The 288358-nt window shown below is 26.6% G+C and overlaps 35 protein-coding genes across 47 annotated transcripts; 18 read left to right on the forward strand and 17 right to left on the reverse strand.

The window, feature by feature from the left end:
• Positions 1-311: 311 nt before the first annotated feature.
• LOC128952909 (spectrin beta chain-like) lies at positions 312-13947 on the reverse strand. Its single transcript, XM_054298370.1, has 10 exons — positions 13885-13947; positions 11248-11410; positions 10806-10973; positions 4363-10698; positions 3916-4104; positions 3150-3759; positions 2580-2990; positions 844-2501; positions 702-754; positions 312-585 (listed from the first exon to the last, which is right to left on the reverse strand). The coding sequence occupies exons 2-10, from the start codon at positions 11386-11388 to the stop codon at positions 375-377; spliced, it is 9777 nt and encodes a 3258-aa protein (XP_054154345.1). The 5' UTR covers positions 11389-11410; positions 13885-13947; the 3' UTR covers positions 312-374.
• Positions 11626-14292, forward strand: LOC128952910 (N(6)-adenine-specific methyltransferase METTL4-like). The gene is given in 3 exon segments (XM_054298371.1): positions 11626-12326; positions 13090-13328; positions 13330-14292. Coding segments are annotated over 2 exon segments (1200 nt in total). The 5' UTR covers positions 11626-12326; positions 13090-13091.
• A 1405-nt stretch (positions 14293-15697) lies between these two features.
• LOC128952994 (ribosome quality control complex subunit NEMF-like) lies at positions 15698-18811 on the forward strand. Its single transcript, XM_054298477.1, has one exon. The coding sequence runs from the start codon at positions 15850-15852 to the stop codon at positions 18808-18810; it is 2961 nt and encodes a 986-aa protein (XP_054154452.1). The 5' UTR covers positions 15698-15849; the 3' UTR covers position 18811.
• A 310-nt stretch (positions 18812-19121) lies between these two features.
• LOC128951719 (calcineurin B homologous protein 1-like) lies at positions 19122-20242 on the forward strand. Its single transcript, XM_054296979.1, has 2 exons — positions 19122-19418; positions 19507-20242. Exons 1-2 carry the CDS (start codon positions 19352-19354, stop codon positions 20013-20015), a joined length of 576 nt encoding a protein of 191 aa, XP_054152954.1. The 5' UTR covers positions 19122-19351; the 3' UTR covers positions 20016-20242.
• A 2221-nt stretch (positions 20243-22463) lies between these two features.
• LOC128952592 (spectrin beta chain, non-erythrocytic 1-like) lies at positions 22464-40470 on the forward strand. The gene is given in 7 exon segments (XM_054298009.1): positions 22464-22913; positions 26827-26988; positions 27285-27452; positions 27517-28858; positions 28861-39447; positions 39521-39760; positions 40166-40470. Coding segments are annotated over 6 exon segments (12717 nt in total). The 5' UTR covers positions 22464-22913; positions 26827-26844; the 3' UTR covers positions 40402-40470.
• A 140-nt stretch (positions 40471-40610) lies between these two features.
• Positions 40611-43454, reverse strand: LOC128952316 (uncharacterized). Its single transcript, XM_054297691.1, has 4 exons — positions 43114-43454; positions 42844-43038; positions 42426-42777; positions 40611-41685 (listed from the first exon to the last, which is right to left on the reverse strand). The coding sequence occupies exons 1-4, from the start codon at positions 43387-43389 to the stop codon at positions 40652-40654; spliced, it is 1857 nt and encodes a 618-aa protein (XP_054153666.1). The 5' UTR covers positions 43390-43454; the 3' UTR covers positions 40611-40651.
• Positions 43455-43606: 152 nt separating this feature from the next.
• On the forward strand, positions 43607-44425 carry LOC128952328 (glycine-rich selenoprotein-like). 3 transcript variants are annotated; one of them, XM_054297707.1, is made up of 4 exons: positions 43607-43753; positions 43836-43920; positions 43992-44200; positions 44276-44425. In XM_054297707.1, exons 1-3 carry the CDS (start codon positions 43735-43737, stop codon positions 44167-44169), a joined length of 282 nt encoding a protein of 93 aa, XP_054153682.1. In that variant the 5' UTR covers positions 43607-43734; the 3' UTR covers positions 44170-44200; positions 44276-44425. The 3 variants fall into 3 exon arrangements, with proteins under 3 accessions (XP_054153682.1, XP_054153683.1, XP_054153681.1); XM_054297708.1 differs by having other exon boundaries at positions 43992-44194; XM_054297706.1 differs by lacking the exon at positions 44276-44425 and having other exon boundaries at positions 43992-44261.
• Positions 44426-45283: 858 nt separating this feature from the next.
• LOC128952318 (polyubiquitin-C) lies at positions 45284-47095 on the forward strand. Its single transcript, XM_054297694.1, has 2 exons — positions 45284-45415; positions 45548-47095. The coding sequence occupies exon 2, from the start codon at positions 45553-45555 to the stop codon at positions 46924-46926; it is 1374 nt and encodes a 457-aa protein (XP_054153669.1). The 5' UTR covers positions 45284-45415; positions 45548-45552; the 3' UTR covers positions 46927-47095.
• A 1323-nt stretch (positions 47096-48418) lies between these two features.
• LOC128952911 (sodium-dependent dopamine transporter-like) lies at positions 48419-52346 on the forward strand. The gene is made up of 15 exons (XM_054298372.1): positions 48419-48551; positions 48675-49026; positions 49365-49396; positions 49530-49766; positions 49875-50067; positions 50390-50528; positions 50623-50701; positions 50776-50935; positions 51019-51163; positions 51222-51314; positions 51417-51545; positions 51622-51721; positions 51787-51887; positions 51955-52162; positions 52234-52346. The coding sequence occupies exons 1-15, from the start codon at positions 48419-48421 to the stop codon at positions 52299-52301; spliced, it is 2169 nt and encodes a 722-aa protein (XP_054154347.1). The 3' UTR covers positions 52302-52346.
• Positions 52347-52928: 582 nt separating this feature from the next.
• On the forward strand, positions 52929-55946 carry LOC128952912 (telomerase reverse transcriptase-like). Its single transcript, XM_054298374.1, has 3 exons — positions 52929-55410; positions 55496-55847; positions 55910-55946. The coding sequence occupies exons 1-3, from the start codon at positions 52929-52931 to the stop codon at positions 55944-55946; spliced, it is 2871 nt and encodes a 956-aa protein (XP_054154349.1).
• A 46-nt stretch (positions 55947-55992) lies between these two features.
• LOC128952311 (dynein heavy chain, cytoplasmic-like) lies at positions 55993-71567 on the reverse strand. The gene is given in 13 exon segments (XM_054297682.1): positions 55993-56194; positions 56283-56317; positions 56395-56491; positions 56563-56734; positions 56811-58638; positions 58699-58793; positions 58877-59079; positions 59082-60391; positions 60787-60982; positions 61291-61378; positions 61441-70735; positions 70801-71071; positions 71141-71567. Coding segments are annotated over 13 exon segments (13992 nt in total). The 5' UTR covers positions 71406-71567; the 3' UTR covers positions 55993-56057.
• Positions 71568-72001: 434 nt separating this feature from the next.
• Positions 72002-75726, forward strand: LOC128952317 (protein pellino-like). 2 transcript variants are annotated; one of them, XM_054297692.1, is made up of 6 exons: positions 72002-72295; positions 73802-73984; positions 74059-74188; positions 74268-74369; positions 74443-75278; positions 75439-75726. In XM_054297692.1, the coding sequence occupies exons 1-6, from the start codon at positions 72273-72275 to the stop codon at positions 75563-75565; spliced, it is 1401 nt and encodes a 466-aa protein (XP_054153667.1). In that variant the 5' UTR covers positions 72002-72272; the 3' UTR covers positions 75566-75726. The 2 variants fall into 2 exon arrangements, with proteins under 2 accessions (XP_054153667.1, XP_054153668.1); XM_054297693.1 differs by lacking the exon at positions 72002-72295 and adding an exon at positions 73609-73673.
• A 67-nt stretch (positions 75727-75793) lies between these two features.
• On the reverse strand, positions 75794-77205 carry LOC128966247 (G patch domain and ankyrin repeat-containing protein 1 homolog). Its single transcript, XM_054313095.1, has 2 exons — positions 76074-77205; positions 75794-75797 (listed from the first exon to the last, which is right to left on the reverse strand). Exons 1-2 carry the CDS (start codon positions 77102-77104, stop codon positions 75794-75796), a joined length of 1035 nt encoding a protein of 344 aa, XP_054169070.1. The 5' UTR covers positions 77105-77205.
• A 238-nt stretch (positions 77206-77443) lies between these two features.
• Positions 77444-78352, reverse strand: LOC128952326 (probable RNA-binding protein EIF1AD). The gene is made up of 4 exons (XM_054297704.1): positions 78097-78352; positions 77916-78024; positions 77739-77847; positions 77444-77669 (listed from the first exon to the last, which is right to left on the reverse strand). Exons 1-4 carry the CDS (start codon positions 78181-78183, stop codon positions 77501-77503), a joined length of 474 nt encoding a protein of 157 aa, XP_054153679.1. The 5' UTR covers positions 78184-78352; the 3' UTR covers positions 77444-77500.
• A 236-nt stretch (positions 78353-78588) lies between these two features.
• Positions 78589-79358, forward strand: LOC128952330 (barrier-to-autointegration factor B-like). The gene is made up of 2 exons (XM_054297709.1): positions 78589-78913; positions 79022-79358. Exons 1-2 carry the CDS (start codon positions 78788-78790, stop codon positions 79166-79168), a joined length of 273 nt encoding a protein of 90 aa, XP_054153684.1. The 5' UTR covers positions 78589-78787; the 3' UTR covers positions 79169-79358.
• Positions 79359-91947: 12589 nt separating this feature from the next.
• LOC128952315 (bromodomain-containing protein 7-like) lies at positions 91948-94028 on the forward strand. The gene has a single exon (XM_054297690.1). It carries the CDS (start codon positions 92129-92131, stop codon positions 94007-94009), a length of 1881 nt encoding a protein of 626 aa, XP_054153665.1. The 5' UTR covers positions 91948-92128; the 3' UTR covers positions 94010-94028.
• Positions 94029-94324: 296 nt separating this feature from the next.
• Positions 94325-96507, reverse strand: LOC128966248 (TBC1 domain family member 16-like). Its single transcript, XM_054313096.1, has 2 exons — positions 96446-96507; positions 94325-96365 (listed from the first exon to the last, which is right to left on the reverse strand). Exon 2 carries the CDS (start codon positions 96356-96358, stop codon positions 94325-94327), a length of 2034 nt encoding a protein of 677 aa, XP_054169071.1. The 5' UTR covers positions 96359-96365; positions 96446-96507.
• A 336-nt stretch (positions 96508-96843) lies between these two features.
• LOC128966249 (vacuolar protein sorting-associated protein 54-like) lies at positions 96844-100027 on the forward strand. The gene is made up of 3 exons (XM_054313097.1): positions 96844-98162; positions 98230-99828; positions 99901-100027. The coding sequence occupies exons 1-3, from the start codon at positions 96844-96846 to the stop codon at positions 100025-100027; spliced, it is 3045 nt and encodes a 1014-aa protein (XP_054169072.1).
• Positions 100028-107952: 7925 nt separating this feature from the next.
• LOC128952314 (blastoderm-specific protein 25D-like) lies at positions 107953-150509 on the forward strand. Its single transcript, XM_054297689.1, has 13 exons — positions 107953-108447; positions 138007-138079; positions 144793-144900; positions 145059-145099; positions 145797-145937; positions 146081-146255; positions 146405-146521; positions 148461-148541; positions 148660-148921; positions 149043-149123; positions 149285-149911; positions 150041-150102; positions 150306-150509. The coding sequence occupies exons 1-13, from the start codon at positions 108041-108043 to the stop codon at positions 150504-150506; spliced, it is 2376 nt and encodes a 791-aa protein (XP_054153664.1). The 5' UTR covers positions 107953-108040; the 3' UTR covers positions 150507-150509.
• On the forward strand, positions 108914-110309 carry LOC128952319 (putative uncharacterized protein DDB_G0278921). Its single transcript, XM_054297695.1, has 3 exons — positions 108914-109587; positions 109676-109851; positions 109916-110309. Exons 1-3 carry the CDS (start codon positions 109000-109002, stop codon positions 110307-110309), a joined length of 1158 nt encoding a protein of 385 aa, XP_054153670.1. The 5' UTR covers positions 108914-108999.
• LOC128952324 (XK-related protein 6-like) lies at positions 111947-113749 on the reverse strand. The gene is made up of 2 exons (XM_054297701.1): positions 113570-113749; positions 111947-112554 (listed from the first exon to the last, which is right to left on the reverse strand). Exons 1-2 carry the CDS (start codon positions 113625-113627, stop codon positions 111947-111949), a joined length of 666 nt encoding a protein of 221 aa, XP_054153676.1. The 5' UTR covers positions 113628-113749.
• A 1104-nt stretch (positions 150510-151613) lies between the features above and the next one.
• LOC128952312 (calpain-B-like) lies at positions 151614-162711 on the reverse strand. Of its 5 annotated transcripts, XM_054297684.1 has the most exons (20): positions 162655-162676; positions 162354-162568; positions 156389-156602; positions 156244-156300; positions 156057-156140; positions 155809-155959; positions 155491-155705; positions 155271-155415; positions 155044-155198; positions 154926-154978; positions 154741-154843; positions 154411-154549; positions 154231-154352; positions 154018-154169; positions 153663-153818; positions 153225-153297; positions 153106-153168; positions 152455-152526; positions 151852-152288; positions 151614-151790 (listed from the first exon to the last, which is right to left on the reverse strand). In XM_054297684.1, the coding sequence occupies exons 1-20, from the start codon at positions 162659-162661 to the stop codon at positions 151764-151766; spliced, it is 2640 nt and encodes an 879-aa protein (XP_054153659.1). In that variant the 5' UTR covers positions 162662-162676; the 3' UTR covers positions 151614-151763. The 5 variants fall into 5 exon arrangements, with proteins under 5 accessions (XP_054153659.1, XP_054153658.1, XP_054153663.1 ...); XM_054297683.1 differs by having other exon boundaries at positions 162354-162711; XM_054297688.1 differs by lacking the exons at positions 162354-162568; positions 162655-162676 and adding an exon at positions 157517-157792.
• Positions 162712-167485: 4774 nt separating this feature from the next.
• LOC128952321 (transcription factor kayak-like) lies at positions 167486-170007 on the reverse strand. Of its 2 annotated transcripts, none has more exons than XM_054297696.1 (3): positions 169645-170007; positions 168238-168672; positions 167486-168172 (listed from the first exon to the last, which is right to left on the reverse strand). In XM_054297696.1, exons 1-3 carry the CDS (start codon positions 169777-169779, stop codon positions 167621-167623), a joined length of 1122 nt encoding a protein of 373 aa, XP_054153671.1. In that variant the 5' UTR covers positions 169780-170007; the 3' UTR covers positions 167486-167620. The 2 variants fall into 2 exon arrangements, with proteins under 2 accessions (XP_054153671.1, XP_054153672.1); XM_054297697.1 differs by lacking the exon at positions 169645-170007 and adding an exon at positions 168784-168823 and having other exon boundaries at positions 167487-168172.
• Positions 170008-172853: 2846 nt separating this feature from the next.
• Positions 172854-174409, reverse strand: LOC128952322 (uncharacterized protein C19orf47 homolog). Its single transcript, XM_054297698.1, has 2 exons — positions 173465-174409; positions 172854-173408 (listed from the first exon to the last, which is right to left on the reverse strand). The coding sequence occupies exons 1-2, from the start codon at positions 174252-174254 to the stop codon at positions 173119-173121; spliced, it is 1080 nt and encodes a 359-aa protein (XP_054153673.1). The 5' UTR covers positions 174255-174409; the 3' UTR covers positions 172854-173118.
• A 107-nt stretch (positions 174410-174516) lies between these two features.
• On the forward strand, positions 174517-176336 carry LOC128952331 (protein-cysteine N-palmitoyltransferase HHAT-like). Its single transcript, XM_054297710.1, has 6 exons — positions 174517-174633; positions 174687-174862; positions 174944-175354; positions 175412-175770; positions 175843-176044; positions 176106-176336. Exons 1-6 carry the CDS (start codon positions 174546-174548, stop codon positions 176334-176336), a joined length of 1467 nt encoding a protein of 488 aa, XP_054153685.1. The 5' UTR covers positions 174517-174545.
• Positions 176337-176457: 121 nt separating this feature from the next.
• On the reverse strand, positions 176458-177195 carry LOC128966250 ((R)-specific enoyl-CoA hydratase-like). Its single transcript, XM_054313099.1, has 4 exons — positions 176933-177195; positions 176753-176835; positions 176586-176683; positions 176458-176499 (listed from the first exon to the last, which is right to left on the reverse strand). Exons 1-4 carry the CDS (start codon positions 177193-177195, stop codon positions 176458-176460), a joined length of 486 nt encoding a protein of 161 aa, XP_054169074.1.
• Positions 177196-178031: 836 nt separating this feature from the next.
• LOC128952323 (ribosomal RNA processing protein 36 homolog) lies at positions 178032-179246 on the forward strand. The gene is made up of 3 exons (XM_054297700.1): positions 178032-178367; positions 178451-179029; positions 179101-179246. The coding sequence occupies exons 1-3, from the start codon at positions 178139-178141 to the stop codon at positions 179244-179246; spliced, it is 954 nt and encodes a 317-aa protein (XP_054153675.1). The 5' UTR covers positions 178032-178138.
• Positions 179247-179320: 74 nt separating this feature from the next.
• On the reverse strand, positions 179321-180374 carry LOC128952325 (39S ribosomal protein L11, mitochondrial-like). Of its 2 annotated transcripts, XM_054297703.1 has the most exons (4): positions 180296-180374; positions 180013-180209; positions 179850-179945; positions 179321-179779 (listed from the first exon to the last, which is right to left on the reverse strand). In XM_054297703.1, exons 2-4 carry the CDS (start codon positions 180133-180135, stop codon positions 179420-179422), a joined length of 579 nt encoding a protein of 192 aa, XP_054153678.1. In that variant the 5' UTR covers positions 180136-180209; positions 180296-180374; the 3' UTR covers positions 179321-179419. The 2 variants fall into 2 exon arrangements, with proteins under 2 accessions (XP_054153678.1, XP_054153677.1); XM_054297702.1 differs by having other exon boundaries at positions 180013-180312.
• A 14-nt stretch (positions 180375-180388) lies between these two features.
• On the forward strand, positions 180389-180975 carry LOC128952327 (60S ribosomal protein L30-like). Its single transcript, XM_054297705.1, has 2 exons — positions 180389-180583; positions 180657-180975. Exons 1-2 carry the CDS (start codon positions 180467-180469, stop codon positions 180876-180878), a joined length of 339 nt encoding a protein of 112 aa, XP_054153680.1. The 5' UTR covers positions 180389-180466; the 3' UTR covers positions 180879-180975.
• Positions 180976-187231: 6256 nt separating this feature from the next.
• LOC128952166 (uncharacterized) lies at positions 187232-188575 on the reverse strand. Of its 2 annotated transcripts, XM_054297512.1 has the most exons (3): positions 188444-188575; positions 188185-188316; positions 187232-188068 (listed from the first exon to the last, which is right to left on the reverse strand). In XM_054297512.1, exons 2-3 carry the CDS (start codon positions 188285-188287, stop codon positions 187353-187355), a joined length of 819 nt encoding a protein of 272 aa, XP_054153487.1. In that variant the 5' UTR covers positions 188288-188316; positions 188444-188575; the 3' UTR covers positions 187232-187352. The 2 variants fall into 2 exon arrangements, with proteins under 2 accessions (XP_054153487.1, XP_054153486.1); XM_054297511.1 differs by having other exon boundaries at positions 188185-188575.
• Positions 188576-189202: 627 nt separating this feature from the next.
• Positions 189203-189928, reverse strand: LOC128966251 (uncharacterized). Its single transcript, XM_054313100.1, has 2 exons — positions 189754-189928; positions 189203-189668 (listed from the first exon to the last, which is right to left on the reverse strand). Exons 1-2 carry the CDS (start codon positions 189926-189928, stop codon positions 189217-189219), a joined length of 627 nt encoding a protein of 208 aa, XP_054169075.1. The 3' UTR covers positions 189203-189216.
• A 1539-nt stretch (positions 189929-191467) lies between these two features.
• LOC128966252 (uncharacterized) lies at positions 191468-194637 on the reverse strand. Its single transcript, XM_054313101.1, has 3 exons — positions 194481-194637; positions 193781-194130; positions 191468-191651 (listed from the first exon to the last, which is right to left on the reverse strand). The coding sequence occupies exons 1-3, from the start codon at positions 194625-194627 to the stop codon at positions 191468-191470; spliced, it is 681 nt and encodes a 226-aa protein (XP_054169076.1). The 5' UTR covers positions 194628-194637.
• Positions 194638-215731: 21094 nt separating this feature from the next.
• LOC128952013 (serine/threonine-protein kinase pakG-like) lies at positions 215732-218019 on the reverse strand. 2 transcript variants are annotated; one of them, XM_054297335.1, is made up of 2 exons: positions 217957-218019; positions 215732-217868 (listed from the first exon to the last, which is right to left on the reverse strand). In XM_054297335.1, the coding sequence occupies exon 2, from the start codon at positions 217832-217834 to the stop codon at positions 215837-215839; it is 1998 nt and encodes a 665-aa protein (XP_054153310.1). In that variant the 5' UTR covers positions 217835-217868; positions 217957-218019; the 3' UTR covers positions 215732-215836. The 2 variants fall into 2 exon arrangements, with proteins under 2 accessions (XP_054153310.1, XP_054153311.1); XM_054297336.1 differs by having other exon boundaries at positions 217961-218004.
• A 7975-nt stretch (positions 218020-225994) lies between these two features.
• Positions 225995-278627, forward strand: LOC128966253 (potassium voltage-gated channel protein eag-like). The gene is made up of 12 exons (XM_054313102.1): positions 225995-226188; positions 253993-254226; positions 269993-270246; positions 272879-272979; positions 273235-273342; positions 273728-273914; positions 274186-274279; positions 275119-275261; positions 275439-275628; positions 276012-276442; positions 276606-276824; positions 277185-278627. The coding sequence occupies exons 1-12, from the start codon at positions 226110-226112 to the stop codon at positions 278625-278627; spliced, it is 3483 nt and encodes a 1160-aa protein (XP_054169077.1). The 5' UTR covers positions 225995-226109.
• A 2175-nt stretch (positions 278628-280802) lies between these two features.
• LOC128952540 (uncharacterized) lies at positions 280803-283769 on the reverse strand. 2 transcript variants are annotated; one of them, XM_054297949.1, is made up of 3 exons: positions 283493-283769; positions 281468-281969; positions 280803-281292 (listed from the first exon to the last, which is right to left on the reverse strand). In XM_054297949.1, exons 1-3 carry the CDS (start codon positions 283583-283585, stop codon positions 280955-280957), a joined length of 933 nt encoding a protein of 310 aa, XP_054153924.1. In that variant the 5' UTR covers positions 283586-283769; the 3' UTR covers positions 280803-280954. The 2 variants fall into 2 exon arrangements, with proteins under 2 accessions (XP_054153924.1, XP_054153925.1); XM_054297950.1 differs by lacking the exon at positions 283493-283769 and adding an exon at positions 282275-282300.
• Positions 283770-288358: the final 4589 nt, after the last annotated feature.

The raw sequence follows: 288358 nt of genomic DNA on the forward strand, positions 1-288358 counted from the left end.
TTTTGACACTAAATATACATTATCTTCAATATATACAAGTAGTTTGAAGACTTGAAAAATAAGGCTTATATTTAACATTTTTGTTGTTGAAATTTTTGTATTAAATATCATTATCACAGTTGATGACTATATGTACATAAATTCAGTAAATATAATTAATTGATAGCTTTTTGTGTTAAGTTATATCCAAAATCACAGCTATTTATAAATATACAGTTATTAAAAATTACAGATTATTGCCATATAATGTATAATATTACAGCAATTTTATACATCGCATATATACTGTATATATAAATAGCTGCGAAAGCTCTTTCTCAAAGCACCTGTACTTTAGTTTTGATGACTAACTACCTCCTACTCGTCCGCCTCCACTATATCGGTGGCGGACCATTGGGATAGTCGAGCATCGGTTGAAATGATTGCATAAAATTATTCATTAGTAGACAACTATAGTCTTCATCAACGGTGGGAACGAGTGATGCGGCGCCTAATAGCAGAAACATAAGCGCCTGAACCGGTAGAGAGGCTTTCATTACACGACTCACGTATCCAAATAGGTTTCGTTTAGACGATGTCGACGGTCTGTCAATTATGTCAATCATCAAATAATGGCATTTTTTAAATTGATTTATAACATACATATGTAATGTTTTTCTATAATATTAAATAATAATAATAAATAAATAAAACACATTTACCTCTCAATGCTATTAGTTGTACTGTCCATTAGTTCCGGTGACTCACTTCGTAACTATTTTTAAGTTGAATGAATAAATTGGAAAAAACAATATATTAACAATTTATAGGTTTTTTTGTGGAAATAATAGAAAATCTAAATACTTTAAGCAATTTATCTCTTAATCTTTTGATTTCCTTTTGACATAAAATCTTTACTTTATTTTTTGTAATCAAATCTGTTTGCTTAACATCATAATCATTGTTAAGTTGAGTCACAATTTCTAGCAATTGATTCAATCGTATAGATATTAGATTCTTGTCATTAGTGTTTGTGTTATTTCTTTCAAAAATTGGTCCAAATTTAGCTCGTATTTCATCCAACAATTGATTGTTTTCATTATCACTTTCGTGGCCAATGTTGGTGTTATCGGATAAGTCAGCGTCATATACATTGTCTTGATTGGAGAGTCTATTAATTTGATCCAAATCTTTGTCCTCGTCTTCTATTTCTTGTTGATTATCAATATCTATACATTTATTGTCATTTATTTCAATTTCATTATCTTTTGTATTCAAAAATTGAGTTTTATTGTAATTATCTGAAAAATTTTGGTCGCTTTTATCGGAATCGATATTTTCGTTATTTTCTTCACTTGTCGGCTGATATTCTTGTAAAATATGTTTAGCCATCACTTGATTGTTACCATTTGATTGAATATCATTGTCGTTACAATTATCACTAAAGTTATTGTTATTATATTGATTATCAATATTTAACGACTCATTACAGTAATTGTCACAAATTAATGTCTCATTTAAGTGATTTTCTTCTTCATCTTCGATGTTATTATTAACCATTAATTCATTATTATCTGTCATAATCTGTGTCTCGAGTTCAGGAAATTCTTGTATATTCTTCACTCGTTTTCTTTTCTTTTTTCGATTTTTTCTTTTAATATTTGTTTGCATTGTATCTGAAATTAAATTCTGATTATCTCTTATTTCATCCATTATATTATTATTGTCATTATTTTCATCATTTAATGTAATAACTAATTTATTTGTTATATCATTATTTTGTTTTACACTTAAATTTAATTCATTGTTATTTTCATTAGAATTAGCCATAGATTTAATAGATTCATGTGTTAACTGTAATTCATTTTTGTAATTACATTGAGATCCACCTATTTCTTCAGGTAATCTAATATTTTCTTTTAATTGTGATTTTATTTCAGTATTGATCGCTTCAATAGTTTTATTCTCTAATATCTTATTATTTGTAAAATTAGTTTTGACTACACTTTCGTTGTTATCATTATTATCTAATTTAATATCATTTATAGAATTGTCAACCAATTTAATGGATTCAGATTTTAAGATTTTGTATTTTAAGTCGATTGTGTCATCTAATGTCGAAATTATTTTATCAATAGATACACTATTATCAATAGATTTCTGTTGGTTTTGAATATCAATTTCATAATTTAAATTAACGTTAAGTTGACTTTCATGGATATTATTAACTGATATGTGATTGTTGTCAATATCATTACTAATTAGATCATTTACTTGATCCGTGTCCACACATTCTTGGCATATGATATCGCATTGTTTATTTTTATCACATTCATTGATATCTTGACGACAATCATCATCATCATCGTTGTCATCCAAATCATCATCTAAATAGCTTAAGTTTGTTGGTTCATAATTATCGGAATCAATTAAGTCGCTATTACCCGAATCGGGACTTATATTTTGATTGTTTTCAATTGTAAACTCTAAATTATCATTGTTTAATTCTAGATTATCATTGACTATTAATTGGTGATTATTTTCAAAATATTTATTATTAAATTTTGTTTTTGTATTTTGCTTCACATCATTGTTGTTACAAATAAATTCTTCATTTAATTGATTGTTATTGTCTTTTATATCCAAATAATTATCTGATGTGAGAATAATTGGGTTTATCTCATCATTGATTACCATTAATTGATTATTTGACAACAAATTGCTATCATTTATGCTATTATTGTCATCCAAACATTTTTTATCAGTTTCTTGATTAATGGTGTCAACTGTTGGTGACATTTCCGCAATAATAGTTTGTTTGTTAATTAATTGTATGATTTGGTCGTTACTAATGTGATCACCAGTTAAATTGTCACAACTTACTACTTGTATATCTTTATTTGAGTGACTGATTGATTGATTATCATTGTTACTGATATTTGAATTGTCATTATTTAATTTAAGAGAATCAGTCTCACAATTGTCTGAATTTAGTGGCATTTCAGTCGATACTATTAACCCAGAGTTGGTATTATTATTATTAAATGTTTCATTTGAATGATTTTGAAGTCTATTAGTATTATCAATAATATCYATTGTCTGTCTATTTTGATATACCAGTGAATTCATAGGTGTTGAACCATTGGTAAAGTCGTCAGTTTCATCAATACTTGCTATCGTCAAAGTGTCATCAGTTATGGTACTGTCRTTAAACTCATCGACCAGTAATATTTCATCTGTCCATTCATTGGAAATGCGACGATAATCAACATCATTATCGGTGACACTATTGATATGATTTTGAAGTTTATCAATAATATATTTGTTTAAATAGTTATTATTTGATAGATCTGTCACATCATTAAAACGATATTTTAGTTTATTATCCAAATAGTTGTCATTCAATTTATTTGAATTCAATGTTGATATTTTTTGCCGATTATCTATACTATCATTGATATCTATATTGTTAGTCACAGAATCAGCTAAAAGTGTTTCATCGGTCCAGAACTGATCACATAGTGTTTCATCAGTAAATGAAAATCGTTTGATTGCTTCCAAGTCTTCTTCAGTTAATTTACGAGATTTTCTATTTTCGTYGCTATTCTGTGCCATAAATTCTGGCAATTTTTCTATATTTTTCTCACATTTTCTTCTCTTACGATTTCTTCGCATAACAGTTGTAATCATTGAATCTGTGACCAAATTTTCTTTGAAAGCATTTTCCAATTTTTCATTATTCAAACAATATTTCGGTAAAATCTTTTCATCAATTATTTGCTGGTTTTTAATTTGTAAATTTTGGTCAATATTTTTATCATAATCATCACTTGTGTTATTCAAATCAGTTTTATTATGATTTTTATCACTAATATTACTATCATTTATGTCCAAATTAGTTTGATTTTCATTTATATTACCCAAACTCTGATTTACCATTTTAATGGGCTCTTCATGTACATTGGTTTTAGTGTGTATAGAGTCTTCAGTAATCAATTGAGTCACTTGATCCCTATCAATACACTCTTGACATATGACATCATTTTGTTCAGTTTCATTGCATTGGTTGATATCTTGATGATACTCAACACCATTGTTGTCTAACTTATTATCTAAATGGCTTAACTTTGGTGATTCATAATTATAGCAATCATTGAGATGTTTATTACCCAAATCGGGACTTATATCATAATTATCATTGTTGCTTATTATAAATTGTAAATTATCATGGTTACTTTTATGATTATCAATTTCATTTTGGTTTTTCTTACTTTTATATTCATCATAAAAACATTCAAATTTATCATAATTATTGTTACAAATAAATTCTTCATTTAATTGATTATTATTGTCTTTAATATCCAAATAATTATCTGTTGTGACAATAATTGGTTTTATCTCATCATTGATTACCACTAATTTATTATTTGACAACAAATTGCTATCATTTATGATATTATTGTCATCCAAACACTTTCTACCAGTTTTTTGATTAATGGTGTCAACTGTTGGTGACATYTCCTCAATAATAGTTTGTTTGTTAATTAATTGTATGATTTGGTCGTTACTAATGTGATCACCAGTTAAATTGTCACAACTTATTACTTGTATATCTTTATTTGAGTGACTGATTGATTGATTATCATTGTTACTGATATTTGAATTGTCATTATTTAATTTAAGAGAATCAGTCTCACAATTGTCTGAATTTAGTGGCATTTCAGTCGATACTATTAACCCAGAGTTGGTATTATTATTATTATTAAGTTTTTCATTTGAATGACTTTGAAGTCTATTAGTATTATCGATAATATCAAATGTCTGTCCATTTTGTAATATCAATGAATTCATATGTGTTGAACCATCGGTAAAGTCATCAGTTTCATCAATATTTCCATTGGTCAGAGTTTCATCAGTTTTTTTATTATTTAATTGTATGATTTGGTTATTATTAATGTTATTACAATTACTTAATTTGTTAAAACTAATTAGATTTTTATTTGAGTGACTGATTGATTGGTAATCATTTTTACTGAAATTATTTAGTTTAAGAGATTCAGTCATACAATTGTCTGGAAGAAGTGGCGTTTCTTCATTTGATATCATTAACTCGGGATTTGTTTTATCGAAAGCTGTATTAGTATTGTATTTCTGATGATTATTGTCCGAACCATTGATAAAACTCTGATAAACTGTATTTGAGTGTTGTTTATCATCAATGAAATCAATTTCTTTAATTGGTTTCATGTGATCGTTAAGATTGTATGACATATCCATAGAAGTACTCGAGTCCTTCATTTCAATGGTAGCAATGGTTGCGTCAATACTTCTATCAAAAGTGTGAATTTCTTTAGAGTTGTTAAGTGCGTCCAATCGTGACTCAGATAAGTCTTTCAATTCATTCAAAGCCATCGATAGTTGATTTAGTTTCTCTTGATTTTCTGGTATCTCTTCGTCGACTATTGATTGTAAAGAAGCGATTCCTTCTTCTATTTTATTCAATGATTTTATAAAATATTTATTTTTTACATCTTCTTCTTCTTTTTGATTATAATCTTCAGAACTGATGAATGTTTTCTGTTCTTTGATCGAAATAAACAGTTTGTCTGCATCTCTGATGAATGAAAAATGCTTTTTATTTCTCAATAATTTTAAATATTTTTTATCACATAAATCATTCAAATGACTAAATTTTTGGTCCAATTCTGTTATCATTTGAATAATTAGTTTACTATCGAAATGGTTTCTCTCAATCAAAGTATTTCTCATTTCGTGAATTATCCACAAATTTGTAGACACATAACGCTTGGAATCGCGTTTTATTAGTTCCAGTTTTTTAATGAGTGATATCACAGTCTCTTCATCTCTGCCATAGTCTTCATTTTCGAGGAATGACATCCTTTCTGACCACCAATTTTCTGCTTCCAATACATCTGAATATAATTGTTGCGATTCAATGGCATCCGAGAGTCGAAGTCGACGAATATCTGCGGCATCTTTGATGGTCTGGACTTTGTTCTGAAGCTCATTGATTAATGACTCGATTTCGTTGGCAGCAAAATGTTGGGATCGAATCAATGAATGTCCTTTACTGATGATTGTTGTCAACAGTGGTTCCCGAGCGGCAATCTCTGCTTCGAGTGAGTGATGCTTTTTGTGAACTTTTTGGACATCAAGTAAACTGTTGCCCAAATCGGTGACCATTAATTGCAAATGCATTTCTTTAGTCCAATTGAACTCATTGTCGACATCGCGTTTGAATTGAAACAAAAGTAGTACCTCTTCAAGGGTTTCGCGTCTGATTATAATCGGTTTGTGAAGAGCTTGATATCTTTGAATCACATGATTAACCCTTTCTTCGATCTCGTCTTTCATGAAATGATTGTTTTGTATGAAAGCTGTGGTCAGGTCTTTGATTTGTTCAATGTTTTCGCTGTGATTGTTAATATCATTTTCGATGAGTTGATGTTTTTTCATAATATTCTGTGAACTAATCAGATCTTTTCCGTGATCTTCATCGGCTAAAACTGATTCCATGTCAGTCATCCAAAATTCGAGATCATCGAGCATTCGGTGAAACTGAAGCGCCTGATAAGCGTCTTGTAGTCGCTCTTTCTTGAGAGTGATTTCATCCAAGAGATTACGCCACGACTTTTCAATATGAGTTAAATGACTTTGAATTTCATCACTCATGAAATGTCCGGAACCAATGAGTGATTCGCCTTCAGTGAGAACGCCATCAACTCTTCCTTTATTAGCTGCTAATTCTGCCTCAAAAGCCGCGTGTTTTTGGATTTTAGACAATAAATTGATTGAATCTCTATATGACTCATCACTCGCTACCTTAAGTTTCTCATTAAGCCATCCGACGATTTCGTTGACATTTCGCAAGAATTGATGAAATAGTTTTGAATCATTCAATTTATTTTGACGTTGTTTTGATACTTCCAACAAACGATCTTTTCGTGAAACGGCTGACCGACTCTTTGCCAAAATGTTTTCTGAGTCAAAGTGATTGTTTTGGACCAATTCATTGGCAAATTTATCCAATTCTGAAATTCTTTGTTGTGTTTGCAATGTCTTCTCAAAGTTATCGTCTTTTCTTATCAATGACTCGACTCCGGCTAATGATTCGCCCAAATCTTCATTATTAAGAAATTTTTCTTCAGTTGAAAGCCAATCATCTGATTGTTTCAAGAGTTGATTAAATAACTGCAATTGAAGTGATTGTGTTAAGTAGTGTTTCCTTTCTTCCCACACCTGATCCAGAGATCGTCGCAAGTCTTCTAATTTTTTCAAACCATTTTTAACTAAATCTTTATTTGGGTTTTGATTTTGTTCATCACTAGTATTGAATTGTTGAAGAAGTTTGTGTCCAAACTCTTTAAGAGACAGAAAAGTGTCTTTTCGGGCTATTATTTCAGTTTTAATGTCGTCGTGAAGTTGTAAATCATTTCTGACATCAGTTATTGTATTTGAGTTATTAAGTGTTGCTTTCATTCTGTGATTAATGAGATTATTGGCCCAAATGTCAGTTTCTTTGACTTCTTCAAGAAATTTTTGAATACAATTGTCAAACAAGTGTTTTCTCTGATTATTACATAATTTACTTAATTGCTGCCAATTATCCTGAACTTCACTGATTTTATTTTGAAAATTAATTGTCATATTTGGAAACTCTTTAATCAATTCTTGTCTATCATTTTCTAACAAATTTTTTATCTGAATTTCAATATAATTTCTTTCCTTTTCAATACATTCGTCTCTATATTTAAGTGATTCCATATCTTCCAAGTCTTTAAACTCATTTTCGTTAATTGTAGACAATTTCTGTTGAATTTCTGTAAGCACTTCAACGACATCTCTATTGAATCGATGTATTTGTTGTGCGGCCGACAACTTCTGTTCTCTGGCCTCAATGTTCTCCAATAATTGATTCCAAAACTCTTGTATTTTTTCAATTCTTCTTTCAATTATATCGTTTGGTTCTGTTTTGATTAGCTTTTGTCCCGACTCTAACAAAGACTTATATCTTTCATCGTTTGCTAATATTTTGCGTTTAAAATCAAAGAACTTTGACTGAAGAACCAGTAAGTGTTCGAAATCTTTGCCAAAATCTTCGCTAATGGCGTTAACCATTTGTTCGGAAATCCACGACAAGAAATGATCGGATTCTCTCATGAATTCGTGAAAATGTTTTGATTGAATCAGTCGGAGACGCTTTTGATTGGCCACAAATTGCAAACTTTTCAACTGTTGATCGATGTCTTGCATACGATTTTCAATGATTTTCTCGAAATCTTTAAGAATATTCTCGTGTTTGTTAACTCTTTGTTTTTGTTGTGCTTCAGATTGTGATTCTTCATCACTGAAAGAATCGGAAAAAGTAGTTGTCTTCAGTTGATCGACAATATGTTTTGTCTGACGACTCATTTCAACAATTATTGTCGAATAGGTGTCAACTTCGAGTTCAATACCTTTTTGTTTGGTCAACAATTTAATAGCCGTGTTCTCATCTTTTCCGTAGTCATTACTATTAAGAATATTGAACTTTTCATTGATCCACGACTCGACTTCATTGGTCTCAGATAATAGTTGTTGTATTGTAAGCGATATTTCCAATAATTTCTTTCGTTCGACAACTAATTGCTTCAGTCGCTGCCATTTCTGTTCCAATTCTTGACATTTCTCATCAATTAATTGGTGTTTAAAATGTTTATCACTGATTAATTGTTGCCCTTTTGTCAATGTTTTCTGTATTTGTTTCTTGTGTCCATCAACTTCTTGTTCGATATTTTTTATGAATTTCTTAATTATATTCTGTGCGTCCGTCATATTGTGTCCAACTGTTGTTGTTTTGGCTAAATCAATGTGTTCTTGAGTCCACTGAAGATTTGCATTGAGATTAGACTCAAATTCAAAGAACTTCAAAGACGCCAATAAATTGTCTTTTCTTTCATCTAATTTAGGTTTCATTTTTGTCAAACTATTGAACACTGAATGACACGAATCTATTATTTTCTTTCCGTCGAAATGTCTTTCATCTGTCAGTTGTTGTGTTTCGACAAGTTTTTGAATTTTCTGTTGGATTACATCGATCTCTACTTCGACAGCGCTGTGCTTTTGTATCAATTTTTTACAACTTTTTATATCACTTCCCATTTCTTCAAAATCTATATATTTTTCTAACTCTTTTGTAAAATCATTAACAAGAATAGGAAGTTGTGTCTCGATTTCTGTCAAATTATTCTCTAACTCTTCGTTTTCTTGATTTTCAATTAAATTTGTATTGTTTTCGAAATCTCTTGATTTGATTGCTGCAAACTTTTGTTGGATTTGCGAAAGACTATCTTCAGCGACAGCTTTATTAGATCTATTGATGTCCTGTACTGTCGCTAACTTGTGTTCTTTGGTTTCCATATTTTCTAAGATTTGTTTCCATTGTGTCTCTAATATTGTGATTTGTCTTTCGATATCATCGTTTGGTTCATTTTTGGCCAATTTATGGGCCGATTCTAAGAGCAAATGCTCTAAAGTATCCAACAATTCTGATAATAACGAAGACGTTTCTGTTTTAATCATTTTATTTAGTCGTTTGATATCATTTTCATACGCCTGAACTTCACTCTCCAGTTGGGAATGTGTTTGTGAAAGTACTAAATCATTGGTTTCATTGTTAACTTCAGATGCCGTTGACTGACTTTTTTGGATGACCTCAGAATTACCATCTATAATGGCATCGGTTTGAAATTGAATGTCTTTCATGACATCAATTAATTGTTTACTCCTTTGGTCGACTAGTTGTAGTAGTCGTTCCCATTGTTTAATCAAAATATCAATTTTTAGTTTAATATCACCCGATTCTGGATGTTTGTTATCTAATAGTTTGTTTCCATTATCAATGACTTTATTTATTTGAGTTTTATGTAATTTTATTTCAGTCTCTAAAACACTATGTTTTTGTTGTAATGATATGACTTCCAAGAGATTCTTTGACTGAATTATCTCCTGACATATTCGCTGCCATTTATTGATAGTTACCTCTTCTGAATCGACATCTTGTATGAAATGATAATAGCATTGAAGTTCTTCTAATTCCATGGTATTAGTCAACGCTTTACCTTCGAGTTCAGTAATTTTGTTTTGAATCAAATCGAGAAGATTTGATGTAAACGATACATAGTTTGGTTGATGTCTATTGACATCAATAAATTGTTGGACAATATTGACTATTCTTTKACCTTTTTTGGTCTCACTATTCATTTTGGCAAATGTATGATAATATGACGAGACGTATGTCATTATAGACTTTTCGTCTGGATTTACAGTATCCACGTCTTCAGCGTCTAAGAGTCTTAAGATTCCCAATTCATTTTTGGCGACATCGAAGGCGAGGTTAAGTGTTTCGATGGGATTACGAGAGTTTAAGGACTGGTAATTGACAAGATCTGGTCGGTGTGCGTGAATCAGGGCATTGAATGCCATCCCTGATCTCCAACTTTGTGTAAAATCTGTAATATCAACGAACGGATAACCAGAGGTTTTCCTTTGACACCACAACAGCAGCGCTTCTTTTGCGTGCTTTTTCTCAGAGCTTTCTTCGTCGTGTATTTCAATGCTCTGTATTTGAAATCTTAAGATTATAGTCCAGAGAAGACCCAAAATTAATCGTTCATTTCCRTCAACAATATCAACGGCTCTAATATTTTCGAGACGAACCTTATTTTTTTGTTGATATAAATTAGAATAAAATAATTAGAAATATATATAAATTTATATAATTTTATTAAATTAAAAAAAAATGTTTTAAATAAAGCTATAAAAACCTTTGTCTTCAAAAAGGTTAAGCTTTTGCAGACGTTTTCAATTTTATGGACTTTGGTTTTGCCGTTATTTGGTTTTCCCAGCTTTTCGTCGCTAATTATTTCTAATAATTTTAAAAGTATTATACCATCCGATAGATCGACAAATATGTTATTTACTTCCAAAAAAGCCTTTTTTTKAATTTGTTATTATTTTTTTAATGATATAAAAAAGATTAAAAAATACATTAAATATAATTAAATTTAAATTAATTTTTATGGGGTGTGAACTTCACTGAACAAAACTAATTACTCTATGTTTTTATGTTATTTTTATTATAAACTTATAAAAACTTATTTTGACAAATCGTGAGTTAACTGACCTTGTATAAATATTTATAGAAATATAAGGGAAATTTAGTTTAATTATAAGATAATAATTAAGAAAACAAAAAATGATAATTACATTAATGAGGATTGAATTAATCCATTTTGTGAATGTCTTTGTCTGTATGTATTCCCGTTCCTTCTGAAGTACTTTAATCCTCTTCTTCTCGTACTTATCGCTGTCATATCTGTAACTATTAAACTCTTCGTCCCAATCCATGACTTATTAATCATTTAAAGGTCTAAATCATTTGATAAAAATTTTATTTATAATTGTTTATTTATTTTTGGTTAAAAAATAAATAAATATTTAGATATTAAATATAAACACTAATAATAGTAGAATAACTAAAAGCACTAAATTCATTGAATTCCGTTAAACATTATATTTTGAGAACATATCATATACTGTAAGAATTTATTAGTGAATAGCGTGACTGAGAAAACTTACAAAATCGATGATTTTTATTGATTATTATTTCTAACAAAATTCACGTAAACCTATGGTTGATATCATGTTTTGAAAATGAGAAATCACATTAAAATTAATAAATTATTAAGGGCTGACATCTCAATTGTATCCATTCATTTAGTATAATGTTTTTTTTCAACAAAGTTTTAGTTATACACACATAATATTTACAGCAATTATTTTATTGACAGAATATATCACCAAAAAAATCGTTCTCTCATTTGTCGGCATTTTTTTCGATAACAATATTGCATTTTTTTAAAAATTATTAAATGGCTGGTATTGTTTTATTATTCAAATATGTTATCAAATTTATGAATTTAGTTGCGATAAACAACATATTAAAAAAAATTGTATTTAACGTGAAGTCATGCTAAGTTGGATTTATTATTATTATTTTTATCTAATGATATCTAAGTACCAAAAGTATAGTGAAAATACATAGTGTGTATAAAGCAATACATTTATGTCAAGGTTGTCGCTATATATTTTTCAATACTAAAAACTGCATCTTTCGATATAATAAACTACAGTATATTCAATGGCATATTGTGTTTATATGTTGAAAATAGTGGTTTTGCGTTGTATTATATACAGTATATATTTGAAACACCAGTGATGTAATGTCAGCGCAAGACATGCTCTTTGAAATAATAAAAAAAGTTGTGATCCAAGACCTTCAGCCGGTAATTAGCCGTACCATTGGTTAACCAATCGGTTTTTCAATAAAATATAACCGCACTTAAGGGGTTAACACTGAAAGCATAGTCTATTAAAAGTTATAATATTTATAATTCATAATATAAATTATAAATTTTATATTATTCTATATACTGTACTAAATTTATATTAGTATTTTGAGTCATACATCTATGTTTAGATAATATATAAACTTTGTGATTAAATCATTTTGATTACATATACATTGTTTGTATTATATTGTATGTACACTACATTTGATATATTACAAGAGGTATTAATTGTTATATCTGTCAAAAATGTAAATATTAAACACAAAAGTTTTTGACATAAAGCCTACACATAATTTTTTTTAGATATACTTTTTATTGCTAATTCAAAGTGTTTTTATGTTTTTATTATATGCTTTAAGTACTAAATGAAATCTTCAATTAAATTTATTATTTAATATAAATACCCGGCTTAATGTTATTTAAAGGTTAAACCGATATTAAAACACTATTTCTATTATGTTTGGCAAAATAAATATTATTTAATATTGCATAATAATTATACTAACTATTAAAAATAATCTTTTATGTTATTTTTTAATTTATAAACATTTATAACGTATTTAAAAATAACTTACAGATTATGTGATGAATAGTAAACAGCGATAATTATTAGTTTAGTTTATACATWATTATTTTAATTTTATGTAATTTGAAAATTGCATTAATGTTTTGAAATAAAATTTTATTTTACTTTTAGAAATGATTAAAATATTCAACAATTTGGACAATGATATGATTGGCATATATTTAGAGCATAATCGGGTTATCAATGAAAGTGAACCAAACTATAAATTAAATGAAACTTTATTTTCAATTAATGAACCGTTTTATATGCAAACAGAAAAGGAGGCAATTATTAAGGATTCAATTGATAGCAATCGTAAACTTAATAAAAAGCGCTGTAAAAGACTTTTGAATAAAAAACCAAATCTATGAAAACTTTTTAACTGATCCACAAAAACTTGTTATTAGAAATGTTTTCAATGATGTGAAACACATCATAAATGTCAATAAGTTGGCTAATAATAATAATAATGGCAACAATAATGAAAGTGCTCAACAATTGGCACAAATTGCATTAAATAGCATCCAATTTGATGAATATAGTGATAAACTTTTATGCAATAATAGCAACAAAAGTGTCAATTTTAGTAACTTTATAATACCTCCCAAWTGTTCATTCATGTGCTCTGATGTTATCAAAGGATTGGATGAAATGCGTGAACATTACATCAATGGTTTATTTAAGATATCAAACGAGTTTCTTGTAGTTATTGATCCTCCATATAAGTCAAACAAATCGGCTAAAAGAAAACGATTCTATCATTTGGATGACAGACAAACCATTTTGMAAATGACTGAACATTTGAAACAATTATTGCAATTACTTCCAAAACAAACAGATATAAAGCTATGTGTTTGGACCACACAGAAGGAAAGGGAGTTTGTTATCAATGATATGCTACCGATTCTTAACGTAAAGTGTACTCACATATTGGTTTGGCATAAAATCACTACAAGTGGTGAAAGTGTGAAAATCAGAGGAAGTCTCGAGTATTTGATAATAGCGTCCAATAAGTCACTCGACTGTCACAATAGCACAGGTATTCTGTTGTCGATTCCGAGTGCTATTCACTCACATAAGCCTCCACTCAAACAATTGRTTAAACAATTGTTTTATCAAAATGATGTCAATAGCTGTGATACAATGCAAACATATGATAAAAAGATTGTCGTAACTGATTGTGAACTCAATTCCGTGAAGAATGAGGACATCTTAACACAAGCAATGGCTAAGAATATCTCTGGTCTTGAATTATACGCTCGATATTTGAATTCTGGCTTTCATTCAATTGGATTTGAATGTCTTAAACTACAGAATCATTTAATATATAATTAAACTTAAAAATATTTATCATTTTGTCATAATTTTTTTACTTATCATTTGAATCACTGATGTATTCAATAATAAATTATAAGATGTTTTAAACATTTGTAGCATTTCTTACGTGTGTTTATATATATACAGTTGTGCTAAAAATAAAATTATAATCATATTATCAATAAGACACACATTTTTAAATGCCATATTATTATATAAACACTTTTATATGTTATATAACACAACTACCTGTGCATTGTTGAAGGGAAATGTGTGTCTGTTCTCAACAGCTATTTATAGGAATCATATTTCAGTACAACTTTAATGAATATCATGGATACTGAATAAATATATAATATTGTAATAACTAGTGATTTATATGTCAATTATAATAATAAAGTAATGTTTTTTCTAAGGAAAAACTGTTTAAATTGAGAATATTTTAAAATTATTATTTAATAACGTAATGAAAATATTTATATATGAATTATTTAAATTTTTATAAAAATAAACATAAATAATATTTATAAAATAATGAAATAATTTTTTATTAAATTATCCAGATATTAAGTTACAAAATATGATTACTTGAGAGTATTATTTATATATTAAAAAATGAAATAATAATGTTTTTTGATCTTGTTCAAATTATTTACAAATGTATATAAATTACAGAAATTTGTGTTAAAATATGTATAATATTTACTGCATAATCTTAACAAAAATTTTTTATATAATTAAACAATGATACTTTTAATAAATGGGAGAAACCCACAGTTTGTTTAATCAAATAATTAATGTATTATAAATTATAATTAAAGTTTTTAAAGTTAGCTTATTATATGATTAACATATCATAAATAAATTAATATATATATAGGTATAGATTCTATACTATAGAATAATACTAAATCTGTATTATTTTTGTTAATGATTTTWAAAAAATTTATTTCACAACATTTGCTGCTCTTTGAGTTGTTGTTCAAATCAAGTATATGTCTGTTAAACACGGGTTAAACAATTTATGCGAACTCCGGGGTCACACTTGCCATTGCATTAAATACCGATTAATGGCCACAAAATATTTAAGACTAATTTTACTGTAATCATACAAAAAATCACACTTTGTCTCAAGTGATTTCAAATTTTTGTAAATATTATTTTATTTGACCACTTTGTTGACCACTTTGTTGACCACAAACCAGTACACTAACCGCAGAGAGAGAGAGAGAGAGAGAGAAATTACAATTAAATAATTGTTTAATTTCTAATTAAATACAATTAACTTTACAATAATAAAACTTTTTGCCGATTTCTACAATACATAGTATTATAAATTAGTTTATGATTTTCTATATACAGTATTTGTACGTAAATTATTGTTAATTACTGTAAATGTAATACAAATATAATCGTAATGTTATTATTAAAGAAATAAATATTGCATTTTGTCTTCAATTTTGTGTAATAATCGCTTGAATAACGAATTGAATTCAATTATTACTTTAGTTTTGTTAAAGACTTAGTGGTCATCATTGAGATCACAGACAACTGATCACAACAACAACAACAACAATGAAGACCCGATTCTCGACATTTGACATAAGTGTCGTTTGCGCCGAACTCAGCCAATCGCTGGTCGGTATGCGTGTGAATCAAGTCTACGATATCGACAACAAAACCTATTTGTTTCGACTTAACAAAAGTGGTCAACAATCGGAAACCGAAGAATCGGTCAAAGAGTCGCTGATCATTGAATCGGGAATACGGATCCATTCGACACAATACGATTGGCCGAAGAGTAATACTCCCAATGGATTTACAATGAAATTGAGAAAACATCTGAAGAATAAACGATTGGAAAGTATCACTCAATTAGGTGTTGACCGAGTGGTTGATCTCAAGTTTGGATCAAACGAGGCTTCATATCATGTAATCCTTGAGCTCTACGACAGGGGAAACATTGTTATCACTGACTATCAGTATATTATTTTGAATATTCTTCGGCCCCGAAAGTCGGGCGATGAAGACGTAAAACTTGTGGTCAGAGAGAAGTATAATATTGAAACTGCAAAAACTATGAAAGACTACAAGACATTAGTTGGCGACGAACTCAAAGAGGTTTTAGAGAAAGCAAAGGACGGAGAAAATCTGAAAAAAGTGTTGAATCCTTTGGTGATATTTGGTGCACAACTTCTGGAGCATTCGTTCATTGAATTTGATTTGAAACCAAAGCTAAACAAATCTGATTTGAATTTAAATCAAATTGAAAAGGCATTGGATTTGTGTAATAATATTATGCAAAATAAAAACGGTTTGTCAAAAGGTTTTATCATTCAGAAGGAAGAAAAACGAATCGGAGAACCAAATGCTTCTGTCGTTACATATCTTGAATTTCATCCAATTTTGTTGAATCAATTTAAAGATAGTAAAGATCCGAATCAGAGTTATATCGAAACGGATACCTTTGACAAAGCTGTCGATATGTTTTTCTCTAGTATTGAGAGCCAGAAGATTGATGCAAAAGCGCTGAGCCATGAAAAGGATGCGATAAAGAAGTTGGACAAAGTCAAGACCGATCACATGAAACGTATTGAAGCTCTGAATAAGGTCCAGGAAGAAGACATTCGCAAAGCACGACTAATTGAARTGAACAGTGATATCGTAGAGAAGGCGCTACTTGTCTTGAGAAGTGCAATCGCTAACCAGTATTCGTGGAAAGATATTCAGGAACTAATAGACGACGCCAAGGCTGAAGGAGATGCTATTGCCAGTCGTATAACTGGTTTGAAATTAGATAAAAACAACTTCACAATGAAGTTGAATGATCCGTACGAAGAGGCAGACACAGCGTTGGTCGACATTGACATTGATTTGTCCGCCTTTGCAAATGCAAGAAAATATTATGATAGACGAAGAAATGCGGCCATCAAAGAGCAAAAGACTATCGAAAGTTCTGCGAAAGCCTTTAAAAGCGCTCAACAGAAGGCCATGAAAACACTTAAAGAAGTTGCCGTCAAAACTAATATTACAAAAGCAAGAAAAGTCTTATGGTTTGAAAAGTTTCTGTGGTTTGTCAGCTCTGATAACTATATTGTTATCGCCGGAAGGGATGCCCAACAAAACGAGTTAATTGTTAAGCGCTATATGAAACCAACCGATATCTATGTCCACGCGGACACACACGGAGCCACTACAGTAGTCATTAAGAATGCCAATCCAACACAACCTATTCCACCGAAAACATTGAACGAAGCGGGAGAGGCAGCCATTTGTTATAGCTCTGCCTGGGATTCAAAGACTGTGATCAGTGCCTTCTGGGTTCATCCCAATCAGGTCTCTAAAACGGCTCCTTCAGGTGAATATCTATCTGTGGGTTCTTTTATGATCAGAGGAAAGAAAAATTATTTGCCACTCAGTCAACTTGTTATGGGATTTGGATATATATTTAAATTGGACGACGAAAGCACTGAAAGACGTCGTAATGAAAGAAAGCGAACCATTTCTTTAAATTCTGARTTATCGACAACTACGACAACAAACACAGAAACTGAATCACAAATTGAAGAAGAGATTGTCTGTGAAGACTCGGACTCTGAAGACGAAGCGACTGTTTTTCCCGATACTAAACCTAAACTTGATATTCAAATGAACGATACATCAAATGAACAGATTATTGATGAAATCAATGAAGACGAAAGTCATACAATTGTTAAGTCGAAAGAACCCAGAATTAAGCAAACGATTACCAAAGCAAAGCTTAGAAACCAGAAAAATAATAAAAATGTTAATAAAAATGATCAAAAAATTGATAAAATTGATGTAAACGATGATAAAAAACAACAACAACCGAAACGCGGACAAAGAGCTAAGTTGAAGAAAATGAAAGAAAAATATAAAGATCAGGACGAAGAGGAACGGGAGCTTAGAATGGCTATATTGGGACATAAAATCGATAAAAATAAGTCAAATAATAAAATTACAGAAAAAGACAAAGAAATTGATATAAAAACAAATGAGAAAATTAATGTTAATAAAGATCAAGAAAAAGATGTTAAGAATAATGTTAAAGAATTATCTGTCAAATTAAATGAACAGAAAATTGAAGACAAGACTGGAAATAGTGGTGACAAACACAACGATGATAATGATAAACTTGATGAACAAGTAGATGATGACAATGATGATGAAGATGAAGATGTTGGAACAGCTGTTGGCCAATCGGATGACGTTAAAATAGTTGAAACACTAACTGGTGTTCCTCTTAGTGAAGATAATCTTTTGTTTGCCATTCCTGTTTGTGGTCCATATTCTGCAATCAATGGCTATAAATATAAAGTAAAAGTAATGCCCGGAACCAGTAAAAGAGGAAAAGCAGCCAAAACTGCCACTCAATTATTTCTTAGAGATAAAACTGGAACACAAAGAGAAAAAGATTTATTAAAAGCTGTCAAAGATTTGGATATTTCGAAGAATATTCCGGCAAAAGTCAAGATAACAGCTCTGAACTTGAATTCTGTTAAGTCTAAGAAATAGTGATTTAATTGTCTGTTGTTTAATCGTTTTCAACACATTTAATATATATTTATTTTTTAGCATAATTTAAAAATTATACAAATTTATATAAAAATCGCAATATTTTGTTAATAAATTTGTTTTTTTAAATGATATATTAATAACAATTTATTAATTTGAATAACTATTTAAAACTATTTTTTTAAATCAAGTATTTATGAACTGAATGTATAATAAAACTTTTGATTTGTAATTAGCGCTCAAATACGTGACGTAATTAATGAATGTTATGATTGTATTATAAAAACAAGTAATCAATCGAAACACTGATTGACTTTAAGTACAAAATATAATAATAATTGAATCGATTGTATGATTGTTTGCCTTCAAAAAGTACTGCACTTTTGAGTACTTAATCGATGCGTACTTTCATTGAATTAATTGACAATCAATTGATTATTGGTTTGATTTGTTTGATTGATTTGTGTCGACAATCACGACATCACAACTGATTTCTTATTGAATCTCATTTGTCATCTCATCCGACCATCGATTGATAATAATGGGTAATAAGTCATCGTTGATGCTTCAAAGCGAAGAGATTCTGGCCATTCAAGCGGAGACCGGATGTAAGTTATTATTAAAGGATGTGTTGTCTTAAGTAATGGTTATTATCACTAATGAAATGTCTTTATTTGTTTTTGTGGTGATCACCAGTCAGTCCATCGCAGATCGAAAGACTATACAGTCGTTTCACTAGTTTAGACAAAGGAGACAACGGGACGCTATCGCGTGAGGACTTCCTGCGCATACCAGAGCTGGCCATCAATCCGTTGGGCGACCGTATTGTTCAGGCCTTCTTTGCCCACAACGATGGCTACGAAGAGAGAATCAATTTTAGACAATTTATGAGAGTTTTGTCTCGTTTTAGACCAATTAAGAAGAATCGCGAAAACAAATTGAATTCAAGAGAAGAGAAGCTGAGGTTTGCATTCAAAATGTATGACTTAGACGACGACCAGAAGATATCGCGCGAAGAACTATTAGCTGTTCTACATATGATGGTTGGCTCTAACATATCAACAGAACAGTTGTCTAATATCGCCGACCGGACTATAATGGAGGCCGACAAAGACGGCGACCAATGCATCACTTTTGAGGAGTTCTGTACTACTTTGGAGCGAACAGATGTCGAGGAAAAGATGTCCATTAGGTTTCTTCATTAATTTTGCCACTGTTTTGTTTGTCCAATAATTTGGCCATAAAGTTGATGACCAATGAACTCAATTACAATTTTTTAGCTTAATTTTTAGACATAATTCTCAAACTATTTGTTAAAATTTTTAAATTTTACTCTAAATTAATATAATAGTTACCAATATTTTAGATTTTATGTTATAGTTTTGGTTTATTTGCATTTGTAATTCAAAACTATCATATATATACACATATATATATAATATTTATTTTATATACCGGTATATATTGAACCAAATGTTTTATTGTTATTTAAATATTATAAATATATTTGATATGTTAAATACTGTATAAATTATCAAATGATAGCATTATTTACAATTAATTATGATTTTAGTAATTATAATATAATATAAAAGTACTTTTATTATTATGTAAAACAAATATTTTTATTTTTGTTGTTGATATGAAATTATCTACAAAAAAATGTGAGGTAATTGAGATATTTTAATGAATCATTTTGGCGTTTATGTGACTATACATAAATGTAATTTATAACAATAGATTGGTTTGCTATACGCGGCCTGACTATTGAATACAACTATTTTTGTTAAAATTTATTATATTTTGTTAATAAATTGTTAAAATATGTTGTGACAAATAAAGTGTTTATTTTAATTTAATCGCATAATTGCATTAAATTATTTTTTGTTGATAAACTATTTAATAACGATAAAACAGTCTAAAGATATATATATATATATATATACTGTATTTAATAAACTGTTGATTAATGTAATAAATGTCAACTTAAATGAATTATTGCCATTAATACTGAGGTAACTAACGAACGGCACATTTATTTTTAAATAAAAAACACTGGAAATCATAATCTTATTTAATGAGATATTGTTATTATAAAAACGTTGAATTTTAAATACATTAACACAAATGATTGATAGGAAATATAGTTTTTTTATTATTTGTTTTTTCTGATTGTTTTTGCACAAAAACAACAATTGATTCAAATATGATTTCAAATAATATAAATTCATAGATTTGTCAAATTTTCTCCTCAATGCATATATTTAGCACAAAAATTGTTTGACATTTACACGTTATAAATTAAAAACTAAATAAATTTTTAAATCAATGTTTGTATGAAATCTCACAAAAAAAGAGGTTACCATTAATTTAAACTCATATCAAACTTGAATACCGGTGTTTACAATATATATATATATATATTAAAATAGTATAAATATAGTATATATAGTATATATAAAGTTTTTTAAAGTTTATATGATTTTTAAAATTCCGGTTGAAGTTTAACGGCTCGACAGCACTTTATTTTATGTGTGTTGTGTGAAAATATTATAATCAATTTTATTTTATTTGAGCAAAAAAGCAATATAAATTAAATTACTTGATTACAAATATAATTATTACTGTATATATTATGATATATTTTTATAACATAACGGTGTCTACATTTTTGTACTGACAAACGAGATAATTTTTGTGTAGTTATATAACAACGTAAAAATAAACTTTATATTTTTTAATCAAACATAAAGTAATTTTTATTTATTTAAATATAATATATTTATTATAATAAAACCGTTAATTTGCAAATTGAGTTCAGTAACTAACTATACACTGTATAGTACTTTATATAGTAATAATCAATTTAAAATTAAAAAAAAGTTTTTTTAATACATTAAATACAGTATTGAAAAACTATTCTCTATTCTAAAGAATATGATAATATAATTGTTATCAAATTATGATTATATATTATATATATACTAAAATAATAAAATTCAATAAATAAATTTGAGTAATCAGATTGAATAATAAAAATAATAATAAGTTATAATTATTATATAATAATTGGAGCACATGTTTGTGAATTTATTAACATAGAAAACAATTTCAAATTAATTGTTTTCCATTATATTCCTAATTGACATTAATTCAAAATATACTCCAACAACAAAAAGCCTATAATATTAAATATAGTAATTATAAATTGATTTACTGTACTATTAAATGTTAATATAAAATATAATTTTGTCTAATGTCTAATACTATTAGTAAATAAAACAATGTTTTGGTTAAATAAATGGATTGTTTGTGCGGACAATACTAACACACGGCAAGAGAGTGTGTTTGTGTTTGTTATTTATAGCAAGTGTTGATGTAAAGAGCCTATAGAAAGAGGAGCACAGGTTTGGCAATAGTAAGCACAGGTTTGGCAATAGTAAGCACAGGTATGGCAATAGTGAGCACAGGTATGTTTATTCGTTCATTCTTAGCATATCTGAATCGCTGGTCGGACGGGATTCCTGAGAGCGCCAAGTCTTGACTCAATGGTTGCCTGGAGGCAGTCAGGCATCAAACTTGTGGTCGATTGGCTCTTCAAGTCATACCAGTGACGTGTGAGTGTGTGTGTGTGTGTGTGTGTGTGTGTTGTATGTTAAAAATTTTTATAAGGGAATCAAATGGTAGTATGGAAGGCATCGTTGATAAGTTGAGTACCGGCCATACATACATACATACCCAACCCCAGTGCTAAAGTGGTTGTGATAGCACTGGTAAGGCTGAGCCCCCCTTTAGAGCTGATGCGAGGCTGAGCTTAGAGAGACTCTATGTATGTGTTTGTGTTGAGTCAATAGTCACTCCAATTGCTTTTCATGTAATCATATAATGAAGTGAATAGTCGAGAGAGAGAAGTGTTGGTTATATTTTGTTATTTCAAACTTTTATAATTCAAAGCAATGACAACACATTTTGTGCTAATATTTYACCCAATATTTCATTATTTTAATGCACGCCTAATGTGATAAATCCGGCGAAAAATTGCTCAACAAATGTCATTTAAATTTGTTTAACAACTTTTTTATATTGATTACCAATAATAATATGTAAGTTATTTTTTTGTGACTAATTTTATTGCTAATGTTTTTGCCTCCCTTTTTGCTCATTTAACTAATTTATTAAACATTTATCAATATATATACACTGTATCTATATATACATTACCTTATATAACTTATATATGCAAATATACCGTATATACACATTATGTTAAATATTAAAAAGTCCCGATCTCAGTGTGCATCAAATTTAGTGGTTATTTAATACTATTGTGCCAATTATTATTGAGCACTTATATGGACTATTATTATTATTATTATTTAATATATAAATATTTTTAATACAAATATTTTTGTAATCGTATGTTTTTAATCCATTTAATATTTTTTGATAAAATAAAACAAGTATTAAGTGACTACGTTTAGCAAACTATATAACAAACAAACAAAAAAGTATCATCTATTTGCTAATTATCGAGTGTATCGGTTGACATAACAGGTACCCGACGGGCACTAGTAGTTTAAATTTAGTTTATATATATATATATATCATACAGACTCTCATACAAATGGGTGCCATATATTATTTTTGTTTTTAATTTAAACTAGGATACTATCTATTACTACTAATAATAATAATGTTTGCTTGATGTAGCATGTAATAACAATCAACAAGTTATACAGCATAATGTAAAGCAGCAATTTTGAAAACATTTTCAAAATGTTTATTGTAAACAATTAATACATTATTATAATACATAAAAAAGTAAATGTTTGTTTTATTTAAGTCGTTATGAAATAATCAACAATAAAAAAGTTTTATTCTAGCAATGTCATTTGTCATTTGTCATTTATCATTTGACATTTTTACTTAGATTAGTAATTGAAAAATGTTTTAACTTATTAGATAAATAATATACTATATATATATAAATACCAGTATATATGTCGCCGATATTGTCGATACATTTCTGTTAGTTATTATAAAAAAATCTTATATACTTATTGAGAAAAATAAATTATTGATAACATATAGTGTATACAATATTAGAGATATGATAGAGTTTACACTTGAATTGAAAACAATTTGAGCTATGTCAATTTTTCTTGCATTATATGCAACTTTTTTTATGCAAGTAATTATGTTTCTGATTATTATTTAGTTATTTTCTTATTATTGTTGTTTGTATTATTTTTTACCGTATTATTATTTTTCATTATTTTAGTTATTACTTGAGATTTATAACAATGATTTTTGAGTGTGTCATCAACGAGGAAGTCAACCATAATAGGCGTCGATAATATTATTTTATAGTTTTTTTTAATCATAAATTCAATATTTGATTTATAACAAAGTTGTGTCAAAAGTTAGTAATATTTTTTTTAAAATTATTTAATAAGTAATTATAAACTCATTTTTCTGTGTTAATATGATGACAATTATTATTAATATTTTTCTCTCTAATCATAAAATATTAATCTTTTATTACTATTATATATATATATTAATATTTAGTAATTAATTAGTAACTATTTTTATTTAATATTAAAAAAGACATTCATCTCTATAAATAATTTGTAAAAATATAATAATATTTATGACTGACCTATAGCTTAGATAAGAATTTTTGTGTTAACTTAACATAACATGACATAAATCAGTGTAAAACTTGATATTTTTTGCGGAAAATTCTTAATTCATAAATTTTATGAATTATATTCTCTGTTGTATATTATTAATAATAATATTTTATAGTAAATAATATGCAAATTATTTTACTTTTTTATTATTTAATTGACATATCTTCCGATTTTTTCCTATTTTGAAACATTATAATACAATAGATAACTTGAAAATGAGAAATTTGCAGAGTTTTCCCCAAAATTTTGAAATAAATTGAATTGAATTAAATGGTATTATTATATAATTTGAAATACTTGCAAATAAAATTCTTGGTAAAATATTTTATGTAAATAAAATAATTATTTATTTTAAATTAGTTTTATATTAGTCTTTATATTAGTCGTAACAATATATTATACTTTTATTATTCAGCTAATTGTCATCTGATATGTTTATTAAGTTATTTTTTAAATTTAGTAATAAATTATATTAATTTCATCAAATATTTCTCAACTCTGGTAACAATGCATAAAGAATTTGTTTTAAAGTATAGGTAAATTAAGTATTTGTAATTTAATACATATTCATAAATGGAAATTTCAATCACGATTTAATTTCCCGGTTTGTGTAACATTTTTATTTATTTATTTGAAAATGCCGATTTTAATCAAATTAATTGACATTAATCTTATTTCAAGTTTAGTAACGTATTAGATAGATAATATTATTAATATTATGTCAATTGAAATAATTTTTAATACAATTATTGTCTATAAACGTGAATACTTGGTATGTTATCATTAAATACAGTACTGTATATCATATAATGTACCCATTGCTACCAATTTAGCCCAGTTATCACATAAGCAATTCATAGTCATAACATTTACAGTAGATAGTCTTTTGCAACATTTTTTTATTATTATACAGTCCTGTTGTTGAATAACGACTCTCGATTATTACGTCATGTAATCATGTTATGTATCGTACATTCATATATATCGAGATATAAATATATAGATATAAAATTGTATTACATGTTGTCATTTATTGTACTAATAGTATGACAATCATCTGATTCATTATATAAGTGTGTCATAGCATTAATAGTGTATTTTTATTAGGTCACTCTTAGACAACGTTATCATATTTATTTCTATTTAACAATAAATATGATAACGTTGTCTAAGAATGACCTAATAAGAATACACTATTAATGCTATGCACACACTTAACCCGTAAAGACCTATAATGAATCAGATGATTGTCATACTATTAATACAATAAATGACAACATGTAATACAATTTTATATCTATACTATGAGGACTACAATTATTATAAATATATGTAATGTTGTATTTGTATGAATTTTTTACTAGTAATTACTTTTTATTACGTCAGAGAGTCTTATTTGAAAATCTTTACTGTACTATAATTTACTATTTTTTAATATTATTATCATCTTATGAATCCTTAATATATATATATATAAAAATTTAGTTAAAGTTTTACAACGCCTCTCAGTTTTTTTCTGTATGCATATTAAACGCTTCATTAATTGATAATAAAGTTTCGCTTAATTTATATTTTCGGTTCACTTTTTTTGGGTAAATAATCCGGTTCTTGTATATGTTATAATTTTATGGCAATCATATGACTGTCAAAATTGTTGATAATATTATATATATGTATAAATTTTTACTGGTATAGCAAACCAAATGCAATAATATTCACTGCATGATTAACCAATTATTTTTAAAAATTTTAATTAGTAAATATACCAATTGACCATCACCAATTTTTTTAATCTAAAGAATTTTATTATATTTATTATTATCAAATTGATTATTAGCTAAAAGATATGCTATTTTATTAATAATAATCAAAAAATAATATAGACCTTGACACTAATGAACGTGAATTGCTGTACAATATTAGCTGTACTGTACTTTTGGCACTAAAAATGATATCATTTTTGATAATTACCATTACTTTGCATGACTTTTCATTAAATATATAAGTTTTATTTTGTTGTTTTATCGCAATTGAATTTGTTTTTATAACAATCACACTAATAAAAAATATACAATACTGCCATTTAATATTTATGAGTTTATGTTAAAAAATAATTTTTTTTATTAATAGTATTACTTAGAAAACAAAAAAACTCTATTAGAGAAATGACAAACTATACGAAACTGACAATTTCATTGTATAACAGTATATGAATATTCTCTTTAAAAAATCGATAAAATTTTAATAATTGATATTTTATTTATAATTTACACCAACAATAAAAACAATAAACTAAACGGAATTTTATCAATGAATTTAGCGCTTAAATGATTAAATCATGGATTACGATAAAGAAGATCTAAAAACTTACAGATATGACAGCGATAAGTACGAGAAGAAGAGGATTAAAGTGCTTCAGAAGGAACGGGAATACATACAGACAAAGACATTCACAAAATGGATTAATTCAATACTTAATAAAGTAATTAAACAATTAATTATTTTTTATTTAATTCAATTGTTATTAAATATATATAAAATTTATTATTTTTAAAATTTACTGAATATTTAAAATTTACTGAATATTTAAAATTTACTGAATATTTAAAATTTACATTGAATTATAAATAATTGAATTAATTAATTAGTGAACAAATTTATAAAAAAACTGAAAATTAAGCATGCTAAAATTTAAATTTAAAAACAAATTGTATTTACATATTAATTACTTTATTTATAATTACTAATTAAGTTTAAAATATTATTTTCAAATTGAAGGCCCATTTGGAAGTTAATGACATCTTTGTCGACCTAACGGAAGGAATATTACTATTGAAACTCTTGGAAATGATTAGCGGAGAAAAGTTAGGAAAACCAAATAATGGCAAAATGAGAGTCCATAAGATTGAAAATGTCAACAAAAGTCTTGCTTTTCTTCATACAAAGGTTTTTATATACCATTGATTTTATTAGTAAAATATTAATAATAATATTTATTTTTAAAAATTAGGTTCGACTCGAAAGTATCGGTGCCGAAGATATAGTCGACGGAAACAAACGATTAATTTTAGGTCTTCTCTGGACTATTATTCTAAGATTTCAAATACAAGATATTGAAATACAAGTGGACGAAGAAAGCTCTGAGAAAAAGCACGCAAAAGAAGCGCTGCTGTTGTGGTGTCAAAGAAAAACCTCTGGTTATCCATATGTAGAGGTAAGAGATTTTACACAAAGTTGGAGATCAGGGATGGCATTCAATGCCCTGATTCACGCGCACCGACCAGATATTATCAATTACAAGTCCTTAAACCCACACAATCCCATCGAAACACTAAACAATGCCTTCGATGTCGCCGACAAAGAATTAGGAGTTTCAAAACTTCTTGACGCCGAAGACGTAGACACTGCAAAACCCGACGAGAAGTCTATCTTGACATATGTCTCGTCATATTATCATACATTTGCCAAAATGAATAGTGAGATGAAAGGCGGCCGAAGGATCGCCAACATTGTTCAACAACTGATTGATATCGATCGCCAACAGCTTAACTATGAAATGATGACAACAGATCTTATTAATTGGATTAAAATGAAGATTATGGAACTCGAAGACAGATCTGTGTCCAATAGTGTCGAAGGGATTCAAAAAGAGTTTCTTAAATTCAAAGAATACAGAACTGTAGAAAAACCGCCAAAATATAAGGACAGATCTGAGATTGAAGTACTTCTGTTCAACATTCAGACCAAAATGAAATCATTGGGTCAGCCATTATATATACCGCCAGAAGGAAAGTTAGTTCAAGATATCGAAAAAGAGTGGACAGCACTTGAAAAGGCTGAGTATCAGAGAGAGATGTTCTTAAGGGAAGAGATGTCACGTTTAGAAAAACTAGAAAACCTTGCCTTCAGTTTTGAAAGGAAAAGTCTTTTACGGGAGGGTTATCTCAAAGAAATGATTCAAGTGTTGAGTGATCCCCGATATGGCAGTAACTTAACTCAAGTTGAGGCGACTGTCAAGAAGCACGAAGCCATCAGTGCTGATATATTGGCACGAAGTGAACGTTTCAAAGCATTGACAGTTATGGCACAGGAGTTGATAGATGGTCACTACCATAACAGTGATGCCATCAAACAACGCGAACAACACATCGCCCATCAATGGGAACATCTTTTAAGTCTTCTTGAAGGACACAAAAACAATTTGAATACTGCATCGAGTTTTATGTCATCTCTTAGAGAAGTGGAAACAATTAAAAACGAAATCAAAGAGATTGAGAAAAGTTTGACATCCGATGCAAATGTTGTCGTAAATCATCTTTTGGCTGTTGAAGATCTTCTTCAAAGGCATACTCTCTGGAGGCACAGGTGTCCTCACAGGGAGAGACTATACGAAAGCTAAATAATATATCAAAAAATTTGATGAAAAACGACAAACAACAGAGTTCTTACACCAATGAACTGATTGGCAAAGAAGCGCCATTTCTTGTCGAAGAATTGGAGACATTAAATAACGAATACTCGAAATTACAAGACCTACTAAAACTTAAACGATTGAAATTAGAAGAACTTCGAGCTTATTATCAGTTCGTTCAGGACGTGGAGGAAGAGGAGGCAACTCTTAGCGAACGACAACGCATTTGTCAGGCAATCCTTCCTTCGAAAGATCTTTTGGCAGTTATTTCATTGCAACAAAAACATAGTGTTTTAGAAACAGAAATCAAAGCTCATAAAAATCGGCTGAAAAAAGTCAGCGATAGTGGAGAACAACTAATCGCTGCCAAACATCCAGAATCGGCTGATATTAAAACAAGAATCGATAGTCTGACCACAAAATATGATCGTTTGCATGAATTGGCCGATCAAAAGACCAAACAATTAACTGACGCTATGGAAGCTTTTCAATACCATACCGATGCCAATGAAGCCGAGTCTTGGATGAAGGAAAAGATGCAATTAGTCACATCCGAAGACTATGGCAAAGACGAACCGAGCGCTTTGGCGCTTCTTCAGAGACATTCCCGACTCGAGAGTGAGATCCAGGCGTATGAAAATGATATCAAACGTCTGAATACACAATCCGACAAAATGATCAAATCGGGAATTGCTTCTCTATTTATGATATGCGGTGACGCTTTTTCTGCGGCAACAGCTGCAGGTTCTGGAGATTTAGACGAATTGATTACTCAAGAGGAATGGGTCGACGAGTTGGTCGAAAAAGAGGTTATCCAAGATGTCATCGAAGAGATTCGAATTCCATATGTGATGGCATTATATCCGTTCTCAGGACAGGACAAGTTCAGTGTTGCTAAAGGAGAACATCTAATACTTTTACAGAAGACCAACAATGACTGGTGGAATGTCCGAAAAGAAAGGGAAAGAAATGATGGCTTCGTTCCCGCAAATTATGTGCGAGAAATTGAGCCAAAAATTGCCCAAAAAGTGGTCAAAAAGCCAATAAAGGTTTGGGAAAAACAAAAAGTGAAGAAAATAGTTAATCGAAAGCCAAAGAAACAAAACAAACGAAATAGTAAACGAAGACTTAGTATAATATGTGACGCGGAAAGTGTTGAACAAAGAAAGAAAAATATTAATACTTCGTTTGAGGAATTGGTTGAGTCGTGTAAAATAAGACGACAATACTTGGAGGATGCCATCCAACTGTTCCGATTCAATCGGGAATGCGATGGATTTGAGTCGTGGATAGTAGACACAGAAAAGGCAATAATGGACACGACTTGTATTTATCAGCAACAAAAAGGCCAACACCAGGGATCTGATTTGTTGACGGATCCAATCGAAAAGTTGAGGAAAAAATTCGAAAATTTCATTACCGAAATGTCGGCCAATAGGTCACGACTTGACGAAATCGATAGATTGGCCGATGAGTTCACTTCTGGTAAAGTTCAACACTATTCGTCTAATATAAAACAAAGACAAATACAAATCCACAAAAAATGGGATAAATTGAATCGTTTGATGACTGAGTTGGGAAAAAATGTCGAGGGATTGACAACTGTCGAGATGTTCAACAATACATGCGATGAAACTGCCGAATGGATGCTCGAAAAGTTGGATAAAATCGATGTCAGCGGAGACTTTGGCAAAGATCTTAAGACTGTTCAAGCACTACATCGACGACACGATAATATTGAACGAGAATTGGCCGCAATTGAAGAAAAACTTAATAAAGTGAATATATTGGCCGAATCGGTCAAAAACTCGTATCCGACCGAAAGAAATACTGTAACAATGAGACAGAAAGAGTTGGCGGACATCTGGGAAAAGGTTAAGGAAAAGGCAAATGAAAGGCGATCTAAGTTAGATGAATCACTCGGTCTTCAAGTTTTGAAAAACTCGGTCAAAGATCTATTAAATTGGATCAGACACGATGTCCAGCAAAAACTAAACAATGACGACATCAGTTTGGCTAAAGATGTTGCGACTGTCGAACAATTAATTGAATCCCACGAAGATTTGGGCAAAGAAATTGCCGCTCATAACGACGAGTTTAATGATCTGCGACTTTTGGGCAAACAGTTGATTAAACAAATGAAAAGTGAAGAAGTTTTAGCGATAGTCCAAGAGTTAGACTCAGAACAAGAAGGAATTCATAAGAGTTGGCAGAAAAAAAATAATTGGTTGCGACAGTGCAAAGACCTGATGATCTTCAACCAAGAGGCCGACCAATTGGACACATTGACGAACTCTCACTTGACTTTCTTAGAGTTTGACGATTTAGGCGAGACTTTGGATGCAGTTTTTACTCTTCAGAAGAGACACGAAAACTTTATCGCAACTCTTTTAGCACAAGACGAAAGACTTCATCTGTTCAATGATATGGCAAACAAATTAATTGATGCAAAACATTATGATTCGCCAAATATTGATATCAGACGAAAACAAGTCATCGATCGTAGAGTAGGTGTCAAAGAAAAAGCGCTTCAAAGGACACAATTGTTGAACGACGCTCTCAACTATCAAGAATTGAAAGCAGACGCTGAAGACTTTCAGAGTTGGTGTTTGGATAAGAAAAAGGTTGCAAACGATGACTCGTATAAAGAACTCCAGAATATGGAGAAAAAAGTTCAAAAACATGAAGCCTTTGAGGCAGAAGTGGCCGCAAATCAGAGCCGATTGACAATAATTGAACGAAGAGGACATGAGTTAATCTCATTGTCACACTTTGCTAGCGATGATATCACAACTATTATCAAATTATGTCAACAGCATTGGCTTGAGTTGTGTTCACTAACCGAAAGTCGTGGCCAGAGATTACATCAGGCGTCGGGACAGTTGGAGTACAATAAGGGTATCGAAAGAACTAAAGAGAGATTACAAGAGCTCGAAAAATATATCTATTCGGAAGAAACGGGAACTGATTTAAGAAGTTGTAAAGAATTACTTCAAAAACACAATGCAGTCGAAGTTGAGATAACTGTCATTGAAAAGAGAATCCAAGAACTGACCGAAATGGGAGAAGAAATGGCAGAAACACATTTTGACGGCAAAAATATACTGAATTCATGTAATACTGTGTCTAATAGTTTGGCTAAAATGAAACCAAAATTAGAAGAAAGAAAAGCAAAACTTCTCGAATCGTTTAAGTTCTTTGAATTCGAGTTTGAGATCAATGCAGAACTTCAATGGATTAGAGAACACAATCCATCGGCCAAATCAAGAACCGTTGGACACAATCTGACAGATGCACAGAATATGATTAAGAAATACAAACAAAATCTCGAACGAGAAGTTGATGGACACGAAAAACAAATACAAAAAACATTGACAAAAGGCGAACAATTAGTCAGTGATAAACATTTTAAACACCAATTAATTGATGAGAAATGTCAAGAATTGGCACAGAAATGGCAGCGACTGAAGCAATTAGTTGTCGAACGAAAGAAATTATTGGAAATATCGCTTACAATACAACAACTATTATCTGAGACCAATGAAGTCGAGTCGTGGATCAATGAAAAGTTCAATATTCTTAATAGTAATGATTACGGAAAAGATGAGGACACGGCTATCAAATTGTTGACCAAACAAAAGGGTATTGAACTCGAAGTTGACACCTATTCGACAATAATTGTTGAAATGAGTCGACAGGCAAAACATATTGTCGATCAACTGAAGACAACTACTTTTTCTGATTCATTCAGCGATGAGGAGTCATCTGAAGCACAACAAAAACAACGACTTCCACAACCAAAACAAAGAGTTAACAAACAAGAGAATACTCTTAAGGATTCCGAGAAAATCATTGAAAATCGTATGCAAGACATCGATCAACAGATTAAGAGTTTGCAACGAGTGGCCAATCAAAAGCGTCTCCGACTGATTCAATCAAAACATTTTCACGAATTCATGAGAGAATCCGATCATTTCTTGTCGTGGATTTCCGAACAAATGGTTAACGCCATTAGCGAAGATTTTGGCAAAGATTTCGAACACTTACTGGTTCTTCAGTCAAAGTTCTTTGATTTTAAACGCAAAATATTAGCAAACGATGAAAGATATAAGTCTTTGTTAGAGTCGGGACAAAAGCTAATCAAAACAGAACCAAACGATATAATTGAAAGAAGAATTGAAAAAATACAAGAGTTTTGGAATCAATTATTGGAGAACATTGAGGCCAGAGAACAGAAGTTGTCGGCCGCACAACAAATACATCGATTCAATAGAGATGTTGCGGAAGCGCTCTCAAGAATTCAGAAAAAGTTTTCAATAATCAATTCGAGTGATTTGGGAAAAGACTTGCATTCAGTCGAAAGTCTTATTCGTAAACACGAAGTCTTTGAAAACGATTTGGTGGCACTCGAGGCACAGCTTCAAGTGCTTATCGATGACTCCGTACGTCTTCAGGGACTATATCCCGGCGGTAATGCTGAACACATTTGTGAACAGCAAAACATCGTTGTCGAGCACTGGACAGCACTTCAACAGAAGGTGATCATCAGGAAGAGACAATTACAACAGTCGTATCAGTTACAGGCAATGATGGCTTCTGTACGTGATTTAGAGCAGTGGGCGCTCGGGTTAGACAAACAAATGGAAACAATTGATAGAGTGAGAGACGCTCAGAGCGCACAACTCATCCGAGTTGACCACCAGAGTCTCAAACTGGAAATCGAGGCCAGAGAAGAGGTCTTCCAAAGAGTACTCGAAACGGGTCATCTCATTGTTCAACAATCTCAAGAACAAGATTCCAATCACTACGCCATCAATGAAATTCAACAAATGATGGCACGAGTTATTGAACTGAGAGAAAGTCTTCACAAGAAATGGCATCTCAATAAAATACATTTGGATCAACTAATTGATGTACACTTTTTTATGCGTGATTACAAACAATTGGATCAATTGAGTCAACAACAGGAACAGCGTCTGCAAAATGATGATTTAGGTCTTACAGTTGAAGAAGTTGAACAAAACATTAAAAAACACGAGGCCTTCGAAAAAGTGGTTCAAAGTCACGACGAAAAACTTCTTTCACTACAAGAATCAGGTCTTAAGTTAATCAAACAAAAGCATTTTCAAAGTGATCTAATAAAACAAAAATTAGAAGAAATAAGTGGTAAACGAGTAAATGTTAAAGAAATATGTTTTCAACGAAGACAACGCTTAAATGATGCACTAATTTTGACTCAATTCAGAAGAGATGCCATCGAAGCAGATAATTGGGTGGAAAGCAAACAAAAACAATTACAGCAACAGGTTGTCAATGTTAACACCACTTCATTAGAAGATAAAGTCAAAGAACTACAAAAACATCAGTCCTTTCAATTGGAACTTCAGGCGCACGGCGTTAACATCAAGAGTATTAAGCAAAAAGCCGATCATCTAATCGCTAAATCACATGAAAAAGCACTTGAAATTCGTTCCCAATTAGAACAATTGATCCATAAATGGAATCAATTGCTGGAAGCATCAGAAATAAGAGGCCGTGGTCTGGAAGAAGCACAAGATATTCTTGAATTTAATCAAAACTGCGAATACGTCGAGTCGTGGATCAGAGATAAAGAGTTAATGGTTGGTCACAGTGACACCGGTGAAGATTATGAACACTGTTTGGCACTCCAGAGAAAACTCGATGACGTCGATAGCGATATGCGAGTCGACGACAAGAGACTCAAACACATCAATGTATTGGCCGACAAACTAGTCCGTCAACAGACATTATATTCAGCGCCACAATCACCGCAATCGCAACAGTTTTCGCATATCGATCGACGCAGAAATCTCTTGAATGAAAAATGGAGAGATCTTCAGATATTAATAGACTCGTATCGGACAAAACTTATCAATGCTGCAGAAGTACATCGTTTTAATAGAGATTTATGCGATTTAGACGAACGCATTCAAGAAAAGTGTCTTATACTCGACAAAGAAGAAGATTATAAAAATCTAGAATCAGTTGAAGCACTTCAACGAAAACAAGAAGCCATTGAAAGAGAGGTTAATGCCATTGAGACACGTCTTAAAGATTTTATTGAAAATGAAGGCCGAAAATTAATTAACAAATTTCCGGACATGACTGCCAATTGTCGGAACAAAATCAATGAAGTTCAGGATAATTGGCGACACTTAAGCAAATTATGTCACTCTAAGAGAAGTCGATTGTCAGTGGCTTATACTTTGCATAAATTTCTTGAAGAAGTCAAGGAAACTGACATTTGGGCCAATAATCTCATTAATCATAGAATGAAAGCAACACTTAATAACTCAAATACAATAACTGATGTCAGAAATGATTTACAACTTCACGACGACATTAAAACTGAAATAATGGCCCGAAAAGACACTTTTCTGTCTCTTAAAGAATTTGGACACAAACTTCTTCAACAATTCAATACTAGTGATGAACAAAATCAAAACCCAAATAAAGATTTAGTTGAAAATGGTTTGAAAAAATTAGAAGACTTGCGACGATCTCTGGATCAGGTGTGGGAAGAAAAAAAACACTACTTAACACAATCACTTCAATTGCAGTTATTTAATGAGCTTTTGAAACAATCAGATGATTGGCTTTCAACTAAAGAAGCATTTCTTAATAACGAAGATTTGGGCGAATCATTAGCCGGAGTCGAGTCATTGATAAGAAAACACGACAACTTTGAGAAGACATTGCAAACACAACAAAGAATTTCAGAATTGGGTAAATTTGCCAATGAATTGGTCCAAAACAATCACTTTGACTCAGAAAACATTTTGGCAAAGAGTCGGTCAGCCGTTTCACGAAAAGATCGTTTGTTGGAAGTATCAAAACAACGTCAAAATAAATTGAATGATTCAAAACTATTTCATCAATTCTTGCGAAATGTCAACGAAATCGTCGGATGGCTTAATGAGAAACTTAAGGTAGCGAGTGATGAGTCATATAGAGATTCAATCAATTTATTGTCTAAAATCCAAAAACACGCGGCTTTTGAGGCAGAATTAGCAGCTAATAAAGGAAGAGTTGATGGCATTCTCACTGAAGGCGAATCACTCATTGGTTCCGGACATTTCATGAGTGATGAAATTCAAAGTCATTTAACTCATATTGAAAAGTCGTGGCGTAATCTCTTGGATGAAATCACTCTCAAGAAAGAGCGACTACAAGACGCTTATCAGGCGCTTCAGTTTCACCGAATGCTCGATGATCTCGAATTTTGGATGACTGACATGGAATCAGTTTTAGCCGATGAAGATCACGGAAAAGATCTGATTAGTTCACAGAATATTATGAAAAAACATCAACTCATCGAAAATGATATTAAYAATCACAGCGAAAACATTGAACAAATCAAAGACCTGACCACAGCTTTCATACAAAACAATCATTTCATGAAAGACGAGATCGAAGAAAGAGCTCATAATGTGATCCAAAGATATCAAGCACTTCATGAACCGATGCAAATCAGACGCGAAAACCTTGAAGAAGCACTCCTTTTGTTTCAATTCAAACGAGATATTGACGACGAGTTCAATTGGACTGAAGAAAAACAAATGCAAGTAATGGCCACAGATTTAGGCAACAGTTTACTTGATGTCCAAAAACTCCGTAAAAAACATCAATCACTCGAAGCAGAGATTGCCGCTCGGGAACCACTGTTGACAACAATCATCAGTAAAGGACATTCATTGATTCGATCCCAACATTTTGCTGCCAACGAAATCGAGTCATTAATCAATGAGCTTCAGAACAAAATCCAGACCATYAAAGACGCCGCAGCTATTCGTCGACTGAGACTTTCAGATGCCATTGAATCGCAACAATTATATTCAGATGTATTGGACGCAGATAATTGGTGGTCAGAAAGGATGCCATTCCTCGAGAATGAAGACTATGGCAGAGATGAAGAGACTGTGATATCACTCATTAAAAAACTGGAACTAATAAAACGCGATTCCGAGCGTTATGTGTCTACAAATTTGTCAAAAATATTTCAATTGGGAAATAGTTTGATTGAAAGAAATCATTTCGATAACGAACTAATCAAAGAAAAGATCAGTGATGTCGACAACAAATTTAAACATTTGAATCATTTATGTGATAATAAATATTCAAAATTATTGACAAATAAAAAACACTTTTCATTCATAAGAGATGCCGACGAACTGCTTATTTGGATTAAAGAACAGATGGTTATCGCCTGTTCTGAAGACTACGGACAGGATGTGGAACACGTCGAGCTATTAATACAAAGATTTGATAATTTTATTATAACATTGAACTCAAATGAAGAGAGAATCGCTTCATTGCATTCTGCAGTCGGCGAAGGAATACCAGAAAATCAGGAAAAATTAAATCAAGTATTAATGGCTTGGAATGAATTGAAAGATATGGCTCAGTCACGACAGGACGCACTTCACGGCGCCAAACAGGTCCATACATTTGATAGAAGTGCTGATGAGACCATCGCTTGGATTCATGAAAAAGACTCGACTACAACATACACTTCAGACCACGACTTGCAATCAATTCAGGCAATGATTCGCTCTAACGAAGGATTTGAACGCGATTTGGCAGCTGTTCGGGAACAGGTCGAGGCATTACTTGAAGAAGCAAAACGATTGGCCGCTTTGTTTCCCGATGCCAGTGATCACATCTTTGCAAAGAACGATGAGGTGAGAGAAACGTGGAATGAATTACTTCAGAAGTCAGCCCAACGAAGACAACAATTGTTTGAAGCGGAAACTCTTCAGTCTTATTTTGATGAATATCGAGAACTAATGGCTTCTATTAATGAAATGATTGCATTGATTACTGCCGAAGACGAGCTGAGTCAAGATGTGATCAGTGCTGAGACACAACTTAACAGACATAAAGAATACAAAACCGAAATCGATGCCCGAAATGATTCATTTATTAAGTTTGTTAATGAAGGCGAAGTGATCATCAAATCCGGCCATTTTATGGCCAACGAAGTGCGAGAAAAAATCGACAAATTAAACGGCGCGCACAAGAATCTGATGGATATATGGAATAAACGAAGAATCATTTATGAACACAACTTAGACGCTCAACTGTTCAAACACGACGCCCAACAACTGGAACAATGGATCGCCTCCAGAGAGCCACTGATAATCGATCCAAATTTAGGCGATTCTATTGTAGAAGTTGAAGATTTGATCCGAAAACATGAAGATTTTGAGAAAGCAATTATTTCTCAAGAGGAAAAACTTAAGACAATTCAAAGATTGACACTAATTGAAGAAGATTTTTGTGAACAAAAGAAAGAAGAAGAACGCATGAAAAAGGATGCCATCGCCAGAAAAGAACACGAAAGAGTACAACAGATTAAACAAAGAGAACAAATGAGAATTCTAGACGAAAGAAGACATGAAGACAAAGAACTTTATGAAAACGGACGTAAATCTAGTCATGAAAACGACTCTAAAGGTTTGGTCAAGAAAATGGAAAACCTATTTATCCCTAAAGCTGTCAAAAGAGCCGAAAGCGTCAAATTTGCGTCACCGAAGAGGACACCTAGTTTTACAACCAGAAGACGGAGCTTTAGATCCACTAAAGTGGTGAACGTAGAGCCGGATCAGTTGCCACCTCTTGAATGTGAGGGTATGTTAGAGCGCAAACAGGAACTACAGGCCGGAGGAAAACGCGCGACTGTCCGCTCGTGGAAATCATTTTACACTGTTCTTTGCGGACAATTGTTGTGTTTCTTCAGGGATAAGGAGAGCTTCGTCGACAATCAGGCCTCTGCGCCACCATTTTCAGTGTTGGGCGCAAAGTGTTCGCGAGCTTCCGATTACACCAAACGAAAACATGTATTCAGATTACAGTTAAGTGATGGCTCAGAGTATCTGTTCACCACTAATGACGAACAACGGATGCAGGAATGGGTCAATAAAATTGCATTTCACGCATCACTTCCACCATCGATGCAATTACTTAGTTATGACGCCCATAAAGATGTCTCAATCTATGGATCAACTAATGCGCCAAAAAATAAAGTTGACTCGACTGGTGATCAGTCGCCACAAATCAATACGGTCTCCAAATATGAGACATCGAGTCAAAGCTCTTCATCACCAGAATTCAGCAGAAAGTCTTCCATTTCATCAAATCCTATGGGTTTACAACCCGTCTCATCAACTAATGTCCGATCGTTGACATCAATGCCTATATTAACAACCAATTATTCATCCGTTCAATCAAATGAATCACTTAACAAAAGAGGTGCACCACCTCCTCCACCGTTACCACCGATGCCATTGCCAACACAAAGTAGTTTCCCAGAAGAAACTGATTCGTTCACAAATTTAGAATCACTTCCAATGCGACCAACTAATGATTTAATATATGGAAATCAAATAGAAGAAGTAGATTATCAACGAAAAGGTAGTTTCAGACAAAGTTATCCGCAAACAGAAGTGACGAATACAAACGGCAACCACAACACCAACACCAACAACAACAACAACGTCAGCGATCAAAGTAAGTCTCAAATTTAATTTATATCTTAAATGTTTGTCAAACAACAAACCGATTGCATTTGTTTGCCATTTAGTGTTAAACCCATACAACCCATACTATATGTCCGATTCGGTACCAAACGCTTCGGCTGTCGCTTACAATAGATATAGCGCTCAAACAGCTTATAATACATACGCTTCACATCCATATCCTCCGAGTCCCGCAAACCTAAACACACATCCCTTGTATGGAATGACCAGCACTTCCAACACTTATGAAAACAATTCTGTAGCACAACAATGGCTTTTGCAGCAAAACTCAGACCTACGTATTGGTCCGTTTGTTAATTTCACAAAAATATTTGACTTATTCTTGACTATCACCTGCATTTGATCTATACTTTTATTAACAATTATTTAACACATACAGTACAGCATAATAAWCACTTTTAACACATTCATTAACAATGATTTGTCAAACTTTACGAAACTTTTATATTTATTTTACTTTTCTGACAATCATATTATCAATGATTTATTGCTTTATTTATTTTATTTGTTTCATTCACTTATTAAAAATATGATTCACTTGTTATTTGATATCCTAAATGATATGTTTGAATCATTTTATTGCATGTATTGTTTTCTCACACTTGAAATTATTTATTATTTAAAACTTTATAAAATGCCATTGTTTTCGATAAAAAAAACCTAATCTATTAATAAATGCTATTTTACAGCGCAAACCACATTCCAGTCCATTCCGACGGCCAGACATATGAGTCTACCGACAAACAGTCGACCACCGACTAGTGGTGGTAATACATTGGAGCCCATGTATGGCAACACTAAGAATTCATTGTCAAACATAACAAACATAACGACGTCGAGTGAAGAAGAGATCCAAAATCCTGGAAAGTCTTCAAACAAGAAGAGATCGTCGGGAATGATGGGCTTCTTTAAGAGAAAACAATGAAATGACTAATATTTATAATGATATAAAATCTATTTTTTGTTTATTCTATACAAATATATATATATTTATAAATATATTCAGATTTGATAAGAGATGTATTAATATTTTGTTATACAAATCAGATTTTTTTTTGTAAAATTATTATAAAATTAATGATTATTATAATTATTATTATTATATATACAAATGGAGTGATATATCCAAACCGTTAAAATGCTAAAAAAAATTATATATATATTCTAATAAAATGCTAATTATTTATTGTATCCGTTGTTTTTGTGGCAAACACTCGCCGCGACCCCCCGTAAGCAGACATCTTTTGTCTCAGTGGACCACTTCGGGCACTCAATGTTCCCGATGAGGCCGACGACGACGATTTACTATTATATTCACGGCTCGTTTCAATGATTGGACTCAATTTGGCGGTCATTCCGCCGACAAAATTGGCATTAGTGGGCATTTCATTGAAGTCAAAGTTAATTCGTCTACTTTTGTCGGCCATTGGAGTCGAAAAACATGAGGTCTTAGCGATGAACGACTCTTCATTCTTAGGCAACGCTATCGTATAATCAAATGCTATTGAATCTCGAGGTTTGTTTCGTTTGTCCTCTTTTTGTGGAACAATAGTTGTATCGGCAAAAATGGTAAACTTTTCTTTATTTTCTTCAGGAGCCTTCATTGTTACAGGTTTTGAATTATTATCGCATTGAGTGGTCATAAGAGTGCCGTTCCATAACTCGCGGACCATAAATGAAGTGGCGTTTCCTGGATTTTCTGTCGAGTTATGAAATGATTTGCCGCTTGAGTCGGCACTGGTCGGTGGCGGAGGCATTAAGTCGTGAGATGGCTTCTCCTCGCTTTTGGCCGCCGTTTCGTTGGTCTTCTGCTGAATTAAGCGCTCGATCTGTTGTCTTAGAAAAGCCACCTCTTGTTCCAATTGTTGACACTTAAACTCTTCGTCAATCTTTTTCTTCTTTTTCATCCATCTCTGACCCATAAGTTCTTCAAATGAGAACTCGTCTCCACCCGAATATATCTTATGGACACTAAAATAAAATTTCTTTCCTTGACCTTCATTGGTCGCTTCATCTCCTTTTGTCGCGACTGTGGTTTTAATTTTCTTCGACTGAMCACCACTTCCATCATTATTAGTCTTCGTGTCCGTCTTTTTCTGATGAGATGCTATTGTTTTGAYGACAGTCTTGCCTTTCGATCGAGTCTTCATATCTTTATCTTTGGTTTTAATGATTTGGTCTTCTGGTATGATATTCTCCTTTAGTTGATCTACAGATGAAGACATTTTGTGATAATAATTAGGTCAATAAAGTTGGTTATTGTCAACAAACAAACAAATGATAATCAAATCAATCRATCAATGATTATATGATATAATAATAAATATTTAAATTATTTTTTATAAAAATGTAATTCAATTGAAACATACATTCAATACATAATATAATAATAATATCCAACCGTTTTGTGTTTTATTCAACAATGAGTGCCAAACAGTGTTTAAACTGTTTGTTACTTCAATACTATTGGTTGGCTCTCTATTTAAGTACAAATATATTGAGAGCAATTCACAGACAACGTTACAACAAATATTTATATTATTGTAAACCAATAAAACAGTAAATTTATAATATTATTATTGGTTTTATTATCTGATTAAACAATTATTGCTAATCTATTTCTAATATAAAGTTAATCCTATTATAAGTTTATCCAAATTAATAATTATAAATCATTCCAAAAAAATAATCTTATTTTGACACTAATATGAAGTCTAAAATGTAAAATACCAATAAATCATATCAAATATATATAAACTAATAAACTATTGATTGAGTTAACAAATTAATCAATTTTATTGTCTTTTAAAATTTTATCTAAATTTGGTATATCTTTAAGCGAAAACTGTTGTGAACCCCTTTCAATTGGTTTAGGTTGGGTTGGATGGGGTTTCCAAGCAATCCAATAATATATTTGAAATGTGGCCGCAATAGAACCGTCGGTATTACCATATAATGACTGATATATAGCGGCCGCCGATAACAGCGAATCTCTATGCAAATGACTTTTCCTCTTAATTAAAGCATTATTTTCTGCCATTCCTTTTAAATCTTCTAGTAATTCAAAAATCGTCGGATAATTCACTTTAATCTCATCCGTGTCTATTGTAATCATTGAATAACCGGCTCGAGTTAACAGCGCACCCATGTCTTGAGCCGAAATAAATGGCGATATATGCGGACCAAAGCCGCCTTCGCGTTCAAGTTCTGCCATTTGTAACGACGACCGTAACTCAAACAATGTCTGTCCACCAAACATAGCACCCATGAAAACGCCGTCTTCTTTAAGACATTTCATTATCTAATTTAACACAAGTTTAAAAAAATACTTTAAAACAATTATTTTTAAAAATCAATTTTTCATTACATTATCAAAAGCGTTGGGCAAACCATTAACCCAATGTATACTTAAATTACTGATCACTAAATCAATACTATTTTCTTTAAGTGGTAGTGTCTCGCCATCGATAACTAATTTAATAGTTTCAATGCCATCAATAGACGGGATGTGTTGTAAACATTTATAAGATGTATCACAGCATATAAGACAATCAATCACTTCCTGTTAACATAAGATTAATCACAAAAAATAAGTTTTTATTATAACAAATTAAAAATTCAATTTTTKAATACAAACATTAGTTAAGTGATTAGATATCAATCCTTTATAACAGCCAAAGTCGACAACTACTGGAAAGTGTCTCTTAATATCGTAAACTCTGTCCACCAGTCGGTAAGCGATTTCATCTTTTAAATAGTCATACTTTTGGTTGTCTTTCATATCAATTGATTTATCTTTTTGTAAGCGTTTAGTGTTTGTGTCAAATATGGTAATTGAAGGACTGTTTGACAAATTTCTTGAACACAAATGTTTGGCATTTGGTCTCAATCTATGGATACATGACTTAATCATAACTTAATTCAATTATCAATACTATAATTGAATAAAAATTCAAATGATTTTTACTTTTCAACAACTTTTTCAAAATCCCTTTAAAATGTAAACATTGAAACATTACGTGTCATAACTGTTACGATAAATCAGTGCCTTTTCATAACTAAACTTACGTACACTTAATACTATATTACATATATATAGAAAAGTTACAAATTGTTGACAACTATCACTACAGTAATAAACATATGATTTGCCAAAAATAGTAAATAAAATAAAAAAAATTTAAAAATTAAATAAATTATTTAATTCGATAAACAATTGAAATGTAAAACAATTATTGCGATCACTTCTTCAGTCACAATGGTTTATATTAATTCAAGTGAGTATTCGTTTATAAAATAAATATTCAAATGTCTTAATATATTAATAACATTATTTCTTATGTATTTCAACCCGAATAGGAGGTGAGATTGTGTCCAACCGATCACTCAGTTGGTCCACACCTTTACAGCTATTGATAGCAGTCATCAATTTTATAGTATTCTTGTAATTAATTTCAAAAATAAAATCCAATTATAAATAATATCTAATGGTTTTTCTATCAAATGTATTATTAGTCTACAATCACTGCTGCCCTTTGGATCCCGTTTTGGTGATTCCCAATCCAATCACAACAGAGGAGGAGGAGGAGGTGGTGGTGGCGGCGGTGGTGGTAGAAGACCTCCAAAGAGCAACTTTAGGTCATTTAGTTCGGGCGGATGTGGGCCGGGATCGCCTCCAATGGCTGGCGGATGAGGTTAAGCACCGAGTCGTTGAACCTGTAGGTGTAAGTCATGTGATGCCACCAATTGCTTACACTTTAAAATTATATTAAACTATCATTTTTTTCTTAAACTATTAGATCCTAACGACTCATTCAATCTAATGTTTTAACGGATTGTCAAATATGACGCAATCTTCAAAAAGTTTGCAATAACTCGAAGATTAGCTGAAGAGATATAATCTGTTAGACATTAACTCTAAAATTGTTATTTGTTTACAATCTTTTGATATGAAATAAAAATAATTTATTTAATAATAAAAGTTTAAAAATAATTTTACTTATGATAACTAAATATTAAGTAAATAACTTGTTATTCAGCAAAATATATGATATGACATGAAATGTAGTATAATATGTAGTAAATGTTAAATTAAATATAATATAATATACTTTAATATAATAACATGAAATGTAGTATAATATGTAGTAAATGTTAAATTAAATATAATATACTTTAATATAATAACCTATAAATGCCTTTTTGGTAATTGTTTATTATTATTGATAATATATTGTATATATATTTAAATTATTAACATTTATTTATATATTATCAATATTACAGTCAATTATAAATATTGTAATCTGAGGTCAATTAGTGCCATAAAGAGTGTATGACTAGACATATGACTAAAAAAACAAAACAAAAATATAAAACAATTTCGTAATAAATAAATGGAAAATATTTTTTCAGTCAATTGACTCAATGTTTAAATGTATTGCCTATAGTATAGTGCAGTGCTATTAGTATTAGTACTAAACTTGTAGTTTGATTGCATTGGTATTACATTTATATATACAGTACTATAGAGTACTTTAGTATACTTTTAGTGCCAACACTGCAATCATTGACTGCAAAGTCATTCAAATACATACGTGAACTAAACGTATGACTCGTTTTATTTATTTTTTTGTTGGAAACTATTTTTATAATACATTTGTAATGCAATTCAATTCATCCGTATTCTCGATATTTCGACCAAAGCCTGGAAACAGTTGAACCAATCAGAGATTAGTTAACAAACGTCGCATTCAATTGTTAGCCAATCAGAGCCAAGTTTGAGAGTACAGGCGTTGGTCTATATAAAGCTGAGTGAATGCTTTGTTAGGAACTATACTATTACTAGTGTTTGAGTCTAATAGACGTCTCATTCATTGAATTGAATTAAATTAAAAATATATTTAATCTTTAATTGCGTTATATTTTGAACACTAATTGTAAGTCTATTTCAATTTAATACGCATTAAGTTTTTCAACGGTTTTTGTTTTAAATCATTGATTAAATTAATTAATTTATTCGTTATTTTTTGATATTTATTTAATCGATTGAATTGATAATTAATTTTCAGACAAAATGCAAATATTCGTCAAAACATTGACCGGAAAGACCATCACTCTTGAGGTCGAACCGAGCGATACCATCGAGAATGTGAAGGCAAAGATTCAGGACAAGGAAGGCATTCCTCCGGATCAACAAAGATTGATCTTTGCGGGCAAACAACTCGAAGATGGCCGCACTCTCTCTGACTATAATATCCAAAAAGAGTCGACACTTCATTTGGTTCTTCGTTTGAGAGGAGGAATGCAAATCTTTGTCAAAACGTTGACCGGAAAGACCATTACATTGGAGGTCGAGCCCAGCGATACCATTGAGAACGTAAAGGCAAAGATTCAGGACAAGGAAGGTATTCCTCCGGATCAACAGCGACTCATTTTTGCGGGCAAACAACTCGAAGACGGCCGCACTCTCTCCGACTATAATATTCAAAAGGAGTCGACACTTCATTTGGTTCTCAGACTCAGAGGAGGAATGCAGATCTTTGTCAAGACATTAACGGGCAAAACAATCACATTAGAGGTCGAGCCCTCCGATACCATTGAAAACGTAAAGGCAAAGATCCAGGATAAGGAAGGTATTCCTCCGGATCAGCAGAGATTGATTTTTGCCGGCAAACAACTAGAAGACGGCCGAACTCTTTCCGATTATAACATTCAAAAAGAATCTACACTTCATTTGGTACTCCGATTGAGAGGAGGAATGCAAATATTCGTAAAAACATTGACCGGAAAGACCATTACACTCGAAGTCGAGCCCTCGGACACAATCGAGAATGTAAAGGCAAAAATTCAAGATAAAGAAGGCATTCCTCCGGATCAACAACGTTTGATCTTTGCAGGCAAACAACTGGAAGACGGCCGCACCCTTTCAGACTATAACATTCAAAAAGAGTCAACCCTTCACTTAGTCCTTCGTTTGAGAGGCGGAATGCAGATCTTTGTTAAGACATTGACCGGCAAAACAATCACTTTAGAAGTCGAGCCCTCGGACACAATCGAGAACGTGAAGGCAAAGATTCAAGACAAAGAAGGTATCCCTCCGGACCAACAGCGACTCATTTTTGCCGGCAAACAACTCGAAGACGGCCGCACTTTATCTGATTATAACATTCAAAAAGAGTCGACATTGCATTTGGTCCTTCGTCTGAGAGGTGGTATGCAAATCTTTGTCAAGACATTGACCGGTAAGACCATCACTCTAGAGGTGGAGCCATCGGACACCATTGAGAATGTGAAGGCGAAAATCCAGGACAAAGAGGGTATTCCTCCGGATCAACAACGTCTGATCTTTGCCGGTAAACAGCTGGAGGACGGCCGCACTCTTTCGGATTACAACATTCAAAAGGAGTCGACTCTCCATTTAGTCCTTCGACTTCGTGGAGGAAACTAATCCATTGAAAAAACTGATTGTTTTTGAGCACAAATTATTAGCTCTAAAATTATAAATATTAGATTCAAAATTTGTATTACTTTTGTTTATTGTTTTATTACACAATTAATATTGATTTGTATTTTCAAAATTGTGATTTTGTTTAATAAAGTTATTAATTGAGCATTAATTTTGTGTGAATATTATTTCTATAATTGATTGATAGATTTTTATAATATACTGTAGTTTGCATTCAATTTATTTGATTAATTTGTTTACTGTTTTAGAGTAAATTTTTTAAATTATCTATTAATAGGACAACAAATTTGTTATATAATATATGACTATTACTACTAGATTTGGAGAGTATTATCATATTTTAAAACCCAATTTATTTCTTATTGATTTTTTAAAAAACAATATTTTGAAAAGTTTTTATCTATAAAATAATTGAAATTAAAATGAAGTATTAATAATATGAGTGATATATTTTTCGAGCATTAAATGAACTAACAAATAGACGGCACACATATTATACTTGTATATAATAATAAAAAATAATAATACAGTCAAATGAATAATATGATTAGTGGTGTAAAAATGTATAGCACTTGACTTTATAGGACAGTTAGCCTGTTTTGATGATAGACTTCTAGTATTTCTTAGTAGAAGTGAATTATTCTTAATATTCTCTCAGTTATATTGCAATCAAATTGACAATAGCTTTGTCCGCAATGTTAAAGTTATGTAAAGAATTTTTGTAATATCTCTCTCATCTCTCAAAACACATAACTAGTTGTATGGACTGACATATTATATTAATATGATTAGTGCTTAAACTATACAAAATTTAGTCTCAAATATATATAAAAAAACTGGAACTTCTATTTCTCATTTGCTTTTCATCACTCATTTTGATGATAATAATAAAGTTTTATCGCACAAACACTTCCAGTGCTTTTTTCAGGGTTTCAATAGATGGTTAAGTGTGTGTATGTGTGTTAGTCATATCATATATTGTTTGATGATTTTTAAGACTTTTTGGTGAAAATTATAAGCCATCGTCGATGACATTCACTTTTCATCTGACAACGACTCATATAACACTTAACTATGTTTTTGTTAAATATGTGCTATACTTGTTAACTGTTCATTACATAATATAACATATACTATATATATATATAAATATATATACCTGTATTTATTTGTTGTTAATTTAACTATAAAGTTAAATAATACTGTAAATATAAGTGTTAATATAGTTAATAATGTAAATTACTTAAGAAAAAATACTGTGAAATGTTTGTTATATTATTAATAACTGAATTGTCAATTAAAAAATTTAACAACATTTCGCCAAAAATTATTGTCTTTATTATACATACATTAAAAAGATTAATGTATTTTGTTATCTTTAATAATTATGTTATAATATAAAAATTTCAAAAAAATAATTTGATTTATTTCTTTGAAAATAAAAACTGTGACACAATTTGCAACAATTATAATAATGTCATCTTCACTATCACTGGAAAATATTGATACTATTATTGACGACAAATCCTTTTCGGATGTCGGCGTTCAGGTCGACCTCTTATCTCGTCATTCATTTCAAAATAAATCACAACATTTTATAGATTTAGGTGTRTTTTTCATWGAATTATCTATTTTTTTAAAAATTTAGATAATAATTATTACTATAATATATCTATTATATTTAATTTTTAATATTTCCTTTTTTAAAAAAATATGTTTATCTTTTAAAGGCTATGAATCCCTTCATTCGAGTCCCAAGTTATTAATTACGGGACAAAAGTTTCATTCAAAGCATTTTGATAATAATAATGAAGAACTGGACGATACTATCAGCGAAAACAGCAGTTCTGTAATGATATCCAAATGGAAACAAAAGTTTTCAAAATTTCGTTCAAAATTAAAATTCAAAGATAAAAATACTGATATAAAAAGTGCAAATGAGCTAAAAATTGTCGAAAAATATGATATCAATAATAAATTTGAAACAACAAGTGGTGATGAAGAAAGACCCGAATGGAGCAAAAAAATTGATTTTCTTCTCTCTATTATTGGATTTGCTGTCGACTTATCCAACGTTTGGAGGTTTGTATCGGTATTTCAAATTAATTATATAATGAATAATGCAGTTTAATAAACATTAAGATTGTCAATGAATTTTGCATTTATTAAGAATATAGAGTTAGACCTATAAATTTTATGAGTATTGTTATATAGCAGCAAATTATGATATAAGTTATAGATTTTTTCAAATTTTTAGTATTTTATTTAATAAATGAATATTAATTTAAATATTTCAAACATACAATAAAGTGCTAAATACTATTTTTTTAAATAAAAATTATTTACTATTAAAAATGATTCAAATTATTAATTAGTTAACAAATATATATATACTATATATAACTTAAATATATTTCTAGGTTTCCATATCTGTGCTATAAAAATGGTGGTGGTATGTTAAATAATTATATTGAATTTTATCATAATTTCAACATTAATATTTGCATGAATATGTAATGTTAAAAATATTAATCATGATATATAAATATAATGATGTTTGATGATAATGTTAAAATTGGTTCTAGGTGTATTTTTGATTCCCTATACAACTATGCTTATATTTGGAGCATTGCCTCTATTTTTTCTCGAGCTATCTGTGGGACAGTTCACCAAATGTGGACCCATTAAAATGTGGGATAAGTTATGTCCACCAATGAAGGGCATCGGCTATTGTTGTGTATTGATCTCGTGGTACGTCTCCTTCTACTATAATGTTATCATAGCGTGGACTACATATTATATTATTAAAACATTAACATCAGGTTTGCTATTAATTGTTATAATTTATCAAAAATTGAGATTTTTTGTTTGTTAATCTATTATTAAAATTAGTTATTAATAAATTAAATTTGATTAAATCAATTGTTTAGGTGATCTGATGCCATGGCAGCACTGCGATAATGATTATAATACTGCTAATTGTTTTTCGGTATCACAAATGCAAGCCATTGAATGCAAATCTAACATTACATATAATAAGGCCAACATTGAGRCCACAGAATATACTGATTGCCATAAAATTAATTTAACGAATAGGAGTTCACCCACTGAAGAGTTTTTCTGGTAAGACATCAAACATACTGTCATTATATTCATTGTTTTCATTACTAGTGATTAATTGCTTAATTATAGACTTTAATTAATTATTTAGCAGCAATTTATTGATTATATTTTATATTTTTATTATTTACTTTATATCCATAACATAAATTTCATTACCTTATATGATGGTATCTATGAATCATAAATTTGTATATAGAATAATACATTATATTAAATAATAATAAGTAAAAATAAAATATTTAATTTAATMATTAGTTAAATTATTAAATAATCAACATTTAGATAATATTTTAATGATATTTATTTGAAAACATATTAAAAGGAGAGGACTTTTGGAAATTGACAAATCCGATGGATTAACAGGAATGGGAACTCTTAGACCCGAACTCATAGGCTGTTTGGTTTTGGTCTTCTGTATCCTATACTTCTCATTATTCAAAGGTGTTAAGTCATCGGGAAAGGTATCAAATGTTTTGTCAATATTTTGTATAATTTAAATTTTATATCATCAAAAAATTGTAAATTATTGTATATTTTATTTAATCATCAAAAAAGGTGGTTTGGTTTACAGCAACCGCTCCATACTTTATATTGACTATTCTTTTAATAAGAGGCCTATTTCTTCCCGGAGCCGGTAATTATTATTTAATATTTATTTTTTTAATGTTATTATAATTTATATAAATTAAATAWTTTATTTTTTTAAAGTTGAGGGAATATTATATTACATAAACCCAAGACTGGAAAAATTATATGAGGCGTCGGTATGGGTGGACGCAGCCGTTCAGGTCTTTTACTCAATTGGTGTCGGATTTGGTGTACATCTCACATATGCCTCATTCAATAAGTTTCATAACAATTGCTATCGGTATTCAATTATTTGAATTATTTTTATTTAATAATTAATTAATTAAATGAATATTGAATTAATAAATTGACGGTTTTTTGTAGCGATTGTTTGATAACTGCGAGCGTCAACTCTTTGACATCATTTTACTCGGGATTTGTTATCTTCACGTATTTGGGTTATATGGCTAACAGTATGAATAAAGAGATACAAAATGTAGCCTCAGAGGGATATGGTCTGGTTTTTCAGGTATTAATAATATCTTAATTAAAAAAAATTATAATTTAATTTTGTCACATATTTATAGGTCTATCCCGAAGCCATATCTACCCTTCCGTTTGCAAAGTTTTGGTCGCTTTTGTTTTTTATTATGCTTTTGACATTAGGACTCGACTCTGCGGTATATTTATAATTATATTATTTTATTTGAATATTTACAATTTAATATTTTGTGGATTAAAAAATTGTTAAATATATATATAAACTTTTATTAAATCATTAGATGGGAGGACTCGAAGCAGTTATCACAGGATTAATGGATGAGTTTAAGATCAAATGTCTTAAACGCGAACATTTCACAGCAATTGTCATCTGCACCTCATTTTTTGGTGCACTCGTTAACTGCACTCAAGTAAAAAATATAAATAAAAAATTAWTAAAAATAATTATTTTTATAATAAAAATTAAATCTCTTAACCATTTGAAAGGGTGGCGGATATACAATGGTTTGGTTCGACAGATATTCGGCCGGAATATCGCTGTTATGTTCGGCTATGTTTGAAGCCATTGCTGTCACATATTTTTATGGTAAAAATTAATTAAAATAGTAATCAATTATTTTAAAAAAGTTACAATATTTCTATCAATTGAAGGATCGGAAAAATTTAGAGATGACATTAAGTCAATGATTGGACACCGACCTCATTGGTGTTGGGTATTATCGTGGAAAGTCATATCTCCCTGTTTTCTTGTTGTAAGACTATTACCATTATTTGATGATATTATGAAATCATCAAAATATGTTTTTCTTTATCTAAAAGTGTGTTATAGTGTTGGATGTAATCAATTCTGAACGTCTCTCGTTTTATAACTATGACTACCCGTTATGGTCTGCGGTGTTGGGCTGGGGTTTCACACTTTCCTCTGTATTAGCCATACCTTTCTATGCTTTCATTTGGTATTTCTGGTTAAGACGTCGGGCCAATCCCAATGCAAATACCAATTGTGTTGATTTGAAAGAGATCTCTGGTATAGTTAATCACTAAGTTTTAAATTTGATAACAATATAAATAAATTTTAATAATTTGTTTTTTTAATAGAAAGGACAGCAATAAGTGTGAAAAACGATTTGAATGTCGGCTCTAATTGTTCGCCAATTTATGTCTGATTTGTTAATAATGTTTGTCTTAAACGGTCTGATTCTCATATAATGTACGGTAACTTAACTATAGATTATAACATATTTTAAACACAAATAAATAAAACACTTATTCTATTGTATCGCCTAATTGTTAATAAAGTTATAAAAAATAATGTATTCAACTGTTATAATATTCATTATAAACTTAATAATCATTATAGAGATAAACATTATCTAATCGATTAAATATAAACCATATTTTAATGTTTTCGACATTAGTTTCAAAGTTATTTACATGTATATTACATGTATTGAATGTAATATTSATAGATTATATTATTATTATTATTCGATAAATATATAAAATCATTGTAATTAAAATAAAAATATATTTAATATTATTACTGTATATGATTCAAATAAATACAATATATCGACACTATATTATTGATTATATTTTATTATTAAATACAAACTAAACTATAAGTTATATCACAACACTTGTAATCACAGTTTTGTCATTAAAAATAATGTTTCCGTTGGCTATTAACATGTGATTAGCAACACGTGATTGTTAGCAATAATTATTACTAATTATTAAATATATTAAACATATTTTTATCACTTTTTTGTCATTAATTTTGTGATCAAATTATGAATTCAATGGAAAACGTACTGAAGATTATGTACTCAAGTGTTATACGACTCGATAACATTGCCTTTGATTGCATCCAAAGTGATGGTCATCTCAACGAAGACTTGATAAGCTTTTGTCAAAAAACATGGATTGTTAGCAATGAAAGTCTTAATTATCGACAACTATTATCACCGAAATGTCAAAAGTCATTTGAGACCATTGCTGACACCACTTTGAATCACTATTACAATAATTATGGACCAAATCAGGTGATAGCCAGAAGTGAGGCTTTCAATTATTTGCAGCAAAACGCCAATCATTTATCACAATTGTATTCAATACTAAAAGAGACACTCTTTGAGTATCTGTTGAATAAATGTCTGATATTTGAAGACATTTCTGACAATTGTTGGCAACAAGTGTTTGGATTAAGTATTGTTAACAAAGTCTGGAATCACAAGAATCTTATTAAATGTGATTTTAAAACAACTGTCGATAAAACAGAAAAACTTTTGAATTTTAATCACAAAAAGTCATTGAAAACAATGGATAAGTTTTTCAAGAGTTTCGCTCATAAGGATAGAGAAGACAGCGAAGAGGACAGCGATTGTGTAATAATTGATGTCATAAATGAGGTCAATATTAACAGTCAATCGACAACAAGTGACAAATCGGCGACTAATTCATCGAAGGGTAAGTCAATATTGGCTAAGAAGTGCCGAATAGATCGGAAACTAATGCTTTATTCGCGACAAACTTCGGGACAATTTGTGGCAAACTTTATATTAAGCAAACCGTGTCTTCAATCGTATCAATTGTTTGGACATATATTCAACTCTTGTCAACACTTCATCACCACAGATGCGAAGAGACAATTGTTTTCAATATTGAACTCAATTATAGTGAGACATAAAAAATGTCGATTTGATAAACTTCTCGACAAATATTGTCCTCAGGATTCATATTTGATCCGAAATTATGGATATGAGTTGAGATATGCATTGGATTCCTATACGACTCACAAACAGATCATTCAATTGATTTATTCAGTTCTTTATTATGTGATTCCCATTGAATTGTTTGGCAATAAAAACAATTTTCGGATTTTTTACGAAAATTGCAAACTATTAGTAATAACGGGTTTAAATACAATGCTTTTTACATCTGATTTTAAAAGAGGTATCAAATTAACTGATATTAAATGGTTTGAAGAGTTAATCGATATTTCAAATTCAAATCAAATAATTGATGAATTGATTCGATGGATAATTGAATATTTGATAACTATTTTGAGGACAAAATTTTATATCACCGAAACAGCCAACTATAGGACTCAGCTATTCTTTTATCGATTTGATTTATGGCAGAAAATGAAGACCAAAGCTATTGCAGAACTGATTAAAAGCGGATCTTTTGTCCAAATAAGTGATAAACAATTAACTAATTTTATACCTAAAGACTCGTCAAAAGTATTGATTTTATCTTCAAATCGTTTTGTACCCAAATTCAGTGAATTTCGACAAATCAATAGACTTAAAACCAGCAACACTTCAGACACAAAACATTTGAAAAGTTTGCTTTACTTGAATCTAACAGTTCTCAAGAAGTTACGCCTAAATCAATTGAAAAATTACACAATCAATGGTCAACACTATCTTCAAGAAAGTATTGTAAAACTTAAGAATATGAAGAATTCGGGAGATTTTAATAAATTATATTTTATTAGAGCAGACATCAAGAGCTGCTATCCATCTATTAGTCAAAATAAAATGTTTGATATCATCGATAAATTGTTTCATACGATTACTGTTAACAATGAAATTGTTGTCAAAGAGTTTGATGTCATAATGAGAGCCAAAAACAAGTTATTTGTTAAACACATTCGATATATTGAATCAAATGATACGAAATCACTAAAACAAGTCGCTGTCGATAATAATATTAAACTCAAAAATTGTATAATTGTTGGCAAATCATATGTAAAATCATATAAATGTAATCAATTGAAAGATTATTTGCGAACCTATATATTCAAAGCTATTATCAAAACTAATAAAAAAATCTTTTATCACATGAAATATGGTATAAGACAGGGAGGTATGTTGTCCAGCGAATTGTGTTCAATATATGTCGAGTCGTTAGTTAAACATTATTTCAATGATTTTGGTGTCCACTCGTCGGAGATCCGTCTCATACAAGCCGACGACTTTCTGTTTATAACACCGTTTCTAATGAGAGCCAAAGCTATCGTACAGATTATGTTAAACGGATTTAATGAATATAATCTGAAAGTAAATTTGTCTAAACTGAAGACGAATTTCCACTTTGATGGACATGACATCAGTTTAAGTAATGAATTGTCATTTTTCGGTCATATCATTGATATTAACACATTGTGTGTCTCATCGGACTTTAGTATATACAGCGAACAGAATATTCTCAATTCATTCAATTGTAATCCAAACTCATCGCTAAAGAGCATCAATTCAACACTTTTAAGTAGGTTTTCATTAAATAATTAAATTTATTATAATTATAAAAAATAATTTACTAGTATTTAAAAAAAAAAATTATCTGCCATTAGGACAACTATCGATGAACCTATCAATCAGTGTATTGAACAGTAATGTCAATGACCAGAGAGTTGTCGCTAAAAATATTTACGAAAGAGTTCTCTTGCAATCCATACGATTGTCAGCTTATATAAGAGTTTCACCGAAATGGAGATCTCAGCAAAACATGAAAGTTATCATTAAATTCACACAAAACATATCCAAACGAATCTATTTATTGGCAAAGAAGTGGAATGACTTGAAATTAATTGATTTTCATATGACTTATAAAGAGATTGAATTGATTGCCACAAATGCTATGATAAGTCAGTGGACTTTTGGCAAAATAGCGCACAGAATTCAAGAGAGAAACGCTTTAAAAAAGTTTAGAAATGAAATTCAAAAACATTTAAATTATTCAAATTTATTGACAAATAATTGTTTAGATTTTATACCAAAATATGGATTATTAAAACCATTTAATAAAATTATGTTTAATTGAATATAACATTAATAATAAGATATATAATAAAAATTAAAAGAAAAATGTCTATTGATTTTTCGTAATTCAAATCCCAAATAAAATAAAAATGGTTAACCCATAGCACTCAAGCACAAGAAGGCTACACCTCTTTCGTAAAAACTGTAAGCGTTTTGGTCTTCGCCTAACTCCAAGTCTACCGAAAATAATAGCTCCGATCGGGTAGAGTTGAGATATACGGGAAGTGTCACCTAAATTGCAAAAAACATAATTAATATTTTTGAAAATAACATTTTAAATTTATACAATATCATTACATATAATAATTTATAATTTACCATTTTTGGTTGACTGTTTTGTGTCAGCACTTCCACTGTAAGCAAGAAAATTACAACAAAAAAATTATTGCAATATTATATTTAAATTTAATCTCATTTCTTATTATATTACCGAATCCATCGAAGAGAGGTTAGCTGTAAATCTGTGAATATGGTATTTGTGAGATACAGTTTGTTTTGTTTGGTGTGCGCGCCCTGTAATTTGAGACCTATAGTACAAAACACAACACAATTATTATTTTTATAGAAAATTAATAATTTATATGACATTTCAAATTACCTGTCACTCCAAAAGTTCCATCTTCCGGGTCTTTATGCCGATCCGAGTCTGATATCAACACTTCGAGCGAAAGTTCTTCGAGAGACCAGCCGTTTGCCTGAGCGACGTACTGACGGGTGGCCGTTATGTATGCCTCGGGATTAAAAAGTCCGCCCAACCATATGTTTAGATTCTTGAATAATTCATCAAAAATTACAGGTAATTGTTGTCTTTATAACTACTAATGATATAAATAACAAAAAAAATACCTTTAGGTTTGTTGATTGAGTCGACGAAACTTTCTGTAATTGTTTGATTCTGTCGGTAAAATCGGTGACCCATTGAATGACAGTACATGTCAAGGGAACTGTATATTTACGCCAATGATTGGGAATCATACCCTTTGCCAGGTATGCGATGATCTCTCTGTAATAATTTGTTTGTTTCTTTTCTCCCTTACAAATGAGTTGGACGTCTTCCAAGTCATGTCTCACTACTTGAAGAAGTTTCGATGCAATATTGACTTCTCGTTCAAAGTATCGATACAGTGGTTCTTTAATATTATCTGAAGTTCTCTTCATTGTCTGCAAATTATTAGGAAGAACTCTAAGCCAAGTGATGGCACTGTTGAGTAAAGTTCTGATCCAAGCGGGTCTTCCATCAGATGAATCGCGTTTAGCTTTGACTCGTTCTGCTGTTTGCATCACTAAATCGTCGTCATCTTCGAGAAGTTGAAGTTTCAAAAGTTTTGCGATCAGATCTGTTCCTGAATTAGTTAAAAGCACTTTCTCTGCGTTATTCGGCAATCCTAACCACGAAGGCATTTGACGGTCTGGAAGTGTTTCGACCCAATTCAAGAACTGGTCTCTGCGTAATATTCCTTCTGGTATTGATATACAAGTTTTGCCGCCTTCTGGCGCTTCTATACCGGAAACTAATGAGAATTCTGAATCAAAGCTCTTAGAAGTAAATAATTTGTTAACAAAAGATGTCAATAATCTCTGATCGAAATCGTTATCAATTTTTCCGCCATAAATGCATTGACCAAACAGTATACCGATGGCATCCCACGGGACCTTCTCTGGTGGCAAATTAGTCCTTCCCATCGCCACTGTATCGATCCAAGTGTCGAGTGTATCACAAGCAACACGAAGATCTGATTCGTTAAATTCATAGCTTTTAGACCAACCGAGTGGACAGTATCTGAGTCTTTCCTGAACAATGGCGTGAAACCACGACAACAGGAAATATAAACGGGATCTTTCATTGGGCGCTCTCATCATTCTTGAAGCGGGAATAGTGTTGAATGTTCGCAACAGATTAGCTTTGATTCCGGGCGGCGGTTCAAACACGAAAATTCTTCCGGCGCGTAACAGATTCACCGGAACTTTAGGATGGATTTCAAGAGTCAAGAACAGCCGGAACGATGGATGTGATTGTAATGTATGTAATTTCTTTTCCAACTGAATTAGCCATTGAGGCGCCAAATGAACGTTCTTTAGAAGAACCCATTTACCACTCTTTGAGGCAGAGTTTATAACTTTGTCCGCTTGACTGAATCCTTCAGCGGATCCGATAGCAATCGATGTAATTGTTTTGTTTAGTTCAGCTGCGAGATCGTCGACACGACCGCTGGCATCATATCCGGGAGCAGAACACATCAATATCGGTGTCGACGCCTTTACTTCTTTTTCGATAATTGAGCCCAAATTAAGTTCGGCTTCGGCTGAATGCAGAAAATCGTTGCCAAGTATTGTATTGACCACTTGATTAGCCATTGATAAAACTCTATCCGGTCTGAACGCTTGAATCACTAATAATTGATGCATTGATGTACCGATAGGTGTGAGCGATTTGGAYTCATCCCAGAGCTGTGGAACATTTGCTTCGGGAGAATTGCTTTGAACCCATTCATTAAAGTTGTTTTCTGAGTCCAATTTGTTTTGAAGTGATTTAAATGCAACTAATTTTGATAGCGCTGTCGCTCCTTCCAATTGATCCGATATGAGTCCCTCCACGTGAACGGTTGGTTGGCCGGGAAGTATGCCTTCGCGACCTCTCATCAAATGATTGAACTCCTCTTCAAAGTTGGATTCACTAAAAATAGAAAATTTTATTTTTATGATTTTAATGACACTTTTTTAATTGAATTCATACTTCGAAAAGATTCTCAAATAGATTTTGCATAAGAGTAGGGAAAAGACGAGCCAATCTTCGTGAAGCATTCCACGGGTTACTCGTTTGTATACAACCTGTTCGTACAATTAGTTTTAGTTTTAGTCAATTCAAAATAATTAATAAAATTATAGATAATAATAATAACGTATAAAATTACCTCAAAAAGTGTGTGAGTTATAGTTGATAGTCGAGACATTGGATCCGTTATATTATTCAGCAACGGATTGTTGGTTAGGACGTCATTATAGATGTCCAAAAAGAAGTGCAATGAATACTGATAGAGAAAGTGGACCTGATTGAGACCTTCGAGAGTAAAGTAAATAGAACTACAGGCTTGAGATAGTGGTGCGTATTGTTGGAAACATTGTCCACTTCTGCCATTACTTTATCGGTCTCTTCAACTTTTTTTGATATRTCTGCCGCTTCGTTCTTAAGCTTTTCTAATGTACTGATAATAGAGTCGTCATCTAATATGCGTCCTTTCACGTCATTTAGTGCCTGAAGTAATGATTTTTCAAGTTGTCTAAGCTTTACGTGAAACTCTCCCTGAAGTTTAAGCAAATCTGAACGCTTCTCATCGATATCAGGTCTCTCTACTTTCAATACTTGATTCAAACACTGACATTGAAGACTACTTCGGGTGACTGTAAAGTTGACAAAAGTCACACGAGAACAGATATCTGGAGGGAATTCAACGGTCGGATCTCTGGTGGACAGGAAAATACAGAACGACGGCGAAAGATCGATGTCCTGATCGCCTAAAGTTATGAGAACTCGGCCACCAGTTTTGCGAACTTCTCTGTTTAATACTGGATTCAATATCGGATCATAACTTTCCACGTCTTGAACGAGTAGAGGATTTCCGAAACGGAGAGCACTTTCCAGATTTTTACGGAACGAGTCGTCTAAGAAACTCGTTTTAGTGATCCGTTTGCTTTCGTATTCACTCAACAAGAATTTTGTTGCCTGTCCTGAGGGATCAATAATAAGTGGATACCGATTGAATCGTTTCAACATAATTGCATTTTCAGTGCACAACTCATCGCTTGGCAAATGGTTTGCCTGCCATCTGAGTCGTTCATCAGCAGTTGACAAGTATTCAGTTCGAGCTAAATCAGCTCTAAATAAAATGTTAGCCTCCTGTAGGTGAGAGCACCAGCTGTTAAATAGATTTTGTCGGTATTGTTGATCAAAATAACCGGCATAAGCCAGGAATGCCGATGATAGAAGAATATCGCCGGCAATTGTTTGCATTTGACTTTTGAATGTTTCGCTCGACTGTTCCCATCTTTCTCTTTCATTGCTTAAACTCTTGAGTAGTGCAATACTTCTGTCAACTTTTGACTGAACGGCAGCCAAATCTGCTTTAATAGTCGTCGCCTGACTGACCAGATTTGCGTAATCATCTTTCAATGCGGCGATTCTCTTCTCCAACTGAGTCACCTGTTGGTCCGTTTTGATGGCTTCGTCTTTATTGACTTGTGCTTTAGCCTCCAGACTGCCCAACTCATTCCTCAACGGTTCAATTTTGTTGAGCATATCTGCATAGTTAACTTGAGCAATGGCCCACTTGACCAGCGGACCGCACGCAAGACTGGCCCGATTTACTTTCTCAAAATTATAGTCCGGATTATTCAAATATTTTGTAATCATCTTTTGGCGAATATCATCACTTCATAAAATATAAGACAACAACAAAATAAGTAATGTATAAAAATAAGGCAAAAAAACTATAAAAATTTATATTCAGAAATTGTCAAAACAATAAAAACAAAGACATTCATCAAAAATGAAAACCAATTGAAGACACTATAAGTCTTACGAAATATAATCAGCAGAAAAGCTGATAATATTTGTTATAAAGTTTTCTCTAATGATTACACTTCTGATGAGTTTCCAGTCCTGATAGGGTTCGCCCAGTAATAGACAAATAGATTCGAGACATATCTTGACGGGTAGTGGAGGGTTACTCATTGATCGCACCTCCACTAAGTGCTGCCTTTTTATTGCTTTGACCGCTAAATTCATTCATAAAAATATAAATAAATATTATAATTGGTTTCTTACGTAACGTTATCGGTATGAAAATTAACGATCGTTGTGATGAAGTTATCGCGCATTAAGACCTGTCGGATCTGTTTCCAATCGGTGGTAAACTCTCCCAACAAAAGACAAATACTCTCGAGTGCTAACTTAACAGCTGGAGGAGGGTTTGTCATTGACCTAACCTCTACTAAATTCTGTTTCTTAATTGATTGCACCGCTATATGTGTGGAGATGATTACCAACAAAAAAACAAACAAAAATAAATAAATAAACAAAATTATAAGTAAATAATAATAAACAAAACATATTAAATCAAATTAAAAATATCTYTWAAAGTCAAAGAGGAAGCGTTATAAAAAGCTTAGCAAAGTTTTTATTAATTTGGCTAAAGTTTGTGCTAATTAAGTGCTAAGTTATAAGTTATGCGTGAAATGTATGGTTAGTTTGCGTGTGAATTATTATAATAGTTTAATGAAGTGCTTATAAGCTATAAAGTTATAGCCAATCAAACAGTATATCCCAAACCTTGTTGTGCTTCTTCAACRGCGGGTTTGACTTTGTTTAGGTCAGCCATTACTTCATCAGTTTTCAATGCAATATCTTCCTCTTGTTCCTAATTTAACCCAAATTTAATAGTTAATATCAATAATAAAAATATTAAAAAATAGTCTATACTTTAAGCTTTTCTTGTAGTTCCTGTGATTTGGTTTTTTCTCGTTCTGCCTGTTGTTGGTCTTTAAGCATCTCTTTAAGCTTTGCATTCGCCGCTTGATTTTTGGCCTCTAATTCATTGCTTTTTAGGGCCAACGATTTCTGCAATTCTTCGACCTGTTCCACAGTTTCCCGTATCTTAGAGAGACCTACGTTCAGATGGAGCTGTTCTTCTTCAAGTTCTGAACACTTTTCGTAATACAGTTTTACGTAATGATTGATAAAATCGAGATAATGTCGAGGAGTTATCGTTGTCACTCTTCCGCCTCTTTTCACAAGCCTTTCGTTTGCGTGATGAAGGGTTTGATGGATATAAACGAATGCATTAATAACGGCGTCTCTATGAGCGGGTGTTTTGGTAAACTCGGGAAAGGCTGACGGAAAATAATTGGGTGCCGTCCACTTAGTGTTATCAATATCCAGTTTGAATGTAAACTCTCGTCCCACTTGAAACAGTGCCTCATTAGACCAGTCGCCGAACCAATTGAGAACACATCGATTGAAAAGAGCAGGAGAAGTGGCCGCTCGGTCCTTAAGACCTTCGGATGACGGATTCATTGTGAAGACAACGTGAAGATTTTTGATTACTTGATGGGTAAACCATTTATATAGTTCTTCATTCGAGTCAAGCATAAGACCCTCTCTTTGTGACGAATCTTTAATTTGTGTCATTAGTGTTGTGAATTCGTCGCCTTCGAAAAGTCCGGGAACTTCGCCGTTGGCTAACAATGTGTTCATACGTTCGAGAAAACCGGAGTCCATAACATTAGATTCATCTAAAATGAAGCAAATCTTTTCATCCTTACAACCGGAACGTCTCAATACTTGACGTAAGTCTTCATCAAAATCTGCGGCCGAATACTTGTTGTGTACTTTGATTTGAAATATACTCAATCCATTCATCCACGCGACAAATCGCGATAGTGTTGTCTTTCCGGCACCGCTTACACCAATCAACAGGACGTGTCCCTGAGGTTGACGAAAGATTCGGTCAATTCTCAATACGTGATCCAAAACTTCATTAAATAGTACGAGTGGGACATCAAGTTCTTCTTCGTAAAAGACTTTGAGTCTGGCTTTAGTGAATTCACGCAACTCTTCGCGATCGACAGGAATATAATCTTTGGATAACCAATTGCTGTAGAGAATAGGTCGCTGAAGTGCCGATTGTCTATCAATATTAGGGAAGTGTTTAAGTGCAACAATATCAACATTTTCATCGGTCCAAATGCGTTCCGATTCTTCGACCAATCGATCTTGAAATAGTCGAAGTGCTTCGTGAGCCCACAATCGTACCAATCCTTCAACTGTCAACGTTTCGAGTGGACGAATGGCCTCAACAATACCGCGAACCCAACGGGTAAGTTCTCGCGGAGAATAAACATAATGTGGTTGCATGTCTTGTGTAAACCTTTCTTGAGATATCAGATAAAATTCAACCATCGCTGCGGTCAGAGGTTCGGCGTAAGTTCTGAGTGCGGGAACTATTCTAAGCATTGCTCTGTTAAATGTGCCGTAAATTTGTTTCAGTGATGTCTCTCCCGGATAATCGACATATATGACAGGCACGTGACGCAAGAATCGATGAGATAATGGTTTGCGTCCGGGATCTGTTGGAGGATTACATGCGCCAACAAATTGAATTCTTTCTAAACGAACCCATGTCTGGTCAGATGTTCTATAAAAACCACCGCATTCGACAAGTTGTCTCAAAAAAGAAATCACTCGAATGGTTCCGTATTTGTCGACTTGTGGCAAATTTATTTCATCGCAAAACAATATGAGCCACTTTCCGATTTGAATCGGCGACAGAACCAAACCGTTTGGTGTCTTACGGTATTCACAGTAGTGATCAAATGTTTTTAATAACAATTCAGGAGTGGTAGCGCTCGAAAAGTTAAGACCAACCACTTCCATGTCAGGCAATGAACGCAAAGAACTGAATAATGTCATTGTCTTTCCAGAACCGGGTGGTCCGCATAGTACTAATGGTTTATGTTCGGCGAGCCATGTATTCAATAATGATTCGTGTCTTACCGTATCAACTGTTGGTACGACAACATCAGGTGCGGCCACTTTATGTGTTTCCACTTCAATTTGAGGCACTTTGTTCTGCCATAGAGACCATTCACCATTGAATGTCACTTCATAATCGATTAGCGGAATAGTAGAGTTGACTGGTGGTAATGGAATCGTTGTAATGCTTCTGATAAAGTCTCCCAAATCACTTCGGACTTTAAGTTTGGCGTCGCCGGCGAATGACCACAACAGAGCGTAAACTAACGATTTGGGAATATAGCGTTCCATTGTGTCGAAAGGCATCGGGAAGTCGGGATGATTGTGGTTATAGTTTAATATGTTTCGACACGACTGGTTCAACATTGAGAACAAACTGCCCAAAGCTCTTAAACGAGTGAAATCCATAATGTGTTCTTGTTTTGAGCCGAACTCTAGCGCTCTGACCACTACTCCATCAATTGTAAAATATGGTTGCATTATATTAGCAAAGTCTTGTTGTGTTTGAAGACTCGGATTTATTGTTTCCATTTGTCCGTCGATATCGCTTCGCTTCTTAACACCATAATTGCCAAAATCGTCGTCATTGTCTTCCAAAGCTATATTTCTGAGTCTTAAGAAGAAGTTCTCGAAAATCATTTCCGTTGAAAGGACGTCTTCGCTGAACCAAATCATACCACATCGGGAAACAGTGGCCAATGTGGCAAACTTTAAGTCTTGTACTTCAAACATAATGCGCACATTGGGTGGAATACTAAGACGTTCGCCATTGGGAAGTGTCAGTAGTTTATTGTCATCCAAAACACTGTTTAGGTTTTCAACCCATTCGGGATCGACATCTCCATCAAATATAATCCATTGCCGTTTATTGATCTCTCCCCTCACGTTATCAATAATTTTACGTAAAATGTGAGTAAAAAGACCATCAGTCCATTCACGAGTATTTGGATCTAATGTTCCATAGAGTGCTTCTTTGGAAATAGCTTTCGGATCAATGACGTGAGCGATTCCTTCAGTGCCTTCGTATCGTTCAAGTGCTCGGAGTAATACTTTCCAAGCGGACGATTTGCCGCTACCGCTCGGGCCAACCATCATAAGACCGTGATTTAGTTGAGAGATCTGATATAATTGAAGCACTTTTGACATCCAAGAACTGGCATTGTTTTCATCATTAGTTGTTTCGGATTCATAATCACAAACATAATACATTTCTTTACAAACTTTTACAATCTCTTCTTTCAGACCCTTCATCTCCGCTCTGGTATATTTGATTCCAGGGAATACATCGGATAAAAGTGAAAATAGTAATGGAATATCTTCAGCAACCAGTTTGGGAACCATTGTTTCGCAAACACTTTGTATTAGTATTTCTTGTTCTGGTAATTGTTCAGCAATTAATCCTTCATTTATTTGATCCCCTTCACCTCTTTCTTTCATATCTTCTTTGATTTTCTGAATTCTATCTCTTTTGATATTACCGGCACTGACGAGTACACTCTTGAGGGCTCGCAAACCAAAATCATAATGCGATTGATTTGATAGCTGTTCGTCACATAATTTAAAGAATGGCACTATTTTTGTGGCCAATTTTTCGGCTGTTCTGAATCCTTGTGAAAACAGCATAACTTCGGCAATCAGTTGTCTATCGGGTTTATTCATAGCCAATGATCGGAACAATTTCTTAAGATTGTCGGGTAGGTTTGAACGACCGGCATATCCGGGATTCATAGTTATAAATATAGCCATATCTGCATTRATTCGGACCTGTTTTCCAATGAGCTCAACAGTCAATTCACTTTTATTTTGGATATTCTTCAGCGTCTCCTGAATCATCTGAATCTGTTGAGAGACGGCGCTCAACATTCTCTCTTCTAGTCGATTGAATTCATCAAAACAACCCCAMGCGCCGACCTGACACAGACCAACAAATATACGACCCATGGCTTGAAAGTCGAATGTTTCGTCACAATTAAAAACTAAAACAAATCTTCCCAATTGGTTGCCCAACGCTTTCACCGATTCAGTCTTTCCAGTTCCCGCCGGTCCGAATGGAGAACCTCCGAGTCGTGCCTCCAATGCTTGAGTCATCGTTAGATAGCAGCGATCGGTAAGTGGTGTTTGAACGAGTTTGTCCTGAACTCCCAAATACTCAAAGCCATAGTTGAACTTAGCGTTAGCCATATGTATGGACAACTGTTGGAGGACATCGTGTTGTCGCGGATCGAAATAAAATCTCATTTGCGATAACCAATCAAATGATTTGGGCGAACAAACATTATTTTTGATCAGTTCTCGCGTAACATCTCTTTTATGGACAAATTCGGTGATCAAATGCTCTAATTTTTTACGTCTGAGTGCTGGTTGTTCCTGAAGTACAGAATCGGCCAATAATTTAAGTGTAAGCTCTACTGATTGTAAGACATTCTCCAATAGTTCACATGTTTTAAGATTTTGATTTTGTATTTGCGAGAGAGTGTTCTCCACGTATTCAGACCACGATATCTGTGCCGCGAGAACAATGACCTGCGCTTGATATGAGTCCAACCATTTAATGAATTTTTCAATTTCTATATTTCCACTTCTGAAGGGAGCAATCTCTGTGACCGCAGAAGCCAATAGTTTACCCAAAGTTATTCGCATTTCTCTTTCCAGAAGAGTAAGCCATTCATTTATCTTCGGGTGTTCAGTGATAGAAATTGGTGTCGAAAAGTGGACTTCTTCGCCTTCTTTCGAACACAAACCCAATACACAGGAAAAGTCATCGTTAAGAATAATAGACGAAACGCCGGCAAACATTTTCTTGAAATGTTTTTGTAGTCGAGGAATATTTTTACTGTTGCCAATAATTTCGAGTAGATCTTCGTCGCCAACAAAATAAAATCTGGGAAATGAAGACCTCTCTCTTTCCAGATATTCACCCAATGCTTTCTGAATTTTACCCAAAAGATCAGCTAATCGTTCCAATGAACGCTGAACACCRGGAATGTTGAGCACATCCATAACCATTGGACTTTTCGATACTTTTTTCATTAAATTTAAATATTCCGAACTAATCGATTGAAACCTAGAGGTTTCCACTGGAAGTAAGGCCTGAATGTCGGAACTGCCACTGAATATTCCCTCCAAATACACCCAACGTCTTTGAACGTCAATCCAGACGTCGAACAATGCATTAATACGATTGAGTTTCTCCTCCCAGGACAGGGCGTCTTCTTCAAACTCTTTATAATACGGAGACATTTTCATAGCTGTTATCGAATTAATATGTTCTTTGACTTTATTAAACAAGTCATCCCAACCACGAATTATTCGACATTTATTTTGATAATTAACTAAATCGAGTTCATATGTCTGCCAGGCCTCCCGTACCTGTTTCAAGAATTCTTCGAGTGCCATCTCTCCCTGAGCCACTAGTATTATATCTTTTATAACGACTTCGTTTCGTTGAAGATCCACATCCCATACCTGACCGAGTGTTAAGTCTGATAAAACCCAATGAACATTGAGTTGACGCGTCAAATGTCTCCAATGGCGCTCTTTTAAGGCATCAGATTTGAGTTCAATGATAACCATATTTGACTTCGTGTATGATTGCAATAAACGTTTGACGTAATCGTATGAAGCATATTGTCTGAGTCTTGCGGGCATATCTTTGAGTTGATTCATTAGTCCGTCTAATTGTTGTCTCAATTTTCGCGGTTGAACCGAAAGCCATGGCAACTCTTTTAATAAATCTATTTGTTCCCAAACTTTAGACAATTCACTCCAGACTTCCTTCAAATCTTGCAATTCTTCGAGAGCTACCTGAAGTTTTTCATCGCTGGCATTAATTGGTGCCAAACCGGGCTCAAGAAGTTCTAGTGCTTCCTTAGCTCGCATAACATTATCGCGATCTTCTCTTAGATGATTGAATTTTGTCTCAAAAATAGTTAACAAATTGAGCGCTTCTTTTGGAAAAATAGATCCGCCAACAGGTTTACCTCTTTCCCATTCTTGGAGAAAATCTAAAGTTCTTGATTCGACTGACTTATCTTCAGCTACAATCTTAACCTGAAGACTAGAGACTTGTTGTTGAATGGAAGCGTCTTTTCGTTTCATAATTTCATTGAAAGCACTCCATTCACCTTCAATATTGTCGACGTGAAGCCAATTATTAGGAAACTGAAACCGTTGTCTCTCAAGAATTCGTTGTCCTTCTTTGTAAGTGTCGACCTGCCGTTCCCACTGACGAGTCTTGTTTTTAAGTGACTGAACATATGTAATGAAAGTGACGGCATCTTTAGTGTTTGCCGTGTCTATTGAGTGTTGTTCCAATTCAGTACGCGATTTAGATATGACTGAATGCAAACCAGACATTTCATTTCCAAGAAGTTGACCAAATTTGCTGAGCACTTCCTTATGCCACGAATCGTATTTAAGGGTTACCTTTGATTGAACTTTAGTGTAATCAATAATAATAGGTCCGATCTCTTTGCGTGTTTCTGTTGTATCAAAAGTTGTTCGCGATTTCTTGATTTCTACTAAAGTATTCATCCAGAGTATGATACTTTCGCCGAGTTTTGTGTAAAGCATATCGGGTTGCAAATCCCATAGTGATTGATAAGTCAGCCATTGAGTAATATATTCTTGCATTTGTTTGATTTTACTTTCAATTGCTTCGTAAGCGGCCTCGAGAACCGTTACTCCCTGAGGCATACGGTTCAGTAGATCTCTATATTGTGGAGCTGCTGGTCTATCTAAGCCCACTTGATATCGGGTGCTCTCAATCCTATTGAGGGTCAGCACCACATTTTCCCACGCAAACAACTGTTGCATCAGTTCAAAGCGTGCCTCCTCTACACTGGGACTCACATACATCAGTTGATTTGTGATTCTTATTTCGTGGACCATTCTCTGAATTTTGGGATCACCGCCGAGTTTAACCACCGGATTAACAGGTGAGTCGGTGTCAGTTAACATATCCATATCGTCTTCTTTATTGCCCAACAATGCCTGTGTCCACGCCTTAATGCCGGCTTCAAGTCTGACGGCAAGTTTCTCTTCAATCTCTTCATCCAAACGGTTAACCCATTCGCTTAGATTTGAATATCTTTGTAAACTCAAGTCATCGACGGCTTTCTGTATTTTATTTAAAATTTCTGAGAGAACAGTTGTACCATAACTACAGGCCTCAATACTTTTGACCTCAATTTCGATCTGTTCGGCCACATCTAACAGTTCGTCAACTTTTTCCTGAAAATTATAGACACATTCAGCCAGTCGTTGGACATAAGAATCTCTTTTATATGATTCCCAAACAAGACCGACACCTTCGCTAATCAAATCCTGTACATCTCTCTTAAGTCCGGCCACAAGAAGTGCTACATTAGGTCTATGTTCCACTTTCTCACACGCCCTTTCATATGACTTGACGGTATCAATTAGGGAAACGGCAAACGGGTAGTGTTGGTTTGCCTGATGGGCTTTATTAACAATAGCCAACTGTACCCTAAAACCTAAACTTCGCAAATTTCTTACTTCTTTGGCTAACGTAATGATTTCGGGCATAAAATTTACTCGAAGTTTAAGAATACTTCCTTTTCCGCTCTTCGATCGAAAACTTTCGATATTAAATATTCTTCCGGAAACATTAAGTTGTCTTTGTTGGACATTTCGCGTCCATTCTTCAAATATTCCATTGGTGTTTAGTTTCATCCGGAAGCTGTCGGCGTCACTCTTAAGTTTCTGTCCCTCGACGTGATTCTCCCATCCTTTGCCCAAAACGTCTTCAACTCGTTTCATATAAACAGAAAGTTGTCTTTCAATTTGTTTGGCCCAAACAATAGATCCGGAAACGGGAGGCAAATCACGAACGCGACTCATTTTGCAGGCCTTGTTCTGTGGATATTGTACTTTAAATTTCTCGTGAAGTGCTTCGATGTCATCTTTAACTCTTTGGATCAGTTGTGTCTGATATTCTCTGATAGCGCCTCTAATGTGTGGCCTCACAAACAATGCGTTAAATCGCGAAAATATTCTAAACATTTCGTTAGCATTCTTTGCAATTCCCAATTGATCTCTTAGTTTGGCCGTAATTCTCGCCTCAACGCGATCTATACGTTCTTCGTATCGCTTCATCGATGCCTCCCAAGAATCAGTTCCTTCTTTACTAATGTCAAGTGCATCGACTTCTTTAACTAATTCATAGGCTATATTCACTTCTTCAATGGCATTCATATCAGCCGAATCTATTGATGAAAGTGTCCCATCTTTTTCTGAATTAATATCACTGATAGCCTCGACTTCTTTGGTTGACTTAGCTATTGGTCTTAGAACACGAATAATAACTGCCCGAAGCTGTTCATGTTGTCGTCGAAATTTACGCATTTGTTCCATTCGCGACTGTAGTCTTTTATGAGCCAAATTGATTCGCCAAACCATCTTCAAGTGTTCTTCGCGTTTCTTTTTAACGATATCTCTCATCAATCCTTGAAGTTTGTCGTACTCGTCATCCCAAGTGATGAATACATCGAAACAAGCGGACACCACTTTTTCGAACTCTTCAAACGCAATGTGCATCATTCTACGGGTTCCCAACACTTTCAACATTTGTGACATTAGATCCCTAGAGATGGCTTCCATAAGCTTAAGAGCTCTTTTGATCGGATATTTAGTATTTCGTATTTTCCTCAAGTGTTGAAATATCGATTGCAATGCAAGTCTTATTTTGTCGAGTTCTGTTGCCGCCAGCAAATCGTTTAGCGGAAAATCTTTCATCAATGGATTGTAATCACTAACTGTCGAAATCGCTTCTTTAAGACGAGTGTCGGCATCAAAACTAACGGTCGCGTGAAAACGTTTTCCATTTTTTAGTATCTCTAAAGTGATGGCCACTTCAGTGCTCTCTCTTTTCTCTTGAATACGAAGAAGAGCTCTCTCGAGATTCAGCCAAAAACTAATCTCTTGAATGGCGGTACCAGAAGATGGATCTCTATCTAATTTTGTTACTTTCTGTATCTCTCGAATCCATCGATTGACACCACTTTGTAATTGATTTAAAAATACAGAATCATTGCATTTGTCTCCAAAATCATCGACAACGACACGTCTTTTCTCTTCAGCACATTTTTTCATCACTGATACAACCAATGGATGTATTACTAAAGTAATTTCTGGAATATCTATATTCTGTTGAAGATGAAGAAGACCCATCTCAAGTTCTGCAATCTTTTTCTCCACTGTCGGCGCCATTTTGTCGCCATCCCTGTCCAACAAATCCATCCATTCATAAAACAATRATAACTAGATTTATATCTTTATAATTCATACCTTTCAGCTCTTCCGGTCTCTTTGACGTACGACTTGAAATAGGGAGCGATGGCCGCCGAGACATAAGAGTGAAGTGTTTCATAAGGAGATGTATCGTTCAGATTCATGACTCTTAATTGTGACGATATATTCTTCTCGGCCTCCAATACCAGACCCCTCTTAATCAGTACAACACTATTAATCTTAGCGTTCATAAAGCGAACCTCTTCTGATATGTGATACATGACATTGTCGTCACTGTCACCGCCAGATTCCGGCACTTCTTCTTCTTCTGTAAATACGAGAAAACCACTCGCAATATATCTTTTTCTTTTTAAAAAAATAAGAAAAGTTAACAAACCTTTGGACGAAGATCTCTGTATGAGAAGCGCTCGCATTTGTCCATCAGATATAAATTTCTTGATCTTTTCAATTGTGGTCTCATTCTTGAGCGCCCAATCCAGCGATGGATGAATACTGTTGTCCTCTTCGAGAAGCGCCGGAATGACGCGTCTAATGTAAGCGATGACCACATCGGTGTCGGCCAACGCCACCGACACTATATTGGTCTCATTCGGCAACGATTGCTGGCCCGAGTCCTGACCGGACTCTACACTGTCAGCCATAGGTTTATCTGTTCCCTCACTTAATAATCCGTCTTTTAATACAATTATTCATTAAATTAATAATYAGTTAATAAATAGTTATTAAATTTAAAAAAATAAATTAATAATAGTTTTTATAACAAAACAGTTGTCAATCAAATTGACTAAACGTAAGGCAATTCAATACTTGTATACAAAGTGTTGAAACACTTTTTTGGGGATAGTTTTCACTAGTGTTGACACAAACTCGCGGTCCACTAATTGACACTTTTATTGCACAAATTATTTCAAGTTATAATCAATTAATCAAAATTAATAAATTATTATATAATAAATTAACCGCAAATTTTATGTTATAATTTATGTGAATATTCAACTTTAATTAATTAATTGGGTTAAAACAAATTACTAGTTATATATAAAACAATAAATCATTTGATACAACACTAGTTGTTATTTGTGTGCCCAACACAAGCGCCACCACTGCTTAGTCAATGACTCATTCAATGCTAATTGAATGCAATGTTATCATCGATTGCCGCCAATGGGCGCCACTGTTGTCCACTATTTAACTAACATATAGTATAACTGTTATAATAGTATTGATTGTCAATGTTTTTTCAATGTAATGACTCAATCATTATAATGCTATGACTATAACAATATTGATATTAATATCAAGATTTCATTGTTTATATACAAACTATTAAATGATTGATTGATTTATTGATACAATTTATTTATTATACAATTAGTTAATAATTATTGATATCATTGATGAGTTTTAGTGATACAATTTGCGGGACAGCAATATGTTGTCAATGATTTTAATAGTCAAATGATATTTTTGTTGTCAATATTATTATTGGTGTTTAACTTAGCGATGAAATGCCCGACAGTTTACAGTTAATGTGAGTTTTGTTTTGTTGTAATATATTWCCCAAATGTATATGTAATTCAATATTATAAACGTATAGTAATATAATATTACTTTTAAATCAATTGATTATTAATAGTCCAATAGTTTTATAATTGTGAATATGTGTCTGATTTTATAAAATTATTTTTCAATGACTATTATATTATCAAAACAATTATACAATAATATCATGTGATTTATAGTACAATACTATATACGAGACATGACTTACTGTATAATGAGTTCAATGTATTGAATGGGTTTTGTTTAYCACTCAATACACATATCATATGATTATAGAAAACATAATAATAACCATAACTTTGTTGAGTTGTCTTTATAATAATCACCAAAACCTAATCCCATTGTCTTAGTCAGTGATAATAATAATTGTTATATAAAATGTTTATTTGTATTGCAATTGATATAAAGACAAATATAGATAGATATTATATTATTTTTTTAAATATGATATTTTAATTAATACTATAAAATTGATACAATATTTTGTTGTATATTAACTAATGAAATGTCATTAGATTGGTATCTAAATTGACGATTAGTTTTAGTTAATTACAACTAATTATTTTGTAGACGTTTTGTTGTCTACAAAATGTTTTCTTTAATTTATTTTACAAAACAATGAGTTGTTTATTGCTATCAAAAGTTGTTTTTTATTATGTATTTCTGTTATATGATATTTAGTTGTAAAAAGATATTTATTTATAAAACATATTAAATAATAACTTATGTTTTACTATGGCTTTAGTAGCAATTAAATGGTTAGATAAGGCTTATAGTGTGTACGGTATATAAGAGATACAACACATATAACAAACCTGTTTAGTAATTAATTTCATTTTGATATAACAATTGTATACAAAAAACTTCATATGTTTTTCAATTCAACCCAATTATAGACCTTAACTTTTGCCTTAATTTTATATACTTTTTAATGAACTCAATCCTAACTTAAAAAAGTATATTATTAAATATGAAATAAGGTTTTTTTATTTATATCTATATTGTATACTATATATGTCTGTTTAGTTTATTATTTTTGTCATCAATTTTTTCAATTATTATTATTTTGTAACATTTGCTACATTACACCAATAAACATATGTTTACAATGAATTGACGATAAAAAGCAATTATATGGTCAGAGTTTCGATGATTAACTTTATTTGAAAACAAAGTCAACAAAAAATATTGAATGTTTTGTGATATCTGTTGTGATTTTATTATAAGACTTATACTACAGTATTAGTGAAAAGTGTTATTTTTGACTTATAACTTAAGATATAAAAATGATAATTAAATCTATCTTTAATGTAAATATGTTTTTAATAGTGATATTTCTGTAACGGGTATTGAAAATATTTATTATTATATATTTTTATTTACTAGTTTTTATATTCAAATAAAYATTTAAAAAAAAATTCTTGTAATGATAATTARTAATTAATATATTATATATGTATTTGAATTACTTTAGACCCCAAGTGGATAGTCGTCAGATGAGTGCGGCTGCGGCTAAACTGGTAGCCAATCGGTCGACCAGTAGTTCTGGTCCCTCATCACCACAACATATGGATTATAATAAATTAGATTCAAATGCAATTTTGATGGCCAACCAAAAGCCCTATCCTATTGTTTACGGAGAACTTGTTATTCTTGGGTTTGTATTTTAATAATTATATTAATGATACTCTAGTTTATGAACGGAAGTTAAATTTATTATCCGATTTGCAGTTATAATGGATGCCTTCCTCAGGGAGAAAGAGGTCGACGTAAAAGTAAATATTTGTTGTTTAAGAGACCGATGGCTAACGGCATTAAAAAATCAAAACATTATGTGGTTAAACAGCCACAACACACACGGGTTTGTTAACAATTAGTCTAACAATTGATTTATGATTATTATTAACATTTAGTTTGATTTGAATTATTGTTTATTATAGGCGATCCAAGAGAAGGATCAACACGCAATATCGTATACACTTAACAGATCTCAAGCTATTATTGTTGAATATCAATCAGATGAAGACACCGATATGTTTCAGGTATTTATTTTATATAAATTATTGCTATTACGGTAAATATAGGTTAAGATATACTGTATATTAAATTTGATAGATTGGTCGTTCATCTGAGACCCCAATTGATTTTGTTGTTATTGATACAATGGTATCAGATCCTAATAAAACGAGTCCCGATAAATTGGTCCAACAAAGCACAATATCACGCTTCGCGTGCCGTATATTAATAGAGCGCAAACCCCCTCATAAAGTCCGTGTATACGCCGCCGGATTTGATTCATCAAAAAATATATTTTTAGGAGAAAAGGCCACAAAATGGCAACAAAACGGCGAAATTGACGGTTTGACCACAAATGGGGTGTTAATAATGCATCCAAAAGTTAAGCAAACAAATGATTCCTCAAATCCACAATTTGGTGGCATTTGGAGAGAAGTGTCCGTTTGTGGAGAAATTTATTCAGTCCGTGAAACCCGATCCGCCTCTCAAAAGGGCAATAAAATCGATAACGAAACCAACATTTTGACCGATGGAACACTTATTGATTTATGCGGTGCGACACTTCTTTGGAGGTCAGCTGAAGGATTGGCCACATCGCCCACTAAAAAACATTTAGAAGAAATGGTCGATGAACTGAATGCCGCCCGACCTCAATGTCCAGTAGGTCTTAATACACTTGTGATACCACGAAGAAGTGCATCGTTAAGTGAAACAGACAAACAGCCCTATGTTTACCTCAATTGCGGTCACGTTCAGGGATTGCACGATTGGGGTCAGAATCGTAACACCAATGGACGCACCTGTCCCATGTGCCTCGATATTAGCCCAGTAGCCAAGCTTACAATGGGTATTGAACCCTCACTATATATGGATATCCTAAAGCCTAGCTTTTGTTTCAACCCATGCGGACACATGACTTCGGATAAGTCGGCGAGGTTTGACATATTTGATACACATTTTTATATATTCATTACTAATTAAATACCAATTAAATAAAGGAGATTAAAAAGTTTAACTCATATTCATATAATACAATTCAAAAATATCTGTCTATTTAATAACATTATTTAAAATCCTAATTTGATATCATAACAGGTACTGGTCTCAGGTGCCAATACCTCACGGAACTAATGGTTTTCACGCTATGTGTCCATTCTGTGCCACACCATTGCAGGGCGAATGGGGTTTTGTGAGACTTATATTTCAAGATTATGTCGACTGAAAAAATTTAAATATTTATTTATTATCGTATTTACTATTTTTACTTTAAAAAAAAATCATTGAATGTAAACATCCATTGCAGCCAACACTGTGATTAATCATTTGTCTCTAATTATCATTTTTAACATAAAATATATATACAAATATTATTTTAGTAAATCGTGTTTTTCGGCTCCAAATTGAATGAAATTAAATATTTTCCGCTCGTTTAGAGGCTTATATTATATAACTAACTATAAAAATCATTTTAATATAAATTATTATTATTATATTAAACGGTGTATATAATACAATATAGTCTATATGTTATTAAAGTATATAATATACAGTACAATATAGATAATGTATTTTCATTTAATTTAGAGAAATATAAATTTACAACTACTTAAACAAATAAAAAGATCATAAATTTAATGATAATTTCTGATAAAAATGTTTTAATCATTTTACTTAACAAATTGTATTAAAAAATAAATAAATAAAATCAAAGTTTTTATTTGAATTGTTGCCTAAAATTTATTTCTATTTGTTTTAATCTGTTTGACGATTGTTTTCTTCCCTGTATTTTCGATGTCTTTGATTTATTCATATGATTGTCCACTGATTTTGTATCGTATGCTTTGAAGTGTGTGACCCGACATTTGTTACGACGATCACTACCACCACTGAGTCCCAGACCCAAGCGATCGCGTTTTAGCACAGTTTTTATTAATGATTTATTTCCTGATCCTTCGGGACCCAAACCTTTATCACGAGTCCAACCACTTCTTAACAACATTTGAAATCCTCTATTATTTTCTGGTATTTCGTAATATCTTTTCAATTGTTCACTACTTTCGGTATGAATTTGATGAACAATTGAACTGTTGTGCCGAATATCACATCCATTGTATCGCTGGTGACAAATATCACAACCTTTTCCTATAGTTTCTGTTTGTTCATCAAGTGGTTCACAATCCTTGTCATCATTTGCATCATAATTATCACTTTTATTCAGATGATTAACAATGAGATCATAAATATGATTGTGACCATTGATTATCGCCAAATGCAAAACATCGCTTCCTTTCTTATCTTTAGCACTAATGTCTGCATTATTGTCAAGCAATAGCTCAACAATTGATTGATGTCCAGCACAGGCGCTACACATCAATGGTGTCCACATATAATGATCTCTTGTATTAATATCGTAACCTAATTGAAGCCATCGTTGACAGCCCTCAAAGTCTCCGTTTTGACACAACTTGAAGATAGAGTCAACTCTGTAATCATTAACTCTATGGTCACGTTTGGTGACATTTCTTGTAATAACTTTGTTGGTATCAMCGATTGAATGCAATGATTTAMAGTCTTTGACCGATTTCTTAATTACATTATTGATTTGGTCATCATTTGTCGAGACGAGCTGTTCGTAAAACTCTTTGATTTCATTTCCATCCAATTTCTTGACGGACTGTTTATCGCCGACCAAAGCGGCCTTTTGGTCACTTGGTCTGACAAAACTGATGCCATAATAATGATATGGTTTGTTTGTTGTCATTGTTGACCATTAGGTTGCGGTCAATGATCGGAATATCGGGGATCACATAACAAACATCACACTAACTATAATCACATTTGTTTAACATTTTTTTGACAACTGATTGACTCGTATTTTGTAAACATTGTATTCATATATAACATGACATTTGAAAAAAACTTTTTTATTTAATAAAAAATTATTTAATTAATAAATTTATATATTATATGAAAAAAAAATTTTACACAAATGTTTGCGGTATATAATAAACAAATTATAAAAATAATGTTTATTTAATTAAATTATTAGATACATAAAGCTCTCTCATATAATATAGGAATATATTGTATATAAATATATTTATTTTACATTTAATTAATATAACAATATTAATAAAATTTATACAAAACTAACTAATTATTGATTTAAATCATTATTATGATTGTCATTAACTTCATTATCATCGCTATCTTCTTCATCATCACTCGAATCACTTTCACTTATATATTGTTCTCTATTAGTATTCCTAAAAAGAAGATCTTCATCTTTATCTTCATTTTGGTCATTATCATCAAAAGCTGGCGGCCTTTTCATCAAAAAACAATCAATCAATCAATCAAACCATGTATTAAACACTAAAAATCTAATTGCAAACCATTTTCCTTCTTCTTTAATATATTTAATCTGTTCTTTCATTAAAATGTTTGCAATCTCTGCCTTAACTTTATTGCCCTCTTCTATGGGATCGACAATCAGATAATCACCTAAAAGTAAGAACAAAAAARCATTACAATTGAATCAAATGGTTTTTGTTGTTGTCGTTAATCCSAACCTCTCTTAATCCAAATCCATTTGCGGAACTTTGGCGGCATTGACACCAAAAACTGTTGGCCATCGGCAGTCAATACTTCGTGCAGATTATTGCCACGAGAAGYGATCACCTATTTATATATTTGGATCAAATAAATATTTAGTTAATTTATCAATTAATTTGGTCACAAAATAATCATTACTTTTACAATTTGTTGACACTCTTGAGGCAATTCAAACTGATTTAACACTTCTTGTGTCACGTGTTTATTCTTAGTTGTCTTTGACATGTTGTCAACAGTTCAATGATGTCTTCAGCAATCTGTTTGTCTGTCCGTCACTTCAATAATGGTTGTTGTCTTCAAAGTTATGATCAATTGATACCATAATTAACAGACAATTCAAATAAAAACGTGAATTTTGTTTGTCTTTCATTGCAATGCAAACATACATTTCAATTATAATGTGGACATCAATTATGTCCGATAATTATAAACTTTGAAAAACTTATTATTAGTTATAACAAATAATTAAATACAAKCGCTTTCAATAGYTTTCATAATATAATTAAAACTATTTTTATTAGTAATTTAAATAACATTTTTTGGTTGTAATTATAATTAATATTAAAATTAAATGTTATATATATTAATGTATTTTAGACGTACTTTATGTACACAAAATTTATTAGCAATATTGCGGGCAATGCTTTCCAAATGACATCACTTATTGTTAAAGACTTTAAAACAATAAACAAAACATCAATTGATTTGCCGTTTGCTTAACGTTTTGAGTGAAGAGTCGACTGTCAACTTCAACCATCACTTTCATCTACAACAACACACCTATTGGTTGACTTGAAAGASAATATCCATTGACACAAACACAGACACAATGTCGAGCACTTCGCAAAAACATCACAACTTTGTGTCGGAACCGATGGGCGAAAAGCCGGTCACAGATTTGGCCGGAATTGGCGATGTCTTAGGCAAGAGACTGGAGGCCAAAGGTTTCGATAAGGTTTGTATACTTTCTTACAGCACGTGTACAACAAAATGCGTGTGAAATTGTTTAGTCAACTATCTATATATATATATATCATATAATGAATTTGTTGTCAATTATTAGGCTTATGTTGTTTTGGGACAGTTTTTGGTACTCAAGAAGAATCAGGAACTGTTCATCGAATGGCTGAAAGACTTGAGCGGCGCTAATGCTAAACAAGCAAAAGATTGTCAACAATGTCTGGCTGAATGGTGCGACCAGTTCTTGTAGGGGAGAGATATTGTTGTCAAATGTGTTATCACCACTGTTTGCAGTTTATTCTTCATCATCTATTTTTGGCATCAATTTTCTGATCTTAAGTTTGAGAAAAGTTTAAGAAACCAATTCATAACTAATATTATAATCAAACAGTTTTTAAATTTTTGTTTATTTTATATATTTTTAATCCGATTTTTTTCTGTATGTCTTTTTAAACTTAATAATAAATTATAATTATTAATGTTATGCATATATTTTTTCTGCAATTATTATTAATAATAATTATTATCAAAATATTTGTGTTTTGTTGTTAAAAGTGTTTTTCGAGTATTAATTTGTAAGAAATTTTTGTTTAAAAAACAATTTTTTTATTTAAAAACTATAATTTTAGAATATATTTTGCAAGAAATATTTGATAATAACAACAATGTTAACAAATTGTTTAGATTTACATTTAATAAAAAAAACATTGTAATTGTTAAGTTGTATGTTTAATAATAATTAATAATAAAAATTGTAATCTAATTATATTACTACAATAATAATTGTTTAAATTTGATAATAAGCGATATATATATTTGATTTTTTTTAAATAATTTTATTTTTGTAATCACAGACTAGTTTAAGCAAAGTTAAGTTTTTTTTTGTTTTGTTTTTTGTCTATTTTATGAATCAATCATTTATTTATAGCTATTATTATTTTATCGATGAATTGGAGAAAATCGTTGTAAAAAAATTTTGTTTTCCGCTTCAAAATATCTATCAATTTGTGTGTCAACTTTTGCCGTTACTTTGGACTCAATTTGATAGACAGGTATTTGTGATAAAATTTTGTTTGTTTGTTGTCTTAGATAATATTTGTTTAGTTCATACCAAAGTATGAATTGATTATATAATTGGCTGTCGTATTGATGCCAACCAAATATATGAGCCTTTTTTGTCTCCCTTTCCTTTATCTGTTTCCATCGCTCTTTAATCTCATCGATCGGTACATTAATCTTATGTCTGACCGGAATAGTTGTCTTAAGGCGTTTGTGTTTCCGTCTATTCTTCGCTCTTTCCGATGGTGTCATATCTTTAGCAGATTTGAGACACTCTTTTCTTGAGCGATGCCTTTCAATTGATTTATGTTTTTTCAATTTTGAAGATTTTATCATCACTTTAGTTGAACTGATATTCAACTCTTTTAAACTATTTTCTGAATGAAACGAACCGTATGTCGACTTTGCGTCCGATAGTTCATAGGATTTACTTTCAATACTTGTTGTTTTACTATCAGTTGTTTCAATTAGTAATTGTCTGCGAGTATCTGATCCAACAGTTGATTGAAAATCGCCATATAATTCATAATTTTTATCTATAGATGATTGTAAATCATGTTTAGGTTCTTCACTCTTATTACTAGATTGATGAAGGATTGACTCTAAATGTTTCTCATCTTTATTTTGATTATTATTATTATTATTATTATCTAAAGATTGTTTTATTAGAGAACTATATTCTTGATAAGCTGTTTGTTGAATTTGGTCAACCATTTCATCGAAACTATTTCTTAATTTTTTTGTCAATTTCCCCAAAGTATTATTATTATTTGAAAAACTATGACCAACTTCTTCGATGTTTTGCAATCTATTATTATTTAATAAATCTTCGTGTATATCATCTGCATCTGCAACCAGTGGTAAAATACAATTATCTTTAGACTTCTTTACTGTTTCTATAGTTGTTGTTGGCGATGGTCGGCCATCACTACAATCACGGTCTGATTGATTATCAAATTGATTTAAATCTACTAAATCTCTATCATTATTATTACCTAAATCTAACTTTAAATCATTGGTTGTCTCTGTTATTGATTGGCATTGATTTGTATTCAATGATTTATTGTCCATTGTTTGTGAAGAATTGATTTCCACAATCCTCTCGTCATTGTTTGCCTCTTCTTCTTCTGTTTGTGATATCAGCTCATTATTAATGCATTGATTTTCAGTTTCAGTTTCAGTGTCACAATCCTCCTTATCTGTGACCAACGTTTCGTTGCTATTATTATTATTATTACAATTATTGCAATTTTGTTTAATATTAATTAATTGGTTGTTGTTTTGTATGAGTTCAGGGTTACTCTGTGTTAGGTTTTCATTTGAATTTCTAATTAATTGTATATTTTCATGACTCACTGACTGTATATGTAAATACAATTAATTAATTATTAAAATGTTATTTATTTGATTTATAACAATACCCTGGTTATTAATGCGACCTTTCCCTGGTTAGACTCTGATAATTTACGCAATTGATCTACAAATATAATACAATATTCATATGATATAAATTTATATATAATTTATATAAAATATATATGCATTTATACATGTCATAAAAAATTAATTTTAGACATTTATTGCTACTATTATTAAATAGTTGTTATTTACATATTAATAATAGTCATTAAATTAGATTTCTCTCAATGAAAATGTCAAAGAAAAATAAATAAATAAATCATATAATAATAATAATAATAATAATAATTAATATAAATGACTTACCGTAGAGATAATATTCATAGTTTTTATAAGTGAAAGTGTTGTCAAAATCAGTCATACCCGGGGCCTTAACCTCTTTTCTGAATTTATCGACCAAACGTTTAACCATTAAAATCTCATTTGTCTTTCCCGTCCTAATCTGAAAACGTTTTAAATCGTGTAACTCTTCAAATAGTTTGCGCTCTAATTGGTATCTAATTTATATATATTTTGAACAGAAAATTATTATTAAAAAAAAAATAATAATAAAAAAACATTTTTGGGTCACATTTTTGTTTTGTTTGTCAAAAACATTTCCATATAATTTGTATAATTAGTTAATCAATTTTTCGATAATTTCATTAATATTTGTTTTTTATTTATGTTTTTTCTGTGACTTACTTTCTCAAACTTTTTTCAACGGTCTGTGTAATCAAATTGGGATCAATTGATTTGTATCCATCAGAACTGGGTCTCTCTCTATACTCTTTTCGTATTCTTCTGACTCGATATCTATCCGGATATCTGTAGTCAGTCGGTAGTCTAGAGTCGACTCTTGAGCCGATATGACTGGTATTAATTTTGCCCAACTTTTCGGGCATTGTTTTGAAATGAAATTTATGACCACATCTTGACTCGCATTTCGGACTTTTCAACACTTCTAACTGATTTTTATTTGATGAATAAACTGCTTCAATGTGTTCCAGTGGTGACAATGAACTTGTAATGACATATCCCGTGTCCATCAATGGTTGATAACTTTCCAGATCTTCTTTATCCATACTTTCGATATTAAGAACTGAATCAAATATTGACTCTTCACTCGAAAAGTTTAATTGATTATCATTTTCATTGTCTGTGTTTTGAGCGTTTAATTCTTGATTTGAAACAGAATTCTTTAGTGCCATTGATTTGACACTATTTTTATCTTTAATACTCTTATTAAGACTCATATCACTTGATGACAAACTGGATCTCTTATCCAATAAATATTTATTATCTTTACTTWTATTTAATTCTTTACTCTGTTTTTGTTGTTTGGTTTCAACTAAAGATTTTTTATTATCTTTAATTGTTTTATTACTTTTTGTTAATTTTTTATTATCGGAAGTATTTTGTTTTGTTTTTTGTAATCGATTTGTTTTGACATTTTCATTATTATTATAATTTGCATTAATTGACATTTTATCACTAGTTTTGGTTGATTTACTACTAGAGTTTGAACTCGGAATGGATTTATTATTATTAGTAGTTTTTGTTGGTTTTTCACTGATTTTAGTAATTTTAGGATTTTTTGTTTTTTGATTACTTGTTTTAACCATTTCTTTATCATTCATTTCTTTAGCTTTTTCAATGATTCCCAACCGAATATTCTTCTTTTTATCCGATGGTACAAATTTTGTGCTATTTTTATCATTTATGACATTATTTGTTACCTTCGTTTCATTGGTGACAATACTTTGGTCAACAATCTCCTCAACAAAATTGTTATTAATGTCTTCAGCAATCACTTTGTAATTGTCAATTATGGTGGTCTCGGAATCGCTATCCCATTGCTCTGAATATTTCTCGACATTATCTCTATCGTCATTAGGATTATCATTTGGATTGTCTGTAGAATTATCAATAGGATTATCATTTGGATTATCATTTGGATTATCATTTGGATTATCATTTGGATTATCATTTGGATTATCATTTGGATTATCATTTGGATTATCAATTGGATTATCAATTGGATTATCAATTGGATTATCAATTGGATTATCAATTGGATTATCAATTGGATTATCAATTGGATTATCAATTGGATTATCAATTGGATTATCAATTGGATTATCAATTGGATTATCAATAGGACTATCATTATTTTGCTCAATCAAATGACTTATAATATTATCTTTATTGTCTTCACTGTCATTGTAATCATTTTGATTTTCATACAATTGATTAGTTTGTTTAAAATTGTCATTATTTGAATCCATATTATTATTGATTTGTTCATCACTTTGTTTGTCAACATTTTTTTCAATTAAATTATTATCTTTAATAATATCATTTTTATCACGTATTACATCTGTATTATCAATATTTTCATTATTATCATCATCTTTAACATCATAAACATTATCTTCAACATCATTAACATTGTCTTTAAAATCATTATCATTGTTTAAATCAATATCTTTCGTAATAAACTTATTATCAATATTTGTTTTACTTGAATCTTCTATATCTATAGTTTTTAGTGTTTCATCTGATTTCTTGTTACTACTACTTATAGTTTTTACACTTTCATGTGATTTATGGCTGAAAGCACTACTTTTTGTGGACACAACCGAATCTTTTCTATCCTTTGAAGATCTTCTGCTCGATCTGACAGAGGTTTGTGATGTAATACTTGTACTTCTTTTCGACCGATTTTTCAAAGTTTCATTTGTTTTTGAATTAATTGACATTTTCCTGTCCGCAGACTTTTTCGTATCACTTAACTGTTCCGATGTATTGCTATTTCTTTTAATTTTATCCGTTTTATTCACTTCTTGAGTTAAATCAATTTCACTTTGTTTGTTGTCAATAGAGTTTTGTTTTATATGTTTATTGTTTGTATTAGTTGTTACAATATTTTCAGTATTCATTAATTTTGATGTTTTATTTTCATCAATAATTGTTTCATTTTGATTCAAATCTTTTATTTCGTCAACTCTTATTAGATCCTCTTGTTTATGATATTCACTGGACTCGTGTCTATCATTTTGTTGATTTAATTTTACATCACTAACTTGATTATCAATAATATTACTCACAAGTGGTTGACTATCATTTGAATTGATGTAAATCTTATCGAAATCTCGATCAGAAATTGTATGCGAAATGTCTTTTCTTTCTAAAAGCACTTTAACATTGGTTTCTTCGCCGTTATATAAGGAAGACGATGAAGACATGGATGGAGTGTAAGCTCTTATAGCTTTGGGATCTTCATTATCCTGTAATTGTTTTCTCAATTTCTTTTTAGACTTCTTGAGCGGCGGAACACGTTTAGAGTGATAGACAGGAGTATTAGTAACGTAGACATTGGTAATAATGGCTTGTTTTAAGTTTGACATCTTATCGTCAATAGGAGTGACTACTTCTCTAATATTCTTATAATGATTACCACTTTCGAGATGAGCGGATGATATCTTTTCTGTTGAATGATCTCTTTGTTGGACTATTTCCGGCAGTTTAGGCAACGAAAGTCTATGTGTTTTATTAATTGGTTTTGTATGGCTATGAGTTGAGTCCGAGCTATCTGTGGCTAACTGTCGATTCCAGTCATCCAAACCGCCGTCTGAAGGTGTAATATCTTCTGCAGCTCTGAACTCATCACTTTGATTCTCACCTGATTTAGCACTACCACTACCATCACAATGGCTTAGTTTTCTCAAATCACGACTAACTCTCGATGCAGGAAGTGCTTCATGAAGAAGCAAAAACTTGGCTACTCCTCGATAGCCCTTTTGTAGGGCGGCGTCCAATGGCGTCAGAAAGTGTCCCTTAAATTTCATTATTGTGTTAACATCTGCCCCGTAGTCCAGCAATATTTTTGACATTTCTATGTTGTTATTGATGGCTGCAATGTGTAGAGCTGACCGACCGTATGAATTGGTCGCATTCACGCCCGTCGGGATTTGGTCTAATAGCCATTTAACTAATTCTAGTAAATAAAAAAACAAACAAAATAATTATTTTTAATCTTAAAACATAATTTGTTTAAAAAAAAGATTTTGTCATAAATATACTGTATATAAATAATCATTACCTTTACGACCAGATTTGACCGCTTCGTGAAACGGTAGATCACCCCGGCTATTTCTAAGCCATAGATTTGCATTATGTTGTGCTAATATTTTAAGAGTTTCCAATTGACCCCTGGCTGCACCTATTATTTTAATAGGTTATAGTTTTTTTGTAACAAATATTATATTAAAAAAATTAATTATTTACCACAATGTGCTGCAGTCCTTCCCTTTAGATCCTGAATATTCACATCAGCACCCGATTCAATGAGAAGACGTGTACAGTCGGCGTGACCTAAGGTCACGGCATAGAAAAGTGGTGGACAACCGTTGAAGTCCATTGTGTTGACGTCGGCGTTGCAAAGGGTTAGTAATGTTTCGACACAATCAATATGTCCTCTACTGGAAGCACAATGAAGAGCTGAAATAGCATTAAATAAAATTTAAAAGTTTTTTTTTATTGGTTTATAAGTTTTTGTATGAAAATTAATGACACGACCGACCAGTTAAGCCGTCTTTATCTTTGGCCTCGATGTCAGATCCAGCTTTAATCAGCGATAGTATAGCTGAAGAGCTATTACCTGAAGAATAATTTAATTTACTGTTTCGTAATTCTGTGCAGTAAATGATAAATCAATTGATTCAGTGATTGAAAAGGCAGTGAAAAGCTATAACAAAGTGATAATAAAGTGTTTACACAAAAATATCTAACTGACCAGCACTGGCAGCCCATAACAGTGGAGTTCTGCTATCGCTGTCGGCACAGTTAACATCAATGTCAGGACTTTCGAGAAGCCTATTGAGAATAGACAGTCCTATTGTGGTGTCGTTTGCAACGCAAATACCGCTATTAGGGCTACACATCTGCGCTGAATAGTGTATAGGATATGCCCCGTGAATGTCAGCCAGTGATGGATGTGCGCCACCCTATTATTGGACAAATCACACATAATTTTTTGTGTCTAATTGTGTGCGTTTAGGCATATATTTTATATCGATTATTGTATTCAAAATATATATTACATTCAGTAATAAGTCGAGACACTCGAGTTCACCACAAACTGTGGCCCAATGTATGGCTGTATGTCTTTCATTGTCACTTTGATCCAAATAATTATTGCTGTCATTACTTTTGCTGATCAAATAGCGGGTCATCATCTGATTGCCATTGATTACACTTAAATGCAATACTGTATAGCCATCGTTGTCGGCCAATGTCAATAGATTTGGACATTTGTCTAGTATTAGATCAGCACATAAGGCACTGGAGTTTTCTGAACAATAATGAAGTGCAGATCTATTACTCTTATCTTTCATTGACAACAAATTTGGCCACTTTTTCAACCCTTCTTTAATCTCACTGTTTGATTCATTTTTTATATGCTTTAAAAGTTGCGAAAATCTAATATCATTTTTAGTTAATTTTTCTCTATTTTCCATTATTWCTGTATAAGCAATAATTGTTGAATAAACAAATATTTTGTATAAATTGGATATTTGTTAATATAAAAATTTATTTGTAGAAATTATATCATATATTGCACATTGTGTAATGTAGTTTTTAATTTATCCACATTATACTGTATGTATCTAAAAATAATAAATTGAAAAAATAGCTATAATAGATTTATTTAACAATCATATTAAAATGATAATTTAATAAAACAACTAAAATATAATAATAATAAACAAGAATTAATTATTTGCATATATAATTTTGTCTAAATAAACTAATTAATACATAAATATTTCTTATTTATTTTTCTATAATAATAATATAAGTATACAATTATTGTATTTATATCATTATAAAAATATTTCAATACACAAGTATATATCACTGTATTTTTTTAGATATATTTCAATGGATCCATTCATATCACGTTTAAAATTGGACTGAATTAGGTCGACATAAAATAACATGATCATTTAACTTAACGTGTAATGCATATCAAATTAATTATATTTTTATTTATAACTTAGAAACTAAAAAATTAAATTTTTATATTATGTCTATTATGTTAATTTTGAAGTTTTTATTTTTAGTATTTATTTTATAGTGTTAAATAAAATTATTATGTAAGATAACTGCGTGATAATTTTTGATTTTGATTTTTATATATTTTTAGATAGATTATATATGATTGCTAAATCATTAATATTGCAATTAGTATGATAGTCAAAAAAAATAAATAATAATCACACGGAAGTAAATTTATGTATTTAAACAAAAAACTACTCCACACACACACACACACACACACAAACATATTGATATTACATGTAAATTGTAGGCATTTAAGTCAAAAGTGTTATTATATTTTCATTTATATATATATATAACATAAAATCGATTGTAAAATCACTTATTCTAAGCAAAACCTTATGACATACATGTATGATATGATAGGTATTTATATAAACATATTTATCTATATATATAAAATAGTATTTATTTGCTTTATATTCTTTAAGTTATAGTTTATAAAATAATTTTTTTAGCTATTGATTTATTTTATAATATCGATAAATTATATATTATTCAATATTATTATTTTTAGTACTATATAACACAAATATTAATATTAATTCATTTTATTTATATTAAAAATGTTTTTAAAATGTATTTTATGTTTTGCCTTGTTAACTTATAGCATAAAATAATAATTGTTTTTTATAATAATAAAAATAACAATTTATATTTAAAATAGTTTTATTATTTGAAATCTTATATAATATCTATATTAAAATTATAATATTTATAACCATTTACATAATAATAATATGCAAATCAATAGTAACACTATTAGAAATCGAGAGCAAAATTAGTAATTATTAAAATATAGATATAATAATTAAATAATTAGTAATAAAGAATCGATAAATGACATAAATAAAAGTTAATTTATTATGTAAATTATAATAACAAACTTTTTTGTTATTTAGTATTTACTTATTATATTGTATTTAACTATTATTAATTTTAATTTTACACTAAAACAGTAATATTAGTATTATTTTTTTCATTTTAAATTTTTGATAGTCACAAATATTTTGCTAATTATGAAATATTACTGTTTAATAATGTAAATATTAATGGTATTTAATATAAGATATAACATAATATATATATACTATATACCGGTATTTTTTGTATATGTATAATAATAATTTTATTGTATAATTTGTATTTGTAAATATTTTATATTTTTTGTTATATAAATAGTAACATGCAAAAATAAATGCAAATATACAGATACTATCAAATTTATATATTAAATGTATACAAATTGCTATTAAATAATTTATATGTGTTAACTGAAATCATAATAAATTATTTTTAAAAAATTCACTTTTATAATATTAAAAGTACTATTCTTTAGATTTAAATTATTAAGCTAATTTAATAAATAATTTAATTTTTAAATAAACTAATATTTACTAGTTTTTAATTATGTGTTTAACAAACAATGAAAAATAGTATTACATGTTTTTTTGCATTAAAAATAGTTGTCATAGAGATTAAAATCATTTAAAGCTAAAAAATGTATAACAATTTCAAACTAAAGCAAAGGCTACAAAAATAATATATTCATTACGAACTCATTTTCAATAAAGTAAAGGTATTTCTAAAGATATATTAATACAGTATTATATAAACTCTATTGTATTTTATTGTATTTAATTAACAAACTAATAAAATGTTTAATTGATTGATTTATATTTACTTACATTATTACAAAATTGATAGCTATAATGYCATTGTGTTTCGGAGTATAAAACTGGGCTTAATATAAAATTAATTTTTTATATGTTGTCATAATTTTAAAAATAACACAAATTTTGATTGGTCAAAATCTCTATACCCAATAAATTATATCAGATATATTGATTTGAACTATTTATATAATTATTGTAAAAAATATTTTTAAAAACATGTTTTTTTTGTTGGTTGAGATTAGCATAATGTTGTGACACTAAAACAAATTATATAACTAAACGTTTCAAATGGCATAATAGACTGAATATAATAAATATAATTCACTTCAAACATAGACTTTCAACACAGAATATTCTGTATATTCTATATTACATAAAATTTTATGTCATTATTGTTGTCCCAAATAACTAAAGTTTGACGCTTGCGTTCACTACAAACACACAATTATATATACCTTATATTGATTTCTCTTAATTCTCTAAATAGTTATTAAATTATTAGCAAAACTTTTAACAGAATAATAAATGCATTAATTTTTAGTTTTTATAATTTATTATAATAATTGTTATTATACTATTATAATATCAAAAGCAACAAATAAAAGTTTCAGTTTACTGTAGAACTATAATAAAAAATTAATAAATTTATACTTAACTTTTGTTATTATAAATTATATATAAATAATAAAAATCAGAAATTTGTTACAGATTTTGCAATTCTAAATATTTAATTTATAAATAACTTGTAAAATGTAATTTATATTAAAATTTTAGTTTAGAATAATTTAATTTTTAAAAGTATAATTACAAATATATAAGAAATATAATGTCACAGATATTTAATATAATTGTAAATTGAAACACAAGACATAACATTCACTTTATATATAATATACGGTRTATATATAAAACATTATTATAATTTATTATAATCTCATGACTTATCAATTTAAAATAAATTTTATTATTATAACAACAAAAATTGCATTTTTAATAATATGCGATTTCTAGCCGTTATTTAGCAAATTAAAATCCCTTCAAATGTGTTAAAAATAATATGAATATAATACTAGTTATTGTAATTTTCTTATATTCATGTTATTTAGTTTTTGCATTTACGGTAAATTTGATATAATTATTTTTAAAAATTATTACAGTTTAATATATTTAAATATTTTAATCAMTCAAAGGATACCATTAAAAACTCTTTGTGTGCGTCAAACATATCAATTGATTCCGCGTTTATCAATAAGTCAGACAAAGATATCATTACATTGATCTCAAACAATAACATCATTGAGATGACAGTTAATCCACAAAAAGATATTTTTGAATTGAAACAAATAAGACAATTGAATGACTTGTCTCCTGATATCAAAAGTCCCATAAGTGTAGCATTTTATTACAACAGTTCATCACCACAATTGATACTCTATAATGTATTTAATTATAAGATATCTTTAAGCAGTACTCATAACTTTGTTTAATTGTTTAACAGAAAAATTTTAATTATTTTTGGGAATTATATACTAATAAAACACTAAATACAATACCATTAAATACAACAAATAAGTTACCGTTTGAAATACTTGATGACAATTCATTTGTATATAATCTGATTGATGACTACGAAAAAAATGTAATAATTGTTGAAAGATCTTCATTGGATAGACTAACTGTTGATGAGTTATTTTTTAACAATAAGACCGATAAGTATTTTTTATCTATAAATTTGACCACAAATATGATTAAATTGAATACTAGTCTGACAAACGATAACGAAATGCTTTATAAATTAAACGGATATTCAGTTACAGCCGGTTTTATATACAAAAATATTTGGTATTTGTTTGCCGGCAATAATGTGTGTCAAATGGTGGTCAGTGTCGATAAGTGGAACAGTTTCTGTAATATCAAAAATATTAATCAATGGATTGGATGTTCAGTTGATGAGAAACAGTACCTTAACTCTTGATCTTTAAGTTTTTTAAATCAATTTTTAATCAATTGAATGTCTTATTTTCTTTTAGTAACAGAAGAGGAAGTTTCATATTGACTGCAGTGGTGGTGATGTTCGCCAGTATAGTCATACTTATCATTATAATTGCTATGATTTGTTGGTATTATAAACGTGAAAAAATGACAGATTTGGACAGTAATAGAGAAAACCGATATAAAAGAGGTTCGCAATCTGTTAGCACATCCGAAAGCACCGGTAGCTTCTCTGTGTCGTCGATGACGACTATAACTAATAACGATAAATTCAATACCCCTTCCAAATCGTCAGCCAAAAGTAAAACTACAAAAAGTACTTCTGTTACCAAAAATAATTCAATTTCAAAGTAATTTACGGATAAATTTAATTAATTTACTTTTTTTATTAACAATTTTAATTAAATTTTATTTATTCATTCTCTTTATTATTATTATTATTACTTATTATTCTAAATGTTAATTTATAAATACATGTATAATATTACGGTAAAACTTTTTGAATTAATAAAAAAAATAACATTCATTACAATAAAAGCAATAATATTTATACATTTAAATGAGTTTTAAAAGTGGGTGTGTGTGTGTGGATGGGTGTGTGGGTATGGATGGGTGTGTGGGTGTTTGATTAGATTCAATATAATAAATTTGATTTATATATTTTATTTGTGACAATAATTGTCATCAAATTTGAAATATAGGGAAAATATTTTTGAAATATAGTTTATTTAACTTTAAAAAAGTAAAAATAAACGTAAGTTATGTCGTAATTAATGGGGTTTTAAAACGATATTAATTTAATATTTCAATCATTGGTTTGTATTTATTGTTTGTTTGTATCAATTGTTGTGACATTTGTTTCAATCAAAACCATTGATTGATTGATTGTCAGACAAAAACTGTTGCTTTGATTGGTGTTTGTCTTCTTCATCATTGAGACCAACGTTAAGAGTAAACGAATGGGTAGTTCACGCAAACACAAGAAACATAAAGACAAGGATAAAGACAAAGACAAGAATCGGAGTGAGTCGTCGTCAGCCGTGGACAGCAATGCCGGCGAACAGAAACCTCTTCGTCTGGTTCTTAAAGTTCCGACGGCTTACTCGCAACAGTCGAGTCCGAACCATAATAACAGTTCAACGACTGCACCGCTGTTAGCGCCGACACTTGAGCCGCAGGTCGATGTCGATGATAACGAGAGTCCGCCAAAACTAATGGCGTTTAGCGGTCTGTCGCCGCAAACGAGCCAATCGTCGTCAAAGAAACTAAAGAAGAAGAAGTCTAAGAAGAAACACCGAAAACATTCACACCATTCGTCGGGACATCACTCGCGACACAGACATCGATCACATCGACACCGACATCACGGATCTTGTTCTCATCATTTAAGACAATCGCAAGACTCGACACAATCACTTCCTGCACCGATAGCTACGAGCTCTAAGTCGCCGCAAAAAAACGTAAGTTCGTCGTCGTCGAAGAGTTCGTCAAAAACACAGTTCCAGCAATTTCTGTCGCATTTGTATAAACAATTGCAACGAAAAGACATCCAACAGTTCTTCGCGTGGCCGGTCAGTGATATGATAGCACCGGGATATTCATCTATTATATCACAACCAATGGATTTGAGTACATTAAAGAAGAAAGTCGATAACAATGAATACGAGACATTACTTGACTTTAAGGCCGACGTCAAACTGATTTGCGATAATTGCCAGAAATATAACAGACCCGAAACGGTCTACTATAAGGCGGCCACCAAACTATGGCATTACACCAGAAACAAACTGCTCAACAAAGAGTCGCTCATAGATCTTATGAGAAGCTATCCGGGACTAAGCAGTTATGAATTGGGTTTTCATTTTGAAGACCCGAATAATTCACTGATAATGTCAGAAATAGATGGCAATCGAAGTTACGATATGAACACATTGAATGCGATGACAGTTGGCGAGACGTTGCCACTGATTGAAGAGCAACAGGAATTGCAAGAGGCCGAAGAAATGGATGAGGACGGCATGACTCCCGAACAGATTCTCGAAGAGGCCAAGAAAGCGGCACAAATGGCTGCCGATAGGTTGAGTTTGAAGCGACCAAATGGTGCCAATCTTTCATTTTTAAGACAACGAAACGATGGAAGCACTACTCTATCGATTATAGGCAACCATAGTTACGAACAGAATATCAATTTAGAGGCATTAGTTGGCAAACTGGTTGAGGGATCAGCAGCTTTGCCACCGTTTAAAGAGCACGAGTCGAATATTGTTAAACCAATTGAGACTATCAATGAGAGTCCATTTTGTTCATATTTACCACACTATGACACATCCAAAGCAACGTTGAATGAAGAGGACAGCGCTTTATTATTGTCCACTTATGGTGACGACGAGATGGGCTTACAATACGCTGAAAGTATAACACAATTCTCTCAAGAAACGGATTATGTCCTCAATTTAGTCGACTCTTTGCTTGATATACTAACTCACGGACAACACCAGAAGATTGCGATCAAATTACGAGAAAAACAAAAAACATTGGAAAACGAGACTAACGTTAATCAATCAGTAATTACTGAGACATCAATTGATACAAATCTATCAGAAATTGATCTACAACTCAATGAGACGGGCGGTATCATCGGTGATCTTCAATCACTACAATATCAAAGATTATCATCGACAACATTCCCTATAAAACCGTCGGCTGAAGAAGAAAAATTGGCCAATCAGTTGACCACAAAATTGACTGATATTATAGGCACTCACTCCTATCCTAAAGAGGTGACAGATGTCGGATCATTGAGGAAAGCGATGGGAATTAAGATTAAGACAGAAAAATAAAAACAATAACAAAAGCATTATTTAAATATTTTCATAATTTTATTTTTAATGTATTTAAAATATATATATATATCAAAAAAATTTCAACAATAATTATTTATATCAAAATTATACGTTTCATTGATTTGAAATACAGTATGTTTTAACGTTTACTGAAAATGACTAGTATTTTGTTAAATCACAACTTCATAATTATAATATGAATCATCAATAAAATTGAATAAAATTTTTAGTACAATAATACAGTTTTATATTATATTTATAATAAATTTGTAAATTTAATAATAATTATAGTAATAATAACAATCAATAATCTCAATTTGAACCAATATTTGTATCATTTAGATCAACAACATTGCACTTACAAATTGCACAACAATTTGACAGATTGGGTACTGTTTTGACACATTCAATCACTTGTCTACTATTGCTGTCCCAACCGGAACCCGAACCCAATATAATCAGACTTTTTAGTGAACAGGGAATGACTGGCCTAACAGTAAATTCGTAGAGCAAACCTCTGGCTTTTCTTAAGATTAGATTTCCATTCATATTCATAGATAATGTACTGAAATGGAAGAGCGCTTCATCGGAATCCATATTATATGTCATTATATCGTCGCCATAAATGGAGATAATGGCCAAACAGATAAATAAATGGAAGTAATAGGTTTGATAGTGAGACCAACACGACTCCCAGATATGAAGGGCTTCTCTTTCAATGAACTCACGTTTAAAGCAAAGTAAAATCCATCGATGAGTGAACAGTAAGGCCAAGTCGTCAGAAAAATGTTTGATATGTTCGTAGAATTGGGGATACATTAGACGTAACAGTTCCCGAAGCAGTGATAGGTTGTAATCCATATCCGAGTCACGAGGAGAGCATACAAAGCGAGTCAATCGCATCATTGATACGAAACACCAAAATGTATTGATTTCGTCCTGAATTTCGCAGAGAAGGGGTGCCAACAAATCGGACATTCCTTGAGTATAACCAATTTGCGGACAATAAAGACTAAAGTTAATTAAAATTCTCTTCATTTTCATCATATTGTCGTTTTTCTCGTCAGCAAAAAACGGATTTGTCCGGTCAGTGCGCGGCACGTCTTTCTCAACAATACTCTCAACATTTCTCCAAAACCAATCTCTTTGACTTTTATCCATTGTCTCCAACTTTTTACTTATCTCTTCATACTCTATGGCTTTAAGACTATTATCTGATTCTCTTTGCAAATACGTTGAGTCAAATTCGTATCGTTTTAAAAGAAATGGCCAAATATGCCGTCGAAGTGATGGTTCAACTCCAGCAAAGAAAACAGTTTTCCGAAGTAATTGTTCGTCAATTATTTGTCCCATTTCGTTGACATTATCCATCCATTGGTTTTTATCAATTGTCGAATAAAGTTTCTCTTCGGGATGACATTCAAGTGATGTTAGTTTTGGTCGACAAATAGAAAATTGTAAATAATTGGTCTCTTTTGGTGTTTCAGATTTGTCCCAAATGTCTAAACCGTTCAATATATTCAACAGTTTGTCTAAACCTCCGCAATGATAGTGAAATACTTTATAAAACGAATCTCTGCTTACAATAACCAGTTGTCCACTTGTCGTGTCGGCACTCGATGTCTTGCCATTTGAATCGAATTCTTCTCCGCCAAAGAAAACTCTCAGAGATTTTATTTGTTTTAAGTCAACACTGAATGTATTGACAAAGTTGTCGTCATTCGGACTTCTCTTGAGTGGTGTTGTGCGACAGCTTTGGCATCTTCGGACAGGTTTGGCCATCCGTGGCAACGGACTTCTTGTGCTTATATTATTATCACTTGACTTATTCTCAGACATACTATTTCTTCGCTGGATATCATTATCACAACATTGACTAGAATTTGAGAAATTATGGTAATTATTGTTATCGTTGCTAACAATTATGTTCAGATCATAGACGAAAACATCATTAAAGCTATCGCTTCCTCTTAGTGTCTGGTCTTCACTCGTTATTTGCAGATCATTGTAATCACAATCACTTTGAGCGCAATTCTCGTGATTGTTATCAAACTGTTTGGTCAGACATTCATTAGACGTCCATTGAAGACAAAGTGTCCACTTCTGGTCATCACTTGTCTCGTCTTTATTCAGATGTGTTTTGATCGTAAGGTAACCTAAATTGTGGTTCAATTGGTTATTATGTTTGTCTGTCGAGTGAACGCAAACATTGTTTTTGCTGTAAACCACTTCTCCGTTAAACTCTTGGTCTGCTGATTGACAATTAGATCCTATTATTAATGGACTCAAATAATTGGTCGCCTTTTGCCACAAACTCTGCAGTCTTGCGGACATTTGTTCAGACATATGGTCTCTGAAATGGATTTTAAACGGCATTTAAACCAAAACATATTGTCTATAAAATTGAATCAATCATTTTATATTCAATCTTACGTCCTAAAGGATCAGCTGAAGCATTTGAATTGGATTTGTTCATCAAATGATATGATATATTGATGTCTTGAGCTATGGATGTGGTGTGCAATCAATGGTTTGTTTGTATGAGTCGTGCAATGAATGAGTTAATCAATGGTTGCATTCATTCATTGATTCATTCATTCATTGAATGCCTAAACGTTTGACTCAATAATGTTTTTCTAATGTTTTTCTAATGTTTTTGTTGACAACATATGAGTTGAGAGACGACTTGTGTTGAGTCAGCACTCAGTGATGATTGCAATCAAACATTTCGGTAAACTATTATTATTGGCCACAGATTTCATGTAGTGGTCAACTAAACTCTGGTCAACAAACAATTGTAAGACACAATTGAATGTCTGTGTGTGTCGCCAATGACGGCCAACAAGAGCAACGGTGTGACCACCGATTTGATGACTCGGAGTTGGAACAGATGTGACGTCTGTACCAATAGAGATGAGGTCTTCGAGAGCGCCGCACTGTTTGCCCGACACCTCCGAGACGTTCACAGCACCCGTGAAGGCGGCTCTCATGTCTGTCGATACGGACCAAACAATATCTGTTCCTCACTTCCCGTCGAAGGGGTGTCCGATCGCGACTACGAGTCACACATCGCAAAGTGTCACATCTTTCCTAATCAATCGAAAAACAGACAATCGTCTCATAAAGTCTTAAGTCGTGTGAATTCTGGTAAACACGCGAACGATAAACAAGTGATACGCGACCACAACGAGAGACGCCTCCAGAAATCAAATGCATCCAAAAGAAGTCCATTTCCATTGCCTTCAAGTAGTGATTTATTTGAATCAATTAGTTATTCTTCTGAAGCCAAACCAAATGTAATCAGTGATAGTTTGCAAAAATGGAATGTCTATTCTTCGTCACAAAACTTGGCAGCTGTTCTCAACGATCCATCGAAAGCTCGCAGTTATTACGACACCATTTTTACCAAAGAGTGGGGCAATTACTTTGTGGACACACAGACTGTATTGCAAAGTCCTTTCCATCCAAAGATATCTCATTCGCATTTCGATCAATACGTTCGACGAGTGTTGAAACGAAACCGAAGACAACGACTCCGAAGCCGAAGTGAGTCGCTGTCACTTCAGACACAGTCACAGACCAGAAATGTTGAGGCATTTGTTCCGAAAGTTTTCTTTGACTCAGAATTCAATTTAGAAGATATCGACACATTTAAGACAGTCTTATCTTTTTGTACGAACAAAGAAGTGCTTCAAAGTTGTCCGTCTTCTCCAACGAAATGGAATTCAATAGCAAAGGATGCGCTCAAAGAATTGCAGAGAAATTTTTCTGAATATTTAGATGTTGTCGAAGAAAATCTGGCGAAACAAATATCACTTAAGTCGAAAAACTTTTTCCAAGTCATGTCAACGATGGACACTGTGATGGAACAGTTAAAGAGAACTATTAAAGAAGTGACTAATTTACGAAAAAAGTGCCGACAATTAGATGACTGTCTTATAGAACCGAGTCTTAAGAATATTAAATTAACAAAAGCCAGAAATAATTTGAAAGAAGTGTACAATAAAATCAATTTAATGGCAACTGTTCACCAAACACAGCCTACCATTCAATTACTTTTATCGACTCTTGATTTTGTTGGCGCTCTCGATCTGATTTCTACTTCACAAGAAGTTGCTGCCCAAGAACTAAGTGGTGTTTATAGTTTTAGGTATTAATTTCTAAATTTATTAAATATTTATAATGTTTTATAATTATTTTTTTATGTAATTTATTAGACATCTTAAATTACAATTGGTTGAGATTGAGAAAGTTATTGATCAGATGATGAACGAAGAATTTATCAAATTTTTGACCCACGAATGGAATCGACCCTTTGATGATGAAAATGAAAGCAATCATTTGTTAGATGACGACAAACTATTATCTATAATCTATGGTATGGTTCGCTTACAGAAATTCAATTTCATTGATGCCTTTAGAGATGAGGCCAACACTGCCATCAAAGCTGTTGTTAAGCAAACAGTCATCGAAACGCTTTCATCTGAAGATAATATTGATGTCGGACAACAAATCGATGGCAGTCTATTTGATCAATTAAGACTTTTGGATTTTTCAAAATGGCTACAACTGTTCGACAAAGTGTTTGATAATCTATTGAAATGTCTTAGACGTATAAATGCAGTCTATCGGGTGATGTCCAATGGTTTAAGTGCCGTCACTGAACGTTCAATTAGTGAAAACAAAGCATTAGAATTGGCGACAAATGGCGGCGAAACATCCATTGACACGATTACCATCCTATTGGAGAACGACGGCATTGAGTTGGGCTCTAATCTGAAAGAGTCGTTGTGTACTATCTGTGATTACGCGCACAGCCGGTGCGCTAACGTTGTCGACTCCCGAGCCAAAGATGGCGGACTCGACAAACTGACTGCCAATGAATTTGTTCGACTTATTAAATCAATTGAAGAGTTTAGTGATAGTTGTCAGCAAATATGTGGCCGAAAAAGTCCTAATCTTAAACTAGTTTTACAAACTCAGGCCAATAAGTTTGTGACGAAATTTCATGAGGAAAGAAAAAAACGGATCAACTCTTTGCTTGACATCGAACAATGGAAATCAGTAGACTTTGTTAGCTATGAATTTCAACAACTAGTCAATCAATTGATTGATAATAATTATAATTTTTATGAAAACAATCGATCACTTTATGATAATAATCAAAAACTTAAGTCACATGTCTTAGTTAAAGACGAAAAGTTTGTTGTTGTGAACGTTGCCATTGTTTTTATAAAGACACTCATCGAGTACTGTGAGTGCGCCCAACAAATCAAATCATTGAGTCCCGACCTATTGACCCGACTATTGGATATTTTAAAACTATTTAATTCAAGAACTGCTCAATTAGTTTTAGGTGCCGGTGCTCTACAAGTTGCCGGTTTGAAGACAATAACGGCGCGAAAGCTTATCATATCATCGCGTTGTCTACAACTGGTCATTGTTTTTATACCAATTATTAGGAGACATTTTGAGACACTATTATCGACTAAACATCAATCAATGTGCAACCATTTTGACGAAATCATTCGCTTATATAACGAACATATCACTAAAATTCCCGAAAAAGTGGTTTCTGTGGTCCGAGAGATTGCAGACACACAGCTTTCCAAATGGGTGGCCAAAGCTCCCGTTCCGTCGCCTCCGTTTCAGGCCATTTCTCAACACTTAATGCGATTGCATGACAACATTCAGGACTCACTTCCAACCAACGAATTGACTCAACTGTTCCAACAAATCCATAACACTGTCAAAGATGTGCTCAAACATCACTTGGAAAGACTTAACATTCAGAAAAACGGTGGACTAAAACATGGGTTAGTATTATATAATTGTTTTGTTATATTCATAATAATAATAATAATAATAATAATAAACATTTATAATAGACTTGTCACACAAGAGTTGACGTTTTATACACAAAATTTGAGTAAACTATCGATTGGTAAACAACTAAACCTTTCAAATGACGATCTCTGGAGTAAATTAAAGATTATATCAAACAATGTTAACTAAATTTTTAAGTATAATTTATTTTTAAAAATTGAATTATTTATATTAAGTATCACTTTGTGCAAAAAAAAGAGTTTTATGCAAAATTCTTATTTAAATGTTTTATTTATAAATATTTTTGATCTTTAATATGTATATGAGAGTTGTTTAAATAAATAAATTTTTAAAAAATTAATATATACATGTATATAATATCTGAATTTTTAACATTTTAAAAATAATTTGCATTTATGTTTAAATAATAAAACCTAGATATAAATTAAACCAGTATTTAATTTAATTGCTATATACAATATAATTATTTAAAAAAATATCATAAATTAACCGGGATATTACCCTTTTACTTAAAATATGATATAAATTTTCTAACAAAAAACAAGTCGATATAATTTACGAGTTTTTTAAAAAAATAATAATAATCTATTGGAAGAAATAATTCATTGTAATTATGAATCCAATAATATTATATTAAAGTTGTTTTATATTAAATATCTGCTATAAATCTGCTTAACTTTAATTACGATGATGAAAAAAACTAGAAAATCGTGTCAGGCAACTATTTTGATTGTATGAATTATCATGGTAGTAAATTATACACATATAATACATACATCAGTGTATATACCAATTAATAGATATGATATTCTGTGAATTATAAGTTGAATATAATGTTTAAAAAAATTCTTGTAATTCACTCTTGCGATTCAAAAGTGTTGTTGATATCCTTGAAAAACTGGTTACCCTTCACTCTGTATACACCATAACCCTTAATACACATAAACCTGGATATTATTATTATTAGTGTTGTTGTTGTTATTATTTTTATAAAAAATATAGTGTAGTTCATATTATTCCTATTGTTCAATTTTTTTTTAGTATAAACTTCATAATTTAGTTTAACATTAGCAACAAAAATTTTTTTGTGTTGTTATACCTGAGTATGCTTTTTGACATTGAGTTAACTTTGAAAATATAATATATCATATCATAGATGTGTTTAATGTATTTYATTCATTCAAATTATAATTAAGTTGTTGTTGTTATTATTGCAAGACAACAAAATATTRCAATTAAATYGATAATTTACATATTTAACATAATAATAATGTTTGCAATTTTGCTAAAGTGATCATTATATACTGTATAAATATATACAGGTATATTATATACTGTATACTGTGTATTAATAATAGCATTTATCAATATAACCAAGATAAGGTTGTGCACCCCTTTTTACATTAACATCGAAAATACATTTTTAAAACATTTTTTCTCATATTTTATTGCCCAGTAGCCCATAATTACAGTAAATTCATATAAAAACTAGGCTATTAACACTTAACTATCCCATATATTGCATAATAATAACAATGATAATAATAATATATAATACCTGTAATAATGCTTAAAAATGTATTTTACTATTAATAGTTCACAAATGTGATAGCTTGATCATACATAAAAAGGTAATTTAAAAAAATCTTAAAACAGACTAAACTTATTTTGAAATAACATTTTAAATATTAAAAGAGTTTATTAAAAATAATTTATTTTTTTGAAAATATTAAAAAGTTTTCCCATCAAATATTATATTATTTTCTATTATTTTTGCATTAAAATGAATTTTATTGACATACATGTTGTGTTTATAGTAATTATTGATTTAACATTTTTGTTCACAAACACATAAAAAACAATTGTGACCTCAAACTAAAATCATTTAAATTGGCAAAAAACTAAAAAAGTTGTAAATTTAAATAAATATATTTTTTCTATATACATAAAATTATTTGAATCTAATATACAATATTTGAATTATTGAATTTAAAATTTATTATTTGCTGTTTTTGAAAATATTAATAAATTACACAATTTTTCACATAATCTATCAAAATAATAATTTTACAGTATATATCAATATATTATATACTGTATTTATATTACAAAATATAATATTTAAATAATATTTAAATTTTATTGTCATTTTTATGAGTTTACAGTATTTTTCTGATAAATCTTGTGATAAACTCATTACACGGGGTTATCATCTCACACCCACCCATAGAAACACACAATACTTAATGTAAAAAACTTAAAGTTATATAAATTTATATTATAGTATTTATAACTATTTTATTTGATAATTTATATTTACAATATTACAAATTACCCAAAAAAAAACTCACACAAGTGGGTGTCATTAATAGTTAAAAATTGAAATAAAAATTGCCTTAGAATAAAAATCAATTAAAATTTTTAGATTAATATATTATATATAGTTTATATACTTTATTTTTAAGTTAGTTGTGCTACAAAAAAAAATTTGAAAATAATTTTTTTTAATTAATTTCTTATTTTTACTTTTTTTTGTTTCACATGTAATTTTTCCTAATTTCCAAAAAACATGTATAATTCACGTATAATATGGTATTTTTCAATATTATAAATCAAAAATTTTCAATAATAACAATTAATAACCTGTTTACAGAAATTAATTTTCCCATAACCAGACACACACACACATAAACACACACAAATACATACTGTATTATACATACATACATATTTTACATACATGCACACAAAATTAAATAAATAAAACAATTATTTTTTAAAGTGTCGGTTATTTACATCAGAGACCTTATTAGAAAAAATTTGTGTTTAATTTAGTATAACTCATAAGGAAGTCGTTTAATCAACAAAATTAAAAGGAAAAAGTTTTTCAATTATTATTATTGTTATGGAAAATGTCTAATAAAGGAAAGTTTACAATGAGTTTACATGCAATCAAACAGTAAGTGTAACTTACATTTGAAGAGTGAGTACAAGTAGTGCTCCAAATAATAATTTATTATAACATTTTTCTCATACATACATAAACCATAATTGATTTATATATAAGTTATATTATTAAGTTATATATATTTATTTTTAAAATTTTAATCTTAATATTTATAGAGAGAAATTAGTTTTTTTTTGAAGTAATTGCTATCCAACACAATAAATAATACAAGTAACATAATAATAATAATAATAATAATAATAATACATTACTACAAAAATACTATTATTATAATTGTAGGCTTTATAATAAATAAAAATAATATTTTTGCCTAAAAAACTTAATATTATACAAAACACTGTAATTTAATGAAAGTTTTTTTTCATTAACTATATTGTAATATAGAAAATTACAACAACACCAACAATAAAATGAACAATATATAAGTTTAGCCTATTTTTTGTTTATGACATACAATGATAATTCATTATTTTTGTTTTGTTATTATAAATGAAAAAATAGATTTTGCTGATTGTAATACTGTTAGACTTAATGACTAATAAAAACATAAAAATGTTTTTAGTTTTTTTTCTTGATATTTAAATCAAATCATTTCATAATATTATATTATATTATTTGTCGACATTAACCTCAAAAAAATTGAAAGAGATTATTATTATTATTATTATTTTATTTTATTAAATTATATTTTCTCAACAGATAATGAAGATATTAAATTACATTATTTTTTAAATACTGTATGATAGGTAATGAAAACTATTTAGGCAAAAGTAAATTACCGACTCGTGAGTTAACAGATAAATAAATATATTTGTGGTTTCTATTATTAACTGTAGATTTTTTAATGTGAAAATTTGCAATAAATTGGCGTAAAAAAAGTACATAAAAAATATATTATGGGAGAAAAACAATTGTTGGCGACAAACATATATTGTATATATAGATATATAAATCGATAATCAAGTTTGTGATGTATAGTTAAAACAGATATTGTATAACATTTTTAATATACAGTACTGTCTGTCTATGTGAAAGGGCTGAGCTGTATATATTGATATATTAATATTAGTTTATACATCTATATATATATATATATATATATATCTTTATGAAGCTCTTAAACCTGTATATTATGTGTTAATGTTATCCTTGAACCACAAAACAAGAGTTTAGTTGTTTTTATTTTGATGCCGAAGACAAAGGATTTAATTGATATGAAAATCTGATTGTGATTTGTGAAGGACATGACAGAGACTGAGTCGATGATAGAGTAGTGAATCACTGATTAAATTTACACATTTTATGTTATGTTTTTTTGGCGTTAGTTTTCATTAATATCATATGAATTCTGACCGAAAGCTTCATAAATGTTAAACAATACACATATTTTTTTTATTGTAGTAATAATTTTTTAGTTACTATAGAAACATTTTTTTCTCTTTTGCTGTACGTATACATGTATATGATATTTGCAGAGCTTTTAATAATATTAATATTGAATATGTATTGAAACATTAAATTCAGTATAACGTCAGGTGAGATCACACCCAACACGACCAACGAGAACATGGATATAAACACAATGGTTCACAATATTCATAGTGATATTATAGCACAGGGATATAATATTAGTGATAGCAACTCATGAAAAACATAGTCACTATTAATAACTATTAATAGATTTATATGTTTTTATTTGCATTCAATTCAATAGATTTCATGTTTATTTATTCTGGTGTAAAATTGGTGTATAAATTATTGTTGTGTTTGAATTAGTAAATTGCAAGTGAAAAACACAGAATCTATACCATAATACACCTGTCCTCTGTTGTCATACTGTTCCCTCTATTGTTGTTAATCTAGTGTCCCATCCGATGCTAATGAACGACCTATAAGTGCGATATCATATTGTTTGTCAATAAAATATTCAACAAATATTTTTAGCTACTATTATATTATAAAAAGTATATTAAAATATATTAAAATATATTTTTTAAATAATCATTTGCTTGTCTTTCAATGTAATTATGAATACATAATATATTCAGTGATATTTTGAGATACAATGTATTAAACAATAAATATATGTATAAACAAAATATTAAAATTATCAAAGAGCTGTTGTGTGTGCTTATAAAAAGTTTAATAGTTATAAAAATATTACGGTATATATAAATATTATTATTAAAAAAATGTTTTTTTTGTGATGTCTATGAATGCATCAAATTTATTAAATAAATATTTATAATATATGCAAATCATAATCATTAGTACTGGACTGGACTCAAGTGTGAAGCAATTGTTTAAAAAAGTTATTGTATTTTTTTCGGGACACAAATTAAATGACTGAATAATAGCTTCAATATATAAATATATATTTATATTATATATTATACGATATATGTATTTAACATTCACTTCCTTTATGCTAATCATACGATTAAACGATTGTTTGACTGCCTGTGTATCTCATGTGTGAATCGCTGTACAAAAATACAGTACTAATAAGTTTTTGGTCTAATGTTTTAAATGTTGTGTGTATTTTAAAAAGTCAAAAGTTGTCTCTCATTTATTTTTTTGGCAAAAGCTTTATATTATATCTTCAATGGTTTACAATAGTTATAATAATAATGATAATAATAATAATTATATATTAGTGAATATTTTGGGTCAAATGTGTTAAAGTAAGCTTCAATTGTGAAACAGTGTTGATTCAGTTAGCAATTGTAGCACTTTATGCCACTTATACTGAATTTTACTGAATATATCGTACAGTATATTTCAGTGCAGTTGTGGGCCAATAACCTGTACCCACTGTTTGTCAGACTTGCGATAGGCTTATATATACCTGAGAGAGCCTATACTAGTGCTGACTGACCCGAACTAGCGATGCATTACATCACTGGTAGGGTTGCCTACAGTTCCATATATTAAAGACAACATAACACAACTACCACTTCTTGATTAATGCTAACCTGAATCGCATGACTTTGAAACTGAAATTCATTCAACTAATGAATACTAGTATTGCATTTATATTGCACTATATGTTTGTTATATATATTTACAATATATATATTATTTGTTTTTATAGTGTGTGAGTGTGTATATGTATGTGTGTGTGTGTGTATGTGTAGCCTATCGGTAAAATTGACGGACTAAAGTAGGTCGCTGTGACTTATTATTTAACAAATCATAATAATGTATGAGATTATGATCAACAATACATATTTTAATAGTTTTATAACTTTTTTCATATTATTAGTGATGTATCACTCATATTATTATTATTATTAGTTGTCGTCCTATTATTATTTATTATTATTTTTCAATCATAATATTTAAATCATTACATTATTTTCATATGTATTCTACCAAAAGCTGTTGTTATAATAATAACCAATATGTGTGCGAAAAAACACAGGAAATACCTGTAAAAAAACTTTGAAACAAAAAAACATGAGTAACGATAATATGGACAGAGACGACACATATGTCGCACAGTTATATCAAGTGTTCAAATCTTGTGATATCTATGGCACCGGACTTCTCGGTGAAGATGAACTGTTCAATCTGTGTATGCGATTACAGTTAGACGATAGACAAACCAATTATATAATAACTAATTTGATTGGTAATGATATCATTGCAAAAGTAAGTACAGTATTACAATAATATTACAGTATAATTATTATAACATTTGCCAAAATCAAACATTTTTWAAAAAATCTGTATAATTGTTATCAATATAAATGCCTTTTAATTATTGGATTCCGTGTTTTTATTAGTAATGATTGGGATTCAAACTTTTTATTTTAAGTTGCAATTTAATGATACTATAGTTAGAAAAAAGCTTTCCAATAAAAAAGTTAATAAATAATTATAGCTTTTGATGTCTATAATAGTTTAATTAAACCGATTTATGCAATTAAAATAATGTTTGATGCAATTATTAGTAGAGTTTATATCATATATATATATAGATAATATGGTAAATACTAAAATGTAATATTCTTATACTATATATATAAAAAATAATTATGTCTTTATAAAATATTTATGCATAAATAATATTTTTTAATGTTAAAGTAACACGATTAATTTTTTATTTATCTAAATAATACTGCTATTTAAAAACAATTTTGTTTCAATAACATTTGACATTATCTATTAAACTGCCAAAATTATTACTGAAAATAAATAAAATTGCACCAATGAGTTATTTTTAATTTATTGATTATATTTATTATTAATTTATTATTTTTGTTAATTTTGTAAATTATAGCGTTAAGTTTTATGTGTGTATATTTATAAAAAATATTTTTTATTAATTATTGAATTAAAGAAAAATATAAGATTTTCCCAATAGATTTATAATAAATAACTTTTTTATTATTTAATATTTTTTATATTTTAGTGGTAAAGAAAATTTTATTTAATTAAAATATAAATGAATTCAATTTTGAAACCGAGTTTTGTAACTCATTGGTGTGTTTCACGACTTAATTAAATTTTGTCTTTAATAATAATAATAATAATTTGTTTTTTACAAAAACATTTATTTTTAGATTATTGGGTCGATTATAGTCTTATTTTAGAAATTAATTACTTACCATATTATTCATGAAATTAATATTTAATTATATTATTTATTTAATTATATATTTTGATTTATATATTTTGAAATATTGTCAAATTTTGATTTATATATTGGAAAAAATCTTTCATAAATGTAATTATTTATTTTTTTCTTATTATTAAAAACAAAATTTCAGATTAATTTTGATGATTTCAAGGAAGCTTTTGTATTACTTTTGACACAAAATCATCACCAGCAACAGCAACAACAACAACAACAACAACAACAACAACAACAAAATAATTATGAAAACAATTATGAAGATCAGTATCGACTCGTTGAATGCAATGACAATACTATGAATACTCTCTCAAATGTTTCCTATGATAGCAATATTTATGAAAAAAATAAATCAAATCATATGAATAATAATGATAACAACAATACCATCAATGCTAACAACAACATCAACAACAGTGATGTTAATATTATTAATAATATAAGTAATAATTATAGCAATGATTTAGATATGAATACCGAAGAGTATTTGCGAAGCATTTGGGAGGGTTTGGGTGTCGGCGGTAACGGCTATTTAAATATCGATGATTTGTATAGAGTGTGTGAACACATAGGTATGATTGGCATCAATAATGACATAATTGAACAGTTGTTTGACAAATTGGACTCCGATGGGGACGGGAGGGTCAGCTTTGATGAGTTTCTCGATGGACTGTTTCGACACGACAACAACACTATCTGTGATAATGACAATTATGACGACCAACAGCAACATCAGCACAGTGTCAATGGTGTCGATGAAGTTAGTTTAGCACAACAATTACCGGACCAATCGACTACTCATATTACCGGTAGTGACGATACTGTTAATCAAATCTCTAGTCGACCGCAATGTCATCATTTAAACGACTTGGAGGTCAACAGTCACGAGACAAACAATAATTTGTTAGCCGACAGTAAGTCGACTTTCTATGAAAATGTTTCGTCATCATACCTGTCCACTCTTGATCCAGACAAGACTGGGTAAGTCATAATCAAATAAATTACATTTTTGTTTTTTTGAGAAAATTTATTTTTATTTATTATATATATATTTATAATTTATTGCTTTAAATTGTATTTTACACTCTGTTTTTTCAACACTACTATACATCATGAGTTGAAGTATTGATATATAAACTTATTTGTTTTTTTTTATAAATTGAGGAACTGTTGAAAAAATTGTTATTTTTGTGTGTCATTTATCATAGAAAAAGCGTTTACAAAAAAAGAAAGAAAGAAGTGAAACAAATATTAATACTGAAAAACTAGTATTAATAATGTTGTTGTTTTGTATGTCATTTAAATATATCAATATACAGTACAAGTATCAATCGCTTGGACAGTCTCTTTGCTAGTATTAATAGTACAAACCCTTGGTGTAAATGCACTAAATATACTATTAGTTAAATTTAGGTACAATAAATACTCATTACATAAGTGTAATAAAAGCATTTTTTAAAGACATGCGCATGTGTTGCCAAAACACATGTCATTTAATTTAATAACATACGCGACAGCGAAAAGTATGCAACGATGTCGTTGAAAACAATATCGATGATCAGCGATGATGAAGAAGAAGAATCGTATGAGACGCGCGTCCAGCGTAAGAATGTGACCAACAGTGGCAACAATTGCGTCAAAACTATCGCAAACAATGTTTGCTCGACGACAACTGCCCACACGATTATCACTAACGGCGAACACAAGTTTGCCGATAAAAATGTTGATAATAACGGTATTGTAAGTGACAAACAAATTAACGACCCGTTGAATACCGATGACAATACTGTTGACGAAGCCTTTGCCAATGGAAACGGTACTCATTTGTTGGCAAACATTACGAAAGTCGCCGATATCAACGACAATAATGATACCAATTCTATGTCAATGGATACGAACGGGTGGCCATCAGATGACAATATGACTGATAATGACCCGAACACTAATCTAATACTGAACGGTAGTACTGGAGATCAATTGACACCAATCGATGACAACAATTACGAAAATGAAGGCAAAGAAAATGAAGAGAAAGTTATGGACGAAGAAGTTGAAGAACAAGAAAACAACAACAACAATATTGTTGATGTGTCCACCAAAATACGTACCGACTTTACCGAGGTTATTTTGTTTTTATTATAATATAAGATATACATTTTGTTTATTTAATATTATTTTTGTTTGTTTGTGATATTGGTTGATAACACAGGTTGAGGATAAGATAGTTGTCTATCTATACACAAAAGTACATAAGCGTAGAATTATTGACATTAAATACTTCAACGATGCCCTCCAAGTCCGCTATAAGGGCCAAGAATTTGATCCGATGGACATTACTAATGACACCGATGACAATGTTATATACAAGTGGCGCAAAATATTACAGTAAATAATTCCTTTATTTTAAAAATATTCAAATCATTTAATTTTATTTTTTGATTCATATTAGTGGCCAAATAGAGCCCGATTTATGTCATCATAAGGAGACAAAAGAAAGGATTGAGATAACAGTAATCAAAAAGGACAAGAAATTCAAATGGAATGCATTCGAACGTACGGTTAATTTTCCGTTTAGCCAGACAAACGTAAATCAATACAGTCCGGTGTATTGGTCACAAAACAAGTATTTGTTGCCAACCATTACGAAGGTCGCCGACATCAACGACAATGATACCAATTCGATGTCAATGAATACGATTAAGTGGCCAACAGAGGCCAATGAGACCGCGCTGTCGCTAAACAACGCTCGATCATCACTGCAAACACTGTCACATATATGGGAGACCAATCAGTCATCAAAGCCATCAATACATGTATCCTCTTCTCGAAGTGTGTCTACGTAAATCTAAGTGCCCAACGAGTAAAGCATCGGTGCCACGGCTATCATATCTTCCGTATTAGTGGTCAACAAAGTCATAAATACATTTGGATTCGTTAGGATAACACCCGAATCAATGAATAGGACATATTGTGACCAATTTTGTCGGGCCGTCTTCATTGCCAATGTCTTCAATTGGACTAATAGTTTAAAACGACTAGTAGTCCAATATCTATAGCCATCGACTTCGGGTAACACTTCTTCATCAATGGATTGATAATGTCGTCCCAATACTAACTCTATGTCACTATAATGTCGTCGGTTGTGATGAATCCATTTCTTCAGCATATCGATTATCAACTGATTCATATCAATCATGTCTTCAGTAATTTTATCGGACGACGACAACTCCAGCAACTGTTCCGTTGCAATCCATAGTTTGATCCGATGTTTCGGATATAATTGGTATTCAATTGATCCCAATTTGCTTTATTAAACGGATGAACTAATAAAACCAATTGAATGGTTGGCAACAATCGGTTGTCTTCACCAAAATCATTGTCATCATTATCACCATCGATGGCCACCAAACAACTTATATCATTGAATTTAATTAATAATAATAATAATATAATTGACAATAATTTTCTCACAAATAACATTGTTATTCAAATTCAATTTTTATTTTAATTAAACAAATAAATAAATAATTTTTTAATTGTAATTGTTTGTTATGTAAACAAAAACAAAACAAAATTTCTATCCATTTCTATATCAGTAAATAAAAAATATATAATTATGTTTTATTGCTATTTATTTTTAATGTGTTATACTGTACTATAACACTAGGTCCTTGGTGTTGCACAACTGTCCAAGTGATTGATACTTGTACTCTAAGAATTGTATATATACTGAATATACTGTATATAAAAAAAGAAATTAAGTCTAATATAATGAGTGTTTGTGTTTTATTATACAATAAATGAAAATATATGTGTATATCAATATACAGGTATATATATATATATATATATATATATATATATATATATAATATGAATATCTCGAAATTAATGATAAATAAATATACTGTATATACAGTATATATATATTATTTATTTATAGACAACGAATGCTTGTAATGACTAGAAAAGCAAATTTATTTATTTATTATTTTTTGTTTTGTTTTATTCATACAATGTTTTAATAACGTATTGAAAGTTTGAACAAACTGAAGATATTACTAGTCTTTTATCATTTTTATTATTATTATTATTACTTTTTATTAAAACGATAGTTAATTGTGAATAACGTTATGATGCAGTGATGCGAGTATTTTATTTGTGTGTTTTGTTGTGTTTACATAACATCTTCAAACAAATTCGTTATATATTTTTTCATTAATTTCAAAGACTATAACATCAAAAAAATGTTTTTGTTTTTATCGATATATATATATATATATATATTCTTCAGATCCATGAGTTAGTTATGTCTTGCTATGTATTACTTGTACTTATAGTTTACTATAATTTATATACACATATTGTATATATATATATATATATATTGAGCATAGTTTGCAAATATAGTTGACTCCAATTGGTATTTCATTGATTGATTGATACAATTGATTAATCTTATATATAAATCCCTATTACACTAACAACAACGCGCCGCACGGTTTATCCAAAGGGGTCGACCATTTGGATGAAAAAACCAGTAGTAAATGAGCATTAATAGTATACCGCAACCAAATGCTCCCAAAACTGTAACCAAGGCTGACATATGATACCACTTTATCGGATCACTTCTTATATACCATAAGATTATGAACGATAGATTCTCACTGAACACTATTATGTAAAACGATAGATATTTATATCTTGTGGGCTCATCCTTGACGTTGATGAAACAGAACAGATAGATGGCACCGATCATCATATTAAACATATACTCAAAGCATGGTCTCGGGTCACCCCTTTCACTGTCACAGAAACGTGTTTGTTGGTGCATAACCCAGATTGTCATAATACCCCAGTGGCCGATAGCCACTGGACACACCCAATAGCTGTATTCACTGATGAATAGCGCCACCGCTAAAACCCTGGATCCGATTGTACAAAAACGCCACAAGAATTGCACTATTGTTGCCATTCGTGACATATTTAGTTTGTCATTTGAAACCCTTCTCAGAGCTCTATTATATTGTGCTAAAGACCAGCTCATCGACAACAACGATGTTATTATAGCTGACATTTGGACGTATTCTGAGATTAAAATTTATTATAACATTAATTAATAATTTTTTTCATTTAAACTACATTACAATGATTAATATAAAGCAATAACTTATAAACCGAATATAAATATGTTTTCATAATTTTTATGATATTCACACAAAAATAAAATAAATGAATTACTTTATTTGTGATTCAAAAATAACCTAAATTTTATTAAATAATATATACAGTATATATATATATAGAATAAAACAATATTTTGAAAAATCTTTTATTATTAACACTATTATTAGTGAACAAAGAGATGGTTCACAGATAATAGTGAGTTCAGATGTGATGAAAATATATTTGATGGCAAATCTGTTTCACTTTGATTTTAAAATATATATACATATAAATTATATATTATAAGCAATCATATATTGTCTCATTTGAATTTATGGCTCATTAAACTACTGAACAATATATGTATTTATTCATTAAGAAATATATACTGTATATAAATTTATAAATGAATAGTAGACTCATATATTAAATAAAAATATTGTTAGTTATGAAATTAAACTATCGCTCAAATAAATGGTACCCAACTTACAAATAAAAAGGGCTTGAATTTTGTTAAAAATATGAACTCTTTTTATTTTTATATAACTGAGACTCAATCTGGCAAAAGGAGAGCGTTTTGAAAAATGATATCAATTTATAATACGATTATATGATATATATATATATATATATATATATGAGTGTAAGGGAGAGAAAAAAATATAAAGGCATAGATTGAGATTTAGTTTACACTTTAAAGACTCAAAAAATTTCATACAATAGGATCTTATTTTTATATAACATTAGCGTTATTATAATATTACATCAGTGTTTAAAAAAAATATATATAGTTAATATGTTTTTTGAGTATAGAATATTCTTTGAATTTTTATAAAAAATATATTATTCTATAATTTTTAGACTTGAATTTGATATATAATAGTTTATGCAAACATTTTATGTAAATTAAATTTATAAATAATATATATATATATACCTTTAGATATATTAAAATTGTGCTGAGATTTGTTTAATAAATACAATTGAAGGACCATTTGTGGAGCGCATTGAAGAAAACATCTGAGAAGCGATAGAAGTGCTGTATCCCTGTCCTCGTGAACTGACAACAGATAGTAATCGATTTGTGGTTCATTTGTTGCCTTAAAACACAATTAAAAACCATCCGTTAAATAATCTTTAAAACTAATTGAATTTGACTGACACATGTGTTCAGACTTTGAAATAGACATCCAGACCACATATACAGACACACCAGATATCATACCTGAGCCTGACTTTGCATGTGATTAGTCCTTTGAAGGGTCGATAGTGTATTCATTTGCCAATCTCTTTGTTGCTCTTCCTTCTCATTTCGTTTTTTCTGTGATCTACTCTCTAATCCATACCACAGAAGCTCCAGATATCTGTTTTTATAAAGAATAAGATGAAGAGAGAAATAAAAAAAATAAAGGCATTCAATAAAATTGATACGATTTATATATATATCATCCCAAAGAAGAAAGGCTAACAAATTGGTTTGAATTCGCGCTTTATTTTTCTTTATTTGTCTCTATTTATTACACTTTTATTTTTATGGATCAATGCCTTAGATTTATTACACAAATAAAGGCATCCGATGTCCATCTCATGACTCTATTAAACACAATCTCTTTTTCAGATATTTTTTTATATCAACAAAATATCTGACATTTCTATTTGAACCCATATATACAATATATATATCAATATATACTGTATATGATATTTTAAAATTTTTATAGTTTTTGTTTTTTAATTTTATATAATGTTTTAAAACAAATGAGAGAAAGAGACAAGAGATATAAATTTATGCTTTGTTTTGTTTTGTTTGTTTAATTTAATTTTGAAAAATTTTCTACAGAAAAGAGAATATTTATTTGTATTGATTTTTCTCGACTTTTTTTTGTGAAACACTATCTCAAAAGAAACCAAAAATTGATATCAAAAATAAAAGCACAAGAAAAAGAGAGAAAGAAAAAATATAGTGGAAATTATATCGATAAAAATGTTAAAAATTTAAGTTAACTTCAATTAATTTGATAGAAAGTAATAATATACAATATATATATATATATATATATAAGAAAAAACATTGTGAACTTAAAGAAATGTGTGTTTGAAAATAATATCAAACTTTTAAATTATATAAATCATAGCCATTAGTGAGTGTAAGTGAGTGTTTGTGTGTGTGTGTGTGTGTGTGTGTGAGAGAGAGAGAGAGAGAGAGAGAGAGAGAGAGAGAGAGAGGACTGGTATCTCAAATCTTATGGCCATTCATTACCAAGAATTGCACGAAATTCTAATTTTTTTTTTTTGAAAACCGATTCCAATGTAAGCCTCAAAACGATACGATGTCTCGAGAAAAACATTTTTTTTTTTTGGATATAAAATGAAGAGATTTATTATAAGTTGCTATGAATTTAAACAGTGGTGGCAAAGGAATTGCTGAGTGAGAAGAAGTCCTTTATTGGCCTAACTATAGGCAGAAATAGGATTAACAAAAATTGGTGGAAAAAAGTGTGCAAAAGAAATAATGGTGAATAAAGAAGACTATTGTGTGAGCATTGATGCCTATAATAGCCATGTATTCACAATGTTAGGGAACCGTTTGATTTCCCCGAGGATTGACTCACAGATAGTCGTATAAAAGATCTGACTTTTTCACTATTTATCGGAAACTTTTGCTGTAATATTAAATCACAGGTATTTTGTTTTGATTAGACAAACGAACAAAATTGTAAAAAATTTTGTGGAAATTTTAACCCAAAAATTACGAATTTCTGGTATTGTTAACAAATCCAATGTACACACAAACTGGTAAATCCAATGACCATTTAATAGTGAAAAAACAGTTGTTATCAAAAACCTAAGAACCAACGGTTCCAACAATTTCCAGACATTTTAAATATAAATAATTCTATTATAATATAAAAATATATAAAAAGAGATTTTCAAGAGTTGTTGATAATAGCGAAATCAACTCTTATTATATCATATGATATCAATCTCTACACAAATAAAAATCTTATATATTATATAACGTTAATCTATTTTGTTCGTTGAAATCTATTTGTATTGATAAAAACTAAATTAAATTAAAAATAAATTTATATTATATACAGTATATACAATATTTTATCAAGTAAATTTTAAAACAAACTTTAATTATATTTATTTGTTTATTTCACAACGTCGTATAATATTTTAATTAAATCCAATTATTTAAAAGATTATAATTGTTTACAAAAGGAAGTTTCCGTATTTCAGAAATTACAAATATAAAATACTTGATATCAGTATTTAACAATATATTTATTTTTCATCCACAAAATAAAATAATTCAATGCATATTCTGTCTAATCAAATACAATATATTCAAATTGTATAAATATATTTAAAATTATTTAAATATATTCATTGGAATATATGAGGATTGTATTGAAACAGAAAATTTGATTTTCAGATATAAAAAATCAGTCAATCATTTGTTTGAYTATTATTCGACACAATTGCTTAAACATTGAATACTGAAATTTGGTGATCAATGGCTGTGAATGTCATTGAAATAGTGTCTTAATTTTTTCAAAAGCGCATGAATTGTCATCATTTTTAGACGTCATATGGATGGCACCCATAAGTGCTGTCTGTTATATTGTTTATCATTGCTGTTGTTGTTGTTGTTGGTCATAGGCTTTACATTTTGGGAATCAATTTCTCAAATTAGAGTATTGTTGGAAATGTAAGAGTGAGAGGAATACTGAACAGAATTAGAGAAATGGGTAAAGCATTTCAATTTTGCACTCATATTGTTATTGTATATACTATTAGTACATAAACTTAATGGGCAAACACTGACTAACAATTTGGACACACTTTTTGATAAGACATTTGGATTGTAGTTATTGTTGTGTTGAACAATATATTGGATTCACTAACTATACGAAAAAAATACTAAAATTACTCAACTTTTATATTGTTTGTGTTTTTGGATTTGCTTTTTAGTTATTATTACAAATTTTATTATACAGTATTAAACAAAAAATATTAGTTTATATAAATGAACAAATTATATTAACAATTTTTGACATACTTTCAATTACTCTTTGTCTATTTGACTCTCTCTCTCTCTCTCTCTCTCTCTCTCTCTCATCTGTCAAATATAATAATTGATATAACAATGACAAATACATTGACACAGTTTTATGGTTTTATTTGTTGGGCGTCTGTATTTATACTGGGAAACCTATCGGACATATTATATTTGAAAACTCATTTTTCAAATAAATATCACATATATTTTGTTTGTTTTTATTAAATATCCTGATTATTAACGATCGCTAAATTTATTTTTTAAAAATCAACAAATTTGTGTATAATTTGCATTTTAAAAATAAGTTGAATACATTTAAATAATAAAATAAATTTATATTAATAGTATTCAACGTAACGTTCATTTATCACCTAAAACTGTCAATAAATAGTCCGATAAATGAATGCTAACTCTATTGCTTTACTACAAAGTTATTTATAAATATATAGATAAAAACCGCAAATTGAAAAACTTTTAAAATGATATAAAATAGTTGTTTTCTTTGCTTATTTTGTCTCAAAATAATAATAAAAAAAATCTTTACACACAATGACATCATAGAAGGGATAAAAATGAAGTTAAATAATGCAGTGAAGAGTCTGAACACAGAATTTTCCGGCGATCGAGCAGTTAGTCTGTTATATGACATTACAGTTCAATAATAGTAGTTTACTGTACTGTGTTTATACCGTTCCCCCTAAACTACATTTTCCAACATTAGTATAGTATATACTGTATATACACTTATATCCAGAATATAAGACAGCCTTTACTTAATAGTGTACTCGACTTCACTCTGTTTTCGACTATTTCTCTCTCTCTCTCTCTCTCTCTCTCTCTTCCCTAACTCTCTGCTGTTTATTTAAACCATTATTTTCTCTAATATCGATTCCCTAAAACTGATATCAATATTTCGATCCATAAGACTGCAAGAGTTGATTCAATCATTGCCTAACAATATAATACTTAACTGTTGTGTGCACTCGACAGCCATTTGATTGATATAAGAAGTGTACAAAAGAAATGTATATTCAAAGTAATAATACTCAAACATATACTAAACTATATATATATATATATATATATATAACTTACATTCAGTATATATGATTGTGAACTATATATTTTTTGCTATGTTTATAACTTTACACCAATTTAGTAGTTATATCAATACAACCAAACAGTTATATAAATTTATATAATATATATATATATATATATATATATCTTATATACAATTATATTAATTTACTAATACTCGCATCCATTGTATTTGTCATAATATAAGAAAAAATAGAAATAAATATCTCCTATTCATTATTATATAACTGTTATTATTTTTTTTATTGTTGTTCCCAGAAAAACACTTAAAAAAGTTTAACCTCTTTTACAAGTTTTTATGTATAATATTATTATCACTTAGTATTACTTAATAGACACTAATAGCCAAAAATATAGTGTGAGAATTGCATATATTTAACTCATATAATTGACATAAAGTCGTCTATATTAAAAAAATTGAAGCCAATTTATATACTGTACTACATGAGTGAATTAAAAAAATAAATGTTGAAAATAATTACCTGAGAACTGGTCCTAACAGTAATAAATGCAGTAAAACCTTAACGATCCAACCGATGACACTTATAAGGGGCCGACGTATCGATTCAATACTACTCTTTTCCTTACGATAATCATGTATTAGCCTAAAGGCAAATGAAAATAATAATAAAAAATAAAAAAATTATTTAAATGCTTTTGAGATAATTTTGCCGAATCTATGTATATGTAAATAAACTAGATACATTTGAATAATTAAGGCTTACACCAACAAAAAAATAAGCATATATATGAATATTTAATTAAATTAGAAATTACAGTTACTTTTTCCGTATGTATAAAACAGTATGAAAATTAGGTCTGTGCTCTAATACACTCGATTGTCGTATCAATATATACAGAATAGTACTGTTACTATACATACATTATCTATTGTATATTATAGTCTACTTTAGATAATAAAAAAATAGAAAAAATATTTATTTACCATTTGATACTAAGTATATTGACAATAATTGATGGTATGATTGTGATGGCAATAGTGAGCCCAAGAGAAAAGGTATCATTGATTCCGTATAAGAAATAACAGACCGACATATCGGTTGCGATGTCAATCACGTAACTGATCAGTGAAATGATGGTAAAGATTGCGCTCATTATACCAAAGCCATCGTTTTTTTCCAATTGTTTATTTGTATAAACGGGATTGTGATGCGGATGAACCGGTTGATAGTCACCGGAGCGACCACTCAGTTGACCTCTACCGGCCGTTGCATAGCATCGCGAGTCGGGTAGTATTGTCTCAATACAGCCGGCATTATTGCGGCCAATGCTACTGCCACTACTACAACCGCTACCACTGACTGTGCAATAATCCGCTGAATATCCGAAGTGACTGTTTTTTATTATGAGATGAAAATATAAAAAATGATTACAAATATAATTAATGTGTAGTAGAAAAAGTTTTGTCACTTTTATTAATTTATTGGATCAATAGACAAGAGAGAGAGAGAGAGAGTGTGTGTGTGTGAGAGAGAGAGAGAGAGGCAGTGTTGACATACAGTAAAGGAAACTTAGTGTTCATGTATTAATAGTTTGAGAACATGTATTGTTGATGTAATTAAATTATGCATTAGTACTGTACCTTAAATGGTGCGGATCGATAGTTTCGTATGTGGGTCCTCCTGCCATACGTTCCTCAATACACTCGCGTATTAGGTCGGCGTGTTGTCCGTGCATTGGCCGGAATGTTGACATTCGGTGATTGCGGCCATTGAGGCCATTGTTATGTGCTTTACGGCCAAGACTTCCTATTTGGTGATGCAGTGTTGTCGGTGAGGCCATACCACTGACAAAGTGATGCTGTTGTAAATGCATCGGCACTTGTGAATCATCACGTGTTACCAAATTGGTGGGCTCCTGGAGCTCAACCAAATCGTTGAGCATAACCATTGATTTTTCCGGAGCTGAAAACGTAGCATAGGTTACCAGAAACATATAAAATCAATACTCTGACAAATGTTTTCAAAATATTCAAAAAGTTTGAGATTTTTCATAATTTTGAGATAAATTAAATTTTCAAATCTAAAGTAATTTATTATATTTATGAAAAATATGTGTATTTAATCTGCAAAATGTTGCCAAAAGTTTTAATTTTAAATAAGCAAATTAATTATTGTATCAAAAAAGTTGTCATTTTTAATACAGATTATAACAACTTTAAGGCAAATATACAGTATTTTATTTATTTTATTGAGTGCTTATTAATGTTTACTTCTTATAGCTGTCATTAGTTTGGATATAAAGAATATTCTTGACTTTATATATATTTATTAAATAACTCTATATCTATATATCACTAATAATCTGGATATATATTCAATTGAATCCCTAAAAATAAATTGTCAAACGATAGCGAATATGACGCTAAAACTAAAACACTATCTGTTCATTGATTTTGATGGCAAGTATGCCCTCAAGTTTAAGTATTGGACTCAATCAATGACTATATTGTATAATATAGTGTATATATTGATGAAAATATCTACAAAAACCACACATGAGATCAAATTTGGTTTAAATTAGTTTCTGATATCATTTAAAGCCTCGAGTATTGTACTGTCATATCTGTAATTGTAAATTATTTTGTAAAATTGTTTTATGTTTCAATTTCAGTATACAGTAAATAGTAAGAATAGTAATAGTAAAACAGTAATTACTAATTTCATGTACTGTACGATTTTTTGTGTGTGTAATTAAATTTATTTAATGTCTATTTCAAAAATGTTGTTTTTAAAACATTATTTAGCAAAGTATTTATTCTGCAATTATTTTAATTAAACTTTTATATTAAATGAAATAATTTTTAAAATAAAATAGACTATAATCTAAATTTAAATCTCTCTACTATTTGTTTATGAAATTTTACTCGAAAGTCCTTAAAAAATAAACTCTAAAACAATATAAAAATTACATATTTTTATATTATATTTAGTGATAAATGATAAGAAACTAAAGGAAAAATCATTGTTGGCATATGACTATTGTTAGGAAATTGTAAATTACTAAGAAATTTTCTATATGAAATTGTTTAGTTCTTACTAAACATTTATTAATTTTTGAAAAGACAAATATTATAAAATTATTTATAAAATTTCTATACAAAAACTAATAGAAATATGCAAAAGTTATTTTTTAAAAGAAATTGTTTCCATTATTATTATTATAACAATATTTATTACACAATTTACTTGAAGGTAATAGACATTCAATAACATTGACAATATTTTTGTATTTTTAATTATTAGTTATATCAAAATTTATTATTAATAGTAATTTACAGTACAATTAGATAATTGCTAAAACATAAAAAATTATTATCTAATTGTTGATCCATTTTCTAGAAATTTCCAAACAATTTTGAAAAATATGAATTTTTTCCCCAACACTATATAAAACTTTAGTCTTTTACACTCTAGTAATAGTACTGTATATTCAAAAATACTATTTTACTTAAAAATATCCATTAAAAAGATTGCAAACAAATATTCAAAAGATTTTGTGTTTGTGAGCAATATTTTTAATATATATAAATATATGATATATTATATAAAGTATAAACTTATATATATATATATATATATATAATTTGAGTGAAAAGTGGAAAAAGAATTTCTATTAAATTGAATGGTTTTTCGCCGGTTTTCCCTCTTTTTCACAATATATTAAAGTTTGTCATAATATTAAATAATTGCAAAACGATAAAAAATTTATCAAAAATAACAACAAAAACTTTTTGACACATATTGCTTATGGTTTTTAATGTTAAATATATACAGTATATACTGTATATATATTTATAATCTATAAATACTTTGACAATTATATTATTATTATTATAAAATTTTAATTCAATTACTACTAGACTTGATTGGTGTCCTTAAACGCCATGAAGGCTGGTATTCAAACTGTGTTGCGGCCACTTTGGTGTTGGGTATGATCTCTTTCCAACGGTCCAGTGTTGTAACCAATTTGTTTGGTCAAACCTATTGATATTTTTTTAAAAATAGCAATAATTATATAAATTAGTTATTAGCATAAATTTTTATAAATATATTTAATAAATGTAAATTTAATTAAACAGTTAAATACTTTATAATAATATTATATAAAATTACAGATCAAGTGTTACAATCTTATGTTTTTTATTTTTATATACAGTATATACACTATTTTATATTTAATACGTTATATTATTTTAAACTTAAAGTGCAAAAACACATTAAAGACATTGAAAACATTTCAAAAATGTCTCAAATTTATCTTATTATCTAAATTGAGCTAATTTTTTGATAGACGATACCTCTGGAATTTCAAACTTAAAACTTAATTTTTACAGATATTTATTTTGCACAACTACTCAAACAATTAAAAACTTTAAGCTTAATTACTATATCGATGTTAATATAGTAGATTATATTTGGCTTCATAAACATGTAAAGCATTAACTAAACTTATAAAACATGTTATATAACAACATTTTAGTGACGGTTATGTCTATGTAATGAATGATTGTGTCAATTAAGTAATTAAAAATAAGTCAAAAACAATGTTCAAGAGTTTTGTGGACAAACATATTGAATGCACAAACATTTTTGGTCTAAAAATTATTTATATCTCATGTCTTGAATGTCTTTACAGTTTTATTATCACTAAGTTATTCCATACACGACATAACAATGCAATATTATTTCTCATCCAATGTTTTATACATTTAAGTGCAATGCAATGGTATGGCAATTGAATGGCAAAAATGTATGGCAAATGTAGTATTAAATTACATTATTTTATTCTCATATCTCATCGCTCAAGAGACACATTTTTGGACATTACGTTTATTATTATTATTATTATTATTATTATTATTATTATTACAATACTCTCTCTCTCTCTCTCTCTCTCTCTCTCTCTCTCTCTCTCTCTCTCTCTCTCTCTCTCTGTATATATATATATACAATACATAATAATATATATATGTGTGTTTAAGAAAACAAATGATGAAAAACACTAAACAATAAAAATTAGTTGTCTTTGATTTGATTTCTTAGTATTTATTGGACTCTATGTTTGAACACAAAACTAAAGATTTGTTAATACGATTGAAAGTTATTTGAAGCAAACAAATGCTTTTCCAACCAAACTATCACAAGAATTATTAAGTAACCAATCGTTATAAGCAATGATTGTTAAGCTTTTTCACTAATCAAATAACATTTAATTTAATTATCGGCAATAATTTCTGGGTCTTCCCTCTATTTATAAGTTATGGTCATTAAATCAAAACCATAATACAAATTATTTGAGATTCAAATAAAAAAAAAGTTTTTGCTTGTCATAAGAGATTACTAGTATATATTCATTAAATTAATGACAATTAAAGATATATATATAATATATGTAATATAAATGAGAAAAAACATTGTTTGTGAATACAAATGAAATGCAATTGAAATGATTAATCAGTAATCCATCACTGAATTCATTTGATATTTGTATATAAATCCATCTCATCTCCCAAAGTGTTGCATTAGATGTTGTAAAGGATGGTTAGCTATTGTTACCATCGGAGGCAATCATCCACTTTATCATCAGTTCATCCCCTTTATTACCAGTCTCTCTCTCTCTCTCCTCTCTCTCTCTCTCTCTTTCTCTCTCTTTCTTTCTCTCACTCACTCCCTGACTGTCATTCCCTCACCAAAAGCCACATTTCCATCGAAGCGTTGCTTCAAAACAATTCTTCTCTACAGTCAAGTCATCCCTATTTTCAAATGTATGTTCCCTTAGCTGTATATTTCACATCAGCCCATCTCCTATGGGATCGACGATCGCAAAGTGCACTTCTGTTGACTCTCTCTCTCTCTCTCTCTCTCTCACTCTCTCATAACACACACACATCCTTACTCTTGAAATGTTTGGTCTCATCTCATGTAAACTCATACAACATTCATAGAGAACTAGAATTTTAACTTCTCTTGTGTTAACACTTTACCAAAAAAGAGAAAAGTTATTCTCATCGCTAACGCAATGATTTAATACAATTTTTTTGAATTACTTTTATATAACTTTGAATATCGATTTTTTTAGAAAACAATCTGAGATTTCACTTAACTTTTATTATTGTTAATAATTTTGAAACAAAAATTATGTATTTAGAAAATAATAGAAGTATATAATTTTCAAACATAAAAAGGATTTTTACTATACATTTTATTGCCAGTAATTTTTGTTTAATTAAATCAAATGAAAGCTAATTTATAATAGACAATTATAATAATGAAACACAAAAAATATTGATTATTTAAATTACATTTTGTTGTAATACAGAAAAAGCAAATCAGTGTTTTTATAAATCATTTCGGAAATACTTTAATGTATAATATTATAATAAATTGAAATACAAATAATGTTAAAAATACAAGTTATTCAAAAAACCAAATAAGTTGACTTTTTATATAAAAAAACTCTGCAAATATCTAATAATTTTTGTATAAATATATAGACAAATATAAACTTTAGATATATATACAGTATATATATAATTTATATACAATATATATAAACTAAATATTAATACAGACATTTATTTTATTAATAATGACAATAAAATAATTTCTATACTATATTTCTCAACCAAACAAAAAATCTAAACAAAGTACAGTATATTTATAATTATAGTTCATATATTTAATAATATTATTTGACTGAAAAAAACATTTATACCTCAAATATTTTAAATAAAGAATGACATTATGTCTACTAATGAGAGCCATATATTTATTTATAAAAAAAGAGATGAAAAGCACTCAAATAAATGTATTTTGAGAGTAATATTACTACAAATTTTTAGTGGTTATAATTTATACAACATTTATTATTATTATTGATATTATTATTATTATTATTATTATTATTATTATTATTATTATTCTCTYTCTCTCTCTCTTCAATTTGCTATTTTCCCTATACATACAAATAACATTAAAACCCAAATACCAGAATTTTATTAATACTAATATCAAATAAATTTAATAAAATTGTTGAGCTGTCATGTATTTTGGGTGAATTGTTGTTGACTTTAATATTATAAATATTTAAATTTGTCAAAATGTTAATGTAAAACAAAAATTATAAAATTACATGTTTTCTTCTTTGTTTACTTTAAACATTTTGATACAACATTTATCATTATTTAATTATTTAAAATATTTATACAAAATACAATTTATAATTTTAGATTATTTATGAAAAAAAATTTATGATAATAGTGCAAAATGGTTAACTATTTTTAGACAGTATACTGTATAAACTATTGAGATAATTAAAATACAGTAAATTTACAGTAGTGTATTTTAAGTACAGTTTAACATAATTAAAATAACTATTGATATCACATACAGTCACATACACATACATACATATTGATATACATTTTATAGTAGTGTAAGTTTTTAGTCATATATAATAATCTAATGTATGTTATCCCTTAAACACTGTCAGATTTACCTATCAGTGCTGACTATACCTAGTGCTAGATTAGTGATTATTTTAAAAACAATACAATGTCTATAAATCCTTGAGATTAATTTAGTTTAACTGTTATCAATAAATCAAGAATCTAATGGACGTTCATATAAATTAGTAGATTAGCCCAAAATTGGACAATAATTATTATATACATCAAATAATGGACCAGTTTTATAGCATTTTTAATTACTGTATATATAAATTAACTTGAAATTAGTTTATATTTAATTGAAAMAATTTTATGATATTTTTTATTTGCAATATGTGGTTAAGATAAATTGTCTATAGTTTCTATACACATCATTTTAATAGTTGATAATATTTGCTTATTAATGTCGTATAATAATTGACTTATATTATATAAGTTATATATCATAATATAATATAATATTATATAAAATKTATATATAAATAGCATAAAATATTTGTTAAATAGATTTCTCTACTCGTATTACAAGTTTTGTAAATATTTTGATAGCATTTTAATTGAGGAAAAAATAAATAATCTAATTATACAATCAGTAGCCCTAATGTTAAGGACAGGGAGCGAAAGGAAAGGGCAAAACAAGACTCACTATTTTGTTTAGTAATCCAAATAAATCCAAAATTAATAAGTTTATGCAAATTACTAATGAGTTGGTGTTATCTTTCAATTACAATTTGCTATATTATATTAAATATTAAAAACAAGTTTTTGTTAATTAATTAACAATATTTGCATTTAATTATAAGTAACTCATAATAATGTACAGTATATTCAAGTTTCCCACACACAGGATAACATATCAATGGATTTATTTAATATAGATTACAATTAAATAATATTATATAAAATTTTGATAACACAAAATGATAATATCATTAATAGCACTAATAACTAATATCATAATTTTAAAAAATAAGAAAACCTCATTTTAAACAGTTAAAAATGAATTTAATTAACTTAATTGCTTAGTATTTTGAATTGTTTTGATAGATAATAATGTTAGTTAGTAGTTATGAAAAAATCATTATACATAAAAATTATAAAATATAGTTTTTTATTCAATTAATTTTAATATATATCTATAATATATATAAGACTATTTGAACAATTACTTGTATGACTGCATTTATGTGATAACAATAAAATTGTTTTGTCGACCGATATAATAGTTATCGGTATAAAAGGCAATAAACCGTAAATTTATGAGAAGACATCAAACTATAATATAAGTTAAATGTTATTATTATTTATAATATTGTGATTTACTTATTGCCAAAAAAACTTAACGGCACATCAAATTTTTGCTTAAAAAGGCAGTTACTTAGCAAAAATGCAATTACTTAATAAAAATCCTATTCAATACATCATATGTATATTGAACAGGGGTTTAAAATGTAAAAAATTTTATGTTGCAATTGAAAAATAAAGTGATTTACTATAGATATTGTCGTAAATATTATATATAAATAAAAACCCACACAACAGCCTATGAATTTATTTCCAAAAATAATAATATAAATTATTACCGTATCATACGTTTGGCCAAATATAGACAAATTGTATATTTATAATGAATAACATTAATTAAATTAATTAATATATTTTTTTGACGTAATTCTACACATATACTGAATATATTTGAAGAAAGATTTTAAATATTTACATATATATAAATATAATTTTAATTTTTAATATAAAAAAATTTCCTTAAATATTTTATGCACAAAAAGAAATAAAAATAACAAAATTATATACATAGTGTTATAAAATTATGCTAAAATACTTTTATAAACTTATTAATTATGGATGTAAACAAATTTTTTAAATAATTGAATTTTAAATTTTACGATCTTTTTTAGATAAAAAAACTAATAAATGCTAAGTAAAACAATTTTTTTAAATAAGAGAGTTTGTTGTTTGAGAAAAACGATAAATTATTAAAATGTATTAAATAAGATTAGTTACAATAATCATTTAATCTGAAATCCAAAAAAAAATTACAGATTATGTCAATTATAATAAATGTTTGGCAATCCATTAAAAGTTTGTATTTATACGATAAAAGTAAAACCTTAATAGTAATTTACAGCAACTTATAGACAGTGATGTGACAATTGAGGCCAAAAAGTAATAATTGTTTTATTATAAGTATTTCTTTTTAGTTTTTTTTTTGTTGTTTAAACACTGAGGAAATCACTTATAAATTTCTAAATATAGTTTCATGAAAACAGAAAATAACATTCAAATGATATATTRCACTGTTATACATAATATTAAGTATATTTTTCAAAAGTAACTTAAAATGCTTTACTGTTTTATGTAATTTATATTTGATTTTCTCAATTTACTAAACTATTTATATAATGTTTCTTAAAATTGTATTTATAACTATGTATTGTATATAAATTATATTATAAGCTGGAATTTACATCAAATATAACTATTACTAAGTTTAGGACAAAAACGTTAGTAAGACTTATTGAACAAATTTTTAAAAATTATAGAAATGTTTATATCACTTAAATTAACTAATTATCAATTAAAACAACTATTGATACTATTTTATTATGTTTACTCATTTTTATTTCTAAGTCTAATATTTGTCGCAAAATTAATTTTCCTATAAATATTTTTCATAAAACTAATATAATTTTATTATTATAATTGATAGATTTATATGTAATAATTTATATATAAAAATTATTTTTCAAAATAATATTTAATGTTAAACAATATAATATGTATTTAAATATACAGTATATTTTATATTATATGCTATATACACTGTATTAAGTTTAAAAGATTTTACAATTGAAACCCAATGATAAATTACTATAATTTAGACATTTATTTTGATATGAATGCACTATAATGTTTAAAAATTGTAAACAAAAACTTTAATGCCTTTTTGTATAATATATTGATACCTTAAAAACAGTATATTTCAATAGTTTAATATTCTTATATCGTGTCAAAAATAGCCATTATTTTAAAAATTTCCMTTCAATTCATATATAAAATTTTATACCGAATGGAAATCTTTTTTTTTATTTTATTTTTTTGAAGTTTTCATTTTTCAAAGAAAAAGTAGTAAAAATGATATTTCTATTGAAACATAACTTACAAGTTATTTAAAAGAGATTTTATTGTAAAATAACTTTTTTGTCTACTGATATATATATATATATATATATATATATATATATATATATATATATATACATGTTTTCTTGTATATAAGTCCATTGGTTTCAGGGGTCAGTATATTATGTTTGTTGATATCAAATTCAGATTTCAGATATTGATATTCAAACTAAAAAATACAAAATTGAATTCTAACTTATGTTATATTATAGAAATTTATTTGAAGGACTATTAATATGAAATATTTTTTTTAGGGATTCCTTTACCCACAGAGCTTATGATTTGTAATCTTTGACACTCTTTTGAATAAAATATATCTACATTTTTTGACAACACAAATGCCAATAATATTAATCTAATGGTTTGTTGGACTATACATATTACTTGGACTATAGATATAAATTATACATTCATGAATTGTAAACATGATATAAAATTCCTAATACGAAAATTTTTATTATTATTATTCTCTTATTATAAAAAAACTCAAAATAAAAGCAATTTTTTGAAGTTTTATCTGAAACGAGAGTTTCAGAGATGAGTTTTATTGATTAGTTAGCATTCAATGAGTCGTTGTCTTGCAATGTGTTCAATGGCAACACTGGATGTATATCGCAGTGAATGGAGTTTATGGAGTGATGCCTTCTTATGACACTTTTATGTCTGCATTTTAAAGACATTCAACTCTACTGAATATATTTTATATCAGATATATTATAGTTTGTGAGTCCAAAAATGATAATATCGATTGTGTGTACAGATATGCCACGACTATCATAAAAAATGTTATGAATCTCATGTTGTGCCCATACATGTGATGTCAATTGTGTGAATCACATTCATGGCAGTTGTGCCACAATTGCAGACATTTAAGTTTCCGGCAATAAAATATGCGATTTTTATATTTTATTTCAAATATATAAATGTATTCAGTGTTTGCAATGATTTTTTGTAGTAATTTTTTTCTCTCTCTTTTTCTTTCTACCAGTGATTTAACAATATATGATACGTATTGACGAGTTTTCTGTCAAATGTTATAATACTTTATACTACTACTACTAACTGACCATTTGGTGTGAAAGTAATGTTTTTCTGTACAAAATATTCCGGTTTATAACCTTTTAAGCATTATATTGTATGTCTGTGTAATTATCGGATATCAATCAAACAAAACTCACACAACATTCAACTCATGGTTATAACATTTTCAACATTTTTTCTGGAAAGTTATGTTTCGATCCATTAAAACTTTTACGAATCTGATCCATGTATTTGACAAAATAATTGAACATTAAATTCCTAATAATAACATTATTATTATTACTATTGTATTACTTTACTAAATTTTTCAATTATATGATATTGAATATAATCTGTTTAATTAATCTCTGTTTTATATATTTTTATATATACAGTAATATTAATTGACAAATAAAACTCTAAAAGGAGATCAATATCTAATTTAGCTCTCATTTTTCTATGAGATATAAAATAATTGACTCTTATTTTACTTTACATAACATTATCGATGAAAGTCATTAAAAGAAGTTATGAATAGAAATACTTTTTCATTAATAAATTATGTTCACAACAATAGACTCATTGACTCTATAATATAATTTATAACTACTAATAAACTATTGCTTTAATACAGTTACTATATTATATGTTAAATACAGTCTATTACATATTACAAGAGTGAAAGTGAGTGAGTGAGTGAGTGAGTGAGAGAGAGAGAGAGAGAGAGAGAGAGAGAGAATTAGATTTAATTATTTTTGTTAAAACCAATTTGAAGAGTAATGTTTAAAAATTTCAAGTTTGAACTATGTTTTACATGTATTGATAAATTGTAGAAAATAGTTTAGAAATAGAGTTTAAAATTAATGTTTGCTTTTTTGGTGAACGAAACGGATGATTGATTACTAGGCAAATATACGATAATGTTTTATCGATACAATTATTATATTAGCTTTACATTACATTCACTTAGAAATCAATTGCAATCATCTTTTGATATAAATTTATATTTTGATATATATATATATATTTATAAATCACATTGAAAAAAATATTAAATTATATTTATTAACATTATGCCTCCCTTATATACTACAATTAACATTAACTCTTTTTTATAAACTCAAAAACATTAAGCGAGAAATGTGTCTAAATATTAGTCATTATTGTCAATCAATGGGAAGGGCTGTTCACCCGGAATTAGCGATGAATTAAATGGATGTCCAGTATTTTGTGAAGAGTTGGCCGAAAAACTTAATAACCTTACAGTTAGTGTAAAGATTATTAGCAAAGATTTGTCCCAAAATGTTATATTACATTATATTATAACATAACTTTATATAACTTACAACTAAAATCTGTAATACAAATATCTCAAAGTTATTGATATTGTCTTTTGGAAAAGATATGAGAATCGATTTCAATAATTGCCAGATATTTCTACACATTTTTTTTGTTCATTGCCTCATAAATTAGCTTTTCATATATATAACACTATAATAAATTAGAGAACATTTTCATTTGATATAATAAAAGCTATAGTTTTTCTCAAAAAAATAAAACAAAACACAATAAAAGATATTTTATTATGGATATTTATATTATTTTTATATTATAGACAGAAAAACAATGCACTATTAAATAAATTTATTTTCATAACATTATTTGTATTATTTTTCCAGTTTAAACTTAAACCCCATTTTCCATGCATTGGGTCTACAAAAAGAAAACCATATAAATATAAAATGAATTTACAATTTTTTTTCCAAGACTTGAAGCAAAATATTCTGTCATATATTTTGTAATATTAAGCTGTCATACAATAGAAAAAAGTATTGAAAAAAAACAAAAAAGCTTTTAGTTTTCAAAAAATTTTAAATTTTCAAACTTTTCTATGACTGCATGTTATAAATATATTAAATATGTTATATATGTATTAATTTCATTTCAAATACTCACATCATTTTTTATCTTTATTTTGAATGGCATTTAATATTATACATACTGTATATATCACATATGTACTGTAGTACAATATATATATCTAATAATGTATCGATTGATGTAAACATTTGAACAAAAATAGGTTTATCCGGACTTTACATTTGAAATCCTAATAATTGACACAAAACATGAATTCAATCGTTTCGCTAGTTTTGTATAATAGTTTTGAAGCAAAAAAAAACATTTTCAATGATTTCAGCGCTAAAAGTGCTTTCGGGTAAACATTTTTTAATGATTTATGAGATGTTTTCATCCATTGAAATGTTGTTTAAGTGTTGATTCATAATAATAATAATACTAACAGAAAAAGGAGTGACTTCTTTAATACACTAATTTGAAATACAATTACATTGTAATAAAAATAACCGTTAAGTTTATATAATGTCGAGTGAATTATGCGATAAAAAACATAAATATATAAATGTTGTCTTAAAGTCAAATCATATGCTATTTTCTATGCAACCATTTCTCGAGAGACATATGTTTATGTAATAAAATAAGACACACATTATATATAGCAGTTGTTTTACTACTCATGTATTTTTCTACTATTGTTATGTGTTTTCTGCAATTTATGGCATCATTTCTGTCATTTCACAAGAAAAAGGGGTTTTCATGAGACCATTAAATGCAAGTTACACTTTTCCAGTACATCCCTGTCCTACAACATACAGACACCATAGCATAACAATTCACTTATATTTATTTAACACACATTTATAGTACTATTACTATCTCTTTACTCTAGAATTTCGGGTGTTTTCTCATTCATTCATTCAATAACTGAGAGACCCATTAGTTGTGACACATATTGAATAGTCACTAATTTTCTATATATAACCAAATGTTTTTTGTTATGTTATGTCTCTATTTCTCTCACAAATTGTTTTGTGTGATTATTTTGTGTTATTTTATTTTTTATACTCAATTAAATGATGTTTTTTATCGGATAAACAATTGATGAGAAAATTGGGAGAGAAAATAACATACAAAAAAAATAAAACAGAATTCAAAAGCTATATTAATCTTAACTCCATTTTCTAAATTAATATCTAAAGTGTCGGGAGTTGGGACTGTCGGGCCATTTACTCATCAATTGATGGGTGACTCAGCTATACTTAGTATTAGCGAAGTAATGATTACTCTCTCTCTCTCTCTCTCTCTCTCTCTCTCTCTCTCTCTCTCCCTATGACAGACCAATCAGTCCTTTTAATGTTATTTAATAACTAATTCATATTAATATGTTTTTCCTCCCAAACTTTTGCACATATTTTACATTAACTTAAAATTCAATTCGTGTTGTTGAGTGAATGAGAGTGACTGTTAAAATCAATTTTCATTTATCATATTATATTAAAAGTTATATAATATATTGATTCACATGATTTTCATTTGTCATTCAACACATTTGGTAATCTTTATAAATGTATGTACAGTATATTGCAGTAACTATAATATAAAAGATATTATTATTAAAATTTATAGATTAATTTTAGTACCAGATATTAAAAAAAATTATCTAATATGAACTGAACTAATAATAAGTGTAAAAATGGTTTTAATGTGATGTTAATATAATTAAAGACAAATTAATTCAGAATTTTATGTATTTTCAAAGATTTATTTCATGAGGAAGTGTTTGATATAATAGTTTGTCGTTAATCGCAAACTTAAATACAATGAACGGATGTCACAGACATTGTAGGGACTGATTGCTTACAGTTTGACAATAATATGACTGACTCTACAAAAAAAAACACTAATATTCACTGTGTATTCAACTTTATATATACTACTGTATATATTGTAGTTATAAATAAAATCTAAAAGTAAATATCAGTATATTTGAATGTAATGTGTAGGCAAACCCTTGAGGCCATTGCATTCACAACCATATAATTCAAAGATGAGCTCCAATTCATAATAAAAATAATAATAATTTTTTTCTTTATTTTTGTTGCCATTTCATCAAAACATTTGAAGGCAAAAACTTAAGTATTAAAAGAAATTTTTGTACAAATAATAGCAAATTTTGTAGTTTATGGCTAAATATACTTTTAATATTGTCATCACAATCACAAATACAACTTAAAATTTGATACCAAAACACAACAATAATCATAGACTGAAGGCATTATAATCGAGAGGAAGACTTAGAGACAGTAAGGAAAGGGAGACTCATTGTCAATGGCTATGATGTTGTGCTTTAATAATAGAGAAAATAAATTGTTGAATAAAATACTAAAAAAATATGGGAGAGATTGACGATTGAGAGAGAGAGAGAGAGAGAGAGAGAGAGAGAGAGAGAGAGAGGACTGAAAAGTTGGTCTATTTATTAAAAACATGAACAACACTACAAATGGAGGGGAAAAAGTAGGAAAAGATAGGCATAGATTTTTTAGTTTAAATCTATAAAAAATGAAGTTTTTTTTGATAAGAATCAAAACTAATGCTAACTTTCTTTAGCTGCTTATTATCATATCTTTAGATCGGATTCAAAAAATTTGATACATTTTTTGTCTGATAAGAAATTATTAAGCATTAATAAAATGCATTTGGGATTTTAAACATTGAATTTATTTGCATAACATTTTTTAAAAACACAAATATATTAAATAATTTATACAATATATTTGATATATAAATATTTAAACGAAAAGCCAAAAATGAAAGCATTAAAAATTATTACAAAATTGTAATGCAAATAATTGCGTATTTTAACAAAAATTTTATTAGAAAATATTGTAAACAATTTTATTAGTTTAATTTTTAATATTAAACTGCAAATAAAATAAAAATTGTAAACTTAGTTGAATTGCATTAAATCAAACAAATAATAAAAACATTTAATTTAGAAGTTATTAAAATGAATTAATGAACTATTTTCTAGTTTTCATATATAATATAATATACGGTATATATTCTCTTGATATTAAAGTTTATGACTTTTGTCGACAAACTAATGAACAGAGAATATAGAGAAAAATGTTTATTTGTATTCACAGATTAGATAAAGAGTTTTATTTTTAATAGTTATGCAAAACTTAGTTTTCAGAGACCAGTTTGTCATATATTTATATAATAAAAAACTGCTATACATATATATATATATATATATATATATATATATATATATATATATATACATATATATATATATATATATATATATATATTCTTTACATAAATATACTGTATATATTTGAGTACAGTTATAGCGCCCGGTGTTATAATAACCATCTGTTCAATGCATACATCCATATATTTTTCTGGCATTCATTCAAATGCCAGGCAATAACAACAACACACTCTGTTGTGATAATATATAATAAAATTGCAAATATTTAGTAGACATAAAAATATTTCCACAAATTATCAATGAAGCAATGGCTTTAATATTAAACCATACAATAACTTTTTTGAGCTCATAGTCTATATATAAACCATTGGTATGTTAAGCATTGTTATGGTATATGTGTGTAGACCAGAGAATTAAATTAGGAATCACTAACTTTATTACCCCTATATTTTACGGTCAAATGTTTAGCAAATAATATATATATATTATTAGTACTATTGTTACTACTTTTTTAGAGTTTTTTTAGGTTTAATATCTTAAAGCCATTTACACAACATTTTTATATAAAACACTTTTATTTTCTTAACACAACATATGGTATTTGCTATAAAATATTATTAAAAATACCCAATAAAATGTAGTTTACTAAAAATTTTTAGATCACTAAATCATATTAACAGTTGATTATTAATTAATTTTTATATATTAATTATATAAACTATTTGGATGTGTAATTTGAGATTTAAAAACTAATTTTTAATTAAAACCAATTTAAAAACATGTGATGACAGCCCACTGTCATGACCTCACATACAGTGATATATTTGGTGTCAACAGTTTTATACACACATAACAAAAGGGTTACAACGAAAATCAAAATTGATTAAAGATAATATAAGTTTATAAGTTATAATATATATATACAGTATTTATTCATTTGTTATGTTGTCACTAAAGTTATATAACTGATGTAATATTACTGTATATAAGTTAGGCCTAAATTCTGTGTGTTGTGTTCACTCATTTGGAAATGTTATTCTCATATTAAGATAAACTGTAGTAATGAGAGAGCAGAGAGAGAGAGAGAGAGAGAGAGAGGAGATAAAAGTTAATATTATATTAAAACAAAACGACTAATCAATAAAATTCAAACAATACAATACAATATAAAAGATAACAATCAGTCAGTGCTGTGAACTTATGCTTTTAAATTTAATATTCACTTTTTAATCATTAGTTTGTCGTGAATTTAATTATAATTGTTTGTTTCATAACTACAACATCATAATTATAATAATAATGTATTAAATTATACAGTATTGTATTGTTTATAAATGTGTTTTATTATAAAAGTGTGTGAACAAACAAATAGCATTTAGTACTATAAATTATAATAAAATTCAAACTCATTAAATGATACAAATAAAAATATGTATAAAACCATTTTATTTTTATTTATATATATATATGGTTCATAAATTTAATTAAAATGTGTTTCAATTTTAAACAGGGTATCATTTTTAATAGCATTTCAACATAAATATAATTATTAATTACTATATAGATTGCAAATGTAATGATTTTAAGCTAAAATATTATATATTATATTTTATCATTTATTTGTACAGTATTTATAATAACTTGATTAACACAATGCTAACGGTTTAAATAAATCCAACTAATTATGTGTTGACATTCATTGCATTTAATTAGCGTATAATAACAACATTATATTTAATTTGACATAACTCTTAAGTCTTATTTAAACAAAACAAAAAAACAAACTTTATTTAAGACTGAAAATCAAATAAATTGTATCAAAAGTTGCAGAAAAATTTACATTTAAAATAATTATAATGTTTGTGTGATAACTGACAATGAGCTACACTTTAATTAAAATTCATATACAAAAATAAAATATAATGACTATGTGTTATAAAATATGGTTGTTTTGCAAATTATATTGTATTTTTCAATGATTTATAGATAAATAGCTATATAATGTATAGAAAACATTATTCAATCGATTGTTATGTTTATGTTTAACGGTTTAGTTTGGAATTTTTTGGGATAAAATATAATATGAATTGTATGAATGAAAGCCCAGTGAAAAATCAATATCTCTTTTTGAATAAATAAAACTGTTGTACAGTAAGTGTTGTTGTTGTCTAAGTTTTTATTGATTTTGTTTAAATCGGCCAATGAATGACTAAATTAAAATTGAAGTACATTTTTGAGGCACTTATTTGATTGAAAGCAAATGATGAGCTCATCCGGAGCTGCGATGAGAGAGAGAGAGAGAGAGGATTGCATTTAATAAAATGCAATTTTGATCGTTATTATCCTTATAGTCAAAGCTCATCAAACAGGATGTTATTATATCACAAATTGAATCCTTAATTGTATAAATCAAGAGATCCAAAAAAAGCACTAACTTTGTCGCTAATATTACATTTGAAATTTGCATAATTTTTGTCAAATGTCACTAACCTTTTGTGTTAACATCTGCTGTATTGTTACTGAATTTTTTGTGTATGTATTTCACCTAAACTTTATTGCATTTTAAACACACAAATTGAAAGTGAGAGTCAAATGAATTGATAGATTAAAAATGGTTGTTTTGTGTGTGAAAGTAATAGGAGGCAAAAGTTTGATTGTCGGGGAAAATCACTGAGAAATAGACAGAGACTTAACTTTTTTATATATATTACAATGAATGACTAGTTTTGATGTGAAAAAATATCAAACATTATTGTTGTGCAATAAAGCGCTTTCTTTAAGAGTTAGCAAAAGAGATGCCCATATCTTAACAGTACTTAAAAAAGTGAAGGACTCACTAACTCAAGCAATAGGTTTTTTATCGGTAAAGCACAGGGATATAAGCGACGCCTTTATTCAATACACAATACCCATATAACAGTGCCAATATACTGTATACCTAATGTCACAAATGTTATATACAGTATAACACTATATATATAAACTTAGACATATATACTAGTATTATATATTGGCATATAATGTGAAAAAAGTGTATTGAGGTCCCACGGGTCGCCCCTTATGCTCCAGTGACTGGTCGTCTCTCTCATACACAATACTGTCAGTAAAAGCGCACACATATTTCACATGCATAACACATATTTAATACCTTAAAAATAAATATCAGATATTTCTATATAGTATGACTATATATCTATTGAAAAAATAAATGTCAAAATTCTGAGACATTCCAAACATTTTATTTTTAAAAATCTCACCTTTTATATGAATTTTTATAAATATATGTATAATATGTATAATAGATTTTTTACATCAAACAATTTGTTGATTACAATTCACTGATTTTATATTTTTATGATAATGAGTCCGTTGTGTATACATATAAACTTATATGACGTTCACTAATCAAATGTCACTTTTATTTATTAACAGATACACCGAAGCCGACAATGTCCTCAAACTGTGGGAATCATTGGGATTCACTAATTCAGAGCAAATACTGATTGTATGTATAATTTCATGAATAAATTTTTTATGACTAATATAATGAAAACAATTGAGAAAATTATTTATTTTTTTCAAATAACATAATATACTGTATAACGTTGTTGTAATRTAAACATGTAAATCAAATGAGGCAATGATCACGTATTTTGAATTTTCTGTTAACTATGTATTTACGATATTATGGTTTTTCTGAGATATCTATGAGACAACCATAAGATAGCAAACCAAGTGATGATAAGTCACGAGACGAGTGATGTTGTGTCGAGAGTTGTGTTTGTGTGAGAAGTGGTGGCAGTATTGAGTTGAGACACACTATTAGGGCATTCAATCAATGGTTTCATTTAGTGGTGAACATTGGATTGTCATTTGAAATAATCGTTTAGTTTTCATTGACTGCTAATGTCATCACCAGTAGTTGTATTGTGTAATACGGTATTTGCTATGTTAAAGAAATAGAGAGGACAGGGAGAGTGAGATAGAGAAGCAAATAATCACTGAGTCATATGCATAGCGTTGGCAACACTCATGTATTGACTAATACTTGAGCACAAAAAATGAGACACAAATCGGCAAAAATTGTGGTACGACTGCAACGCACGCAAAAGTGCCAGTTGTTTGCCGCACTCATGCGCTCAAACACATACACACAACATACCAGTGCCGAGCACTCTGTGTGTCGACCGCTCGGCTTATATACTGAATGACAGCACAACACTGTATTCAATGTGTGTATACTATGTTATGATATACTGTATAATAATGCCATGAATTGTGAGGCAAACTCTGGTTGCCATCAGAATTATAGCAACAAAACTAATGCATTGGTGACTGTGGTATCACTAAATGGCACTCTCCCAGTGATACATACGTGTGTGTGAGTGATGTGWGTGTGTGTGTGTGTGTGTGTGTGTGTGTGTGTGTGTGTGTGTGTGTGTGTGTGTGTGTGTGTGTGTGTGTGTGTGTGTGTGTGTGTGTGTGTGTGTGTGTGTGTGTGTGTGAGTGAGTGTGTGTGAGTGAGTGAGTGAGTGAGTGAGTGTGTGTGTGTGTGTGTGTGTGTGTGTGTGTGTGTGTGTAGTGAGTGAGTGAGTGAGTATATATATTGAATATATATATATATAAGTGAGTGAGTGAGTGAGTAGTGAGTGAGTGAGTAGTGAGTAATATGTGTGTGTGTGTGTGTGTGTGTGTGTGTGTGTGTAAAAGCTATATATATTGAATATATATATATAACTCTTAGCTCATAATAATAAGCTTTACTTATTTCGTACGAAATTTACATAACAATAKCTATAGTCGTTACTAAACTATGTTTGATATGTTATATTAAACGGTTAACTGATATAACATTTATTGTCAATATTAGTCTCATAAGAATTATGAGACAACTTTGTGTCTTCAAAATTCATGAATTGAATACAATATTTATTTGAAACCCAAATACTATTAGCTCTCTCTTATGCCTTCACTCTAACCCAACGTTTGCTTTTAGTGAACAAAGTATTGATGTTTTGTAAGTGAGTGTCATTGCCGTTCATAACCACTAATACTAGATTTATCTTTAAATGTACACAAACTCATACACAGTGTATAATTAAAAAAATACACACAAAATAAAAACTTATAAATAATAAACTGATAAATGTTTTAATTAAGTTAAAGAAAGCAATCATCGCTTTCAATACAATGGTTTCTCAAAAAAATAAACTGCAAATAATTTATTCACGGTTTGACAAAAAAAAACTAACACAATATATAAGTTTGATTCACTTGTGTTTTATATTATATATTCACTAATCAATATTGTTTGCAATGGTATTACTTTTTTCAAGTTCAAAATCCCATGACTTTTTATATATCTTCCAATTTCTCTCTCTCTCTCTCTCTCTCTCTCTCTCTCTCTCTCTYTCTYTCTTTCTTTCTTTCTTTTCTATCCACTCACTCATTCATTCTCTCGTTTTTATCTGTTATACATTTGGCTTATATTGAATGAGACTATTATTGATTTTTTACCCAACCATACACTCCATGAACTCCAATAGTAAGAGTATAAAGCAGTGGATATATATTAGGGATTTTCAATAGATTTCTGAATTGAACAGAAGTCGAGCCCAAACTAAGGGTCGGCTCATCGATAAACTGTTGAAATCCATATTATAGACCCCTTAATGATAGGAACTGGCGTTACTGGGAGTTACTTTAGTCTGCCTCCTAACAGCACTCCAATAATTATTTATATTATTAATAATATAACTAAATATTAAACACACTTTAGTATACAACTATACTAACAAACAAAAGTTGTCGTTAAGTTTGTAATCGACATTTATGTTCAAACTTATTATAAGTATAACAACACTTAACACAACAATTTTTTTTAACTCCCGGTATTGAAACTCGAAAAATAACCCCAAATGACAGTCTTAATGGTATAGATATCAAACAATGGTTGTGTTCAAAGATTTATGTTTGTTTCAATCAACCAAATCCAACTAAAACCAATGACCTGTACTCTCATTACAAACAAAACATATATAAAGTATAGTCTAATATATAGTCAAAACAGTAATTATTATTTTGAGTCTATTTTACAGAAAATAACACTAACTCTAAGTTTATTTCAACATTTATTCAAATTAATTACACATTCGCTGACATTTATATTCAACTTTTGTGGCTCTGGTTTTGCTTTCATTTTTAAATCTCATTTGACATTACATTTCAATGATAGACCTAAAAACCATTGGAAAAGACAAAGTGCTTTACGCTGTTTTACTTAAAAGATTTAATAAAGTTTAACTCTTTTTTATTTAAAAATTAAAATATTCATTAATATTCACTAAACAGTTGTTTAATTAAGTTTTGTATAATAAAATCGATAATACAGTATACTGTATATAGTATAAGTAGTGATAGCAGTTGTGCTATTGTTTGAGTTGCTGTTATATAATATGTGTTTTTACTGGTGATTAGCGTTAAAAATCGGATAATTATCACATCTGAAAATCTTTGTCATTAGAGTTAAACATTTATCATCTCTTTTCATTGTTTACGAGATAGTTATTTGACATTTTATAACATTAAGTAATGGAGAAAAGTCTTTCATAAAAATAGAGATCACATATGAATTGTTAAAGTGTTTCCTTTGCAGACACTAATGTAGTCCAAGAGTGAAACTTCTTGTTATTATTATTATTATTATTTTGAATATATCACAGTCTATATAATAATGTACTTATGATTATATAATAGTTTGTGCCGCAAATCTTTATCTAAAAAGAGAAAACCGATAGAAAAATAGTGAAATGTGTGGCAAACCTCTAGCTTATGATAAATGTTGTCTATAATAGAGAGACAGCCATTCAATGGTATGGGAAAAGTGATCGCTGAGATGGAGAGGCATGTGATGAGAGAAACAAAGAAGTGAAGCCTTTTTACTATCAAAAACAAAATTTATTGCTTCTCTCTCTCTCTCTCTCTCTCTCTCTCTCTCTCTATGATTCATCTAAAATGTTGTCTCTCTGTGTGTTTTTTCTCTGCCCAAACATATTACATACCGATTCTTTCAGTGCCTAATAGTGTATAACAAGCATTTGTCAGTTGTTATCAATAGTTAATGCATAAGAAATGAAAAACACAACACAACTGTAGAGTTAAAAGAATTGAACGAATGAATGATATATTCAAAGCAATTAAAAGCACAGAAAGAAAGCAATTTTTGGTACCACTGGTCGTAGCACTGGTAGGGTATCCCTCTCTCACAACATCCCAAATGTCGATTTAGCCAATCATCCAAATCACGACTTAATTATCATTAACTTAAAAGCATTCAATTTATTTTCTCTATTTTGGTTATTAAGAGAAACTGTGATTACATTAAAATCATTTCCCGTTTATTTCAATCGACATTTATATTTCCACTAATCAATCATTTTATATCATTTTATGTAAATCTGAGATTAGCCTCGCTTTCAGTCAATATAATATTAGTTGACTTTTATTTAGTTGACTAAACTAACTGTCAATCGTTTGACACATTTTATTGTAAATAAGGTATAATTAATCCGACAGCGAGTCTATCATTTAGCATATTGTTTGCCAAGTTTTTTTGAAGTTTGTTGTTATTTTTTATCATATAATACTCTATATGTTTGAATTGCATTAACCAACTAATGTAAATAATTATTTTTAAGTATTACGAGATAAACATTCAACTTATATTGATTATTGTTTACCAATTATATTTACAAAATGATATTTAAACAAATTTTTCTTTGAAACCTTACTTAATTAAATTAAAAACTTATTAAAACAGTTTTTTTATTAAAAGCTATTATGCAAACAGACATTTAGTTAAACAAAAAAATTACTTTAATAAATATTAATAATATGTTTTACGTCAATATGAATTATAATTTTATGAAAATGATATTTGAAAAAAATGATATAAATAGTGAAATAAGTAATTTGATTGACACATAAAGTAAAAAGTTTAAGTAATTTTWTCTAAAGGAAACAAATCATAAAACACTTTATAATATTTCTTAAAAAATAATACAATAAACCCATTATTATTAATATTTGTTTGTTTAAGACAACCCCGAGTGAGGTTTTAACCCACTCGCAAATATATCACTATATTTTTAAAATGTAATAAAATAGAGAAATACTAAACAAATAAACTTTAATCAATATGAAATCAAATACATTATTATATAATTTTTATACAATGATTTGTTCATAAAATATTTAATTAAATAATTGAAAAACAATTGTTTGGTTACAATAACAAAAAATGCTAATAATTAGAAACTGATATATAATGGCATTTGAATGAAAGCCAACACTTGATGTGATATCCTATTGAATTTGATCCGACAAAACACGTTATTGTTTTAAAACAATACTGAACTACATATCAACAACAAAACGATTGTTGTTGTTATTGTTGTAGTTGTCTCTTATGACCCATTTCTGTAAATAACTGAATTCAACATTTTTTTATGAAATTTAAAGCATTAAAAAACATCTAAAAATGTTGTTTGCAATGAAATTCTTGGCGTTTATATGTTTGAAATAAATTCTTTAAATGTATGTCACAATGCATTTACTGACTGACTGTTTATCGTTTATAATATTTAATTTATTCATTTTATTATAAATTTTATAATTAAATTCAATACAAATCAAACAAATTTTCAATCAAATTGATTGTAATATTATGTGATGTTTGATTATTGTTTGTTATTGAAATGATTTTTGTTTAAAAACGATTGGAAAATAACTGAATTTTTAAAAAATAAATCGTTTTTGTTGTTGTTGTATTGATTTATAATAATTTGAAGGGTATTTTGGCGATGACAGCAATATTAATAATATTTATAGTAATATAATATGAAATATAAAAATTACTTACAATAGATTAAAATATAATTGAATGATATGAATATTAATTTTAATTTAATATACGTTTTACAACATGTTTTCATATCTTCAAAATTTAATTTAGTATTTTATCATTCATTCACTTAACTATCATATTTTACTTAGTTTACACACACATATATATACATATATTGTATATACAGTATATATTATACATACAATGTATTTGTTAATTATTTAAAAGTAAATCATTTAAGCGGCAATTTATGAGAAAAAACGTTTACATAAAATTTAAATATGTCGACAATGAATGGTTGATGAAAAACTGGTCATTAGTTTTTTAAAAAACTGTTTATTTTCCTTTAAAAAATCAGCAAATGATTTGATTCACTAACGCTAATGATTTGACTCTTCATAATCTTATTTTGGTTTAATATGTCTCAAGAGTCTAATAAAATACAATGAATATCATTAATACCATTAAAATCAATATATCATTTACAGTGTAGTATTGCTATTATATTAATATATATTTTTTATTTGAATATTTAAATTGTAAATTTTGGTTATATATTTTTTGTTAATATTAAATTTATGCAACTTTAATATCATAACATTAAAATCTGTATATTTGTTATTTGCTAATATATTTGTGGTATTATTATTTAAATTAGATAAATGATTGTATATTTTTTATTTTTTATAGTTTGAGTTTATAATTTTCAAATAAACCTCTTTATAAATTCAAATATATAGAGCAAACAATAAATATTTAAAAACAAACAAATTTTATCGTTTTATAAACTGTATGTAATATTATCATATAATTGTCATCACAATATATTATGAATATAAAAAATAATATATTTTACTCAATTTTTTTTATTTAAATTAAACCAAATTATATATATATGCGTTTTAGTGTAGCTCTTAATTTCTTATAAATTATTTCAAACATTTATAAACCTATTTAAACATTAATAATAAAAAACAAAAACACATTATATAATAATATCTTTTTTTTAAAATGTAATCACTTTATTCATATGACACATAAGTGTATTGTGAGTAAAAACAGTATTTTATAGCTAATATCAGGCATTTTTGTGAATACATAATGAAAGACTGTTGTTCACAACACTCGCATATAATAAGAATACTAATAATAATACTGTAATAATAATACAGCAGAATATTATGTAAACCTTAAGGCAAAAGAGCATTATTTTTATTTAAAATATTTTATTTATCATATATTACTCTATAAGTTATAAGATATTTATATATGTATTATATATTTGTTTTTCCTTTCTTTAAATATATTCACAGAATCTGGGATTCAATTGCAAACTCAAAGTTAATGTTCAGGAGTTGTCTGCAGTCTTAGAGGAGAAACTTTGTTCGCCAAACACTACAACAAATCCGGAAGAGTTTCAGGTAATCACCAAAAAATTTATATATATATATATATATATACTGTAAATATATAATAGAAAAATACAATTTAATATAATAATAATAAAAACCGTTTGTTTTTTCCACCCGTTTCCTGTTAAATACTTTATTAAATCTTTTTTTGACATTTAAAATTACAGATAGCTTTGGCTACTTTCCAAAATGAATTGACTCAAACAAAGTAAGTAATAATAATATAACTTCATATTAAATACAATATAATAAAAAACAAAATGTTTTTAAAAAGAGTGTAGTATTGTTTTGTTATATATTTTTTTGTATATATTCGCACCCATTGATGTAAACTCCAGGTCCTAATATTTATTTATTGAATTTTTCATTGAATTTTTTAACTGATTTTCTTTCTTTTTTTGTTTTGTTTGTTGTAAACTATTTGTATGTTAAAGTTTTTTTCACTATCTTTTGTATTATATATAGTATATATTGTATTATAATATCTCTTTTGAACAAAAAATATAAGTTACTGGTTATAAATTGTAAAGTAATGTAAAATAGTAGTAAAAAAATAAATAAAAGGGAATATAAACGTAGGGCGCGGCTCAACACAAAACATTTGTAATTTATTTCTCGAGTCGATGTGGCACTTGGATCCCAGTGCTAGTGTTATGTCTGTGCTTTATGAATAATGCACTTTGAAAACGAAATTCATTAATATTGCATGAGATCAAAGTTATGAACTCTTTTTTACATCATATATAAAAACAATATATATATTATATATAAATTTTTTCAATATCGAGAGCATTGAAGAAAATAGTTATAAAATATTTTTGATATGAAAAAAGATATGAAATTTTTTTATATAATATATCTGATATAACGCTATATTTTTATATATTTTGGCTAATGATTTATAGGATTAATTATGAGCACATCAGAGATGAACGAAACAGACTCCGTATCAATATATATGAGGCCAACAGCAGAGCCGACTTATTAGCTCAAGAAGTGGACGACCAAAATGCCAAACTTGAGGCCTCATCTCATAATAAACTGATGTAAGTCTTGAGACCACAACAAACAAATATATTGGACACAAAAATGCAATAATAATACATACAATCAAATACAATATACTTTTTTGACACTCAATGAACACACAATAATAAGCAATTACTGACATATATTTGACTTATAATAGACTTTTGGAGAAGAAATACAACGAACAGATACGTTGTCTTCAGGAAGAGCTTCAAAAGGAAAGGGAGACTTTGGATAAGCAGTCCTTTCACTTGAGAGAAGACATTAGCAAAGAGTTGACGGCAGCACAGGAACAGACCGTACGATTGAAAGACAAGATTGCAGTCTTGAAACAGGTATTTGACATTTTCATTGACACAAACCATTTGTTATTTTATTTTTACAGTAAATTTAATTCAATCAGACATTTATTGTGAATTGAAATCATAATATATAGTGATTGACACCTAAATCTCTTTCACTCTTTCCTTATGTCTGGTAATAGGAGAACAAACGTCTGGAAAGTGATGTTCAATCAGTGAATACCAAATACAATGAATTGCAAAAATGTTTCATCGATTCACAGAAAAGACTTGAAGAGACCGAAGTATTGCAGAAAAAAGTAAATATAAATACAATATAAATATATATCTAATACTAAAAACATTTCTTTGTATTTATAAAAAAAATATATATTCACTACTTTTATAAACTCTACTTCTATTGTTAGCTAACAATTGTATCTCATTTTGGTATTGATTTCTGCAAATTATATACATAACTATTGTGTTGTTGTTGTTGTTGTTGTTGTTATTGTTGGATTCAAATGTAAATTAACTATCATTTTCTCATTGCATAAGAAAAATCAAGTATTCAACGGAAATAAAGTATATATATATAAAAACACGTTAAACACTACATCAGTATTACCGCACTAATACTAACTATTAATACATATAAAGTACTAGTAGTTTGTCTATTGATTTATTAATTTGAAAACTACTTTTTATATATATTATAATATACTTAATACAATAGTAATGTATTTTGAAATGATTTTTGTCCCCTTTTTATAAATGATAAGAGATTTAAAAAGTTTTTTTCTGAGTCTCATTCATCAGTATTTTTGCCGATTCATGACTTTCATATTGTATATAACTATTTATTTTTGAACAATATTGTCACCGAAAATCTTATTTCTTACTACTAAATGGTTATATTATATAAATTTATATATATATATATATATATATATATATTTAAAAAGACAATATCTCCAAATTTACACTCCAATAACTATCGCTTTTATAACACATTTATCTTTTGCACATAAAACTAAATCCTTTTTTAGTTTAGTTGTTGTTAAGATAAAATAATTTGTTATAAAAATATATAAATTTAAAAATTATACAATTTTTAGAAAAAAATAAAACTAAACTAAATTTATTTAAATCAAAACAATTTATATAAAATGTTATGGAGAGAGCAAACAAATAATAAAAATAGCACATAATTTAAAGTTTATAACTATAATAGAAATAATGATTTTTAGTTGAAAACCAATACAATGTTTGATGTAAATTAAAAAATCTGAGACCATAGATGAAACAAAATACTGTAACACTATATGAAGTGACTTAACAAATGAGACAATCAAAGAAATTGAGACAACAATAAAATGGTTACAATTGTTTGAGAGTTTAATCTTTCCTCTCTCTCTCTCTCTCTCTCTCTCTCTCTCTCTCTCTCTCTCTCTCTCTCTCTCTCTCTCTCTCTCTCTCTCTCTCTCTCTYTCTTTCTTTCTAATCGCTAGAGTGTAATGAAATGGTTAGTGAACTCTATATAATAATCAAAGTATGATACAAGTCTTTCTCTTTTTATTTGAACTAAAAAATTTATACTAACGATAGAGAAATAAAAAAAATATGATAAAAATATAATAATACTGTTATCAAGCAAATGTTCAAATACTGTACACAAATATTTAGTAAATGTTAAATTAAAATTGAGTAAACCCTAATTTAATATGATATTTTATTTATTTTAACATACATAGTAGATATAATACTAATACTAATACTCTACTTTATATATATAATTTATATATACAACTTTTATAGTGATATATATCAAAGCAGTTTAATAACAATATTTACATATAAATTGAATTTTGAGTTTAACTTAAATAAAAAAAGAGATCCAAACTATTTATATGATATATTTAGTGCAAAAGTGTTGTCTCTGTTAATGACAGCCTTGATATTGTTAGTGTCTTTATATATATATTATATAATAAGAGTAGTATTTAATGTTAAGATACAAATAGCTATACGAAGTACAGTAATATTTTGGTGTAATATCAGGCAAAATACAACGTTCATCCCAACGGTATAATCGATTGTATCAAATAGTCGTTACATAAGCTTATAGTTATAGTTTTTGTTGTACTAATAAAATATCTTTAATTATTATATGAATTTCGAGACCAAAATTTATATCATTTATTATATACAATATATATCAAACATTTTGTATCAAATCCTTTACCATTAATATTATAGATCACAGAATTAGAGTCAATGCAAGGATTAGTACGCGAAGAACACAACGAAGAAATCGATTCACTTAAAGCACAAAATAAGGTAATTATCGGTTATATTGATTGTCATCCATAAGCTGTTTAACTTATTTTGAATCAATTTTATTGAATAATCTATGGATTTAAATTTATTTTTTATTTATTTAAATATATATTTATAGGAAATACAGGACCAAAACGATGAATTGATTTTACAGATGGAAACTCTTAAGCAACAAATACAACAAATATCAGTCCATCGCCACCGCAACAGTAGATCCAAGGTTTGCAAGAGAAGCACAAACCGTAGAAAGAGTCACTCGTGGCTATCGGATTGTATGGCATCTGTCAGTGGCAGTGGTAATGAGGAACTGGAGATCAACACAAACAGCAATTCAGTGGCTTTTAACTTAAAACGAAGAGGAAATGATTGTTCATCTTCTGGTAATCAACTTTTTGACTTTTATAATAAAAATAATACACTAATAGTCGTTAAATAAAAAAGAGAATTTCTTTTATTTTTTGTTGTCTAATCTTATATTACATATATTTTATGTATAATCAGATGACACAGAGGATGATGACTGTCCCTCAATTGGAAAGACTAAGAGAATGGTGTTATCAGCAAAAACTGACTCAGATTTAGGTACCACTCAATCAATACAATTGTTATGTTATATCCTTTAGGATATTATATATAAGAGTAGACATTTAGCTTACATATACTTATAAGTTATAGATATGAGTCTAATGTTTAGCTCATTTAGAAATTACTTATCATTACTGATATCCGGTTTCATCCAACAGATAATAGTTTAGATGAAGAATATGGAGAGACAATGAGTCAAAATAATGATATTAATGTCACCAAAGATGCTCTTCATAAGGAAATCGATGAACTGAAACAGCAATTAAATACACAAATTAGTCGCACGGATCAGATGATCGTTGATCACAACAAGACTATCGTCCAAATGCAACAATACTATGAAAACTCATTGCATAACAAAGAAGTTAATCTTAAGGAACAATTGGATATTAACTCTAATTTAAAGGTCACACTCAAGGAGCTGAAGGAAAGACATATGAATGAAATCCAAGGTTTAAAGCAATGTCTTCACAAACAGTTGACTCAAATACTACAACATTTTGCCAATTCTTCATATTCTTTAAATGAATTTCGCGATGAAAGTGATAGCAAATCATACAAACAAATCCGAAATTCATTTGCGACAACCATTTTCAAACAACTCATCGATTTAGTCCTTCAAAATAATAATGATTTGGATCTCAAGAATCTCAAGAAAAGCAGTGAAACTCAAATAAAACAACTAAACGACCAATTAATCGATGCCTTCAATAAAACTAAGGAGGGATTAGAAGTCACGCATCGAAAGACTTATAAAGGATTCACTCGAAGTCACAGAGAAAGAGGTCTCATATTTATGACTTTCAAACAGTTTCTTGTATTTTACTATTAGTCTAACACTTTGTTATCTTCTTTTTTTGTTTGTTTATACTGTTGTTGATGATGTTGTCGTCGTCGTTGTTGTTGTCTTATAGATGAGAATCGCTCTGTCGTTCATAAGGATGTGCATTCAAGACACGGATCCGCTGTTGATAGGGTGAGCCCTTAATTACAGTCATTGATTTTCAATCACTGGGCTTTTAATCCCTTATTAATTAACTCTTATACTGTATATACTGTATATATATATATTCTTTGGGTAAAAAATAAACTAAATTATCAAACATTTTATGACTTTTTAATGTCTGTATACTAACTATAATAAAACTCATAAATAAATTGTCACTTTTATTACTACAGAAATCGATAACTAATTTAAGTGACTCTCAAAGCGATATATTAATAGCGATGAATGAGATTCGGTCGCAAAACTCTCATCTGAAGAAAGAGATCCAAATAAGTGATGAACAGAAAAGAAAGATTGAAAAAGAAAACTCAAGATTACATTACAAATGCAAAGTCTTAAGCAAATTGTTGTCAGAGATAAGTAATGGACAGTAATATCGGTTGTAATAACCATTGGTCTTCATAATGACTAACAATGCGTTCAATGCTTTAAATCTTTATTATTATTGTTGTCATTATATGATCATTAAAAACATCCTTAAAGTACTCATTAATTTTGTTCGTTTATATATTTGTCTGACATTTCAATAATACTGTATTAAAGTATTGTTTAAAAATATAAATCAAATTGTATTATACAGTAATATGGCTTTACTATAATAATAATAATGTTTGCAATAATCTCTATCCAAATGTACAACTATTGTAACTTAAAAACTCATTTTTATTAATCGGGTATTCATTTAAATTTTATTTTCAAAAAACCAATTTCTAGTGATTTCAGTATTATTTTAATCCGAATTATATTCAAATTTTATTTTTGTTATTTTTTTGTAAAACAGTATCTCATTTAGTATTTCATTACAATATAATAATATATTTTTTAAATTGTATTTATTTAGCTTTTTAAAAAATTACTCATTGAATCAATAAGAAACTTTACATTTCATTTTGTATTTTATAAAATAAATATTTGGCTTAATATTTTATGATTTTAAATTTAAATAAACTTATTGAATTTTTCAAATTTTTTGGTAATATTTTATTTCAAAAAAATAAATTCAACATGAGAACATTTAACAAATTATTTATAAATAAAATTACAATTTTAAAAGTATTTTTATAAGTAGTTGTTATAATAAATATTAAATTATTTCATGAACTGTATAGTTCAATAACAAAAAGTTTTACAATATACTGTAATTAATTTTATGTATGAAAATATTTAGCAATTAAAGTATATTTTTATAGCTAAGTATTTCAATTTAAAAAGAAAATTGTGCCTTAGATTTATAATTATGTCAAAAATACAGTAATTATAATATGTAATTGCAATGTATGTAATAAATATAGTATTTAAAGCAGTTTAAGATTAAAGTCATAAAAATAGCACTAATTTTCATTTAGTAAATATTGTAATTATATAAAAATACAATTTCTTATTTAATAATAAATTGTTAGCTCAAACAATAATTTTAAAGATATAGCAAAATTCATAGCAAAAAAATAGAGTATCACAAAAAAACTTTATTAACAAAACTAATACTTGCTGTATATTATTCACATAAACTTGAGGCAGATTTTAATACAATGTACTGTATATATACTGATTTATATACAGTATATATTTACAGTATATTGAGTAACTTTGAAGCAAAATAAGTTTAAAGACAAATCTATTGGCGATTGTGTTTAACAATATAAGATTCTTTCGACAAACTAATAGAAAAAATTAATTATTATTAAAAAATCATATTTTATAAAAAAATGTATAACAAACCTCTTCGAGAGTAAACGAAGAATTAGTATTTAAGGCGATGTTTTTGTTACCGATGTTGGATGTGTTGTAACCAGTGTTGCCAAACGGCAGCACTCGTCCACCACTGGGTGACTGACCACCGCTTGTCGGCTGTTTGTTTTTAGCGGTCCAGATGTCGATCGCGTGTTTCAATTTCATCGACGAATGTATAAAATCGTCAAATGTTAGCGATTTTTCAGTATTTTTTTCTTTTTTATTGCCCGAACTTATGATACCGTATCTGAATATCAGAATTTCGAGAATACGACGGTTCACATTCAGTCCGACCTCGCGATAGGCTGACCTCAGCTCAGTGGCAGATATAGTATTACTGGAATCGGTGTCGTGTTTCTTGAATATAGTACACCACTGGCGGATGTTTCGCCAAAGTTGACTGAACTCATTCATACCAAGTTTGCCTATAAAAATACATTATAATAATAAAAACATCATTAATCACAGCAAAAAAATTGTATTTTGATTAATAAATATCTCAAAGAAAAAATACTAATAATTTGAATTGCTAATAACATTATCAATAATATTATCAGATTATATATTATCATAAATATATACAACTCTTACCCGTCCTGTCCTCGTCCAGCATAGCTATCATAGATCTACACGACTCGAGTGAAAATCCATCAAATTTGAACTCTGGTATTGTATTATAGAAATAAAAATCAATAAAATAATATATCTATAAATCTGTTGATATACTATATATAACTAGACTTTACACTCAATTTATTAATTAGACACAAAATTGTCACATTCTATAACAATGATTGATTTTTTTATAGATGATATTAATAATGTACTACACTAATTAAATATTTGTCAATAGTTAGAATTAATTAATTAAATTTGAAAACACATTAAACTATAGATTAGTCTTAGTAATATAAATTAATAATATAAATTATGTCATCAATAAGTGTTAAATGTTATATTGAGAAGAAAAATAATGATTGATAAATTATAAGAAATATAATGATAATAATAATATAATGATAATAATAGATGATATCAGAGATTTACTTTAATTATATATATTATTATATTAGTATAGTTAGACAGACATACACTCACCCACAAAGACTTGAAATCACATAAATAATGAAACACACAATCAATGGTCGTTTAATCAACGATTTGGTACAAGAGTTAGTAAAACGATTAGTATTACATATTAAATAATTTAGACATTTCTAAACACATCTATAATTTATATACCTTTTTTCAACGCGTGATTCATTATCTCTTGCAATTCAATGGCATCCACTTCCATGTCTTCACCTAAAAATCATTAGATTTAATGAACTGTATTTTAATAATACCCGTAGTGTACATACCGGCCAATTTGGCAAAGAATGAGGTTATCTGTGATTCCGATTGTTTGGCTCTTCTTTCAGTTACTTCTTCAGTCTTATCAAAAGAAAACAAAAAATAAAAACACATTTACTTAATATATTATCATTTTTAAAAAAGTGATTTCACGTTTGTTTTAGCAGTGATTTAACCGTTTGTGTTATAAATTATTAAAAGCAAAATTTTTTTACAGACATAACAAAAGATATAAATCGTATTATCAATTGATAATAAAAAACTATATAAAATATTATAATTAATACAATTAATGCAAGTTTTCACTTCATGCAATTAGTTGTGTTATAATTAATACTGCATTTCATGCATTATATTGTTAACCAAATTATCAATTAAATGCATATATGAAAAGCCAAAACCATTAGTTATTGTGATTTACAAAACTGAAATCAAATCAAACGAACCACTTCTGCATTTTGAATAACTCTCCAACAATTGGAGAATAAATTAATAATTGTCAAAACAGTTTGAATCACATCAACATTATTGTCAGTGTTTGCAACATTAGCGGTCGGTTCCGGCTCTTTAGGCTCATTATCTCCGACCAGATTATCGGTAACCTATTGATTGATTAATTCATTTATATAACCAAATCCATAGATTAAGAGTTTGGGATAAATAAATAAAATTTGTTAATTGAAAAACATTAGGCTTGACTTTTTAAAAAAATTAAATATCCAATAATTAATCAATGATTTAACAACAAATTAGACATCAATTATTTGTCATAAAAATTAGTGTCACTTTATCATCACATACTCCGTTGGTTTTGCCGGCGTTTTTGTCATCGACTAATCCGATGTCTTCATCGCTTTCGTGAATATCTTTGGGAGGCTTTTCTGTAAAGAATCGGATGAGAAACTCTCCTTCTTCTCCGGGATCAAAGGTCGACGGAATGATACAATATTTGCCTAAAAAACAAATCAAATTATTTTTTAGTGATATATGAAATATACTTTTATGATCTCAAACCTGGTTTCAGTTTAAATCTTCCGTTCACTTCTCTCAAATTGATAAAAGTGGGCGATTTAGCCACCGATGCATTGTATTTAAAGTATTCAGTTGTCAATACTTGTTCTCTCTGTGGTTTAAATCTGTTATAAATTAAATAAATTAAAATTATATTTATTAACTATTTTTGCTTTCAAATACTTCGACTCATATTTTGGTCCATCGGTAACAAAGTGTCCGTCTTTGACCTCATAGATAGCAAATCCAATGGTAAGACTGTCTAAACCCATCTTTCGTTTCAAACGGTGATTCTTTTGCATGAGTGCCACAACACAAGTGCCTTATATTTTAAAAATAATAAATTTAGATAAAAATAATAAATTTAGATAAAAATAATAAATTTAGATAAAAATAATAAATTTAGATAAAAATAATAAATTTAGATAAAAATAATAAATTTAGATAAAAATAATAAATTTAGATAAAAATAATAAATTTAGATAAAAATAAAAATAAATTTCAATGACATACAGGCATCTTCATCGTCATTTTCATCCGGATCTTCTAGTGTTATCAAATACTGAGGATTCAAATGAAATGTCTGCAAATGGTTTCGACATCCACCAGCACTTATCTATAAGGCATATGAATTATGTAATATTTTAAAAGTATAATTTTATCATAAAATTGTTTTATCCATTAAAAATAAGTCATACGCCTCTAATCCATGATCCCTCAAAGTATGACACTTCCCAACGACGCTTTTCGTCTAAAATCAGACAATTATTATCATTTATATGTATTTTTTAGTATAGATTAATATAATAATCAGACCATCTTGTAGTGAATCCGGTGATACACTTGTTATCTCAAGTCGAGTAAAGTTTTCTTTGAAATCCTTGAATGCCATCCAAAACTCTCCGTCGGCATCGAAAGTGAGTCCCAATTGTTTTTTCTCGTATTCGGGAACCACTGTCCACTCCCGTGATCTTTACAGATATTACAGTCAAATGTTATACAAATCAACAAATGATTGCTAAAATATCCAAATGTATACTAACTTATCACTCCAGGGTCCTTTCCATTCGGCTTCATTACCCCATGGATTTCTCACCCGAACCAATGGTATCTTTCCCTGAACTTTATGCGTACTTAATTGAACCAACTTTACTCCAGTTACTGAGTAGGCATGTCCTCGAATTAAACCTAATGTTTTATATTATTTAAAAAAAATATTGTTAAATAATTTTGAATATCACTTTAATTACTTGATGTCTATACCATTAGACATCTCTGCCTCCATCTGCGATGCGTCCAATGCTTCAATAGAACAGCCCTGAAATGATATCCGTTCGCAAGCCTTAAGCATAACATTAAGTAGATTTGGCGGACAATCGTTTGATTGCAAATCGAAATGTTCAGTCAGACCACCGGTAAAGTCTTCCATTGCCTCACAAGTGGTTCCACCTTTAAGTGCTTCATATGAACCGTGAAGTCTAATTAATTATTCATAGATTATTCATATAATTTGATATAAAATAATTAATTTAAATATTTTAATAAAGATTTTTTAAAAATCAATCAATAGTTTGCCATTACTTTGCGTACGCCTTCTCGACCAAAGCACTCCAGAATTCGTGTTTGTCTTTTGAATGCATAAGCATTAGTTTTCCATTAATAGTGGGAAGTCTATCATCGACGACAACGTCTACCCAATTGCCGTATTGCCAAAAACGGAAGTGAAATATGCCTGAAATTATCAAATTTTGTATTCAAGCGAATAATTAGCTTAAGATAATTTTCAAATAAAAAAAATGTAAGTCAGATGTGATGACAACAACAAATACCTGCGTATTCCGGTTTGTCAAATGTCTGGTCGTGTGGCACAACCCGGTGGAAGAGCTTCTCGTTTAGTGTCAGATTAGCGATAGCTGTGTTGTGTTAAAAAAAATATTTATTAAAAATAAATAAATAATTGAGTTCTTCATACAAACATTTATTATTATTAATAATAATAATTTTTTGTGGTATTACCTGCCAATAGCCAACAATTGCCCAGTTCACCTTGCATTACATCAAAACGTAAAGCACCTGTAGTTTGCAAAAAAATAGTAAAATTCATTAAAACAAAAATAATTGGACTATTAATTAGACTATTGCTAATTATGATATGTCTGACCATCGGATATAAACTTGGGATCGTTTGACAGTTCAGTCGGTCGAATCCATTGGAAGGAACGCCTTCCTCTTCCTGAAGACATATAAAAGGACGAATCGTTGGCAGGAAAGGCATCGTCTTCGAAGAGGATACCATCTCTCAGACATTTATCACGAATCTCATAGTAGTCCTGCACCTGACCCGGGATTTTAATACCGGATTTTCTTTCACCTAACTTTGTTGAAAAAAATAATTTTTATTTTATAACATATTTTTCAATTAAATAAAACAAATAAACTATTATATATATTATGTAATTACAGTATATATATAGTTATAAACAGAGATTTGTTGAAATAAATATTTACACAAAAATCTCAGTCAATATAAATTGGTAGTTAATATGTTAAAAAGCAATAAATATTTATTTAAAATAAAAAATTATATGTTTGCTTACAATACGATAATTGTAGTGACAAGACATATCACACTTTGTTATTGACATTAAATAATAATAAATAAAATTTTAAAAGTCAAACTCAATTATTTTTATTATAGTTTTTAAATCTGAAATTTAAATTAGATTTTTTTGTTGGGTTTTTTATTCATGTTTTAGTGATAGGCATATACTTTAAGTAATCAAATAATTTGTGTATAGAAAGTAATATTTTCAAACATATGTCAATTATACTGTATAATAGTGCAATAAAATTAATAATAGTTTATATTAAAAAAAATAACAATTATAGTAAAATAAATATTTATTTTAATAATTGAAATCCTGAAAATGGCAATAAATTATATTTATATTGTATTAATATATAAGTAAAAGTGTTTTATCTAATCTATTAGTTAATCATATTATATTACATCAGTCAAATATTAATGCTTAAATAAATATAATGTAATTTTATCATTTATTAGTTTATATAAATTAATATCATATATGATATAATATAACATACTAAATACTAATGTAGTTATTTAAATACAAGTATTATTTAAATATAGATTAGTTTACAAATTAGTTTTTAAATAAATATACTTCTATTTGCTATTTAATATAATTGATAGAAATAAATATTAATTAGCCGTATTGTACAGTACTGTATAGTACAAAAAATATTGTTAATTAAAATTAGTAAATACCTTATAAAATATTGGTTCAGACATTGTGTGTCTATAATGCAATTGATTAGTAAATCAATAAATAAATTAAAAATTATTTCAAGCAATGTATCGATCCGTTAGTAGTATTTTGTCAATTAATAAAATGTGTCCAAAAATAATCACATTTATTATTGTTATTTAAAACATTATATTAAATATTATCGACCGACCAATCATCCAATAGTCTCACTGCGAGACACATTAAGTCAAACTTTTTTATTATTAATATATTATGTCATAAAATGCTAGTGAAATGAGCACTTAAATCATATAACACTTGTATTTTAAACGTTAATATTAGCTCACAATTTAAATATATACAAAAAAATTGTTTTTATTATATTATATATATTTATAATTCGTGTTTTGGTTAAATAAATATGTTTTTAAATAATAAAATTTTCAATTATTATGTTATTTCGAGTATTTGCTTCAAAATGCTTTGAAATACGAGATTCATAACAATTAATTAATTATGTTATGATATTTAGTTATCAGTTTATATGATATATGATAAAAATGTTACTCAAAAAAATATATCAATTAGTCATAATTTTTGTGAAAATAAATATTTATTATTATTATTAGTGTTATTACAAATCGGACATCAATTTAGTTGTCAGATAACTAATGTTGTGTTTAATTAGTAATATTTTTAAAAAGATATCATTAGAAAAAAACACGCATTGAATGTGAATAGTAATGATTGGGTGTATAATAGGGTTGTATAGTCAGTCAGTCAGTCATTAATGTGGACACCGGAGTGCATGGCATTCATGGCATACACACACACATACCATACCAGACATACTGTTCCTCACATGCAGTGCTCATGTCTTCAAAAAACTCATTATTTTTGTTAGCGAAATATAAAAATATTTTAATAGTCGGAACCAATGCTTACAATCTTTGGATAATACTTTGATGAGTGCTTTGGGAGAGGTTTAGAAAACATTGATTAATATATCATATATACTCAATATATTAATTATAAAACAAAATTATCATTAAATAATTGGCTGTTTAAAAAAGTTTTTAAAAATAATGTTTAGATCACTTTTATTATTGATTTTTACATTTAAAAACAAAAATATTATTAAACAAAACACTTTATCTTAACATTTTTTGAATGACTGACAAGTTTTTTTTGACGAAAAATTTTCACACTTTATTAGTCATCAAAACTATTACTACTATTACTACAAAATGTTGTTAATAACTTAATTATACTATCGATTTAATGTCAAAATTTTAATTTGAAGTAATAATAGTCAAGTATTGTAATTAATTAGCATTAATATAAATTGATGAAACTAATCAATAATCATTTAAATATTTGTATACATATGTAAATATATTATTGAACTATAATTAGTAGTTTGATTTTACAATAAATAAAAACAATAAAAAATTTTATTTTTATGTTGTTTTTCAATTATAATTATAAACACAATAAACTTTTGTTAAACTATATAGTATTAGAAAAGTTGATTTCAATTCAATGTTTTCAATATAAAGTATATTTAGCTAATATAAAGAAGTCTTTTGACGACACCATTGAAGACTTGTTTGCCTTGACTTACACTTTAAGGTTAAGCCAAGCCTTACATTACTGACAATAAGTTTACATTTATTAATAAACATTACTTTCGCGTTCAAAATATCGATATTTACTGCTAATAGTATTATATACAGTAATGCTATGTTTTTATGGAAAATATAAGTGATTTAAAATTTATTTAACTAAAAATAACAGTGTAGTTACTGTTAGATATTTAATTTTATAAAATGTTTACAACATATTATAATAATAGTACTGTATTACAGTATTTATGCATTTGATAGTTTGGTAGTTAATGACTAAATGCACTCGAGTTTTATTAAATACATTAAAATATTTTTATTATACAGGTATTAATTCTACAGTATATTAATATTGTTTGCTAACTATTGTCTTTACAAATACTACTGTGTGATTAAGTTATAAAATTAATAGTACAGTAAAAGGCAAATATGTTAAGAACAATCAGCTTAAATAAAAATAAATTTTTACATATTTTTGTTTAATTTGTATTTTAGTTTTTAAGTATTTATTTTTAAAGTTATCATGTTGACTTAATTTGGAATAACTGTCATAAACTTTTTATATCTAGTAAATTGAATAATTGATATCTAAAAATTTAATAAATTTTCAGTATACTGTATTCAGTACTTTATATAAAATATTTACTGGTTATAATTGATTTATTAATAAAGTTTATCTCAGTGTATAATTTACAATATACTAAAAATAAATTAATAAAAATATTTCAGTTGGGCTCACTTTTTCTTAACATAATTTAGTTATATTATTGATATTATTGCATTAATTTAACTAACATACTATTTTAACTAATATAACTATAATATTAAAACATATTATGTAATCCAATAATTAATACATTATAATTTAGTATTTCATAACAAAAAATAATAATATAAAGCAATTAAATTAATTGAATGTAAATGTATTTAATCTCAAATGTAAATTTAGTTTAATATATTCTAAGCGTTAATTTAATTGATTATTTACAGAAAACAATAGTTACTAAAATAAATTCTGTAATTTTCTAATAATAATTTATTATATATTATCTAACAATTTATATTATATATATTGCATTACTCATTCCCATATTACTTGAAATATATATTACTTTAATAAATCTAAGGAAGTAAAAAGCTATTATTTTGTCAACAAAAATAGTAATAAAGTTAAAACAAAACAATAATATCAGCATGATCAAATAAATTAGTATATAAAAGCTATTATTATTATTACTTACAATTTAACGATACTATTCTGTATATTCAATTAAATTAAGGCATTGCAGTATTATTTAGGGAGTAATGCTTAATAGACGTCAATACAGAATCTTTTTTTTATCCCTCCCTTCATTACAGCAATACAATAATAAATTGATTTTAGTTATATAGTTAAAGATATCATTAAATTATTATATTAAATTAAAATTATTAATTATGAAACTATTTTGATAATAAAAATTTCTAGTTTGGTAAATTGTAAATATTCAATCTAATTAAAATATTTTTAGTTTAATTGATTTTTTAATTACTCATCGAATATACACACATCGAAATAATAGTTTAAATTTAGTTTTTTAATCATTAATACTGTTTATAGATATTTTAAAGCTAAAATGTAATAAAAAATAATTTACAAAAATAACTCATTTTGAAACTTGAGAATAATCTTAAAATTTTTTGTTTAAAAAATAAATTGAAATAATACTCTCTCACACTATTTGAAATATTTAATAGATATATAATTTATATCTTGTTATAGATACTTAATACTGTAAATACTGTACCAATATTATATTAGTTATAATATTTTAGCAAAAAAATACCTGTACTATAAATATAAAGTGGTGTTATTAAATAAATAAAATAAAAAATAATTTTAATATTTTAATTAATTTTTTTCATTGCAATATCTTTTCACAAATTTTTTTACTTATTTTTTACTGATATCAAACATGACATTAGCAATGAACATGATAATTTATTACAAAAATTTGGTTACTCAATGAAAAATTAAAGCTTAATTATAATCAAAATCATAAATAATTGCAACAAGTTTTTTGTCTAATTTATAAATATATTGCATAATTGTATTTATAAATTACTGTATGTATAAATATATATTATAAATTGCCATAAATTATGATTAAATATATTTATATAATTTATTAATAATTATTTCTATTAAACGATGCTTATATACTTTTATAAATATTTTAATTATATAACTATTTATATGATACACACTTTTTATTATATGTATTTGTATAAAAAAATGTTCAAATTTAGAAACATACAAATCTTGAAATAGTAAACGAAAAAAATCATATAGATATTACATTAGATTAGAAATGAGACTAATTTACTTGTATTTAATTAATTGCCGCCAATATACTGTATTTATTAAACCATTCATACAATAAAACAAGTTTATAGCTATATATTTATGAAACGCGAAAACGAGTGCTAAATATATGATCATTTTATGTTAGCCGACAATAATAATAATTGAAATGCAATTTTTAAAATCAAATTGTTTTTATTAATTAGTTCCCGATATTCAAACAAATTTATTAGATAATAGTTTCTATAATATTAATATTATTATAAGTTATAACCAACCCTTTTATTTAAATGAAGTAGTGATGTATAGCTATACTAAATATATAGTGATTTATAAAAGTAAATTATTGATAGTGTTTTATTATAGTAAATAAAATTAATATTTATTTCTTTTTTAATTAAATATTTATATAAAATGCAATTTTTATGCATAAAATAAAAATTTTTGAATTACACAACAAATTTTATAGATAGAGATATAATAAAAAATTTACATAAAATTTTGGTAAACAACAGGTTTTAACTGAAATATAATATATATTTTGTTTATTAGTAACTTTAAATTGTTATATTTAAACGACTGTTTATATTATTTTGTCAAATGAGTTAATTAGATTCAATTAAAAGCAAAAAAATATTATTATCATCATAAATAAGATAATGCATAATTAATTTATATTTACATATTATTTTTTATATAATTTTTTATAACTTTAAAATTTAAGATTTTTGTTTAAAAAAATAAAATCTAACAAAAAAATAGTTTCAATGATGTGCTATATATATATTAATTTATATTATTAATATTTAAAAGTCTGGTTGTTTGTCATAAAAATGTTTAAAAGATATAAATTATAGAAAATAATTTCAATTATGATCTATAGCTTACTTTTCTAAAATTATTAATTGGTCTAAAATCGATGGATTGTACCGAATGTCTCCATAGGGGTTGAGTAATAACACATGTATTGTGCACTTGTCTATTGTCGGCATTGACTTTCAATATGATATCATCCTCTTTCATAACACCAACTTTCAGCACATTATTGTTATCTTGTTTTTGTCGCAACTTTCCTGACACACACTCATTACTACAACTGGACACTTGGTTACCCATTTAGTAAATAAATAAATATTTTTTAATTTAATAAAATAGTAAAAAAATAATTTTTAGGTATCTATAACCACACCCAACATTGTCTCATATGTTTAAATGATTGTATGAATCCCAGAGCAGTCAAATGGCAACCACAACCTTAAGTGTTGAGTCAATTGACTTCATCCCAGACTTTCTATAAATATCAAAAGTTTTCAGTAATTGTCGACTCATTTCTCAGTGAATTACACTTTTGGCAGCACTTAATCCATCCTAATATATGTAACAGTAGTTATATATACAGTATTTTGAATATAAAGATGCGCTTTTAAAATAAACAGTTTTCAAATTTTGTGTGAAATACTTTTAAAAATCTATATTATATTATATATAATATATATACTGTATATACAATAAATAATACAAATAATATATAGTGTATAAACTATCCCATTATAATGACTAAAGTATTGATTAATAAATTTATTTAAACTGTGTCATATAGTTGCTATAATAATTGCTAAAAAAGCTAAATAGTTATATTTAATTTTTTAATAATTGCAAATCATATTCACTTGTTTTCAGTATATTTACAAGAATGATGTACACAAATATACTAATAATTTCTATTGTTAACAACAAATAATATTAATTAAAAACATTTTACAATTTTATATCATTTTGTAAATAATATTTTATATACTGTTTAATGCTTATATTTTAAAAAATCGTTAAAATAGTTGTTTATAAGTTTTTATATTTGCTAATCCATCAAATAGTTATTTATAGTTATAATAAAATTACGGGAATAGCGTCCACATAGCGTCCATATTAGATGGATATACTAAGTCTCAGTTATAGGTTATAAGCGATAAACTGATAAAATAGTTTTTTAGTTGGAAATCAAGAAACTAATTATGACTTTATTTAGTTTGACAAAATACCAATAATTAATTTATTTGTTTATAGAGTGTTAATGTGAAATTTAAAGTTTTAAAACTATTTTAGTACTTATTATCTAATAATAAAATTTTAATTTTCTAAAAATTATAGTTTTATTAGTTTTAATAAGTTTATTAAATTAAAAGAATAAAGATTAGTTATGATTTTTTTTTAATTATTATATATATTTACAAAAATATCATTAATCAATATCATTAAAGTTAGTGAGAAAATTTTTAATTATTTGCTTTAATACACATATAAATATATATAAATTTATATATATATATAACATTTAATAAAATAATTATCTGTATTTCCTATTAATTTTCAATATAATATTTTATATTTATAATATTAAAAAATAATATTAATATATTAAATAAAAATTATAATACACTAAAAAATCAAATTAACCGTTTTTAATTGATTACATTAGTAACACGATTTGGTTAAAACAAAAGTGTAAATACTATTTTTTAAACTAAAAAAAATAAAACATATATATATATATTTAAATACTGTATATTAATAACTAATAACTTATTTAAAATAAATTAAAAATCAAAATTAATATTAATAACTGATTTATTATATTTGAAATTTTGTTTTATTACTCGTAAATTAAAAAGTTTGAAAATTAGAAAAACTTTTTAATAGGTTGTTATATAAATTGTAGGCAATAATTCATTAGTTGCAAAAATATAAGTTTAAGATATTGAAATAAATCTTCAAAAAGATTTATATAATGATAATGTTATATATTTTTTCGTATAAATTAAATAATATTTAATATTTATAGTAATACTATAATATTTACTATAGATAGTAAAATTGTATTATGCATTGTGAATGAATTAATTTTTAAAAATATGTTATATAAAAATTATATTAAATAGTCTGACTAATTGTATGTTATAAATAATACAATATAGGAAATGTTAAAATAGAAAGGGTTGTAATATAATTTTTTTTTAATAAATTGCTTTTTTGTAGTAAATATTACGATATTTAATATGTTATTAAATAATTTGTCATTTTTGTAAATTTGAGAAATGGAAAATCGTAATTTTTATTATTAAATTTGTAATTTAAATTAAAAAAAACCTGTCTTAAAACTTTATTTACATAGATAAACAATTTATGTTAGATTTAGTATAATAATAATAATAAACGTATAATTTAATAAAAACATATTATAACAATTCAATGAAAACTACATTTGATAATATCATATTTTTTTATTTGGTTGCAAAATGTTTTATTACAAAATGTTTTATCAAAAATTATGATTTAATTTTTTTGGAAGTGAGAAATAAAATGAATAAAACATTTGAAAATAGATAAGTATTTTGTTAATTAATTAATTAAAAATATAAGATACAAGTGTTTGACATAAAATCAGACTTCATTGTCACTCTCATTGATATTTTCGATGACATTTCTTCGTTGACAACCACATAGAGTATGGTTAGTGAACATTAGTTTTTCAATCTTCTGGTGCTGTCGGACCCGATGATGGCTTTTATGGTTTACATTGATATGTAGTGTCACCGTAAAGAAGTACAACTCGACAGTCGACTCTTGTATTGCCCGACAGGTATGAGTTGCGTGAGAACAACAACCGCTTAGATCAGAGCAACGATGAAGTAGTGTTGCTCTCGGAAGGTATACTTTTGATGGATCCGTAGTGTTTACATAAACCACCTGTGCTTTAGGTGTCCGACAACTGGCTTCTTCGCGTACTTTGACTCCGTGTTCAAAGGCTAACAAAGCCGTGTTTTCAACTGATGTCCGCCTATTGGCTGATATGATGTTTGTACTCATATTATTCATATAAATAAATATTGTAATTAAATATAAATTAAATAAAGCATTTGATAGCAAATATTTGTGTTTTATATTTCGATACAACGAAAACATATTTTCAAAATTAATTTAATACAATTAATTTATATAATTATTTTTTTTAATATAACAATTTAAAAAAACTTAGTAATTATAAACTAACTATAAAATACTATAAAAATCAAAAAGTATTACAACTGTAGGTGCAAGTGATATATGCCCTACAGTTTCACATTAGATAAAAAAACTTTTTAAATGTAAGAGTTTTCTTGAAAAAAATCAGTTTTTAAATGAAGTGAAACTATCAAAAGATTATCAAACATTTACACCAAAAAACGTGAAAATTTATGTGAAGTCAAACACAACTGTTTTGTCCGTCAGTCAGTTAGTAAAGTAGTTGTCATCCAATTTTGTTATATGTTTTTTCGCAATATAAGTAACAACAGTAAAAACAACTGAACTCCTAATGTGACCTTATTTTTCCTAAAATTTTGTCTTAACTGTAGAAAATCGCAACAAATTTGAGCCTTATTTTTATAACTGGTCCTCAAAAAAATTTATTATATGATAGAAAATTTATAATGTAATGGCTGACCCCTCCCAATACTCCCTAGTCCTCCAAACACATACAGTACACACACACACACACACACACACACACACACACACACACACACACACACACACACCGTTATACCGGAATATAACGGTGTAGTTATAAGATATGATTCAACTTTATATTTGTATTTGATATTCAAAATTGTTTACGAAAAAAAAGTTATATATTATTCTCGATGTTTAGCATAATCTAAGGTCAGGTTATATATCATTGCGCTAAAAAATGTGTGATTTATTAATACAATTTTTTCAAAAATGTACACATTTTTATCCATCCTCTACTATCCACTTAATAATAATAAAATTTTTGATTTTTTGTGTATTATTTCAAAATATACAGTAAGAGTGTATAGTATAAACTTATGCAGTGATGATCATTATTAGGTTAAATCTCTCAGCAATTAATAATAGCAACATTTATGGGATGTAATTAATTGGACTATTTTTGTATAATTTATTGCAATGGTTCATAATATTGTTAATTATTTTCAGTTATATGGTGTCATTTTTAAATTAAATTTAATCTCAATAACTAAATTAGTTGTGTGTTTGTGTGTGGTTTTTCTTGACATGAGATTTATTTTCTCTAATAAAAAACATAACATTTTCTTAAATTAACTAAAAATTTATAATAAAACCATAAACTTGTTAATTATCGCAACATTTGACAGATGCTGTTCATCATTGGCTTCTCCTAACCCCGAGGTTTATCTCCGGGCGCAGTCATGTTTAGGCCACTTAACACACTGATATACTTTACATACGATTGTTATGATGTTATTTGTTAATTTTTAATATATATATATATATATATATATATATATATATATATATATATATATATATATATATATATATATATATATAACTAATAAATAAAAAGTACAATTTTGGATTAAAATAAATTATTTTATTTTATATAATAAAACTATCAATTTATAGTATTTATTAATTTAAATATCAATATTAGATAAATATAAAATGTACATTATCAATTTTTTGACTTATCAAAATAAAATATTTTTAGTAATAACAAAAACAAAATAAAAAATAATAATGAAAATTATGGTTTTAAATAATGTAAACTTAAAATAAATTTTAACAGTATTTATCTTTTAACTAAACATAAATAAAACATATCAAATGATAAGCATTCACAAAATGATTCATCACTTAAATTGTTAAAATTGAAAGTAAAATTAAAATCACAATTCGATAAAACAAACAAAAAATAACATTAATTAATGTGTTACTTATTAAATAAAATTTACATTTGAGATTATTTTGATGATTATTAAAATATCTTATATAAACTTTCATTAACTTATATTTATGTGTATATATAAGTTATGATTATTTTTTTTATTATCAAAATATATTTTTTATAATTAGTAAATATAGAAATCGATTAAAAACTGTTTCATATGACAAAATATATATATATATATATATGTATTCAAAATATTTTTTATATGTATTAAATAATGACTATAAATGATTGTTATGGGTTATCAAAATCTATTTTTTTTTAAAGTTATAGCATTAGAAATACCGGCCTTTTTATCATTTTACTCATATAATGACTAAAATAATGAGAATGTATTCAAATAATAATAATAAATAAAATACAATATTTAGCTGTAATTTCCTTTTCAAAGATGAGTTAATTTCTTTTCCTGATTTGGACTCAATTTGTTGCGAATGTTGTATGAGTTCGATGTTAACGAAGATGGAGTGATAACAGGTGTGAGGACGGGTGTCAAACCAGTTCCAGTTTCTGAGAGGGCCTCCAGAAACAGACCCGTCGATGGGGTCTGAATGGGTATTCCCGAGTCTGCAATCGATGAGTCGCCGTAGACAGTGTTTAACGAGAGTGTATTTGGCCGCAACTTTGGAGTAAAATTAGAGTTGATTGTGACAACAGATCCGTTGCTAACAACAGGTTTGACGTCTATTTCTTGCAATTTGGATGAATGCATCTTACAATTGGACATCTTATGTGTCGACAATATATATTCCAATTCTTCTTTCTGTTTCTGCAACAGTTCCATCTCTTTAAGCAAAGATTGCTTTTTGTCTTCCAAACCTTCAGTTTCAATCAGAAGTGTATTCGTGTGATCCATTCGTCGCTTCCGACAGCGAGCGGCCGCCTGTTTGTTGCGCTCTCGACGTTGATGTCGTTTCTTTTCTTCCTCTGGTGTTAACTATTTATAAAAAATATCAATATTTATATATTTTGTTTATAAGACTTAATCATTTGATTTAATACCTTATCATTTCTCATAGGTTTGCGACCACTCCTACCCCTAGTTTTAGTGACAGTAACTTTTGTCTCTTTATTGTTGAGGCCGTTCTCTTGCATTTGGTTAGCATTACTGTTGCGGTCAACGTATGCGTTCCACTTGGACTCAGATCTCGAAGAGCTGTCCTCATCGGTCTCGTAATCATCAGATGGCATATCGTAATCACTGGTATTGCTGTTACTGTTATTAGAGCTGTTATTATTAAACTCATTATAAGCATTATTAGAGTGAATCGACACATAGTTTGCCGATATGTTGACCAACGGTGGCATAAATCGGGCCTCTTGTGGATGAGTTCGCGGTTGGGGCGGAATAATCTCCATAAAGGATTCCTCGATGTTCTTCAATGTCGTCGGTGTCAGTGTTGCTGTAGTTTGTGTCAGACCTCCAATTTGGCCAAACTATTGGTTTATACAAAAACAATAATTATTTTATGTCTAAATTATTTTTTGTTTAGAAATAAAAATATTAATTAAAATAAAATGCGTTTATTTTCATAAAACTGTGTATACTTTTTCAATAAACAAGTTTTATAACAAAAAATTAATAAACAATTTGCACAGTATTTCAGTAAAAAACGAGGAAATATTTGCTTAATAATAATAATATGTTATAAATGTGTTATAAAAATTACTACAAAATTTTTAAAAAATCATTTCATTTAATTAATAATACAGTAATTTAATAATAATAAAAAACAAAATTATATTAATATTATCAATATTAAAAAAAACTAATAAGCAAGTCACACAAATATGCTAAACTATACATATATTATATGATATACTGTATACATAGTTGTATGTACTAGTACAAATATGTCAATATTACATAACATAACTATTTGATGCCATTGAATATTTTGTAACAAAAAATGACATTGTTAATATAAATTTAAAAAAATAATGTCTCATTAATATCTTATACTCTAATGTCAAATATTTATATAACTATTTTTTTTAATTATCATTTATGATATCATATACAGAAAGTTATAATTATTATTAAGTTAACATTTATTTATTTTTTAGTTTTTGCTAATCAAAAAAATTTGTCAATCTGTGCACATATTACAGTATATAGACAATGTTATATGTACCATGACACTTTTATTATATACAACATAACAAAATTAGTATACAATATAGTAATATCTACATAATTAAGTTAATATTGTAATAGTACTGGAATTAAGTTACGGTAATAATAGAGTAATACTATTGTATTGTATTGTATTGTATTGTATTGTAATGGCATATAATAACGTGTGTATGAATTAGTGTATATTCAATATGATATGCCATACATAGCAATGCATTTAATTGTTAAGTAAAGCAATGAAAATTAGCGACACATGACTAATGTGGACATACATTGCCCGGACTGGTGGCCGACTGTGTTGTAGTAGTGGTCGACGGCATCCCGAAAGCACTGGTAGTTAATACAGTTGTTGTCTTAATAATTGTTGTTTCGTTTGTTGTATTGTTGTTTTCAATCGCTATATCCATTCAATTACACCATTGAATACATTATATAATAACTTTTTTTAAGTAAATAAACTTTTTTTAGTATTTTTTTTGTTTAATTAATAAATTAATGAAAATTATAAATAAAAAACAATTTAATTCATTGATTGTCTATAAGAAAAGTCAATCAATTTGTATAACAATAATAATAATAATATTTATTATTATATTTCTCTATGTATTGACTCATACAATGACTGACTGTATGTATGACTCATAGGTATAGAAATGGTGTCAAAAAATAAAGGAAAAGCCCTTCAATGCTATGTTATGGCTATATCTAGTGTTGGAAATTTTAACTACAATTCAAATTTTTATTTTTGCTTAAATTATTTATGTCTATTAAGGTGATTGTACGAAATTACAATTGTAATTTTATTTAAATAAATTATTTTTAAAATTTTTTTATTAGTTATACATTTGCCTCATTGCTAAAAACATATTACCTCATTAATTACAATATTTATTATCAAGTAAAATTTAATTAACTAAATATTAGTAGATTGTTTATGTTTATTTTTTTTGTAAATCAGATATTTTATCATTATTTAATTCTTAATATAATATTATTTTTTAAATATTAGTGTATTTTCAAGTTTTTCAAATTTCGACCAAACAAAATAATTGCGTAACAATTTACAATATTGACAACACTAGATATACTATAGTTATTGTATGACAAAGCAATGTATGACATCATTGTATTGCAAGAGTGGGTGCGGTTTGACTATACTGTCAGCCAATCGGTTCACAGATTATTCCTAAACATTATATCTGTTCATAACAACTGTATTACTATTATTGACTATAAATATGTTATTTTACAGATATTTATGTTTTTAAAGAGAAAATTAATTATAAACTTATATTTCATTTCCGTTTAGTTGTCATTAATATTACAGTATTTTTGCTAAAAAAATAAAATTCTTGAGATTACTGTTCTCATAGCTATCGAATGGCAACACTATATATACACTATTATTGATAACACAATGCATTCAATTATATTGTGAAATAAATAAATAATTATTTTTCAAATTTATCAATAAAATTAACAAAAATTAATAATTTTTCAATTCATATATTACTTATTAATTGTTTCAAGCACAAATTATTAGAATATTTATACAGTATATTTTTATAACATTTTAAAAATTTATGATATATATATATATATTAGTTTGGGATAAACAATATTATGTTTTTATTGAATTTTAAGTTTAAAATTTGTTTTTTAAATAAACATATTAATCATGATATTACGATACTCTTTTGTTTACTAGATTAACCAAGGTCGTTTAACTTAATAGATTTTGTTTAATAATAAAGTATTTTTGGCAATTATAACATATTTGTTTTACCAAGGTCAATTGTAAATTTGTTTTTATAATTACAATGCATTTACTTCTAAATTTACTTTTCGATAATTTATTGGTAAACTATTGTTTAGTTCGCCGATTAGGTTCACTAAGTGTTGGCCAATCGGCTCAGTTGTCAAAAGTGTTTACCGAAGCCGATGTCTGTGAATTCGGTAAACTGACCGGTGATTATAATCCAATTCATTTTCATTACAAGTATTGCTACAAAACTAAGTTTTTGCCTAAATAAATAATTTTAACTATTTTTTAGGGAATAATTTCTCTCTAGATTAAAATTAAACAAAATATTTTAATAAAAGTATGATTTTTGGTAACCTTTAAGTCATTTATTTAAAATAACAAAAACACAAAATACCTTGAGTACCGGTATTTTATTTTTTTAAAATTTTCATTTTTCAATAATACACATTAATTTATTCAGAGATTAATTAATATTTTTTAAAAAAAAAGTCGTTAGTCGTTCAAATTATTGATATTATGTAATGAGTAGTGTCTTTATTTCCAACTAAAAAAATTATTTTGTCGGTTCAACGCTTATAACTGGGACTTTGTATGTCCACCGAAGTTGACCAGTGGACGCTATTTCCGAAATTTTATTATAACTATAAATAACTATTTGTTGGGTTAGAAACTATAAAAACTTATAAATAATTATTTCATTGATTTTGAAAAATATAAGCATTAAATTGTAAAATATTGCACAAATATTTTTAAAAACAAAAAGTAATAGTTATATAAATTATATAAAATGTGTAAACTGTTATTAACTCATATTACTTTTTTAACAATAGAAATAATCAGTTTATTTATATAAATCATTTTTGTAAATATGCTGAAAACAAGTGAATTATATATCAGTTGAAATATTTATAAGAAAATAAATAACTATTTGGCTTTTTTGGCAACTATATACAACTATTTAATACATTTTAAATAACTATTTTAACAACTATTTGACTTTTTTTAGCAACTATTATAACAACTATTTAATAGAGTATAAAAATTATTAATCATTACACTAGTGATGAGTATATAAATTATATAATAAATTATACTAAAATATTAATACTTAACGGTAACGTAAATCTTAAGCCACGAAAAGACCTGGTGTTTCAACATTTGGATGATCTCTGGATTAAATTGGACTTAACTCCAAACAAAGTGAAAAAGCAATTCATAGATAATTGTCCAAAACGTGTAGCGAAATATTTTTCCAATAATTATCTTTAAACGACCGGAACTTCAGTCTCACTTCGGAATCAATTGAATATTTAAACCATAATATAGACTACACTGAAGTTCCGGTCGTTTAAAGACAACTATTGGACAAATATTTTGCTATATGTTTTGGACAATTATCTATGAATTATCTATATTATAGAGTATAACTTGAGATATTGATTAAAATCACTACAGAATAAATTAATTTTAATAAATCAATTACAATTATATAAGTGTTATAATCAGTAATCAAATTATTTTTAATTCATATAATTGTCTGTATATTCAATGCATAAACAACTATCCTTTAAATACATTTATTCAATTTGTTTACCAGTTATAGCAAAATATTTATATTACTGGTATATAGCTTTTTGATGATAATCAACGCAAATGTTATTAATTGATATTAAATTTATTTAAATAATATTTGTAAATCACAACAAAAAACACGGAATCAAAGCGTTTCACAAATTGAAAAATTTGAAAACATTTTTTAATTTAAAAATAATAGCAAAAAATAAAATAAAACTGAAGTCAAAAAAACCATTGATAAGACACGAAAAAACAAAAGCATAGAATTGCCAATCACTTGAAATGATCACTAATTATAAAATACTTGATCTAACAATCAATCAATCAATGAGTTCATGGAAAATATAATTGATTTTTGAAATCTGAAATATAAATGACGTGATTTGAAACATAAATTAAAACCCGACTATAAAGAGATGGGACCCAATCGGTCAAAGATGTTCTTCCGCAACGATATTGTCTTATTTGTTTGGATCGTCGAATCGGCCGCTCGTCTCATAGCAATTCGTTTGGCCTGCAATACGGCAGGCGATGAAGTTTTCATCCGATTAGAAATGGCTGTCCGATTGGCCGAAAGATTAGAAATGATTGTCCGATTGGCTGAAAGATTAGAAATGGCTGTCCGATTGACGATTGCTCTCTTGACCGCCGGACTCGATGTCGATGTACCGATTCTGTCCTTAACGCTGACTATTTCTGAAATATAATAAAGGCATTTGTTATCTGTTGAGATGTCAATTGACTTGTCATACCTGTGTGACCACTCCTCAAACGATTGGACGCATTGGGCGCCACAATAGGCTTCTTAACTAATTTAATATTTTGTTTTAATCTAATAGTATTCTTGTTTGGAAGTGTTGTACTAATACTGTTGGCGTTAATAGTCACCCGACGGTTATTAAAAACATTTGACTCAACGGGAGTTTGGTTTCCCAAACGTGAAAATATCGATGAATTGTCCGATTGTTTATCGTTTCCAATTCGATTGAAAACCGATGATTTGGTCGCCAACGAAGTCTTTTGAGATTCGAGTCTTGAAACGGACACAGTTTTGGATCCGTTAGAAACAAACGAGTCGTCGAGATCGTCGTCGGCCACAATAATTCGTCTGATCTTCGCGTTTGTGGTCCGAATCAAACCCGAACTGTCGGCCGAACGCTTCAAACTCGCTATATTTGCGGTCGAGTTTTGTGTCGAGTTCTGTGTTGTCGACAATGTCTTAAACCGATGAGTTAATGGCAACGCTGTCTTTGTTGTGGTCGTCGGTTTCTCAGTGCTGTCCACTCCATACGAACCGAGCAGTTTGTCTCTGGTCTTGTCGTGATCGACACTCTTAGCGTGTCTTAAGATGGCAATCACATCACCTATTGTTTTGATACCCATATCGTAGAGAATCTCTTTGGTTAAGTCGCTTAACATATCATTTTGGATGCGATGTTCGGTGAAGATAATGGCATAGTTTGTGGCCACACCTGTTGGCAGTCCCGAGTCCGTGAAAAACTTTAACCACCGATTAGTTGTATTGGTCTTCGAGTCAGACATTGTATTTCATGTGAAGATTTTTATGAAACAAATTTGCGGATCAAATGAGCGGTGATTTAGATGTGAGAAAAACACAACAGAAAACAAAACAATACTTTATTTGTATTGAAAAATGTCTTCAAAAAAGCAAATCAAATGTTTGTCTTGACTTCAGTGACATCTATGGCAATGATTATCACCGATTGGTTCACAACTTATCAAATGTTTTGGATTCAAAAAAGTTTTTAACAGAAAAGTCTTCACTTTTTACTGAATCACATGAATTGTTGTCCCAAATGATCAGTCAAAGACATGAAGACATTTGAATTAACCATTTATTGGTTTCTTTGGATATCAAGTCTTTGTTATGCTTTATATTCATTCATAAATCGTTCAAAAAGTTTGTTATATTTGTCTTTGTTGTCAAACCATTGAATTATTATTGTTTGTTAGGTTTGATTCAATTGCTTGATCCCAAAGATGTGGCCAAAGGTTGGCCGCTTATCGGCGGCTTTCGGGATGTCTCGGATTACGAGTGGAGTGCCATAAGACACACATTCCTCAAGAACTTTGTTTTTATCGTTGTTTATATACTCTTAACTCAATTGATAACCAAATACAAAGTCAAAGTACAGTACCATCTCTTTAATGATGACTTATATTATATATTATATATTGATTTAATTGTTTTATTACTTGACTTCTTATAGTATTTGTCGCACTTTTTTATTATCTACACATCTTTGGCAATAATTAAAGTTTTAAACGTGAAATCATTACTAATTGTTTGGATTAATATTATTGTCTCTCTTGTGATTCACATCTTTGGAAAACAATATCTTTGTTATTCGTTGTTTGTCTTCACGTTATATTCAGTTCACAATTCACTTATATTTCCAGTGAAGACATGGCTTGTTCTTAACGAAAGACAACAATTCCTGTTTGAAGTATGTATGGCGTGGCTGAACGCCAAGTGTCTCAGCCTATCCATCGATCGTATCAAAAGTCACACTCATATGTCATTAAAATCACATCAACTGATCCAATGTTTAGCCTATTGTCTATATTTGCCGGCATTCTTCACGGGACCCATACATCAATACAATACTTTTATTAGTGATGTTAGAGATTTGAGTATTTATTTACCGGTAAATGATATTTAATTAGTCTTTCCTCAGATGGACAAACTCAAGTCCGATTGGACTTCCGATCGTTTAATGGCAATTGTCGGACAAATATTTCGCTTCACGTTTTGGACAATTATCTATGAACTGTTGCTTCACTTTGTTTTTTCGAGTTCAGTCCAATTTTATCCAGAGATCACCCAAATGTTGGACACCTGGTCTTTATGTGGCTTAGGATTTGCTTTACCATTGATGTTCTTCGTCAAGTACTTTATACTATACGGATCAGTTGCCACAATAGCAATGATCGATGGCTTTGAAATACCACCGCCGCCCAAATGTATCGCTCGTATTCATTCTTGTGTCTACTTATGGCGTACTTTCGACAGAGGACTTCACTTATGGCTAACAAAGTAATAATAAAATTCATATTTTATAAATCAAAATAAATATTAACCAGAAATTCAAATAATTTTATTTTTAAGATACTTTTATAAACCAATAATCGGTTCCCAATGGAATCCATTACGCAAACTATTGGCCGGTTTTATTTGTTTCTCCTGTATCTGTCTCTGGCACGGCATGGATAGGGCGGTTGTCGTGTGGACTGCACTCAACTTTTTCGGTGTTTCCGCTGAAATCATTGGTACATCAATTCAAACGACAAACATATGGCTTTCATTACGAGTGTGTTTTAAAAAAACTAGATTTTGAAATAGTTTTTAAATATTATTTTTTTTATCTTTAGAGCCATATTTCCGTTGAAATGAATGATAGACTCAACGCCCTTATCTCGAGTCCCTTCTTTGCCATAGCCTATGCTTCTAACCTATACTTCCTGTCCAATTGGGACGTCGGTCTGTGTTTTATACAACGCATATTCACATCATTTCCCACACCATTATTACCGACACTTTTGATTATGTATTTTGGATGCAATGTTTCAGCGCATTGTATTCAAAGAGAGAAAACCAAATGAACAAAAACTATTTTGTAATTTATAAATATATTTTATTAGCTTTTATTTTAAATATATTTTTAATAACATTTTATTATTATAAAAATTTGTTTAATAATATTAATTAATAAAAATTATTTTTCTATGAAAACATGATAAGTTTTGCCGTACCTTCGATTACTGTCTAAAGTTATATTTAATAAATATATTCAGTAATTAACTACAAAAATGTTTTCTAATTAAAAACAAATATCTATTAAAATAACAAACCTTTCCATCATTTGTTTTACAACTGAAGCGACAATCGATGAACTTTTTCTTGATATCCGTTACAATCACTTCAGCACAAACTTCTTCACCGATATATACTAACAAAACAATTCATTTACTAATTATATTAATATAAATAGATTTTTAAAAAATATTTTACACATTACATGGTTTCGTGTAATTAATGGTTTGTTGGACGACAACAGTTCCGGGACCGGGAAGTAGTGTTCCCATCACAGCACCGACCAGTCTGTTGTTCGGATGGTAAGCGTAGACATCAATTAAAATGATCACCAAATATATGATATGATAGTAAGTATTGAACATTATATATACAGTATATATACCCATTGGTAAGTGACCCGTGAACTACTGGTTTACAAAACTTAGTTTTGGAGCAATACTTGTAATCAAAATGAATTGGATTATAATCACCGGTCAGTTTACCGAATTCACAGACATCGGCTTCGGTAAACACTTTTGACAACTGAGCCGATTGGCCAACACTTAGTGAACCTAATCGGCGAACTAACCAATAGTTGTTGTTATGAATATTACCGAAAAGTAAACTTTTGGACAAATAATTGGCAAAAAATAATTTGCAATTCATTTTAATAGTTTATAAAAACAAACAAAAATAGTTAAAAAATTATAAACAAATAAATTATAATAATAAATATATATATATATTAAATAATATTTTTATAAAGTTAAGCGATAATTGATTATTAAAATAAACAACGAAATTATGTTTTATTGAAAATAAATATTTAATAAAAAAAAGTTAACAAACTTTAAAACTTTAATTCATAAAAACATATTATTATTGTTATTATTATACAGTATTGCAAATACATTAGAGTTTAGTATAGTGTGGGTCACACACAAAGTATGTTACACATGATTGAAGCAAAAGAAGGCAATCCAACACTCAATTGGAGCCCTAAATGGAAGTGTCGTTAAATTATGAGAGAATTGGAGGCCTAAACCCCCGGCAAACAAACAACTGTCTAAAGGAGGCCTTCCCTGAAACCCTGGTCTCAACCGTGCGTCACAAACGGTGCAAACGGGAGACTAGTGTTTATTTGTACGAAATTTGTGTGAACTGACTGCTGACCAGTGCTGAGCAGATCTGCTACTAATTAGCGATCATACGTTCAGACGTGTCTACAGACACACACTTCCAATCAAACATATAATACTAACTCCTTATATACCCATCAATACTAAGTCTATTATGAGATTACAGTTTATTAAACAATTTATATATATATTAAATACTAATCAATGAAATAATTTTATTTTTTCCAATAAAAATCTATTGTTTTATATTTATAGATAATTTCTATTTGTTTAGAATTTTTATTTTTTTTGAAATTAATTTACAATAAAATTAAATCTAAAATAACTTTTTGTAAGTCAATTGTGTTTAAAACACTCAATGAATGTAACACTAGTCACGTGAGACCAATGTTTATATGTTTTGTGTTGTGTTTTGACTATCAATTCAATGCTTTAATTGTTTTTTAGTTGACATTACATCTTCAGTTACGATGAACTCAGATCCTGAAGACTATGACTCTGCAGATGATTATGAAGACAATGATAATAGTGAAGTGGAAGAAGTTGATGGTGAAGAAGAAGATGAAGAAGAAGACAACGATAGTAATAGTGAAGAAGTAGATAATAATGAAGAGAAAATTGAAACCAAAGATAACGATGAAGAAGAAGAAGAAGAAGAAGAAGAAGACGAGGAAGAAAACGAAAAAACATTAAGAAATGGTATGATTATTGTGAATAACATTAATAAATATATAATTGATTATCTGATTCTCATTTATCACAATTATTTTTTTTTGCCTCAGAGTTATCGAAAACACCATTTGAGGAGTTATTGAAATTGTCGGACAAAATGGGAACAAAACGATATCACGAGACAATTGTCACCAAATTTACCGCAAATAATGAACAGAAAAAAGTGATTCAAAAGAATAATAATAACGAAAGAATTATGAAAAGAGCGAACAAGAATAGACCACAAGAGATATCATCGAAACGACCGGTCAGTCAATTGAGAAAAGTATTTCCAATTAAGAAGAAAAATGTAGAAACAGATGACAGAATAGATCCCCGTTTTGACGATCGAAGCGGAAAATACTCGGAAAGTGTCTTCAATAAGACCTATTCATTCATCAATGATATGAGAGATAAAGAATTGAATGAATTGAAGAAAATGTTGAAAAAGACAAAGAATGAAGAAAAACGAAAAGAATTACAATTTTTATTGCAACGAATGAAAAATCAGAAGATCTCTCATGAGATGAAACAAAAGAAGAAACAAATTGAGACAAATATTAGGAATAAATTGAAGGAAGAATTGACTGATAAGGACAGCGACGACAAGTCGTTATCAAAGAAACGGAAGAAAACATTTGTTAACAAATGTAAACATTTTTCACTATTTTTTCTTATTTCTTATACTAATAATTTATTTTCATTGATTTCATTTTAATAGCAACTCTTAAACGACTGGAACTCGTCGAGAGGTTTAAGGATCTGAAGAAATCTGGAAAATTGGATAAATATTTGGAGAAAAAGAGAAAACGAAATGCAATGAGAGAGAGAAAGAAGATAATGAATAATAAGACAAAACATCGTTGAGTTGACTAAAAAATAATTTCATATTTAAAATATATATTAAAAAATTTGTTTCGAATAGTATTTAATTTACGGTAAATTTATTTTGAATATACAATAAATTTCTACAGAAAAAAATCTAATGACTATTTTAAAGATAATTATGTGATAATCGATGAGATTATGGTTTTTGGAACTTATCCGGTCCTCAACATCTTCGCCTGTCGTTTCTCATCCAGTTCTTTGAGTTGTTGTTCGACAATCTTTTGTCTTTCAATCAGAAACTCTTTATACCATTCGTTATCCAATTTGTAGACTACTTTAATGCCACACGTTTTGGCCGATTCGATGATATCTTCACATATCTTATTGAGTGGTACGCAGTCATAGATGGGATCAGCGCTCTTGACTTTTGCAATTTCATAGACATGTTTAACGCTGAGATAACCGGCCGTTTCGGTGCTGGGAATGATGGCTCCCCTTTCGCATCCCGAAGCCTGTCGTATGAAATATGTGAGCGGTGGTACTCTTATCGTCAGATTATAGCTTCGGTCGGCCTATCGGTGTATAACAAACGGTATTAAGTCATAAAAAAATCAATTATTCAATACAAGAGTTATGCCATACATTGATGGATATATTGCACGGCAGAGGAACTCCTGGTTTGACGTCTTTTGTCCTCTCATTAAAGTCTTTGCAAAACTGAGCGATGTTTATGCCTCTCTTGAGTTAAGACATCCCGAAGACATTCAATTAGTCAACAATCAGACGTCAAATATCAATGTCATACCTGTCCTAACTGTGGTCCCAATGGTGGTCCGGGATGTGCCAGACCGGCGCTAATCCACAATTGCATTGGCGTCGAGTGTATCACCTTTTCGACCACTTTTTTGCCAGATTTTAGTTTAGACATAATTTACCGATCGATGGGTTGGCCAACAATCCAGTCGATGTACAACTTGTTCGGTCGATTCGGTAGAATATCGGCTAAATTGGCAGACAATTAGTGACCAAAAATGATGAATAAATTAATGAATGAATAATAAAAACAAATGCAAACAAATATTACATACAATGATAGCACTGATTGATCCATAGATGTCAGTGCAAGACATGTGTGGATCACATGTGTGTGTAAACAGTATTTCCCTTTTGAACGCCATTTCCTTTTGGATCAAACAGTCGACTAAATAGTGTGTCATTTGTCACGAGTTTTGCCATTTCACGGATATATCGTCGAAATAATGACCGAAAAGAAGTCGAAGAAGACTCTGGAGAGTATCAACTCTCGGTTGGCACTCGTCATGAAGTCCGGCAAATATAGCTTCGGCTATAAACAGACACTAAAGTCACTCCGTCTGGTATGTCATTATTGCTAAGCAATTTGATTACCGATTTTTGGTCACTAATTAACTGATATGTTGTTGTCTGTAGGGTAAGGCCAAACTGGTGATCATTGCCAACAATACACCGCCGCTGAGGAAGTCTGAGATCGAGTACTACGCTATGTTGGCCAAGACTGGTGTCCATCACTACACCGGCAACAACATCGAGTTGGGAACTGCTTGTGGAAAATATTTTAGGGTCTGTTCGCTATCCATCACAGATCCCGGAGATTCAGACATTATAAAGAGTATGCCATCTGAACACCAATAATGAAAGTGATGGTTAACTTTGTTTTGTGTATAATTTAAGACAAAATATTTTTCATTTGATTTAAAAAACTTAATAAAAAGCGTGAATTAAAAGACAAGACTTTCGTTATTAATTTTTTTATATAAAAAAGTTTTTTTTCTTAAACAAAGATTTGATTTATTATTATTTAGTGAATTAGTTATTAGTTTTCAATTATAGTTATCATATAAAAGAGGTTATTATTAGTAGTTATAATCACTTTTTTTGGCACAAAATTAAAATCTTGGAAAAGTTGTCAAAAAATAGGTTTTTTCCCTATTAATTGATACACTGATTATGAAGTACTTTAAAAAGTTTATAAAAATGTTGGTCAGTGTTTGAAAAATGATTAAGATTTGTGTCAAAGTTTATCCAAAATTGTTATTTTTATCATAATTTTGTTTATATTTTGTTTTTACTATTAGTTTGTTTGTTAAGTATATCTATTATAGATATAATGCTCTAAAACTCTTTGGTTGACCCAATAAATTGAGGGTCAGTTGTAACAAAAAAATAGATTAATCCATAGACTCGGACAGTGAATCTTAACATTTGTTTTCATTTGAAGACCTACTGACCAATTATTGCACTATTTTTGTGAAAATTTCACTGAAATTTAACTCACTTTCTATTCATTTTCAAAACTATAAAAACTCAGACATCTCTTCAGTTTGACCATCAGTTGATTGCAAAAGTCAAAGTCTAAAGAAGTGAATTCATCTTTTGTTAAAAAAACAATGAATACAAAACTATTGCAAGTAATATGCGCTGTCTGTTGTGTGTCACTGTTGACACCCGTCCACTGTATCGATCCCATCGGTGCGGCCAAAAAGTCAGTGCATTTGGGAGTCGGCAAAAGTATGATCGGTTTCAGTGCGGCTCATAAGGCAGTCTCTGCTGCCAAAGGTTTCGGAGTCGGAAAAAGTCTAGTTCTTGGCAAAAAAGCTCTTCTGTTGGCACCCATTAAAATACCTCTAATTCTTGGTATGAAAACCATTCATTCATTTATTTTTTTTTAATAAACTATAATTAATTATTTATATAATATTTTTAGGTGGAAAAGCTCTGTTAGCAGCCAAACTAGCCGTTCCAATGGGTATCGGTGCAGCTATTGGTGCTCCAGTCGGTGCATTGATCGGTGCAAAGGCTGGTGCGCTAAAGGGTGCTATTATTGGAAAAGCCATAATTGGAGCTAAACTTGGTTTGGCTAAGAAAGCAGCTGTTGGTGCGGCGTCTTTGGCCGTTAAACCCGTTATCTTTGTCACTGGACTCAAGGCTAAGGTATTACTAACTAATTTTAAAATCAATTTATTTTAATAATACTAAAAAATTATTTTTTTTGCAAGGCTGCCGGTGCTGGAATTGGACTGGTAGGTAAAGGTGTATCATTTGTTGGAACCGGTATTTCAAAGATTGGTGGTCACATTAAAGAAGTTGGATCAAAAGTTGGTGCATTCAATTTGAATATTCCCACATTTTCATTGCCATCACTTCCCACTTTACCCACTTTACCTGTTGTTGAGACTAAGAGTAAGGGTCCGACATCTTTGGAATATTCATTTGTGTAAGTTTTTCATTAAATAGTTAATCAATAGTTTTTTAATAATTTTTTTATTGTTAATATTTTTAAATCAATTACAGAGTGAATGGTCCGCATACGGGATATAAGACAAAAAAGGGTACCTTTTATTCAAACAGACGCCGTCGTAGTGCTCAACCGGAACCCTTACCGGCACCACAACAAGGATCAAATGTACAGCATTTGTTACAATTAGTCCGATCGCAAAATGCACAGCAATGTCTTCAGCGAGTTATCTGCGAATTGACTGCTAATCCAAACAATTATGGCAACGAAGGCGTCCGATTTGGACGAAGTCTTATGTGAGTAACCATTGATTTTTGTTTTTATAAGAGTTTTGGTGATAAAAAATCTAATTACGGAAATTAAATAAATAATTTTTAATTTTATCATAGTTTACTTGACTCACAAACCGATACAGCGTCGGCAGCTCAGTACAGACAGGCGGCCACCACTGGATCACAGGTGTCGGCAGAGCAATGCATCCAATTCTATCCTACCTGTGCTTTCCAATCGGAAGAAGTCATCAGACTTGGCAATCAAATGATAAATAATTAGTTTATTAACAGATTTTTTTTTATAATAGTAATCATATCATATATTAAAATAATGTGTAATTATATTGATTTCATTTAAATTAGTCATTTCTATTGTATTGAAAATTTTTATTAAACAAAAATAATAATAAATATAATATTATATCAAAAAACTTATAGTATAAATTCATTAACAAACATTAATATTATTGAAATTTACAATTTATAAAGTATTAACCTAGTTTAATATTTTATCAAGATTATCTTAGTTATAGGTCATGCCTATTGGGATTTCACTAATAAATGTCTATATTTTTGATAATGAATTTAATTTCCGCGTTAAACTTTAGTTTAGGAAAATATATATATAATTTTTTTCAATATTTCAAAGAAATTTATTTTAATAAATAATCAAAAATGATTTGAAACCCTTTTGAAAAAATGTTGTTAAATATAGTGTTTATTATGTTATTTATATTAATAATATGTGTGAACACATCGGAAGGCCTATTCATTCCGGGAGTTTTGTTCCCACTATTGATAGGCAGAGGATCACTGTATGGCGTATTTGGTCTGATCGGTGTCGGTATGTGCTATATATTGGCTCTCCTCTCACTCTCTAGCATTGACTATCTTCATAAGAGACGCCGAGATAACATGAATCGCATACAAGAGCTAAGAGAGAGACTAATGGATCAAATGCAACCACCAAATGATTATTACGATTATATGTCTCAACAAATGCCAAATAGTGATTATGATGACTACACCGACAACAACAATGATGATGATTACGATATGAGAAGCGATCGCCAACCATACAAAAGTGAATCACAACAACAACACTATAGACCACAAATACCGCTAAACTATTTGCCATATTTTGCCAACAGATATAAGGGACAAATGTATAATAATAGACATTATAATCGCCAGTTCATAGAAAATAGTGAATCTGATGAAGAATATGGCTCTCAATCGAGAGTACGATCTGTAAATCAAAGACCACCACTTCCTCGACGTTTCGTAAAAAGATTTAAAAGATTTATTTCATCGAAACCTATGCTAAAAACCCAAAGGCTTATGAACTTACTATTGACGCACATATACACAGAAAGAGTATAAATGTCGTATAAAATAAATTTTATGTTTTATCAATAATAAACAAAAATTAAGGTTTAATTATAAAATCATTGAAAACATTTAAATATTTTGTTATTTTTTATGCAATAAATTTATTTGTAATTAATTTTTTCAAATGACTTTGTAGTGTAAAAAGCTAATACATTATAAATAATACACGAATAAGTTATATAAATAAAATAAATATTAATCAAAACACAAAGTTTTTTGTAAGTATAATAAGTTAAGTATTTTAAATAATAAATAAATAAATAAATGTTTAACTAATCATTGATTGGCCCCTAAATGCAACTTTTAAAAAATAATAATTTTACAATTTTGTTGAAATAATTGAAAATTTAATGCCATTATTATTATTATTATTATTATTTATTTGTAATGTCTTCCGCCTCTAGTGATGATTGGATCGCTTCTTCTTCGCCTTCTTTTTCTTTTTCTCTGATTGTCTAACAAATCATTTTCTGCCTCCAAATCGTCGTAATCAAGGATCTCATCCAAGACTTCTTGTTCAGACAGTGGAGTTTGGCTTTTAATGCCTAAAATAAGGGAAAACGTATATTTGTTCGCATAATAAGTTTAATTATAAATTTGTAAAACAATTAGTTTTGTTTTGTTCACCTTTGCCAACATAGTCCTGTCCAAGCAATCGCATTATTTGAGTCCAAATAACTAATTTTAAAACTAATATCTGAATGAGTGCCAGATATTGCCCGACATTTGGCAATAGTATAGCTGTTTGTGGCAATATTTGTCGTTTTTGTCGATTATCTTTTAAAAAAACAAAATTTTATTAACAAAATTAAATCAAACAAATATTACTATTACACACTTTCAAAATCATTTTTAATGATAAAACATAAAATAAAACTGAAATAATTGACAATAATGATAAATTGAAATAATGTTATTAAAATATTTTTATTTTTAAACTTCATTGTAAAAATATATATAATTAATACAAAAAATAAAAATATTTTATTTTAACTTATAATTTTTAAGATATAAAATACAATAATGTTAAACTTTTTATATAAGAAATATTTTTGTAAAATAAATAATAAAAAGTTAATTATAAACAATAATTATAAATCCGGATTCCGGATGAATAAGATTTAAAAAGATTATGTTTTAAAATTATTGGTGTAATTAACAGTTTATATGTAAATGTTTTATAAAGAAAATGATTTTTATTGGTTATTAATTTTTATTTTAATAAATATACAATAATTTACAATATATATAAATTTTTATAGCACTTTAAATTAAGCTGTTTTTTGCGGTATAATTTAAATATTTGTAGTTTTTTATATATTGATATTATTAATCAATTTACTGAAAATAATATATTATTATTATTTTTGAAGTAACACTTTATGTTTTTATGTATTGTATGATTATCTAAGTAAGTGTCACTTAAATAGTTATTTATCACTGAAATTGTTTGCAATTATAATATGTGTGGAAAAAATCGAGTTTTACTCCAAACTATAACAACATTTCATGCATTAATAATAATAATAATATGTCAGTCATTGAGTCTATCATTAGTGACTTCAGTGACGGCAAACCCACTGAAATCAAGTCATAACAAGACTTTAGACAACAATTCATTTAAACATATCATTACTGTTGGGCACAATCACATGCATGACACCAATGAATGGCATAATAATAATACTAATAATGCGAAAAATTTGAATTCAACTAAATTTAGTCCCAAAAAACAAATAAAATCCGACTTTGAATTACAAAATAACAGTACAGACAATGAATCCGATGAATTGGGTCTACAATTAAATCCAAACTATTTTGCGATACTTAATGCTGCAAATCATAGACCCGTCGATCTAATGGTTAGTTCATCGTATAAGACTAAAGCCAAAGTCTATAACAATCCGTCGACAACTTCATCATATTCTTTGACAACTTCACCAACAAATGACTTTTATTCATCCAAAACTTCTTATAAGAAAACGATCGATGAAAATGACAAAACTTATGATAAGATATATGAAGAAAAAGATGAAGAAAAAGATGAAGACTACGAACAAAATGCAAATTACAAACAAAATAATTATGAAAATAATAATAATAACAATACTTATGAAAATAAAAATAATAATAATAATTATAATAATAATAATAATAATAGAAATTATTATAAAAATTATATGAAAGATAAAAATGGTTATTATCACAGATATAATAATCCTTCAAAATATTATCCACAAAACAATGCAAATGATTTATCAAGAAATATGAGTCAATTGAATGATAATTCAGTGGAACATAAGTCTACTTGGCTTTGGCCGGGAATTGTTGGACTACTTATCGGTATTTTGCCGTTAGTTAGTATTATAGCGTCGATAATACCAGCTTTTGTAACCATTCCAGTAGTCAGTGGTGTAGCCATTGCCAGAAGGAAAAGAAATACTAATATAAATAATGAAGTGTTTAGTGTTAACGATATCAATAATACTAATGATTTTTTAAGTATCAATGTATTAAAAAATTTATACACTTATCACATGTCATCATCACTTGAAGATCCAAATTGTTTGACTGAAATAATTTGTACTATTATTAAAATCGGACGGCATTTTAAAACATATGAATCTTTATTCCATGCGTTAATTGATTGGTATGTTTTTTGTTGTAATTAATTTATTGACAATTTAATTAATATTGAATATATATATAAATTAATATTTTATTATGAAATCATAGGATAACTCCTGTTTGGATCAAATCATTAGCAGTCGATATAATATTCAATGCCTTTGATTACAATAATTGTAACATTACTTACAAATGTTTGTCGAAAAAAATATCAAAAATAATTATATAATTTTATTATTTGTTATACAAGAGTTTAAATTTCCTGTTTTATATGTATTTTTTTTTATTTATAATAACATTCTTTTAGATTAAAAAACAGTAAAACAAAATAAAATTTATAATATATTTTATAATGATTTTTATTTAATAACGATAAAATATTATAAAAATCTTTAGTATTTTAATCAATCTATATAAATGTTTTATTTTTCAAAATTTTATAATATTTAATGGCGAGGGTTTATTATATATTTTATTTTTTATAATTTTAAAACTAAAAACTAAACTATTTATAAAAATATTTATGATAACAAAAAATAAAATAAAATCTGATATTAAAAAAAATATATAAATAAATGTTTATTTAAAACTCTTGGGACCAAAACGATCAATTGGTTCAAACGGTTTATTATAATACAATTTATTCAACATATCAACAAATTGGTCGCTATCGACATCGGATGTTATCAATGGTTTGATTGATTTTGTCATCTCATTAATGTTGTCATTGTTTGATGACTTGAAGACTGGCATCGGAGAGACGGTATCCATAGCTTGCGTTTCAGATTCTGTTGAATCATCTGTCGTCTTATTGATCATATCTTCGGTGTCAATAAATTTAATATCAAATGGATTATTGGTGTTATCCGGTGTCCAAAACTTCTCAATTAAATCCTTATTTATTATATCTTTTGCATTACTCGACTGCGTTGTTGATGGCGACTGAGCCGAGCTCTCGATGATATCGCCGACTCTTTTATGAAACTGAATACTTGACACAGACTTATGTGGTTGAAGTGAATGAAAATCTTGATCAGTTGATTCAATTGGACGGATCAGTGGCTCTAATCCAAAGCGATTTGATTTGACGGGTACTCCAAGTTGTGGTAATAGTAGAGACTCTGGTTGTCTGACCGGTAGAGGACGGGTTGATTCAGTCGACAATAATATTGGTGGCGGAACTGATACCACTTGAGTGATGGGCCGCTCAAGTAGTGTGTCATTGGATTTATCTGTTGTTGTTGTTGCTGTTGTCTCGTTAAGTGATAATATATTGGTCTCATTTTGAGCCGCAGCTATTATATGTATACCGTATAAATAGATTTGCAAAAAACCATTATTATATATTATATTATAAAAATCAATTTAATTTTTGTATTATATAATAATTATTGAATAGCAAAATACATACACCATTGAAGCCAAAGAAAAGGATTGCCAATAAACCGACCGTCAATAGGCTGACAGATAATTATGGTTATGATATTAAATATAATGATATTTAAGTATTTCATGTTTTTTTGTTGCTGAAGTCTTTGAATAGCTATTATTTGTAAAGACAAAAACTTTAATGATATAAATATAAAAATCTCTTTAATGGCTAAATTGTTTCAACAAAAATAAGATTTTATTATAAAAATAGGAAATATAAGAGTAAAAAGGATTTCAACCAAAACTAGGATATGAGTTATAACGAGTGATAGTTATTATAAATCTTATTAAAAGATAAAACTATTTTATTTTAACCGATTAGCCACTCAGTTATGGGTCATTGGCTTTTATGTTTGCCTTGTTTTAAGTGACAATGAATTTATAAAAATATCTAAACATGAATTAATTTGAATGACACTTAATATTTAAATAAAAAATTATAATATTTAGCAAACAAAATATTCAATATTTATGTGACTAAATATCATAATTTTATAAATAATTAACATTTCTCAACTTTAACCACTATTTTGTTTTTATACTTATATTATTATAAATTTATACGGTATTTAAATTTACAGTATATAATTTATAATTTATATTAAAATATTTAAGTAGTTTTTAAAAAATTATTGTATACAAGTACGGTAGTATCATTATTAATATGTACTGTATATTTTGATTTCATTATCAAAAAAATCTATAAATATTTAATCCAATGGTCTAATATATTAAAAAAATTTTAACTTGATAAATAAGTTGATAATTTATAATAAACTATCATAAATAATTGAAAAAATAACAATAAATCATAACTAAACAGTCATTTATCATAAGATTGTCTCTATATTTAATTTATAGATTTAAAAAAATTAAAAAATTCATCTACAAATAATTTTACAAACAAATCAAATTAATTTACATATAAAACATTTTTCTTTGAAAACATATTAAATATATCACTAAAATTTTCAACAAATAATAAATCATTTTTTTGTTATTAAATGATTGTCTAAAAATGCTTATTAGATGGATATCTTTGGTTGCGGTTTATGATTAGTCGTCTCCTATTTGGATACCTTCTTCTAATTGGATATCTTCTTCGATTTGGTCTATTGTATCGGCGATACGGTTCTGGCAATCGATAAACCGGTCTTATGAGTGATGGTTGTATACCATCATCCAGACTGTCGCCACCAAACTGTCTGTCGTACTCATCGTTATTATCGTCGCTATCATCATAACTGTGCTTATAGTCTGTGCCATTGGTTTGACTGTTGGGATCTTCTGGTGTATTATATTGTCCATCTCTAAGATCTTCATCTGATTGTTGGTGTTGTTGTTTGGTTTGATTTCTAATGGCTTCTTGTCTTTCTAATTGAATTCTAAGCTTCTCTTCCCGTATGAACTGACGCCTCAGTCTAAAGAAGTCGGCTTTGAGTTCAACGAAATGAAGTAAAATTCCTTCAAAAATAGAAATAAAAGTGTTATAAAAAATAAAATATTAGAAATAATATTTAAATTGTCGACAAAAAATGTATTACAACACCTAAAACAAGAATTATGAGTCCCATAACAAAAATGATTTCCATTAGTGGTAATTGAAATAAGAGAGAGACGGCTAAGTAAGTGAAGCCACTATAAGCTGATTGTCTTCTCATATATGAAGAAATAACTGTATTATCTTCACTTTGAATACCATCACTCCTGTCCTCACCACTCATATTATTAGTATTATTATAAATATTAATATTATTAGTATTATTATTATTATAGCTTAAAAACAGCTTCTTTTCCATCTCATGCGTAAAAAGCGTTTGAAATATATTTAAAATAAATACCCAAAAAAATATATGACGAGAAATTAACATTTTTGTTGTTGTTATTGCATATAATTATATTGCTTATATAATATTTAATACTGGTATATTTTATAAATAAAAATTATTTTTTAATACACTTGAGTATATATCTAGTAATACTAATTATATATAGTAATACCGTATATATAATAAATATAATATTATTATTGCAATATAAATACAACTTATTTGACTAATGAATTCATTTTTGGCATTTGGATGTGAATTAAAATTATAATAAGAGAATCAATAGACTAATTGGATGCCATAATTATACAGTCAAATCCCATACACATTGGCATTCAATAAATATTTTTATATTCATAAGCCTTAACTATTTTTATTTCAAAAAACTCTTTATTCACGGCATAACTTATTTTTGTTGAATAAAAAAGTGAGAGATAATTGTAATATACAAAACACACACACAAAGCTATAGGCGTTAACACGATATAACCATATGATAGGATTGTATGACTAAGAGAGAGAGAGAGAGAGAGAGAGAGAGAGAGAGAGAGAGAGAGAGAGAGAGAGAGAGAGAGAGAGAGAGAGAGAGAGAGAGAAGGGGCTATAATATGGTTTTGCGGTTTCTGTTAGTGTACAAAGTGGTGGCAAAATATTAAGGAAGTAATGGTTAGACTTTCTGTGAATATATAAATAAACAATAATTTCTTATTAATACCGGATACTCGACTAATAATACAAAAAAAACCACTTATTAATTGTCCAGATAGTTTTTAAACAATATAAAACATGCAAACTACCTGTGCAATGCAGTGTACATACCTGGGTTTGTTAATTGTATATATTTAGCAAAGTTTTTATTTTGGATTAACTATTTATACTATTTATACATTACAAAAAATATAATCATAAATTTAAACATCAAATTAAATTGATTTAAGTGTTGAAATTCTCTTTGAGATTAAATAGTTAGAAAAATATTTTCATTTGATATTAATTATAGTAATTAATATCTATTAAATTTAATTGACGGGTTTACCATGTTTTCTATATTTTTTAACTATTAGTTTCTTATTAAATTAGTTGCAATGAATAAAAATTATTACTAATATTATTATTGTAAACAATTCATGTCAATATTTTTCTAATAAATAAAATTATACTAATAATAAGACATTAAATATTATTACACAAAAAATATATTTTTATTTTTATAAATATTTTGTTAATAAATAAAAATATTGACAATAAGTATACGTGAGAACAAACTAATGCTTTACAAATGAATTGGATTATAATTATATACTATATGTTTAAGACAACAATGTCTTCAAAACTATAATATTAATCAACAAATAAAAAATGAGATAAAATTATAGACATTAAGACTTAGTGCAGTAAATGAATACCAATTTAAAGTCAACTAATAATAGTATTTTAGCCAAAATTATTGAGTATTTGTTTGAGATTGAGTCCACCAAACGGAGCGCTGCACCTGTACTTTGTTTGGCACTCATCGTCATCGACATCACCGCTATTACCACCACTTGAATCCATAGCTTCTTGTATTCCGTTCAAAATTATCTCATAATAATGTTTATTATAAGAAACATTCAAATAACTGTCAATTTATTAGAGAAAATGAGGACATTATTAGTATTATGAAGTATTATTAAAAAAACTAAATTACATTAAATATTATTATTATTATCATTATTGTTGTTATTAAATGTTAATCTATTTAAAATAACATTTAGCTCTTTTTAATGATTACTTATATAATCCATTATTATGTGCACGTATTGTCAAAATTAATTACATTTTTATAATAGTATTTTGTTTGACATTAAAAAACAAAAAAAGACATAAATTATGAATTATTGCTAAACGGAAGAAGTTTTCATTAAAAAAATAAAATTATAATAATAATAATCCAAATGATAATAAAAAATTTTAAATATCGGTATTGATTGTGGTTTAACATAACAAGTCTAGTAATAAACATTTTTAAACATTTGAATTTATTAAAACAAAAAAAATAATCATAATAATCGTATGTATAATTTAGTTTTAAAAAATAAATAATAGAAATAATTTATTGAATTGAAAAATGCTATATAAAAAATAATAGAATAAAAAATAGTTATATAATTTATATACACATGAATTCATAATCAATCATAAGCTCATAATTATTTGCTTTTTTATATTTGGTAATTGGTTTGCCATGAATTACAAACAAACAAAAGACAACAAAAATAGCAAAACATATATAACATATATATATATATATATATATATATATATATATATATATATATACAGTATATATATATATATATATATATATATACTGTATATAATATAAATATATATATATATATATGTATAAAGCATTTAAATGAAAGATGAATTGACTATCAATATGAGGAATAATGTAATAATTGTATTAATAAGTCAATTAACCTCAAGACTTGACATAAGGTGTAAATATATGGTTGGATTCATTAGCCGTAAGTAATAAGTCGTGAAATGTATTGAATTATTTCGTGCCTTAATATAATTGTTAACTTATATATTGAGTCATAATATTTTTTTTATATATTTAATATAATATAATATATATATTTAAGAGATATTGCGGTATTATTGATATTATTTGAAAATTGAGTTCATGTCTCTATCCCATTGCCCATCACTTCTGAGTCGTGTTTAAAAGCAATTGTAAAAAACATATCTTTTTATGATTTTTTAAAAAATGATTGAAACTTTTCACTGTTTATTATATCAATTCTATTGTTTATTAATATTATTGTATTACTCTCTATCATCACAGAAAAAAACTATATATTATTAGTGTTTGAATGATTTTTTTATTAATAGTATTATACTATTATATATATATATATATGAATGTTAATATAAACCTGTTTTGTTCGGCTGATTACTAGTCAACGTAAATATAAATATATAAATAAAGAGAAGAATCCTATTATGTAATAATATTTCATTTTATTATACAAATATATTTTCTCATTTATTTTTTACTAAAAGTCAAGTGCCAGGTATAGGCTTCGTATACCTGTATAATATAATAAACATTAAATACTATTGAATATATCAATAATACAGTAAACACACATCACAAAGTTACAGTATACTAGTATATATCAATATATATCAATATATATATATATATATATATATATATATACCGTATATTGTAAATATAGTATTTAGCATTATATTATACAATAATATATGATATGAATAGTTTTGCTAAAAATTATTTTTACTCGGCTTAAAACACAGAAACTATTTTTTATGCTATCATTCATATTCATATGTATTTTATTTGAAAATATTGTAGTAAACAAATAGGGGACAGATTTTTCATGCAAATCACACACTTATATTAGCCTCAAGCAAATGATCAGAAAAATAGAGAGAGAGAGAGAGAGAGAGAGAGAGAGAGAACAACAACACGTTTTTTAAAAACATAAACTGTGGCTAAAAATATACTGTTTGTATCAATTTTAATTTAAAAAGTATTTATTGTAGACATAAGAAGTTTTTTTTAAATACCCACACGTGTATTGAGTATTAAAAGATAATAAATATATAGTAATAAAATATACAGTTATATCTATTAATATATATATAAGACATCAATTATTTTAAGAAACATTGAAACTTACTTTACTTATTATTTAATTAAAGTTTAACTCAACAAATAAAAGTCTAATTTACCTGAATATGGTATCAATTGTTTTGGCCAAATATCTGCCGTTTTTTAGATATATGTTAGCCGAGTGTCTCTTTTGACAGGCGAGTTGATACAGACATCCGAAATCATTTTTATTGATGGCCCAGATATAAGCCGATGACCATCTTATGTCTTCATTTGAAATCAATGAATAATACAATTGATTGGCCGTTTGATCGGCCAAATGGTCGCTAGAATTGAGGACACGACCACTTGGAACACCTCCGAGATTCGGATATTTCCAAAACGAAATTTTGCCTAATATTCCGGCGCCGATTAATATAGCTTTCAATCCCAACAAAATTAGTGCATTTGTTATATTAAATGTAAGAACCTGTCAATTATTATCAATTATTTATTGTTATAATTATAATTATCGTTAGTTCTTAAAAAACAATCGAAACAACATTAATATATTAACACAAAAGATAATTATTAAAAAATGCATTTAACTGAAAAAATATGAAAAACTAAAAAAAACAATTACATAAATAGTTATATTGTATTCATGTTTTTCCAAAAAAACAAAACAATTATAATGTCAAAAGTTTTTGTATGTCAATATAGCGTATATAACTGACTGATATATTACACGTTTATTACATAAAAAAGCTTTTAGTTGCGCTTTAAATAAAAAGCAATTCATTTAAAGTAAGTATTGAGTAGTTATAGCTATAGTCTTACCTGTGATGTAGTGATGGCCCGTCTAATCCTTTTGACGGCATTATCACTAATGTATGTTTGCCTTTCAATTGTCTCTTTTAATGTATTTTGTAAATCAATTTTGTAAACTTCAGCGACTGATGAATATATTAACAAAATTAAATGCATCAATATATACAATGTTATTAACTTGTTAGCAAACATTGTTTTTGACTCAACAAAAATTTTTGATAAAAATTTTGTTATAAAAACATTGATAAAATCTAATACATGTATAATATGACTCTTTTATGACTATCAATATATATTTATAAAAGCTATTCAAAATGATTTAATTATATGTATTGTTTATTATTACTAAACATATACAGTACAGTAAATTATATCTTTATAAATGACAAAATAATTTTTCAGTTTATTTAGTAATACATATATGCTGTGAATTTTAATAGCATTTGTGACCATTTGTATAAAATTACAAAAATTTATTATAAACTTCTTATTATTTTCAAAATTCATTTTATTGTTTACTTAAGGCTAACTTTTTGTGACTTAGTATCGAAAACACGTTGACTTTTAAAAAGCAAACAAATCGACTAATTTTACTATAAGTAATAGTAATAATAAATTGAATTTCCGTTTTTCTCATTTTAAAAAATTTCATTTTATTATATTTTTTATTTACACACAACATAATAGTAATAACAAAAAACAAACCAATGAATTACATATTATTTTAAATGAATAATTTATATTATTTGTTATTATTTATGATATAATAATAATTAATGATATTTTATAATTTTTTATTTATTTATCCATTATTACTTATATAATTTAAGTTAACTTAAAAATATCAGAATATTTTTTGTTAAAAATTTATTTTATAAATAAAGCATTTTAATTTTTTTTACAAAAAAAGTAAATAAAATTTACAATATAATAAAAACAGTAGTATTTAATAATAAACTATAATAACAATAGTTACCGGTGTGTGTGTTCAATAAACTTGAATTTAATAATAATTCAATTCAGACATAAAACTTATGGCTATGTACTGTAGTAATACACATAGTATCTAAAGTAATACCTGTATATAAAAAGTTTAACTATAATATGATTTAATATATAAGTTTACCAAAAAAAATTGGTTTTTGTTAAAACTTTGTTTCCTTATAATAATAGTTTTAACACGAAAACTATCATAAAGAAAGCCAATAAATATTTGTAACAAAATAATAGAAAATAATAGGTTTTACTCTAAAACCTGTGAGTGAGGCCATCATTTTATTAGTAGATAAAAAATCTTAAAATTTAGGTCCAAACATGTGGTGATGAAATAACTTTTTATTGAGACCATTCATCAGCGATGACTTAATAATATTTGTTGTAATACTAAATGGCGAAAGACTGAATGGTGAGGTCATCGATGGTATGGACTGGACATCCATTATTTGCATTTCAGGTTTGGTCTGCGGAAAGCTGTCCGATTCGTAGACAACTGTTTTGGTGGCCGGTGTGTATTGGGTCGTATATATTGCAGTTGTTTTTTTGGGAACAGCTGGCGTTATATACACAGCTTTCCTTATGGGAAATGGTCTCATCATTGTTGGAATGGGTCTCATAATTGTTGGAATGGGTCTCATCATTGTGGGAATGGTAGGCATAGTGTCAATAAAATTTCCTAAATTATCAAACGATGGGACAGTTGGAAAAACAGGTGATGTATGGATTGGTCGCGGAAACGGTACCGGATATGGATAGGGGTATGGATATGGATATGCATACGGCACTGGCTTCATAAACATAGGTGATTGTGGAACTGGCATTGGCATTGGCATCGGCATAGGCATAGTTGGCATGGTTTCCGATTGCGGTAGTTGTTGTACAGGTGACAAATGCATTGATGCCCCATAACCACCACTGGTGGGCGCCGTATTTGAATAGCTTGAGTACCTCTCATTTATCGGTAAGATCTTAGAGTCGACGTAAACAGTTGTCGGCGTACGGCTTGAGAAAGTGTCGCGAGAAGACAATCTTCTGTCTTCAGAGTCATACATTTTAAAGTCTTTTTGGTCATCAAATTGATTGTTATCTTTGAGACAACTGACACTCTTTTCTTTCTTAAATTTATCTCTTTTAGATGGCTTTTCAGTAACTGTTTTATCTTTGATATCTTTGATATCATTTTTATCATTATTATTATCATTATCGTTGTCATCGTCATTATTATCATTATTTTCTTTACTATCGTTGTCATTATGATTGTCATCATTCTTCCTTGATATGGGTGACGGCAAAAATACATAAACTTTAGGATCCTTTTCAACAATGGTTTTGGTTGAATGGATCACTTTGACTGAATTGTGTCCTTCAAACCTCTCCAATATTTTCGACGCCTTTCGGTCTTTACTATCAATACTTCTTGACTTTGATCCATCAATTTTTGTATTGTATGAATAAATAAAAGACTTGGCTTTGGGTTTGACATCTTTAGTGAGACGTTTAGTATTGTCTTTTGTTACCATACAATCAGAGACCAGTTTAGATGCCTTTCTTAGCGGAGGCAATGGTATACCCGATGATAGAAGAAACTCTTTATTTTTGATATCATTGATATCATTTAATTTAATATCCAAACAGTTATTATTATTATTTTTACAAATAATTATTGTGAAAAACATTTGCAAACATAAAACTAATTCAGTAAATAGTTTAACTTTATTTGCAAACATAATAAAAAACAATAGAAACTAAAAAACTTAATTAAAAACATTAAAATAAATGGTATATATGTTAGTCAAGGCATCGCTAAGTTGGTGTAAACAGTAAAATAAAATAAATAAAAAACTATAATTTAATAAAATTAAACAAAGATTTTGTTAAAATATTTTATTTTTTTGGTTACATTTGAAGATTATAGTGTATGTAAAAAGTCATTGCACTCTCTTTCGGGTCTAAAACGTTGACATTATTTTTTTTCATTAATTTAATCTTTAATATTATTAATATATTAATAAGCTTATTAAAAAAGAGACTAATCTAATGAAAAATATCTCATTTGATTTGTAGTAAAACTGACTTTATTTAAAAAAAAATTATAACATAAATACAAATAGTTATTAAAATATTATAAATGCATTTTTCATGTAAATAAATATTTTTTAAAAAACAAAATTATTTTTTTTCCAGAAAACAGTGAGTGAGAAGGCATACAATATTAATAGACTAGAGATTCAAAAACTCTAATCCCATTATTAATATACAATACATTTTTAAAAATGATATTTTTCACTGTTTTTGAGCTTCACTTTCTTAGACATACATTTGTAAGTGTTTTGACATTTATTAAGTTTAATCGCATCAAAAAGTGTGTCGATTCCTAATGATTTGGCCAAAACACGGGGTGTCCTATAATATCATCAAAAAAAATATATATATATATATATATATATATATAAATACATGTATTCAAAATTAATAAACATTATATATTATAAAAATATTAAATATCATTAGTATTTTTTCATAAATCATTGACTAATATTTTTATTATGCAATAATTATTATAGTATATACAATGTATTTTATAAACTAATACCATTAGTTGACTTACCAGTTGATTATATGATAAAGTATGGACTGAGCCATATCTGACTGCGACTGCCGTCCCTCCGAAGCAAACGAACAAAACATTTCTGTCAAACAATTTGGATCATCCAATGATGACATGCCATAAGTGGCCAAAATTTTGAAAACTCCGGGATTTAAAAATATATTAGTTTTGTCGCTATTTTTAACATTATTATCGGTTGTATCTCTTTTTCTGCGACCAACAGTCGCTGTGCTGACTATTGGGACAGACATTAATGCCGGAGCCATTGATGCCATAAGCAAACCAAACGGAAGAATACCCAACAATAGACCTGCAATTCCCGGTCCCAACCAATTGGACTTAAGCAGTGAATCGTCTGAATATGAAGGGTGTTGTGATGACTGTGAGTATTGTGAAGGATAATAAGCTGATGGATAGTATGATGGATAATAAGCACCGGTACCTCCACTGTAGTATTTGGAGGGAAACTTAACATTACCACCGCTACTATGATAATGAGTTTCTATGTTCTGATCTAAATCTTGCGATTCTGGAAGAGATGACAACGAAACGGGTGGAGAAACTAAAGTGGAGTCCGATTTAATTTTAGAGTTTTCATTAGATGTAGACATTGAGGACAAATCTGATCCATAATAATCACTAATTGAGTGCTGTTTTTGTCTATTTCTATACGGATAATAGTATTTGGATCGCGAAATCTCTTCATTTGGTTCGTAATAATGGGTCTCTTCTTCTTCTTCGTCATTGTTTTCATCATAAGGAGTACTGTATGAATGAGACGCCGGTTCACTATATCCGTCGGATGTGGACGACGTACCGCCAGAAGTCTCTCCAAACCGATTGCTTGACATTTTAGGACTGGGAGTTGTTGTCGTTGTCGTAGTACTTGATGTAGTCGTTGATGAGGGATATGAATACAAATACGAACCTGTTTTGTGATTTTTGTGAGATTGCTTGCCATAAGTTTCTGGTGAATAATAATATAAGTTATCAGACATTGAAATTGAAGACGAAGACGACGGAGAAGAGATGGAAGAAGATGAAGAAGATGTGGAAGTTGTCGACGGATTTTGGACTTTAGTTTTGCTGTCAGAAGAAGAACTAACCATTAGATCGACGGGTCTATGATTTGCGGCATTAAGTGTCGCAAAATAGTTTGGATCAAATTGCAGACCCCATTCATCTGATTCATTGTCTGTACTGTCATAATGTGATTCAGAATCGGTTTTTATTTGTTTTTTTGGACTAAATTTAGTTGAATTTTTCGCATTATTATTATCATTATTATCCCAATCATTAATGTCATGCATGTGATTCTGGCCAACATTAATGGTACGAAAATTATGTTTAACCGAAGTATTGCCTAAAGTCTTGTTATGACTTGATTTCAATGGTTTTGCCGTCACTGAAGTCACTAATGTTAGACTCAATGACTGACATATTATTATTATAATGAATGCATGAAATTTTTTTATAGCTTTTAGTGAAACTTGATTTTTTCCACACATTTTATAATTGCAAACCATTTCAGTGATAAATGTGAAAAACTTGTGAGACACTTATATTTTTAGAGGACAATGCAAACCATATATATTAGTTGAATTGAAATAAATTAGATGAGAAATTGTTTGGATAAGAAAAAACAATTTGTCAGATAAGGGATCAAAAGCATTGATGAAGTAATCAGTTATTTAATGCGTGAGAAATGTTTCGCATCGCATCTCAATAAGGCTTTAATTTGTCGTAATGTTGAACCAAATGTTTAATTTTTTAGTCCTATTATTAGTAATATTATTATTATCAGTGCAAAACACACAAATCCAATAACCGATGAAAATCTGTGACCAAATTAAACTATTTTTGAATCATTTGTCGATCATTAATATTTTTGTTATATATCAAGTTTAGCACAAAAAAACTTGAGATTTTAGTTCACATATCACAATGTGATAATCACATATAAATTTTAGTCTATTAATTGATTTATCAAAAAGCACTTAATTTTAATCATATTATGTGTGAAATATTAATCGTTAAGCTATTGGAAATCAATTGCCAACTGATAACATGTAATAACATATATTGATATCACAACAAACTCATTGCATTAGACAAACATTAGACGAAACACTTGTTAACTGTTAACACGACTTTTCATTAATAAACATAACATTTTACATATTATATAAAGTTTGTCGTGATTTTCGGTGATAAGAGGTCAGTCATGTAAGGGATGGTGTCTTATCTTATATAGAGACCTACATTCAAGGCTCGTCACAGGTATTGCATGACATCGCAAGCCTGACTTTCAATGGATTTTTATTTATTTATCATATGTTATATTAAAATATATATATATATTAGTCTATTGTGTCAAAGGGCTGGTATATGATAAGATAATCTAAGTGTATTGTATAGCAAAAATATTTTGATAATATTGCACCAAATGTTATGATTTGAATTATGGCATATAGGAGGTCACTATCTTTCAAAAAGGATGTCTTCAATTGATGCCCTTTTGCTGGTCTATGCAAAACTCTTGAGCCATAAACAACTTCTTTGTTATTCAACATTTTCAATACATTTTTTTGTAACTGTTTTTTCTAATACAATAGAGTCCATTATATTTTGTAAAATAACATAAAAAATTTAAATCTAACAAATATCTCTTTATTATTTTGTCAATTATATTTCCTAATATAAGCTGACATAAACATCAACATAATTATATCATTATTAATACAGTATATATTAATATAAATATTATAATAATTATTAAAATTATACTTATATTTGTGCTAATAATTAGACCCTATTATCTAAATATGTTGTACACAAACAAAAAAAGTTATGAAAAATAATATTTTCAAACAATTGGTTTAATAAGACATCGCGGATATATGAGCTCTGGGAGAGCAAGTCTTGACTATTTTTTTTATAACAATACTATTGTCTAACAACTGTATCGTTAGACAAAAAAATAATTGAGCCATAAATTAACATTATATATACAGTATATAAACTATGAGCCTAAATTAAGAGTTATAAAATTAGATTAATTATATTAAATTATAAAAATATTTTAATGAATAATAATAATAAGTGTTTGTAACACTATTTCTATGGGATCACAACATAAGTAATGAAATCTATGAATGAGATACTAACATAGAGAGAGAGAGAGAGAGAGAGAGAGAGAGAGATTTGAGAGACACCTCCACTCTTATATATAAATAGTTTATTTCTATGAAATTATAAAATATAATTACACTAAAAAATGCATTTATGTGGCAGAAAACCACTCCTTGTTGATGAGCCCTACCGAGAGAGCCCAACCTAACCATAGCATACATATTACCATCAGATAACTCGCTAAGCAAAGAAAAAACCAATAACGGGGTTATGACATGACATGAGCTAAGTATTTCATTCAATCAATTGAAATACCAGTGAAAACATTGTGAAACCCAAACACACAAAATAAAGTATTGTTAATACATTGAACTAAAAGTCAATTTAAACATCTATTAGTGTAATTTCTTGCCTTCAAAAATTATAGCAATATTTTTATAGCAATTTCCCGTTTATTTCTAAAATACAATTATTATTGTTATTATAACTAATAAAAAAAGATAATAACACCAAAATTCAATTATAAACACATAAATTATTGCTATACATTTAATACTGTTTTTTAAAATAAAAATATATAAATCTTAAAAAACTATTAATGAAAAAAGAGCCATGTTTTTGTGTGTATACACTCTATAGTATACTGTATTGTTATTTTTTATGAAAAAAAACTGCAACTGATTTGGTGTGATGTGAAAACTATAGGTTTTACAATCAAATTAAGGCTATCAGTTCTCTCTCTCTCTCTCTCTCTCTCTCTCTCTCTCTCTCTCTCTCCAGTGTTTATATATATAATAAACGAGATTCAAATTTATTCATATTTTTGTGATGAGTTTGGCCGCAATTTCCCAGTGTTTCAGTTATATATATATATGCCTTCAAAAAAAAGACAAGTCTAGTTAATTGCTTATTTCAACAATTCATCATAGATTGTATTAAATGCTTGTCTTATATATTTATGTATACCATATACTGTATATATTTATATTTATAAGATGTATAGCATATTATAATATATGATATATAATATTAGGTGGAACCTGGCGTTTACGGTGCTGTCAAATGTGAAACACCTGATGAAAAAAAGGTTTAAATATTTTTGTGTTGCGATTGTTGTTGTTGTTATGTCCATAAAATTGTTGAGTGTTTTTTGTCTTTTTAAAAAACCTGAAACATTATGCTTTTCTTATTATAAGTTATATCATGCCATACATTGTATAGATATCGGGAAACGGCTTATGGCTTATAAACAGATAGATATTTTACAGTATATTTATGAACTGAGTCTTCAGTACATATAGTTTTACTGTACTAAGAGTTGCACAACCATTGACTGCTGTCTAATACAATACATACCATATTATATATCACTAGTTTTACGAGTATGTATGAGTATGAGTATACAGTATGTCTTTTTTATTAACAAATACAGGTGCTATCGTTTTGCTCCATATATTATCTCAAATTCATTATATAAGATATACCTGTTATAGTATGCATGTGTGTTTGCGTTTATATATTTAACTATTTTTTCATTGAAATAAATTTTGCAAACAATTTTACTAAGTATTGATGTAATTTACATAAACTTTGCGAATATTTATTGAAATTTTATTAACAAATTAAAATGCAAATTAAGTCAATAGGAAAAAAATAAAAAACTTGATTACATGTTATGCTTTATTAGCCGCGATCTATCAAACGCTGCACTTAAGTGCTTACATATTATTAGATACTTACATATATTTCTTTACTTTAGAAAACATGTTTTCAAAAAAATATTTATTATTTATAATAAATTCAAGCCTTTCTATAGTTTAAACATCATTGGGTTTGTTTGAATTGTTGGACTAAATATTCAATAGCAAGAATAAAGTGTGTATTAAATAAATAAATAAATATTGTATGTAACACATAATTTTTTTTAATTTAAAATTGTAATAACATAATTGATACATTTTAATATTATCAAAGTATAATTAATATTAATCTAAAGTTCATTATATATCATACAGTATATACTATAAGTTTTAATTTGTTATTTTATTTTTACAAAATATAGTGTTTTATAATTAGACTAATTTAAAAAATATTAAAATTTATACTTGTTAAATTTATAACTATTTATCAAATTTCAAATTACAATAAATTCCCATGATAATTGTTGAAAAAATATTCAGTTCATATTATATGTATTATACACTATTTTATTTTTATTATTTTATAATAAAATTTACTCTCTCTCTCTCTCTCTCTCTCTCTCTCTCTCTCTCTCTCTCCTTTAACCGCAATTTAAAAAAGTTATTTACATTTAAAATCTTCATGAATGAAAAATAGTGTTAAAAAATAAAAATAATTCAAAAAACATTTTAGCAAAATATGATTCGTTTGCATTTCAATACCAGGAATACATTGAAAAAATGTTTTTCTAAAAAATACATTATCAAATAACAACAAAAATATTATTTTTTCTAATTATATAAAACGTGAGTTTATTCAAGTTATGCAAATCATATAATATACATAATTCAGCACTAAATATAAAGTATATATACATTTATATGTATATAAATATACAGTACATATAGTATTGAATATCTTAAATCATAAACTTTTATAGAATTCATGATTAAATAAAATTAATTATATTTGACCAGAAGTTGTTAGATTTATTAAAGTTATATTAATGACAAATTTATGTGACATTGCATTTATTAAAAATACAAATATTAAAATATCGTAAGTATAATAAAAGCACAATTTATATATTTTTTAGTATAATATCATTTGTTTCAGATAATTAAAAAATACAGTAAATTATAAATTTTTGTCTAAATTGTTATTAATATGCTGTATTATTTATTTTTTTTTACTTTATGATATATAATTACAATTACAACAAATGGATGCTTAATCAATTTATCATATTATTAACTATGATAGCTGTCAATGTTATTGTGACATTTATGTTTTAATACTATACATTTGTAAGCTATTTTTGAAACAAAGTTAATAAACATTTATATGATATATAAATTGCTATTAAGTACATGTTTATAACATCATTAGTGGTGCCTTTTTCATAATAAATAATTGTATCAAACCATAAATAATAACATCAATTTTGATATATAGTTACAATGGGGTAAACAAAACGAGTATATATATATATATAGAAAATTTTCATCATATCATTAAAAAGAAAAAAATTGTATTATATAACTGAATTATTTTTGGGCAAACAATTAAATACAAAATTCAAAATAATTACATTTTTTCAAGATTAACGAAATTCCATCCCTAAAATTAAGGTGTCATTAAAAACTCATATATATATACACTGTATTATACAATATATATATATATCTAAAACACTGTTAACACAATTTTTAATGTTATTAATGTTAATATCTTGTGAAAAATCTAATGGTATTATACAATCATTTTTCACATTGACAATACATTATAAAATTATTTTAAAAATAATAACTTTAGTTTTCCATTAAAAGTAAGTTACTATATGTATTTTTGTGAAATTAAATTGTTATATTATAGTATTGTATTTTTCTAAAATGTAATAATAATTTGTTATTAATATACAATAAATTTATAAACTCTTATCAAACTCATTGGTCAAACTTTATTTTTGATTATTATTATAATAATATAAAGTAAGTAAACTGTTTTTGTCAGATCAATTGAGATTTATTTTATTAAGATTTTGTAATTATAATTGCAATCAATTACTAGATATAATTAATACAAATATATAATACTTAACAATGCTGTACATACTTTTAAAAAAATAAATATGGTTAACTTTTTAATAAATATTAATGTTTTAATGATAATCAAAGATGATTTTATATTTATTTTAATTTTGTTATATATTTTTTATTTGCCCAAAAATAATCAAATAATTATAATATTAATTTGAATTAAATAGAAAAAACATCATTAAATGTGTTATTAATAAGTATGCTATTAATATACATTTATTATAATATACAGTACTTACAGTATAAGTAAGACTATGATATTAAAGTATATAATCTTATACAAATATTAATATTAATTATATATTTACTAATTATAGTATAAAATTATTTTTCATGCACAATCCTAAATAATTTTTATAAGTTTTTCATAAATAACTGAATGCAGTGAATAATTATAATATAACAATATTTATATTTAATACATAGATTTATACTGATATATGTTTCATATTTTTAAATCACTATAAACATAAACTACAGTATTTAATAATAGTTAGTTATTTTTTCATTGCATAATAATAATAATACTTATTATTATTATATTGTATTTGATGGATAAATAGGAATTAATAATGAATTGAAAAATGAATTAAATGAATAAAGCACTTAATATATTAAATGATTGATTAACTAATTTGCATTACATTTAAATAATTTATATCTCAGGGCATCATTTGGTTTGTCGGCACTCATTGAGTTAACTCTTGATTTATAAAAATAATTTCTATTATGCATAAACAATATATGAAAAAATTATAATTGACGTTAATATATAAAAAAAATTATAATAAAATAAAGTATAACATAGGTTATTTGTGATTTACATAAAAACTGTTATTCAATTGTCAATACTGTTTCCTAAATACATTTGTTACCCTTTTTTGATACAATGCTATTTATTTTATAATACAGTAACAAAATATTTAATTTATAATTGTTTTGTCAGTTTAACCAATACATACAGAACTTATTACCTAAAAATAATGTTCATTATTATTAGTATTTATTATTTCTTTATTTTTTGGTTTTGAGGTATTATTTTTATATACAGTATTATTATGGGATATATAAAGATTGTTAAGCACTTTAAATATCAGTTTAAAATCCTAAAAAATCCAAATATAGAATTGATTTATCAAAACGATAAAAACATTACTCAGCGGATAATAAAAATGGAGAAAAAATGAAAAAAATAGTTTCAATTGCTATAAATGGTAAATATTTTTTATATAAAAATAACATTTTCAGTAATTATTTGTGGAAATGTTTTTTTTTTAATAAATTACAAAAACAAAGTTCATTGAATTTTTTGTTTGTTAAAAAAGTTCTTGAAAAAAAGGAAAAAATATAATATGTTTTTTTTTGATTTTCTTTAAAACTTTTTGAAAAATATTAAACACAATGTAGTATTTTTTAATAATAAACAAATTATATTTTTATTATTAATAATAAGAATATTTTTGGTTTAAATTTTGTAATTAAAACTTGGTTTCCAGTTTTAACAATAATTAGTTTTATTATTATTATTTTTTATTGAGGTATTTAATACTTAATATTATATTTATATAACATTAGACAGTATTATATTGTTTTATTATTATTCTATAATATTATTAGTAGTATTATATGAATATTATTATTATTGCTAAAATTACAATACATATAAAAGACATAATTAAAAAAAACTAAAAAATTGTAATTATTTGTTAAATGAGTTTTATTTATTTAGGAAAAGCTTTTTTTGCGGTACAAGTTATCGGCAATTGTTATGTTAGATAAAGATTATATGCTTTTTATTGATAATACAGTAACAGTACAGTCATTACTACATTATTTGATTTTATTTATTTTTAAAACATTCATTGGCTTTGTTTTAGGTGTCGGAGACTAATAGTACTTCAAACTAATGTTTATTACAAATCATTTGATGCATTCAACTATAATAATAATTATAATAAAGCATATGTACTGTAAAAGTCAGATAACATTAAGCTTTAGAATGGATTGTATGAAAAAAAACTAATAATTTATTAGTTGTGTTGGTATTGTAATTATTAATAATAAATATCAGTCAATGAATTTACAATTAGTATGCATATGACCGACCCGTCTCTAGACTAGACTCTTATATATATTTACATTGTTTTTACCTATTTTTGTGAAAAAAATTACAAATTTATTGTAATTTGTATTTTTTATAACCAGTGTTTTAACACTAAATTTTAATGAAAGCTATATATTACAAGTTGTATGTATTATTAAAAATTAATATGAATTATATACATTGTATATAAAACTGGTATTATATATTTTTTTTTATCTATTAATATAAAATATGTATTTGTTTACAATTTTTTATATTAATCTCATGGAATTAATAAACGCTTAAAATATTATTATATTGATAAAAATTGTTGTCTGTCTTAAATTTTATAATATAATTAATTTTGATTTAAAATTTTATCTCACGATATATATATATAGTTTTATTTTTTTGTAAATATCTATAATTTTTAGTTTTCTTGTTATATATATATATATATATATATATATATATATATGTTATTCATTTATTTTTTCAATTTTTTAACAAAAAAAATGTTTTATCAATTTTCATGAATACTAAATAGTTTTTATAAATATTTTATTTTTATTATATGTTATTTAACTACACTAAAGCCATAATAACAATAAAATATAGTAAATAATATCAAGAAATACTACATTTTATGTCGTGATTCACACAATTTTCCTGTTTTTATGACTAGAATTCATAGCTATTTTTGATACACTCTTTGATTTTTTAGGCATTATTTTATTTCTAATAGTTTTTTATGATTATTTGTTTATATAATACAATATTTATTTGCTTTTTAAAAATTATATAAAAAGATATTTAAAAAACATTGTACATATGTAAAAACCAATAATATGTTTGTCTTATTATATATACATGTATATATATAATACGCTATAAAATATATAAAATACATAAAAATTAAAAAAATTTATTATATATATTTATGTACTGTATAAATATAAAAATACCTTTTTGAGCTATTATATCAATTATAGTAATACACAATTTAGATTATCTCAAAAAATTTCTTTATGAAATAAACCACTACTTTTTTTAATAAACCAGTCGTTGAGATAAAAATAAATTGCAGCAAACTTTCAAAATTAATTTCAAAATTAAAACCATATATTTTCGCAACTTTTTTGTATAAAAAAAAGTAGACAAACATTTCTAATTACAAAATGTATTGAAATATTAGCGAGTCATATAAAAATAATTTTTAGTTAAAAGTAACATATAGTAAGTATATAGTATACAGGTATAATAATGTTATTTATATACTGTATATTGTAAAAATAAATATGCCTTAAATCTATAATTTGTTTAAAATTGTTTTCAGAGAGAAGTTAGAAAAATAACTTTTAAATTAAATTATAATTTACATAAAGACCTAAAATTGAATTCCAGTTTATTTTATTTTTATATATTATACTATTACTACTATTACTATTACCACTACTACTTTAATACTAATATAACAATTTTCAAAAAACGGTTTTGACTTATATTTTATTTTTATAAAAATATGTATTAACAATACAATTGAAATGATAAGATTCAATATATACTGAATTTCAATTGCATTAAACATTTTTTTCATCCATCCATATGATTGCCTAAAGCAATACTAAATGGCAGACAACGAAAACATTGAATTATATGGTTTATCTTTTAAACTATTTTTACTACCCATACATAGATTGTATAATATATATTAAATAACTATTCGTATATATATATATAAATTTATATATCATATATTTATAGTTGAGATAAATTTACAATTTTATTATTTTAGTTAAACGTTTTTATTTGTTATTATTAAAGTATCTTTTATTTTATTTTGTTTAGTAATATTTGTTTATTGTTTATTTATTTGATGTGTGAACCATAAACAACATTTTTTCAACAATTTTGTGAACTGCATCTCTAATAAGGATATGTTTGCAATAATAATAATAACACTAAGCAACAAAAAATTTGGTTTAAATTTAAATGTTTGAAATGCATGACTAAAAATTCATTGCATTTGCAATTTGATCGGCTATTTATGTATTGATTGAAAAACGATACATAAATATTATTTTTTAAAATTTTTATTCATATTATTTGTTGTGTCTGTAATTGTTTGTTTGTATTTTTATTGCTAATCAATCAATAATAAGATCAATATATGATATTATATTATAGAAAATTATTGCATTTATAGTTTAATATATTATCGGAAAAATTAATTAAAATGTTTCTTAATTTAAACTATAAGTTATGATTTTTATTTATGTTTAATGAATTTTTAATGAATATATATTTTGCATAATATGTTCAGATAAAACATGAAATTTTCAAATTTGTTTTTTATTAAATTCTATTTTTTTTAAATTTATTTAAATGTATAAAATTGATTGATGGTTAATAAGTTGTATAAAAAACTGTATAATTAACACATATTTTAAATAACTTTAAATATTTATAGATAATATAAAATATTTTTTATATTATAATAAATCAGATAAAATTTAGTAAATACACACACATTGTCATTTGAAGTAAAATTTTGTTCAAATATATATATTATGAACCAATTTTAAAAAACTATAAAATGTTTATAACTATAAATTATAAGTTTTTTCTAATATACTGTATTAATCTATGAATACACTGATTACGATATTTTAAAATGATTTTAATTTCTGCTTAGAGTTTATCAACAAAAAGCGCTAAATTGTTAGTCAGTTAATATTATATAAATTTATTTGTGACTAACCTTAACATTGCATAACAATCTAAAGTTATATTTAAATACTTGGATTTAAACTATCAGTTTATCAGTCACATACACCACACACACAGACACACTACTTGTATATAGTATACCGTATATAATATATATATAATATACTATATATACTTATAAAATAAATTATATATTTACGGTATACTGTATATCTAGCATGTATATTGTATTTTTATGTAAATATTTTTTTTTTAACTGTATAAATGTGCTATTTTAAACGTGACAAAATAAATTTATTTCAGTGTTTTAATTATATGTTACAATTACTACTAAGTTTATTATTAAAAAAAATAATAATGAAATAACAAACGTTCAAAGAATACCAAAAAAAACTAATATTTCCTTGACAGTTTTTGTTTTTCAATAACTAATACAATATATATATTTTTAAATCTACAATATTTACGATACATTAAGCAAACTTAAAACTATAGAGTAGATGCTATTACTTGAAAAATAAATGTTTTTTGGTTGTTATAATCAATTTTGTGACATTTTAAATACGGTTAATTACATTTTAAACTTATGGTGTTTTTTGTTTTATTATACATATTATACATTATTTTATTAGATATAAATTTAATATGTATTGTATACATACAGCATATTGTATATAATATACTGTACTTTAATAAGCAAAGTGTATATTTTTTAGAAATATTTTTAATTAAAATTTTTTATAGAATTCATGAAACCCTTTCATAATATATATTATTATTATTTAAGACATTCAATTAAAATCTATTCAATAAAAATAATCTTGATGTTAATTAAAATAAAATATAAATAAAAAGATTTAAATGATATGATCGATAGTAAAGTATTCATTCAAAATGATATTAAATCTTTATCCCTGAGGTAATCATCCAATTGAAACATTTCTATATCAATATATACTTAACGATTAGATATACACTATTTAATATCATAATTTTTTTAATCATATTTTTGATTTAGATAAACCACAAATGTTTCTAATTATAAGTATAATAAAAAATGAACAGGCTGCATGTTTGTTTATATACATACAAATTAAATATTTTTTATTTTACATAATTTATTAATAAATTTATACAATTTTATGAAATTTTTTAGAATTAATTGATAAAAATAATGATAATTTAAAATAATTTTATATCTTTTTTTAAAAATACCGTACGATTTAATGTTTGTGAGTTCACTAAAAGGGTTGTAATAAAAAACAAAGTGTCTCTTCGGTCACTTAACTCACTCTCACAGTTGATGTCTCAGTGGGTGAGTTAGGGCTGTTGTCGTCAGCAAATTGTAATGAACTATATCTATACGTCCCACCACTTGATTTGGTATAATAATAATAATAATAATATTAATTAATCATACGATTAATCAAAGTAAGTGATACATAAAATCTAATTATCTTCAATTAAGTCAATTGCATTACACCTTTTTTTTAATGTACATTTGAATGCGTTTGGATATATTGAAGATTGCAAGTAAATATTACACATTTTTAAATATATTGTCAACATATACTGTATTAAATCATACAATTCAAATCATAATAAATTTAATGTGCAAGTTTATACATTAATTATTTTTATACATTCTCTACATACATACATAAAATATAATACAGTATATTAATGTAATATTTTATTATATAATAGTATAATGGATACAGTATTCAATAATTTAAGATTTTATTTATTCATAATCTATTTAAACATATTGTGAGTTTAAAAAAAACTAAATAAATTAAAAATATTTAATATAAAAAAAGATATATTGAATATAATAGAGAAAAAAGTAAAATACAATTCAATGAGTTGTGTTTCATAAATATTTATGAACTTTTTTTATTTATAGAAAAAAATTCCATAAAATTGTATTTTTACTTAAAAAATATTGTGTGCTCTCTATTATTTGTAACACATTATATATATCTATAATTTTGATTCTATTTTTAAAATTTATATCAGTTTTTCAATTCAATAAATCTTAAATAAAAAATAGTTGATATACAAAGTATACATTTGAATTAATTTTTTTTTTGTTGATTAAATGTTATCCAATGCTTTATTCATTGAATATAAAATATAAAATATTATAATGTTTAATATTTTATTTCAACAATATTATTATTATTTATTTATTTTTTGGACAGCAATTAAATAAAACTTATTTTGACATACATTTTGTATATAAGTATAATAAATTATATCGTATAAATGTTTATTGTCAAATTATTAGTGTTAAAATGTTGAATATATCATATATACTTTTTATATACTGTATATATAATTTTGTTTATAAGTGTAACTAATGAAACAAACAATTTTTTATTTAATACGCTTCAATCAATAAATCTGTCAATAAATTTCTGTATTTTAACTAAGAAAGTATAAATAAATTGTAGATTTTAGTGAATCAACAAAAAAAATAAAATATAATAATTATTGAAAACAGTTAACATAAATATATTATATAATATCATATTAATATTTCAACATTTAAATTATCTTGACACATTTGTTAGCTAAAACCTGATTTATCTATAGAAATAATATAATACATATAATAATTGTTGATCTATTGATTGAGAAGCAAATAAAAAATAACATATACCAGTAATACTACTAATAATAATAATATTGGTATTATTATGTAAATGTAACTATTATTGAGCAGAAAAATAATAACAATATTATTATTTTTATGACATTAAAAAAAATTTAAATAAAAATCTTATTCACAGTTCTTGTATGGCAAGTGTTAGTTATATTTTTTGTATCGTAACTATGAATTGACTATAAATTTTATAAGTTTGACCCAAACTTATTCCCACTCCTTCATCACTTTGCACTTGACCTCAGAGTCTCTCTCTCTCTCTCTCTCTCTCTCTCTCTCTCTCTTTCTCTCTCTCTCTTTATTTATTTATTTATTTCTTTTTATTTTTCTAATAAAAAAAATATTTTGAAACACTAAACCAACAAAAAACACATTAATTTATAATAAAAATACATATTCATCGAGAAGAAGAAATGATATCAATTTATACAATAAACTGATTGTCATATTTATGCAAAAAGTTGATAGAGATTTAAATCTCGAGTTAACTTTTTTTGTTGTTTGTTGTATAATATATAAATCGATGCAATATTTGGTAGTATTTTTTGTTTTGCATTGACTGACTGATAAATATCGACAAAATTTTTTGTTTAAAAGCTTTTAAATTAAATAAATAAAAGACAAATCTTTTTCTCTATATATAAATACAAGAAAATCAAAAAACAAATTATTTCAGTTCACCGATGAATTAGTTCACCAGTGATTGAAAAGCGAATACCTGTCCAACAAATTCTTGATTTTTAGCCAACAATTCAACCGACAGTGCTTTTTAAGACATCACTGACATAACAAATAGTTTGTCTATAAATATATAAATATATTGTATTATATTTATCGAGAAAAATAACCACAAATATAATACATTATTATCTGTTCAAAAATCATCGTTTTTTTGTCTGTTTATGTTTACAAACATTTATTTTTTTCTTAAAGTAATTACTTATTTTTCAAAATATGGTAAAACAGATATCTAAATATTAAGCTATACTACACTGTACTTTATATGAAAGCACACAAACATACACACACACAGCTACGGTACTTGAAAAAAAAGTTTGCAGTCATTGTTAGGTTGTCTACAATATATACAGTATAATGTTATTACAGTATGTGATTGTGGTGTGACAGCAAACTTAGTGTCAGTTAATCATTATTTGTAGCCATAATTATATAAATGACATGATTTGAGAGTTATTTTCGTGAGTGTTGTGCTCTAAATTAGCTCTAAAATCTCTCTCTCTCTCTCTCTCTCTCTCTCTCTCTCTCTCTCTCTCTCTCTCTCTCTCTCTCTCTTCATATATATATATAGAGTATTTTTCTCAACAATTTTTTACAACAATCATTGAATTACATGAATATTAAAATGTAATCACATTAGAGAGAAAAACTCATTCAACTTATTATATTTAAAGAATAAAAAATTATATAATCATTTAATAGTAGTGCACATACAGTATGTGTGTATTTTCTGGTTGATAAAAGGCAAACATCATTGCTATATATATAAAATTATGATTATTCATAATAATAATCGTAATAATTTTGTCAATTGTACACAATATCACAAAACCGTTTTACGACAAAAGTTTTTTTTGACAGATTTAATCATAATCTCTGTGAATAAAAATATTTTTATGACTACTTTTAATGGACAAAAAAATTAAATAAAAAAATGGCACTTAAAAAAATATCAAAAACAATAACTAGTTATAGCCACACATATTGTATATATAGGTACCGGTAGCTTATTAGACTTAGCCTTTAAAAAAAATGTAAGGCACAGTTATGTTATAAATATACTGAAATATATTATATATTAAATATTGTAATATAAATAAAAAGTTGTAAATGAAAACGCGGAAGAAAGGCAACAGCAAAAAAAATAAGACACAGAATATGCAAAATTGATTTGTTTATGAAAAATGTTTGGTTAAAAAAACTATAATACATATTATGATAGTATGTATGTATAGCTTAAGATATGCACAAATAAGGTAACAAATATAAAAAAAAATTATAGTCACTTATAATGCCAGCTCAAAACCACTTCGCGTTGATTAAACTTATTATTATTTTTTTAAAGAAAACATATATCTATTTATTAGGTATATCTATATAAAAGCTTTTTTCACTTCACGCACTTATGAATCTGTTATCAAATTATGAACCAAATAGGACTAACTGTGCTAATATCATACATAGGCACCGGTATATACTATACTATATCGATACAGTATACCTATTGCTAGTTCACTTTTTATTATTATTATTATTAATAACTGAATGCTACAATAATTATAATTGTGTTATGTTATAATATATATTTTATATACTGTATATAATTTTGTTATAATAATATTGTTATTATGAACACCTAACTTATTTGATGAGATCCACTAACATTAATCACTGCCACTCACTCAGTGCTCAAACAATATAATATCCAATTAATAAAAATTACATTTTTGTCTCTACAGTACAGTAATAATAAGTGTTGCCTATAAATCCAATCACTAAAAAAAAGATTTATTATTAATAAAAATATTTTTTGTTCACCTTTAACTTCAATTATAAATTAGTCATTTAATATCAAATATATTTTTTCGAAAAGATTTTTTTTATTTTATTAAAAAATTGAATTAATTTAATACACATCAGATAAAATATATCACAGAAATAATAATAATAAGTAATGATAATAAATTTAATTTATAAATTTATATGTCTCTTAAAAAATAAATAAATAGGTTTTAAATTAGAATAATTTAAATGCAATTAATGATTTTTAAATAATTTATGTCAAAAACTAATATATAACAAATTGTTTTATACCAATGAGTATTATTATTAAAAGGACATTAAAAAATAGATAAGTGAAACAATTAAAAGATATTTAAAAATGATTATACTAAGTTAAAGGTATACCCAAAATGTTTTGATGATTTAATTAATTCATTATATATTTAAATATATATTATTAATAACTTGAATATTAACTTTTATTGTTGTACTAATTCAACACTGTGTATATATATTAATTATATATAAATAAAAATATATATATATATTTAAATAATAATAAAATAATATATAATTTTATATCACTCTTCAATAAATAACAATTAGCATTAGTTAACAAAAAATGCAAACATTGGATTAACATTGAATTATATTATCACTTAATGTTTTTAAGTCTAGTAATGGGTTTCCAAGTCGTGTGAAATGTTTGCAGTAAAGTTGCCAATAATGGCATTATTATTATTATATTATATATTTAATTATATAACAAATGCTAACTACAATATTAAAAACTGGTATTGCAAATAAAAATGAGCTCAAAATTGCTTTAACCTAACCTACAGTCCACTGCTAACCCACTGCTGTCTGTATGAGCGCTGCGGCCAATGTGATGGGCGGCAGGAAAAAGACTAATATAGTAAACAATACTGTTTTCATAACATTCATAAAACTAAACATTGATCCACTCGTCGGATCCAATGAAAAGACATTAGATATCGGTGACCACCAACTCGTCGTGGACACGGGCTGTGCCTGCACTGCCTGTACCGGTCGGGCCGCTATAGGCATAGGAGGCGCCCAAATGGCATTTACGTATCCCGTGGTCGATGTAGACGGACGCGGCGTTTGAGCGGATTGGGTGACTAAGTATGTGTTGGATGAGGACATCGATGTGTCGGTCACCGGCCTTATCGATGTCACTGTCACCAAATGTGATGATGTCTGCGGTGATGTTGGCTGTGTACTAATCAATGGATGTCCTGTGATTATAGTGGGTCTGTTCACCGATTGGGCGGTCACTGTATAGTCTGATTCACTAATATCTGAAACAGTGTTTGCAAAGTGTTGAGTAAAATCAAGTGGTGAACTAGTGGTCACTATAGGGTTTATGAATGGAGTGGTGGGTTGTGTGTGCCAATTGGTAATTCCGGCTACCATTGGATATATGGGATACTGTGTAGTACCGGGTGTGGGATACATGGGCTTTGGTCGGCCCTCTTTCATCGGCACAATCAGATTCTTATGAATTATTGTTGTATTTGGCGGTAATTTCATAGGATGGTTGCTAAGGAATGGCGGATCTAATACAGTAATGCCTTCCGAGTAAATCTCATCTGGTTGTCTGATTCGGTTGGCATTAACTGTCATTATTTTCATCGGTGGTCTCTTTTGTGGATTATAAGTGGTCACATATGGAGGACGAAAAGTGTAGGGTTGGTTAGTTATGGCCGGAACTTCTGTAAATGCGGTCTTATCGTTGTCGGTGAAAGACTCGGGTGTCGTGAAGATCAACGCATACTCAGTACTCGTCAGCTTTTGTCTCGTAAATAAAGGCTGAGAACCCTTATTGTGATTATTACTGAAAATAACAGGAAATTCTTCCACATTATCATCAGTTGTTTCTAATGTAGAGTTAATAGTTTGATATTCGGTCTCAAAATTGGTCGCAAAGATGGTTGTCTTTGATGGAGTTGTTTTTACTACAGTAGTCTTAGCTGGAGTTGTCTTAACAGGAGTTGTCTTAACAGGAGTTGTCTTAACAGGAGTTGTCTTAACAGGAGTTGTATCTGTTGTAACCACTGTTGTCGGTGTATTAGTTGTTGTAGTGGTAGTAGTGGTGGTAGTAGTTGTAGTACTTTTGATTCTACCGGGAAATGGTCTGAGAAACTGTGGTCTATGATTGTTTCTGACGGGTGTCGCAAAGCCATCCGTAGATGAGCCCAATGCCGATGATGTGATGGCAGAGATTATAGGACTGGGTGTTTGCGTGTATTGTTGTTGTTGTTGTTTGTTAGAGTATTGGATGTGTTGGTGTTTCAATAACTGCGGTGCAATAGTTGTCGGTCTAATTGTTTTATTTGGCTTTGGTTTGTGTATTATAAGGACACTGTGGGCCAGTTGGGTGTCTTGTGGCGCGACATCAATCACGTTAAGCGATGATGAAAACAGAGACAACTTATTGGCGTCTTGAATGTCTCTTTTGTCATCACTGGTCAGTTCAATATAGTTGTCATCGATTGAGTTGTCTTTTTTATAATTGGATGCAATGTATGTCTGCTGTGAATTTGTGTCACCGGTGACCGACTTGTGATTTTGATGAACAACATTGTTGAATATAGCCTGTCGTTCATCTTCATGGAGAACAGAGAGCAGATAATTGAGATTAAGATTATCAAAATTAGTTGAACTATTGGTTCGGTTGGTTGCTGTGCGCGGGGAATGGTATTTGTTAGGCTGGGGGTCAAAGTGATTGAGATTAAGTTGTTTGGAGTTTTTTATCGACCGATTTCCTCCATTGACTCTAACATTGGGGTTACAGTGAATTGGTTGCCATAATAGCCATAACATGACAATCACTTGCCATCCAAGCAAACATCCAGTTCTGTGTCAAATCAAACATTTCAAGTAAAATAGCAAAAATCAAAAAATCATTCAACTGTTCAAACAAAACATATATATCTTTTACTCACTTACTCACAGACTTACTCACAAACTACCAGTGCTTACAAAAAAGCATTTACTATATGACTATTTTCTATAAAATATATGAACTTTATATGTAGTCTAACGTAAAGCTATTCGGAAAACTCACGAAAACTTCTTATAAATCATTTTTGCAAAACATTTAATAATGTTTTTAATTCATTGTTATTAAAAAACAGATTCAACAGCAACTCACTATCGGACGAAATATTTAACAAAATAGCGATAAAAGCGTTTTTATTATATTCACAAAACAATATTTAAATAATAGAGATATTATTTTTTCATTCATTCACTGATTATATAACAATAAAAACCAGAAATATGTTTCTAACTGTTATGAATTAATTTTGTTATATAATATAATGAAAATCATAAATATATTTGTCGTCAATTGTAGTGAATCTTGTTATGTATTGTTTGACTGCAATTTATATTACTTTTACACGAATCGATGCTTTAGTCATATATTATATATACTGTATTTAATGTCATTAACATGTTTTGTTTATTATAACTTTTAATAGTTTTAATTAATTTTTTAATATATTTTTAAGTCTTAAATAAATTTATCTATAACTAAAAAATTTGAATAAATTAATTTATTAAATATTAAATTATTTTTACTTAATATTTTTTTGTTGATAATTACAATATTAACTTTTAAATTTTTTGCTTAGTTTTAAAGTACATTAATATTTTTTTGTTGTTTAAAACTTATGTAATGATCTACAAAATAGCTTAATTAAGTTAGTTAATGCTTTTAAAATTAATTAAATTGATTGAAGAGATATGTATATGTATATCTAGTATACAAATAAAGTAAATAAAAATCCAAAAATTGATTTACAATACCTTTGAGAGTTGAGTTGATCTCTAATCAAAAGTTTAATCAATGCCATAGTATTTATACCAAAAAATATATAAAATAGTTTTCAGAGATAATTTTTTATATATATTTATTTACACACTTATATCGATTGTATCAAATATAATGGTCATCACAAACAACATGTTTGACAAAATAAAAAATATTTTCAAGTCATCTCCAAACAGTCAAACCAAACAATAATAGCAAATGTTGTTTATATAGTAGCATAAGAAATGTTGTTACCACTGATTTCATTGATGATTATCACATTATGTTTAGACAAATAAAAATATTATTAATAATATAGTATGCAGTACACAAAAATATATGGCAAATATCAATTTGTGTATATTATATATTTTTGACAACTATTTAAAAATCCATAGTTTTATTATTCTTGTAAAATATAATTTTGAAAAACATTTGAGTGGCACTAAAAATATAGTTAAAAACAGTGTTTTAATTGTTAAATCAAATCATTTGTGTATCTTCTTTGAGTCAATGATTGCGTCCAGTGTTGCACTGAATTCATTGTCAAATGAATAGCAAAAAACTTTTTTGTCGACTCATAAAAAAAACTTCAAAACATTTAACGGCAAAAAAACTTTTCCGATTCCTGACATCTATTATCAAAGTGTCTGCTATTTTAAACTAAACTAAACTAACTCTTCGTTTGCTGTCATATATACCGATTGAGAGAGAGAAGTAGTGAAACAGGTTTAGGCAGAAATTGTTACATCAAATTAAACACAAACACACACACATACATACACATAAATACATACATACACACACACACACACACACACACACACACACACACACACACACACATAACATATAAATACTGTATATATTGTACTATATATATATATATACTGTATATGTTTTATATAAGAAATTTTACAATTGAACTGAAGTACCACTTTATGTAATGTTATATAATATGAAGTATACATCCCTTTATATTTATAAAAATAGATAATTCCGGTGCGCCTTACATAACATCGCACACATACCATAAGTCCCAAATACATCAACTAATTTGAATAATCACTTTATGATAGATAACTGAATTGCATTATTTTTTTGTTGGGTTTGCAAACTTGAAAGTTCATAATTTAATTAAAAATCAGTATAATTTAATTGCAATTGAATTTATCAAAACAATTATAAAACGTTTTATATTTTGATTATAATATTTTTTCTCCTTAAATACTAATATTAAAGTTTCGGTCTCTTGAACTTAAAAAACAATTAAAACAACATTTTTTTTATTTGACTTTATTGTGAAATATTATAACATTTATGTTGTTTTAGAAAAAGATTTTAATTTTACAAATTGCATGTAAAATGAATTTAAGTAAATTATATACTATATAATAAATAATAAAAATTGATATCGTTTTAGAAATTTTTTTATATGAAATATAATTATGTGAATATATTGTATAATATAGTTACCAAAATTGTTATACATTCAACAAAATTTACTAATAAAACAGCAGTAAATTTTATTTTATTTTTTATTAATTATGAAAATTATAAATATTGTTTTTATATAATTTTTATTTTAAACTAATTTAACTAACAAAAAATATATTATGATTTATTAATTAATGATAAAAAATAGAAATTAATTAAAGATTATATCTATATTATTATTATTATTATTATTATTATTATTTGTAAATATCATAGGTTATTCATTATACACGTTTGAGGTTTTAATATTTTTTCTTATTATAATTTCCTATTGAATACAGTAATATTATTTTTGATTTTATGAAATAATTATTTTATTTTGCATTTTTAATTTTAAAGCATTAGCTAAATAAAAACAAAAATAAAAAACTCTTAATTAGTATAATTAAAAAAAATAAATAAATCGTGTTTTAAGATATTAATTAAACATCAAATGCTTTATCCACCGAAAAACATAGATATGTTGATCACATTAAATATAAAACAACGAATTAAATGTGTTTACAAAATTGTGATAAATATATTAAAACGAAAAACTTATTAATTGAAAAATTGTTTAAACCGACAAAAAACATGACATATTTGTAAATCTAATATAAATCATAAGGTTTTATGTTAATTATATCATAATATATTTTAGTTTATATAAATGTATTATAAATGTAATATAATAATATATATTATCTAAATTTAGTATAATGTAGAAAAATAATTATGATAAATTAATTTAATCAAAATTATTTATTTTTTATTTACATTACATCTCTATAATATCTACATCATATACATTAACATAATATATAAAAATACAGTTTACAAAAAAAATATTATCAATATTATTCAAATTAATTTTGATTACTAATTTTGAACTCTTTGAGTCGTAAAAAGCTTAAGTCATAATAAATATATTTTTTTAGAAAAAAATATAGATATATATTAAAATTAGTTAAAAATTGCATAATATATAGTGATAAAAAACAAATAAAATAAACATATCAACAATGCATAAAATTACAGTAGCATTTTGTGTACAGTTCACCAAAAAAAAGATGACAAACCAAAAGATTGGTATATTATTATTATATTATTTAAATAAAAAGATATGAATTTATTATATGAATTAAACAGCGAATAATTGTGAGAAATGTCGGACCAGTAGTTCCCATCTCTTCATTCATTTTCGTTTTTATTTATATTTTTTAGACCCGATTCTCATTCACAATATATTTACAAATGTTTTTTTTTGGTTCATATAATCATCTAATTTATACTAAAATGAATGTAATTTTTGCCAAATCATGTGAATTTTATAAGAAAATTTATTTACTCATTTTATTAATAAAATAAATTATTATCTCAATTTTTTTATTTCTATTTTGCATTTTCTACACTTGTTTGATGTCTCGGTCAGGTTATAGAGAGCCCTTGATTATACATATTTATTTAATTAAAACTAAGTTTTAAACTATAATTTATTTATTTAACTATAATCTAATCTAAATAGTAGTCATTTTTCATAAATTTAATTGTATTGAATGAAGTTTCGTAACAATTTAATTTATACTTTAAATATTATATATAATTTATATATCATATATATTATATAATCTGGATAGTAAATGTTTATTTTTGTTGTTGCAAAAGCATCTTAGATAACAATTTCAATATAAACCAGTTACTAATATAAGCCTAGCATTGCCAGACAAACTAGTGGACGGGATCTTAAATTTGTTTAAAAAAAATTTCTACAAATTTAGTTTATTTGTGGTCAGGGTATCATTGAGTCCAACGAGGGTCATATACAGTATATTATGCTACTTTAAACAATTTTATGTTATAAATTGTTTCAAACAAATGTAAATAAATAAATATTATACTGTATAAAGCTAAACTTTATGACTAATCAATAAGCAATGTACAATTTTAATTTAATATATACACATTTAATACTGTAGTATATTAATATTGATATATATATAATAATTATTTAAGCTTTATTTTATAAAAACAAAGCATAACTTTTATCGATAAGTGCTTTCATAACAACTAAATGTATAAATAAAAAAAATTAAATATAATATTTAAAAGTACAACTAATATATCAATATATAAGTAGTAAATTACAGGTAGTTGTAAACAGTTGAAGACTGTAGACCTGTTTTAATTGACGCACAATAAAAGTTATGAAAAATATTAAATTAATTTATTGTCGCCTTTTCTTAATAATTATCTTAAAATAGACCTTTAAATATAAATAATGTTAGATAATGAATAAAAATTATAATTTAATATGAATTATACGTAATGTATATGTGTTTAGATATTGGCAAATGCTTTCATTACAGATATTTGCTTATAATTTGGCACTAAATTATAAACGAAGTAAAACCTGTTATTAAAACAAAAAAATGTCGATATATTGGCCGTTAGTTTAGATGGTCTGTCTTGAGGGCCACAGTTGAGCACATTATGAACAGTTTGTATGACTTTTTTTTATAAATAATAAATTATGACCAATAAATAGTATTATATAAATTAACTTTATATTACATTGTATAAAAGTATATAAATATTTTTAATTATGGTTATTTCGATTATGAATTATAAATTGGCTTTTAAAAAATCAATGATAAATATTTATTATCCTAAAAATGGCTATTAATTGTATGCTTTGAACTCTGTATTTAATGATATTTATTACTATTAGCATAGAAATTAATTTTTATTATCAAATTATACAAATGATTATTATATAACAATTATAATATTAGCTAACTCTCTGGTTTTTTATTTCATATTTTAATAAAATAAATAAAATATTACATTTATAATAACAAATACATTGCAAAACATTATTTATTAAAATAATATTTATTTACTTGATAATAATAATTATAATCTAAAAATAATATATAATAATGTAAATAATTTACTATTATTGTCATTAAATATATCAATAATTTACTGAAACAAAATTTTCAAAAATTTATTTATATGTTATTTTAAATAATTAAATACTTAGTTTATAATTTTTCCATATATCTATAAATATATTTTTAGACAATTGTCATAATAATAATATAGTTAATTTAATTTAATACAATTTAAAAAATACCAGTATATTAAGTTAAATTAGCATAAATTTTCATAAACTTTAAATAATTTATCATTACTAAAATTTAAAAAATAACAATTAGTCACTGTATCTAAATATGTATGAATTAAGTGAAATTATTACAAGCTTTTATGTCAAAAACGTGTTTAATATACACTGTATATATTTATATAAAGTATTGAAACAATTGTAGTGCAAAATGTCACTAACATTGGGTTACGTAATAATTAAGTAAAACAATAGAGAGTTGAGACTTACTTTATAAAGATGTCACTATTTTTGTGATTTTTCAGATAAAATCTTTTTGTTTTTGTATTTTTAATGCCAATGTTAGTTAAAAATAATTTTTTATCATTAATTATTAAAAAAATTATGAAACAAAAACTCATAACTAATTGTATGCATTTAAGTCTTCAAAAAAATAGTGAAAACTTAAACCGAAAAATATTTGTGTCAAAAATGGTTTGACTCGACAGTAATTGTCACTATAAATAGTATATATATTTATTAAGATTGATGTGTTTGCTATGTATGTGTGTGTGTGTGTGTGTGTGTGTGTGTGTGTGTGAGAGTGAGTGATAGTAAAAAAGTGTATTTGAAATGTTTGTAAATACAATTTTGCATAGATTTAGTCGATAGTGGCCTCACTTTACACAAACACTTACAATACAATGAAATAAAATTTAGTCTCAAATCAAAGTCATGAATCGCTATTGAAAATTGCAAACGAATTGCAAATATATATATTTTTTATATACAATTTGCTGTCAAATAGCAATAGTAATGATGTTATGTTTATGTAGTCTTATAGTTGTTACATAACAGCAGTTGTAATCCATAACTCAATACATGCCTCTATCGGCACCAATACATAGAGTGAAGCCAACAAATGTTATGCTATATTCACACAATTTTAAGGAGAGATGTTATGTCCAAAATTGATTGAACCGTTTGGGGAATATATTGAAAGCCTTTTTTGCAACTCATGGCATAACTTTGCACTAAACAACACTAAGTTTGAGTTAAGTTTGTTGCATCTCATCAAACATATAAAAGGGTAGATATTCTCTCTCTCTCTCTCTCTCTCTCTCTCTCTCTCTCTCTCTCTCTCTCTCTCTCTCTCTCTCTCTCTCTCTCTCTCTCTCTCTCTCTCTCATTATATATATATTGTTTGAATGTCTTCACTGTTATCACTAATAAATTCATTTGAGCCCAAAATTACATAACATTCGTTCAATTAATGTTTGGTTGAATGCTATAAAAACGATAAATAATGGATTTATTTTATTTTTGTTTTGTATGAAATAATCATAAATGTTAACCAATTGTATCGGTTATATAAGCGATAGCACCAAAAAAAAGTTAGGTAGAGATGAATGAATAATTTGACTCAGAAGTGCCATTATTATCAATTGTCTCCATCACTGTCTCTCTATCCAGTTGTATGTCCTTAACATTTACAAAACACTACACTATATGTGCAGCACATGTATTAGTATCTAAAAGTGAAAACTATGGTACAGTATATACAGTATAATTTAATGTACAGTATATATAACAATATACTGTATTGTTGGCAATCGAGATAACATAATAAATATCACTATTATATTATACAGAATATACAAAATTGTATGACTATATAGAATAGAGTATACAGTATTTCCATATGAGTTGCTAAGGGAAACAACACTTTCACACACACACACACACACACACACACACACACACACACATATATATATATATATATATATATATATATATATATAGAGCGAGAGAGAGAGAGAGGACAGGGAGTGTGTGTATGTATATGATGTCTGTACTGCGCCTACACTTTACATTAGAGTAACATTGCAGTAGTGCTCTCATACCACCCAAACTTAGTTTCAAAAATTACTTTTTCTCTAACGTTTAGAGTATAGCGCAGGTATAGCACACCATACCATACCGTATATAATTTACAACAAACCATAAAATATATTATTGCAATATAACAAACAATAATTTTTACTTTTCAACTTTTTTCACTATTGTCACTAAAATAGTAAAAATAATTGAAATTTTAAAAATATATATGTTGTCTACCAAAGCAAATGTCTCCCCAAACAAGTTGAATGTGCTTTTAAATTGTGTCATCCGTTTGTGTTGTGTTCATGTTATGCAATCATTTACTAATCATTTTTTATGAATGGCATAAATAAAGAGCCAATAATTACTGTTATAAGTTTTGTCGATAATAATATCAACAATAAACAACACAAGCAATAATTATTTATAACAATTAGTAATATTATTATTGTTAATATCTTATTGTAATAGCGTTATCATCGTAAAAAAACTATTGGAAACACACACACAAACAAATACAATATATATATATTTATTTATTTGATCAACAATTTCTGACAACAAAATAAATTCAATACAGAATATTCTGTTATAATTACCGTTTAATTTACATAAATATATATATATACAAATACACGACTAACACAAATAGATTAAAGTGTAAAATCCAATTGTAATATAAATATATTGTTGATCAGCTTTGCGGTCGTCACCAGTGATCCCAAACACCTGTGTCTGTCAGTCCATAGGGGATCAGTCGGGTGACGGGTGTTGTGGGCGACACACCGTCTCTGCAGTGGATTTGACGTAATGTTAAAATGCCTGGGGGTCGGAGAGGGCTCGTTGCACCTCAAAACACATTTCTTGAAAATATCATTAGAAGATACAACTCATTACGTAAGTTAACATTAAAAATTGAAATTTATTAATAATAAAATACAATTTATATAATAAGTTTTTATTTATTTATTTATTTAAACATTAAGTTATTATCACTGTTTCTATAGATAATAAATTATTTTATGACATAAGGTCTTAATTAGATTTGTTTTTGATGGATATCACTATTTCAATTAAATTGTAGTTTATTTCTGAAAAATAAATTTTAAATTATATTAATAATGTGTATACGCTATAAATGGTTTTTATACTGATAACTGAACAATATAAACTACATATACAGTACTATTGTATAAATAAGATTTAACTATAAGTTAAGCCACAAGTTTCACTTAAAGCCATATATAACATACATCACAATTGAGTTTACTTTATTGTTTAGGTTAGAGTGAATGAAAAAAGTAAGGCTAACTATAATCCAATACATTTCATTAATTTTAGTTTATTTTTTTAAAAAAAATTTCCTAATTTTTTGTTGTTGAAGTAAAACACAAATTTATTTTGATGTTACGTTATCGTTATGTTTAGACATTTGAATAAAATAAATACTTTTCCTTTTTATTTTTTTTTGCTTATACAATATATATTTGTTGTCAACTATTGAATTAAAATTTGTATATTCAATTTCTTTGAGGATATATTTTTACATTTTATGATTCAATTTTATCCGCCGTTGTTTGAATATATATATATATATATATATCCAGAAACAAAAATTAATAAAACAAATTTAATTCAAATGTTGCATAAATTTTTTGGCAATATTACTGCAAACAATAGTAACTATATATATATATATTATTTATTTAAGAATTTTACAAATTTATTAAATACATGTTTACAAGACATATATTTATATATATACAGTATATATATATATATAGCACAAAATTTATTATAAAAATTTTATTACAAACAATATAATAACGAAACAACAATACAGAATTTGTGGGTCGGTTGACATAAATTTATGAGTGCTATCATTGCTATCATTTCATCAATTTATCAACACTTTTGTTGAGCGCAAACAGTAAAGAGATGATAAAACACACTATATTTACGGCCCAAACAATAATCTTTATTTCAAATGTCTTTCAAATGTATTATCAAAAAATTGATTACAATTTTCTTTTGCCTTATTTTTATGAGACGATAGTAGAGATACAGGAGTCAGTCATCTAATGCTTTGGTAAATCAGTTGATCAACAATTGTATCGCTTTTTTAAAAAAAAATAAAACACAATATATATAAATATATATGAAGTGCAATAAAAATCTGTTGAACCAAAGGTGTTGAAATGCATTGATCACAAAATATAACTGAAAATCAAAATTTTTTATAACTATAAAAGCTTTCTTGTATTTTGATAGAAAAATTTATATAATATAATATGATATATATCTATATATTTTATATGATATGAATGACCTCACGGTATGACAATCTTAATATAAAAAAAGATTATTTCTTTGTAAATATATTGATATACGTATACAATATCTCTAAATTATATCAAAAATGTATATCATATATATTGTATTGAATTTTTAAATGTTTTTTATTTGCAACAAAAATACGACACAAATATTAGTGATTTAAATGTATTATATGATTACACTTTATGACTGTTTTGACATTAAATGTAATCGTTGATATATTTTCAATTGTAGTCTTAATCTGTAAAAATGTAGTTTTTTATAAATTATTACATAAAAGTAAATTTAATGTTAAATATAACATAACATAAATAATTTTATATTATTAGCATTTTTTCAACTACAAATAAATTTTTATGCCATGACAATAAAAGTTAAACTACTGTATTATATGTTACATAATTCAAAATCTAAGCAAACATTATATATTTTAAATGTATATGTTATACCCTATTTTTATACACATATCGTATTAATATATATTAATATATAATTTAAACACATAACTTGCATAGCGGTCAACAATATTATTGTCTTTGCAAACCTTTGACATTAAATATAGTTTAAAAACTATTTTTTAAGTGACAAAAGTTATGTTTTATAACTCGGAAAAACTAAATAAAAATATTTTTGTCTTAAATAAATTTTAGTTTATATTATTTGTATATTTTATAGTGCAATAAAATTTTTAGTGTTATTTATTATTTGCAAAATTTAGTGCCAAAAATAATATTTATTAGCATTACAAATATTTGTGCAAAAGTTTAAATTAATTAGCAAAAATGTTGCTTAAAAATATCAAGTGGGAGTAATATCAACGTATCAATATAATTTATATATATACTATGTATAAATTATAGCAGGTTTTAATTAGTCTATAATTCAATTACATTTTATATTTTTTAAATGTTTGTTAGAGTCATGAATTAGAAATAAACTTTTAAAAGCATTTTTGAGATTTGAAATTAAATTTGGAAAACATATTACAATAACAAATTACACACAAAAGGATTACTTGAACTTTTTTTTAAATTGAATATTATATAATCATATATATTTATGGCATAAACATGTATTATATGCAATACTTATTATATCATATTATACATTGTTTTTAAAGTACTACAAATACAGTACTTTAGGATATGGATATGTAGAGAGACCTACAGATTTGAGAGGACTGGGCATATAATAAGTGATCAATTAAGCGGTGGTCACGTTTGAAGATAAATGAAGAACCTTTTCGTTGATAATGATGCTATAAATTACTTTATTTCTTCAATTACTACTTTAATTAATGTTTAGTTAAACTAAAAACACTAAACATTTATATGTTTTATTTTGGACATTCAATGGCTTTTAAAAAAAAGTTTTGTGTCTATGCTTTTCTATGCTATAACTATATTGTACTTAAATGACACCCACATTAGATATTATAACATTATAATTAATGTCAAAATATATGTCCCAAACAAATGGCTAACTAATTAAAATAAATTATGTAATTTTAAAATAATATTTTATTTAATTGTCTTTTCTGTGTTTAATGTGATAAATGATAAACAGTTATGTTGTCCATTACTTTTTGTTTATCAAAATGATAAATTAAATCAAATTAAGTCATATACTAAATCAAATATCAAACAATTTTTGTAAATGAAAATCAAAAACACCTAAAAATAAATATAATATTTGATAATATTATTTTCAACACAATTTAATTAAGTTTACACAAAATAACTAAAACAGTATATATTTTTTTATCTTTTCCACAGATTTATCTTTAAATCACTTTTTATTTATAATTAAATTTAGTATTTAATTATTGTTTTAAATAAAAATAACACGAAAAATATGAAAAATTAATGTGTTTTCTATATATAATTACATAAATTGTCATTTAAAGGACTCTAGACCTGGAAGTCCTAATAAACCCAATTTCCTGAATCAGTAATCAATTTCTTATAATGAAGTTTTTTATTCTTCAATAATTATATATTTATTATATATTATACGAAATAAGACATGCGTTTAGCAACTAAGTGATAGATAGACAAAAATATGGATATATTGACGTATAGTTTGCACATAAAATAATTAATACTTAAAATTGTAAAACTATTTGCTGTATATCATTAAATAATTTTAATCACAAATATAATATCATAACAGATATATTGTCTACCATATTATCACTATTAGTATTACAGTATAATTTTAAAATCATAAGACTTGGCAAACATTACAAAACAAAACAATTATAGCAAATTTTTTAGTTACACAATGCTTTTATATAACAATATATACTTTATAGTGATATATATTGAACTATGTTTTTATTATTTTTTTAATCTAAAAAAATATATTTTCTATTTTATTTTATACTTATTATTCTTGGACTTGAAGTTTATGTGTGACTTAAGCTCAAACTTCAGTCAAGTAAATCTCAAAAGTGGTGGCAATACTGGTTTATACCTAACATTGCTAACTAACAGTCCAAAAAAAGCTAGCCGGGCGTAAAGTAGTCATATTTATTATTAATGGACATCAAACAAAATAAAAACAATTTATACAACTGTAATATAATGATCTGAAAGTGAAAATTTCAAATTAAAAACATTTGTTTGTGCAATTTCATTGATTATTATTTGCATATTTTTAATTAAATTGATAATTTGTATGATAGTTTAAAACAAGCTTTAAAATAATAATAATATTATTATTATTAAAATATATTAATAAATACTGTATAAATACTTTTATACATAACTTAAATACCAGTAGTTTTAGTTGAATATATAGATTCAACTAATTTAAAAAAAATAAAACTAGAAAAAAGATTGCATAATATCAAAAAATAAATTTATGATATTAGATGACGTATATTTGTATTTTGCAAAAAAATCATATTATAAAAACAAATCTTTAAAAATATATGATATCAAACAGCCTTAGAGTTGACATATTGTGTAAGACATTCAAAACGATTTGATAGTGATATAAAAATAGTGGTCAATTTAAATAATATTTCTTTTTGTTTTGTTTTGTTTTGTTTGTTTGATTATACAATATATGATAGATATTAGATTATAAAGCATAATATTGTTGATGGGTCTTATTTTTAATATTTTATATATAAATAAAAAAATAGTTTTATTTTTTGTATCAGTATTTGGTAACACACGAGTGCACTGAATGCTTAAGACAATAGACAAATAATTGACACCAAATAGACACCAATCTAATAGATGCCGTCGTGTCTTAAAACAAGATAACATATACAATGACTGAGTGGTGAAGTAGGCACTGGTAGGCAATGTGTTTGACCATTAGATTAGCAATATATCCGATGCACGCAAAGTAAATAACAGTTTTTTGTGTGACTCAAGAAGTATTAGTAATAGTAAGAAAAATAAGAAGAAGAGGAAAAAGTGAACACAATTTGGGAATTAATTTTAAACAAAAATCTTTTTGTTTATACTATTGATTGGATTAGAAATTTCTTTCCCATTTGATGGCAACAAAACATTTTTCTTTTTATTTTATGTTTTATTTTAGTTTTCTGTTAATACCATTAAATTCTCATTCAATGTCATCTTCATTAGCACTCTAATTGTGATTATTTGCAATTTTCAGTAATTATTGATCAATTTCATTATCTATTTCTCTCTCTCTCCTCTTTTTCTTTCTCTACTAATGATAATTATTATTACAAGTAATTAAATTTCTAAATTAAAAATCCTATTTATGCTTTATAACAATTGTTAGCCAATAATTATCAATTAAATTTTGATGCATTGATTAAAATTAACGATTTCTCTTTAAATATAATACACTTTTGGTATATAAGCAATATATACTATATATAGATAATATTTATAAATAGCTCTCAACACATATCACTTCAATAAAACAGGGAAAGACTATGTAATAATAATAAAGTTGACTTTTAGGTAATACAATGAATACATGCAATAAAAATATTGATATTAAAACAAAGTTTAAGAAATCAGTAGTTTTTATGTGACATAAGAGACCAAATTAAGAGCTCTTAACCTTTTAATGTATGTTATTATATGATTAGACATCTCATCAATCCTCTAATGCTATACTACTATAAATATATACTATTAATACATTATTATAAGATTTATAAGTTACTATTGAATCATATTTTTGGTGGTACATATTTTTTTTAATATACACCGGTACAGATATATATATAAGTTATAGGAATATAATATATAATATGTGTAATTCCCCAAACAATATCAGTGCAATTAAATCGGTCAACAATTTTTATCTATCGTTTTTATTTTGACAAAATTAAGATATAATATATTATGTGAACATTTATTATTAGACATACTTTCATAACTTTTTTTTAACTACTAACTAGTCTCTTATAAAATTGATGTTATATTTGACAATTCAAATGCAAATACAGTACCGGTATATACAATGAAACTTTATATTTAATGACATGCCATGAGAAAGAAAGAAAGAAAGAGAGAGAGAGAGAGAGAGAGATTCAAAGCATTTTCAATTTTTTTATTACAATAAATGATATACAGTAAAAATATAATATATAATTGTAATTTTTTGATAGATTATTATGTCATGTATTTTATATGGCTTTTCATTTTGTTTAAAATTTGTTTCATCATAAATATTGTTAAAAAAAATAGATTACATTTCATATTATTTCAATAGTAATGATCTGTTTCTCTTTTCCTGATATAATATCACCTTATTTTAAACTACGACAGAAAATAATAAATAGTTAATAATTATAGTATAAATCTATAATTTATAAATATCGCTAAAAACAGTTTTATATTGTATTAATATATAATAATTTTTGTCTATAAAAATATAATGTCGTAAAAATAATGTTAGTTTTTCTTAAAATAACTTTTATACAATCATTTTTATTAAATTTAATAATAAACTTAAATACCGGTAAAATAGCGTTTGAATCCATTACCGATTTTAATTAAAGTAATGACTTTAAAAAGCTTTATATTTTTGATAATATAAAAGCATTAGATTATATCCTAAATTAATTATTTATATAAAAATTATGAATATAATTATAATTAATTTAAAAATATACTATATTTTAACTAAATTTATTATTTTATAAAAGTTCATAAAATATATTGATATTATATTTATAGCTCAAATTTAAAATGGCAACATATTGTATGTTATATTATAATCTATTAAGCATAAATAATAGTTATTAATCTTTATAAATCTTTTAATTATATTGTTTATGATGAAAATTAAAAATATAACTATTTTTTGACAATTATTTGTGAATTAATATAAAAATGATTATTTAAAAAACAATTTCAATATTTCAATATAAATGACATTTTCATAAAAAATGTAGTTTTTTACATAAATTACTAATATAAATAATTTTATATTAATACTTAATGCTAAATCAATATCATATAATATATTATTGTTTGTCATAAAAATTTTTGTATCACATGTAAATAAATTTTATGTCAATTGCTAAAAGTATTTTAATAGCATTTATCGACGGTTAGTATTTTGTTATATTTATAAGTTTATATACTATAATATAAATGATCGACACATTCACTAAAAATATAATATTTTGCTATTAAATCTTTATACGAGTACTAAATATATTGTATATATTAATAATTATTCTGTAGATAACTGAATATATATTATATATATATATATATATATATATATATATAATGAATAATATTTATGAAGGTTCAAAAATTCAAATATTTCAATTTTATTTAAATGTACTCAATTTAACTAATACTTTATTATCATAAATGTAGTTAAATATAGTCATTATATATGCTTTTTGGGAAAAATTTAGAGCAAACATTGGACTAAATATTAAAGAAATTAATTATTTATGTAATATTCTGACCTATTGTTACATTATTTAAAGCACATATTTTTATTATTTATTCACTCATCTCTATGAGCACAACATATAAACACAATAACTATTATTAAATATATAGACTACACATAAACATTATGTGATACTCTATGTATAGTATCAGCACTATTGATATACATTATATTTTTTAAAAATTAGTTTAACTATTCATATATATATATATATAAATTGCAAATTAATTTGACAAAATATTAGAGAAAAGATAATTATAAAACAATTTAAAAGATTAAATATAATTTCAAAAATTAAACTTTCATATTTTTATAAAAGATTTTTTTGCTGTTATAAATTTTGTTAATAATGTGTGTATATATATATAGATAATTGATTCGTAAATTGATTTACAATCAAAAAGCAATTTTATATTTTTAAAAAATCGATAAAATTGTATTTTAATCAATAAATTTCATATTAACTGTGTGTTCCACGCATTGCTTATTAAATGTTATACAGTATTATTATTATTATTATTATTATTAATTTATATTTAAATTGATTATACAACTGAGAATTAAAAGCATCTAATGCTAATGAGAGACTCAATAATAATAATAATAATAATAAATGCAATAAATTATGTTTTGTGAATATTTGTTATAATTTATTAATTTAGTGGTCAGACAGCAGACACAAATGAATATATATATATAAATTTATAGTATATATTATGATATATATTATATAAGTATTAAATAATGAGGTAATCAATAAAGTATAGTTAGAAAAAAGGCAATTGATTTGTGTCTGTATTTGAAATGGTTATAATTTATAATGTTATTATAATACAGTACATTGATATTGTGAATCATTTATTTAAACCTTAAAATACATTTGAATTACAAGTATATATCTGTAGTAATTTGTCTGTATTTTTTCAAAGATCTAATAAAATATATGAATTTTCAAAGTATACTGTAGTTTAGTTAATCTTAAATGAATGCAATAAATATAAATATATATATATTTGTTGAATACATGAGATTCACACCTTAGGTTTGATAATAAATAAACGAATAGCTCTTTATATGTCTCTTCATTTAAAGCAAAGCTTTACTTAACACAAGGTTTTGCCATCGCTTTTGATTCATTCAATTCACTCAATTTCCTCTACTTTTTATATTTTTATTTGAAGTACTCTTTTATAGATAAAAAGTTTTGTAAAAAATACTGAAATCAATGCATCAGATATACATCCAATGTTTGACTGCCCTCTCTCTCTCTCTCTTTCTTTCTCTCTCATTTCCAGTGAATCAATTCAATAGATTTACTAATGTATTTTAAATGTTTTTTTCAATGTTTTTTAATATGACAATATCTACAATACTATATATTTATTAGATATTGAGTGGGTATGGAAAAATGAGCATGTTGAAAACATGAAAAACCACCCAAATCAAATTAATGTGTGTTTGTGTTTATAATAACACCGTATATATCAATATACGGTAGAACTATAAGTACAATTACTTTATGCTAGTGTAAGCACCCGGCAAACTAAAAATATATTTATATATATATAATATATATTATCTTCAAATTTTAAGTATATAAATGTGTTCATCCATTTGGCAATATTTTAAATGATAGCGTGTAAACTAATCCGTTTGTTGTTTCACATTTCATATACAATCTCATTATAGTTTTTATTTTTTATACACTAAAAATATTTTTATCGATGAGAATCAGATTCTTGAGCCAAATATTCTGATACATTACTACTACTCTCTTGTTATGAATATCTCATTCAAAGTTTGTTTTTTATATTTTATTTATATTTTATTACACATTTAGTTTTATGGTTTTCATTACACACACACACATATATATACAGTACAGTATATAACATGACATTAGACTGCAATTCAATGTATAATTCTTTTAGATATCAAACAGATAGTGTGGTTATGCATATAATGTAAAGTAATTCTCTCTGCTTTTTATTATTGCTTCAAATACTGACTGTATATATCAAGTGCTTATATATATTACATTGCAGTTTATACACTACAATGTGTGTACTGTTATATACAGTATATCTATTGTGAATTGTGGGCACTAAGAGTTGGCTGCTATAACAGTGATTTCTAGTGTATTTGGTGTGTCCTCTATATTAAAACATAGTCGACCGTGAAATGGCAAAGTGGCACAAAAGGCACACAACTATAATACATATACAAACATATATACAGTATTTAACACACTTTAACTATACTAAAAAAACTAGAATTTTCAGTAGTGTTTGTTTTGTTGGTTATAATTTACATCTCCATAGAAACTTATATGAGATTTACTCATTTCAAATCATGTCATGAACTTAACATCACTTTTGTTGGAGAGAAATCATTTTCACTATAATATACACAAAATATATAAAAAAAAACTATATATATAYACAATATATATATACTGTACTAAAAACATTTTATTTGATTCAAAAATTCTTTAACTTTATTTATATTTATAGTTTACTTTTGAATTTCAGGAATTTCTTGAATTCATAACAATAATATAGTAATAATTGATTAAAATCTATTTTTACATAAATTCTCTCTCTCTCTCTCTCTCTCTTTCTTTCTCTCTCACACACACAAACACAAATTATATATATAATACAACAACAATTCAATGACAAACATACTGTAGTATTGCAGTATTATTAAATAGTGTATAAAAAAGTTAATATTTTGCAATATATAACTTAAACTATGCATTAGACATATAAAAGTAGTTCTGGTATTTTTTAATTAAAATTTATATGTTAAATACATATACTGTATATACGATAGTTGCATATATGCATTATAAATTTATTATAAATTTTGTATATTTGATAGACATTAAATATTTTTGCCAAAATATAGTTCAACTTTTATTTGACTTTTCAAGTACAGTACAATACATAAAATGTAGATTTTATATAAAAGTTTGTTTCTAATAAATAAAATTTATATAAAATTATTTTAATGATTTGTTTTATATCTGCTAAAATGCAATTACATTTGTATTTATATAAAATACACACAATTGAATTTTTATTACATTTGACGACAATAAAGAAATATCTTGTAAACTACAATATTAATATAATGTAACAATTATATGCAAATATCGTGTATATATAGTATATATAAATTATATATAGTAAGTAATATTATTTAGAGTTAATTTAGTCAAAAAGATTTTAAGCATTAAAGACAAACATAAATTGTAGATCTGATAAATAAATTGTTTGTATGTATGTATTTAAGTATAAGATATTGTTATTTTTTGCATAACAATATTTATGAGCATTAGTTGCTTATGTATACAGTGTTTATACATTATAAGTTGTATATGTTTTTATCAGCAAACGGTTCACTCATATCAATGTGTCAATAATTAATTTAATAAAATAACAAACACGGTTACGTTAATTAAATATATATAGTATATTGGTTGTTAATATTGCTATATAAGCCAATTTGCAAAATTATATATACTTATAGTTAGAAAAATTAGATTAATTTAAGAGAAACAATACACATAAATGTAATACATAAAGTCAATACTGTATAGAATACAAACATATTGTAAAAGTAATTGGAAAACAACGTTAAACCAGAATATTCTGTATATAACTGTTTATAAAGTCTACATTTCTTTTATGTCAACAGTAAATGCTTTTGACTTCATTTAAATTTTAAATGTGTTTTTTCATATACTTTTGTTTGTAAAGTAGTCACACATTTGATAGTTTTTGCCATATTTTGATAAATATATATAGTTTATCATATTTTTCTTATATTATATATACTGTAAATATACAGTATATATATACATATAACTAAAACAATTGCTAAACCAGAGAAAAATATTGTGAGCTTTTTAATACATTGATACTGAGTTTCAGACGCTAAATATGTTTACATTATATACTTTATATACTGTATATACTGTATATACTGTATATACTGTATATACTGTACTATATAAATATATTATGTATAAGTTTTTGCTGTTATATAAGTATAGTGTTATAATTTGTAAGAAAAATAGATGAGAGTAAGTGATAACATGTAAAACACTTGTTACACAATATTGAATGGCCAGCAAATAGATTACCTTATATTGTATTATCGGTCAACTGATGAGCTGAATATACAGACAAACAAACATTGCAATAGATTTATCAATAAATTAAAATCTGTTGACATATTTATCTTTAGATGCAAACACATAACATAACACATAATAGCAAACATATTGACTTGTTTTATGCCTATGTATTATATAATATATATATATATATATATAAAGGATGGCTTAAACTATATAGTATATACAGTTTTGTGACTATTGACTAAAAATCAATGTCTTTAATATTGAATGCATTGTAACCCTATTTTCAGTGCTTGTGTGCACTTGTAGTCTAAATTAAGATACTTTGCTGTCAATTGATTGTCAAACCTTTTTTTGTGCTGTCTATATGTCGTCTACTAAATAGTGGTTATATATTAAGTAAAAGGCAAATATATGTCCAATAAAATAAAATACTAGTCATCAAAATATGTTTCTATTGTACTTTACAGATGTTTTAGCGATTATATTAAATATTATATTGATTGTGATGTGTTTTGCTTAAGCCATATATTAACATTAGTTTTTTATTTAGCGACAAATAATTAATGAGAGTTTTGTTTAGGTTTGATTAGCTTTTGATACTCAGTAATACATTGAGATGTTTAATATATAAAGGCATTAAATATTAGCACAAGTTTTACTAAAATTCAAAGTAATTTTGTGTCTCTGTTGATAAACTTATATATAACATTTATATTATTATTATTATTATCAGTAGTAGTAGTAGTAGTTTATGTAGTTGTTGTAAAAGTAGAAATACTGGACACAAATCACTTGTATTTGGAGGATATATGGATTAAATGTTGACACAAACGCTGTCATTATTTGCATCAACTGTCCGATGCAAATGTCGGCTAAATTTAATTAAATGCTTTAACATTACTTATTTGCGAATCACTTGTATTATAATTATTATAGTTTGTGTTACAGAATAGAAATACAGTATAAATACATATGTATTTGGTATATATATATAAGGTTTATATTTATATTTATTTCTATTATAGTATTATAAAATATATAGATCTTTAATAATACAGTTCTGTATAATTGAAGGACATCTCATCTATTCTTACAATTGATTTATTGTCTCTTTTCTAATCAAAATACATTGATTTGAAAATAATTATTGCATTTTCTATGAACTCTTTATAATGCATTCAATTTTCTATGATAATGTTAATATTAAATATTAATAAAACTATTATATTCAATTTATTATATTATAATGTTAAATCTTTACCAGATTTTTTATGAACAATTTTTCTATAAAAATTATTACTCACATAATACATATTGATTCTATATTTAATTAAATTGTGGAAATGATTAACTGATTTATCAGTTTATATGTCTTTATATATCATTTATCTACATATGAAATACCAAAACAATTGCAAACCGGAGATAAGCATTTAGATGGCATATATATATACAGTATATATATATTTTGTTGATTTATTCACAAAAAAAAACATATCCGATTCATTAATATTTACTTTCAATTTTTTCGCAACTACATTATTTTTATAACTAATGCATCATTTAGTATGAATATACAGTATATAATATGCTAAATATAAACGCTAGATATTTACTGTATTGCTAAACAACATGTTATATAATAATTTTTGTATATAACTATTTATAAATTAAATATACAGTATACAAGTTTATATATTGTATAATATTATTTTCTAAACATATTGTTCATAATTTCTGTTTTTACCGCATAATGAGTCTTGAATTTGCAAAAACGCATTTAAATATTTGTAAATCAATACAAAAATAAAATTCAACCATTTTTTATGTAACCTATTCATTGTGTTATAAACTGCATATGCAATATATCTCTCACATATCAAACAACTTTTTTTGTATTCAAACTATAACTCCACCAAAAAAATCAGTATTGAGTTGGATGTCTGATAAAAATATTTCTTAACCTCTAATCAATTGTCAGACAACACATACATAGGACTAACGGTTGAGATATTGAATAGGAATTTAATTAAACATTTTTTGTGTGAACACATAATATACTATACATAACAACACATTAACTTTGGAGGCCATCAAAATGCAATGCAATTAATAAGTGCATACAAAAAAAGGTGTTCAATATATTTAAATTTAGTCAATTTTTTATCTATGCATACAAATTGCATTTGGCATTAACTTATCATTGCTTAACACAGGGAATGTTAAAATTAAAAAACGTGATCTATATATATACAGTATATATATACAGGTATATTTATATATTTCAATATATAACATAGTATTGTATATACTATATATATATATATATAATTTTAAAAATACTTGAAATTAATCAACAAGTGTTTCTGCAAACACACATTAAAATACTGAGATTTATTGCAAACATTTAATATCTATTTAAAGTAATTAAATATTTTGAAACTATGCAAAGATTTTTTTAAGCAATTTTTTAGTTAAAAAATATATATTATAAAAGTCAGATAGTAATCACATTTATAATATATAGTTTATTATTATTTGATTAATTTGCAAGTTTTTCTAACAGAAAAACAACATTTAAAATTAATTTTAATTGTATTTAGTGCCAAAATATAGACTTTATTTAATGCCAAAATTAATATTTTTTTTAACAAACTTGTAAATTACATTATAAATGTTGGTTTGCGAGTGTGGGCACGGCTTTAATGCCATGAAAATGCATTTATATATAAAAAATAAAGGTATTTGAAGTAATAAATGTATTAAATTTGAATCATATTAAACTTATTGTGTGATTAATAAGTTTTTACCCAATATTTTCCCTTTAGTTATTATTACAAATAGGAAAACCATTAACTATAATATATATTATTATCTCTCTCCCTCTCCTTCTCTCTCTCTCTCTCTCTCTCTCTCTCTCCCCAATATATAAGTGTTAAGTTCACAATCAAAAACTAATAGTTTTGGCGATTAATTTTTTTTGCAAAAATATTACTTAGATTTTTAATTTAGGCAAATATGATATATTATATGATAATTATAAATACATGTTTAATATATTAATAAATTATTTTGCATCATTTTTTTTTGTTGGTTACTACTACATTACATTACTTAATTGATTGCAATATATTTACAAAACACACACTTATATATTATAATATGTTATAAAACATATTTATATAACATATGTTAGTACTGTATACAAATATGTACCATTAAAGTTAATATTATATAATCAAGTTTTAGTTTATTTTTAGACCATATGTTTTTTTAAAAAATAAATATGTAATTAATACTAATAATATTTGTTGAATTTATCTTTTTATAATTTAAATTAAAAATGTTGTAAATATTAAAATTAAGTATTAAAATTAAATTTCGTTTATATCATAATATTGACAATTTAAAAAAATATATTTGTAATGTTTAATTTATTTTTATTCAATAATAATTATTATAGTTTTAAAATAATCACATAAATTTACATAAGTTCAGACAAATTAAACTTATATAGATTTTTTTTAAAAAAATTAATAAATAATATAATAATAGGGTTTTGGCATTTAAAAGATTTGATATATTTGTTTCAATAACTAAACCAAATAACTTTTCGCGAACTTCTGAAAGGAGTACAAAACTGAATTCTATATGTCCGTCCTTTAGTCGAGACTTTTTTTTGGAATTTTGGAATTTTGACTTAAGATTTGGATAAAGCATCAAAAATAAGATATAGAGATCAGTATTGAAATTGTCCTATCTCCTTAGGAACATAGAGAAAATGGCGGACGAAATTTAAAAATAACATGTATTTTTAAGTTAAGATTTGGATAAAACGTCATAAAATAAAGTATAGAATTTTTTTTTAAAACTGTTGTATTATATACTAAAAGGGCTGTCAAAATAAAAAATATTAAAATAAAAATTTTATTTGAAAATAATTGTAAATTTATTCTGTTATACAAAGCCATTAGATAACATACATGACTTAAATTAAATTCATTTTGTTATACTCATTCATTTTATACCGCAATTTATAAAAGTAAATTATTGATTGAATATTTAATTTAGATAAGGAGTTCATCTGGAAATGCTTTCTAGCATTCTCAACTGATTAATTTTACTATTTTAAAAATATATATTAATTTATATAACCTTTCCAAATTTAGTACAATTATTTCAATAGTATACTATTATTTCAATGAAAGTATATTTAATGCATTATTATTTACCGTATAAATTATATGTAGCTTTTTAAAAAAGTTATATTTATTAATATAAATATTATATAAAATTAGTGCTTAAGCTTCAGGCAATGCAAACATATTTGTGTAAATAAAGACATCAAATTATATAGTATTTGCAAAACGTAATGACAATTGATGTATAAGAGTATTATAATTATCTAATTATAACATTTCGCTATCAACGAGATTGTAACTTATATTTATCTGTATATTAAGTCAAAAAATTATATATGAATTTGCATTTTACATATTTTCATGATTAATGTTGTGCCAATTATTAGTAATTTAAATGCATTTTTGTCACTATATAATTAGAGACCTGAATAAATGCATTGAAATATGCAATTATTTGATACACAATGTTAATACTATTAATTTATTTTTAAGCAATATATATATATAATTCGTTTATAATGCATAATCATAATAATTTTAGTTGTATTCAATTAAATATAATATAAGTTAATTAACTATATATATAATTTCAATATAATTTCAATATTTATTAGTTCCTTATGTTAACACCTTTTTTTAATAAACAAATTTCTTAATTTATAATTTGATTTAATCTTAGGAAAAAAATATATTTGAGAATTCATTAAAAATATTGATATTTTTTAGTAAAAATTTATACAGTAATTTGTAAATATGTTTTATATGATAAACAGAGTCAAATATTTTTGGCAAAAGTCAATTAAAATTAAAAAAAAGACTTCAAGGAAAATACCAGTTGCCAGTCATTAATTAAAAATGTCATTACATTTCATTTTATATTAATCTTATAATTCATTTGATATATATATATATATATATATAAATTATATTAGTATATAATATATATTATATAAATTATTTGTTAACATATATTAAGCAATCGATTTTTAAACACAAAAGACAACTAAAATACTGTATATTAATTGCATTTATATTAAATAAATAATAATAATATTATTATTATGAATGTAGACATTGGAGGCATTTATAATCAATTTTTGTGGCATTTGTTACAAATGATTACTTTTTATTACATATTTGTTTTGATAGTCTCACTAAAATTAAAAGTCATTTATTTGCTTTCAATAGTCAGTCTGTGTGTTAATCAATGACTTGTTTTTTATATTTATTTTATGTATTGTATTTTCTTATACTGTATAATAATGACATTTAGCTAATTAAAAAATCATTACAATATCTTCAAACAAAGCATATCAAAAAATGTTTACAAATATGACAATAATGAGTGCAATGATTAATAATAAGTTGTGTTTGTTTGTTGTAAAAAAAATGTTTTGATAATTTTGTTGAATTTATTTCATAATTCATATTTTACTATAGTATATAAGAATTATTTTATTTTATATTCATATATTTGATATAGTTTTTAAAAACATATGTTAAACAAGTACTGTAACCACTTAATTGTATTGAATAAAAGTGCTAAAACTTAAAACAACAATAACAACAACAATAAAATGCTGAAAGTTTTTAAAAAGATATCTTAATATTGAGTTTCCCATTACTGTCATCATATCACTTGTGTTTTTTATTTCAGTCAATATTTGACAGGATTTTTTTATATATATAGTTTAACAAATATTTTTAACAAACACTTCAACTATTATTTCAAGTAACCAATTGCTCGACAAACTCTTTGATCTTTAAATAAAATCAATATAAAAAAATATTTTTTTAGACATCGTTAGATGTGATCATAAATAAAATAAAAGCAAAAAACTGGAGTAAAATTCTGGTGAAAAACCATTCGTTTTGATTACTGGAGGCTTTCAGAGATCTTAAGAGAGAGAGAGAGAGAGAGAGAGAGAGAGAGAGAGAGAGAGAGAGAGAGAGAGAGAGAGAGAGAGAGAGAGAGAGAGAGAGAACTTCTAGATCAATGACAGAGTAATTAAACGGATGCCTCAACTCCTAGTGATACCACATTTCACTCACTATTATTGTAGACTAATATTATTTTCGACAATCATTTCAATTTAACACTCATTTTTTAAATATTATTTTTTGATAAATACTAGATTTATAATTTTATTAAAAATATGTATTAAAAATAAACAACAAACTTTTTTAAATAAATAAATTTTTATTGAATATATACTGTATTTGTCAAACATATATCACAAGCAAAACTCCATAAGCAAAGTTCAATCATCCAGAATATGTAATTTTTCCTCAGAAACGGTATTTCATTATTGATAATGAGTTGTATCCGTCGGCAAAACACAGTCTGCACTTAACATACACAACAACATCATATTTACATACATTTATGATATATATAAATAAATAAATGTAATAATAAAGCTCTTTAACGAAAGCAAAATATGACAATAAGCTTGAATTTTCTGTGTATGAGAGAGTGAGGGATAGAAAGAAAGAAAGAAATCTATAATGCATTTCACACAATAATGTTTAAGAATATTCTTGTATTTAAAAAAAGAGCAAAAAAATCATCACAAAAACAGTGCAAAACATCCGATGTTTGGGATTACAAAGTGTCGGCTTAACAGCCTATCTATCCATCTCCCAGTGCTTTAAGCTGTCAGTTGAAAAAAAAACCTTAGATACACACATACGATGGTGATTGAAAATTAGACATTACTTGAAAATAGCAAATATATGTTTTAAAATATAAAAGTTTACTATAGTTTTATATATTTTGTTATATATTTATTTAAACCAATTATACACACAATTCAAGCTTAAAACATATTATTATTATCATTATTTGAAATAAGATTAAACTTCAATAATTTATTATTCATTTTTTCTTCACATTTTATTTGTTGGTTGAGTCGGAAAAATAATTATTATTTGTTTTTCTTATTTCTGTCGTTTTAACAAAATAAATGATAATAGTATGATATGTGTTGATGCTATTACATATTTTTGTTGTCTCATCCTAATAAAAATGCATTACTATTAATCTCGTAATGTATATTTTAATAACACATACCCACCCACACATAAAAACATATATTCATATATATATTACAAACATTTTTTCTTTGAATGTAAACTAATTATACGGTGCCTTAAGTCTATGCCTATCTAAGAAATAGACTAAAATATATAACATAAATTATATTTTATTGTTTTAACTTATTGTCTAACATTTTTTGTTGTTGTTTTGTTTAACACAATTGTATGATATTTGTTTATGAATATAATATGTTATGGTAATGATAATAGCTATTGTGGTTAACTTTGTAGATAATTATATCAACTGAAACCCAAAACCATTGCATGACTCTTGTATAATGATTTGATTTTTAGATTGACAGACACTTAATAGTTGACCGGAAACACGTTAAGTGACAGACCCCTTAAGGACACACACACTGTCCTAATAGTTTTGTTATTGATATATATTATAATTTATATATATATATCAATATATAGTATCAATACACTAAATACAGAAAAATCTAAGCATGTAATCAATATTAATGACACCTAAATAATGTGAATGTAATGTATAAAAAAAAACTTAGTATTTTTGTAATTTTGTTCAGTATTTAATAGACTATACTGTAGTATTGATAACTTTGATTTTTTTAACAGAACGTAAATTACTTAATTTCTTATGAAATTATATTATATATTTTAATAATAAAATAATTATTATTTAAAGAGATTTTTTAAGTACTTTTAAAACATTAATTTGAATTGAAAAAGTATAGGATTACTGCTTTTGTATAAAAAATTTAATTGCATTTATTATAAAGTATTTTTTTTAAATGTTTTCATTTTAATATGCGTTATATTTAAGAATATTTAAAAAATGACATATTTACGTAATATTATATTATATTTTTTGAATTTTTAAATATTATAATTATTATTTAACAATTTAATATATTTTTTAAAACTTTCTGTTTTTTATAATTAATGTTAAACAACAAAATGCATATATTATTTATTAATAAACTTATAATAGAAAGACTTAAGAATCTAAACTCAATTAAGTCATGCAATTAGACAATTGGTTTGAGAATAATGTCTTTTTATTTATTTTTTTATAAAAAGAGTGACTTTTAAAAAATAAAAAAATACTCAATTATTCAAGCAATAAGAAAGGTTTAATTCCTATTATAAATTTATATACAGTATTTTTATATAGATTTATCTACTGTTAGGTTATTTTTGCTAAAACCCTTAAATGTAGAATTAATTAAAGAGTTTATTTTCCGGTAATATCATTAACTTTTATAAATAGATGATATTATTATATTATAGATTTTTACAACTATTTTTCACAATGACTTAAATGAAAGTTTATTTTCAGGTAATTGTTTGCTTTTAATTTAAAAAAAATCATTTTTGACAAAAAAAAACATCTAAAAAGTTAAACTATTTTTGTATCAGTGATGTTGTCGTCGTTAACAATGAAAATGAAAAGAAATCAAATGATATTTAAGTCAAATATAAGTGTTGTTTGTCTTCATTTTTCTTACTCTTTTGTTATCAGAAAAAGTTATGATTTTATTTCATCGCATTTTTTAGATAAAAAAAGTACAATATATTTAAGACTTGGCTTTAAAATAGTAAAATTTAATCACAAACCCATTAAAATTTATAGTCAATTTTTTAATCAATTGTCATTTTATTATAGTTTACTTTACAAGTATATATTTTTTATAACAATATTATTTTATGTTATATACTGTAGTTTATATATTTACAGTATATATATATATATATATATATATATATATATATACTTCTAATCTCTGATCTCAATATAAAGAGTTTATTTTTTGGTTTCAATTTTTTTTCAAAAAAAGACATTCAATAAAAAAGTCAACTATTTTTTATATATTTCTATTAAGACTTTATATTTGCATATTTCTTGTCGTTTACAATATTATTAAGATGTTGTGCACAGATGTTATGATTGGGTTAACTCATGTTCAACATTTCAAATACAACTTTTTTTGTGCTTGAATTACATCCATTTATTTTGCCCTTTCAGCCAAATTTGTGTGGATTTTCAAATAAATTAAACAGTTTCTCTCTCTCTTTCTTTCTTTCTCTCTCTCTCTCTCTCTCTCTCTCTCTCTCTCTCTCTCCCTATTTTCTCTCAATATAATCTCTATCTGTTTTTCTTTTAACTTTTTCATTTACTACTCATACAACTTACATAAATTGATATCATATATTAATTTATTGAAGCAATTAATCGATGCAAACCTCAAATAAGCAAACATTAGTAACAGCTATACTGTATACACATATATATTTATACGGTATAATGTAATACAAATCCAGTAAACTCAAGTTATATCAACATTTTGATATCAATTTCGTGTTATTTATAAATATAAAAATTTGTATACACTTTCAATAAAAGATAGAGTGCCACAAAAAATTGGATTTTTTTGTGATAAATACATGTACTTTATTATTATTTATAAATTTAAACAAAAAGGTGTCTTTATTTATTATTCAATATATTTTTATTTTTACTGTACATCTAAATATACTGTTATAGACTATGCAATATTTTACACCAATAAATACTGTATTTTAACAGAAAACAATGAAAAACAGTATAAATTATTCATTTAGTAATTGCTTTATTTTAGCATTTTATTTGATTCACTTAAATCATTGTATAATAAAGTGTTTGCAAATACCTATACTGTTGTCAATATCTATCAATGGTCTGTCGGTGCTGTCATTGACATGACTTTTATTTAGCCATTTCTTCAAACAATTATTTTTTACTATAATGTCAGTCAATTCTCTTAATTTATTTCTACTATTTATATTCAACTACAACACACACACACAATACATATTGACGTATTGATCACTTTAGTTGCCATACCCTTAAATAAAGAGCAACCGTTAGTATATATATGTTTCTATTACATGTATACGTCTATATGAGGTCTATTTATATGCATTTATATGTGTAATCAATAAAAATATGATCCATTTATTTGTAAGCCATCGCTTTCAATTAGATTTTCAATTTTCATTTTATGCATCAAAATGTACCATTAATAACTCATGTCATATAAAACAATACATATATTGATATCATTTTATGTTCATAAACTATACTTATATAATGTATGTATATTATAAAAATTGAATTTAAATAAATAATATATAATATATTTTGTATTTTTTCCCAACAAAATGATGGATTCTTAAAGAATACTTTATATTATTATTATTATTATCATATTATTGATACATTTTGTTTTTTATATATTTAATTAATATTAATATAAATTATACGATGTATACAGTAATAAATATGTATACATATGTATACTGTATTTGTGTTCAACAATATTTATCGTATATTTCTTCTTAATATACTTATATAAAATCTATATAAAGTATAATATGTTTTACTATTAATACTATTACCACAAGATATCATTGATTTTTCGATTGATTTTGCAATAAATGATTTTTCTTTATGTTAATTTACTTTTAATGTATTTATTATTAGAAAAATATTTAACTTAATTTTTGCAACTAAACTATCATGCATGCAACTCATATATAACTTTAATATATTTAATATTTAAGTTTGCACTGTTTTGTTTTTATACATATATCATATTATATATAACTTTTTAGATTTCTAAAGCAATTAATTTTTGAAGCTTTTTATACTAATTAAAGCTTTTAGAAAGCACTCAAACAAATGAAAATATTATATTTGAGTTTTTTATATTACAGATATATATATATATAAATTTATATACTGTATATAAATAAGGCGTCGTTCAAATAAGACGACCATGTAAAGGAGGGGAAGGGGTTAGAAAAAATAAATAAAATCTAATATATGGTAGGGTAAAATTATTATGGTCGTCAATTAACCAGTTTAAATTATATATATTTTAAATATTATTTTTAAAAAGTTTGAGTTAAAATATAGCAAGATACATTTAATTAATATTTAACATTAATTACATGATATTTTTAATTTATTAAGTTTAAAATAATTTTAATAATATTAAATTTAAATATAATTATGCTATATGTTAACTATAAATATTATTTTACAGTAGGCTGTCCATTCAAAGGTGCTAAAAATAGCTTTAAGTCATTATAAATGTTATTAAAAATATGCAAATAGTTACTTAAAAATTATTTATTTTCAAGCAATTTTTAGTAATAAAATTTTTAAAAATATTTTTTGTATTATAATACATATTTTTATGAAAAATATTATGTAATCACACTATTTTATGATCGATTTCTCATTGGGGTTCTGATAAATGGACATATTAACTAAGGGTTACATTATGGATTTGGGGAGAGGGGGTCAAAAATCATATAAAAAATATGGACGTCTTATCTAATGACGCCTAAATATAATTGTGTGCAAAATAAACAGCACAAACAATATCTCAATGATATATTGTATACTATATTTACGGTATATTTGATTATATTTATCACTTTAGCTGTAGATTTATAATTCAAATATTATAAATGCATTACATGTTTAATAATAATACTGTTGTAATAAGATTCAGAAATTTTGTGTAAAGTTGTAAAGCAAACACAAAATAGTGTTTTTGAAAATAAATTTTATTTAATTAGTATTCGCTGTCCATCGAGAGTCCTCCCAATTAGTTTGTTAAACATATATAACACACACACACATACTTTATATAACATTTATATTAAGTATATTATGAAAATCAATTGAGAGCTCAGCTGCCGAAGGGCTCTCTCCGGACTAACTGTGCTATCGTTTTGATGGTCTCGTTGTAAGTCATAAACAACACATCATTTTCTAGTTTGAATCGCGACATTAAAAGTGTAAATTAATTTTCACAAAAACTACACAAACTTTTGTTTTATATGCAATTTGAATGCAAACACATTTTTCACAGGCAATCAATTTACACACTATTTCGTTAAAACCTAACAGTATTAATAAACAGTGATTTTGCAAAGCTCTATAAAAAACAAAACACATTAAAAATGCTATTATTTTCAAACCCCATAAACTAATTGTAACAAAAATTTATTTATGAAAATACTCTGATAATTAAAAACATGTATTAAAGTTTATTTTTAATCTTTTATTTTTATAACTTTTTATAATGCTTTTTTCTATTGTATTGTATTGTATCTCATTTTAGTTTTTTAATGTTTATACTGTATATGACATTAAACATGTAATATCAGAATAATTTTAAATCTTCTAAAGTTTATACACACATAAACTTTTATTTATCTATTTATCATCAGATATTTTAATTAAATTGGTTAAAMTCATTGTCTATTAGTAATACTGTATAATTATAAATAATTTAAAGATTATCAATTTAACAAGTTTAACATTTTTATTGAATTTTGTTATATTTTTCTCTACTTATCATAAAAATATTATTGTCTATGCAATTCAATATAACTTATTAGATATTGTATAATGCAATATATGTAGACATAAATTATATATAGCAATCATATTATAGAATATTCTGGTATTTTTGTTTGATTGAAACAGATATATGTTTGGCTTATTTTTGTTGTTGTTGTATAATGATTACCATTTCTTATATATATTTATTAATGTTATGTAAAATAATGGATGAGTTGAACCCCTCCTTAAAGTTTATAAGTAAATTGATATTTTAATAATTGATTGAAAATAAATATTTACAAGAAATAAATGAAAAAATAAACTTTTAATAAAATGAATAAAAAAATTATTATTATTGATTTTATTATCTAAAAAATATAAAATGCTATAACAAATATGTTTTCTTACTTAGTTATCGTATATTTATTTAATTTAGTTATTTATATTATATAATCATAAATTATGAAAAAGTTCCTAAAATACATTTAAATTTAAATAACGTTAAACATAAATTATTTTTATTATATATTTATTAAAATATTTTATCTATACTTCTGGTGAAAAAAGTGATGGAAATTTCAAAATTTAATTATTAAATAGATTTTATTTATGTGATATCACAGTTGTTAAACTAAAAGTAAAGATATATATTTCAATAGAGTTTAAGAGTCTATAGTATTATCTAAATAAAAAATATGAAGACTTTAAACAAACATTAAACACAACTGGAAATAATCACATTTGAAAATATTATGAATATAATAATAATATTCAAAAATAAAAAGATTTTTTACAGCATTATTAAGCAAATCAACAAAACTCAATACCATAGGTTTTTTGTCTAATATGATTATAACAGTAAATGTATTTTTTATAGAAAATAATAATTTAAAGTTTAGAAAAACATAATACTATATAATGCTAATATATGACAATTTTTACTTAAAATAAAAATTAAAAAGTTCAATTTTAATGATTGACTTTACAAACGATATTTTTATATTTATTATTAGAAATTGTTTTTTAATATAAAGTTTCATTTAATTTATTAAGTATAATTGGACTTAAGATTTAGACTTAAAATTGTAATTAAAATTTAATTTATTCTGAGTGTTATAAAAAATATTATTTATTTTAGTAAATAATATAATTTTCAAATGATAAATTATAAAATAAATTGTTTTGAAATTTTTTAATTTTATAATAATATTGGGTTTTAAAATTTGTTAAAAATTCTGTACATTACAAAACAAATCATTTTTATGTTTTGTTAAATTTTTTGTTAAACTTAAGCAAAAGCTCGTAAATGAAAATTACAACAAAAAAATAATACTTAAAAGATATGAAAAAACATATAATATAAATCATAACAAAGTAACAACCGTTAGTAACAGTTAGTATTATTATTATTATTACTACTATTGTTTTAATCTCATACACAGAAAAATTGTTTCGTTTAATAATAATAATAAAAAAATCTAAAAACAATATATTGTACAATATTTCTTATTATATAACAGTATGATATTTATATATTGTATGAATACTGTATAACTTGAAACCATATTATTTATGAATTATCAACAAAATGAATAATAAAAAACTTATTGCAATAACAATAGAAGTTAATGTTTTTAGTTTTTATACAGTATTAAAATAAACTAATACTACTAATAGCAGTATTAGAAATTTTAAAAAGTAGATACATTTAGTTTATTTTGTATATATATTTTTCTAATAATGATTAAATCTATTTTGTTAATTTAAAAATTATAATAGTTAAAATCATAATTAAAATTAATCAATCATTTTATAATAAAAATTAAACTTATTTTTAGATTTCAAATAAATAATTATTTGTTTAAAATTAACATATTTTTAATCTATGTGAATGTTAAATAAAAAAAGTTAAAAAATATACTAAAGAAAAATATGTTGACACTTTAAATAATGCTTTTTTAGACAATACATTGTATAAATTATATACTGTTTCACTATTTTTTTAATTATTTGTTTTTATTACTTTATATACAAATTTAAATGTAAACCACATTTTATATTTCAAATACAGTATAAAATAATTCACTTATTTATTCTTAACTTTTATTACTTTCATTTATTCTTTTATTTTATTTAACAACTATTGATTACAAAATTTAAATAATTTATTTATTTATATATATATTTATACAACACATTGAATACTACTTTCTACAAATCATTTGAGACCTGAAAATAAATAATATTCTGTATAAACACATCTTTCTTTGCATTCATTATTTTTTGTTTTAGTTTTCAATTATATTGAATATAAATTGCAAATTAGCTTTTGAGACAAATATATATTCTTTATATAAACTTTATATGCTTTTTGTAAATGTTTTACAATTTTTTTTTGACTATTTTATTGCTTAAATAAAGTTTATTTTTGCAAAAATAGTTTACCTTATTTTATTTATAGACATTGTTTATATGTTAAAATTTAATATTTTTAAATCAAAAATATTTTAATATTTTAATTTATTTTAATCAGAATTTGTTAAATATTCAAATATATTTATTTAATAAAAATATTTTGTGAAATTAAATAAATAAATAAATTTTTATAGTTATCTAAATATAGAATCTTATTAATGTTTATATTAGATAATATTAAATTATTAGAAAAAATATTATAGTTATTATTGATAATTATAATAATAATATATAATTATTATAATAATCTAACTAAAAGGTAATATCATAGGCAATATCACATAAAAATTATTGAGTATATGACAAATGTAATAATAAGATTGACATTTAATAATCTCATATAAAGCGGAAGAATGTGACACTGGAAGTACATTATTACCAGACATGCAGTACAGTAGTTGCACTGGTAGTTGGCCTTATGTGTCGACGCTGTTATGTAAGCATCGGATTTAAGGTCCCACATATCTAATTACGGAATTGTGTGGACATCAAAACAATACATTAGAGCATTACTTTTATTGATTTTGTTGGGCAATCACTATAATATACAGTAATACAGTTTAACCATTTATAGCGCATCACATCAAAACATATAATACAAATATATATATATATACGTATATATGACATATATATTTATATACCTTATATCTACAGTTGAGCTATAAATATGATCTAAAAATAGTAACAACACACACACACACATAATTGTCGTCAATATTAATTAGTGTTTATTTCATATATATATTTTTTAGACAATAAATAGTTTTACGCCCTGTAATAGTAATAATAGTATTATCATTGCAATATATAACCTTGGACCCTTTCTATGTAATTATTATTCATACAAAACTATAATATATATTTGAAAAAACTTAAATCTCATTACAATACAGAATATATTGTATTCTTATACTATATGCAAATAATACTTTTTTACTATATTTAATATATAAATTTTATATTATACAACATTTATTAATTACTACTACTAACTACAATAAAGTCTAATCGTTGCTAATTTAGATTTTTTTATTTATTTGAATACATATCTTGTCTTTTTTTTAATATTTAATATTTACATATTTATGCAAATTTACTATACTGTAGATTAATTGCATATCATTAGAAATATAAACTATTAAAATAAATATTTAATTATATAATTATTTTTGTTTCTTTTATATATAAAACACATCCTATTTTTATTATAGCCGATAGCAGTTTCCTTCTGGCAAATGCCCAGATCATCGACTATCCCATTGTCTACTGTTCGGAGTCCTTCTGCAAGATATCTGGCTATAACAGGGCTGAAGTCATGCAGAAGAGCACTCGATGTAGTTTCATGTACGGAGAGATGACTGATAGGAACACCATTACGAGGATCGAACAGTCCCTCGACAACCATACGATGGAACAGTTCGAGATACTCCTCTACAAGAAGACACGTATGTATTTTTGATGACCAAACAAACTATTTTATTAATTCATATTATTATTATATGTTTTTGTTTCTATAAGTTTTCTTTTTTTGATAATTGCTATTTGTCTGTATTTTTTGAATAAGTATTTGTATTAAGTTAGTAGTTATTTATATATATACTAATTTATATTATAAAATAAATATTTATTTTTTAAAGCATATATATCGTTGTATATATGCATGTCTTAAAAAAAAGGTTGAGCGCCGGCCAGAAATATGCAGATAAATAATTTTATAATAAAAGCCATTCAACAGTTCATAATACTGTATTACTTATGATTATCTTTGAGTCTAACACCACACATACCGTACCACTACTACAGAACTAACTGAACAGTTATTGTTGTTATGTCTCATACCATCCATTCTATGGATCCAACAATGTATAACAAATAGTCAAATATTTGAGGCAAACATAATTTATAATGTTGTTGACTATTGTGTTTGTGAGACCATTTCATTATAATAAAAAAGCATTATTATTATTATTATCATAAAACAAATGAATGAATGAATGCTAAATTGATTAATCAATTTAAGACAGTATAGTATATATAGTGTATATCACAAATCAAAATATAGCCATACAGAAACATTTATCATAATTAAAACTGTTTTCGTAACCATTTACTATCATTTATTACCATATTGTTTGTGTGTTTTCATATTTTATAAATTGTATTAAACTAACAAATTATTTTAAAACATAACTGCAATATAATGTACTCCAATAGTATGAATTTGAATAATAATAATAATAATAATTTATTGTATATAAAAATAGTAATATACTAAAATATATGATATTTTTATTATCAAAATGAGATTTCCAAACAATCATTAAGTTGCAAATGTATTACTATTTATTGATATATTTTTATCAAATAGTTGCAAATACCTCAAGAATTTATCAGTTTTTATATTAATATAAAAGTATCGGAAGTTTTGCTACGGAAGTGTTGACACTCTCTTGAGATAATGATATCGTCGAAAAAAAGTGCATTAAATATATTATTATTATTATTATTATTATTATTATTATTATTATTACCATAATATTATAAGTTTGCTGTTTAGCTATCATAACAAACAAAAAAGTCTTCATTATTTGTCAGCTAATACATTGTAAAAAAATTTACTAATAATTTATTATAATGTGTTTGACATATAATAAAGTAAATGAAGCGCCAAAAACACTAACACATATTGTTAAAAAATAGTAGACACCGTTTTTTTGATTGAAAAATTAATTTTAAATGCAAACAATATATTTTCAACAACAAAATAATAATTGAAGTGTAAGTATCAATCAATGAAGTGATGGCAAATATTAATAGATGATAGTCTTAATATTATATGATATGTTGAATAATTGTTATGTTAATGGTTTATCGATCCGTTGTATATATATACTTTATATACGGTATGATATGTGTAAAATGCTATCCATAGTAAAAAAATGTCATCGCATTGGCAGTGGAGGAGGTGTTGACATATCAAGAGATGGTGTCATTTGATGGATTGCTTTCAAAGCTTCTGAGAGCTCAAGAGATAAAAGATATGTCGTCTTCAAGAATTGTCTCGTCATTGTACGGCTCATCTGAATCCTCAGAGTTGTCATCTTTGGCACCAAATTGTCATTTGTATATAACATATACAATCATTTTTAAACAAATAAAACTATATACAGTATATACAGTATAGTAAATAATATAATATATATATATATATATATATTCTATAAAGTTTTTATTTTCATTTTTATGTCAACGCATTACATAAAATTAAACTAAACAATAGATATTTTTTATTAAAAACATTTTTTTAAAGTATAGATAAATTTATCACAAAAAATAATTATAAAATTTTCAATTTATATATATATGAAAAAACTGTTTCTCTTTTATCACAACTTTTCTTATTATTTTTAACTGAATTTATGTATCATATCTCCAGTTCCTATCTCTTTAAACATTGCTATTTTCAATATTAATGTAAACTAATTTAATATAATAATAATAATAATGGGAAAATATAATTTTAAACATATACTATATTTAAAAACTTTTATGAACTATTTGAAAAATAATATATAATGTTTTTTTTTGCTGAACTAATTTTAGCAACAAATATACAATTTAACAAAATTAATAATATGAGTTACTTGTCATAGAAAAGTATTATTAAATAAAACAAGCGTTAAAGTTGAGCACAAATTTTAACATTTTTATTGATTAAAGAGTTTTAGTTAACATTTATTGTTGTAATAAATGTACTTAATTTTTATGATATAAATAGCGCACAATTATTTTTAATAATAATAATAATGATATTGTCAGATTTTTAGACAAAAATTATACTGTCTCTGTCATAATATAATTGTTTCATAAAGTTTCAATATTAGTTTTTTAGACACTAATTACATATTTTGAATGCCTGAAACTTTTTAAATTGTTTACAAAATTATGTTTTAAAAAGATATTTAATAAATTATTAATTAGCAAATATTAAAATGTTAATAAGTCAATCACAAATTTTATACAAAATATGTGACAATTTTTCTTAAAATTTACTATATATTGAATAACATTATAATACTATATTAATTATGAAAAAATATCATTTTTATAGTTAAATCAGAAACTAATTTTTATATTATAATTTAATCTATCATACTTATAACAAAATATAACATAAATTATTTATAAAGTCTATTGGAAAATTAATGATATTTTGTTATTGTTTTATATTGTTATGACATTTTTTCAATATTTAATGATTAAACAATTGAATTCAAAATTTTTTATACTTGAAAAAAATTTTATTATTATTTATTTATTTTTTTATACGACAGAAATATTATTATTGTTATGTATAAAAAAAGTGCATCAAATTTATGAAATATCAAAAACTTTTTCTATTATTTATAAACTTTACAGCATTTTTACAATATTTTTTTTTTAGTTTTTAAGCCACAAAAATCTTTGGCAAAAATCTTTTACTGGTTTATTAACACTTAAAGCTAATGCATTTAAGCGCACCGGGAGGTCTGCGCTATCAAATATTATTATTTAAAGCCTCTTTTTAAATATTAACAAAAAAAGATTTATACAGAATTTATTAATAATAAAAAAAAGTAAAACATGATTTATAGTTTAACTACAATTTTAACTAAATTGATTTATTTTTCAAAAATTCATTATAATATTATAACTTTAAATATTATTTTATTTTTATCTTATAATTTTATATTTAATATATTAATATTTTTTAACACAATAGTTTTGTTTTTTAAAACATATTTATATAATAAAAGTTACAAAAAATACAAATAAAATTACTTTATATATTTTTCTAAGACAATATTACATAATGTTAAAAAAAATAATTCAAAATTTATTCTTTTATTTTTGTTTTTATAAAAAATACATTCTTTTATTTAGAAAATTATTATCTTTAGCAATCTATAGTACTTATATAGTAATTGTAATATTATACTAAAAAATTATCACTGAAAACAAATAAATATAATGGATTTTATTTTTATAAAAAAAAAATAATGATTGCACTTCCACTATGTTTTGGTATTTCTATAGTAAATATGTGTACCAAATAAATATATATGTGAATGATGTATACTTAATTAAAATAGGTGTTAATAATAAATCAATAGAGTGAAAGCAAACCTAATCAATCATATAAAATATATTTTGTTGATGCTATATATATATCAGGGTTAAGCAAGATTTTGATTTTAGGGGGTAAATGATGGGGTGAAATGGAAAATTTTTGTGGGGTTATAGGGTGGGTGTACATTTTTATTGCATTTTTAAACGACAATTTTCAAAATTCAGAGGGAGTCAAGAGAAAATTTCCCAAAATACCATATAAATAGAAGGAAATTCCCAGAAAAGTAGAAAATATTCCCAATAAATTTCTTAAATTTTAGAAATATTTTCATATATAAGTCATAGAAAAACAGCTGCTTTTGGCTTATTATAATATTTGGCTTTATTTTAACGTAAATTAAAATATTTTACTAAGTTTTAGTAAATAATTCATTTTTAAATATGTTTTAAAAACACAAAAACAATAATAAATGTCAGTAAAAATTTTAATTTCTTTAATTTCAAAAAAATATATCGACGCCAAAATTTTAGGCTCGTTTTTAGGCTAAAATTTTTCCGATTTGATAAAACAAGTGTTGGCCATAAAATCCCAAAATGTCAATCTTAGGGTATATTTTCACCACACCATACAACCCCTACCCCATTGCTTAACTCTGTTATATATTGATATGTGTACGTATAGTCTGGCAGTTTGATAATTACTAGTGAAAGCATTTTTTATAGACTCTATAAGGAATCACACATAAGATTACTTATCAATAGCTGAATCGGTCGACACATTAATGCTATTATTAGTGATAATTATAAGAGAGTGCAAACACAGGCATTTCATAGTATCCATTAATTAGTACTCTTTATATATTATATAAGACTAGGAGTAGTACTCTCTCTCTCTCTTTCTTTCTCTCTTTCTTTCTCTTTCTTTTTTCTCTCTTATATATTGTATATGTTTTTCTCTATTTGTATATCTCTAGAGAATTTCTATTATATTTTTTAAACAAATATTCATTTTTATGTTTATTATATCTCTTAGGAAATAATAATTTATTTTGTAAGCCACTAATATCGACACTTTTTTTTGTTAAGAATGAAAACAAAACAAAATCTTATATCTAAGTCGTACAACAAAATATAAAAACAAATTGTGTAACACTATTGTCAATACAATCTACAATACAATATTAAAATACTTTAAGTCATAATGTTGTGAATAAATAATTAGATGAAAGAGAGAGAGAGAGAGAGAAATGCGAGAATATATGTGTATATTATATAAAAAGCGGAATATTCTTTATTTGTAAGAAGACTATAAAAATAAGGCAAAAAAGTAATGCACTCTTACTTTAAGTTAAGTCAGTGATGATGTTATTTAACTCATAACAGTTACATTCTTTACACTGTTAGCCCCTAAAGTACACTTCAATAATGTATACTTTTTTTGGTGAATTATTAACGCGAATGAATGGGCATATGTATGCCCTAAAACACACACACGTATACATATACATATATAGTTACATACATACAAAACACACATATATATACTCTATACTGTATACAGTATATCAATATATTATATATATAGTATATAATGATTTGCAGCAAAGTTTGAAGACATAGGGGAGATATAATTGAGGCTAACATTAAATTGAAGTCATTATATTAAAGCAATAACATTAAAGATGAGTCTATGAAAAAGATAAATATTCATTTCTTTTTCAACTCATCTCTCATATCTATTACTACCAGTGCTCTCTGTCTAACAGTATTATAGATTACATAACCGGTATTTTCATGTAATTTGATTGCATCCGACTATTCAATGACCAACAAACCAAATGCTATTATTATTTATAAAAAAATTATAATCATAATTTAATATATAATATATATATAAGACTTATATTATAACGATATAAATTAGCAATAACTATACAGTATATAGCATATACTATTGCTCCTTAATTATTTTTACTCAACTTTTATTTTTTACTTATTTAATATCTACTAAAAATTGATTATAATGTATTAAAAGTTATATATTTATTTCTGTAACATCTATGACGAATAATTAAATATTTATTAATTTTATTAAACAAAATTATAAGATAACTTATTTAAGTATATGATGACATCATACTGTGCACAACACGTATGTTATAATAATAATAACAACAAAAATAGATAATTCAAGTAAACTCAAGATTTTTATATAAATTGTCAGAATATTCTGTTCAGAATTTTTTATGATTTATATGTAACACAATTAGCCGTTTGGACGCTATCATTGAAAAAATATGTTATATATATTAGTATTTTTTAAGGGCGTATTCACTGTAAATGTCTAATATTATATACATTGCGAGACATTGAGTTAAGCCGTGTTTGGCTGTATTGGCGAAATGGTGTCACCAATCCATGAATACAGTATTAGATTTCTAAATATAGCACATGATATGGCAAGAATAGCAAACATAGAATATACATATATTTATTAAATACTATATATGTATTGTTATATATATAAGTATTATTTAATATAAAATATATACAGTACATATATATAATATGTGTTATATATATAAACATATCATTTTGCATAAAATTGTTGTTATATGCTATCTACAAATATAAAAAGCATACAATTTTGTGCCCATGAAATCAAATAATAACTTTTTATTTGCTACAATTTTTAGATTTTACATTATATTTTATAAATACATATATAGTAGACTTGATAATATAGTACATTATTGAATTATTTATATTATTACAGATATTATATACACTCTATATAAAAAATATATATATATGTGAAAATTTATATTAAAATTTATATTGATATATATATATATATATATATATATTGAATTGACTGTAATAAACATAATGACATTTACTACCGAAAGAAAAAAATAAGAGTACATACAAAAAATTAAATGAAATCTAAATGACAGATATTTGTTGTTATTTGGATTCATTGCACGTAAATTGTAGGTCCAGTTAATAGTCTACAGAATTTGTTTTATGGCCGGCGCTCACCTAAATTACTTTATTGTCTATTTATCTGATATATATTTAACGTGTATCAACCAATATGTGCACAATATATATCCAATACCAGTATATATTGTTTAGGTAAGAGAATAGTAACTTATTATCTATTGAAGATTGTATTGTCAAAACCATTGATTGACTGTCAAGCAAGCAATGACTGGTCAAGTAATGCATTGACACTTAAAAAATGTATTGATAATAGCAGAGCTACTACTACTACTATGACAGTGGTGTTGTGACACTGGTATCTCACAATTATTATGATCTACTGGTTTGACAAACATAACGGTTCTGACTGTTGTTGGCTTTACTTCATCTTTTTGTTGAGTTTTGTTTTCAATGCCTTTATATATATATTTTGATATTACATTTATTGGTAAATATCATAAAATGTTAACCAGCCGTTTGTAGCAGTACTCCGATATTATCGTTGTTGATGTGACGCACACTTCAAACAATATATATACATATTTTTATTGTCTTTTTTAAACTATATATTCACCACTAATTTGCATGTCTTTCACATTTTTGCAAATACACAGCTATTATTCACATGTCTGCCATTGATGTGATGTAATGCTAAATGTAATGCTTTAGGTATTGAATTATAAATAATTTTTTTTATATAAAACAAAATATATTGCATGTGTCTGTAGTTAAATGTTGATTGTCTTGTGACTGTTGTGATCGTTTTTATATTATTATTAATTATATATATATGACAAAATTTTATAATATCACATATAATAAATTCATTAATTTTTAGCAAATTTCTAATCAAAATAACAATTTTAAGTACAATAATAAATAACAGGAATATTCCGTAATATTGATTTCAAAAAAACAAAATATTATTTATTTTGATTAGTATATTAGATATTCAATATTAATGCCAATGAGACAGCCTATGAATCGCCTCATTTGCTATCCAATTGTAAAACCTTGTTGTATAGCAAATCACCGATATATTCAACAAACGAGAAATAAAAAAAACAAATCACTGAATCTCTCTATTATTATTTGGCACAAAACTAAACGATTCTATCATTAAATTTTCTTTTAAATGCATTCACACATCAACTTAACCTTAAAAATTTAATATTATTATTATTTGCAATATTTTATTATAATTTAAAAATTTATTTCTATATAAATGTCCGATCAATTATATTACTTATTCCCTGTTATTTTTTATTTGTTTCTACGATCACATCAATGCCTTAAGTTTTTTTGAAATATTTAAGGATATCACAGTTAAAAACACAACCAAACCACTGCTTATCCACATTTTTTTTATTATTTATTAACTAATTGTTTATATAATAAACTGTAAATAAAAAACATTTTATTCGTTTAAATTATACAGTATATATATTTTTAGATAAAATATAAATATATATATATATAATAAATAAATTGCAGATAATTTAATTTATAAAAATAAGCATTAATTTATTATTTTTATCTGTAAAAATATTTTCAATACGCTTATAAACTACTGATTTGCAATTTTAAAAAACATTTGTTTAATTTATTTATATATTTATTATATTATACATTCATAAATAGGATGATTGCACGCAATTTTTATTTTAGTTTTTACTTTAACTCAAAAAATAAAAGAAATATTCAATCACATTTTTTTATATGATATAAAAATGTTTATTTATTCACAATTTTTTAAAAATTTATTTATTAAATTTATTTTCCTTATTCATACCATTAATATCTCATTAAAATAAATATATCACAGTAAAAATAATATATATTTTAAAAAAAAAAATTATTATCAAAATATTATTAATATATTTATATTATATAATAAATAAATTTATTAAGCTTCGAGTAATATATTAGAAAAAATATTTTTAACTAATAATTTTAATTATATTAAAATAAACTAAATATAGATTACTTAAGTTATTATAGATTATATTTATAGTTTAATTAAAACTAGATTTTAAACATATAAAAGATAGTAAAGTCTAAAAATAATTTTAAATTAAAAAAAACTTACAACAAAACTTTGCTTTTGTATTAAAAAACCTATCCTTAAAAACATATATTAATCAAAACCATTGACCAACTGGTGGGTCAACCAATTTGGTGTCCAATGAATAGGTGGTAATGAGAGATCAGATTCATCGGCTGTCTCTGTTGGCGGATCAGCACTTAGTAGGTTAGCCAACTCACCCCAGTGCCTACAAGGTAAGCACCCTATATATAACCCAATAATCCAACCATATCATTATTAATACACAATTTTAGGTTATAAACTATTAAAATAATAAAATACAATAATAATATTTGATATTATTTTATAATGTTTATATTTAATAATTAATACAATAGTAGTGTTGGTTTGCAATGTGTTTTGCATGTATTTGTTAAATAAACTATATAATGTATACGTACTGTAATTGTTAACTTATGATATTTGGTTATATGCAATGCATCATTATATCGATAATTTAATGTATTAATGTATTATTAATTTAATTAAGTTTTATATAAATAACAAGAACCCGAAATTAAATACAGCAATTAATTTTTGTTATAATTAAAATTGAGAATTTTGTTGTTTGTAAAAAAATCACAATTAAATTTTAGTTATTTTTATATAACTAACAAAATGGCATTAGTCTACAAAAAAAATATTTTGTCAAAAATTTTATTATAATAAGATAATGCAATTTATTAGTAGTATGTCTATAATCAGAGTAAACATAATATTATAAAATATAATCAAAAAACGCTTATTATAGTAACAAAAACTATAGACAATGTCATACATTTTAATACTTTCCTAAACAACATATCTATTTTAGTTTTAATCCCCAGAAATCTGTTCATTAAACTAAAGGTTTTTAAAAATATCTGTTTATATATTAATTTTGAATATAATTAGTTTGTTTGGTATTATACATATATTTTTTTGTCGTTATTATAACATTTATGAATCGGCAGATCAAGGAAAGTGACAAACAATGACTAAAATGTTATTAATACACTCTAATAATTAAATTTAACAAAATATATATTTTTGAAATTATTATTAAAAATATCTGATAAACAATAAAGCGTTATTTACTGCACACTGTTATTACAAAAAATTAATCATAAGTCTTATAATTTTATTAGTTTAACAATTCATCGTTTTAAAAAATCTATATAATATAAATATGTTTAGGTAAAAATTAAACCATTATATTTACAGTAAATAATATAAATTTTTTGTTAATATATATATATGAAAGTTATTATTTTTTTACTAATAATATGTACAATAATAACAATGTAAAAACTAAAAATCTATTATTTAATTTTAAATATTCCAACATTTTTCGTTTCATTTATCATTTTATTTTAAACTTATCTCTTACTGTTATTATATCAACAGTTTACTGTATATAGCATTTATATTAAAAATATCTTTTGTTGTATGTATAGATCAGTTTAATTATTTTTTTTGTAAAAGACATCTCATTAAATAAGTCTAATAAATCAAAATTTCAATATAAATAAGATTGTATACTTACATCAAAATTTTAAATAAAAAATGATTAATATAGTAAAATATATTATTAATATATTGTTATAAATACTATACAATATCTTATTTTGTTTATAATAATAAATATTTTATATTACAATATATTGACAATTCTATATTTATATTGTAAAACATAAATTTTTTTAGTTTTACAAAACTCAAACAATTTATTAGTCAAAACATATCGTTGTTTGACACACACACACACACACACACACACACACACACACACACACACACACATACACACACACATACACACACACAAACACACACACACACATACATACATACATACACACACATACACATACACACACACACACATACACATACACTTACACACATACATACACACACATACATACATACTTCAGGTAATATCTAATGATTGCACTGCATATCAATTGGAATAAAATTTATAGATAATAAATTTTTTACCAAACAAATAGAGACATTATATATATTTCAATTTAAACTAAGAAAAAATGTTTTATTTTATAACAACACACAACAGTTGCACTATTTTTTGGATAAATATAACTGTTTTTAAAAGAAATCGATTTTTTTGCTGTGTGTTGTTCAATGCTTTAACATTTATTTTTATACTAAATGTGAATTTGAAATATAAAATTGAATATTTTGATTTACTTATAAAAAATATGATTGAGAATACAGTATATAAAATGAATAGATTAGTGAGTGAGTAAACAAATAAATTTGTGTGTGACTGTGTGTGTGAGTGTGTGTGTGTGTGTGAGTGTGTGTTTGACAATAAAAATAACAAAAAAATAGATAGAGAAACTTATATATTAATGTTTATATTTAATTTGAATAAATAAATGATTTTTTCTTGATTTTCTTGAATTTTAGGGTCAAAAATATATATTATATCTGCAATTATTTATTTATTTTATAAAATATTGAAATGAATAACTATTTGTTTTTTTGTTGACGATTTGTGAGTTAAATTTTATAATATTCATTAAGTCTTGTTATGTTAGGATTGCATAAACAGTTTATATCAATAAAATAGTATAACTGTAATTCAAATCAATGATAGCATTATTATATTTAAACCTTTTTTATATAATATCTATAATTTATACAAATGTCATATCTGTGTACATAATTAGGAATTTATTATTTGAATGATTGAAATGTAATGTATGTGAATAAATTTAATATATTATGTATATTTTTACATTAATATATTGATTTAAGTAATAAATAGTAATAAAAGTAAAATTATATTATAATCAACAAATATTTAAGATTTAATATATTTTTATTTAATAAACAAATTAATTAATTAACTTTAATTATATAATATTATATTGCATAAATTATTTAATAATAAAAACAAATTAATTAAATTTATAATTAATGTAAAGACAATAGTTTACTAAATCAGTTAGTTTCACAATTGACTGTATTTATGCACTTATAGGACACATATAATGTATAATGACTTTTTCTGTTAAACAGTAAAGATTTAAATAAAATTTTAAAAATCAATTTTATAAATAAAAATTAATCAATTAATTACATAATTTTATTACTAGTTTGATTGACTGAATAATATTTACATTTTTATTTTTAATAATAATACTAAAGTTTAATAAATACACAACGTTTACTTAAATGATAAGGGACATTTTGAAATAATATTATGCAGTAAATAATAATTTAAATTAAAATAGTCTTATTTTATATTTTTTATAAAATTATATTTAGATTTTTTGAACTTTAAAAGTCTATCTTTAGAAGTTTTTGAAAAAATAGTTTTTTTGTTATTATAGAAAATAAAATTTATATTAATATTAATATATATATATATATATATATATAGTGATAATAAAATATTCATGAGTTGTACATTTTATTTTGTAAAATAAAATTTTATGGCAAATGTATTGAATTTGGTTTTGCGGTTCAAATGATTGATTTGACACAAATTCAATTGAAATTATCTTATAATTCAAATTTTTGTGGAGACCTTCTGTTCAATAAACAACTTATACCTGAAAAAGTGTTTGTCTACAAAAATATTGATTGATTATTATTATTTGAATTTTACATAACTTGAATTAACTTATCTATTAATTTCTAAATGTATTAATAAACAAAACTATAAAATTTTGATATTAGTATTATAAAAATGTTGGCAAAATAATAATTTTCATAATAATAATTAGAAAATGTCTACAAAATTTAAAAGAAATTTTCTTAATTTTTTAATACACAATCTTTTATTATATTAAAAAAATCTATAAGTTTGCGCTATTTTTTGTTAATAATAATCAAACGTTTTTTACATTTAATAAATAATTATTTAAAGCAATTGAAATTGAGAGGCAGTATTAACAAAAATATTGATTTTTAAAATATTACTAAAAAATTATTTTCCTAATTTTATACTAATAAAAAATAATTCAATTAAATTAAATAATTCAATTAAATTAAATAATTCAAAATTATTAATTTAAATAAACAGTTTGAAACTAAAAAATATAAATAATACACGTATTATAAGTAAAATCTTTGTTATTTATAGCAAATGAACTATTATTGAGACTTAGATAAAGTTTAATTAGATAAAGAAAAATACAATTTTTTATATTAATTAAGAAAATAAAACAAAAGTAAATTTAACACAAAATTTTACTAAACTTCAATAAAATAATTAACTTAAAGCTTGTTTTATTGCTTAAAACGTGTTTTTTCATTAATGTTTTTTCTATAGTATAATCACAATGAAAATCCATATAAATTACAAAAATTAGTTAACATTTAATTGGGTGTATAATTGCTATGAAATACAATAGATATAATAATTATAATAATAACAACATTAATAAAATCAGTATTTCTCTCTCTCTCTCTCTCTCTCTCTCTTTCATGTGATCCTGGTGGCATTATTTTTTTAATGATACAAATATATAAATATAATATTATTTATTTGAAATAATTTTATCTAATTATTTAATGTAACATCATACAAAAATCAATAAAGATATTGTATAATACAGTACAGTAAGTGTCTAATAATATTAAATATAAATACTACAGATAGATATAAAAACTTCAAATCTATATATCTATCAATAAATTATGATTTTTGTATATATATATATATATTATAGTATTATATAAATATCTATTGTATATCAAGTTTAGTGTTTTATTAGTTAATCTAACTTAAGCTGTCACACAAATTTTTAAAACAAAATTTTTACATTTAAAGTATTAGGCTGTTTAACGACACTATTTGAAAAATTTATGATTTATTTAGTATATGGGATATACTATATGACAGGGATTTTATATCATAATTTTAAAAACATTTAAGAGACAAAATATATAAAATGTTTTATTGCTAATCTAATTTATCTTGATATATTATTAAACTGTATTTTTTGAAAATTCAATTTAAAAATTTCTAAAATACTGTAAATATTTTATAAATATAACAATAGTTTTATTGTCATAAACAACGTTGCACTTATTAATATTATATAATTATACATTTTTAATATATTTGTAGTTTTTAAAGTATAGGGATAATAACTTAATCTTAATTATTAATTAAACAATATTGAAGTTTAAAATTGTTTGTGTAAATTAATTTTTTTATAACATTTATATATTGTATTGTCAAAACAATGTTTAATATATAGAGTAATTAGAATAATATAATTATAAGTATTTTTTGCATTTTTTGGACATTTAATCATATAATTAGATTAATACAGAATAATTTCAAACTTATCTATCATTGGACTTATTGTTGCAATACATTTGAATAAAACATTTGTCGCATATATTTTTTGTTTAGTGATACTTTTTTGATAATAAATGTTATGTCAGTTTGTTAAAATGTTAAATTAAATGTTAAAATTTAGTATTTTAGGCCAATAAAAAAACGATATTACACAGTAATATTTCATCAAAAAATTTTCATTGCAACACAAAAATTATTATTAATGTATTAACGCATCCATTGCATAAAAATATTAATAACACAAAAAAATGTATATACAGTACTGTATAGATTCTGTGGTGTTATGTATGCTATGTTATATTCATGCTAAACACATGGTTGCAAATGTTATTAATTGACAGTTAACTGCAACACTGGTTATGTTTTTAGCTATATATTATATATACCGGTTCTATGGCAGTGATGGCTGGCATATGTCGGACAAGGTTGAAGTTGAATCAGTTATTACCGCATATTATTTATATATATATATAAATGTTATAATTGTTTGTCAAATTCTTTGGGTGGGGTCGCCTATATTGTACATTTTTCAACACACACACACACACACACACACACACACACACACACACACATTCACACACACACACACACACACACACACACACACACACACACACACACTCATACACACACACACTGTACATACAATATTCATTCATTTAATCATATTTTACTTTTTTTATCTAAAAAACATTATATGCTATGTATACATAATATGACCTAAACTTTTATACTTAATATCGGTGTAGGGCTTGACATACATTTTTAAAAATTTACAAATTATAAACAAAAGTATATGATTGATATTAAATATAGCAAAAACTGTTATTTATTTTTTCATTGTATTTTTCGATTTATTTTTATGAACAATTTTTTTATTACTTTCAATAAATTAAGTAATAAATGAAATTAATATTTGTATTAGTATTCATATAAACCGTGTATAAGGTATACTCATATGACATTTGTATTAAATTTTGTTACGCGTAATGTGAAATCAATCAAGAATTTGTTTGCATATAATTTTTTAGTTTATCATTAAATATATATTTGTTATATTGATATAAAACGAATTAACAATGGTTAAAATAGTAACAAATTTCAATTAATTTCAATTAGTTCAAAGTTAGTCAACTAATATAATTTTTTCTTCTATTAAAAAATGAATTATAATTTATAGTAATTGAGTTATTTTATAATAAAAACCTTTATTTTATATATTTTATTAAAACTAAATCAAATACAACTCATATATTGTATGACATCTATTGATTAATAAGATATATTATATTAATAATAATAGTAATAATCTTTTTAATAGTTGGCAATTCATTTTTAAATCATATGTTTGATTATAAAACAAATTATGGATTTATCTCACAAAACAATTATTGAATAGCAATACATAATGACTAATATACACAACAATTTCTATAATTAATATTTTCTTAGTATTTTTTTTAAAAAATCAATAAATAAAATTTTTTAAATATCTAGAATTTAAACTCAAATCTAGAAAAAAAATATTATTTTAGATATAAAGTTAGGTTTGATTCAAATTGATGCTAAAATTCAAAACTCAAACTACTGTTTCTGTAGATGACTACTCCAACCAAATACCTGTCCCCTGTTTTTTCACACAATGTATTTTATAATTAATTTATCTGTATATTTGCTTTGTGTGTATCTGTGTGTCCATCAATAGGGACTCCATTATGGCTTCTCTTACACATCGCTCCCATCAAAAACGAGAAGGATGTGGTCGTCCTGTTTTTGCTCACATTTCGCGACATAACTGCACTCAAACAACCCATCGAAGAGGACGCGGCCAAAGGTCTGAGCAAATTTGCCCGATTGGCCCGATCGGTGACCAGAAGTCGGTCTGTTTTGGCACAACAGTTCTCATCGCACCTTCCAATCATCAAATCAGAAACGACCAAACAATCCAGTCTCGGACACGTATGTATCACTAAATTTTATTTTTTATATTTTTTTACTAAATTATTATTTTCAAACATATGAAACATATGAAATATATAAAACTTAATAGTCAACTAAAGAAAACAAAAACAATAATAATATTGCACTCAAATTACATAACTATGTTTTTATTGCTATTTTACAATACTATAGAGGTATTTATATATATTGATAAAAAATGAGACCTAATTTGATATTTTCAATTTTAAAACAACATTTTTTATCTTTTCAAACGCCAAATACCCATTGAATCTCATGTGCCTTCACTTTCACAATAATAATAATAACTAAACAAAGTTTTATATACCTATATATATATATTTACTGTACTTTATTTTCTATCATTACATAACTGTGTTTATCAGTGGATACGAGGAAAATAGTTTTTTATGAGATCCAACAATAACAACAAAAATTGTTTCTCTTAGATAATACTAGTTTTTGATTTGATTTAACTTATTTTGTTGTTGTTGTTAGTGTTTTTTGTTTTGTACATCAAAATAGTAAACGCAAAAAATACAAATGAAAATTATAAGCATTTTCTTACATAACTTTTTATGTGAAACAATATTGTTTTATATGGACTATAATATCTGTATATAATTTTTTTGTGAATCAATAATGTTATTTGGGATTTATTGTTAATAGTAATCTTTATACATGTATAGTAATCCAGATAATGGTGTGTATAGTGTATATATTAATAATAGTAAATTTACAATAGTGTACATTAACAATTATTATTATTATTTGCACCAATTTATGTTACATTTATTATTATATTATTATTAAATTCGCATTTTTGTTAGTTGAAATGTGAACCAAAAAAAGATTAAATTGATTTATTTATATGTTATGGTATTATTAGATTTCACACAAAACTAATCAAATAACAAAAATATTAATATAATAATAATATTAATTAAAGTAATGATTGTTTTAGGGGTAAAATTGTGTTTATTATTTAATAATATTATTGAACTAGGTCCACAAAATTAAATAATTTAAAGATAATAACTAAATCAATTTTTTATGTTAACAGATATACTGAAAATATTTAGAATAAATTATAAATATATTATATCATAAATGCTTAAAAATTGTAAATATTATAGTATTATATAATTAAATTAAAAAATATATAATATGTATAAAAAATAATCAACTTATTATACAAGTAATTCAATTTTAGACATTCATTTCTTATCATTTTGTTTTAATTAAATTATACAGTATATACCGCTATATCTATATATGTATATATTGTATTAAATAATTAAATTATAAAACATAACATTTATTTTAATTAAATTATCTATTGTATAACTTTTGTTTACTAGTTTTGTTTAAATGAATTTTTGAGAAAAAGTGATTACGACAGATGATTATTATTATGATATAATTGTAATAATAATACATATAACAAAAAATATATAAATAATACAGAAAAAAATAAATAGTAATCACAAAATATGAGTTGAGGTACATATGAATTGTAATCACTTTGGACACACTTTTGGCGCATTTATAGCTTATATATAAATATCTATACATCTCAATGGTGTTAAAACAATACATCCCTTTTTAGCCGATCTCTCGAGTATTCAAATGTGTCTATTCCTCAGTGGTTTAAAGCTTTTTACCAATTTTTTACTATTATTTTTTTCACTTTCACAACAATTTTTCTGTTTGTTTAGTATTATTTGATATATTATTGTTTGGATATAGCAAACAATAAATATATACCGTTTCTTTCCCGATGGATTATAAGAGCTGCAATTTTTATGGACTACAATAAAAAAATTTAATATACAAAATATAGTCAAAACATTAGTATCTTTTAGTATGGTTAACAAAAAAAGTTAGTGATATATTGCATAAGTTTTTTTTGTTGGTAAAGCAAATTATATAAAATCTTTAAATAACGGTATAATAAAATTAAATGAAAACATATTTCCAGTGTTTCGAAGAAAATTCAATTACTGTTAGCATTAATGAAAGGATTTTCGGACAAAAATTATGATTATATTTGATAGATAAAAGTGAATCCAAGAGATAATAAACTAGTAATTAATTAGACTAGACTTCTAGAAGTACTACTGTTAGTTGGATCGACACAAACAGCACCTTTACATACGTTTTTTTAGAGTTATCTCTTTTGCTTAATTTGTCTCAGAGTTTATACTTAAGGCTTAATTTGTTTTTGTTGTTATTTTCGGTGCTAAACGATTGGGTAATAATACTATGCCAATGATATATATACACTGTACTACAGTGGTCTCGGTAATGGTTGTGCTAAAAACTAACAACATTTGGGTGCACACACATACATACACACATACATACACACATACATACATACACACATACATACACACATACATACACACATACATACACACATACATACACACATACATACACACATACATACACACATACATACACACATACATACACACATACATACACACATACATACACACATACATACACACATACATACACATATACATACACACAAACACACGCAAACAAACACATCTATTTTTAAACCTATTGTTTTAACTAATAAATTGGTCCTAAATTTATCTGGTTTTATGGTTTACAGTTAATGAGCCTCAATGCCGATGTTCTGCCCCAATATCGTCAGGAAGCGCCCAAAACACCGCCACATATACTACTCCACTATTGCGCGTTCAAAGCTATCTGGTATGACTATTTTATGACCATTTATTTTTTTGGCTATCTGTCCACTTTATATCTTCAAGTGCTCCCGCATTTATATACAATATATATATATATATATAATATAAATTATATACTTATTTCTAAGTTCTTGGAAAGCATAAAATGCGATACTTTTATTGTCAGTTCATTAATTAGAGACATAAAAACAGAGACTTTTAATGTATGACACCATTAAAATGTGTTGCATTTTGTTTTGTCATTTTAATGATTATGCAGGGATTGGGTGATCTTATGTCTGACATTTTATACGGCTATAATGGTTCCCTATAACGTCGCCTTCAAAAATAAGACATCCGAAGACGTCACTCTTCTGGTTCTCGACAGGTATAGCCTTATATCATAAATACTTCAATACTCTTCAATACATTAATTAAAATTATTGCATAAACAATAAAAGTTAATAAAACAAATAAAATAATTTGCATAAATACTAGAAATTTTAGTCTTATTTAAATCACATACAGTATTATTAGTATTATTAGCAAAATTTATTTTATAAGTAGTAGTAGTAGTAAAGTCTAATATATGTTAGTATAAGATTTCTATTAAATTATAGCATAAATTAATTTTGGATGTCATTTATAATAAATATTAGTTTGCTTTAGTATTAGAAACACATATCAATAAATTCTTAACCCTTATTATTAAATTTATATAACTTGTAATTATGTTAACATTTGTTACTATATTTTATCATTGAAAACAACAGTATAGTCGACGTGATATTCTTTATCGATATTGTGCTCAACTTTCACACAACTTTTGTGGGTCCGGGCGGTGAAGTTGTGTCCGATCCTAAAATAATTAGAATGAATTACTTGAGAAGTTGGTTCATAATTGACTTACTGTCGTGTCTGCCCTACGATATATTTAATGCCTTCGACCACACGGATAATGTAAGTGCCATTGCATTGCAATATTGTTCAGACCATTAGTCCCCTACTCAGAAAAAACCAAACATCTTCTCCATGTCCTCAATGCTGCATCACTTACCCACTCACTTACACACAACACGCACTCACTCACTCTCAACTCTATTTTCTATATAAATTTATATGTAATAATGATAAATTTTAATTTTATCTTCAATTTTCATTTCTATTGCATACCATTGCACGCATACAACAACAACTCAAATATAACAACAACACGACTGTATATACACAGCAAGGAATCGGTAGTCTATTCAGTGCATTAAAGGTTGTGAGACTCCTTAGACTGGGAAGAGTGGTTAGAAAACTTGATCGATATCTTGAATATGGTTTGTATAGTCATATACTGTATATTCCGTATATATATTATTAAAACCCCAGAAAAAAAATCTTAAGAAAATTGGATTTTTTTGTTTTGTTTAACACATTGGGATCACTAAAATAGTAGACAAACTCTTTTCTTCTGTCAATTTTTTCTGCTCTCTCTCTCTCTCTTTCTTTCTCTTTCTCTCTTATTTTCTTTTCTTTTAGTGGAAACTTCATTAAAATTCTTTGAATATTCACGTATTATCAAAATATTATATTAAAGGGAATTATTATTTTGAAAATTGTATTTTAGTTTTCTTTAAAAATAATTTTTTACTGTATTCTCTATTTTTAATAAAAAACATTATTCTGAGGTATCATTTTCTAATATATATATACAGTATATATATAAAATAATAATAATAATTTTGTTTGACTATAATTTAAAAATAGTGAACATATTATAGAGATATATTCTTTAAATATTAAAATTGCACTCAATTTATTGACATTATATTCAATATGTAATATAAAATTGACTTTGATATCATTAAATATTTATATATATTTATATATATTCCATACATACTTGATTTTGTTATAAGTATTACATTAGATTATATAATACAGTATATAAATTATATAGAATAAGTATACACTATGTATATAAATACTCTATAAGATTATAGTTTACTAACTTTGATTACAAACTTAATGTGATTTTAAGGCGAATAAAAAATAAAAGTAAACATAAAATCTTATGTTTAATTTTAAAAATGATTATCATTATTATATTTGTTTGATATATGCAAAATCAAATGGACTAATATTAAACTATGTATTGTATTTTACTAACCTACAGGTGCTGCAATGCTTATATTATTACTATGTTTTTATATGCTTGTGGCCCATTGGTTGGCCTGTATATGGTATAGCATAGGGCGCAGTGATTCAGAAAATTGGTTAACTTATAGCTGGCTTTGGAAACTCGGAAATGTTACTCAGGTATAGATATAATATAATTAAATTAAAAATATAATAAATTAAAAATATTAAACATAAATAATAATTAAACATATAATTAAAAAATAATGAGTTGCAACATATAAATTATAAATAATCTAAAAACTGAAATTGATTAAATTAAATTAAATTAAGACCCAACTGTTCTCTAATTTCTAGTTCCCGTTCCACTTACGACCGAACAATATTTCAAACCAAATAGAGCTCGTGGGCGGACCCGAGAGACAGACTATGTATATAACATCACTTTATTTTACAATGACTTGTATGACTAGTGTGGGCTTCGGTAATGTGGCCCCAGAAACGGACAACGAAAAAGTGTTTACCATTTGTATGATGGTTATTGGAGGTAATGGACCCATATATTATATATATGGCACTTATATATAATAATAACACATTCAATCTATAAACAGGCGTATAAATCTTTTATCTAAGTTATCCAATATGCATACAATATATATAAATTTATATACAGTATACAATATATATATTATAATAAATAACCAGTCAATAGCATTTGTTTTAGTTTTCAATTTATCACACGATTGACAGTCGTGGCTAATATTGAATGTCAGATGAGATGAAAATTTATTAGAAAAACAATACATTATTTATATATATTTATATTATTAATAATACAATTTCTGAATATTTACTGATGAGAACCGTTATATTAAAAAAATATATGTTGTAACTGACATACCGGTTCACTATTCTATTGTTGAATAGCCCTGTTATACGCTACAATTTTTGGTCACGTGACGACAATCATCCAGCAGATGACATCGGCAACGGCTAAATATCACGATATGTTGAACAATGTGCGGGAATTCATGAAATTACACGAATTGCCAAAAGCCCTGAGCGAACGTGTCATGGATTATGTGGTCTCGACGTGGGCTATGAGTAAAGGAATCGACACGAAAAAGGTGTTGAGCTATTGTCCTAAAGATATGACGGCTGACATATGTGTACACCTAAACCGCAAAGTCTTCAACGAACACCCGGCCTTCAGACTCGCCTCCGATGGGTGTTTGCGGGCAATGGCCATGTATTTCAGTATGGATCACAGCGCACCCGGCGATCTACTCTATCACGTCGGAGAATCGATCGATTCACTCTGTTTTGTAATATCGGGGTCTCTGGAAGTCATACAAGACGTGAGTGAATTAGAAATATATATTTTTTTTGGCTTTTGATTGCAAACAAACAAAACAAAAATTACAAAAATTTATGAAGACATATGTCTTTATATTTCTTTATTTGTTGTTGTTTTTTAAGATCATTAGTAACTTTACTAACTATTATATTGTTTTTTATTAGGATGAAGTTGTAGCAATATTAGGAAAGGGAGACGTTTTCGGTGATGCCTTTTGGAAAGAGCCCACAATAGGCCAGTCCTGTGCTAACGTGCGGGCCCTCACTTATTGCGATCTTCACGCTATCAAAAGGGATAAACTCATTGAAGTGCTTAACTTTTATCAGGCATTTGCCAACTCATTTGCCAGAAATCTGGTGCTCACATATAATCTTAGACATAGGGTAAGGCCTACAAAATAATACCGGTGCTGCTGATCACTGTCTAGTCATTATAGAAATTATATAATAATAATAGCATTGATTATTCAATTTATGTTTTTTCTAACAAAATTTTATTGCTTTTTTGCGTGCATTCATTTATATTGTATAATATAAATATCAGAAACTTAGACTCTATAAAGTTATCCAATATATTGTCATTCAATTTAATTTATTCACGTTTTTATCATTTTTTATCTAATTTTTATGTAATTTGCTTTTATCTCTTTTTTATTTTCTTAATTTTCTTCAATACTTATTGTTCAATCAATATAATGTTATTTCTGTTTATTCTTTGTTTTGTTTCTTTCAATATATTTATAGTTAATATTTAGAAAAGTAGCTGATGTTAAACGGGAACAGGAGTTGGCAGAGAGGCGCAAGAATGATCCGGTGCCCGACTTAGCTCAGGACCATATTGTTAGGAAAATGTTTTCAAAATTTCGCAAACCCTCCGATAGCGGTGTACCCCAAATAGGCAGTCGTCCCGGTTCTAGTGGCCCCGGAGGACAAACCAATCAACCAAATATTCTACAAGACATCGAAAAGGGAGAAATGCCACAATCTATACAAACGCACGAACCAATTAAACCACGACCACTGCCCGGCTCTGAGCCCGAGTCCAGGGGCAGCACTGGTGGTAGTAAAGGCTCAAAGTGGGCAAATATATTGGCTAATGCAACGCATAATGTACCAAATAATAATAATACTACAACTAATACTAATAATAATAGTATACCAGTGCCACAACAACAACCACAACAGCCTCAGCAACAACAACAACAAATGCAACAACAGTTCCAACAACAACAACACCCAATTGAAATGCCTCGACATCGGGATCTCACTGACACTGAGATGCAGATGTCGGACAAACAGTACGCCGATAGAGACGATCAAAATATAGGAGCCGTTCGACGAACAGAATTAGTTTGTAAAAAGTCTGATCACATTCATGTCGTCAAAGACATACGACCCCCGACTCAGGGAAATAAATGGCCCCGAGTTGGCAGCGGTCGACCCGAAACTATTGAAGAGTCAACTGAACCTCAAGATAGTGATGGTAAACGAGTGCCACAAACACAAACTGTAGACTCTGATGGAGTTCAGGGAGGAGGAGGAGGAGGAGGACAGACACGTGTAAGTGATTCAACTAAAGTTGTGATTCAACCCAAAAGCATCAATAGTGCAGATTATCAACAAATTATTGCTTCACTAATAGACATGAGAGTTGATCTCAAGCTTGAGATACAAAAGCTAAGTAATAAAGTGACTAAAATTGATGAACACATTGTAGATATCGTCAAAAAGCTTTCTGTTATTAATGTCAAAAGTGATGACAATTCAAACCTTGTGTTTGGTACCAATTCTGCCGGTGCTGATAACAAGTCGACAACAAAACCACTGTCTGTGATCTCCAATAAAAATAATGACTTTTTCGATGAAAGAGAGGAAAACAGATTACAAGAAGAAAGTGCTGTCAAAAATAGGATCGACTCAAAGCGCGAGTCAAAAGATCCTAAAAGTGCCGACAAAATTGGTCACAGAGTTGTCTCTCATCGACCCATCCCATCAGTGCCCATACGGACTAATAACTTAAGTAGTAGTAGTAGTAGTCATAGAAAAACTGATAAAACATTACAAAAACAAGTGTCAGAAAACTCCAACACCGAGACTGAAGAGATGAGAGCAATGTTGGAGAACGAGATCGCAGAACAAGAGGTGGACAACACCGACGATGACCAGGACCTCACTTCCAAGCTATAGACACCATAAAAGACATCACCAGTTGAAGGACAGTTCACCTATAGCTCACACATCATTTTATCACAATATATTCAATTATATAAATTTATATATATATATACTGTATATATATATAATATATATATTATATTATATATATATACATATTTACTGTACGATACTCTTATTTTGATTAAATATACACTTATAATGTTATACTATACGGTATATACAGTATCTCTCGTGTATTTACTGTATTTAATAGAAAATTTTATTAAATTACAGTAATTACAGTAGAGATAACAACAACAAAAAATTTTCAATAAATTATTTATAAAAAGATTATTACATTTACTGTTATATAGAATATATTATTATATAAAAATTTAATATAACCAATGAGTTTATAATTTTTAAAAAATTTAAATGCTATATAATAATAATTATTATTATTACTGTTAATATTCATTTTTTATAAATTATATAAATTCATAAATTCTAATAAAAAGTTTGTTTTGACATTTTTGAAGACTATTTTAAATAATTTTTTTCGACATTTGTTACACAAAATTCATTTTCTCAAAGATAGTAAACTCTCATTAAAAACATGTTTTTTCTATAATTTTATGCAAAAAATACATATTTCTAACAGAAAAACATAAACTCTCTTTTTAATATAAATTACATATAATTAAATAATATTATTACTACATTAAGTAAACTTTATTATATAAGCAATAAGTAATAAATTTTTCTTAAATAACATAATAATCTTATATTAAATTTTTAACAATAAATTTCACATTTTAACTAGATTATTATTATTATTATTTTATTCCAGTAATATTTACTATAAAATATTTAAAAATTGTCTATTAATTAACATTATTATCATAAAAAATATTTGTTTAATTATTAGAGCATTTAAATGATGTCATATTATTAAAAATTAATGTTATTTTTGTTATTATCATTACCTCCATACACTTACACTAAAAACCTATATTGAGCTTAATTTTAAACAAAAATGTGTAAAACTTTAAAACAAAACAAAATATGAATTCAATATAAAAAAGTAAAAAAATGTAATTTTTGTTATAAATTACAAATCCCTTAAAATCATTTTCATTAAATCTACTTTATATTATTTTGTGATATTAATTAAAATTGTTAGTAATATTATATAATATCAGTGCCTATAAATAAATAATTATATACACAGTTAAAACTTATATATATATAAATATATATTTAATAAATATAAATAAAACATATGAGTCTACTGTTCATTGTTTTTACAGTTTCCCTTTAATGACAATCTTGTAATATATGTATATATTGTAAAACTTTTGAAATAATTATATAACAAATTAAATTAATAAAATAAATTTAAAAACAATTTATAATTTATTTAGTAAATACATTATTTGACTACACAACCAAAATTATTTAATAATTTAATTTATAAAAAATATTATGTATAATATAATTTTATAAGAAACACAATTTAATAATTAATTTTATTAAAGCAATTGCGATGCTATCAGATAAACTTAAAACTATATAATATTTTTATAAAATTATATAGTTAATCTTATTTGTTTAAAGTTGATTTTGTTTTTTATTTGTTAAATACTGTATACTATAAATATATGTATATTAAGGCAGCGTTTTGATTGAATATATAATTGAGTTTGTATTTGACAAAAATCTTTATGTAAATTTATATAACAATTTATTTAAGACATTTATAAATTGTGATTTATGTATAATTATGATTGTATTAATTTATAATACAAGTCAAACTTTAGCAATGGGTAGGTCTAGACTATAAGTTAAATTATAATCTATAACTAAATCATGGCAAACAAAAACACAACTCATTATTTATAATTATATTTTTATTATGTTTAAGATAATCTATTAAGTATTTTATTGCTTTATTTGTGTAGTAATAATAATTTCAAATAAAATCATGGCAATCAAATTAAGCTAAGAAAAAGCACAATACAATTGTATTACTTAACTAAGAAAACCGATAAAATGGATAAAACAATATACAAATTATTTTACTATATATTTTTTTAGGCAAATAGTATAAATTTTGTAATAAATAATAAATGGTAAGTAAATAATAAAATATATGCAATAAATATATAATAAATCACAAAAAACCATAATTCAAAAAAGTGTTGCACTTGTATTGTATATATTATATTAGATATTATTATAAATGAGTTTTTTTGTTTGACAAATCCAACTCATATATTGATATATCAATACATATATGATCGTTGATATGATATATCAAAATACGAGTGATTTTGCGATACATTTAGTTTGAGTCACTATTTGATGTCAATGTTATGGAAAATATTTTCCAAACTTTTCTTAATCCTCTTCTGGTCGTCAATAGTGCACTCAATGATCTGCTTTTGAAAAGCCTCGTCAAACGTTTGCGATTTAAAGCTATGGTCAGAACTACAGGCGCTCAGATACGACTGACATAATTGTTTGGCCGACTGTTTGTCATATTTTGCACAATCGGACAGCTTTTCAATGGCATTGTTCACTGTTTCTAATGCCTTCTCCTGAGACTTGTTTCGGTTGGTTTTGAGTATAACGTCTACACTATTCAATCGATACAGTAATCCATGAGATGTTACTTTTATCTCTTCCCTATCGACTGTTTCAATGAAAACCAGTGTTTAGTTTTAATTAATAAATAAAATAAATTAATTCTTAATCACACAAAAAACACTATTATTGATGACAAACATATTATAAATACAGTATTACTACTTATATTATATGTTTAATAAAATAAAAGCTAAATATATAGTATAGTAAACTATCCATACCTTCATCGACGGTATCTAATTGATCGCTAGTGATGATTGAATTGAGCACTCGATGTAATTTGTTTTTCTCCACTTCCAGTTCATGTGCCGTCTCTCTTAAGAAAGCAACCCTTTTGTCGATCTGATCCAAAACAGTGATTATATTTTCTTTAATCGTCTGTCCATTCATTAGTTTTCCAATCTTCTTATCGCTTGACGAGAGTGACAACGGCTGTTGTTGTTGTTGTTGTCGTGATAAGCCTGTTGTCACTACAAACTGTAGCGAAGGTGTCTTATTTACGGAATGAACGGCTGATGAGAATGAAGTGGTCGATCCATAACCAGAAGAATTGTCACTAAACTTAAGTCGATTTGTCGGCTCCGGAGACTCCGATCGGTTCCTCAATTCGCGCACATTATGTTCATAAGAGTTCTTCTTGTTTGATGAGATAACAAAAGTTGGCAAACATTCACTACTACTGGAACTGTATTCTGTGGACGTAGAGGTAGAAGTAGAGGTCACCTAAAACATTAAGTTAACATAACGTCAATTATATTATATTATTATACTATATATGTATATTAATAGTTGTGTACGAGTATACCGTATGTCTATGTCTTAAAAGTAATATTTTACAACATTTTTTAAAAATATTAATATTTATATTAATATTTAACAATTTAATAATATAAAACATGTTATATTTTATTAACTAACATTTTTACTTTTAATACAATTTTAAAAATTAAATTACAAAAAACATCTTTACATTATATTTTATTTCTAATAATAAAAACAGTGAACTAATAACAACAAAAATTAGATACTTTGTAGTACATTGTTTATAATACCCGAAAATGGTTTATCATTTATAATCTTGACATAAACTTATGTAAAATTTATGATTATGTAATTTTCTGAAACAATACATATTTTGCTGAATAATCATAAAATTTTGTTGTAAATTTTATAAGATAGATATATAAACATAACAAAAAAGATTTCACAAAACTTTAGTAGAAAATGTGAAAATTTGTCGTAAAATATTTATAGAAATAAAATATAAATAAAAAAAGCATAACAGAGATATTATTGACTATTACTTTTGCTGCCAATTTTGCAGAGATTTATATTTTAAACATTTATACATATAGTTATATAGTAAAAAATAAGTATTAATCAATGCTCGTATTATTTAACGTAAAGTTTATATATATATTTAAAATATATGTTTCAAATTTTTGTTGTCTCTAATGCCAAAAGTTAGTTACATTTCATAGTAAAAGTCACATTAAGTCACAGTAGAGTAGTTATTTTACACTATATTATTCAAAATAATAATATTATTATTAAAGTTAGAATCATTTATTTGACTAAATTTTAGATTAAATTTTTATTTCAAGAACTAAGAGGGAAATTGAAACTAAAATTTTTAAAAATAAATACAGTATTCTTAAAATAAAACATAAAACTTAGTTTAAAATAATTATATCAGTAAAGAAAAATTAATATCAATATAATGGAAACTATATGATAATGAGCATTAATTTAAATATACTATAATACCGGTATATAAGCTGCAAACTAAATAATAATAATATAAAATAAAAATAAACTGAATATGTGTTACAAAATGAAAACAAAATGTTAATAATTTAAAAAACAAAATCACAATAAATCCATTTTACGAAATAAAAACTTTTGACTTCACTTTTTTTGAAATATATTTATTTATAATAATATATAATAAGAAAAAATAAGAATAATATTCTAAGAAATATAAAAATAAATGTATTTTCAGATTCTTGACATTCGGTTATGAACTCTTTGATAAAAATATTTATTTAACAAATATTATATCACATCTCATATGTATATTTATACGGATATATTGAATTGGATAATATATTAATATTTATATATTTTATTCATTTTTTATATATAAGAATAAAGTAAATACTAAACTAAGTATTAAGTAAACTATAACAAAAATTTATATTAATTATTGTAAGATATATAATAAAATTTATTTAGTTTTTTAATACCTTAACATATGATCGTTTGATTGTACAACTGCTGGAACTGCTTGATATCGGTGGCAAAGCGACAGTCATTTTATCACTTTGTTGTGAATCCATTGCTTTCGTCTAATCCTTTTGTTAGAGGATTTTAAGACAATTGTATCATTCGTTTGTTTGACAAAAATCTCTATATATTTCCCACAAATATAACAAAAACAAATCAATTAATTCAGTGTAAAAATCTACAGCGTTTTGCTCTTCGTGTTTGAATAACAACAACAACAACAACGACAACCAATCGACAACTGAAACGATAAGCAGAAGAAGAAAATAGTCTAAGAGTTTAGAGATAAAAGAGTGGGTTTTGATTTGATTTGGGATTTTGTAACAGAAATTTTTCTGAACAAATGCCAAAAGTTTTTGGTTGGGATTGCGTTTGGAAAATGTCATCACAAAAGCTGAGAGAAAGAGAGAGTCTCTATAACACACTTTACGGCTTAAAAATTTTATTACTTAATCGCTAAATATAAACTTAACTCAGAATATATATATATATATATGTTTATAACGTATACAGTATAATAGATTGTGACGTTTGGCGTATAGAGAATATTCTGGTATATACTGTATATATATTCTGAGGCCAACAAACAACATATACATACATAAAAATAATTGTATACAAACTCTTTAAAACATAACATATGATTATCAAGTTATGTGTGTGACCTCACAAAAACACTAACACTTTTGCAAATCAATTTGGCATTTGTTTTGTGTTACATTGTTAATGTCTTTATAATGAATTGATTTATAATGAATTTTTAAATTTAAAAGCTCTAATTACTGTGAAATTTTATTGTTAGTTTTAAAAATATGTTAGTCTTATTATTTGTACAAAAAATTTACAATATTCGACAAATAAGCAAAACTCTCATTTTATGTAAATAACTATTTATTTTTAATCTATTTATAAATCATTTATTTGTAAATAAGTTTCAAAACGAAATGAAATACAAACAATAATTAGAATTAAATATAAAGTTATTTAATATGTCTGCAAAAAATTTTATAATTAATTAATAAAAATTATGAGTTTTTATTTTTAAAAATACTACAAATTATGAATTACATTAAATTACATAAGATCTTTAAAAAAAATCATTGCCAATTATTTAAAGTATTTTTTTTGTTTAGTAAAGATATAAAAAATTATTTATATGTATTTAAAAATATTCATATATGTTATATTATCACATAATAAATGTTTTCTTAAAGATCATCATCCTTTTATGTTGTAGATATTTTTGATAATTTCAATTTTTAGATGACACTGATCTCAAAATATAAAGTAAAATAATATCATAGCATAACTTGTCTTGAATTTAATAGTCTGGATATATTTAAGAGACACTTAAAAGACAGCATTTTAATAATAATTATTAGAGCATTAAAAGTGCAACCATTAAAATGCCGACTATTTTTTATTATTATTATTATTCAGTTGTCTTAAAGTATTTCAAACTATTCAACCAATTTTACTGTCACTACTTGACACTAATCAGGACTCATGTGGTTATATAATAGTCTTGTAAACACCACTACATATACACATCCTTCTATTAAATTATAAATAAATAACTTATCATATGTTTAAATAAGTTTTTTTTCATAAAAACAGAAAAATAAATAAAATTGCTTATGTCGTCAAATGTTGATTATTGTTTAATAAATGTATTTAACAAATATATTGAGAAATACTAAATTGATTAAGTGATTACTGTATATAAAATGTAAAATAACAAAAATAATTTATTTTGTGTTAATTTTTTTAAAAACTTATTTATTTGAAATTAATTTATGAGTATACTATTTTAGAATCGATATAAATATTTTTATATGAATTATTAACTTATTTATAAATGTTGGTATGGTATGTGTAGTTAGTAACTGTAATATAATTTAGTTGGTGTTAGATTATTACAAAAATGATATTTATTAAATAAAAATTTACTAAAAATATTATTTGGTTTATTAGTAAAAAACTAGTAATTGAAAACATTTTTGTTGTGTACTATACTGTATATTAAATAAATATCACTTATTAGTAGTCTATATGTGAGTAAAACAAATGATTTCACACAAGTCTGTAATCAAATTGAATGATATGTTGTATCTCTCTCTTTAAGTTTGAATGAGTGCCGAAATAAAACCCCATTTATATAAATATATATATATTTGTTTCGATTGAATGGACTCCTAAAAGTTTGACATCAATTTAGTCAAAACAAAAACCAAAACTGCTTTCGTAAACACATTTCAATCCATTGTTTTTCAATATAAAGTGCTTTAAATTTAGATATCAAGTGATTTACTGCTCAAACATATCAGCCCTGAAATACTACTGTATATAAAAAAGTTTTAACAAAAATATTCAATCCATTAGTACTTATTATGATGTATTTATTTTGTTATTCATAAAGTAAACGCCACTTTTTAAACCATATAATATAGACTTTTTGTTAATTAATTAAAATATTAACACAAAAATCTAATAAATCAATACTATCTGTCAAAATAAAATTAAAATCTTTAAATAGCCTAACATATTGTATAATATTTACAAACTAAAAATTTTCTAAATTATTATTTTTTTTTTTGTAAAAAAATGTCTAAAATTTTAATTTTATAAAAATAAAAACAATGTAAATTAGCAATTTATAATAGTGTAATAAATTTGGAGAATCGTAGAAATGTGGGAAACATAGTTATCAAAACAAATATAATGTAGACATCAATGGGATAATGTTATATTGTATATATGTTTATAGTATTTGAAAACAATAATAATAGTCATGAATTAATGGCTTTAATAAATACATTCATTTATTAAGACTTTTGTTAAATCGATGAAAACTAGTGTAAAACAGGATTTTGTTGTATTACAAGATCCTGTATTTTGGATATCTTATAAAACAAACAAAACAAAAATATTTTACGCAAATTATTGCTAAAAAAACATTTAAATAAATTTATATTTTATTTAATTTTTATTATAAAATTTGTATTATTTTTGAAATATAAGATAAATAATTATTATAATATCCTATTTAAATTACGTATACACATGTCTGCATATATGTAAATAGTTATAAAAAAATTAAGTTGTATTTAAAATAACAAGACGTAACAGGTGTTTCAAGGACAGGACAGGACAGGACAGGACAGGACAGGACAGGACAGGACAGGACAGGACAGGACAGGACAGGACAGGACAGGACAGGACAGGACAGGACAGGACAGGACAGGACAGGACAGGACAGGACAGGACAGGACAGGACAGGACAGGACAGGACAGGACAGGACAGGACAGGACAGGACAGGACAGGACAGGACAGGACAGGACAGGACAGGACAGGACAGGACAGGACAGGAATTTTAGCTTAACTTACATCACTAATGCAATTAAACATAAGCTGTAAATACCGGAACCTTCATTACGATTAATTAAGGCATCAAAATGTATGACACAAACAATAGTATTTATTGTATACTTCTCTAAATAAATTTTGAATACCATTCCTGTATTTGTTGTTATAATAATAATAATTATATGATATGTTGTAAATCATATGATTGGTTCCATAAATTACATTAATATTTAATATAATAGCAATTATTATTAATTTATAAATTCAATAAAAATAGGAACTTACGTTTGAAAAAATAATAAAAATATATTTTATCTTTTATTATGCAATTTTTATTAAATTATTTTTAAGTAAATTGTTTTCGATGTAATATTTTTTTATAATAAAACAATAGATTAAAACAATTTATTTTAAAATTTCAATCATTATTTGTCTAATAAAATCTACAATATGTATAATAAAATGTTTATTTTAATAACTTATTATAACAAAGTTTTGCTAAAATATGTTAATTATTTAATAATTTTGTTTTTTTTTATAATTATTTGTGAATTTTTTAAACATTTTTAAAATAAGGATAATCTGTGTAAGAAAACAGTGATTATTAAAAAGGAATTATAGAAATAATAAATATAATTATATTAAACATCAAAATTAAATTTATAACCTTATTTAACACGTATTAAACATTATTATAATTATAATAATTTTTAAAATATTATAACATGGAATTGCAAAATTAATCATTATTAACAATTAATTTGCTTTTAAAATAATTGGTCATTCAATAATTTTTTACAATATTAATTTTTCATTCAAATAATATATATTATATACTATTTATTTATAATTTATTTATAACATATATATTTATATATATATATATATATATATAAATGTAATCATTATAATTTATTAATTTTTATAATAGCCTTTATATCCATTATTATTATTATTTTTTTATTATTATAACAGATGTTTTATCAATTAAATAATTTGGATGTGAAAATCAATAACATTATGATTATTATTTAAAAGATTTTTGTTTGTATTGTGTGTTTTATGATTTTTTTGTTTGTATTAATTTTTTCTCATTTGAATCACAGCTTATAATCAATGATTGATATCATTTGATCAGACATTAAAACTGGGAAGTTTTGGGATGAATCGGCTGTGCTGTACATCGGGAATCAGGTTTAAAAAAAATAAATAAAAAAGAGATAATTATAATTACATCAATATATAATTTTTTTCAGAAAGTATAAAGTGAGTAATTTATAAAATAAAGTATAGAGTATTTTTGTGTCTGATTTTTTTAGTGATAAAGAAAATGCTTTGATTTTTTAAAAATAAATGTTTAGTTCAAAAATTAGAAATAAAGGGAAAAATTGCAACAAATGAAACATAAGGTTAAAATTTTGTGAAAGAAATAGGAGATAGTTTTGTGAAAATGATATAC

This window comes from Oppia nitens, unplaced genomic scaffold (genome assembly GCF_028296485.1).
Source record: "Oppia nitens isolate AA-2021 unplaced genomic scaffold, nextdenovo-longstitch-racon4-pilon3 scaffold1_pilon_pilon_pilon, whole genome shotgun sequence".
NCBI classification, from domain to species: Eukaryota; Metazoa; Arthropoda; class Arachnida; order Sarcoptiformes; family Oppiidae; genus Oppia; species Oppia nitens.

Excerpts from the sequence above, each read along its gene's own strand:
- LOC128951719 (XM_054296979.1), top strand. The coding sequence starts at position 19,352 with ATGGGTAATAAGTCATCGTTGATGCTTCAAAGCGAAGAGATTCTGGCC. Across the intron at positions 19,419-19,506 it reads CATTCAAGCGGAGACCGGAT|TCAGTCCATCGCAGATCGAA; the intron begins GTAAGTTATTAT and ends GGTGATCACCAG.
- LOC128952328 (XM_054297707.1), top strand. Across the intron at positions 43,921-43,991 it reads ATCAATTTTATAGTATTCTT|TCTACAATCACTGCTGCCCT; the intron begins GTAATTAATTTC and ends ATGTATTATTAG.
- LOC128952318 (XM_054297694.1), top strand. The coding sequence starts at position 45,553 with ATGCAAATATTCGTCAAAACATTGACCGGAAAGACCATCACTCTTGAG.
- LOC128952912 (XM_054298374.1), top strand. The coding sequence starts at position 52,929 with ATGAATTCAATGGAAAACGTACTGAAGATTATGTACTCAAGTGTTATA. Across the intron at positions 55,411-55,495 it reads CATCAATTCAACACTTTTAA|GACAACTATCGATGAACCTA; the intron begins GTAGGTTTTCAT and ends ATCTGCCATTAG. Across the intron at positions 55,848-55,909 it reads GAGAGAAACGCTTTAAAAAA|ATTTTATACCAAAATATGGA; the intron begins GTTTAGAAATGA and ends ATAATTGTTTAG.
- LOC128952317 (XM_054297692.1), top strand. The coding sequence starts at position 72,273 with ATGCCCGACAGTTTACAGTTAAT. Across the intron at positions 73,985-74,058 it reads GGAGAACTTGTTATTCTTGG|TTATAATGGATGCCTTCCTC; the intron begins GTTTGTATTTTA and ends TCCGATTTGCAG. Across the intron at positions 74,370-74,442 it reads AAGACACCGATATGTTTCAG|ATTGGTCGTTCATCTGAGAC; the intron begins GTATTTATTTTA and ends TAAATTTGATAG.
- LOC128952330 (XM_054297709.1), top strand. The coding sequence starts at position 78,788 with ATGTCGAGCACTTCGCAAAAACATCACAACTTTGTGTCGGAACCGATG. Across the intron at positions 78,914-79,021 it reads AGGCCAAAGGTTTCGATAAG|GCTTATGTTGTTTTGGGACA; the intron begins GTTTGTATACTT and ends GTCAATTATTAG.
- LOC128952315 (XM_054297690.1), top strand. The coding sequence starts at position 92,129 with ATGGGTAGTTCACGCAAACACAAGAAACATAAAGACAAGGATAAAGAC.
- LOC128966248 (XM_054313096.1), bottom strand. The coding sequence starts at position 96,358 with ATGTCTGAACAAATGTCCGCAAGACTGCAGAGTTTGTGGCAAAAGGCG.
- LOC128966249 (XM_054313097.1), top strand. The coding sequence starts at position 96,844 with ATGACGGCCAACAAGAGCAACGGTGTGACCACCGATTTGATGACTCGG. Across the intron at positions 98,163-98,229 it reads AGTGGTGTTTATAGTTTTAG|ACATCTTAAATTACAATTGG; the intron begins GTATTAATTTCT and ends GTAATTTATTAG. Across the intron at positions 99,829-99,900 it reads AACGGTGGACTAAAACATGG|ACTTGTCACACAAGAGTTGA; the intron begins GTTAGTATTATA and ends CATTTATAATAG.
- LOC128952314 (XM_054297689.1), top strand. The coding sequence starts at position 108,041 with ATGATTGGCATCAATAATGACATAATTGAACAGTTGTTTGACAAATTG. Across the intron at positions 145,938-146,080 it reads TCATCTCATAATAAACTGAT|ACTTTTGGAGAAGAAATACA; the intron begins GTAAGTCTTGAG and ends GACTTATAATAG. Across the intron at positions 146,522-148,460 it reads CCGAAGTATTGCAGAAAAAA|ATCACAGAATTAGAGTCAAT; the intron begins GTAAATATAAAT and ends TTAATATTATAG.
- LOC128952319 (XM_054297695.1), top strand. The coding sequence starts at position 109,000 with ATGTCGTTGAAAACAATATCGATGATCAGCGATGATGAAGAAGAAGAA. Across the intron at positions 109,588-109,675 it reads TACGTACCGACTTTACCGAG|GTTGAGGATAAGATAGTTGT; the intron begins GTTATTTTGTTT and ends TTGATAACACAG. Across the intron at positions 109,852-109,915 it reads AAGTGGCGCAAAATATTACA|TGGCCAAATAGAGCCCGATT; the intron begins GTAAATAATTCC and ends GATTCATATTAG.
- LOC128952324 (XM_054297701.1), bottom strand. The coding sequence starts at position 113,627 with ATGGTCCTTCAATTGTATTTATTAAACAAATCTCAGCACAATTTTAAT. Across the intron at positions 112,555-113,569 it reads CAATTTTAATATATCTAAAG|AATACGTCCAAATGTCAGCT; the intron begins GTATATATATAT and ends TTTTAATCTCAG.
- LOC128952312 (XM_054297683.1), bottom strand. The coding sequence starts at position 162,581 with ATGGGTAACCAAGTGTCCAGTTGTAGTAATGAGTGTGTGTCAGGAAAG. Across the intron at positions 155,706-155,808 it reads GTCGAGAAGGCGTACGCAAA|ACTTCACGGTTCATATGAAG; the intron begins GTAATGGCAAAC and ends ATAATTAATTAG. Across the intron at positions 154,170-154,230 it reads AAGATTTAAACTGAAACCAG|GCAAATATTGTATCATTCCG; the intron begins GTTTGAGATCAT and ends TTTGTTTTTTAG.
- LOC128952321 (XM_054297696.1), bottom strand. The coding sequence starts at position 169,779 with ATGGATATAGCGATTGAAAACAACAATACAACAAACGAAACAACAATT. Across the intron at positions 168,673-169,644 it reads CGGCCACCAGTCCGGGCAAT|TTTGGCCAAATTGGAGGTCT; the intron begins GTATGTCCACAT and ends ATAAACCAATAG. Across the intron at positions 168,173-168,237 it reads AACCTATGAGAAATGATAAG|TTAACACCAGAGGAAGAAAA; the intron begins GTATTAAATCAA and ends TTTTATAAATAG.
- LOC128952322 (XM_054297698.1), bottom strand. The coding sequence starts at position 174,254 with ATGTCTGACTCGAAGACCAATACAACTAATCGGTGGTTAAAGTTTTTC. Across the intron at positions 173,409-173,464 it reads TTTGAGGAGTGGTCACACAG|AAATAGTCAGCGTTAAGGAC; the intron begins GTATGACAAGTC and ends ATTATATTTCAG.
- LOC128952331 (XM_054297710.1), top strand. The coding sequence starts at position 174,546 with ATGAAGACATTTGAATTAACCATTTATTGGTTTCTTTGGATATCAAGT. Across the intron at positions 175,355-175,411 it reads ACAATACTTTTATTAGTGAT|ATGGACAAACTCAAGTCCGA; the intron begins GTTAGAGATTTG and ends GTCTTTCCTCAG. Across the intron at positions 175,771-175,842 it reads CTTCACTTATGGCTAACAAA|ATACTTTTATAAACCAATAA; the intron begins GTAATAATAAAA and ends TTTATTTTTAAG.
- LOC128966250 (XM_054313099.1), bottom strand. The coding sequence starts at position 177,195 with ATGAATTGCAAATTATTTTTTGCCAATTATTTGTCCAAAAGTTTACTT. Across the intron at positions 176,684-176,752 it reads CATTAATTACACGAAACCAT|TATATATCGGTGAAGAAGTT; the intron begins GTAATGTGTAAA and ends TTGTTTTGTTAG. Across the intron at positions 176,500-176,585 it reads GTAAAACAAATGATGGAAAG|ACAGTAATCGAAGGTACGGC; the intron begins GTTTGTTATTTT and ends ATATAACTTTAG.
- LOC128952323 (XM_054297700.1), top strand. The coding sequence starts at position 178,139 with ATGAACTCAGATCCTGAAGACTATGACTCTGCAGATGATTATGAAGAC. Across the intron at positions 178,368-178,450 it reads CGAAAAAACATTAAGAAATG|AGTTATCGAAAACACCATTT; the intron begins GTATGATTATTG and ends TTTTTGCCTCAG. Across the intron at positions 179,030-179,100 it reads GAAAACATTTGTTAACAAAT|CAACTCTTAAACGACTGGAA; the intron begins GTAAACATTTTT and ends TCATTTTAATAG.
- LOC128952325 (XM_054297703.1), bottom strand. The coding sequence starts at position 180,135 with ATGTCTAAACTAAAATCTGGCAAAAAAGTGGTCGAAAAGGTGATACAC. Across the intron at positions 179,946-180,012 it reads TGGGACCACAGTTAGGACAG|AGAGGCATAAACATCGCTCA; the intron begins GTATGACATTGA and ends TCTTAACTCAAG. Across the intron at positions 179,780-179,849 it reads CGTGCAATATATCCATCAAT|GCCGACCGAAGCTATAATCT; the intron begins GTATGGCATAAC and ends ATACACCGATAG.
- LOC128952327 (XM_054297705.1), top strand. The coding sequence starts at position 180,467 with ATGACCGAAAAGAAGTCGAAGAAGACTCTGGAGAGTATCAACTCTCGG. Across the intron at positions 180,584-180,656 it reads CACTAAAGTCACTCCGTCTG|GGTAAGGCCAAACTGGTGAT; the intron begins GTATGTCATTAT and ends TGTTGTCTGTAG.
- LOC128952166 (XM_054297512.1), bottom strand. The coding sequence starts at position 188,287 with ATGAAATACTTAAATATCATTATATTTAATATCATAACCATAATTATC. Across the intron at positions 188,069-188,184 it reads TTTTCTTTGGCTTCAATGGT|CTGCGGCTCAAAATGAGACC; the intron begins GTATGTATTTTG and ends TACATATAATAG.
- LOC128966251 (XM_054313100.1), bottom strand. The coding sequence starts at position 189,928 with ATGAGTGGTGAGGACAGGAGTGATGGTATTCAAAGTGAAGATAATACA. Across the intron at positions 189,669-189,753 it reads ACTCATAATTCTTGTTTTAG|GAATTTTACTTCATTTCGTT; the intron begins GTGTTGTAATAC and ends CTATTTTTGAAG.
- LOC128966252 (XM_054313101.1), bottom strand. The coding sequence starts at position 194,627 with ATGCATTTAATTTTGTTAATATATTCATCAGTCGCTGAAGTTTACAAA. Across the intron at positions 194,131-194,480 it reads GGGCCATCACTACATCACAG|GTTCTTACATTTAATATAAC; the intron begins GTAAGACTATAG and ends AATAATTGACAG. Across the intron at positions 191,652-193,780 it reads ACAATTGATACCATATTCAG|TTATTTGAATGTTTCTTATA; the intron begins GTAAATTAGACT and ends ATAAATTGACAG.
- LOC128952013 (XM_054297335.1), bottom strand. The coding sequence starts at position 217,834 with ATGTTATGGCTATTATGGCAACCAATTCACTGTAACCCCAATGTTAGA.
- LOC128966253 (XM_054313102.1), top strand. The coding sequence starts at position 226,110 with ATGCCTGGGGGTCGGAGAGGGCTCGTTGCACCTCAAAACACATTTCTT. Across the intron at positions 254,227-269,992 it reads ACTCCTCTACAAGAAGACAC|GGACTCCATTATGGCTTCTC; the intron begins GTATGTATTTTT and ends GTCCATCAATAG. Across the intron at positions 275,629-276,011 it reads TTGTATGATGGTTATTGGAG|CCCTGTTATACGCTACAATT; the intron begins GTAATGGACCCA and ends ATTGTTGAATAG.
- LOC128952540 (XM_054297949.1), bottom strand. The coding sequence starts at position 283,585 with ATGGATTCACAACAAAGTGATAAAATGACTGTCGCTTTGCCACCGATA. Across the intron at positions 281,970-283,492 it reads TCAAACGATCATATGTTAAG|GTGACCTCTACTTCTACCTC; the intron begins GTATTAAAAAAC and ends TTAATGTTTTAG. Across the intron at positions 281,293-281,467 it reads ATTAGATACCGTCGATGAAG|TCGATAGGGAAGAGATAAAA; the intron begins GTATGGATAGTT and ends TCATTGAAACAG.